Source organism: Coregonus clupeaformis, chromosome 16 (genome assembly GCF_020615455.1).
Source record: "Coregonus clupeaformis isolate EN_2021a chromosome 16, ASM2061545v1, whole genome shotgun sequence".
Classification (NCBI taxonomy): Eukaryota; Metazoa; Chordata; class Actinopteri; order Salmoniformes; family Salmonidae; genus Coregonus; species Coregonus clupeaformis.
In genome coordinates this window covers 34,500,013-34,788,370 of record NC_059207.1, presented here as the reverse complement: position 1 = coordinate 34,788,370, position 288,358 = coordinate 34,500,013, and the positions used below count along the sequence as shown (strand labels likewise).

General features: G+C 44.0%; 8 protein-coding genes across 17 annotated transcripts; 2 read left to right on the top strand and 6 right to left on the bottom strand.

Annotated features, from left to right (window-relative positions):
- The first annotated feature begins 17,261 nt into the window (after positions 1 to 17,261).
- LOC121584169 (prolactin-releasing peptide receptor-like) lies at positions 17,262 to 18,936 on the top strand. The gene is made up of 2 exons (XM_041900005.2): positions 17,262 to 17,736; positions 18,063 to 18,936. The coding sequence occupies exons 1-2, from the start codon at positions 17,270 to 17,272 to the stop codon at positions 18,697 to 18,699; spliced, it is 1,104 nt and encodes a 367-aa protein (XP_041755939.1). The 5' UTR covers positions 17,262 to 17,269; the 3' UTR covers positions 18,700 to 18,936.
- Positions 18,937 to 23,612: 4,676 nt separating this feature from the next.
- LOC121584840 (rab11 family-interacting protein 1) lies at positions 23,613 to 38,692 on the bottom strand. 2 transcript variants are annotated; one of them, XM_041900992.2, is made up of 6 exons: positions 37,793 to 38,692; positions 31,615 to 32,054; positions 30,547 to 31,501; positions 26,723 to 28,696; positions 25,897 to 25,990; positions 23,613 to 25,769 (listed from the first exon to the last, which is right to left on the bottom strand). In XM_041900992.2, the coding sequence occupies exons 1-6, from the start codon at positions 38,140 to 38,142 to the stop codon at positions 25,563 to 25,565; spliced, it is 4,020 nt and encodes a 1,339-aa protein (XP_041756926.1). In that variant the 5' UTR covers positions 38,143 to 38,692; the 3' UTR covers positions 23,613 to 25,562. The 2 variants fall into 2 exon arrangements, with proteins under 2 accessions (XP_041756926.1, XP_041756928.1); XM_041900994.2 differs by lacking the exon at positions 26,723 to 28,696.
- Positions 38,693 to 42,415: 3,723 nt separating this feature from the next.
- Positions 42,416 to 93,294, bottom strand: LOC121584841 (adhesion G protein-coupled receptor A2-like). 2 transcript variants are annotated; one of them, XM_041900995.1, is made up of 20 exons: positions 92,759 to 93,294; positions 92,328 to 92,633; positions 67,247 to 67,318; positions 55,168 to 55,239; positions 54,087 to 54,158; positions 50,175 to 50,246; positions 49,701 to 49,864; positions 48,791 to 49,004; positions 48,400 to 48,564; positions 48,111 to 48,309; positions 47,764 to 47,913; positions 47,424 to 47,585; positions 47,137 to 47,337; positions 46,607 to 46,796; positions 46,263 to 46,474; positions 45,976 to 46,103; positions 45,635 to 45,758; positions 45,388 to 45,554; positions 44,253 to 44,342; positions 42,416 to 44,088 (listed from the first exon to the last, which is right to left on the bottom strand). In XM_041900995.1, the coding sequence occupies exons 2-20, from the start codon at positions 92,570 to 92,572 to the stop codon at positions 42,669 to 42,671; spliced, it is 4,119 nt and encodes a 1,372-aa protein (XP_041756929.1). In that variant the 5' UTR covers positions 92,573 to 92,633; positions 92,759 to 93,294; the 3' UTR covers positions 42,416 to 42,668. The 2 variants fall into 2 exon arrangements, with proteins under 2 accessions (XP_041756929.1, XP_041756930.1); XM_041900996.1 differs by having other exon boundaries at positions 45,406 to 45,554.
- A 6,435-nt stretch (positions 93,295 to 99,729) lies between these two features.
- On the bottom strand, positions 99,730 to 156,240 carry LOC121584842 (PDZ and LIM domain protein 2). The gene is made up of 10 exons (XM_041900997.1): positions 155,849 to 156,240; positions 140,962 to 141,093; positions 134,861 to 135,012; positions 125,863 to 125,932; positions 124,741 to 124,892; positions 122,238 to 122,307; positions 105,877 to 105,995; positions 102,437 to 102,585; positions 101,706 to 101,820; positions 99,730 to 101,302 (listed from the first exon to the last, which is right to left on the bottom strand). The coding sequence occupies exons 2-10, from the start codon at positions 141,052 to 141,054 to the stop codon at positions 101,104 to 101,106; spliced, it is 1,119 nt and encodes a 372-aa protein (XP_041756931.1). The 5' UTR covers positions 141,055 to 141,093; positions 155,849 to 156,240; the 3' UTR covers positions 99,730 to 101,103.
- Positions 156,241 to 168,490: 12,250 nt separating this feature from the next.
- Positions 168,491 to 222,953, bottom strand: LOC121584843 (vinexin). Of its 5 annotated transcripts, XR_006003767.1 has the most exons (21): positions 213,720 to 213,817; positions 196,717 to 196,794; positions 195,381 to 195,575; positions 194,977 to 195,055; positions 192,052 to 192,188; positions 191,746 to 191,809; positions 191,316 to 191,351; positions 191,131 to 191,212; positions 190,634 to 190,748; positions 185,911 to 186,039; positions 184,508 to 184,618; positions 183,574 to 183,632; positions 181,289 to 181,377; positions 179,472 to 179,533; positions 172,753 to 172,799; positions 172,350 to 172,464; positions 172,128 to 172,253; positions 171,178 to 171,279; positions 170,693 to 170,770; positions 170,444 to 170,550; positions 168,491 to 170,268 (listed from the first exon to the last, which is right to left on the bottom strand). XR_006003767.1 is itself a non-coding variant. In XM_045225696.1 (20 exons), exons 2-20 carry the CDS (start codon positions 196,731 to 196,733, stop codon positions 170,207 to 170,209), a joined length of 2,148 nt encoding a protein of 715 aa, XP_045081631.1. In that variant the 5' UTR covers positions 196,734 to 196,794; positions 222,836 to 222,953; the 3' UTR covers positions 168,491 to 170,206. The 5 variants fall into 5 exon arrangements, 4 of the variants coding, with proteins under 4 accessions (XP_045081631.1, XP_045081632.1, XP_041756932.1 ...); XM_045225696.1 differs by lacking the exon at positions 213,720 to 213,817 and adding an exon at positions 222,836 to 222,953 and having other exon boundaries at positions 170,693 to 171,279; positions 195,381 to 195,504; XM_045225697.1 differs by lacking the exon at positions 213,720 to 213,817 and adding an exon at positions 215,615 to 215,676 and having other exon boundaries at positions 170,693 to 171,279; positions 195,381 to 195,504.
- A 26,443-nt stretch (positions 222,954 to 249,396) lies between these two features.
- On the bottom strand, positions 249,397 to 252,384 carry LOC121584171 (E3 ubiquitin-protein ligase NEURL3-like). Its single transcript, XM_041900006.2, has 4 exons — positions 252,309 to 252,384; positions 250,805 to 251,305; positions 250,173 to 250,358; positions 249,397 to 249,780 (listed from the first exon to the last, which is right to left on the bottom strand). Exons 1-4 carry the CDS (start codon positions 252,367 to 252,369, stop codon positions 249,575 to 249,577), a joined length of 954 nt encoding a protein of 317 aa, XP_041755940.2. The 5' UTR covers positions 252,370 to 252,384; the 3' UTR covers positions 249,397 to 249,574.
- Positions 252,385 to 257,988: 5,604 nt separating this feature from the next.
- LOC121584845 (homeobox protein Nkx-6.3-like) lies at positions 257,989 to 261,886 on the top strand. The gene is made up of 3 exons (XM_041901005.1): positions 257,989 to 258,940; positions 259,722 to 259,891; positions 260,030 to 261,886. Exons 1-3 carry the CDS (start codon positions 258,532 to 258,534, stop codon positions 260,258 to 260,260), a joined length of 810 nt encoding a protein of 269 aa, XP_041756939.1. The 5' UTR covers positions 257,989 to 258,531; the 3' UTR covers positions 260,261 to 261,886.
- Positions 260,194 to 285,025, bottom strand: LOC121584844 (inositol polyphosphate-5-phosphatase A). 4 transcript variants are annotated; one of them, XM_041901004.2, is made up of 16 exons: positions 284,569 to 285,025; positions 279,232 to 279,273; positions 278,728 to 278,828; positions 278,352 to 278,439; positions 274,992 to 275,055; positions 274,249 to 274,352; positions 273,964 to 274,016; positions 271,633 to 271,752; positions 271,323 to 271,407; positions 271,100 to 271,195; positions 270,928 to 271,002; positions 269,916 to 269,989; positions 269,695 to 269,806; positions 269,510 to 269,578; positions 267,788 to 267,845; positions 260,194 to 260,264 (listed from the first exon to the last, which is right to left on the bottom strand). In XM_041901004.2, exons 1-15 carry the CDS (start codon positions 284,626 to 284,628, stop codon positions 267,804 to 267,806), a joined length of 1,185 nt encoding a protein of 394 aa, XP_041756938.1. In that variant the 5' UTR covers positions 284,629 to 285,025; the 3' UTR covers positions 260,194 to 260,264; positions 267,788 to 267,803. The 4 variants fall into 4 exon arrangements, with proteins under 4 accessions (XP_041756938.1, XP_041756935.1, XP_041756934.1 ...); XM_041901001.1 differs by lacking the exon at positions 260,194 to 260,264 and adding an exon at positions 264,464 to 267,033; XM_041901000.1 differs by lacking the exon at positions 260,194 to 260,264 and adding an exon at positions 264,464 to 267,029.
- Positions 285,026 to 288,358: the final 3,333 nt, after the last annotated feature.

Below are 288,358 nucleotides of genomic sequence, written 5' to 3'. Positions count from 1 at the left end.
AGTCCGTGATCAACTGAGGATCCAACACAAAACGCTTAGGGACCCAAGACCTCTCCTCTGGTCCATAACCTTCCCAATCGACTAGGTATTGGAGACCCCTACCCCGCCTCCGAGAGTCCAGTAGCCTACTGACGGTGTAGGCCGGATGGTCGTCAATGAGACGAACAGGTGGAGGTGGAACAGCCGGCGGACACAAAAGGCTGGAGGACACAGGTTTCAGTTGGGAGACGTGGAAAGTAGGGTGTATCTTCATGGCTGAAGGCAACTTCAAACGAACCGCAGCGGGGTTAATGATGGACTCCACCACAAACGGACCCAGGTACCGAGGAGACAGCTTGCGTGATTTGGTACGAAGAGGTACGTTCTTAGACGACAGCCAAACCTCTTGACCAGGATGAAACACAGGTGCGGGAGTCCTGCTCCTATCCGCTGTCATCTTGTTCCTGTCGGTGGTCCGAAGCAACGCTTCCCGAGCGTCGCGCCACACTCTCTGGCAGCGGCGGAGGTTCTCCTGAACCGAAGGAACAGCCAATTCCTTCTCCTGAGCAGGAAACAGAGGGGGTTGATAACCCATGGTAACTTCGAAGGGTGAAAGACCAGTGGCAGAGGTGGTGAGGGAGTTGTGGGCGTACTCTATCCAAGGCAGATGTTTGGCCCAGGATGATGGATGTTGAGCAGCCACACAACGAAGGGTTGCTTCGAGGTCTTGATTGGCTCTTTCTGTTTGACCGTTGGTCTGGGGATGAAACCCTGAGGACAGACTAACGGAAGCACCCAAAGCAGAACAGAAAACCTTCCAAACACGGGAAGTAAACTGTGGGCCTCTATCAGATACGATGTCCACAGGTATTCCATGGGGACGGAATACATGTTGGACTAGGAGGTCCGCTGTCTCACTGGCAGACGGTAATTTTGGTAATGCTATATAGTGAACAGATTTAGAGAATCTGTCCACAATGGTAAGTATAGTATCATTACCTTCAGACTTGGGTAGGCCGGTGACAAAATCCATGGCTATGTGGGACCAGGGACGGCTGGGAACTGGGAGGGGTAGCAGCAGCCCCGAAGGGGACTGATGGGAGGCTTTGCCCCGAGCACAGGTTGAACAGGCTGCCACAAAAGCCCGAACGTCAGTTTCCATTGAAGGCCACCAAAAATGTCTCCTAAGCAGCGTCAACGTGCGTCTCATCCCAGGGTGACCAGCAAAACGGGAGGTGTGAATCCACTGCAACACCTGAGACCGGACCGTCTCGGGAACAAAGAGTAGGTTGGGAGGTCCATCACCCGGTCCCGGGTCCGTGGCAAGTGCAGTCTTCACAAGAGACTCGATCTCCCACTGAACAGCCGCCACGACGCATGAGGAAGGCAGGACTGCCTCAGGCTCGCTGGTCTCCGAAGGGTCAGCAAACTGGCGGGACAAAGCATCTGGTTTAACATTTCTTGACCCCGGTCTGTATGTAAGAATAAAGTTAAACCTACTAAAAACAGGGCCCATCTGGCTTGGCGTGAGTTGAGTCTCTTAGTGGCTTGGATGTAAGCTAAGTTCTTGTGGTCTGTCCAGACCACAAACGGCAGTTCAGCTCCATCCAGCCAGTGCCGCCATTCTTCCAGTGCTAGCTTGACCGCCAGCAGTTCTCGGTTTCCAACGTCGTAATTCCGTTCTGTGGGTGACAATTTTTTGGAGAAAAAAGCACAGGGGTGAAGCTTTTGGTCAGTGGGGAGCGCTGGGAGAGGACGGCTCCCACACCTGAGTCCGACGCGTCCACCTCCACAACAAACTGCAGAGAGGTATTGGGGTGTATCAACACAGGGGAGGTGGAAAACAGTTCCTTCAAAACCCCTACCGCCTGCTCCGCCTCAGGGGACCACAGAAAAGGGACTTTTGGGGATGTGAGTCTAGTAAGGGGTGCCACCACTTTACTAAAACCCCTTAATGAACCTACGGTAGAAGTTAGCAAAGCCCAAAAATCGTTGAAGTTGCTTACGGGTGGTGGGTATGGGCCATTCCGTCACTGCCCGGATCTTCTCGGGGTCCGCCTTCACCTGCCCGCTCTCAATGATGAAACCAAGGAACGATGTAGACTGTTTGTGGAACTCACACTTCTCTGCTTTGACATACAGCTTGTTTTCCAAGAGCCGTTGAAGGACTTGACGGACGTGTGACTCATGCTCCTCGGGTGACTTGGAAAAACAAGAATATCATCCAGGTATACAAAGACAAAACGGTTCAAAAAATCCCTAAGAACATCGTTCACCATGGCTTGGAAAACAGCAGGGGCGTTTGAGAGCCCAAAGGGCATGACCAAATACTCAAAATGTCCCAGTGGAGTGTTGAAAGCGGTTTTCCACTCATCTCCCTTACGGATCCGGACAAGGTGATAAGCGTTCCTGAGGTCGAGCTTGGAGAAAACTGTGGCGCCATGCAGAGGTTCAAAAGCAGAGTTGATGAGTGGAAGGGGATACTTGTTTTTAACAGTTATGTTGTTTAAACCCCTGAAATCGATACAGGGGCGTAACGACTTGTCCTTCTTTTCCACGAAAAAGAAACCTGCACCCAACGGAGACGACGAGGGACGGATTATGCCCGAGACCAGAGAATCACCAATGTACTGCTCCATTGCCTCTCTTTCCGGTCGGGACAGATTGTATAAGCGACTAGAGGGCAAGGGAGCACCAGGAAGCAGTTCAATAGGGCAATCATAAGGCCTATGTGGTGGTAGAGACAGAGCCTTGTCCTTACTGAAAACCTCCGCTAAGTCATGGTATTCTTTGGGGACAGATGACAGATCAAGAGGAGCTGAGGGATGAGTTGGGTTACACTTAGTGGGGGGAACCGCTGACCTAAGGCACTCTGAATGGCAGTTAGTGCTCCAACTGAGAATGGTGTGACGTGTCCAATCAATTTGTGGGTTGTGAAGAGCCAACCAGGGGAAGCCAAGGATTAGGGAGGTAGCTGAGCCAGACATAACTCTTAGCTGAATGCTTTCACAATGATTGCCAGAAATCACTAGGGGAAACGGGGGTGGTTTGATGAGTTATCTCCGCGAGGAGGCGCCCATCAAGGGCTGTGACCCGAATGGGGGTAGGTAGTGGCTCCATGGGGATACGAGCTTGTGTAACGAACTGGTGGCTAATAAAGTTGTCTTCTGCACCTGAGTCTATGAGAGCTGAGAGTGGCAGGGAATGACTCTGGAAACGTAAGGTTACAGGTACTTGTAATCGGGGAATGATGGGTTCAGGATCTAACTCTGGGCTCGCAAGTAGACCCACCGTTACGAGCGAGCCTTGTCTTTTGGCCGCTTAGGGCATGTAGCCAGAATGTGTGTGGCGTCTCCACAGTACAGGCACTCACCCGCCTGGAGGCGCCGTTGCCGTTCTGCTGGAGGTAGTCGAGCTCGACCCACTTGCATAGGTTCCTCCTCTGTGCTCGGGATGGAATCAGGAATAAGAAGCTGCCGGCTCCGGGAGGCGAGACTCGAGTGGTTGAAGGCTGGGGAACTCGTCCTCCTAGATGCGGCCGACCGCCTCTCTCCCGACGCCTCTCCCGCAACCGGTTGTCTAGCTTAATGGACAGGGAAACGAGAGAATGTAAATCATGTGGCTCGTCACGAGCAGCCAGTTCATCCTTAATGGCTTCATTCAAACCGTTTAGAAATGCTCCTTGAAGTGCCACATTGTTCCACTTGGAGTCCGCTGCCAAAGTCCAGAACTCAATAGAGTACTCAGCCACACTGTTAGAACCCTGCCTCAAATTAAAAAGTATCTTGGAGGAATTACCCACATGGTCAGGATGGTCAAAAACAGTCCTCAATTTAGCAGAAAAATCAGCGAAAGTCAATCCAGTCAAAGTTTGATTTGAGCACACAGCCTCAGCCCAAACCAGAGCTCTCCCTCTTAACAGCCCCAGAACATAATGTACCTTAGAGGAATCAGTAGAAAATGACAGTGGTCTCTGCCGAAAAATCAAGTCACACTGAAGCAAAAATCCCCGGCACTTGTCCAATTCTCCATTGAACGGTTCAGGCGACGTGACAGGGGGTTCCCGATGGAACGAAGCCTGCATCATGTCCGAGGAACCAACTTGGGGTGCATCAAACTGGGGGTCAGAGAGAGATGGAGAACTGATAACAGACAATTTAGAGACTTGTGTAGTTAACTGAGTCACCTGGTTCAGCAGTTGATGATTATTTTCCAAAAGAGTCCGAATCAGTTGGTCATGCTGTCCTAGCAACGTTCCTTGAGCCTGGATAGCTTGTTGGAAGCTGTCTTCGTTTGCCCCGTGCTGTCTCTCTGTTGGGTCCATGGCCAGATCGTTCTGTTAGGCTATGGTTCAACCCAGCACTCAGAGAAACAAACACGACAAAGGGAGTGGAAGAAACAAAAATATTTAATAAAAGTTAAAATTGTCTTAGTCCAAAAACAACTGAAGTAAAGGAACAGAGTGGGCTAGTCGGCTCCGGAGGAAGGAGAGGCTGAGGCAGGCAGGCAGGCAGGCAGGCCGACAGGCAGGAAGGCAGGCAGGTTGGGAGGTATGTCCGAAACTAAAGACAAAACAAATGACAGGTTAAGGAGAGTGGAGAGCCAGGCTGAAGACAAAGACAAAATAACTTTACTGGTGAGCCAAGTTACCGCTCTGGTAAGAACAACGATCTGGCGCCGGTGGAGAGCCATGCCCCGGAATTAGTAGTGCAGGTTGATTAGAGAATAGGATGCAGCTGCGTAGGCAGGAATCACTGGAAACAACCCGCAGCTGCACAGGAGAGGCAGATCCTGAGCACGCCCCCTGATCCACTCCAGACACACCCACATAAAGGGGACAAACACACATACAGATACAACAGACACAGAGGGGACAAAACAAGGAGGAAGGGAAACAGAAAAGGGAGAGACAAGCTGCCCACATAACAGGAATTGCCGGAGAACGGGTCTGCCGAAATTAACACCATTAGCGAGGACGTAAACAATCCAATAACCCCCGCTCTCACTCGAAACCCAATCCAGTGCCCGCTCAATCCAGAAACAAGCCCACAGGCTTTGACAATAGACTCCGATACAAATGTTGTAACACACGAGGTAAACAACATCGCAATAGCCAATTCCACTCAAACTCCGATAAGTTGATCTGTTTTCACCATGGACACAAATGACACATCACGCCGTTGTGAACAATCACTCCACTTTGTGGGGAATATGACCACAAAACGCAACTCGGAAAGTTGCTACCAGGAAACAGTCCTGGAGGACTGCTTAACCCGTGATGCGCTAATTGATTCGGGCTCGACAATATCGCTCATCTCTCGAACATTGTTCAATGATCTCAAAAGGGCTGTGAACCCAGCTAAACGTTGGTTAAAAATGGAACCATGCAACACTAAACTTCGAGGTTTCACTCAGATTACCTCGCCTCTCACAATGCGACTCATGCTGAAACTACACTTCCAAAACATATCGCTTGTTCACCCTGTCTTTGTTACCAGCCTCGACACTGAACACCTGCTACTCAGAGCAGACTTGATTAATCATTTGGTCCCACTGATGGATTGGAAAAACAACCAATTGTGGTCACAAGTAACCGTGCCATCTCCACTGACCACACTGTCTTCTCCTAACGCTGGTTGCAACACAGTCATCCACAAGGAGTATCTGTCGACAGGACCACTTGGGAAAAAGACGTTTCGATACCTCTTGGTGCAGAATCTGACTCAAGCAGATATTACAATATCTCGGCACATTCAATCAGCAAACCTGATAGACTATTCTTTTCATGGTTTCGAGCCAGCAATCTCTTTTGGAGTCATGCGATACTGCAGCTAAGATGAACTTCTCTTGTCCTTCAGACACTTCCGCAAGGAAACAAAGCATCAACGTTCAGAGTGGACTCTGCTTCCGATGATACAGTTTCCGCTTTGAGGGGGACTGAAACCCTCTACAATGCAACTAACGGTGTCAGTCCCACCACTGACCTGGTGACTCCAACTGGTGAAACACTGTGATATCACCGAAAGATATCCTTGTCTCAATTCGCAGGTACTAGAGCGGTTGCCACACGCGGATGCTGTGGTGAATGGCAGGCCACAACAGCCACTGAGCGTTTTGAAGCACAAACACCAGGACATTTGGTTGAAAGGTTACAGCCAATCTACTAACAACATGGCTGCTGACAACTCGTACAAAGGGCACAATCTTTTTGTTTGTGGACACCAACACCAACCGCTGGTTTCTAATTGACACTTAGAAAGTGATACTGCCACAAACAAGTTCCCCATACAACCACCAGTCAGTGCCACAACGCCGCTCATTTGGGGAAGAAATGTAATGATGTATTTCATGAGTATTGTGCGTTGTTAACGTCTGCCTAAGTTACTGCCTAGATCCACCAGCCTGGACAACCGGACGACGGGTCTTGAACGACGATCCACAACCAGGACATCCCGTGATCATTCTTGTGGTGGGTTGCAACTTGCAGAATCCTTCCAAGATTGAACCCACCAGAGGGGAACTGTCATGACTGACCACGATAATCCAAATAGGTCAGATCAGGTTTGCAATGAATAACTTCAATCAGACCCCCTCTCACCCGTAGAGGGGGAAGGAAAGAACTAGTGGGGATTAACAACTCACGTCCTGTTGTAAATGAAGGGAGAAGATCCAGGCCTGTGCTCTCCAAATTCACCAAAGGAATGTGCTTTGTTTCAACAGACCCACTTCCCGCTGAAACTCTAACACGTTCAAAATCGAATACTGGAACAATATTTATAATGTAGAATGTGGGGAATGGTAGGAGGTGATCTATAGGACACTGTCATGTTGTTTGTTATTTTGTGATGTCATAAAAATGCTATAAAGGAAATACTGTAACTTGGAAAGTATACCCACTACATAGATGAAGTTTCCATACTATTGGTTGTGCATTTAATATGGAAACTGATTAAAAGTGTTTTTGTTAAGAGAGGGATGTGATTTGAAAAGTTATAAGAGATAATTGTTTTTCATAACTTTGCACAGTGAGTAATCACCACCCTGAAGTGAGGTCAGGGAGCATGCCAGCCTGCCGGAACCGCCCCATTCTGTTCTAAAGGTATAAATGATGGGTTACGAATTAACACATCAGGCCAGAAAAGCGTGATGCGGCGGCTTCTTGTATAAAATTGTTTGAACTTTGAATCTCAACACGAGGTGAAGATGATAAACTCACCTCCCAGACGCTCACTGGTACGGCTGATTAGCTGTCCTAAGTAAAGTATCTTCGAAAGCGAATTTAAGTAGGACCATCCTGTTACTCTGCTCAAACCATCGTATTACGCTACTGGGGAACCATCGATACGGCTGGCTAACTATCTTCAAAGAAGCATCTTCAAGAGCGAATGGAAGGAAAATCAACTCTGTAGTTCTATTCAGGACTACACGACAAGTCACCGGATACCGGACAACTACGAAGAAGGACAACAGGAAAATAGTTGTTGGAACCATTTTGGACAATCAGAGCCTTACAAGCGTGCAGTGAAAGGGCCCAACCCCCTTTCCAAGGCTGCCCCGTTCACCGAGAGATCCCTGGCGAACCCAAGCATTTCACATAAATACATTCATGATTTCTTGCTGAAAGCGGGTGGCGGTTCGTGTGCAAAGTATATGGCTGCTGTAGGTGAGAGTCATTTCTGAATGTGGCAATGTTGTGTCTCTGTCCCTCTCTCTCTCCCTCTCCATCTCTTCTTTAACTAGCACCCATGTTGTTGTCATTCCGCTAGGGACCTGTTTTCAACATATTAAGTCTCCAGTCAGTAACCGGTGCAGAGTGTGTGTGTTTATCCTGTGTTCCCATTTAATTAGCTAGTAAATCAATAATTAAACCAATTTGTGTAGTACTGAATCATAAGTAAGGGTCGGGTTTTTGCAGATGCAAGGAGGTTACGACTGTTCAGAATGATGATATGATATGAGGTTATGATTAATAAATTGACTGTTTATAGATGTGATAGGTAAAGACCTTTTAGAGTTTAATTCGGAAGATGGGAACTCTTTGAAGAACCGCTCTCGTGGTGCCCCAGATCCTAATGAGTTAATTGTTACATGATTAATTTAATTAGGTAACAATTAAACATAGTTAGTTAATTAGATAAATATTAGTCTTCAGATTAATGTTAAAGTCAAGTCACAACATGTATTTGCAACATGGTCCGTATACGTATTCTCTTGTCTTATAAAAAGTATGACACAAATAACATTGATTCCATGCTATTTTTCTCCCCTACTGTGTAGTCTTCTCCTCCACACTTGTTGCTATGGTTTGTAAATTATTTTTCTCAAACCTGAGCTTCCTGTGCCTGCAGTGTTCATTATATTTCATGCCTATGGGGATATGTTTGAGACATCACAGCTAGAACAACGTTTAAAATCAATTAACAGCACCTCACAGCTGCCAAGTGGAAACTACATGTTAGATCATCTAACAGACTACAATATCAGCATGATTTCAAGAAAAAAGAACTGTATAACATGACTTTAATTAATCAAATACCAATGCCCATTTGAAAAGAACATCTATCTATAATCATTATGTTTGCTTGGTGAAACATAATTAATAATTAATTATATGGAGAGAGAGAGAAACAACTGAACCCAGTACAAGTACATTACTTTACTATCCATCCCTTCCGCTCTGTAAAATTGTAAGAGAGCAGACAAAACAGGACCAACAAAAGCATTTGTGTTGTTGTGGTTGGGCTTACAGCACCCAACATTCACAGTGAGTCATGAATATGCAATTGCAGCTGTCAAAACTGCCACCGCCTACATTATGCATACTGTAGCACTGCTTAGACACCTGCCCACTGCCTACAGACTGCCTTCACACCACTCCAATTTAACACCACACTGTCACTATGGCTCACTTCTCAGGTGGCTGACATAGCCAGGAGCAGTGTTTTGTACGCGTAGGTGAGAGAGGTTAACCTCTATTGATCTCACAACCATGTGGTCCAAGATGAACAGCCCCATGATTCTTATACATAATGAATGCAACTGTCCGAGTTATTTAAACACCTGGTCACCCACGGCCTGGCACGTAGCCCTAGTCTTCTTAAATCACAGTAAATTATTTAGAATGAATAGTAATTCAATGAATAGCCAATGATTTAGAATCGATAGTCCCCTGTAGCTCAGTTGGTAGAGCATGGCGCTTGCAATGCCAGGGTTGTGGGTTCGTTTCCCACGGGGGGCCAGTATGAAAATGTATGCACTAACTGTAAGTCGCTCAACATGGACAGCCATTGACTAATTTCTGCTGAGTTTTTCAACAAAAACCTAGAGATACTGGAAGAGGAAGGCTTTTCTCTACATTCATTTGCCATGAAAACGGGGCTCATGTAATCAACCCAGACTAATTGACAAATAAATCAGATGCTTGAGGAGATCAATTTGAATAGTTACAGTATAATTTCCAATACACGATACTCCTATAAATTATATTTTAAACCCTATACCTAACCTTAACCCTTACCTTACCTCACCCCCCCCTCCCCCTGCCGTTCTGCCATTCCAATATCCACTTCCAAAAAGAAAACAATTTAAGCTATGTAGACATGTATAGATAACTTGAGTAAATGTATGAATCCATCATGATGCGCTTACCTTTTTGATAAAGCCATCACAAATAGCCAACTGTAACAGTCAAATAGGCTACTGTATAGGATGCGACAGATCCAATACCTGTTGCATACAGGCTACTGGTAAGCAGGTGGTCATCAGAGGCAGCTGCGCACACTGCAGGCAGCCCACTGAGGCTTTAGTGCAAATTTTTTACTTTACATAAATTACTTTACTGTAATGAAAGCTATGATGTAAAACAGCTGAATAACTTTGAGAGCGTTCAAGGGTTATTTATTTCACTCTGCTCCTCTCTGTGGAGTGCGAAACGTGGGGACCGTTGACGCACTCACTTCGCTGATTCTCCAATGTGGATAAGTTGACAGTCACAGTCAGATTCACTGTCAGTCTCCGCTGATATTGGAGGAGTTGAAACGTGGACACCTGCTCCTCTTGACGAATAGGTAAGGTTTAAAATGTGACTTTTCATGTTTTCTAGCCTTCATAGGCTATAGGAAATCATTTTACAATCCTTTTTCTGAAAGGATTAAATTAGTAACGTCACTTTTCCTATAGCCTCTGTCATTTGCATTCTACAATAATTTCAATCAGAGCCAGTTTTGTGCCACTGCAAAGTTAGAATACGTTTTATTTCCTGGGAATGTATATTTCTAGGATTTGTTTTGGTAGAAAATCTTACAATGTTTTCCAAATAAGGGAATACAAGGGACATTATTTGGCAGAAAGTATATATAATCTAAGTTTTAGTATGCTATATGTTCACCAAATAAGATGTATTTGGATGTGGTTATGAGGGAAAATGAAAAATGCTTTATAGTAGAACATGTGGTTTTTCATAACCAGTGGTTCTACCTAGACAGGGTGTCTAACAGGCTGACATCCATCAGCTTTACCAAGATAAAGACCTGCATTAGCTGCCATTCAAATGCATTCTCAGAAAGAGGTGAATAACACGTTAGGGAAAGGTTTGCGTGCCTGCGGGCATCACCTGGCATTATTAGACTAAAATGCTCCAAGCTAATGTGTTACAGCACTTTGCAGAGAGTGTGAAACCCATGTGCACAATGAGCCTCTATTATTCTGTGTCCTGTGTTTTTCATCTATTGAGAGATCATATTGAGTCAGATATCCCCTTTGTTAATATGTTCTGTCCTTGGTTGAGTTATGAGGCCAGCAGAACAGATATTGACTGACAGGGATATAGATTGTCTAGTGTTCCAGCGCTGTTTGTCTCCCAGTAGGAGAGTGAGTGAATGTTTAGACAACCTGTCCCACTGGGCAAAAACTGGTTGAATCAACGTTGTTTCCATGTCATTTCATACAAAGAAATGTATGTGATGACATTGAATCAACGTGGAAAACGGATTGGATTTGGAAGAAAAAAAGGGCATTTCATCAGTTTTTTCACCCAACTTTTAAGCTAAATCCAATGACATGGTGACATTTGTTGTTGATTTCACATTGAGAACTCAACCAAATGTAAATCAAAACTAGACGGTGAAACTGACGACTGTGCCCAGTGGGGTGGGTTCTCTTCATAAACATTCACAGCTCTGTTCCACCTATTTTCCTGACCAGCGGGAGTCAAATCAAATCAAATCAAATTTGATTTGCCACATGCGCCGAATATAACAGGTGTAGACATTACCGTGAAATGCTTACTTACAGCCATTAACCAACAATGCATTTCTTTTTTTAATAAAAAAGTAAAATAAAACAACAACAACAAAAGTGTTGAGAAAAAAAATAAAATAACAGTAGGGAGGCTATTTACAGGGGGGTACCGGTGCAGAGTCAATGTGCGGGGGCACCGGCTAGTTGAGGTAGTTGAGGTAATATGTACATGTACATGTGGGTAGACTATGCATAAATAATTAACAGAGTAGCAGCAGCGTAAAAATAGTTGGGGTGGGGGTGGGGGGGCAGTGCGAATAGTCCGGGTAGCCATGATTAGCTGTTCAGGAGTCTTATGGCTTGGGGGTAGAAGCTATTGAGAAGCCTTTTGGACCTAGACTTGGCGCTCCGGTACCGCTTGCCGTGCGGTAGCAGAGAGAACAGTCTATGACTAGGGTGGCTGGAGTCTTAGACAATTTTTAAGGCCTTCCTCTGACACTGCCTGGTATAGAGGTCCTGGATGGCAGGAAGCTTGGCCACAGTGATGTACTGGGCCGTACGCACTACCCTCTGTAGTGCCTTGCGGTCGGAGGCCGAGCAGTTGCCATACCAGGCGGTGATGCAACCAGTCAGGATGCTCTCGATGGTGCAGCTGTATAACTTTTTGAGGATCTGAGGACCCATGCCAAATGTTTTCAGTCTCCTGAGGGGGAATAGGCTTTGTCGTGCCCTCTTCACGACTGTCTTGGTGTGTTTGGACCATGATAGTTCGTTGGTGATGTGGAAACCAAGGAACTTGAAGCTCTCAACCTGTTCCACTACAGCCACGTCGATGAGAATGGGGGCGTGCTCAGTCCTCTTTTTTTCCTGTAGTCCACAATCATCTCCTTTGTCTTGGTCACGTTGAGGGAGAGGTTGTTATCCTGGCACCACACGACCAGGACTCTGACCTCCTCCCTATAGGCGGTCTCATCGTTGTCGGTGATCAGGCCTACCAATGTTGTGTCGTCGGCAAACTTAATGATGGTGTTGGAGTCGTGCCTGGCCATGCAGTCATGGGTGAACAGGGAGTACAGGAGGGGACTGAGCACGCACCCCTGAGGGGCCCCCGTGTTGAGGATCAGCATGGCAGATGTGTTGTTACCTGCCCTTACCACCTGGGGGCGGCCCGTCAGGAAGTCCAGGATCCAGTTGCAGAGGGAGGTGTTTAGTCCCAGGATCCTTAGCTTAGTGATGAGCTTTGAGGGCACTATGGTGTTGAACGCTGAGCTGTAGTCAATGAATAGCATTCTCACGTACAGTGAGGGAAAAAAGTATTTGATCCCTTGCTGATTTTGTACGTTTGCACACTGACAAAGAAATGATCAGTCTATAATTTTAATGGTAGGTTTATTTGAACAGTGAGAGACAGAATAACAACAAAAAAATCCAGAAAAACGCATGTCAAAAATGTTATAAATTTATTTGCATTTTAATGAGGGAAATAAGTATTTGACCCCCTCTCAATCAGAAAGATTTCTGGCTCCCAGGTGTCTTTTATACAGGTAACGAGCTGAGATTAGGAGCACACTCTTAAAGGGAGTGCTCCTAATCTCAGTTTATTTCCTGTATAAAAGACACCTGTCCACAGAAGCAATCAATCAATCAGATTCCAAACTCTCCACCATGGCCAAGACCAAAGAGCTCTCCAAGGATGTCAGGGACAAGATTGTAGACCTACACAAGGCTGGAATGGGCTACAAGACCATCGCCAAGCAGCTTGGTGAGAAGGTGACAACCGTTGATGCGATTATTCGCAAATGGAAGAAACACAAAAGAACTGTCAATCTCCCTCGGCCTGGGGCTCCATGCAAGATCTCACCTCGTGGAGTTGCAATGATCATGAGAACGGTGAGGAATCAGCCCAGAACTACACGGGATGATCTTGTCAATGATCTCAAGGCAGCTGGGACCATAGTCACCAAGAAAACAATTGGTAACACACTACGCCGTGAAGGACTGAAATCCTCCAGCGCCCGCAAGGTCCCCCTGTTCAAGAAAGCACATATACATGCCCGTCTGAAGTTTGCCAATGAACATCTGAATGATTCAGAGGAGAACTGGGTGAAAGTGTTGTGGTTAGATGAGACCAAAATGGAGCTCTTTGGCATCAACTCAACTCGCCGTGTTTGGAGGAGGAAGAATGCTGCCTATGACCCCAAGAACACCATCCCCACGTCAAACATGGAGGTGGAAACATTATGCTTTGGGGGTGTTTTTCTGCTAAGGGGACAGGACAACTTCACCGCATCAAAGGGACGATGGACGGGGCCATGTACCGTCAAATCTTGGGTGAGAACCTCCTTCCCTCAGCCAGGGCATTGAAAATGGGTCGTGGATGGGTATTCCAGCATGACAATGACCCAAAACACATGGCCAAGGCAACAAAGGAGTGGCTCAAGAAGAAGCACATTAAGGTCCTGGAGTGGCCTAGCCAGTCTCCAGACCTTAATCCCATAGAAAATCTGTGGAGGGAGCTGAAGGTTCGAGTTGCCAAACGTCAGCCTCGAAACCTTAATGACTTGGAGAAGATCTGCAAAGAGGAGTGGGACAAAATCCCTCCTGAGATGTGTGCAAACCTGGTGGCCAACTACAAGAAACGTCTGACCTCTGTGATTTCCAACAAGGGTTTTGTCACCAAGTACTAAGTCATGTTTTGCAGAGGGGTCAAATACTTATTTCCCTCATTAAAATGCAAATCAATTTATAACATTTTTGACATGCGTTTTTCTGGATTTTTTTGTTGTTATTCTGTCTCTCACTGTTCAAATAAACCTACCATTAAAATTATAGACTGATAATTTCTTTGTCAGTGGGCAAACGTACAAAATCAGTAGGGGATCAAATACTTTTTTCCCTCACTGTATATGTTCCTCTTGTCCAGGTGGGAAAGGGCAGTGTGGAGTGCAATAGAGATTGCATCATCTGTGGATCTGTTGGGGCGATATGCAAATTGGAGTGGGTCTAGGGTTTCTGGGATAATGGTGTTGATGTGAGCCATGACCAGCCTTTCAAAGCACTTCATGGCTACAGACGTCAGTGCTACGGGTCGGTAGTCATTTAGGCAGGTTATCTTAGAGTCCTTGGGCACGGGGACTATGGTGGTCTGCTTGAAACATGTTGGTATTACAGACTCAGTCAGGGACATGTTAAAAATGTCAGTGAAAACACTTGCCAGTTGGTCAGCACATGGTCGGAGTACACGTCCTGGTAATCCGCCTGGCCCTGCGGCCTTGTGAATGTTGACCTGCTTAAAAGTCACATCGGCTACGGAGAGCGTGATCACATAGTCATCCGGAACAGCTGGTGCTCTCATGCATGCTTCAGTGTTGCTTGCCTCGAAGCGAGCATAGAAGTGGTTTAGCTCGTCTGGAAGTCTTGTGTCACTGGGCAGCTCGCGGCTGTGCTGTGTGAATGTTGACCTGCTTAAAAGTCTTTCTCACATCGGCTACAGAGAGCATGATCACATAGTCATCTGGAACAGCTGGTGCTCTCATGCATGCTTCAGTGTTGCTTGCCTCGAAGCGAGCATAGAAGTGGTTTCGCTCGTCTGGTAGGCGTACATTTTAGTACATTTTATTTTGTTGGTGCACAGTCATCACTTTGCAATCTGAAGAGAACCTCAAAAGTCCATTACCCTATTTTGCTGCATAATGTGGCTGAATTCAAAATAGAGAAAGACACCTACTATCCACTGGGCACAGATGTAAATTCAACATCTATTCCACGATGGTTCAATGTATTTCATTGAAATGACGTGGAAACAACGTTGATTCAACCAGTGTGTGCCCAGTAAGTGTAAGAGCTAAAATCAACTGCATTGGGTGCTTCCTGTATGACTAATCCATGTCTCAAAAGCATTTGAGTGAGTCACAGACAGTCAAGGTTGGAAATGTGATTGGGTAAAACCGTTTTGGCTCTGATGGTTTGCCCTCCCTCCCCGGCACAGTGTCTCTCATGAACATGGTGAATATGGATTGGGCAGATTGAAAAGACTTGCCAATATTACCTCCCTCATTCATGCCAACGTTAATTGGAAAGAGCGTGATTACAGTTTCGGGCTCAGTGCATGATTGCCTTCAGGATTACAATGCACAAGGCCATCGGACAAGTTGATCAAACTGGTTTTTATGTTTTGCTGTTCAACTTCTCAACTCATACAATCTGTGTACCTGTTCACAACATATTCTCAACATGAGTTTCTGTTGAACGACTGCTAACACAGTAAGATGCTGAATGTATGCAGTCATCTATAGATTACATAGAGTCATACCCTAATGATCCTGTGACTCTTTCAGCAAAAAATGCTGAAATGAGGTCATAACAACAAATCTGTTGTTGTCAACCAAAGCATGATTACACATTTAGAGGCTTGTTGAACTAAAGAGCTTATTTTTGGCTCATTCATGTGTCACTGTTTGAGTGCTGCTCATTTGCATCACAATTCAGAGTACAAAGTGAATTGATTTCTGAATGATTTACTATAATTTCACTGATTAGAGTCATTGCCCCAGCTAGCACAAAACGCTCTGTGACCATACGTTTCTTAGAGCTTGGTGAGAGCGTGGTTGTCCTATGGTTATTTTGCATACAACCTTCCCACAACTTTCTGGGAATGATGCAGGATAGTTACTTGGCTTTGGAACATTCTCAGTACATTTAAGAAACTTGACAAATAAACATTATTTTCTTGGTATTTCATTACTTTAACAGAACTTTTCCTAAAAGCTCAAACATGGTTACATTTAATTTCAATTTTGGCAATGCTCTAGGAACGTTCTCCAACTGGTTTGACATTGGGAATGTTCTCAAATAGTTCAGAGAACGTTAAGAAACAATGTTTTTCTGTGGGAATTTCAGTACTTCAGCATAAGGTTTTCTACAGGTTTCCTCTTGGTTCTATTTAAAGTAATGTTCTCAAATTGTTCTGAGAACGTTAAGAAAACTGTCCATAAAAACCACAAGAAACTTAAGTCATGATCAGAGAACGTTCTAAGAATGTATTTAAAAACATGTACATTCCGTTCTCAGCATCAACAAAACCCTCTATCTTGTTAAGTGTGTTCAGGTGTGTTGGCCTCGCCCACTAATTGTCCACACCTGATCTTAATGAGTGCTTGTTTCCTTTGAAATGGGGTCTATTTGAATAGACTGAAATGAACAGCTTCGTATGCATAAAAAAGCATGGCATGCTAGCTCTATCCTGGTAGCGCAGTGAACTAATTCCATGGACAGAGAACATAAGATTATAGGTTTGATTCTCACTGATGCCGTGTCACAATAAAAAAAGAAATGTGTTTGCATGATTAATGCCTGAGGAAATAAATGTCCATGTGTCCTATCTGTGCTTGGAGTTCAAAAAAGTTAACCCAATATAAGGTAGCAGTGTTATTAAAAGTCTTGAAACATTCAGTGAAAGTTTTAAAGAAATGTTCACTTCTGTTATCAGAACATTTAAAAAACGTCCAGTTTTACAGGTCAGGAAACATATGGCTTCGTTCCCACAACCAATGTGAAACCAAAAAGATATGTTCCCACAACTTCCAAGGAACCAAATGCGTTAGCTGGTTGATGTGCTGTGTAAATATGCTTAATGCATTTTATGCACTCTAGATGCCAAAGGGCATTATTGGATTCCAACCCAACTGTTTTGTTAATAGAAATGTTAATGAGAAGAGTTTTGCTGAGGGGTTTATATAATACATTACATTTTGATGAAGTTATTCAGTGGAATCTAGTATCATCCAGAACAATCAGTCCAATCAAGGGATACAGGTAACACAGACCTCAAAGAGATATGCTCATTGTCACCACAGTGCTATAATAGAAACAGGCATTTAGGTTAAGGTATTTTGTTTGGAAATGAAGAATTTGAATAGACTTGACACGACCTTATCAGAATCCACTGAGCCCAACAGAAACAAGTGGACTGATAAGCTAAGTCTTCCTTTTTCTATCATCTCTCTAGGCACCTCTGGCCCTTTCTCCAGTGTGACGTGCTTGACCTGCTAAGATGGAGGGCAGTGGCAGTGGGTGGGCTGTAGATCTGGCCTCCCCTGGGCCGTGTGTGGCTGGCATGGAGGGGAACACCAGCGGTCAGGTGTTTGAGGTGGCGCTGCAGAACGGCTCCTCGTCCAAACGCAGCCCTCAGTTTGTGGGGGTGGAGCTGCCGCAATCCTTCAAGCTACTCATCATCCCCTGCTACGCCCTGGTGGTGCTGATCGGGGTGTTCGGCAACTACCTGCTGCTCTACGTCATCTGCCACACCCGCAAGATGCACAATGTCACCAACTTCTTCATAGGAAACCTGGCCTTCTCCGACATGCTGATGTGTGCCACATGCATCCCCTTCACTTTGGCCTATGCCTTCAACCCCCGTGGCTGGGTGTTTGGGAGGTTCATGTGCTACCTGGTTTACCTCATCCAGCCAGTGACTGTCTACGTGTCTGTTTTTACTCTCACTGCTATTGGTGTTGACAGGTAAGCCTTGGTCGAGGTGGCCTTAACTATCGTACAATCTAAGTCTGACTAGTCAAAAGGTTTTGACTTCGGGTAGAATGAGCACATTTCTACTACATTTCTATGTAAGCTTCTATCGTATTACGTAATTACATTTCCGCCACAGGTTTGATCACCTCAATAACAGGAAATCCAATAATCTACAGCAACAGTACAAGCATGTGATATCAGGACGACACAGTGCAACAGTGCAATTACTGTCAGATCAAAAAGCAAAAACATACCAAATCCCACTTTTTCCATGCTTGTAAATGAGATGTTATGTATGTTTTCTCCCCTGTTCCTAGGTATTATGCCACAGTGCACCCTCTGAAGAAGCGGATCTCAGTACTGGCGTGTACCTACCTCCTATCTGGGATCTGGCTGCTCTCCTGTGGGCTTGTGGCCCCGGCTGTAGCCCACACTTATCATGTGGAGTTCAAGAATGAGGGCTTCACCATCTGTGAGGAGTTCTGGATGGGCAAAGAGAAAGAGAGGTTGGCCTACGCCTACAGCACACTCTTCATGACCTACGTCCTTCCTCTGTCTGCCCTCTGCATCTCTTACCTCTGCATCTCTGTCAAGCTGCGTAACTGTGTGGTGCCTGGCCACCGCACCAAGAGCCAGGCCGAGGCCCAGCAAACCCGCAAGCGCAAGACCTTCCGTCTGGTCACCCTGGTAGTGGCGGCCTTCGGCGTGTGTTGGATGCCCATCAGTGTGTTCAACGTGCTGCGGGACATTGACATTGACCTGATTGACAAGCGCTGCTTCCTGCTCATCCAACTGCTGTGCCACCTGTGTGCCATGAGCTCCTCCTGCTGTAACCCTTTCCTGTACGCCTGGCTGCATGACCGCTTTCGCGCCGAACTGCGCAAGATGTTCACCTGCCACCGCCGCATCGGCATCCCTGCCAACAACTGTGCCACAAACAGCGTGGTGCTGTGAACCACTTCATCCCACGCTCCCACCTTTCACTGGATGTGTTCAGAGAATGTCCTGAGGTATTTGGTCTTGAAACTAGATTTTGTCAGGTTTTGCGCAAGTACTGCATAAGATAAGACTGTCAAATGATTACATTAATTCTACAATTAAGCTTGAAGAATATTTTGTGAATAGCACATTGTTGTGTATATTATGTATATTTCTACATGATTAAGTGGTTGTTCGGTGCAATAAACTATGCCACAAACAAGACTGCTGCAAAAATGTGTCCTGCATTAGAAGTTTTCATAGACATTGAAATATCAGAAGTTTGTTGAGCAAGATATGGTCATCTTCTGTATGTACATGCTGTTTACTAAGAAATGTATTTATTGTACAGTTTATTCCCATATGATACAAACACAGTGATGGTTTAATAATATATGCTTTGTTTGGTGTATACTTGAATTCTACAACCTCAAGGCTGTGACTGACAGGTGATGCTCATTACCACATGGGAACACAGCTACCAACCTCAGAAGTGGTCCTGGCTTGGTGACAAAGATGATAGCTTTCATCTCTCAACCAGTAATACAAAATGAAACACATTATTTGGTAATTTCAAGAAAGATTGTAATTGATTCCATTTAACCTGGTTTCCATTTTTGATCAGTTGCAAGGTTAAAATACTCCTCAGTATAGCAGTTTTAGTTTTAATGTGACCGCATTGATGATGTTGCTTCATGCATGTTACATCTTTGTGAATGTAATTTGAAGTATGGATTCTTTATTTCCCATATTGATGTGATGATTTTTGTATTTAAATATATAAAGAGAAGAATAGGTTAGGATTCATCACCCTAATCAAGTTATTAAAATGCAGACCAGAAAAAAGAGACAGCTGTCTGGAAAAGATGATTGTCTGGTAAAGCAAGTCTACAGTTGGTATGAAAGAGCAGTCAAACATAATTCATTTATTATGATATTAATGCAAATTTTCAGTTAATCAAACATCTGTGTTTCAATAAGAAATGGGCCTGTGAGTTAACTCCTGAATAACATTTGAAAGAGAGAAGATTGAAGAAGAGAATAATTGTTGCCATGGTCACATACACATTCAAGACTCCTGTTTTTCTCTCAGGTTGGTTATGACGTTTTCAATGATGTACACTGTATATACCAAAGCATGTGGACACCCCTACAAATTAGTGGATTCGGCTATTTCAGCCACACCCGTTGCTGACAGGTGTATAAAATTGAGCACACAGCCATGCAATCTCCATAGACAAACATTGGCAGTAGAATGGCCAGTACTGAAGAGCTCAGTGACTTTCAAAGTGCCACCTTTCCAACAAGTCAGTTTGTCAAATTTCTGCGCTGCTAGAGCTGCCCCGGTCAACTGTAAGTGCTGTTATTGTGAAGTGGAAATGTCTAGGAGCAACAACGGCTCAGCCGCAAAGTGGTAGGCCACACAAGCTCATAGAACGGGACCTCTGAGTGCTGAAGTACGCAATAATTGTCTGTCCTCGGTTGCAACACTCACTACCGAGTTCCAAACTGCCTCTAGAAGCAACGTCAGCACAATAACTGTTAGTCGGGAGCTTCATGAAATGGGTTTCCATGGCCGAGCAGCCACACACAAGCCTAAGATCACCATGTGCAATGCCATACGCCGATGGAGTGGTGTAGCTCGCCGCCATTGGACTCTGGAGCAGTGGAAACGCGTTCTCTGGAGTGATGAATCACGCTTCACCATCTGGCAGTCCGACGGACGAATCTGGGTTTAGCGGATGCCAGGAGAACGCTACCTGCCCGAATGCACAGTGCCAACTGTAAAGTTTGGTGGAGGAGGAATAATGGTCTGGGGCTGTTTTTCATGGTTCAGGCTAGGCCCCTTAGTTCCAGTGAAGGGAAATCTTAACACTACAGCATACAATGACATTCTAGACAGTTTTGTGCTTCCAACATTGTGGCAACAGTTTGGGGAAGGCCCTTTCCTGTTTCAGCATGACAATGCCCCCATGCACAAAGCGAGGTCCATACAGAAATGGTTTGTCGAGATCGGTGTGGAGGAACTTGACTGGCCTGCACAGAGCCCTGACCTCAACCCCATCGAACACCTTTGGGATGAATTGGAACGCCCACTGTGAGCCAGGCCCAATCACCCAACATCAGAAGAGTGGAGGCTGTTATAGCAGCAAAGGGGGGACCAACTCCATATTAATGTCCATGATATTTTGAATGAGATGTTCAATGAGGTGTCCACATACTTTTGATCTTGTTGTGTACTTTCAGACACCAACACATACAGTGGGGAACAAAAGTATTTAGTCAGCCACCAATTGTGCAAGTTCTCCCACTTAAAAAGATGAGAGGCCTGTAATTTTCATCATAGGTACACGTCAACTATGACAGACAAATTGAGATTTTTTTTTCAAAAAAATCACATTGTAGGAATTTTAATGAATTTATTTGCAAATTATGGTGGAAAATAAGTATTTGGTCACCTACAAACAAGCAAGATTTCTGGCTCTCACAGACCTGTAACTTCTTCTTTAAGAGGCTCCTCTGTCCTCCACTCGTTACCTGTATTAATGGCACCTGTTTGAATTTGTTATCAGTATAAAAGACACCTGTCCACAACCTCAAACAGTCACACTCCAAACTCCACTATGGCCAAGACCAAAGAGCTGTCAAAGGACACCAGAAACAAAATTGTAGACCTGCACCAGGCTGGGAAGACTGAATCTGCAATAGGTAAGCAGCTTGGTTTGAAGAAATCAACTGTGGGAGCAATTATTAGGAAATGGAAGACATACAAGACCACTGATAATCTCCCTCGATCTAGGGCTCCACGCAAGATCTCACCCCGTGGAGTCAAAATGATCACAAGAACGGTGAGCAAAAATCCCAGAACCACACGGGGGGACCTAGTGAATGACCTGCAGAGAGCTGGGACCAAAGTAACAAAGCCTACCATCAGTAACACACTATGCCGCCAGGGACTCAAATCCTGCAGTGCAGACGTGTCCCCCTGCTTAAGCCAGTACATGTCCAGGCCCGTCTGAAGTTTGCTAGAGTGCATTTGGATGATCCAGAAGAGGATTGGGTGAATGTCATATGGTCAGATGAAACCAAAATAGAACTTTTTGGTAAAAACTCAACTCGTCCTGTTTGGAGGACAAAGAATGCTGAGTTGCATCCAAAGAACACCATACCTACTGTGAAGCATTGGGGGTGGAAACATCATGCTTTGGGGCTGTTTTTCTGCAAAGGGACCAGGACGACTGATCCGTGTAAAGGAAAGAATGAATGGGGCCATGTATCGTGAGATTTTGAGTGAAAACCTCCTTCCATCAGCAAGGGCATTGAAGATGAAAAGTGGCTGGGTCTTTCAGCATGACAATGATCCCAAACACACCGCCCGGGCAACGAAGGCGTGGCTTCGTAAGAAGCATTTCAAGGTCCTGGAGTGGCCTAGCCAGTCTCCAGATCTCAACCCCATAGAAAATCTTTGGAGGGAGTTGAAAGTCCGTGTTGCCCAGCGACAGCCCCAAAACATCACTGCTCTAGAGGAGATCTGCATGGAGGAATGGGCCAAAATACCAGCAACAGTGTGTGAAAACCTTGTGAAGACGTACAGAAAACGTTTGACCTGTGTCATTGCCAACAAAGGGTATATAACAAAGTATTGAGAAACTTTTGTTATTGACCAAATACTTATTTTCCACCATAATTTGCAAATAAATTCATTAAAAATCCTACAAATGTGATTTTCTGGATTTTTTTTCTCGCATTTTGTCTGTCATAGTTGACGTGTACCTATGATGAAAATTACAGGCCTCTCTCATATTTTTAAGTGGGAGAACTTGCACAATTGGTGGCTGACTAATTACTTTTTTCCCCCACTGTAGGTGAGAAACCATGGTAATGAGGTCTCTGACCCACAGATGGAGCTGACAAGAATTCACAATAAATAACAACCACAAACCTGTGAATTGAGAGTCCCTCACCATCTCAGGAGCAATGGTCCAAACAAATACATGTGGTGCAAGCTTTCTCGTTAAATGTTGAAGTTGTACAAACCAGACTGCAGACACTGACAGCACATTTACCTTCAATATACTCTCGAGCAGGGGTTCCCAAACATTTTCACTCTGGCCCCCCTTCAAGCATTGGGCAACAGCCCTCACGCAACACGTCTATTTCTATGGGCACAAGCACTTTTCACGACACAAAATATTCACACCCCTCTTGTTGGCGGATTAAACATTTTGCAGTTTTAAAGCTAATTTTCTTTCAATTCTATAAATTTTGCCATGTCTAATGTGTATTCATGTGATATGAGTGACTCAAACATTACAACAAAATCTTTGGGCTAAAAAACCTAACAAAAAAAAAAAACAGCTGACATGGGCTGGTGGATCTGGACATTTCTGTCAAGTTATAAATAGTGCCAAGGTATGCATTGACTGACATGGCAAGAGAAACTGATGATGCACTACCCAATTTCAAAATTGCCCCTTGTGCATTCTATGATTACAACTTTCAAGAGTAAGTTTAAAGCCGGACTGAGGTCCTGATGTATTATGTATTTTTTTTTTTTAAACACGCCCCCCTTGAGCCCCACTGTTTGGGAACCACTGCTCTAAAGGTCAGGCAAGACAAAGTTATCACAGATTATGTTTGACCTTTTCCTTCAGAATGTGTATTCTATTACTTTTTATTCTTTTTACTAATAACCTCTGAGAAAGGTATAGGTAGTGATGCATTTATTGAACCAAAGCATATATTTCTTGCACATACATTAATTTCTCAGTTAATAAAAAAAAGTCTAGGTCGGTGGAACATAAGACCTACAGCTAGTATTATACGTCTATTAAGTCTATTATATTATAAGTCTTTAAGCTGCCTCTAATAGCATACATGACAAAACATTTCAGGATTTTCTATACTTTATTTCAATAGGAAAGATCAAAGTGTATAAAATACACTGAATTTAAAAGCAGTATAAACAAAAAGTTCTTAAGGAATCCAGACTTACAGTAAATCACAAAAATTACATTCTTAGGGGTAAAATCCTTGAAGGCATAATCAGACATGTGACAAGATTTCTTATTGCTATGACATTACATGAAGGCATAGTTGCAGAAGATACATTCAGTAGGTTACATTGAGACTTGAGATATATAACGTGTGTAAAAGGCTATGATCCGTGTCAAAGCCTACCGCTTAATAAAAAGGCATTAAATCTAACATGGACAAGGTTAATTTTGAAACATTCATAATGCTTAAAGGGAAATTTCCCAATATTTCAACTTCATATTCCTCATCTCCAGCAGTACCCCAAAATCAACATGTGAAAATGGCACGTTTCTATGTTTTGTAGTAAAAAAGATTGAGGAAGATGTGTTTCCAATGACATCATCGTTGTGCATCGTATGATTTTAACCAATTATTTGTCACTGCCTACTAATTGTTTGATGATGTAATTGGAAACACTTAGTCCTCTTTTTTTTACTACAAAACATAGAAACACAATTTTCACATACTGTATGTTGATGTTGGGGTGGTGCTGGAGATGAATATGAAGTTGAACATTTGAGAAATGTCCCTTTAAAATGTAATTATATTGGAAGATCTTTCGCAAAGTTAAACTCGTAGTTACGCTTGCAAAAATATTTGACATGGTTTGTGCACTTATATTTGCATAAATATTTTATAATAGAAAGAAAGAAAAGACTGAACAGTGGGTACATCAGTGATTCAACAGCTGTAAGTAAAAATAAATACTTTTGGAAAAAACAACAAAGTGAATATCAGGTCTCTCCTTACTCATGAACATGATCAGTTTTTCCACCTTGCTGGCTCAGGGATTCGAACTAGTGACCTTTTGGTTACTGGCCCAACGCTCTTAATTGCTAGGCCACACTTATCCACGTAACTAATGCAAGAAACTGAAGTAAGGAATGTTGACTGATGAGTGTTTCCAATCAAACCACGTGAACCCTATCACACAGGTTCAATAATGCTTCAACAAATTAACTACTATTAGACCATTGTTTATCTGACATGTTACTACTAGGCAACATGGACTTTCTGATTGAGGTTGATGTACTTGTACCATGCCCCACAATAATCATTATCCATTTTATTTGGTATTAGATTAACTCTTGTGATTACACCAAGGCTAGTCACGATAATGTAAAGAAAGGGGATGACAAAGAATCCTAGACAACAATGAAAGAAGTTCAAGGTTTAAGAATGCAACAAAATAAACACAAACCAGCATCATATTATAGAACTGCTGTGTTAAGGCTTTGGGATGAGCAGATTTCAAAGTATAACTAGCTAATTAAAGTCCACTGAATTGAAGGCACCATGGAGTCACTGTGCAAAGGCCTGGACAGATACATTTAATCAGTGACATGGACATCAACATACCTAGGGCATCCAGTTCTATTCTGCCTAATGAGGAGAGCTATTTAAAAAGTTTATTAAAATAAGTACCAACGCAATGACAATAAATGTGTGCATACGGTAAATGAGTATAAACAGCAATTCCAGTAGCATAGTGTTACAACAAGAGCAAAAGCTTGTCAAATAATAGTAGCCTGGAATGATCCATTAATTCCTTCTAGAAAAAAAAAGCATTCCAGCATGCATCCAAGCATTCTGAAAGAAACCTAGAGATTGAATATTAGCCTGACTTCTCTTGGAAACTAAAAAAGTGCATATGCTTAAAGGAAATAAGACCTTCATAGAGATTGCTTGATCCAACACACAGTGACAGCAATATAAAACCACACACAAACTAAAAGGAATGTTTGAGTAGAAGCCTAAATATTTCCCTCCATCGTACAGTTACCTGGTCCACTCCTCACACCTTACAGGGCCTGCTTGGGAGAGTTGAGGCCTTGCAAGATGCTGGGCTTCTCCTCGATGACACGCACCAGCAGGTTGTCTATGTACTCCTCCAGCTCAACGATCTTAGAGTCCTTATTAGAGAGCTCCATCTGCTGCTTCACCACCAGGGTAATCAGCTCCTCCTGGGTCAGCTGGGTGTAGGGCCCACTCTCCACCTTGCCTGGTGCCTGAGGATGATGGAGCAAATTAGGTCACATCAGACATCGGCGTTCTATCACTTTGCTTTCAAAAGGTAAATAGCCGTAATGTTTTATTATTATTAGACATATGAACATGTAGTACTTTCATCTTTACCAGTGAGCTGTCATAGGTCTTCATCTCGCTCACCACCGCGGTGCTGATGGGAGCATGGCTCTCCATGGAGCTCATGGGCTTCACCGGGTGAGGCCTGGAAAGACAAGATTACAAAGAAAACACTAAGAGGGTGGAGCATAACAGTTTTTCACAGAAGTCAAAAGAGATTAGTTGGAAATGGAATGAACAGAGGGCCATTTCAGATAGACTGCAGGTATAGAAAACAAGGAAAACGACAAACAAAAATCCTCCCAATGTGTCATCATGAATCAGAATGGGTGCACTGAGAAACCAAGACTTTTCCCAAGTTGAAGAAAACGTCATAAGAACTCAACAGCATATCCCGTGCTCATACCAAAACCAAAAATACGAACACAAACAATTCCCCTTGATCCGACATACCCAGCTAATCAAAATATTCCCTTAGCAATTTGCTGGACATCTGACTACCAAGGCTGACACTCAAAATCTCTCCAAATACACAATTGTTAGACTAGGCTTGAGGTTTATTGCCAGTTACACAGACATAAGTTGATTGATTGGTCAGAACAGAAGAAAATACCCCATTTCGTGAAATGCATACAATCATTGAAGGGCTAAGGGCTGGTTATTTTGGGCGGCAGGTAGCTTAGTGGTTAAGAGCATTGTGCCAGTAACCGAAAGGTCGCTGGTTCTAATCCCCGAGCCGACTAGGTGAAAAATCTGTCGATGTGCCCTTGAGCAAGGCACTTAACCCTAATTGCTCCTGTAAGTCGCTCTGGATAAGACCATCTGCTAAATGACTAAAATGTAAAATGGTTATGACCTCAGAGGAGTTCAGGCTCACCTGCGTGGTGTTAAGGCTGGCCCATCTCCATTGCTACTCAGCACAGTGAGTGAATGCACCTCAGAGGGTGAGACCCAGGCCTGTAGCAGGGTCTTTCCTTCAGCCCCTGCCTGGGGGTTGGGCTCGCCCACTACTGACTGGGGAGGCTCAGGAGATGTCAGGACAGAAGACATGAGGGAGGAGGTAAAATGTTCTGCTGTCCACTTCTCTTCCCTGGCTTGGGTTTCCACCTTTTCTCTACCATAGAGATTTCTCTGTCTAGTATTTTTGTCTTGAGGCTCAAGTTTGACAGATCTTGTAGTGGCTGAAGGGTCTTGTTTATCCAGCTCACCCTTTCCCATGGCTCCTTTATTGCCCGAATTAGCTGGAGGCTGAGGTGCTGCTTGTTTCTTTTTCTTTTGTGAAAATCCCCTTTGAAAAGCAGGACTAGGCCCTTCTGGTTTTTCCTCCTCTGGATGTTTTTCTGAATCACTGTCGTTACAACTGGAGGACTGATCTGTTGAATTATTTGGCGCTAAATGTTTATCCAAGTCGTCAGTTGTCATTCTCTGTTCTTCAAGCTTTTCGTCTTTCTGTGGTCCTCCAAAGAACAGGTAATCTCCACTGTGGCTCTGCTCTGGTTGGGCCCATGGGTCTTTAGGCAGGATCTCCGCAATGGGAAAAGGGTCAGGTTCAGCAAACTTCTCTTTCATAATGCGTTCCAGTTGTTTTTTGTTAATGTCGCTTTCTACATAGTCAGATGAGGGTTGCTTTTCACGGTTAGCAGGTACCTCAGTGTTCTTTGCCATCACTGGACTACTCACTCTCATTTCCATGATGTCCGGTGTGGAGGCTGCCCTCATTTCTGATCTGTTCTCCTGCTGTACAGTGGTAGACTCTGCTGCTTTTGGCTCAAGATCTGCTCGTCTCACTGGCTCTTTGGGGATTAACCTTTGTCTGGGTTTGGCTGTGGGGATCTCTTTGAGAGTGTTTGGCAGTCCTTTAGGTTCATCTGTAGAACTTGACACCAAAACTTCCTTTGATGTACGTCTACTAGGCTTTTCTATTGGGAGAACAGAATGGCCATCACTGGCTAAAGCAATGGATGTGTTAAGCACCTTCCTTGCGTCCTCCTGAGGTTTCACTGAGGGTACGTCTTTGCTCTGAGCCATAGGATCTGTAGAGACCAAGACGTTGCGTCTTTCAACAGATGGATTAGCCTGTGCAGTGCTCTGGCCTTGCTTTGTGTTTGAGTCCGTCACTAGTCTAAGGGGGGCTGTGGCTACTGGTTTGGGAGGGGGGATGAGTGCTGGCGAACTGTTTGGCCCCACTCTCCTCCAAGACGAAGATTGAACTTCCTGAACTTCTGTCTGTTGCTGGTTTAGGCGTTCTGCTGCCCTCTCCTGCAAGTAGGAATATTTGTCATTGCGTGGAGGTGCTGGGGAGTTGAGGCCTGGGCCATCCACACTCATTTCTTCACCAATGAGCTGAGATGTGTATTCCTGCTGTCTCTGATTCACCTCTGCAATGATATGGTCCCATTGAGTCTGTCCTTGTACTCCATGCCTCTTCTGTGGGAACAGGCGATCATAGTCAGGAAGAGGTAGAGGAGGTCTTTTGGCCTCAACCTCTTTAATTGTCACAAGATAGCCACTTGCAACAGCAGATTTAGCAGACACACTTCTGGAGCCTGCATTGGGTTTTCCATGGCTTTGCGGTTCCATTGGGCTGGGGGGCATAGGAGCTTGCCGCTTCCTGTCAGATCCGCTGGGGGAAGATCCTATGGCAGCCAAGTTCTCAGTGCTGCTGTAGGGGGACTCAGAGGTGCTCCTCCGTGTCTTAGGGGGAGCCAGGGAGGAGTGAAGATTGGAGAACATATCAGGAGACTCAGAGGGGATGCTAGAGAGAGGGGATTCGGCGCAGGACAGAGAGGGAGATTGCTGCCTATTGGAGTCTGAGTCAGGGGTTTCAGGCTGCTTCAGAGACTCCACCAATCTGCCAAGGAGTGAAAACAAATGCCTGGAGGTCAGTGTCTGACCGTCACAATATACCAGAGTTATGAGCCTGCCCATCACAGCTGAAATAACCAACACACTCTCAGGAGTTGGCCTAATCTTTGTGTGGTGTTTCATTCCATCAAGATCTTATCTTCACATGTGATGATGCACCCCAAATGCTTCCAAGAAAAGAATGTCAGAGAAATGTGTGTTCTTTCCAGTCTATCTGCTCAAGTCTTTGCAAAGAATCTGTCTCTGCTCTTTTCTATTCTTTATTCATCATTTGGAGCACAAATTATGATAATCTTGTATACCCTGAGCATTTTCTGTCTGATATTTCAAATGTTCGTATTAGTTTGTTTCAAAATTAAAGAACAATCCAGTTATGAGAAAATATGCTGTCCCATCCTGTCTGAAACTATGAAAATGAACAGGGGCCCACTCCAACATCCTCTGACATTCTTTTCTTGTAAGCATGGTTATGGTTACGTCATCACACCTGGTAAGATATTGATGGAATTAAACATAATTTGGAAATATGGGCACGCTAACAACTGCCTTTCTTTAAAAAACAAATAAACAGGGATTTATAAAAACACATTAAATTTACTTTAGGATGGACTATATCATAATTATTGTAAAAGGCTCAAACAGGCTAGGCTAGTAAACAAATCTAGATTTAGAATGTCTGCATTTCAGTACTAAAATAAGATTAGGCTATAGTGAAACTCAAAGTATTTTCTCCTTTAAAGGAATTGGGCTATATTGAGTGGACAACTCACCATTAGGAAAGAATGGTTCAAATAAATCCAGAAACCAGAAATAGAGGAGTGGAAAAACAAAGCCTTGTTTGCCCCAGCAGACGGTTCCAATGTAGTTAGTCACCCTGTGCGAGCGCACTTAATTACTTCCAACCTGTTCTGCACCATACCACCCAGTCTCAGACACACCCAGACTCCACACTGTAAACCAATCAGCACACCGGCCAAACTGTCCGGATAGGTCCATCACGCGCAAGATGGAATTCCTGATGATCCACGCTCATGTTTGTCAAGTCTTTTAAGAGCCTTAAGACAATCATGAGGAACAAAGAGATGAAACTCAGAAGGCTAAACTAATTGCAGCAGGTATAGATTGGAGACATGATCTGGTGTACAGATTAGTTAATCCTAATCCAAACCACCATCTGATTACTAATCTCCAGACAACCATATGCAACAGAATAACAAACCACTAACTTCTGTTGTATATCATATCAAGCGAGGAAAAACATGTCACCACAACTATTCAATCTGGACAATTTACAGCAATTTCGGTGAAAATATGGATTTTAGGAGAGTTATAAGAACGCACAGTCAGAGACAGTAGTTCACCAGTGACAGTAGTGATATTTTGGAAAATGGGTGATGAAAGGCTACCAAGGCAGTCAATGTGATTTGTTGCATGTGCTGGCCCGGAGGTCAAAATTCAACCACAAAATATTACAAAAATAAACAAAAATTATTGATAACTGGAAATAACATGAAAACCATCTAGCACCCCATTAAGAAAGTACTGAGACAGAAAAAGGTTATTGGTTAGTGTTACCAGATCAGTAGTGAAATACATTATGTATATAGTAGCGCCACTTACCATTGTAGATGTAACTTCTGTCAGAACATCAGGTAGGCCTACATTACATTAGTAGGCTGACAAAGCTTACAGCAGAGAGAAGTCAAAGTCCTAACTTGAGATCTGCACTATTAAAATCATGCATTGAGGAGAGATTTGAGCAATGTTTGGATTTACCTATGCAGATCTCAAGTTAGAAAAGAGCTGTACGTGCATGAGAACAAGACTGACACCTACCTAGGCTTGACTGCAGACACCTTGGCAGTGCGGTTGGAGTTGAGGAAGACTGCAGCACTCTGGGTGTTGGTGCCGCGAACACCCTTCTGGTGGTCCACCGGGCTCTCCTCAAACGGGATTGGAGGGTCTGGACTGAGGAGGATATCTTCGAATGGGTTGGCAGCATGGCGAGGGGCAGGGACATCCACATCTCTGGTGCTGTGTCTGGGAGCTGGGTTGGGCCTCTCCTCCTTGGCGACACTCTGCTGCAGCTCTTCCTTCTTCTTCTCCTCCTTCTTCCTGATCATACCAAACAGAGAGGACAGCCTCTCAGTCACAGAGGCCTCATCCTGTTGTTTCTGCTCCTCTGCCATCTTGGCCTCCTCCTGCTGCCTCTGCTCCTCCCCCAGCCTCTGCAGCTCCTCTGCCTTCAGCCGCCTTCTTTCTTCCGCTAGCCGCTTCCGCTCCTCGTCCTCTTCCCGCTGCTTCTTCCTCCTTGCCTCATCCTCCTGGAACCTTCGCCTCCTCTCCTGCTCCTCCTGTTGCTTGCGTTCCTCCTCCTCCTGCAGTATCTTGAGCTGCACTCTGTGTTTCTCCTCATTCTGTCTTTTCTCCTCTGCCTCCCTCTTCTCGTCCTCCTGAAGGCGCCTTTGCTCCAGCAGAGCCCTATCCCTATCTGCAGACTCCTTTCTGTAGGTGTTGACAGAGGCGCCCTTGAGGGAGTCTACGGAGGCGTCAGATGGTTGCTTGCGGCTGCGTACATCCTCCACTGAACCCTGACCAGAGCTGTTGAGGCTGAGGGTGGATCCAGACATGGGTTCTACCTCCTCTGCATACACATGGTTGCCGTTGATGCACGTGCTGTTCGGGTCTTCTTTCTGCTTGGATCTGCCCAGAAGAGAAAAAGGTCCTGTAGACACTTTGCTGTCATTGCTGCCTGTCCGCTTGTGGCCCAGGAACTTGAACTTCTTTTTAACTGTAGATAGAAAGAGACAGTAAAGAAGGTTACTACATATGTCAATTATCATTCCTCAAATATAAAAATCAGCAGATAGTCAAATATATTTAAGCTGAATAGAAGGAGCTCACCATCAGGAGAATCCACATTGAGGCCAGAGGAGCGACTTCCACTGAGGGACACGTTTTTCTCAGGAAGAGTGCCCAGTGTGGACATGGACTGGGAGACGTTGCGTTGCAGGTTGGATTTAGGGGCAAAGAGGGACTTGAGCTTGGATTTCTTCTTCGCCCCAGGGGACTCTGAGCACACTGAGTGGGAGTCAGCCTCTCCCTCGCTGTCAGTGAGTACCTGGCTGAAAGAGGGCACTATTGCAGAGGCCGAGTCAGAGAAGCTGTCCTTTTTCTTCCCACGCACTTTGTCCTTGAGCTTTCCGATGCGGGAGCGTGGTTTGTCTTGCATGGAAAGGTCAAACATGCTGGCTGTCAAGTTGTTTCTCATGAACTGGATGTCCAACATCACTTCCCCTCTGACCTTGTCCTCCTTCCCATTCTTATCCAGCAGTTTGTACCAACTGAAAATGAGAGACAGTGGGAGAAAGAACGAGATATTAGGTCCTCCTGTTCAATTAATTAATTACATCTACTGAAGGTCAAATATGACTGGGATTGTTTATAATGCAACCAATGACATCTGAATGAGCCTAGCCCCTAGGTAAAACATTTTCAACAACGTCATGATTTGCCAGTAAATCAGATGTACAGGAAATGGGGTCAAACATGACTTGATAAAAACTATTACAGAACTATAGCGGGCAGAACTATGACATTTCTAACAGTTTGAGGTCAGGACCTAGAATAGATCCAGCCCCTATAGTGCTGACGTAAATAGGCTGTAAACTAATCGCAGTTCAACTAAGTGTCCTTTGCTTTGTGTATACACGTCTCTTAAGTTAAGACCAGTCGCATACATGCCATTGACTGGCATGCACCCTGTTCCAGCAACCACTGGGCCAAACAGATAAAGCAGACAATTCTGCCTTTGTTCTGCCTCTGCCCTCATCTCCTCCCTGTTGAACACAAACAGTGTTTATGCCTACTCTGCACAGGGGAAAGGCAGGAGGGTTCGAGAGCCTTTTCCATAACCATGACAAAACAAGCAATTATTAAGCCCCGTCACACAGAGTCTCTCTGTGATTGCAGAGACTGCCATTGAACAACAAGAGCACTGCTAGATTTTTGGTCAATTAGTAGACAGGTAATGCAAAGTACAGCTTGACAGACTGTCCCCCAGGTGAGTTCTCACCTTCCCAAGAGACCAGAGAAATGCATCCAATCCATGCTGGAGCAAGTTTAGTGCAAGTCCCTTGCAGTATGCTATTTGTTTTGCATATTCAGTCACTTGCAGTATGCTCTTAGCCTTTTTGTATATTTACTTGAGTTTTAAACATCATATAAATGGAAGTTTTAAAAAATTGTCAGGCCTACAAAAGGAAGCCAAGAGGCCAAAAATCCCTGGTTAAATCCAGTGTCATCACTGAACCTCCAGGTTAAGGTCAGCTGAGACAAGGAAAGCATTCACAGGGTCAGAGTTGTGATAGATAAGATGGGGCTCTAGTGAGCACTACACACATTCTTCCCTGATGACATCATCCGTCCATAGGCAGGAAAAGGTTAAAGGAAAACAAAGACCACGTAGATCATTAGCCTATGTGCCTACACATTCAGCTGAAATGCTCTGTACTCTGCTGGGCAGTGATCAGACATTATTCTATGTGGTTCATGTAAAGATCAGTGCAACATTACCCTGTTCCTGGTGTACTAAAACAAACATGACCAGACAGGATCCTGTAGGAAAAGTCAGGAAACATGCATGGGAGTAAACCTAGCCTACATTCCATAAAGCCTAGCAGAGCAGTAGAGAGGACTTCCTAAATTGTAGACTAATGATTGTAGACTAATGAAAGCTGTGCTATGCCTTCTCCAAGCATTCCTAATCTCCTTCCCAAACTGGGCCATGCCAAGTAAAACAGCAACTACCAACTGAGCACAACTACCAACTTCTGTAGTACTAGTCGGACTGAACACATCAGTGAAGAGATGTTATAAATTAAAAGGAACAATGAGTTGACAAGGCACGTGATAGCGTTTACAGAGAAATAGAAAACCCTGGGCATGATAGAGGAGTAGTGGGCTGTCCTGTTGGACCGGTTCTCTCTCTGAGACAAAGTGGTGGAGGCACAGACTTCCCTCTGAAGTATAATGATTAACATGTCACATCCAGCTAATGATTAGGGTTAGGCGGTAGCCAGATTTTGATAGTCAAATCGTCTTTCTCGCATCCTGTGATTTACGGTATTACCGGGCTAGTACACAAGGGGGCGCCAACAAACGCAAAAAAAGCCCATTGGGTATCCATTCCCAGAATGCTAACAAAATTAGCACAAGTAATTGCTCATTTCCATGGTGGCTGCTAGTTAAATATGCTAACGAACGCAAACAAAAATAAACAAAATGGCAAAGACAGGCAACCCAGCTCATCAAGTCATACACACACAAGCTACAGAATGTCATTTTTGGTGAGTTACAAGCGAATGTGAACGAGAGACATTGTGCAAATGAACAAAGTTGATACATGCTTGTCTGAAGAAAGAACAGTACTGACTCTGGAGCAGCATGTGTACATGCTGTGTCTGTGTGGAGTCTAGAGTCGCTAGGGCAATGGGCCTGCCTGCTCTGCTCAGAGAAGAGGTGGGAGGAGCAGACAGGCCGAGAATGGAGAGTCACCTTATTAACTCAGCCACTTACTTAGATAACGCAACCCTTAAGTTGAACTTGTTAGTTAACGCAGAATTCTGAATTTTTCCCGCAGAAAAAAAACTTTTAAAAACCGCATAAGAAATATCTTGCTGTGTTTTGTAAACGCAGACCTAAAATACTTCTTACTGTAATTCTGCTCGGCATCAGACACATTTTCTCAGGTGAGAATTCACAAACAGGCGTTCTATCAGCAGACAGTGCTCTGACTGATGTGGAGCTACTTTTCTCCTGTACTTTTCCTCGTGTTAGCCGGCTACTTCTCCCTGGTAAAATGCAAGAATAACTTTAAGACATTAGGAAATGTAGCTGGCTACATTCTTTCTATGATAAACATTAGAAATATGATGGCCATGCAAAGTTTTTGCAAAAAGAAGAAGACCTTGCTGTTTCATTGTAAGCTCATTTACAGTGGCTTTTGCAAGGCACTGTACTTGTGTGGCAGCCAGCCAAATGTTGTTGCACTTCTGTTGTCATCTGATGAAAATCAAGCCAGTTTCTGCCAAATGTGTTGCACCAATGTATTTTCTGTGAATTAAAACTATAGCTGCACATCCCTGGTCACTCCATTGAAGCACTTTTTTTTTTTTTTTTTTTTTAAGAACACTTGACTTTCAATATAAAACGCTAGCCCGTCTACACAGCTGGATTCACCTGCTCCCGCTTTCTCCCATTGGGCCAGTTACAAACAAACATGTGACTGGCTCAAATGTTCTAGGGAACTGGGGTAAGTTTCATAATGTGACAGGTCAAATTAAGACGTATTCCTAACGTATTGCACAAGTTGACTGCAGGTATTTACTTAAAACGTAGCTACAAATATTAAAATGTATTGAAAAACTGCAAAGAAATAGTTCCAATGGTATTGACTAATGACTAACATGACAGACTAAAGAGTATGGATTTGTTTATTGACAGAAGATCATTTGTGCCTTTGAGAAAAATATAGCAAACATAAAAAAGAAAGAGTAAATCTCTTGATTCATGCACATATAATTACATAGGCCCATTTCATGATGAATTTGGTGTTGATAAATTGCCTAATTATATTTTTGACATCTCATGAACAAGGAACAGGCCTATAGCTAAGCCCATTTCTAATGTGGATAAAGACATACCAAAGAACATAGGCCAATACTTTGTCAGTAGTGCCTCCACATTTTTTATATCCAAGTTAGAACTTGCTCTTTCAACTAATAGGCCTAAGAACCGTGATGACGCATGATGACACACCTTGCTGTCCCCAGTCCGCCTGGCCTTGCTGCTATTCCAGTTTCAACTGTTCTGCCTGCGGTTATGGAACCCCTACCTGTCCCAGACCTGCTGTTTTCAACTCTTAATGATCGGCTATGAAAAGCCAACTGAGATTTATTCCTGATTATTATTTGACCATGCTTGTCACTTATGAACATTTTTGAACATCTTGGCATGGTTCTGTTATAATCTCCACCCGGCACAGCCAGAAGAGGACTGGCCACCCCTCATAGCCTGGTTCCTCTCTAGGTTTCTTCCTAGGTTTTGGCCTTTCTAGGGAGTTTTTCCTAGCCACCGTGCTTCTACACCTGCATTACTAGCTGTTTGGGGTTTTAGGCTGGGTTTCTGTACAGCACTTCGAGATATTAGCTGATGTAAGAAGGGCTATATAAAATAAAATTGATTGATTGATTGATGTTCAGAGCCATACCCGGAACATGGTGGTGACCCAATCCTGCAGGTTCATGCTCAACAACATTCGCAGAGTACGACCCTACCTTACACAGAAAGTGGCACAGGTCCTAATCCAGGCACTTGTCATCTCCCGTCTGGATTACTGCAACTCGCTGTTGGCTGGGCTCCCTGCCTGTGCCATTAAACCCCTACAACTTATCCAGAACGCTGCAGCCCGTCTGGTGTTCAACTTTCCCAAGTTCTCTCATGTCACCCAGCTCCTCCGCACACTCCACAGGATTCCAGTCGAGGCTCACATCTACTACAAGACCATGTTGCTTGCCTACGGAGCTGTGAGGGGAACGGCACCTCCTTACCTTCAGGCTCTGATCAGACCCTACACCCAAACGAGGGCACTACGTTCATCCACCTCTGGCCTGCTAGCCCCCCTACCTCTACGGAAGCACAGTTCCCGCTCAGCCCAGTCAAAGCTATTCGCTGCTCTGGCACCCCAATGGTGGAACAAGCTCCCCCACAACGCCAGGACAGCGGAGTCACTGACCACCTTCCGGAGACACTTGAAACCCTACCTCTTTAAGGAATACCTGGAATAGTATAAAAGTAATCCTTCTACCCCCCCATAAAAAAAAAAGTGGTTGTCCCACTGGCTATCATAAGTTGAATGCACCAATTTGTAAGTCGCTCTGGATAAGAGCGTCTGCTAAATGACGTAAATGTAAATGGTGTGTTATTTGGTGTCATATCATTTCACTTTTTTGTCTCACGCTGAGAAAATATTATGCTTATTCTGAAAGGACAAAGAGCTCCCATGCAGGATAACCTAGTGCCTTACTTCAACGTCAAACCCTGATCTATCAGCATTATACTAATGTAGGTCAGTAATAACACTATACACTGCTAGGGGAAACACACGGCAACATCCAATACCCTTTTTGTGTGTGAGAGAAGAGCAAGAAAAGGCAAGGGAAAGGGGGAGAGGGTAGGGAGTAGTAGAGAACTTTTTCATCAAAAGCTATACAAACCGATTTAGTAAACTATAGATAAGGTTCCAGATCTGAGTGTACAGTAAACAAGTGAATGAGGTAATTCAAGTACTGTACAAATGCTGCCCTTGGGGCAGCCTATACTGAGAGAACATTGTACACAGGAGGATACAACCATATGACTAGTAGTCTGCCCTCAATGACATCAATTCAGACAAATAGCCTACAATTCAAAGGACAGCCAGCAGTCTTCAATATCAAAATCAAAGTGTCCTTCTGTCTTCTGTCCAGCAAACAGTTGCTGTTAAAAAAACACTATTACATAAGACTAGGGTGTGTACATTTTGATTGAATTATTCATGGTTTAACAGGTTTTGTTATGAAGCTCGTTACACCCATTATGATGGGCCTATCCTGTCATTGTTGTGAATGTCATCCATTGATCCCAGCTCAACAACATGACAGTGCAATGGTGTGTTTAACCCTCTGCTTTAAATAACCCTGAAGGACCATGGAGAATGGCAGGAATGTAGACACTGGTCAATATTCCGGTTAATGAGATATGGCCCGACCATCAGTATTACCCCATCCAGCTGTGAATGCCAAAGATAGGCTTCACAGTTAACACTAATGAGCTGGAATTTCCCAACTACTTCCACTCTTTTCCGAGGGAGAACTTCAAACAGCTAGGGAAATGGTTAGGCTGGGTTAGGGGATCAGCTCAAAGTTATAGTCTGACAACAAGGAATAGGAAGCTTGACCCAACATAATCAGATTGTTTTCCCACCAGCTCCATGACTCCACACACTCAGATCCTTTATCTTTATTTAACAGGAGTTACTTACTCGGTCTTTTTGCTGACGCTGTTATCGTGTAGATCCAGTAGGTTGATCACAGCTTGTCCCAGGAGCTTGTCCAGTCCCACCAGAGCTCGGTGCATTACTATGATATACAGTGTGCAGCGTTCAGCATTGCCATGGTGGAACAGTGCCAGGTCAAACGTTGCCTCTTCCTTCCATACCGGTGCGACACATTTTTCGACAACCGAGGTAGAAAACTTGTCTTTGGCCACCTGCATGATGGCATAGGCATCGTTGGTTCCATTCTTTCCTTTGATCCTCAAATTCCTGGCTTGGAACACCGTTACCTGTACGCTTGTGGGATACCACTGCTGACTTTGGTCAGCCAAAGACATTTTCAAAGCTTTTAAGCTTTGACAAAAATACTAGTTTGGCAGGTCTTAGGATATCACAACGACTTCTTTCTCGCTTCCAGAGACTGACTTACCAAACGGAAGCTCGTCGCTCTATAATATCGACTCAGCTGATTATGTTGTCGTAACACTTGACACTCCTCCCCAGTTCACTGTACAACACCGTTCACGTACGTAGACCACACGGTGACTATGCCAAGGAGAGTCTGAGTAATGTTGCCAACCTCATATAGCTAACGTTATCAGGCTCAATTAATACAACACAGGTGTTTGTCCTTACTAACTTACTGGCTAACGTTAACTAGTTAAATATGAAATGTCGTCAATAACTTGCTAACGTACGTACCCCCAAAATAAACTCAGTCGTTCCGCAAGGACCATCGTATAATATGTTATTCTACAAGAAAATTATACTCTGCTATCTCATACAAAGGTAAAATACTAACACAACGACTGTTCACTAACTGTAATACTAGCTTTTCATAGCATCTCTCGTCTTGTTTTGACTTTTTTTCATTGTTGAACAATAAACTTCCTCATCAACCATGCTTACCGCCCATACTCTCCCACATACCAATCTGATTGGTTAGAATTTGCGTCAATAAGTGAAAGACCTACAGTGATTGGACAGTGGCGCTGGTGCCATTGTAACGTGAATTACGCAGTGTTTTAATCGCCACTATGCACAGGTCTAGGATCAGTTTACAATCCCTGAATCCCCAGGACTATGATGACTTTCCTACACCCTCAGGATCCCGGAATCTCTGCCCTGTGCTCGGTTTCTTTGTAAACTAAACTGAACAAATTGACACAAAAACTATTTTTAGTGACAAAGGTTTCAGCTTTGTTGAACAGACAGGGTCAGTAAATCACAAATTAGACCAGAGCGATATGAACGGAGGCCTCAGGGACAGCTGATGCTAAGACAGTCTGCAGACAGCAATCACTGAGTTTGTCTCCGACTCCTTCATTCTCATTAATCTCATGTTCATATCATAGAAGCAGAATCGCCCCATCAGTATGAGAAAAATGACAAGATATTAAGTAATATTTTATTTAGTTTTGTATCAGTTTTTTCTAAGGCACAGTCTGAATTTCTTTAACAATATATTATTGAATTACAAACAGTTATTTGTCACGATCATTTCATACTGATGACAAATTAAAATATAAATATACATACAACATTTTGAAATCTCCCTTTTTCATTTCGAGATGAGAGCGGACACAAAACTTTGAAATCATTTAGGGACCTATCACCAAAGTGATGAATGTTAGTAAATGGATGAAATGTACATCTGGGTAACCATGAGTGAAAAACATGACACATTCTACCATTGTGTTCTGACAAAGTGTTGTAGAAGGTCAACTCATGAATATCAGACACAGGTTATATAATCATGTTGTGACCAGCCACTACCGCAGGTTTAGCAGTTTGACATCCCCTCAACAATTACATACAATACATGTATTCACGTATATGATCATGTTTTTTTTTTTTTTACAGACAATGATAAGGAGGGCAAGTGCAACCACTGCTTTGTACTTATCACAAATTTGAGCTTTTTAGTTTGAGTTATTATCATTGACCCAAAGGGAGATTTCAGGACCTAGAAAAAGCATACAATCTATGAAATGTATCCAATTTGCTAAACACTGACGTTGAGGTAAGCTCTGCTATTCTACACAATTCTTTGGCATAATCATTTCCCTGAACACGTTGGAGTTGTTTAGAGAAACTTATCTAAGATGCACTGAGCTGTTGCATTCTTACACACTCTGAAATAATACTCAAGATCAAAATAGCATAATATGGTTTTACACAATATTGGATGATAAAGTGTGTGAAGAAACAGTAAGCGCGTATCTTGATTAATGTGTTATAAACCAGAGCCATTTACCACATAATATAACAACCATTAACATTTTCTCCTTCCTCCTGATGCAGATGGCAAACTGAACATGGTTTTAACTGATGCATCCCTTTGATTTGTCAGTGCATGAACAATGATGTTTGAAATCCTGGAGGGGGCAGTCTACATCCATGTTTAGATAAGTGTAAATCCAGAGATTTAAAACTCCAAGAGGGAGCGAGAGAACAGGGGTGCTTTCAGTTCCATTCGAACGTTTGATACATTGTGTAACCGTTTGTACTGAACAACACATTTTCCCAAAACGTTCTTCAACATTCTTGAACAGACTTTGAGGTACGTTTCTCCATTTGGTGGGTGTGGTGGGGTGTGGCTTGAAGCAGTGAGTGACATATTTAAAGGGAAGTCGCCATGATGACAGCATCCCACAACCCAACCCCTCCCTGTTTTTGAACTGGTCATTCAGAACAGCACCGTTTCCGTTTAATAAATGTTGCACTACGTTTTTTTTCTCGTACTAAACACAGGCCAGTAAGGGAAAAGGGAAACAGGAAGAAGGATGGGCCAGTTCATATAAAAAAGAACCAGGAACATTTCAGAGTACATGCCAGGGTCAAAGAAAGGTCACTCTTAGTTCATTTTGTCCAAACACTGATACTTGTTCAATCATGTTCATGAAGGGGAGGAGTTCCCTCTCAGTGCTGATGTGTATTTGAATCCGAGTCAATACGTTTTAGTGAAAAAAAAGTTTTACAAACTGCATTATCTCATCCTAGATTAAGGATCTCACACACACAAACACACATTCCCGGAAGCACACATGCCCACATACACACAATACTACAAGAAAAGATAATAAGAGTAAAAAATATTCTTCACAGAGGAAATGCACAGCCGTACTGTAGAAATGGGCAATCTTAGATTCCATTTCATGCTATAGTTGATATCCATAGAATAAGAATACAACTGCAAATTGCCCCTTTAAGGTATCCAAAATCAACATCTTATGTCAATTTTAGACTTAACATGTAAAACTTCCTGTGACGTAGAATAAATGAGTATTTTAGGTACACAAAAAACAGGCCTTGAATTCATGGCAAACCCAACAAACAGATCTTAAGTGACAGAGACGAGAGTACACATCCCATACCATCACTGTGATGGAAGCAAAGGTAACAAGCAACAAAACCCCATGATCTATCTCTTTTACACATTAAAAATAAAAACCTCATCATGAGCTGAATCACAATTTGAGATCCACACGAAGTTCTGTGCAATTATTTAAATGAAATGTAAATGAAAGTCTGACCCAGTGCTCTGAGAACAGAAATTATAGGTGATTTGGAGGTCTTTGAATAACGTTAACTGAATGTTTCAATAAGACTTTTAGCAACACAACTGGTTTATTTTGAGTCAACTTTATTGAACTCCAAGCACAGATAGGACACATGGAAATTAATTTCCTTAGGCATGAATCACGAAAACAAATTTATTTTTATTGCGACAGCATCAGTGAGATTCAAACCTATAATCTTCTGTTCTCTATATATGGAAATAGTCCACTGCGCCACTTGGATGGAGATAGCATGCCATGTTTTTTTTACGCATACAAAGCTGTTAATTTTAGTCTATTCAAACGGACCCCATTTTACAGGGAATGAAGCACTCATTAAGATCAGGTATGGCCAATTAGTGGGCACGGCCAACACACCTGAACACACTTAACAAGATAGAGGATAGAGAGAGTTTTGTTGATGCGGATGAATGGAAATGTATGTTTTTAAATAACATTCTTATAACGTTCTCTGAACGTTACTAAAGTTTTCTTGTGTTTTTTATGGAAAGTTTACTTAATGTTCTCGGAACAATTTGAGAACATTAATTTAAATAGAACCTTGAGAAAGCCTGTAGAAAACGTTATTCTAAAGTAATGACATTCCCAAAGAAGAACGTTGTTTCTTAACGTTCTTGGAACAATTTGAGAACATTACTTTAAATAAAACCATGACACTATTTCGATTTTTTTTTTTTAACTCTGCATTGTTGGAAAAGGACCCATAAGTAAGCATTTCACTGTCAGTCTACACCTGTTGTTTACGAAGCATGTGACAAACACATTTCGATTTGATTAGATTTGATTTGAAACCTGTAGGAAACGTTATGCTGAAGTCCTGAAATTCCCACAGAAGAACGTTGTTTCTTAACATTCTCTCAACTATTTGAGAACATTCCAAATGTCAAACCAGTTGGAGACGTTCCTAGAACATTACCAACATTTTAATTAAATGTAACCATGTTTGAACGTTCTCTTAAAGTAATGAAATACCAAGAAAATTATGTGTTTTTTTGTCAAGCTCCTTAAATGTGCTGAGAATGTTCCAAAGACAAGCAACCATCCTGCACCATTCCCAGAAAGTTGTGGGAAGGTTGTATGCAAAATAACCATAGGACAACCACGCTTTCACCAAGCTCTATAAGAAACGTATGGTTCTCAGAACGTTTTGTGCTAGCTGGGGAGTTACACACATGGATCTCAGATCAGGATTAGTCTCTATAGGCGTAGGACACTACAACAACAGCAGTCATATCAAATATTGTCAGGGTCCAATGTGGACATTTGCTGGGAGAGTGTGAGGGTCACACTGTAGTTTCACTTTTCCACATACTTTTCATGCCCACAGAGCTCTGGGAATGGTCTGTGCCGCTTGTGTCCAATTCCAGCTCTATCACAGAGCTCTTGATGGTGCCGTTAGGGGCAGCCCCTGGCACAGCGGTAGTGATACTGTTCAGAGGGTAGGAGCAGCGCTTAGCTTCCCGCTCTGCAGCCGCTGCCAGTTTCAGATTGTCTCGGCTGGCGCTGTGCCTATTACCTTGCATAGCCACCCTGCTGGCCACAGAGGGGAGCAGAGGGAAGGGCTTACGGCTGCCGCTGCTGCCCCCGTCGCTTCCCTCTGAGGGGCTGGTGGCCACTGTCCCCCCCACTCTCCTACCGTTACCGTTGGTTAGCGGAATGGCCGGGCTCTCAGAGTGGCTGTGATGGAGACTGCCATTCTCACTAGTGGCCTGTTTGTGAGTTGGATGGGAAGCGTTGTGCTGCTCTATACCTGTAGGTCCCAGTGCTCCCATACTGCCCCCTCCCCCACCAGCCCTCATGGCTTTGAGACGGTAGTGACCTCTGCCTTCACCTCGGTGGTGATACTGGCTGCTCCCTTGTTTAGTTCTGCCACTGACCTTCTTCCTCTGAGGCTGGACAGGGGCTACAGAGCCTATGGTGGGTAGCAGGTTGTTAGCTTGCTTGTTGTTATTGTCCGCACTGGTGCTGGTGTTGATGCCTGCTGGGGCACGAGTGGCATTGTTGGTATTTTCTTGTGCCACCTGCAGCAGGTTGGTAAGTTTGCAGGGCCCAGGGCCCACACTGCTGATCCCACTGGGGGTGGAGGAGGACCTGGCTGATGAAGAGTTGTGGGGATCCCCTTGAGCATGGCAGCCAATGAAGATCTGGGATCCCTGTTCAGAGGTGGTCTGCACCCCACTCACAGTGGTGCAGGTGTGCGTGTAGGCTGGCATGGGCTGGGAGCGGTGATACCCTGGACAGCAGCTTAGCCAGGAGGCCTGCACATCAAGGCGTCGGAAGCAGTGGTGCACCACCAGGAACACCCCCAACACGGTGGCAGCTACTCCATAGAGACAGCTGAACAATAGGCTGCTGCGCCCTGTCAGCCACATGGCCATGGCTCCACAGCTCCACAGGGCCAGGAACAGGAAGTGGGTGGCTACCAGCATCAGGAACTGCACCTTCAGGGTGTACTGGTCCTCTGGGGTCAACGCAGCATGTATGGTCCCCACCACAGAGTCTGTGGACAGGAGACTGGTGCTGCCACCCAGGGCTGGCTGGCTCTCAGGCATAGGGGAGGACAGGGAGGATCTTGGGCACTCTTTGGACACCCGGTGCCTCAGGCGAAACACAGTGCACAGGAAATAGATCCAGGTCACCAATACCGCCAAGCCTGCGGGGACAAAGAAGGCCCCCAAACTGGGCCGCCACACCAACCAGCAGCTGGAAAATGCAATAAAAAAGTCAGTAAGGTCATAGCAAAACAAGGACACCTCTATGTATTCAAAATCTCATGAAAATGTCAAATGTTGCTCTTGAATAAGCAATAAACCAAAAGATAGTGTGTGAAGGGCCAATGGGTCAATAGTAAAATGAGAAGCACTCACTAAGGGTTGTTGTCCCCATAGTTGTTCACGTTGACAGCTGCAGTGATGCCACATATGATGAGAGGTACACCACCAGCTATTAGATAGAACCTGTATTCAAGAAAGATACAAATTAGAGGGATCAAAGAAATGTTGATGAAAAAGGAAGTAACAGTGAATGACAGTGAACTTATTTAGGAGTGAAGTATAATGTGAGATACAAGTCTATAATATTGGAAACAACAACCAAAACCCAAGGACTGTATGACAAATAGTTTCTGTTTATTCTGTATGAGATTTACATAGCTCAGTTGGTAGAGCATGGCGTTTGCAATGCCAGGGTTGTGGGTTCGATTCCCACGGGGGGCCAGTATGAAAAAAATAAAAGTAATGTATGCACTTACTAACTGTAAGTCGCTCTGGATAAGAGCATCTGCTAAATGACTAACATGTGAATTTAGGGGCTTTGCTCCTTTGTTGTTTTCTCCCAGCAAACATACATTTCACACAGCTGTAGTGATCCCTAGGCTGGCTGTCTGTGATCTCCTAAGCTGAACTGAGCTATTAGTTGGGCAGCCTCTCTGAGCTAGCTGATAGTGTAACAATGGGCAATAGGCTGCAGGTGGGTTGTGATTCATCACAGGGCCAGGTGTCATTGGAGGGCTGACAACATGCGGCGGTGGTCGACAGAGGGGTTTGGGAAAGCCAGAGAGGTCAGCAGTACTGTGCATGATCACAGCCAGGGAGCACCAGGGCAGAACGGCACACGGGGGAGGAGGAGGGGAGTGGGGCAGTAATGAGGGGACAGTGCACCCCCTCCATCACCCTGGCCAGATTTACCATATTCTCATCAACCTCTGTTATCCCTCGCTCCTACATTCCTCCCCTCCCCCACTCTGGGCTCAGCTCTCTGCATCTGTCACTGCTGCTCTTTTGTGCCTTTAGCAGTAGTCTACTGTTTTTCCCTCCAAGGTTCTCAAACAGAAGAGCCTTGGTTCTAAACACAATGGTGGTCTTTGATATGACACAGTTTGGGTGTCCGTTCACATGAATACAGTCATTTAAAATAGCGCACCACAATGAGCTCCCAACTCAACCATTGACCTGTTTGACAATGACTCACAACATTCTCATCTAAAAGTCGACTCTGTCTCACCCTGATGACATCACTGACCTGAGCATAGGCCGCTGAGTAGGTGGAACAGGAGACTCTCCCTCTGGTTGCCGTGGCATCCTCCAGACAGCCTCTTTGTAGAGGACTCTGGCGCTGACACCGATCCACAGCAGAGTAGACAAGGAGGAGTAGTGTAGAGTGATGCCCACCTGACACAAATCACACTGGGTCAGCCTTCACACACCACACGTAGAGATCATAAGCTGGGTCTGAGAGGAGAGGGACTTACTGCCTGGCACACCATTGGGTAGCTGGTCAGGGTGATGCCTCCTGCGTAGACAGCTGTGGTCATAGCGATGTGGAAGCAGGTATTGAGTAACGTGTGCCAGCTCTTTCTGGATATATTTATAGAACTACAGGAGGAGGAAAACAAAGATGAACATTAGCAGTGAAAAAAGACAGTGGGGTATGTCAGATAATAGCGCACGCACAAACACACACACACACACACACACACACACACACACACACACACACACACACACACACACACACACACACACACACACACACACACACACACACACACACACACACACACACACACACACACACACACACACACAGTACCTGTGGTGTAGCATGTGTGTGATGATGATGGTGAAGAGGCAGAGAAGGAGGATTGCAGTACAGGTATAGACCACAGGGTGGAGCACCCTCACTGACATGGGTGGGGAGTGGGGGAAGTCAGGGACCTCCTAGGAAAAACATTTAAATAGAAATGCAACAACCGCACTGTGGGGCTTGGTATAAAATCCTGAGATTGTGAGAAGAGAACATGGATATTCATCCAGTGCAGTCATCATTACATTACATCCACCATGTGTCTCAGAGTGAGTGATCCCAGGATGCCCTACCTGCAGCACAGCGTAGTTGCTGAGCACAGAGCAGCGCAGGGTGGAGGTGGCAGAGTCAGTGTGGGCCAGTTGGCAGCCCTCCTGGCTCCACCCCCCCTGCTTCTGCTGCAGTGCCTGTAAGCTCCAGTGGGCCGCCACCGGCTCGCTGCCCGAGGTTGAGTGGCGCAGGGACACCAGGATGGCCTCCGAGTGGTTCCACAGACTACACCCGTCTGCCAAACAAAGGAGGAGATAACCATCACCAGCTCATACATGTACATTTTTTAATTATTAAAAAAACTGTTTTGACCAGTCTGTAAATTAATTGAATTGTGTAATAATAGTATAATAGCCAGTTCCCTCACCCAGGCCTACGTAGACCACTGGGCTGTTGACACTGCGTCTGTGGGCGTGCTCTCCAGGACTGCTGGAGTTCCCAGAGAAAGGGAAGAACCTCCCTGTACGGAACGCCACAAACTGGAGCTTACAGTCTGACGGGGCGTCCGGGGGGAACAGAGAGGCAGGGAGAACCACAGAGGCCAGGGCTACAGCATTCTAGAGGGAGGGAGGGCGGGAGGGATCCTTTACTTTTCTACTTTCAAATATATTTGGCCATATTATCTCAATGGAATATGAAACAGAAAGTTCAAACACTAAACGACCAAATCTAAAACGTTAGGATTTTCTCCCTCTTTCATGTCAACTGTTGTAAATGACTATGCTACATGCGGATCCATGCCATCTCCAGTATGTCAAGCCCTAATGTGTGCTCCATCTAATGAGAACCGTATGCACTGTCTGCCATTGTACCACAGACACACAACCACAGTCCTGTTAGTGAGTGAGGATAGGTTCAGGTCTGGGTGAGGGAGAGGGAGACAGAGACAATGCTCACCTTCATGGGGAAGTTGTTTAGGGAGGTGTTGTGGGTGCCAGTGGTGCAGCGGAAGCGGAGCTGCTGTTCGTGGGCGGGCTCTGCCCCCTCCATGCCCAGGTTGTCTAACAAGGTCTCCCGGCGTTGGTAGGCTGTGCAGCTCATGCCAGTGAAGTGGGCCGGACGGATAAGGTGGGCCTCCATCACAATGTTCCTGGAGATCTTTGTGGGGAAAAAACAACTTTGATTACAATTCAACCTTTAAAAAAAATTATACTACATAAAAACATGTTAAAATTTGACAGTACCATGGAAAGGTCCTGGGCATGGCTGTGTAGCTGGGGCCAGGCCAGGGTCTCCAGAGAGTGGACTATGGAGCTGCAGGCTCTCTTTTCTCTCTGGGCATGGGCCAGGATCTGATCATCCACCTGCATCAGGTTACTGCCCATCTCCACCAGCACCTCTGACAGCTGACACATACATACACATGTAAAGACATGAGGACAGAGTCAGACACATACAAAAACAGGCATTCACATAAACACAGGGGGCAGAAAGAAACAAGGGAATCATGAATATTCAAGTCAAAAGACACAACATAAAACCACAAAGACCTGCATTGAGGGTATAAAGATCTCATCGCCCTACCTCTCGCAGTGGTCGGACATATTCCATGAATTTCTCCATCATCTGGGCCACGTACATCACGTCCATGGTGTCAGTGAAACCGGATGCCTCCAGAGTGTAGGTGCGCACCTGATGTGCCAGAGTGACTGCATTAGAGGCATTGATGGGCATCTGGAAAAAGAGGGAGAGAGAGTATGATTATTTAAGTATGAAGCAAATAACTCATATGTTTTGTTACTTTTACACATTTACCTTTCAGGCTATTTACATATTACTACCATAAGACATGCATCATACTTAGATTTTATATGTACTGGACAACATTTATTTGGGACATCCCAAGCACAGTCCCTGGCACTGGAACTGACCAGGATGAAGGTGTGTAGGACCCGTGTGATGTCGTTAGTGTAGAGACAGTTGTCGTAGTCTCCCTCCTCCCAGCTCCCTGAGCGGTCACAGTAGCGTGATGCCTGCTTCTGCACCACACCACCCCCCATGGACAGGGAGGGGTAGCGCAGCTGCAGACAGTACTGGTAGGAGGTTATACCTGCCAGGGTCCTCGGCCACCTAGGAACCACACCCAGAAATAATGATGAAGCATGTTTAATCAGAAAGTCTGTTGTTTCTGGAGAGGGGAATTATTGTTTTCTTCCTTACTTGAACTCTCCCCGGTTGTTAGTAACTCTCTCCTCCGGACAGAAGGAGGCACTGTTCTCCAGCACCACTATCTCCACACTGCGGGAGGTGTTGCCCCGTCCAGTGACCACCACACACTCCCACTCTCCACTGGCCTCCACATGCACGTTGGACAAGATGAGCTCACTGCACCGAGGAGACAGTACATCAGTCACTGCCATCACCACATACAGCACAGCACACTACACCGCATGTCCTGTCAGCAGAAACTAAACAAACAGTGCCATATTTCACTTAAACCTTTATAATAAATAAGTGAAAATAAGACAACTGAGAAGTGCAATAAAAAGGAAAAATGAGAGTGCTGGGAGTGACAGGTGTACCAGCAGACCCCTCAGTACTGTAACGTTACCTGGTGATGAAGGTGCAGTCATGCACCACGCTGGCCTCCAGACTGACGCCCTGTTCAGGGTCAGAGGTCACCAGCTGGCCGTTGTGGCGCCAGTGCATCGCAGTGATTTTGTCCACCAGGGCGGCAGTGCAGTGGAAGGGCATTCGGTCCCCCTTGAAGACCGCCTGGCGCTGGGAGGGCAGGAGAGACAGGGTGTGCAGCTCCAGAGGCCCGTCTGAGTGAGGAGAATAACACAGCACAGTCAGGGGAAGGGAAGGAAGATGAGACCATAACAAATCACTCTGGTTATTTCTGCTGCTCTCTCATTACTCAACCTCAGCTTAATGTTTATGAGGAAGCCATTATGAGTCTGCTTTTTTAGGAATATTGGATGCAGACAGCCCCAATTCATAAAGGCAGACCACAGAGGAGTTGTCAACACAGGCACAACACAGCTAGCTCATGCACTTGGAAATACAACCCACTGAGTGGAAAAGGAAATACAACCCACTGAGTGGAAGAGGAAATACAACCCACTGAGTGGAAGAGGAAATACAACCCACTTAGTGGAAGAGGAAATACAACCCACTAAGTGGAAGAGGAAATACAACCCACTGAGTAGAAGAGGAAATACAACCCACTGAGTGGAAGAGGAAAGGGAACTAGATTTTCCTGCAGGAATACTATAGACAGCAGGCCATTGGAGATAGCAAAACATTGGTCTTTTGCTTTTATATTGAACCACTTTTTTTTTTACATGGTCACTCACATACTGTACTCCTACCTAACAGATTTGGGACATCTACAAACAATATCATCATGAGAAAACAATGACTCTGTTATTCACATACTCAAGTTTTCATACTATTTGAGGGGTGATAGTGGTGAACCACCTCATTCATAAGCATTACATTTCCTGTCAGACACTCACCACAGCTCAGCTGACTTTCCCTCAGTCCACGCAAGGGCTTTCCATGGAGGCTCTTGGGATAGGCACAGACGGTCTCATTCCCAAGCCGTGCTGTACTGTTGCGAAAGTAACCTGGTACCCAGCGCAGCCCACAGTCACATGACAGGAAGTCAGAGTTGAAGTTCCTGGTGAGAAAAAGCAGGGAGTTTTACAACAACATTCATCATGGGAGATTACACTGAGGAGCGGGTGCACTTTCCCTCTAACGGCACATGTTGCCCAACAGTTAATATCTATTCTCTGGTGGTACATTATATGATCAACATGTCAGATGTGACAAAAGGCTGTCCATGGCTTGAACTAAGCCTATAGAGAGAATAATGTGCTCAGATTGCCTAGATTTATTTCATACCGCTTACTAAGTTTATACAAACATCTGTCTGGAGCAAACAGGGATAAAGGTGATGACAGTTACGAGCAGAGAACAGTACTCACACAAGCTTAAGAGAGGGGAGCTCCTGGAAGACCCCCGAGTCCAAGGTAGATAAGATGTTTCCAGAGAGGTTCCTAACAGCAGAAAACAGACAGATGCTCAATCACAATCACTGTACTAGGTACCCATAATACTACACTAGGATGTGTTCAATGTGACGCGCTTAATATACAGTTGAAGTCGGAAGTTTACATACACCTTAGCCAAATACATTTAAACTCAGTTTTTCACAATTCCTGACATTTAATCCTAGTAAAAATTCCCTGTCTTAGGTCAGTTAGGATCACCACTTTATTTTAAGAATGTGAAATGTCAGAATAATAGTAGAGAGAATAATTTATTTCAGCTTTTATTTCTTTCATCACATTCCCAGTGGATCAGAAGTTTACATACACTCAATTAGTATTTGGTAGCATTGCCTTTAAATTGTTTAACTTGGGTCAAACGTTTCGGGTAGCCTTCCACAAGCTTCCCACAATAAGTTGGGTGAATTTTGGCCCATTCCTCCTGACAGAGCTGGTGTAACTGAGTCAGGTTTGTAGGCCTCCTTGCTCGCACACACTTTTCCAGTTCTGCCCACAAATGTTCTATAGGATTGAGGTCAGGGCTTTGTGATGGCCACTCCAATACCTTGACTTTGTTGTCCTTAAGCCATTTTGCCACAACTTTGGAAGTCTGCTTGGGGTCATTGTCCATTTGGAAGACCCATTTGCGACCAAGCTTTAACTTCCTGACTGATGTCTTGAGATGTTGCTTCAATATATACACATCATTTTCCTTCCTCATGATGCCATCTATTTTGTGAAGTGCACCAGTCCCTCCTGCAGCAAAGCACCCCCACAGCATGATGCTGCCACCCCCGTTCTTCACGGTTGGGATGGTGATCTTCGGCTTGCAAGCCTTCCCCTTTTTCCTCCAAACATAACAATGGTCATTATGGCCAAACAGTTATATTTTTGTTTCATCAGACCAGAGGACATTTCTCCAAAAAGTACGATCTTTGTCCCCATGTGCAGTTGCAAACCGTAGTCTGGCTTTTTTATGGCGGTTTTGGAGCAGTGGCTTCTCCCTTGCTGAGCTGCCTTTCAGGTTATGTCGATATAGGACTTGTTTTACTGTGGATATAGATACTTTTGTACCTGTTTCCTCCAGCCTCTTCACAAGGTCCTTTGCTGTTGTTCTGGGATTGATTTGCACTTTTCGCACCAAAGTACGTTCATCTCTAGGAGACAGAACGCATCTCCTTCCTGAGCGGTTGTCACGATCGTCGGGAACAGAGGACCAAGGCGCAGCGTTGAAGGCGAACATACTCTTTTATTAGTGATTACACAAACAAAAACAACAAAAAATAACGTGACGTCCTCGGTCTAACACAAACCACACTGGAACAAGATCCCACAAACACTGTGGGAAAACTGGCTGCTTAAGTATGGTTCCCAATCAGAGACAACAAGCAACAGCTGATACCCGTTGCCTCTGATTGAGAACCACACTGGCCAACATAGAAATACAATACTAGACTGGAACAGGCACGGGTCGTGCCGGACTGACGACGCACACCACTGGCTTGGTGTGGGGAGCAGGAACAGGCCGGACCGGGCTGGCGACGCTCACCATAGGCTTGATGCGGGGAGCAGGAGCGGGCCGGGCCGGGCTGGCGACGCGCACCATAGGCTTGGTGCGGGGAGCAGGAACGGGCCGGACCGGGCTGGCGACGCGCACCATTGGCTTGGTGCGGGGAGCAGGAGCGGGCCGGACCGGGCTGGCGACGCGCACCATTAGCCTGGTGCGGGGAGCAGGAACAGGCCCGGCCGGGCTGGCGACGTGCACCATAGGCTTGGTGCGGGGAGCAGGGACAGGCCGGGCTGGGCTGGCGACGCGCACCATTGGCTTGGTGCGGGGAGCAGGAACAGGCCGGGCCGGGCTGGCGACGCGCACCATTGGCTTGGTGCGGGGAGCAGGAACAGGCCGGGCCGGGCTGGCGACGCGCACCATTGGCTTGGTGTGGGGAGCAGGAACAGGCCGGGCCGGGCTGGCGACGCGCACCATTGGCTTGGTGCGGGGAGCAGGAACAGGCCGGGCCGGGCTGGCGACGCGCACCATTGGCTTGGTGCGGGGAGCAGGAGCGGGCCGGACCGGGCTGACGAAGCGCACCACTGACTTGGTGCGGAGAGCAGGAATGGACCGGACTGGGCTGGCGACGCGCACCACAGGCTCGGTGCAAGGGACAGGAACAGACCGGACCGTACTGGGGACACAGACCACTGGCCCTACGCAGGGATCAGGAACGGGCCGGACCGGACTGGTAACACACCCCAGTACCTCTCGCCGTGCCTCTACACCTTCCTTCCCCTTTTTGACCAGTGGCCCCCGTAACCTGGCGGCCTCCTCTGCCAACCCGCTGGACCGCTCTATCACGGTCTCCTGCTGCCCCGTCGTCCACGGCGTGAGCCCCCCCCTAAAAATTTTCTGGGCTTCTCTCCTACCCGTGGACCAGGTCTCCATATTTTTCACCAGCCTTTCGCCCTTCTGCTTCCAAGTCAAGCCCCTCTCTTCCTCACACGGCTTGACCCAGTCGAGGAGGCGAAGGAGATCCTCTAGAGATCTCCCTGGCGATGGCTCCTGGACACGCTGCTTGGTCCAGTCTTGGTGGGATCTTCTGTCACGATCGTCGGGAACAGACGACCAAGGCGCAGCGTTGAAGGCGAACATACTCTTTTATTAGTGATTACACGAACAAAAACAACAAACGATAACGTGACGTCCTCGGTCTAACACAAACCACACTGGAACAAGATCCCACAAACACTGTGGGAAAACTGGCTGCTTAAGTATGGTTCCCAATCAGAGACAACAAGCAACAGCTGATACCCGCTGCCTCTGATTGAGAACCTGTCACGATCGCCGTTACAGGAAGCGGACCAAAGCGCAGCGTGTTGCACGAACATGATGCTTTATTTAATTAAAGCGAAACACGAACAACAAAACAAATAACGATTTGTGAAGTCCACAGTGACAATGACTGACTAGGAACAAAAACCCACAAACACAAGGTGAAAACAGACAGTTTAAATATGGCTCCCAATCAGAGACAACGAGCCAACAGCTGACACTCGTTACCTCTGATTGGGAGTCACTCAAACAAAGAAATACAACAACCTAGAACAACCCAACCAAGAAACAGAACACAAAGAAACAAACACACCCTGGCTCAACATACAGAGTCCCGGAGCCAGAGCGTGACAGAACCACACTGGCCAACATAGAAATACAATACTAGACCGAACACAATAGAAAACTCACACCCTGGCTCAACATACTAGAGTCCCCAGAGCCAGGGCGTGACAGCGGTATGGCGGCTGCGTGGTCCCATGGTGTTTATACTTGCGTACTATTGTTTGTACAGATGAACGTGGTACCTTCAGGCGTTTGGAAACTGCCCCCAAGGATGAACCAGACTTGTGGAGGTCTACAATTTTGGCTGATTTCTTTTGATTTTCCCATGATGTCAAGCAAAGAGGTACTGGGTTTAAAGGTAGGCTTTGAAATACATCAACAGGTACACCTCCAATTGACTCAAATGATGTCAATTAGCCTATCAGAAGCTTCTAAAGCCATGACATCATTTTCTGGAATTTTCCAAGCTGTTTAAAGGCACAGTCAACTTAGTGTATGTAAACTTCTGACCCACTGGAATTGTGATACAGTGAATTATAAGTGAAATAATCTGTCTGTAAACAATTGTTTGAAAAATTACTTGTGTCATGCACAAAGTAGATGTCCTAACCGACTTGCCAAAACTATAGTTTGTTAACAAGAAATTTGTGGAGTGGTTGAAAAACTAGTTTTAATGACTCCAACCTAAGTGTATGTAAACTTCCGACTTCAACTGTACAGTCATTTAGCCTGCTTACAGTTTGGTGAGGTTGGTGAGTCCCTGGAACATGTTTGGAGTCAAGCAGCCGATGCGGTTGTTGGACAGGTCGCTAGGAGAGATAACAGGGAGAGTGAGGGCACAGCAGTGAATAATGGTAATTTCTTAAGCTTATAGGTTTATCAACATAGTTTAGAAAGTACAGACTGGGCTATCTTGACACTGCATGTTGTTTTTGTGATCTCATTGGGAAAGACTGGCTTCTCCAGGACATTGGCCAATAGACTTCTGCTTCTTATTGTTTACAATAACAAAGTATTATCCAAAGTGGCTTTCTTGGTCTGTAGACCTATCTTTCACAATGTCCATTCATACAGCTAGCCAGTGTGTAACACAGCAGGATTGAGAATTTGACTTTTGCAACACTCTAGTGACTTGTGAATGTTCCTTATCGACAGACCATGAAGCCTCCTGTAAAGCCTTATCACAAAAGCACTCTGTAGCCCCTGCATGCTGTGTCTGCATGGTATAAGGACAGTCTCAGAGAGGGCCTTGTTCCACTGTCCCCCTGACACAACCCAGCAGAGAGTGTGTGTTTATCTCTCCCTGTTTGTTTTGAAAAGCCCCAGACCTTGCAGGGAAAACACAAGCAGTACAGGGAGGGGAAAAGAGTCACGCGGCGCAGGGCAGAGGACCGGAGCCGACCGCGACGTGACCAGACCTCACGGTCCAAACACACAATGAGTGAGCAACAAGCGGTCGCAAACTGCTGCCCTGTCACATCCAATGATGTGTGAGGAGCCTCTGCGTGGTCCTGAGGTTTCCATGGCGGCAGAGCAGGGCACCAGACATGTCATTCCAGACCCCACAGAGATCAGCACAGACCAGCATATACACTGATCACAGCTATCCACAACACATAGCTGAGCCAGCCAGGCTTTTATGATGACACTAAAACTGAGATATGATATAGTATGACGTGTCATAAAAGGTTATGACTATGTGTGCTGCTTATGAAAAAAATAGGACACATGCAGTGCTGTGCAGGGAAACTGTGGCAACTAAAACCTCTCTGTATGTATGCAATATGACTGTTTACAATGCAGCCGATAAGCACTTACAGCTTTCGAAGATCAGATAAACTTTGGAAGGCTCCAGGCATGATGGTGCTGATGAGGTTGCTCCTGAGGTCTCTGAGGAGAAAGATAAATATATATTTTACATAAGAGATTAGACTGCATGGCAATGAAACGGACATTTGATCAGCAATACAGTGGTTTGTTTAAAATGACTGGGAGTGGATACCTATGCCCCAAACATAGCCCCACCAGTGGGACACAGCAGGATATTTCTGCATTCTGATGGTTGGGAAATCTTACCCCAACAGCCACCTGGGCTTGGGTCTAGCAAGGATGCAAATACTTCACCAAAGAAAACATAGCTGGAATCGAATCGTTTGAAAATAACTCTTCCCACAATAAAGTTACTCTGGCTATTGCCAAACCATAAATATTAATTTATTTGACTGTCTTTGAAAATCTAATTTCATAATACCCACTAGATTTGACCCCACCCTCTTCCCGTGCCTTGCCCAGCCATGTCCATGTCTTAAACCACTCAGCCACATACCCTTCTCCGTCCGTAGTCAGACCTGCCGGAGAATTAACCTCTGATACTCAGGGAGGCTCTTTATTGGTCAGGTTGGAATAGCAATGTTGGAGAAGGTCATCAGACAAAGGGTTGCAGGCAGGACCAGGCTGACGTGTGGAGGGAATTTGATCCTTGTTCCTACAGCATGAAAAATGGTTGCTCCCAAAGGAACAGTCACAGAGGAGGATTTCCTTACAGAAGCTCCCAGACATCACCCCCCCAACCCCCATACCAATCCTTCCCAGTCTTTCTGTTCCACTATCCCACAATGCATTATCTCAGATCTATTTTCCTAACCACACCGCCTCACACCATTCAATAAAATGAGAGCCCCCTCAAACCTCAGACAACTCCTCTCCCACTCTTGTCCTCCATCCAAGAGATGAGCTATTTTGATCAAATCAGTGCAGATTAATTCTGAGAATGGGTTCCAGTAAATACAAGAGAGAGAGAGAGAGAGAGAGAGATAGAGAGAGAGAGAGAGAGAGAGAGAGAGAGAGAGAGAGAGAGAGAGAGAGAGAGAGAGAGAATATGGCTAGAACAAAGTGAGATACAGGCAGGGGTTTTATTGGTCAGGATCTGTTTTGGTCATCACTCATATCAGAATGATCTAAGGCAGCACATAATGATGGACCTGGTCTTGTGTAGTGTTGTCCTGACTGTGACTGGATGGACCAGAGACAGATGTGTCTATCTGAAAGCAGTAAGACAGACAGCCTTAGACAGAGCAGACCAGATCTTTCAGCACAGTATGCCAGCCCACTGATGCAAAAACTTCACATGTGGAAGTTTCCCCTGACCAGAGCACTCACTGAACTACGCTAACTTGCCATATCTGTTTGGCATGTGCTTCAACGCTGACCTACAAACAGTAGTCAGCACGTGTGGAGAGAGAGAGAGAGAGAGAGAGAGAGAGAGAGAGAGAGAGGTAGAGAGAGGGCAAGAAATCCCTTGCATTGAGAAAACATCTGAGTGTATGAGAGTGCAAATTACAATGTGTTGGTCTGTCTGTGTGTGTGTGTGTGTGTGTGTGTGTGTGTGTGTGTGTGTGTGTGTGTGTGTGTGTGTGTGTGTGTGTGTGTGTGTGTGTGTGTGTGTGTGTGTGTGTGTGATAGAGAGAGAGAGAGTCAGAAGCCTAGCTGTTGACCAGGGCGGGGAGAACAATGATAATGTTTCCAGCCTGGCGTGTCCCGGGGCTCATTAGCACCGTGATGAAAGGCGGGGTACTGCCCACAACTTCCTCCCTTATGGTGACTACTGTGTCTCAGACACACACTTACTGTACCACACACACACATTGTGCCATACAGACATATTAGCTCTGTGCCACATACAATAGACACACTACTGTGCTAGAGACACACTCTGTACCACATAGACACACAGGCAGTCAAGTACTGTGTTCCTCTTAAAGGAAAACTCCACCCATTAGTCCATTGTTAATATAGTCCCTAAATGTTTTGTATGTCAGCAATCAAGTTTAAGATATATAACTTTCAAAATACAGAAATACAGCCGGTATGACGCATTTTGCATCATATGATGTAAAACGCAGCATCATATGATGGAAAATGCATAATTACGTATTTCTGTATTTTGAAAGTTATATATCTTGAAAACTTGATTGCTGACATGCAAAACATTTTTTGGACTATATCAACAATGGACTAATGAAACAAATACTAAAAGATACATTTTGGGTGGAGTTTTCCTTTAAACCTTAGAAGGTGAATCTGATGCACAATATGTCAACAGTCTTCTTGAGATAAAATCAAGTTCCACATGCACCCACATATCTGTACTCTCCACAATCTGCCCTTTCATACACATCTCCAGAAGGGGCAGAGCAATGTGTGCTTTAGGCCTATGAATATCAACAGTTGGGCACTCCGATATACTCTCTTATCACTGAGCTGGGGAATGTGGAGGAGAGCACCAGAGTCAACAGAGCCAGCAGCCCCATGCAGCCCCATGCAGGCCACACACCCAGGCAATGACTCCCCTCTGCCCTCTGAGGCAGCACTCTCCCAGGCTACGACTTCACAGCTCACTGGCCCTCACACTGATGACAGCAGCTGTCAACAGAGAAGAGGAGCAGCATACACAATGTCTGAAGGAATTTTAAATGCATATCCTCAATGTACTGTATTTCACCTTGAAACATACTGGCATGGAATTGCAGCCTTAAGTCTTCTATGAATCTGAAATGTGATGATGGGTATGTTCTTATCATTGGCGTCCCAACAACAAAAACAAGAAATGTTGTAGTAAATTCCCTCCCTTATATTGACTATTATCCACTCTCTCCCACTCTCACTTATCATCCCTTATAGTTTAGTTGCAGCACAAACATATATGAAATGAATATAAAATCTAACTTCTGAGGTGAAATTCACAAGCCTCACTTCTAAATGACTTATGGCAGTAGTAATACCCTGGCCAGACAGCAAAATAGGCTTCTGTGTTCCTGTGATAATAGGGCATGACGGCAAAGGACAGATTATTGATAATCTGACAATCTGCATCAAAATGTGTTTTTATTTACTGTTCAAAATAAATAACTGGTCCCCAAATGGATTTGTAACCAACATCCCTCTGAGCCCAGTGCTTTATCCCCTACACCACATGTGGCCCATATGATTGGGCCCTGACAGCATCCAACCCACTGCCAGTCTAAAAAGAGCCATTGTGTTCTTCAGCTGGGCCTGACACCAGGGTCTGCCATTAAAGACTATATTTTTTTCTCCAAGTCTTCTCCCGATCAATAGGGCACATCTATTGCTGCTCTGAAGAGTAATTCCTGTCTGGGACGGGACGGGGCACAAGCACCTGGGGCCCAGGCAGGAAAGGAGAGGAGGAGAGAGAAGCGACGTGCTCGCAGGGCAGCAAGAGGGTCATAATTAAGACGACTGCTGTATAGCGCTCCAGACTGTGGAGTGCTCCATTATCAGGCCCACAGTGGCAGGGGATGGAGTGCTCCAGTGACATTGTTCAGGCCATAGCCCTGGGGAATGCTGGGAGAATGACTGAAGCCAGGGAACGTCCACTTATTATCGCCAGACTGGAATCAAGAATTTCCTGTTTCAATCGATTAGGGATAGGGTTTTTTATAAGTAGAGAGAAAGGGCATTCCATTCCCCATTTTCTATACTGTACCTAGCTGCGATGCACAACACAGTTCACACAATCAACCATCCACGGTATGAAACAAGCGTTTGTTTGGGTGTGCGGAGTGAGACAGAGAGAAAAAAGAGAAAGGGACTGAATGGTTAACTGGCACCAGAGGTCAGTGGAGACCATTTTTGTGCTGCGTGTCATTTCCTGTCTCGTTGGCGTCTCTAGAACAGAGGCCCTTGCTCGTTTATTTTTACAGTTTCTCTTTTTTTTTACTAGCTGCTTTTCCCCTGTAGGGAGGGGCAGGTGGGGATGGGGGGTTGGTGGGTTCAACATTGAGCAGATTCGGCCCTGTGAAACGGCCCCCTAGACCCCCCCACTCCTCAACACACTTGCTCACAATGGGGGCTCTGTAACACAGCCCCCAAAACCTACTCCTGCCTTCCCCCCAAAACAGGAAACCAGGATCTGCCGAGGTCTTGTTTTTCTACTAATTTCCTGCTTTCCTGCCCCTTCCACAGATTATTTTCTTTATTTTTTTTTCTGGTTCCCCTCAGATTGGATCTCTAATCTACGTTAGCTCGTGTGCATCTGGAAACCAGTTGCTTTAGCCGTGTCGGTTGGTTCTCCAGTCCAGAGCTGCAGTTATTAACCACTGCATGCAGCCTATTCTTTCATAGCAATAATGACCAATAATGACCTAATAATAATGACAAATTATAAACAAACCGATCATTACCCTTGAAATTCAATCAAAAGATGCAACTTGCACACACACACAACCCTCAGTTGGAAATACCATTAAAAAACATCCAGGTGATTTAAAATCCTCCGGTAAATAGTGCTTCACCTGAAGGTACATATGGGCACATCTGATGTTGGGTGCAACTAAGAAGAAGCCTCTTCCAACACTGGGTAATTTCAACCATGCCATGCCACAGAGCTCTAGAGTGAACTGTCTTGAAGGAATACGGCCACTGCTCTGGCCAAGTCTGACAGTAGTTTAAACTGTGGTACCAAATGCACGCTAGCTGGGGAAAGGATGAAAGGACTGAAATAGCCATGTAATACTTTTATTTGAAGTGTAACATTTCCTAGGTTTCCACAGTCTGCTGCTAGGGGTACTGGAGATCATTCTGCCAAGGAAAACTCTGGAACCATGGACTTACTGACTCCAACTCTGAGTTCTGGAAGGAACAGGGCTAGATGACAAAAGGGAGGTGATACCCACTTTGACTGTTCTCTTGATTGCAATTAGTATGCATGAGGTCCTGGTAGCAACACTGTTATACACAACTTCAACCAGGAAAGACTCAGGAATTGACCACAATTCACTTTACGTCACCAGTGTAGAGACCATTCATTTTTAATGCAAGGGTGTTTTATTTTCCTGTTTGTTCATGAACAACAGTCCCTCTGTGTAGGACTATCATAACAGTATGGAGATATTAGTCCTAAAAACCAGCCAGCTCATATTCTATAGTTTTCAGCAGAAAACCCCAAAAAGCAGAAGGGTCCCCCAAAAAATTAATGTTATGAAAATGTAGTAAATCCATAAAGTTATTTAAAAAGCAGACAGAAACAAAGCCAGCAATAGGCCACCTCCTCCATCGCTCTGCCAATGAGCTTGCAGACAGTAGTTTGGAAATACTTCATTCAGGGTTGGGAGTGGGCCAACTCTACCATAGGGAACGAACTGGCAAACAATGCTGTTCATAGAAAATATCAATGAAAAGGAGCGCAATCATGGGCGATGTGTGAATATGCATCCAGTGGGCGGACTGCAGCGAATAGAGGAGTAGTGAGAGAAAGGGGGGGATGGAACCGTCCGGTAGATGCAACGAGGAAAGCAGAAAAGGATTGAGAATGGAAGTGGGGGAAGGGAACAGAGAGAAACCTCAAGAACTTGTGAAGGAAGTTGAAATCATATCAAGTTTGCTGCATGTGCATTCAAGAACCACTGGTATATGAAGAATTATGTTAATTAATGAGCTTATGAGAGGGCATGCTCACCGTTTCAATAAACGCCTAGAGCCACGATTGAGTTAAGCTTGCAATACAAACACTCCCCGTTCCTTCAGTTTATCTCCCAGACACATCTGGAGTCTATCAACTCCAACAGCCCAATGCCCCCCTTTCTGTTTCCACTCTCTAGCATGCTTAACCCCTTCCTCACTCGACCCCTCATGTCACACACACTCATTAAGTGACCGTTGCCTCACAGGGGCCATTCAAAACCGTATGCAGGAGAAAGTACAACACAAACACTCATTTGTTTGGATAGTGAGAAATGAGAGTCCCGTGTCCAGCCGTCTCTAGCTGCTCCAGCCAGGAGTTCAGGTTGTTTTTCGGAGGACAGATTAAATCAGAGTGTTCCTGCAGCCTGGATTTGGACTCCATTCTGCTATGCCCAGAGGGGTCTAGACAGAAGGGCTCCTAGCCATGGCCATGGCAAAGCATAGCCCACCTCTGCACTGCTCCCACTCATCAAGGTAATTTGCTTAGCCTCTGTGGAAATAATGTTAATCTCCCCACTAAAGAAAACAACTTTATATACTGAACAAAAATATAAAGCAACATACAACAATTTCTAAGATTTTCCTGAGTTACAGTTCATATAAGGAAGTCAGTCAATTGAAAAAAATTCATTAGGCCCTAATCTATGGATTTCACATGACTGGGAATACAGATATGCATCTGTTGGTCACAGATACCTTAAAAAAAAGGTAGGGGCGTGGATCAGAAAAACCTGTCAGAATCTGGTGTGTCCACCATTTGCCTCATGCAGCACGACACATTTCCTTTGCATAGAGTTAATCAGGCTGTTGATTGTGACCTGTGGAATGTTGTCCCACTCCTCTTCAATGGCTGTGTGAAGTTGCTGGATATTGGTGGGAATTGGAACATGCTGTCGTACACGTTGATCCAGAGCATCCCAAACACGGTCAATTGGTGACATGTCTGGTGAGTATGTAGGCCATGGAAGAACTGGGACATTTTCAGCTTCCAGTAATTGTGTACAGATCCTTGTAACATGGGGCTGTGCATTATCATGCTGAAGCATGAGGTGATGGCGGTGGATGAATGGCACAACAATGGGCCTCAGGATCTCGTCACGGTATCTCTGTGCATTCAAATTGCCATCGATAAAATGCAATTGTGTCCGTTGTCCGTAGCTTATGCCTGCCCATACCATAACCCCACCGCCACCATGGGGCACTCTGTTCACAACGTTGACATTAGCAAACCACTCACCCACACGTGGTCTGCGGTTGTGAGGCCGGTTGGAATTACTGCCAAAACTCTCTAAAATGATGTTGGAGGCGGCTTATGGTAGAGAAATGAACATTAAATTCTCTGGCAACAGCTCTGGTGGACATTCCTGCAGTCAGCATGCCAATTGCACGCTCCCAAAAAACTTGAGACATTAGTGGCATTGTGTTGTGTGACAAATCTGCACATTTTAGAGTGGCTTTCTATTGTCCCCAGCACAAGGTGCACCTGTGTAATGATCATGATGTTTAATAAGCTTCTTGATATGCCACACCTGTCAGGTGGATGGATTATCTTGGCAAAGGAGAAATGCTCACTAACAGGGATGTAAACAAATTTGTGCACAACATTTGAGAGAAATCCGTTTTTTGTGCATATGGAACATTTCTGGGATCTTTTATTTCAGCTCATGAAACATGGGACCAACACTTAACATGTTGCGTTTATATTTTTGTTCAGTATATAAGGGAAACTGCTGGTGAACTCACTCTCTTTCACCAACAGCCTTCATACCATCTTTAGCAATCTCATCTCCTCCCCTGCATTGGATGGTAAAGTTGTTTAAGTTGGCCTAGTTCCTAACCCTAACTTCTCAGAATGGCAGAGACGATTTCAAGGTCTGTTTCAACAGGGCTCAAGCACAGCTTGAGAGGCTCCTGCCTCTACTTTATATAACTGATGTTATCGGGGTAAATATGAATGAATAGGACACCGTATTTCAGAGACACAGTAGACTTATTTCAATGATATCAAGGACTTTAACCCTCTGCTAAACACTCCCTCTCCACATCTGCAAATTCCCATGCCTTTCTTGACTTATGATGACCAGGAGTTTCAATGCAAACGTCCCCTCATTCTTAGCTTTCTATATAAATCACAAACAAGTGTGTATTTCCTGTTCTTAGCTGAAGTGGCTTCAACTAGGCAGGAAGTGAGGGGGAAAAGAGGTAAAACAGGCTATTGCAAACCAAAAAATATCTTACACACAAACCATGGTTAGAATAGCTATAAATGGCTATGAAGGAAATGTATAGGTCAGGAAGAATCACATCCAACAGTGAGTTTTTTTTAAGTCTGTGAACTGGCCCCATCCTGCTTGGCAGACCCAATCCCATGCAGCTAACTTAGCTCTTCCTTTCCTGTCCACCACAGTGCTCCTGCTCCTTCACCTATCCACTCTACCTCACCACTCTACCTCTCCCCTCTGTTCTCACTCTCCCATCTGTGCTCCCTCTCTCCCTGCAGAGTGAGCAGGCTGGTAATGAGGGCCCCTTATGCCCTGGCTGTCCTGTGTCCCATGGTGCAGTGGGGCCCCGTTGGACAGGAGCCAGACCCCCACTCTGCTCATTATTCTCATTACCTGGCCTCAAATCAGTGCAGGACAGGCCGCTGGGATCTGTCCACAACTCATAAAGGTCCCTGCTCGTTAGTGGGCCAGCCTCGTTAGGGCCTATCAGAGAGGGTGTGCTGCGAGGAGGTGGAGGTACCAGGAAAGGTGTGTATGTGAGAATGTGTGTGTGAGGGGGTGTGAGGGTGTGTGTATGTGTGTACACTAGAACGCTGAGTGTCGTACACTGGAATGCTGAAGTATGCAGTACATACAACTGTAGATATTGGGATACAAGCCTTTCAAAAAGAACTACAGTACAACACACAGATGTCCTGTAAGAGGGCAAAACAAACTAAGCTAAATAGCTCTCTGCACTTGGGTGGCATGGCAGTTTACGAAGGCAACAGTGGCTTTGAGGAGGTTTAGTCCAATGAAAGGGCTAACTGTGTGGAGGAATCCACAGTGTGGCCTGCTCTGCTCTGGTCTGGTTGGAGGAGGGGTTCCTGTTCTGTTGCTGTGCTTTCATACTTATAACAGCAAAGCTCTGATTATACTCAGCTCTGCCTCTGCTTGGACTACTGTTTCAAACATGGCTAAGTAGGCTGAGAGGGACAGTATTTCTGTTTAGACATCTACTTCTTACAATTATGCATGGAGGAGTTTGGGATGCCCATAATAGGATACACACACAGACAGACACTGAAGTTGAAACTGAGATCCACTGAAAGTGTGGGTGCAGTTGACTGTCTGGTTGACCTCCTGACTTTGGGGAAGGGCTGCTGTGGTCTTATTCCCTGGTGTGTGTTCACCCGGCCCTCGTGGGCTCCTAGATAGCACATTATGTTCTGAGAACCATACGTTTCTTAGAGCTTGGAGAGAGTGTGGTTGTCCTATGGTTATTTTGCATACAACCTTCCCACAACGTTCTGGGAATGGTGCAGGATACCCCGTTCTGGGAATGGTGCAGGATACCCAGCTAGCACATAACATTCTTAGTTGTTATGTTTCTTAGGTGGGAATTTCAGTACGTCAGCATAACATTTCCTACAGGTTTCCTCATGGTCCTATTTAAAGGAACGTTCTCAAATTGTTCAGAGAACATTAAGAAACAATGTTCTTCTGTTGGAATTTCAGTACTTCAACATAATGTTTTCTGCAGGTTTCCTCATGGTTCTATTTAAAGTCATTTTCTCAGAACATTAAGAAAACGTTCCATAAAAAACACAAGAAAACATTAGTAACGTTCAAAGAACGTTCCAATAATGTTTTTGTTTTTTTAAACATATACATTCCGTTCTCAGTGTCAACAAAACTCTCTCTATCCTCTATCTTGTTAAATGTGTTCAGGTGTGTTGGCCGCGCCCACTAATTGGCCACACCTGATCTTAATGAGTGCTTGTTTAAATGGGGTCTGGTTGAATAGACTAAAATGAACAGCTTTGTATGAGTAAAAAAAAAAATACCGCGCTGGCTCCATCCTTGTGGCGCAGGTGGACTAATTCCATGGATAGAGAACATAAGATCATAGGTTTGAATTTCAGACACAATAAAAAACAAATGTGTTTGCATGATTAATGCCTAAGCAAATGAATTTCCATGTGTCCTATCTGTGCTTGGAGTTCAAAACAGTTGAGCTAACAGCTTTACTAAAAGCCTTATTGAAACATGTTCTCAGAACTTAATTTAATTACTTTCAAATAACCTATAATTTCCATTCTCAGAACGTTAATAAAACCTCCCAGGAAAACTTTCAGGGAACCATAGTAAAACGTTCTCAGAACCTGCCTGCAACCTAAAACTGTACGCTCCCAGAACAGGCTACATTTTCACTTCCGTTCTCAGAACATTTTACCGGTCAGGAAACATTTGGCTTCGTTCCCAGGACCAATGGGAAAACAAAAAACGTATGTTCCCACAACTTCCAAGGAACCAAATGTACTAGCTGGACTGGCTTCTACAACGCTGACCACATATATGAGTAACTGCTCGCCACTGGACCAAATGACAAGCACATGTAGACAACAGGCTGGAAATAATGAGCAAGACCTGAACGGTGACCAAGCTAGAGACAAAACAAAACAACATAGCAACTCGCAGGGTGAGCAGCACAGTAGGTACACAACAAGCTAAATTAATTTGTTTTTTTTACTTCACATCTATCCATCTTTGCCCAGTTTGATTTTTTATTATGTCAAGGTGGTATATTTTAATATGAAAATAGTCATTTTCCCATGAGCTGATTTTTAATTGTAAGTTGTGAAATGCTCAATTACAGAGTGTGGAGCACAAGATGAGTGAGCAGACCTCCAGTGCAGTGTGTCAGAGGGCCGGTGGAGGTATGAGGTCTGAGCAGAGGAGTGAAACGAGCCCTGTATGATTTACAACATGTCCTCTGTTGCGCCAGACGCCCACAGCTCCTGCTGTGTGTGTGTGTGTGTGTGCGCGTATGTGTGCGTGTGTGTGTGTGTGTATGCGTGCGTGTGTGTGCGTGTGTGCGTGTTTGTGTGCGGGAGGTTCTTGTTCTGTGTCTCTCTAACTAGGTCATGGTTATAGCACTGCAGACCTGCTCCACCCCCTACCCCCTACTAGTTTCACTACTGTCCCAGGTACAAGGGCCTGTTAGTGGGCAAGCTCATGTTACCCACCCCACAAACCCCATGGCACTCTGGGGGGCCTTGTCTGCACTTGCAAAAACAAGTAATATCATCTCACTTTACATCAAACAAACAATTCTGCCCAAGCCTCTACCACTAATCAAATCTCAGCTACACCCGATCTAACAATACAGGTCATAAAGATGATCAAACTAAGCCTGAATAGATGAGGCGCTAACTATGATTAAGAAGAAGTTAAGAACATGGTCACACAGGAGCTTTCTTGCCTGGCATAGCTCACATAAAAGAGGGTCTAGCAGTTTCAGCAGGTTTAGCAATTTTTTCAGACCAGGCATGTCTGGGTTGAGCTCCAGTAGGTAGGTACTAACAAGCTAACAACTGCAGCGAATTACCATCTTTTTCTTTCTTCCAACATTTTGGAAAAGCTTGTTAACTTCATTGGTGGCAGCTCAGAGTCGCATGTGGAACTAATATCGCTTAAGCACCATCTCCCCCCACCCCCACCCCTCCCCCAAAACTGCTGCCTCCTAGACATACACAGGCAAGAGTTGGCCCCATTTCATACTGTACAGTACAAGACTGGAAGACCACTGTAGACTATCCTTTTGTTGACGCAATGTAAAACTCCCTTCCTCAGTGTCACTCAGCCTTTACATTTGTGTTCTTATGTTTACAACAGCAGGGACAGTTTGTGCCACTGATGAAAATCAAATCCTCAGAGGACTCAACTGTCATCTAAACTGTAAGGAACAATAAAAATAAAAAACAGTGGACCAGCTAGGCAGTGGGACCCTACATCCATAGGGTAGAGCCAGCCAGCCAGCCAGCTGCCTGCCTCAGTCTGAGTTACAGGCAGTGCAGGCAGCGCCAACAGCCTCCTCCTCCCATGGAATCCTCTTATCTTGTCGTGTAGAGCAGGGCTTCCCTGATAATGATGAATGGTGGTGTAATTATGTGATCTCTTCCATATAACTCTGTGATAACCACTCTGAGTGTTTCATCCTCCCTGCTGGAAGCCAGCCCACTGGATAGCAGAGCTGCGAGAAGCACAGATCTCCCTGATACCCTGTCTCTGTGGGGCTGTGGGCTCCGCAACACAGGGCCATATGGGCTACAAGTACCCAACTTGTTGGCGTTAAACCTGCCAATGTTAAACCTATGAGTGAGAACCCAGGACAGACTAATTCAGATGTAGTGAAAATGACATGCGTTACTCACAGTTTCTCCAGGGCATAGAGTCCAACAAAGGATCCATTTCTCAGAACCCTGATGCGATTGTTGCTCAAAATTCTGTTTTAAAAAAAGGAGCAAACCAAGATATCATTAGTATTGTGCTTCAAAAAAACATAAGAATTCATAAACATACACATTCAACTCATACTTAGCCTACCTGAGTGTTGTTTGTCAAACCCATATAGGATATGAAAGGAGTAAGGACAATAGCAGAGAAAGAGATGACCAACAACTCAATTACCCAGAAAATGGGTTTCAGATAAAAGTAGGACTCCTCTAAGAGGGTCAGAATCTTCATGAGAGGATAAGCAAACTGCACGAGAAGCAGTCACACGTGATTACCCTGGCCAGAGACATTACACAAAGCTGTTTCCAATTCATCCTAAAGACTAAATAGGAGACAGAGATTGGGGGTGGGGGTGGGGGGAAGGAAGCTTGTGATAATCATCCTGGATACATTTCTACATCAAAAGCCAATGGCGTTCACATCAAAGGAAAGTCTGCACTCGTCATGACAATTACCCTTCTCCCTATTGGCAAATAATTTGGCTTATAGGGCCCTTATCAGACAAGAGGGCGAGGGGCTTTCTAGGACCAGCCTGCACTGAGCAGAGCAGAATATCTGCTTTGTCTCAGAGGGCATCATAGGAAACAGTATTTACAGTAATCAGCCAGCCCATACGGACCAGCTCAGATGAACAGAGAGGCTACACCACTACAGAGCCCGCCAGCCTAGACCCAGACACAGCCAGGCCTTCACATGGTCCACTGTGACATTCCCTATCGGTGTAACCTGCTCAGGAGACACAGTCCCTGGTCCTGAAGCCTGTACCCCTACTACCCTACAAACCCCTGTGTCGTGGGTCCTGTCAGGTCGGCTGTGTGTTGTGGGTCCTGTCAGGTCGGCTGTGTGTCTGCCACACCATGTCTTTGTGATCCTGGCCCCTCAGCGGGGTAGCAGGGTACAGCAGGGGCCCGGCTCCGGCGACAGCCCGCCATCATCACACCGCCCTCTCCCCATTCCCCGGGGCACTTAATGGGCTGTTTGTGAGATTAAGTGTGTTTTTAATCAAAGATTAGGAACGGAACCGAGCGGAGCACGGGTGTGTGTGTGTGTGTGTGTGTGTGTGTGTGTTCTGTCTTTTAAAGAGGGAGCTGACTGTGAACAGCCTGTGAGATGCAGCAGCAGCCAGTCCCCTAGCTTCCTGCCACATTAATAGAAATACAACCCTCAGCCCACACCTTTTAGTTCACTTAATGAACAAATGTAATCACCCCCTCCCCATGAGCAGCACCAACCGGTGACTTTTCCAACTAAGGAGTTGATAATGAATATATTGGTAATTAGTCACTAAATCAGCACTGTAAGAAACTAACTATAACATTCGTATAGCTATACCTGCAAAGTGTCTAAAGAGTAGCTATTTATCTGTCTACTTAAACTATATCATGCTTTCCCTTCCTTTTTTGCTGAACGTGGTCGTCCTAGGGAGTAAACTGAATTTGAACCTGTGACTCCCAGTCCTAAGGTCTCACGCGTCAGTTAGACACAGTATCTCTCATATAACTTGATGCAGGCCTGAGATGAAAGCTACAGAAGATCCGGAACTGCCTGAATAATTCAATACAGATAGCAGAGGAGAAAGTCACGTCTGGCAAAGCAACAAGCCATTTAATTCAACACAGACAGTTTGTGTGTGTGTGTTCATGTTCATCTTTTTGCGCAGGTTAGCTTTTTTCATCATGAATCTTGTTCTGGAGGCAGCTCTGCAGAGCGGTCACTAGCTGGCACAGCCACAGTCATAAAATCAGATTTTACACCTAACCCTAACCTTAATCCTCACCTTAACCACAGTGCTAACCCTAATGCCTAACCCTAACATTAAATTACATTTTGTTCTCATATATTTGTACAATATAGCCAATTTGGACTTTGCAGCTGGCCTATCTAAGGGGAAATCACTCAGTTCTACCTCCAGGACAAGACTCATGATAATAAACATCAACCTGCTCTTTTTGCATGATTGTGTACAGTAAGTGTGTTGTGTGAGGATCAACACAAACAATACATAGTAGGCCTCTGAGAAAGAGCGAGTGTGAGACAGAGCTCTGTAAACAGCCTGAAATAGGCTGTATGCACCCTCCCATCAGGCTAAACAGGAAACCAGCCAATTAGCTGTTTATTCAGGACGTGGCTGACAGAGGTCAGGGGTCAGGAGGAGAGCACAGAGCAGAGCAGAGCAGAGCGCTGTCCATGAGCAGGTGTAAGACAGGAGCGACCGGAAGAGAGAACAAGCGAGGGATATGAGAAACTTAAACTCCTACATTAGAGTACACAAAGGCTGTATAGAGTATTGGTGTATTTTCAGAAGCACTGGAGATGAGTGAAGTATGTGCTTCATTGAAAAAGCATAGGTCACATACAGTATTAATCACTGAAGTGAGGAGGAGGAGGGGAACACTACTACTCACCCTCAAATTGATAGAGTGGCCTGTGTTGTTTGAATGGCCTGCTGCGTCTCCACACTGACTGCCCCCTTGACAGATGGCACATTGAGTTAGTCTGCCTCCAAATACAATTGCAGCTCTATGGTGCACGATATGAAAAGTGCACTAACTCAATCCAGACGATCTCTAAGGTACAGCAGAGCTGCATTAGCCTCCTCATTAATTAAGCCCTTTCAGACCAGTGGCTTATCAGAGATCAGAGGCAGTAATTGAATCTATATCAGCTGTGTGTAAAACCAGGGCTGCAGGTCAGAATGGGGGGACACATAAAGACACTTCATCTAAGGCCATTCAGTGAAGATCAATCACCAGGTCATCCAAGATGATTCAGCTGTTGGAACAGTAGGCATGCTGCTGTTAATAGAGGTTGAGTGTCTACAGGCTAATGGCCTTAACCCCGATCACAGCTCTGGTCAGGTGCACATACTCCTCTCATATCCTCTTATCTCTCTCCTAACAGGGATACAGTATCATGCTGTGATTACTCAACCGGATACATTCACCTCTGAGAGATGGAGAGTATACTGTAAAAGCAGAAAGACATCTAATTCTTGAGCTCTGTTCCTGTAGAAACTGCTGGTAGCCTATACCTTAGCCTTCCCTCTTGGTGCACGGCTGAGACAGTAAGTCAGTGAGATGCACATTGACTGACAGACAAAGGGCCCTGTCCCAGCAGTACAAACCACAGCGACCCCTCCCTGGGCCGTGCCACTCACTTTGTTGGTTTGCTCAATTTGCTTCCTCAACCCACAAAGCCTTTGAGAGAGAGATGAGGGCATGTCAGCATGTCTCAAATTGTATTTATTCACTGATTTATTTCTGCTCCTTCCTCGCTGGGAAGAGGAGAGGATAAATGGTGACTCCAGGCCATGGTCTGTTTCAGACTGAACCTCTTCAGCTGGGTGGATCATGGCTCTGATCAACTCCAACATTAGCACACACTCACATAGGTGTCAGAGAGTGGGCAGATTGAGTGTGTGTGGGAAAGAGAGAGTATGTGTGGGAGTATGTGTCTATTTCTGTCTCTATGTCTGTGAGTGTCTCTGTGTGTTTGTATGTGTTTGCCTCTGTGTGTCTCTGTGTCTCTGTGTCTCTGTGTGTCTCTCTGTGTGTCTCGCTGTGTATTTGTGCACGCTTGCCTGCAGCTGCACTGGGTTTCAGGTCTTCCTCTGCCAGTAATCTTTTTTTAGTGAACAATTGTTCCTCTGGTGGTAATCTGAAGGCATGCTACAGAATGTACAGTATGTACACTGTATACAGCTGAAGATAAACTTTTCAGCTATTCAAATGACAGCTGAGGGCAGAAAAACAGGTTTAGGATGAATCTCCAGGTTCCACTTGATAAAATCCTTCTCAATCTAGACAGGATATCCTCTCTTTCAAATCGCACATATCTGTTCCCAATAAACGTTGGTGTAAAAATACCTTTTGATTCTGCTCCACTGTCCTGCTCTCTTTCTAATCATGTCCTCATTTGGAGAACCTCTCTCTCTTCAATAACTGTGCTACCAATCTTACATTTTATCATTAGGACTTGCAATCAAATCAAACGTAAAGAAAAGAAGGGCTGTTACAAAGAAACAAACAAAAGCAAACAAAAGACTAACTAGATGATAGTTCAGCCTCTATGGCTTACTGCAGACGTTTGAGATGTGTACTGTATGAATGAAGAGTCCCGTTCCCATTTCCCTGATCTCTACTGCTTTCCCAAATACCCTGGCGTCTTGGAGCATCTCTCTCCCTGTCTCCACTCCAGAGGGGACTTTTGATTTTAGCTGCATGATTCTACAGCCGACCAAAAGTAGGATAACAGTCTTAAGGAGGGGTTTCTATTTAATAAGAATCCCTCTGCAGGCAAAGCTGTACACTCTCATTAACCATCTCTAACCTGGCAACCCAGCATCTCATTACAACAATAACATCAACAATCTCCCTCTCTATCATAACACTGATCATCGTTCTGAAACAAGGGTGCAGGAGACGGGGAGAGGGGAGTGAGGTTCAAAGATCAGCCATGGCTGTGGGCTGTCCTACTACACACTGTGGAGACAGTCCAATGGAACAACATGAGGATATGAGTACGGATTAGACACTACACGACCTTCCCCACCCCGACCAAGGCAAACAAAGAGAGGTGCCGGTTCAATGTATTAAAGAGAGTCAAAACAACTAAACACGCCACTTTGTAAACATAATTTAACTTAGGATAAACCTCTTCGCTAAAGGACCACACACAAGGTGAAAGACAAGAACCCTTGAAAGAGTTTGTTAACGCGCCACAAACTCAGCACACGACACAAGGCTCTATATCTCAGAGATTAAAAGACCAATAGCAGCCGCAATAAGAAAGTTGTTCACTGACAGTTTCTGAGCATCACAATTCAATCCAGATTAATCTGCATGGTGATTTTATACTGAAAGCATCGGATTGTGTCACAGCAAAATGTAGCCATTTAAATCCAATAACCCATTGAAAGTAATTTATAGAGGAAACCGAATGAGGGTATTAAACAAGGATGAAGTGACTTCATGTCTCTCAACGGTAAAGCAGACACAATACACCTTTGTATACATTCTCAGTCTGGACACTTCAGCTAGAATACTGTAGCTTAATGTAATTAAAAATATATATCCTTGAGTTTGAGTCATCTTTATTTAAGCATTAGTAATTTCGTAATTAGTAGCATTATTTCCATCCCAGTGTCCTGGCAGTGCATAGGAGAGCAGTTACTGTAAAGTAGAGACATGGCAGTCTGTTTTTCAATAAAGACATCACAAGGTTGGAACTTGGACTGATGAGGACAGACAGATCGGGTCTGTGAATATTGCGGGTGAACCCACCATTTTATTAAAAACTCCATTACTTAACTTGGCTGTTAACAAGCTTCTCAAGACGTCTTTGTCTTTCCAAGTGCCACGTCTAATACATCAAAAGCAATTACCAAACTACAGTACATTACGTAGCACCTTCCTCACACCTCACCTCAAACACATGGAATGGACCAGAGTTGGCCTCTAACAGACTAGCCCCAGCCAAAGAGTTAGCCAAAGGCTGCCTGCCCCTCTCACTACTGGGAGAAGGGGCAATTGTCTTCAACACAAACTACTGTAAGGTGTGTGTGAGTATGTATACACACTGTACAACATGATGTTAGATCATTGGGTGATAGAGGAATTAATCAGTGAAGCCTTTGGAGGGGAGTGTGACTTTTTGAATGGTTGGGGGCCATTTGAACAGCTTAGCGTCTGGTTTGCAATGACAATCCACTTTTTCTGCATTAGCCAACAAGTTATGGACCAGGAGCAGGTCTGCTTCAGAGACACATGAAGCTGGTTATAGGGTTAAGGGGTGTCTTCACATGTTAGCTGGCTACTGAGGGAGGGAGTCTGGTCACCTGCACACACACACTTTCATTGTGATATGTCAGAGTCCTCAGCCTAATGAAGGCCCAGACCAATTACTGCTGTAAGCTTTTAGCCACAGGAGCCCCATCTCAGCAGGAGCATGTGTATGTGTGTCTGTGTCAGTGTGTGTTTGAGAGAGTGTCACCTGTGTCTACCTGTTCACCTGTGTATTTATGCCCTCACTTCCCTGTGTTCCCTTGCTCTGTTTTCTTTGCTAGTTTCTCGATGCCAAACAGTACTACTCAGTGTCTGATCGCGAGACGTATGTACAGGTACTTGAGAAGTGTTCTCCCTGTTTCATTGTTGTTTTCAGTCGTAGTTAGTATTTCATGTTTGCTTTCAGCCTGTTTTTGTCCGTCATTTTGTATCCTGGTTTTGGGGCCACCAGTAAAGATCCTTGTTTCACCATCTCTGCCTACTGCCTACTGTCTATCCTGCACCGCACCTGGCTCACACCTCACACCAACCCTTACACCTCCCCAATATTAAAGGGCCTCTTTTCATTTGCAGGTCTTCCAGTGCCTCTGCACTGGACTGGTAGCTCTGTCCTGATAGTCCTGGCTAGTTGAGTGCCCTTGACTCACCATTCAGTGCCCTGGTCTGCCCACGTTCCAGACCCATCACAGGGAGTATCAGGTAAACAAGGGAGGCTCCACAGCCACTCAGTGGTAGAAAACTAAGCTACCTCTGACAGGAAGCAGTTCTGTGTGGCCCAGGGGCACTGGCTCTGCCCTCAGCGCCTTGTTCATCACAGTGAATGCAGCAGGCCACTGAAAGCCCTTGAGCACAACGAGCACTTTAGCAGTAAATGCATCTTGAGCCGTGAATGTGTCCATTGTCCCTAAGCCACCAGTGTGCTTCCAGCAGGGAACAGGGAGCCTTGCCAGACTACAAGTCCTATTTATCTCCTGTCATGTACATGAACATCCATGTAATTGCACGTCAAATGTTTTTGTAAAATCATGTCACAAGCACTGATTGAGTTATTCAAGCATTATGGAAAAGTGAACAGAATCTCCCTGACGAGTTTGCTTGTTCTCAGAGCTGTGCGGGGTAATTCTTTGTGTGCAGTCAAAGGCTGTGAAAACCAGAAAGAGTTATACAGTGTACATCTAAGATGCTATGTACAATATTTGTTTACCATGACTCAGGAAAACAAAAGAAATTCAAGATTAATATAAAATTGAAACTATATTGTGACAGTTGAGTGCAATGAGTCTTATCCTGAAGCTGGATAGTGGAGTGAGCTCTTGCATCTGATATGTACTGTAGAAGCGCTTATTATAGAGTATACTGCATTGTGCTTGGGTAACCAGGCAGGGCAAGGGAGTCTATATGGTTTGTGGTTACATATGTGTGTGGTTGCATGTGTGTGGTGTGTGTGTGGTTGCGCGTGTGGTTGCGCGTGTGTGTGTGTGTGTGTGTGTGTGTGTGTGTGTGTGTGTGAGACAATCAGATGTATCCGTTGTGACGTCACGAGAGGCTACACAGCTTTCAGCGGGATTGCTCAAGTAGTGCAAGGAGACAAGGTTCAAACAAAACAAGGATTTTATTATAGGTCTTGGGAAATTAACGAAAATATAACAAAATTCTGTTCTCTTGTGGCTCTTTAAGGGTTAACAGTTCAGGGATGTCTCTTCCACATCCAAAATCATAATTCTCACTCGCTCAGATAACTTTTCCCCAGCCTTACTGTAGTCCACGTTGCAGCTAGTGGCCAACCCAGCAAAAAAGTCCTTCCAAATGTCTCTCACGTATTTCCACAGGTGCATATATCCAAAGGTGAGTATTTCCCAAAGGTAAGTATCTCCAAATCCTTATATTCCTCATGGAAGTGGACGTGCAGCACTCTTGTCCTCCAGAGAGCCCAGGTTGGAGACTGTGTCTCTTCCCTTCCCAAACCTTCAGCTCATCAGCTCCTCATTTGTTTCAGCTGCGTGGGAAGATTGGCCATAGAGGGGTGGAGTTCCCGACCATACCAGCAGATGGAGCCATAGCTGTCTGGGTTTGCAGCCACCTCAGGGGGATGTAACGTCCCTCCAGGACACAGCCTCTCGTGACATCACACATCCCCTCCTCGGGACCGACGTCCTCGTCGGGGTAAAGGCAGCGAAGAAGGCATCACGCCGGGAGAGGGCGTCCGCATTGCCGTGGTGCTTGCCAGACTGCTCTCTCTTCAACTCCTCCAACTCTAGGACCAGGGACTCAGCCTCCTGTTGTCTCTCCTTGAGTTTCTTACTGAACGCATCAGCCTTGGTTTTAGCAGAGTTTAGCTTCTGTTGAGCAGCTTTCAGTTCCTTCTCTCTCTCTGCCTCCGCATTCTTCATCTTGTTCTCCAACACCTTGTACTTCTCCTCTGCCTTCTTCTGGACCTCCTTACTACTGCGCAGGGTCTCCTCACACTCCTCGATGGTCCTGCACAGCCTCTCCAGCTCCTCCTGTTGCTTAGGGAAGGAGCTCTGTTGGAGTTTAGCCTGGAGGATATCTAACTCTTCTGTCTTCATGTCTAACTGTTGCTTTAACAAACGATACCTCTCCGCGGTCCCCTTCAGACCAGACAGTTCTTTGTCCAGATTCTGTAGCTCCTTCTCTGTGTCGGTCTGGGCACCTGCCATCCCTATCAGAGCCCGGGCGGGAGTGAGTAACTCGGAGGATTGCACCGGAGCCTTCCCAGGATGAGTCTTGCCTCTCCGTTTCCGAGGTACTCGGGTTATCCTCTCCTGAGACTCTCTCCAGAGTGGGTAAAAGGCTGGGCAGTCTCGTCCAATTAGGACAGGGACGGGGAGGGAATCAACCACCCCCGCCGTCGTGTGTATGGTTCCCCGTGTGCTGGTCATTGTAAGTTCAGTAATGGGGTATTCTCTGGTGTCCCCATGGACACAGGAAACTGGGAGGACTTTCCCCGGGGTCAGACACGTTGGGCCCACCAAATCCTTACGCACCAGGGTGGCCCGGCTACCAGAATCCAGTAAGGCCTCCACATCATGGTGATTCACAGTTACCGGGCAGGTGGGGGGTCGATCTGGGCCGCCATCTACGACTCCCAAGAGCGAGGCAAAACGGTGTGTGGGTGCTGAGCTGGAGGACTCCGCAGTGGGCATAGGTTCATCGGCTGGTTTCCCACACTGCCAGGAGATATGTCCCATCTCCCCACACCGGTAACACTGTCGAGTTTCCCCCTCCTGGTGTACTCTTCTTGGACCCGCCTGGTTTCTGGCTCCCCCTGGAGCCGGGATAAGTCCTGACGTGGCTGGGTTCGAGACCTTGGGGTCCCTTTGGACGGGTTCTTCCCATTTGTGGTGGGGCCGCCCTCCTGGGGTCTTTTTCGGGAAGCATTCAGCATCTCCGCTGTGGCCTGGTACTTTTCCACAGCTTCCACGGTCAGATCAGCCGTGGTCAAGGCCTGTTGACTGATGAACCGTTTTGCCTCATAAGGCAGGGCGCGTAGGTAACGATCCACCACAACGGCCTCCACCACCGCCGCTGCTGTATTCCTCTGCGGATCCAGCCATTTCCTTGCGATTCGGACAAGTTCATGCATCTGCGCCCGAGGAGGTTGGTCTGGTTGGAAGGACCAGCTGTGAAAGCGCTGGGCCATACCAAACTTTGTGAGTCCATATCTGCTGAGGATCTCAGACTTCAGGGCATCATAGTCAGTAACCTGGTCAGGGCCCAGGTCCCGGACAGCATTCAGCGATTCCCCGGTTAGAAAGGGGGGCTAACAGACCAACCCACTGTTGCTTGGGCCAGGCTTCCCTAGTGGCCGTGGCCTCAAATGCATGCAGGTATGCCTCAATGTCATCGGTAGCTCCCATCTTAGATATAAAGTCACTTGCCTTTATTGGGCGGGTATTTTGGACCACCCTCTGTCTCTGCAACTGCAATTCCTCTGCCTTCAGAAGGTTGGCTTTCTTTTGCTCCTCCAAGAGAGCCACGTTTGCTTGCATCTGGGCTTGCTGGCCAGCAACAAGGGCTTTCAATATGTCCTCCATTTCAGTCGGCGGGGAGCCTACGGCCAACTTGGAAAACTGGGTGATCAAACCTTCGGTATCCTCCTCTGACATGCACTATTAACGCTTGAGGATGCCCGCATCCTCCACCATCTGTGACGTCACGAGAGGCTACACAGCTTTCAGCGGGATTGCTCAAGTAGTGCAAGGAGACAAGGTTCAAACAAAACAAGGATTTTATTATAGGTCTTGGGAAATTAACGAAAATATAACAAAATTCTGTTCTCTTGTGGCTCTTTAAGGGTTAACAGTTCAGGGATGTCTCTTCCACATCCAAAATCATAATTCTCACTCGCTCAGATAACTTTTCCCCAGCCTTACTGTAGTCCACGTTGCAGCTAGTGGCCAACCCAGCAAAAAGTCCTTCCAAATGTCTCTCACGTATTTCCACAGGTGCATATATCCAAAGGTGAGTATTTCCCAAAGGTAAGTATCTCCAAATCCTTATATTCCTCATGGAAGTGGACGTGCAGCACTCTTGTCCTCCAGAGAGCCCAGGTTGGAGACTGTGTCTCTTCCCTTCCCAAACCTTCAGCTCATCAGCTCCTCATTTGTTTCAGCTGCGTGGGAAGATTGGCCATAGAGGGGTGGAGTTCCCGACCATACCAGCAGATGGAGCCATAGCTGTCTGGGTTTGCAGCCACCTCAGGGGGATGTAACGTCCCTCCAGGACACAGCCTCTCGTGACATCACACCGTATACAACAGCATATGCATATGTTTGAGTGTATGTGTGTGTATAAATGGCAAGCAGTCCTTCAGCAATGCCTCAGTCTAAAATTAAAATTGGGGTTTTATAAGTCTCTAATTAGAGAGGGGAGGATGGAATACTATTTTGGGTGCTGTGGCCGTGCACGCCCTTCCCGCATGCGTGCACACACACACACACCGCTCCTGTGTTCAGAGATGGTCTCCCACATGGAAACAGTCTCAGGACAATTCAAGCAACAACACTATCAATTAATGAGAAAGCAACTTCCATGACATGTGGGTTTTTAATTCTACGTTTCTTTTATTCAGTATTTCCTTTTAGTTGCGCAACACATTTTAAACCTGGGCAACCAACAAAGACTGAAAGGTGAAAGATGTAAGCCAGTGGCTGTCTAGAATCCTAACAACCAAGAGTAAAACACGGCAAGTAAATGATGAAAGTATAACTACGATTCACACAAGCAAGTCCAACCAAGTCAGCAACTCCATCACTGTCTAAAGTTTGTTCTTTTAATGAGGCAATTTACTGAATCTAGGCTTTTCAAACAAGTGGAATGTGGTCTATGCCTGACTAACATTGTCTCATTGTTCTGTCTCATAACCAAGCTCTGTTTTCTGCTCCAATGCAAAGACTGCTGGGAAATGGGTTTGCTTTTACAAAGAATAGGGCCAAAATCATTCTGACCCAAATAACTTAACAATGCTGTTTGGCTAGTTAGTGAGACACTGTTCATTTCATGCAATAAATATCTACTGTAGAAATGGGTGTTGTGTTATTGAGTGGCTCTGTAACGCTAAGTAAAGTGGAATACAATCAACAAGTTTCATAACTCCGCTCCAATTACTGGGTAATCAGCGACTGTAAAGCCATTGTTCCCTTAGAATTAGTTCTATTGGAACAATTTTCACACCATGCAAATGGTTCTCATATAATTCACCAGAAAGATGTTCTTAGTGTAAGCTTTTACAGCGATGATATCTCAGTTTGTATAATTATAGTCGAAGAACCATTTATTTTTATGAAACATTTAACCCGTTTTCTTTTTCACTAATTAAATGATTAATTACAAGCAGTAAATCAGAACTGATAAGGCTACATTTTTAGATATTATAAACATTTGACAAATAAAGTAGAGCTATCTGAGATATGTCCAACACTAAACATACGGGTGAATATTCTTACTATCTTCAGATATCAATACTCGGTGTCACACAAACACTTACACAGAAGTGGTCACACACACAAACGTGTGACCACAAGCATTTTCAGCACAGACACCCACCGCCATCTTCTGTGGGTCTGCAGTCTGCTGCTTCCAAAGCAGAAACTCTGGAGGCCATTTCTGTGGTTCAGCACGGGGAAGAGAGGGGAAGGGGAAGAGAGACAGAGGGGTGGGGGCTATAACTGGAGAAGAATAACCAGAGAGTCATTTATTTTTTGGAGTAAGATAAGAAGGAGCTGTATGAAAGGAAACACTATAATAACAAAAGTCAATCAGGGGTATAATGTTGCTATGACAACATATTTCTCTGTTTTTGTCAAGTTTGAAGATCGTGGCCTTTTGAGCAACAATCTCAAGTGATAAATGAACTATGTAAACCCTTGCAACTTATCCAGAATGCCGCAACCCGTCTGGTGTTCAACCTTCCCAAGTTTTCTGAATGGCTTCCAGTAGAAGCTCCCATCCACTACAAAACCATGGTGCTTGCCTATGGAGCAGCAAGGGGAACTACCCCTCCCTGCCTTCAGGCTATGCAAACCCCCCCCTTACTACAACTGTGATATGTGGTTGTCCCACCTAGCTACAGTATCTTAAGATGAATGTACTATCTGTAAGTCGCTCTGGATAAGAGAGTCTGCTAAATTACTAAAATGTAAATGTATGAATTCAAAAGAGATGGACCAACAGAAACATACAGTAGATATCAAAGAAGTGTTCTTTTTAGAGCTGTGACTTTTTCCTTGACCCCCTCAGCCAGGCAGGGGGTCCTGGGAATGTGTGGCATTGACAGGTGCTGAGGCTGTTCATAGTGCCCTGGGTATCCAGTGTCAGGCCTTTGTTTTTATTTTTTGTATTTATTTATTGCTGACCAGTGCTCCACCTAACATGTGTGGACGGAGGAGAGCCCACTCCCCCTCCTCTCAACACCTTTCGCCACATAAATAAACCCTCTCCCAGCAGGAATGCCTGTGTGTTCCGAGCGCTCCACAACTCCAAGCTATTGTAATTCTCTCTGCTGATAAGATGGCTGTTGGGCGTTTCATTGACATGCTCCCATCTCAACACATACTGACTCACAGATCCAACACAAACCAATGGCACATCTGCTAGCCCTTTTGATAACCCCACACGGCCCACCCCACTCCCAAGATGCATTTAGTTGGATGGTGTATACCATGTGTATACCGTACATACGACTAATAAAACTTGAAACTTGAAGATCAAAATGTTGGATGGATGGGAGACATTATAACACTCCCATTAGAATCCATATAGACAGTGGTATACAGTAGGGACAGAACCCAGGCCCTACTGCGCCCACGTAGGCAGAGAGCAGCCTCACTGCAGCTGTCTGAGGCATTCCTCTCAGTGCCTGCTGACGGCCAAGGACAGGCATCAATGCCGCCCAGCCTGCCACCCCTTACATCTGCGGCCACTCCTTTGGGTTGGCACTCGCTGGACCAAGGTCATCAGTAACAGGCAACAGTGAAAATAAATGGCAAAAGCATGAATTATAACCAGCCAGACTTATAGACAGCACACTCCCTTCCACTGAAGATTTGTTTTCACCACCTCAGTGCTACAGTGTTGTTGACCATTAGAGACAGAGGCTCCATGGTTCTCCAGGAAATGGGATGTGTAACCTCCCATGTGTAGCTTCTCTATATCCTTCACAAAGTGCAAAACTAGATAACACACACACGGAAGTACGCACGCACGCACGCACACAGACAGACACATTCACAGACACAGACGCAGACGCACACACACACAAACAAACACACACACACATTACCAAAACTATATAGCTACACACAATGGAAAATGTATTCAGCATTTAGTCATAATATTTGGCAAATAAAATACTAATTACCTGGTGGTTAACATTAAAGTACTTTTTATGAAATTATGCTACTGTATCGAAACTATACTATAGGTACAGTCTCTTCCTTGGCTCTCCCCCAGTGTCTGAGGTCTGGTAGGCAAAGAGAGAGGCAGAGACTGGGGAGCAGTCAGCCTCCTGGGCCACATCCCTCTGAACCAGTGGAGGCTTCTCAGAGGAGGAAGAGGAGGACCATCCTACTCAGTGAATTTCAGAAAAATATAAATATAAAAAGTTCTCCTTTTTAGATAAAACTATACTAAATATATCCACATCAGCAAATAACTGATTAAAACGCACTGTTTTGCAATGAAGGTCTACAGTAGCTTCAATAGCACTCTGTAGGGCAGCACCATGGTGTAGCCGGAGGACAGCTATTTTCCATCCTCCTCTGGGTACATTGACTTCAAAATCAAACCTAGGAGACTCATGGTTCTCAAGCCCTTCCATAGACTTACATAGTAATTATGACAACTTCTGCAATGCTATTTATGTTAGCTAGCTGCCTAAGGCTATCTAACACAGCAAGTCAAGGTAAGATTTCGGTTTTATTAATTTATTGCCACCGGGGCCCACCGATGAAACTGCTAATCTGCTAAACTGCTTGCTGTACTGCGTGATTGTACACATGGATTGGATTGTGGGTTTACTAACGTGTTAGTTTAGTTTGTTGACTAGAACGTTAATATGGTGACAACGATGTAGGCTGTGTAGCTGTTAGCGGTTATGGTGTGAAGGTTTGGCTTCAGAGGTTTTTGCACCTGGTCTCAGACAGCTGTTGTGTTGTCCACAAGCGAAGGGAAAAGGTGAGACGAGGACAGTGCATAGATGCCAGAAATAATTATACTACGAGCAAAGTGATGATGCTGTATGTGGCTGCTTTGAAAGTGAACTATAAGTGCGGGTGATCAGTGTTGTATTAATTCTGCCGATTCTGTTGCAAAACGTTTCTTAAACGCAAGCAAACTGAACAAAACAGGGATGGATCTACCTGAATTTGAATGTGCAAGGAGGTATTGAATGTGTCACTGTCTGTCACCTTGATTACTCCAATTTTCCTCTCGACCTGTGCACCTACGTTGTAAACTTTCATTTGTAGGCTAGGTCGTAGCAACCACATGATGGGCATAGGGCAAATTTGAGTATCATGCAGTAGCCTAAACCTATTGACATTACATTGAGCTGGGTGAATGGAATATGAATGACAGTCATCCAATATGATGTAATAGAAATCAGGCCATGCTCATTAAAAACAAATCGTCCTCCCTAATCTTAAACGGCACCGACCGACAATGCTCTGAACAGCCTGCCAAACCTGTAGACTTAGCCTCTCCTTCTCTCTTTTCTCCCTCTCCCTCTGTTCTACCATTTTTCTCTCTCCTCTGCTGTAACTCTTCTCTCTCTTCTCCTTCTTTCTCTCTCTTCTCTACCTCTTCTTTCCCTCTCCCTCTCCCTGCTTTCCCTCGCCTTCACAGCCGTGTGCAATTAGCCCTAAACACAGCCCTGCCCTGCGCAGGCCCACATCTGGAAGGAGTTTAGACATGGCAGTATCCTACCAAGACGGCTAAATATTTAGGTTGAGAGTTACTGTGTGTGGATGAACTCATGATAGAGGGGTGGAGAGGGAGGGCGAGAAAGAGGGAGAGGTAGAGAGAATGAGGGAAAAGATTACTAACTCATGGAGAAAGGCTGGGAATAGAATTGTAACGCTAAACCACTGATAAGTTGCAAGTCAATGAAAAATGTACCAAAGGGCAGCCATTTAAAAATATTTTTACATACAGTAATGGAGGATATCCAACGCTATCTGATATACTTTAATCCAACTGATCTAAATTTCCCACACATTACTCAACCAACCCAAAGCCCACAAGGTGTGGTGAGTCACAAGAGGAGGTGACAGTGTTAGGCTCACTGTTTGTTCCTTTATGGTCCACAGGAACAACAAACATCCAACTAATACTTTTAATAAACAAACCCCCGTTGGGATTTCCCATGAGCTGAGGGGCCTCAGCTGGAATGTTCATGGGGGCCAGCTGTTTTGCATTACACGTAGCAGTCAGTCCTGGAAGACCTGGGCCAGGCCTGGTGTCCCCCAGCCCCATAGCCCTGTCCACCGCTGGTAGCATGTAGCCATGGAAACATGGAGCAGGACATTCCTCTAACCTGCCCCAGGAGAGGGCCTGGGTGACAGTGCACCAAATCTGGGGAGGGAATGATGCAGAGCAGGCTAAGGCTGAGCCCCCCTACTGCACCTAGGATACAGTCTGCACAGACTAAGGAATGTCAGGAATAACAGTAATATCAACACAACTTCTCACATTCCACATCTGGAGCTAATGTCATGAGCGAGGATGAGACCATCAGCGTTCGGAGCAATTCATTTAAAGCTCTCTGGCAAATTACCTTACCAGTCACGTCGTATTTCAGTAAAGAAACGTTAAGGATGGCCTTGGACAGTTTTTCACAAGAGTGTGGGAAGGAATTGTTTGCTCCTAGTACACAGCCTCATAAAAGTGTCACAGTATGCTAAACGTGTAGGAAAACAAATAAAGTGAAATTAGTAGATGCAGGGATGCGATATTATCTTCAATCACCTCCACTGCTGCCACCTAGGCTATTTTTTTAAAATTATTTCCTCTCCTCTAGTTCTGAGAAATGTGTTCCGCAGATGTTTATGCTGCCTTTATTAAGCAGAAACACAAGGCCCTATAAATGGACCGCTGGCCGCCTTGGGCTCCCTCGGGCATAAATCCTCTGGCTGTACCTCCTTTGCATGCACCAATGGGCCAGTATGAGGTTTTACTGCGCCCATATGCAGGCGAGTGCTGCTCCCACTGGGTCAGAGAGGAGGAGTATTGTGGGATTGTGGAGGAGCAGACTACCTTGGGAAACAGTTCAATCAGCAAAAACATAAAGTGTTCTTTGGAGTCTTTGGTAGCAGCTTCATATGTGTACATATAGCTCAGGAGACTGTGTAGGTGTATCTTATCATACAGCAACTACAATTTCTTAACCGCATATTAAGAACCATTCTCCTCTAGAATGGAGTGGCGGTACTCCCAAGTGGCGCAGTGGTCTAAGGCTAAGGCTGTGCCACTAGAGATCCTGGTTCGAATCCAGGCTCTGTCGTAGCCGGGTGCGCCACCGGGAGACCCATGGGGCGGCGCACAATTGGCCCAGCATCGTCCAGGGTAGGAGAGGGAATGGCCGGCAGGGATGTAGCTAAGTTGGTAGAACATGGCGTTTGCAACGCCAGGGTTGTGGGTTCGATTCCCACGGGGGGCCAGTATGAAAAAAAATGTTTTATAATGTATGCACTCACTAACTGTAAGTCGCTCTGGATAAGAGCGTCTGCTAAAATGTAAATGTAGGTAGTGTAAGCTCCTTTCCCTTGACTTAGGGCCTCTTTACACTGTAAAGGGCTTACCATGGATTTGACAATAATTTGCAGGCAGCTCGGAGGTAAGTTAAATTCTGTATTTAATATTACAGTACACCTAATGTAATATAAATACGGTATCAAAGCAAGTACTATGTATTGACAGTATTATACTTTAAAAAAGTAAATGCTACCGTAATCGGAATGAATGAATGAATGGATGAATAAATAAATGCAATTCATTGAGGGGAGGGGTTTGTATTGACATTGACATTTTACATTTTAGCAGACACTCTTATCCAGAGCGACTTACAGGAGCAATTAGACATGGCAAAATGCTCAACCATTTAAGGTGTGGATGAGTGTATATCTGTGTGCGTGTGTGCGTGAGTAGGTGATTTGTGTGCTAAGGTGCGGAGAGTTAATGCAGGTGGTCAGTCCAGTTCAAGTGTTCAGCAGTCTGATGGCTTGTAGATAGAAACTGTCTCTAATGCCTGTTGGTATCAGACCTCATGCTCCGATACGTCTGCCCGACGGTAAGGAGAGAACAGCTCGTGGCTGGGGTGTGTGGGGTCCTTGAGGATGCTGTGTGCCTTCCTCAGGCACCGTTTTGAGTAGATGTCCTGGATGGGTGGGAGCACGGTCCCAGTGATGTACTGGATCGTCTTCACCACCCATTGGAGGGCCTTGCAGTCGTGGACGGAGCAATTCCCGTACCAGGCCATGATGCAAACGGTCAGGATGCTCTCGATGGTGCAGTATTTGGAGAGGACCTGGGATGGCATGCATTTTTGCTCTGTTAGCCAAATTGAAAATTAAAGGCTTTTAAAATATCCACACATTTGTGAATCATTGCATTAATCAAGTGTGCAAAACTAGGTGTAATATGGTTCAGATGAGAAGCTCTTGTATAGTTTGAATTGCCATCCTTATTTTGTTTGTCTATACTATGGTATTTATGGTATGCTAATAGATGCACTCACACATTAAAGCTTACCGTATGCTTCCCATGTCGAAACTGTTCACGCATATATTATGAGAAAATGTTGTGATGTTTTTGTTCACTTTGGTCTTCTGCAGGTTGGTCTGCGCCCCTTTGTTGATGATTGGTCAATAGTACTACTCCTAGTAGGAGTGGGAACATGAAGTGTTTGTTGTCATTCAACGAGAGACGACTAGTTTTCATGCAGATTTTTTCACTTGGGAAATACTGCACTAAACATCTTAATAGATTTCTTGATGTATCTTAGATTAATTTGGACTATTTTGAGGTGTTTCTGGCTAAGTTGTTGTTATTTTTATTTTGTATTTTTAGGGGTATGTTGTTGATACGGTGGCTTAAGAGGGACAAACAACAGTAATATCGCAAATCGGACCTATGAAATGAAAATGGATGGCCCTCCCTTCAGCAAAATATATAAACCCTCCCTGAACGCTTGAAACAAAAAACAAGTGACCCTCCACTATATCTAAAATAATAATAAAAACATAAAGTGGTTAGCAGAGAACATGGTATACCGTTTATACTCACTTCTAAGACAGAGCAGAGACTTAGATATGTAGTTATAGAAACTGTTCTTCAATCTGTAAGCATTACATGACAACGCAGGAATTTTGATAGTGCACAGGGCTGCGGGCCAGAAGGTTGTGGGTTTGCGGACCACCGTGGACAAGAGTAGGCATGGAAAGATCTCCTTTATAGTGAAAGCATTGCATGAATCTATCATCATATTTGCAGGTCAGAGAAAAATAAGTGCCTTTTATAAACATTTCATGCAATTCTACGTCATTTTACATGTCTGGAGACCTTAGCAGAAGATCTTTTAATACCACACAAATTACCAAAATTATAGGCTAAAAATGGACAGAGCCTATGCGTTCATCTTATCATATTTCTCCAATACCAAATCAGTGTGTCTTGTTTGCAACGAAATGCTCCCTGTTTGCAAATAATTAAATCTGAGATGTCATTATGAATCTGAGCATGGTACTTTCAAAAGTTAGGCCTACCTTTCCACCCCAGACAGAGTAGGCCTACCGACACAGAAAAATGTAAGCTTTAACTGCTGGCTACTCTTGTTCCGTGGCTTAACCCAACGAGAGAAGGTCACAAGTGTTTCCCTAAAACCTGCCTGGGTTTAAATACTGTATCTTCTATTGTACAGAACGCGAATAGCTTAATCAATTGATAGTGACAGAATTAGATTACTTCCCAAGCAAAGTAAATATTTTTGGCCCCTCGGCTATAGAAGCTGTAGCTCAGCCTCTGAATGTCAAAGAAACGAAACAACGATATCCCCATATGTATCGGAGTCACATCTTTCACCAATTTTCTTTAATAAAAGGTAGGCCTATGGCATACCCTCTCATACTCCCTCAATTCGAGTCCTAGTTTTAACAGCCCTTCACTGACACGGAGGTAGGCTATTTAAATAGTGCATGGTGGGTATAGGAATTGGCCGACAAATCTATGGATAACAACCTATAGCCTATTTTCGTTTGTCAAGCACGTAGGCCTACCTCTTATTTCTTAAATAGGAATAAATAGGCTCCAACACAAAGCCCTCTTGTTGTTTGTAAAGTCGAATGAAAATGAAGACGGTTGAAATGAATTATACCTTCTCGAATTTGCCTACTTTCAGCACCATGAGCTGTCCAATTCCTAATGATTGTGTCGCGGCTGCTGCTTCAAGTTTTAGCACCACAATAGCTACATTTACACAGGCTTCCCAATTCTGATATTTGCCCAATTATCGGTAAAGATCTAATTGGTCAAAAGACCAATTAGTGGAGAAAGATCAGAATTGGGCTGCCTGTGTAAACACAGCCAAGGTAAGTTACTCGAATCTGGCGTATTGTGAGGTCAATAACTCTGATAAATACATCATGGGCAAGAAACATATTGTTTTTATTAAAATCAATTATAGCAAGATATCAAATTTGACCTCCTTAGAATATCCACTGCAGTGTGTAATGCAGCCCAGTTTTATTTACACCATCCCAGAAGCGCAAAAGACTCGGGAAGGAAGTACATTTTCTTATAAACATACAGTTGAAGTCGGAAGTTTACATACACTTAGGTTGGAGTCATTAAAACTAGTTTTTCAACCACTCCACAAATTTCTTGTTAACAAACTATAGTTTTGGCAAGTCGGTTAGGACATCTACTCTGTGCATGACACAAGTAATTTTTCCAACAATTGTTTACAGACAGATTATTTCACTTATAATTCACTGTATCACAATTCCAGTGGGTCAGAAGTTTACATCCACTAAGTTGACTGTGCCTTTAAACAGCTTGGAAAATTCCAGAAAATGATGTCATGGCTGTTGAAGCTTCTGATAGGCTAATTGACATCATTTGAGTCAATTGGAGGTGTACCTGTGGATGTATTTCAAGGCAGACCTTCAAATGTAGTGCCTCTTTGCTTGACATCATGGGAAAATCAAAAGAAATCAGCCAAAATTGTAGACCTCCACAAGTCTGGTTCATCCTTGGGGGCAATTTCCAAACCCCTGAAGGTACCACGTTCATCTGTACAAACAATAGTACGCAAGTATAAACACCATGGGACCATGCAGCCATCATACCGCTCTGGAAGGAGATGCGTTCTGTCTCCTAGAGATGAACGTACTTTGGTGCGAAAAGTGCAAATCAATCCCAGAACAACAGCAAAGGACCTTGTGAAGATGCTGGAGGAAACCGGTACAAAAGTATGTATATCCACAGTAAAACGAGTCCTATATCGACATAACCTGAAAGTCTGCTCGGCAAGGAAAAAGCCACTGCTCCAAAACCGCCATAAAAAAGCCAGACTACGGTTTGCAACTGCACAGAGAAATGGTCTGGTCTGATGAAACAAAAATAGAACTGTTTGGTCATAATGACCATCGTTATGTTTGGAGGAAAAAGGGGATATCTTGCAAGCCGAAGAACACAATCCCAACCGTGAAGCACGGGGTTGGCAGCATGATACTGTGGGGGTGCTTTGTTGCAGGAGAGACTGGTGCACTTCACAAAATAGATGGCATCATGAGGAAGGAAAATTATGTGGATACATTGAAGCAACATCTCAAGACATCAGTCAGGAAGTTAAAGCTTGGTCGCAAATGGGTCTTCCAAATGGACAATGACACCAAGCATACTTCCAAAGTTGTTGCAAAATGGCTTAAGGACAACAAAGTCAAGGTATTGGAGTGGCCATCACAAAGCCCTGACCTCAATCTTATAGAAAATGTGTGGGCAGAACTGAAAAGTGTGTGCGAGCAAGGAGGCCTACAAACCTGACTCAGTTACACCTGCTCTGTCAGGAGGAATGGGCCAAAATTCATCCAACCTATTGTGGGAAGCGTGTGGAAGGCTACCCGAAACATTTGACCCAAGTTAAACCATTTAAAGGCAATGCTACCAAATACTAATTGAGTGTATGTAAACTTGGGAATGTGATGAAAAAATAAATAAATCATTCTCTCTACTATTATTCTGACATTTCACATTCTTAAAATAAAGTGGTGATTCTAACTGACCTAAGACATGGCATTTTTACTAGGATTAAATGTCTGGAATTGTGAAAAACTGAGTTTAAATGTATTTGGCTAAGGTGTATGTAAACTTCCGACTTCAACTGTAACTCCAAACTAAGTTTCCCCTAGTAAATTGAAATAAATTTGCCAAAATTATATAATTACTCCTGTCTATACAAAAAAACAAAAAACATTCAAAATACTTCACTAGAGAGCATGACTTAGCCATAGAGGATCTTTATCTCCTTTAAAAAAATTGCTGTGGATTGTTTCAAATCACAAGCATGTAGGCCTACGCCTAGTTGGGAAGCCCACAATTTGGGCAGCGTGCATGGCAATAGGCGTAGCTGATTATTGAGTTGCGGCTGTCAGAGAAAAGCAATATGTGTGAAGATAATGTGTCTTGAGTATAATTTAAACATTTGAGACAAGAAGAAGGGGATGGGTGTGTGGGTAAGATATAGACATGTTTCTCTCCAGAATGAGCTCAGCTCTTCCGCCCATTGTTGCGCATTCATTGTTTCATTGTGTGAACTGTTTGCCCTTTGATTGTTTATTTTTTATCAATTCCCCATTACATATGTCACCAGTAGTACATTTACCTTTACTCCCTGTCATTTGGTACATTCATTTCAGTTAATGCATGTATTAATTAGGCCTACAGTAATTAACCGTTCTCATTCTCAGAGTGGAAACGTTGTTTGCGGAGTTCACAACCTGCTACACTTGTGAGAAACAAGTTTTGGTTTATTTCATACCATCATTTAGACCTACGATTAAAAATAAAAAAAATAAAACATTGTTTGGAGGGCTCCATGTGAGCAATGAGCATGTGTCTGGTTTCTCTGTCCTGTTAATGTTGACGGAGCGCGCGCCTGAGCACGCATAGAAGTACCTGGCCTGCTGCATGCAAATGTGGTAACGTGCCCATTTGGGGATGTCTGATTTCTGATTGTCTTCACTCACCACCACTAATAAGCTGAGCTTCTCAGTCATTTTTTCTTCACCTCACACAGTAAGTCATCAAAGTCATATATACATTTTTACATCCATTGCTAATGATAATAGTTCCTCACAGTAGCCTATTTGAAAAATCTTTCCAACACTCTACCCCTCGATAATCACCAATCCTTGGTGTGAAAGAGCAAAATGCAATGCTCTGATGATCCCATATATCCAGTGGAAACGTGATAAAATACCTGAACACTTTTCTCACAGCAGTGTGCGCGGGAAACTCGAGGGCCCGGATCAGGCTAGTTGATACAATGTTGCAAGTTCACTAGCGACAGCTTCGGGCTGGACCCAGTTGATTGATTTGATACAAAAATTAAACTTCACTAGCAATAGCTAGTCAAGACAGATAGAAAGGGAGGCAGACAGGTGGAGTAGAGAGATGAATGCGATTGAAAGAAACTGCATTTTCATCAGGATATTTTCTAATGTTTTTATTTGTCAGCTTTATGTATTTTTACAATGGAAGTTATAGGACTACTGCTGCATTGGCCTATAGACTATCTCTGAAATCCATGCGCTCATTTCTTTAGCCACCAATGGCTCATGCTGTATCAATGTCTCCATAAGGCAGGGGCTGATGCTTTCGCATTAGTTGAATTTCATCATTTTAATTCATATTTTTATGATTAACCACGTGGCAATGATTTTGAGAAATGGAAACATTATTGTTGTAATGAAACTGTTCCACGAAAATGTGCATATGAAAATCATAAATGGCACACAGATAGGTAGAAATGGCTATGAATCATTTGGTTGAGACCACACTAAATAGCCTATACGCACACTTGATATTGCGCGCCCAGCTGAGAATCAGAGATGAGGGGTGGCATTGGGCACACATCGATATATTGTATATATAGCCTAATAAGGAACTAATTCTAAAATACTGAGAAATCTAGGTATTTCATAAATTACAAATTACATGACCCTCCCCTGGACTAGATGTAAAATAAATACCCTCCCCCATTTTCCTCAAGGTCCCCATTCTGTACATTTCTAACCATCCCTTAGGGAGTATGAGAGCACAGATGGTCCCTTCGCCTAGTTCTGCTAGGAGCAAACCAAACCTATGTATGTGAACGCCTTAAGCAGGCCACACCACATCCAAGGCTAGTGTAAAATGAAAAGTTGCAAATCTGATGTTGAAGAGAGATGGATCTCACTAGACATATTTTACTAATGTAAATCCACCCTTGTTGGTGAATAGACACATCAATCATAACAATTAAGATTGTCTGCCATACATGAATAGTCTATCAGACTAACAGTGATACAGGATGATTGAAGTGTCAGAAGACAGTGCTAGGTCTCACCATGGGCCGGTCGGCTGGACAACGGTCGGTCAGTCAGCCTTCCTTCCTGAATAGAAGGCGATTGTGAGGCGGCTGCCTGAGATTGCTGGGATGTTATGGTATTAAAGGAAGGAGCCAAGCCGCCATTAAAGCATAGAGAGGGAGGATAAAAAGAGAAGAAATGTGTTTCTGTTTATCCTTGTTTAGCAAGGCCAAGTCAGCTGGATTGTGGGGTGGGTGTGGGGAGCGAGGAGGGAGGAGGACACTGAACCCCAGTGTGTTTCCTTGTGTCAGAAGCAGATTTAAAGTGACAGAGTTGTGACAAAGGGGCAGGGCCAGGTGATGGCTTTACTTCACAAAGTATTCCGTCAGGATCCACACCAGTCCAGACCAGACCAGACTCCCTACATTGTGCTTTTTAGAGACACAACTGACATTGGACTTGAGGTTTCAGCTCACGTAGTCTGTTACTATGCCACTGTATACACTTCTGGTCTTCATTGGCCAAAACCCTGTCCATTACCTCAGGTAGTCTATAAATACCATCATAACTGAGACTGCAAGGTCAGGTTTGGAGGGTTTATCAGCATATGCAATGCATAAAGTGTTCAAATGTTCATGAAGTCAAGAGTCCAGCAACTATTAACAGTGGATACTGCCATAGCATGTGAACTGTAGGCTATAATGTATTTTCTCCATGTGTATATTCAGTTATAATCAGTGTATAACACTGTTAAGATGTATTGGATATCACCATGTGCCACAACTTCAACTATCCCCAACCTCCAAGGTAGAGATTTCCCATAATCCATTTTACACGTTGGCACTTTGCCCCTTCCTCTAGAATTATTTACTAAAATGCTTTTTCTCTTACTCAGTTCTGGACTATAATAAAGCCCAAAATAGTTTCTCAATGATGAACATGTAGGCCTATCAACATTATGTTATGTATAATCTACATCATGCTAGTGATACATCAGTCTACAGTGTTTGGAATTTTGGTTTGGACACTCATGAGGCCCAGGCACCATCTCGTCGGTCAATGTTTGGATCAACACATTTTTTATTTTAAACTCACAGTTTTAAGCGGTAAAAAAAGTAATAAGTTTGACTTACAAAGTAACGGTCCTGTTCGGTAGCAGGCCGGGCTCTGGAGTTTCAGAAAGTTCTTCGCTACCGCAGCTGACTCTTTTCCGAACCGCCTGAGTGGCGTGGGCTTTGGAGCGTTCACCTGTACAGCTGCAGCCGCTAGTGATGAGCCCAGGGCAAGCTTGAGTGAGCCTCGACTCAGAGATAGACAGCAGGACCAGCATCAGCAACAGACGCTCCAGGAGCGGAATGCCAACGCCGGGCACAATCATTGTCTTTATCAGTCGCACCTCAGCTGCCCCCTGTCATCCCATTTCTCCACCACGAAGGTTCCTGGGGCGATGACAGGAAGAGAACAGTTTTTATTATTATTATTATTATTATTATTTATTTTTACAAATGTGTGACAAATTGCTAATTTCCGTTTTAATTCAAATTCAAAGATGCTCGAAACTTACTAGTCATAAGGCATTCCCAGTATTTGGCACTCCCGATATTCTAGCTTCCCATTATGTCATGGCAAATTCGTGCGCGCATAGTCCTATGTGGCTTTCAATTTTGAGAAAATCCCGGCAAAACTCACTCCGTTCAGTTGTCCTGAACTAAAACTACTCGAAATGTGAAGATTCGAGATGAAGATGAAGTATTTGTCCAATTGTCCGTCACTTTGTGTCTCCTTGAGACGCACTTCAACGCTTCAACGCTGGGTTTGATTGTCACAAACAGAATACATATCCAAACTCCGTTATTTCAGTGGTTTTAATCAAATTCCAAACGCAATTGAATAATATCTGCTGCCCTCCACAGTTTAAATTTAATTCATAGATTTAGAAATGAGTTTGCACGATGTTCTGAAGATTTCTCCGGGTGTCAACTTCAATTAAACTTTATCTGAAAGTAACTGAGTTAATTTGGAAGACGAAAGACCGGTCCTGATCGGCTACTCTTTATTCCAAAAATCTAGCGGTTTTGCATGCCACTCTGTCACACTCAAATTCAGTTACTACCCCAAGTGCGCGCATTCTGTCGCCTGCTACGCGCTGATACGCTGGGTCCTAGCGCAGATTCTTTGGACGTTTCATTTGGTTGCTCCCCAAAAATGTTTGCATCGGTAGCCAGCCTTAATGTCTATGGTAGCCAGCCTACAGTCTGTCTGAAAGTAGATCTGCAATTGAAGGGGGTGCACTGTGCACATCTGACATTTTTTAACATATCTAGGCCTACAGATGACATGAAATTACGCTGTGCAAAAGACATTTTCATGTGCCATAAATTGACATTTGTAAAGAAGAGTTCAATTGATAACTGTAACATCAATATAATATCAATAGTCATAGACAAGCCTTTATTTAATTAACAATGACAATTTATATTTTCATTTTATTGATACAATATTCACACATCACTTTTAGGCTACTTCAAATACTTCATTAATTACCATATCCTGCAGTGTAGCTTACTCTGAAGTACAGCATAAATGCAATATTTTGTCTTTAAAAGTAGATATACAGTATTGGTTATCAGGTGATGAATAGAAACTTGCAAATGACCCCAAATGTACAAGTGGCTCTTTGACTGACCACAGTCTTTTAATAATAATGCATTTGATTATGCATGATCCCCTGTTGCTGGAATATTTTTGCCAGTAGAGGTAATATTTATTCAAGCCAACATCCAGGGATTTGCCTTGCTGCTGGATTTCAACACATGCAGTAAGAAGAAGTTGGCCATTCATATGTATCTTACCATACCATTCTTTGGGCACTAGGACCCATTTGCAAGTTTCCCATGGACTTCAATCCACCCAAGAGCTTGTGTGTGACCAGGTTTATAGAAGACTGGAAAAGGTCTTGGCTTCAATGAGCACATGGGTTGTGACAGCAAAAGAAAGTCAGTGAACCTCTAAAAGTTCCTTATTGATAGATGATTTTGACATTTTTCTTATGTCACAAGAGGGTTTTCTGAACTTTAGCTTTTGCCCATCAGGAGAGATCAGATTCACATAAATCAACTTCTCCCAGCTCTAGGAAGAATGTAGTGAGGCCATAATGTTATGAGGGCTGAAGCTATCATGTTAGAAGCTGAGGTCACAGCTTGAGGAGTTTAAATCAGCCTTTCTCGATGGGTCAGCTCATTAAGGTCACTGCTTCAGCAGGACCTTGTCCTGTTGGTGCAGGGGCCAGGGTCACTGTCTAGTTTGATTCAGAGGTCTATACATGACTGGATATTTGCAACTGAAATAACATGTTGAGTGAACATTGCTTTTATTGCAAATATTATTCTCTTAGTGAATAGTATAGCATTGTGTTTAGAGAGTTTTACACGTTAATACCTGTCCTGCTACTGCCAATTGCCTGTTGCTATAGCAAGCATTATTATGGTGCCTTATTCATGAGCCACTGTATGCTTTAAACAACAATAATGAAGAAAAAAAGGTAGCGAGCAAGCACTAGTACTTACTACACTACTGGTCATTGAAATAGATGGGCCCTTTTACTTCCAGTGAGCAGTTGTGATTTAGTTCATGGCACTGATTTCATAACATTACGACCCCAACTAATGCTTATGCCCATCACTAATGAAAGTGTCTGCTTTACCTCATTATCCAAATGAGTGTAAGGACCACAGTGATCACCCATCTAAAGAAAGATGCATCATTTTTATGTGGGTTAATGTATAGTTAAAAAGTTACAGCTAAATGTCAGTAAAAACATTTTCCAGTTGCTTTCAAGGTAGACTATATCAGGTTGTACAGTGATGGTTATTGATCCTGATGAGTTGACATCGAGATTCCATGGCAATGCCATTACAATTCCTCCAACTCTAAAATGTATTTTTTGCTGAGAGCAAAGAATAAAATTAGATACAACCTGGTAAGACCTTTTGTATCCTAAAGCAATTTTGAACACTCCAAGAAAAACATTCAACTTCCTACAGGCATCCATTTCAACAAGTCTGTCTTTGTCTTTAAAAAATCCCAACAGTGCTGCCCTCTACACATTTCTGTTTAAAAATACTTTCTGTTATATGAGAGGCAGGGGAGGAATGAAACTTTAGCGTTTCAAATCTGGAGTTCATTTTGAAATATGAAAAGGTGAACCAGGAGAGTATTTGAAAGGGGTCTTGGTGCAATTGGGGGTGACATGTATTCACAGACATATCCAAAAGGCAGGCACCTCAAGTCATGCTAGCATGCCTGGTCGTACAATGGTGCAGTGTGCTCTGACCCACCCTGCAGACCCCCGGTTTGTTATTCCTGTATGTGATACTGTACACTGGAGCAGGCTCAGAGAGACAGCATGATTTCTTAAGGAAACCAGAAAGAGTTGATGGGTGCCTGCTCAGCGATGAAACAGAGCGCTATTTATCCAAGCCGTTAAATAAGGCTTCAAGAACAACACCCCCCTCCAACTCCCGCTCCCCAGCCCCCAAATCTCTCTCATCTGGAGAGCACAGTTTCACGTCCCAAACAGCACATTACATTAAATTGTACTTAATGGCATCCAGACAAACTTTAATGTCGTTCCAAGATTCTCTCTGCATACCCCAACCCCCATTGCAATCTCTCCCTCTCTCCGTTCCACATCTGGACTCCATTCCAGGTGGAATATGGTAAGAGGGGGAATGGAGGGAAGGAAAGGTACCAGCTGAAGATCTGAGGAGAGAAGAGTGAGATTCAGTGTTGAAAGAGGTTGGGTGGAAGTGACGTCAGAGTGTGGAGTAGGAATGTGATGATCCCTCTTGGGCATTTCCACTGGCTCTTCCCAACCTCACATTACACAAGTACAACGAGCACTGTCGTCTTCAAAGAGGCTAACACAATCACAAGTTTCTAAAGACGTAACGAAACTAGTTTACTTGTTACAGTATCTTCAAGAAAATAAGGCACAACTCATCTTAGCATTACTAACAGTGGTAGCAAAACTCCAATAGTGAGGAAACCATTACAGTGTAATACTAAATACAAACTACTAGACTACTCCAGTACTGTATCATCATGAGGTCTGATGTTGTTCCTTTCTTGAGGAAGCTATGATATCTAGTGGTGAATTCAATAACAGCATTGAGGCTGCTGTTAGATATTACTTGTCAGATATTACTGCACTGTCGGGGGCTAGAAGCACAAGCATTTCGCTACACCCACAATAACATCTGCTAAACACGTGTATGTGACAAATAACATTTTATTTTATTTGATGGCTGACTTCCATGCCAAACCCACAGGAACCACACCCATATATCCTCAACCTAGACCACTGAATCTGTGAGATTATATTTGTTGCTAAAACCAATACATATTAATACTTCAAATGTCTTTATAACCACTATCTATTACATAACTTTATGGTGGACATCTCATCATTGTCTGCCTTAAAGTTATTGTGCGAAAAATAATGGGTAAAAAAGTATAATACAGTAGCCTACAGTACTTTAATGTATTGGATTGTATATATTTTTGTGACGCTGTTGTTCTTTTAAAGTTATTTACTTAAGTGTTTTTTATAACTCCTACTACACAGAATCACCATACTGTGTTGTAAACTCCAGTACAATACATACCAAAGATGATATGTTGGACAGCCTCAATACTATGCAAAAACCTAACTGTGACAATGTGTCCCCCTTCTGGAGGAAAGATAAAACAGCAGTACCTGTGAAAAACAGTCCTAAGAATAAATGACCATAGCTGCAGGAAGTAGAAAAAAATAAAATCATAATAATATATTATTACAAAATAAAATAATAAAATAAAATGTTTTTCACAAAAGTAGTGCTCTGGGCCTTTACTAGTATTAGCGGACCGATATAGATGTCTGAAGCTCGGCAAAAACTATTTTTCAGCATCTCTGCTTTGGCAAAAAAGGTAGTTGTATAATTAAGAACAGTATCTTGCAGGATTCAATAGTTGGAATTGTAAAAGTTGTTGCCCTGTCCCTTTCTCTGCGATTGTCATTCTAATGGAATCCATTCTGAACAAAACCCTGTCCTCAAACATTTACATCAAAAGGTGCAAAGTTATGGGCAAAGACACAAAACATCCACATCAAATTAAATATTTTTCTTGATCAAATAATATGGAAAACAACCACTTTTTGTGCAGTATTAATTTACCATCCTTACAAACCACTTAATGTAAATGTACATTACTGTATTGTACATAGGCTGGTCATCTAGGTTTGTACCTGTAGACTGTCCATCACCATGGAGAAAAACAATGCACAATACAGTAATTGAGTACATTGAGACATCAAGTTGATTGTGATGATGTGGCTCAGTTGGTAGAGCATGGCGCTAGCAATGCTAGGGTTGTGGGTTTGATTCCCACAGGGGACCAGTATCAAAATGTATTCACTCACTACTGTAAGTTGCTCTGTATAAGAGTGTCTACTGAAAAGGAGTGATTAGACCATTTCACTTTCATATAGAAATAAGTTGCATTTGCAAAGTATTTCAAGAAACTGGAAAACATATTCAACAAGTATTATCAGATTAACTGTTTTGTACAGATAATTAACTACTTCCCGTGGCTATGTAAATGACAGACTGAGCAGTTTCTGTGTTCACAGTGCCCAAAGTGGTGGCTTAAAGCTTACTGCCTTACTGTGTGGGATCATAAAAGCCTATATTTTATTTTGACTCACTGAGATGTACATTTTTATTTGAGGAAAGGTAATATGTGTGTTTCCATTAGATTTGCATCACTTTTCATATATAATCACAATTACTTGGCCACATGGTTCATGCAAAAGGTCTAAGGATATCAGAGTCTATATACAGTGAGGGAAAAAAGTATTTGATCCCCTGCTGATTTTGTACATTTGCCCACTGACAAAGAAATGATCAGTCTATAATTTTAATGGTAGGTTTATATGAACAGTGAGAGACAGAATAACAACAACAAAAATCCAGAAAAACACATTTACATTTTTTTATAAATTGATTTGCATTTTAATGAGGGAAATAAGTATTTGACCCCCTCTCAATCAGAAAGATTTCTGGCTTCCAGGTGTCTTTTATACAGGTAACGAGCTGAGATTAGGAGCACACTCTTAAAGGGAGTGCTCCTAATCTCAGTTTGTTACCTGTATAAAAGACACCTGTCCACAGAAGCAATCAATCAATCAGATTCTAAACTCTCCACCATGGCCAAGACCAAAGAGCTCTCCAAGGATGTCAGGGACAAGATTGTAGACCTACACAAGGCTGGAATGGGCTACAAGACCATCGCCAAGCAGCTTGGTGAGAAGGTGACAACAGTTCGTGCGATTATTCGCCAATGGAAGAAACACAAAATAACTGTCAATCTCCCTCGGCCTGGGGCTCCATGCAAGATCTCACCTCGTGGAGTTGCAATGATCATGAGAACGGTGAGGAATCAGCCCAGAACTACACGGGAGGATCTTGTCAATGATCTCAAGGCAGCTGGGACCATAGTCACCAAGAAAACAATTGGTAACACACTACGCTGTGAAGGACTGAAATCCTGCAGCGCCCGCAAGGTCCCCCTGCTCAAGAAAGCACATATACAGGGCCGTCTGAAGTTTGCCAATGAACATCTGAATGATTCATAGGAGAACTGGGTGAAAGTGGTGGTCAGATGAGACCAAAATGGAGCTCTGTTTGGAGGAGGAGGAATGCTGCCTATGACCCCAAGAACACCATCCCCACCGTCAAACAAGGAGGTGGAAACATTATGCTTTGGGGGTGTTTTTCTGCTAAGGGGACAGGACAACTTCACCGCATCAAAGGGACAATGGACGGGGCCATGTACCGTCAAATCTTGGGTGAGAACCTCCTTCCCTCAGCCAGGGCATTGAAAATGGGTCGTGGATGGGTATTCCAGCATGACAATGACCCAAAACACACGGCCAGAGGCAACAAAGGAGTGGCTCAAGAAGAAGCACATTAAGGTCCTGGAGTGGCCTAGCCAGTCTCCAGACCTTAATCTCATAGAAAATCTGTGGAGGGAGCTGAAGGTTCGAGTTGCCAAACGTCAGCCTCGAAACCTTAATGACTTGGAGAAGATCTGCAAAGAGGAGTGGAACAAAATCCTTCCTGAGATGTGTGCAAACCTGGTGGCCAACTACAAGGAACGTCTGACCTCTGTGATTGCCACCAAGTACTAAGTCATGTTTTGCAGAGGGGTCAAATACTTATTTCCCTCATTAAAATAGAAATCAATTTATAACATTTTTGACATGCGTTTGTCTGGATTTTCTTGTTGTTATTCTGTCTCTCACTGTTCAAATAAACCTACTATTAAAATTATAGACTGATCGTGTCTTTGTCAGTGGGCAAACATACAAAATCAGCAGGGGATCAAATACTTTTTTCCCTCACTGTACATGACATATTTAAGAAATCGTACAAGCATGAGATCCATTTTAGGATCTGTAGGTAACACAAATGACCAATTCAACTCAAAACACATTTTCAAGAGCATCAAAGATACAATTTATTCTTACAAAACATCATGTGGAAAAAATCTGCTCATCACCAAGTCACAGAGAATAGAAGACCTACTTCCAATAAGTTTTTATATATTCAGAATGTTGTTCCCAATACAGCCAGGTTATAGCACAAATGAACATGACTGTGTCCAGGATGATTTCCCTGGTAAAGACACAGAGGTGGCACCAGTAGGCCAGATGTACCCATCTATAGGATGAGGAGAATGGGCCCACATGGTGTTTATTGTCCAGGGAACTGGAAGGTTTAGCCAACATTACATACTTTTCAACAACATAAGCTGTTGATGGTACAACTGCATAGCATAGCTAACTGTACAAAAGGCCAATATACATGTAGTTCCCCCTTACCCCTTATATATTCTTCTAAAATGAGTAACCTTCATTTGATGTGTTTTCATGAAGTGTGACACTGTGTCTTTCTCTGGGTGTTGCTGTGAAGAAACGGAATATACAGCAATAGCATCAGCAAACGTCTTCACACTAAAAAAGTACTACAAATCATGCAATCCTGTGCACACACATGCCATCAGACGTCGTATGATATGGTACTCTATATTGTTCTATAAAATAAACATTTACAAAAATGTTATTATTTATATATCACATCTTTATATTCCCTTATTTAAAAAAAGCAATAAAGCAAATAAGTATTTCATAATTCCAACTAAATTGATGTGCTACCACAAGGCAAAAGGAAACCCAACAGGCTTGGCTTGGCATTCTAAAGATAAATCCACTAAAACCTTTCAATAGTGATACCAATAGCAGGGGGAAATGGCAGCAACGCAGGCACTTAAACCATCACTTCAAAAGGAATGATTGGAACTCTTGCTCAAGTTGAATCACACATACACACGCAAGCACACACACAAATACACACAACCACAAATACAGTACAAACTTTGACGTAGATGAACTTTCACCCTTTGTAATTTATGTCTTCTTTCTTTCAAATGCCTTGTAATTCAAATGAAGAGTTTGTTTCCCTTCCTCCAAATGGGTCAGCAGGAGATTCAATGCGGTTTAAAGGATAAATGTTACGCTCTGTCATTGATCTGATTCATACACCAGTCCTGTTGTGTAATAGGTTGGTGTAAATGTGGCAGGCATAGCCCACTAAGTTGTCTGAATGAGATACAGCTGTACATTAGCGATAACAATACACCTAAAGGGCTAAAACGGGAGGGCCTGGGAAAACAAAACCTCATAGTAATTGAATGATAAAACTGCAGAGTATAGTTAAATGCTATAGAAATGGCACAACCTCTGATGTGTTGGCCCCCCCACTCCCGTTCCCCAGCCCATGGTCTATTGCTGTAAGTCAGTGAGCTTCAGTGGTGGGGTGAGATGGTGGCACGGGGGGCAGTGCCAAGGCCCTGGTAATTCTCGCGGGCATGCTTCTCACAGAACATCTCCTCTCCCACCCAGAAGTGACCTCGCATCTTTAGGTTGAGACCGCACTCTGGTGTAGCACAGGTGTAGCACTCTGGGTGGCGGAAGCGGTCGTCCATGATGCGCACCGCCTGTGTACTGCAGACAGATGGACACAGTCATACTCAACACAAACATTGTTCCTGCATATTTTAATCTTTGTACATTACGTACACAAACACTGTAGGAAGGCTTATTAATTCAGGTCCTCTGTATTTATGAGGAATAACCTGCACCTTAGGGCAAGGTATCATTGTCAGGGCTTGTATTTGTCAGCAGCTTATTATTACTTATTATTTGTCATCTGTTACGCAATTACCCCTGTGGACAGAGAGAACATGTCACAATTACCCCTGTGGACAGAGAGAACATGTCACAATTACCCCTGTGGACAGAGAGAACATGTCACAATTACCCCTGTGGACAGAGAGAACATGTCACAATTACCCCTGTGGACATGGAGACAGCATGTGACATGAAGTGACGTGTCATAGACTCTTACACAATGCTGGTGCCACACTTCTCACAGGTGTGGTACTTGGGGATTCCGACCCCGGGTGATGTGGGTTTGGGAGGGGTGGGTTTGGGGGAGAGCCCTGGGAACCGCACAACTGCTTCTGCATAGAACAAACCAGAGAGCAACAGAGGAGAGCAGAGTCATTCAGAGCCGACAGCAGATGGTTTTGCATGTACACACTGTCCTCCCGTAGGAGACACTGTTTGTCTGAACACCACCAGTTTATGATCCGGGGGACATACTTCATGACACCAGTGACACATGCTGGTCGTTATCACTTCATAAAACTATTATTACCATCTCCGCTTGTAAAAGTAAAAACAACAACACTCACACACTGCTGTCCATTGAAAACAATGCTCTATGTCAGAGTATGCATGCAAGAGTTTCCTTATCTGACTTTAATTCTGCTTGGACCAGGGGGTGGCCAAATGTATCTATCAATATCTAATAACTGTCTTAGTAGCCAGACAGAACACAAGTTTGATGAAACAATTGAGTAAAATTGTGGTAAATTGTGTTGAATTTGACATAATAACCATTATCCACAAATAACCTCTATCTACCTCTGAGAGTTGATATCCAGTTGACCCATCAAATAGGTTTAAAACGGGACAGTCCATCCTACACAGCTGTTTATTAGATGCGAACAGAACAGCAGCATGACACAGAGAGAGAGAGTGAAGATGAGTGTGTTTATGGGAGGCTCTGCTCACCCTTCTCATCAGACTCCAGAACCTCCTGCAGCATGCGGAAGGTGTTGGACTGTCGAGGGGCCGTGCGAGACTCCTTGTTCTCCTGGATCATCTTGTAGACCTCTGAATCCCGGTCAAACCTCTGCATGGCAAAGTCCGAGCTGGAACTGCTGTGGGAGAGAAAGAGAGGGGATATAGATATTACCTATTACGTAACCATTCAGATAAATAGACTGTTCAGTCAATACATATCTATATACATTCCATGTACAATCTATGTTCTATCTATGTACTGTACATATGTACATTCCGTGTACGGTCGATGGTGTAATCATTTGTCCATATATCTTCAAGGCGATGTGTACATTGTGGGGGACTTATGTGGGGTTAGTTTGAGAGAATCCAGAGGAAATTAAGACAGGGGCAGCAGTCAGCTTTGTGACTGACCTTCTAGCCCAAAGCCCCCAGGCAAGTCACCAAAGCCAGCCTCCAATCTCAGCCCAAACACTCACAACTGAACTGGATCACCTTGCTATCCACGTACAGCAGCAACTGCTCTAGTCTGAAAATGTCCTGCAGGCAAGGTAAAGAAGACATAATGAAAATGCCTGCGTAGAGTGTAGAGTAGACGGTACCATGTTATCAACTAAGTAGCATACATTATTGGTGTAGTGTTTGGGTATTAAGGTGAAGACATTCCAGCTTATGGCTGCCTTTACTAGAAAAAAAGAACATTGGCTTTCTAAAGTAGAACTGTGGCTAAAGCTTTCCAGATACCCACCACCACAGCAGCCATGATTGGCCAAATAAAGTGGGTAATCCTGCTGTTTTACTCCAGGCATTCCAGGATGGAAAGTCACAGAGACGTGACATTTCTATCATGTACCACTACCCCTCTCTCACGCCATCATTACATTTATGACCCACTAGAGCCAATGGACACCTTTTAGCTTTGAGGCAAGATAACTTATGAGGGAACTTAAGCCAATGCATGGTTTGTGGCCATATTGGACAAATGGGAGTGCTTGTGGTGGGACATAGTCTTAAGAGAGTTGACACCTCTGGGTAGTTTCTCTGCTGCCTAGCTAATTAGCAGATTAGCAGGCAGCATAGTAGCACTGCACTTACAGATTTATGAGCAGTACATTCTTAGCCACAGGGGTGGTGGAATATAAAAGTGGTTCACTTTATTGTTCATTCCATAGTAACCGTGTGTGGTTGCCATTGTTATACTTTCCTACCCTATCAACAACTCAGAGAAAAACTACGGACAGAAAGATGACAGTCAAATGTACACACGGACCCATGCACAGACACACACACACACACACAGAATACTGTAGTCAACATTGTTTGCCTGGAGGGAGCCTTTCAGTCAGTCAGGTTATGTGTGAAAACCGGTCAAACAGACCCTCAGTCCACAGGTGCGGTGTGTTGCCATTCACCTGCAGCCAATTGAGCAGAACATCCCTGCTAAGCAGTCAGTAAAAGTCTGCCAACTCCCATCAGCTGGTTCTCCCTCTGTGTTATACTGACTGTATAAATTCCACCTGTGCTGATCTAATCTAAGACAATACCATGGAAAATAATAATCATTCACATTAATCCTGTTTGAGGCACTATGGAAATGTAGAGATACATGCGTATGCCTGTGCATGCATTCATGTGGACTGGAGTTCGTGCCTGCCTTTCATCAGCATTTGGAACTTACTTCCCACTGATGTAACACGGCTGAAACAGGAGATTGCAAAACGATGAGACAAATCTCCAAGTGAACCCAATGCTCAGACCCTTTCCTTTGCATTACAGAACATGGTTCAAATTGAAAACAGACTCCCAAACACACCCTCCAAGTCTTCATCATGCTCCACTCCACCCGCTCAATCCATTTCCCTTTTCCCCTCATTCACAAACCTTATTGACATTACATCTTCAAACCAATGGAAATACTGGGTCAAATGTACTAAGAGCACAAAAGCATGGGAGCAAAGCAAACAACATAACGTCAGAACAGTGAATGGCAGAAAGATACAGATTGAGGGAAATCTATTATGAAAACAGCCATAACTGGCCTAAACTATATCATAATATACTGTATGTATGCATACTCAAAAGAAAAGTTCAACTGGAATAGGCTACACATAACACACAGTATCTTGAAAAGAATATTGTCAGTTGGCTTTCAAGTAAGTACTTTGTAAGACTCCACAACAGTTTGAATGTTTTTAAGAAACCACTCTAGAAATGTGTACATGGAAAAAGCGGGCTTTTCATGTTTCCACAGCCACACTTGGCACAGAGAACCCCTGATTTTCATCTAGTGAAAATACAGGTCTTTAAGCAAGCCTCAGTCAAACAGATGCTATCACTGCTCCCAGCTCCAACAGCATTCTCCAATGTGAGAACAATAGGGCTGTTGGTGTTGTTTGCATTGCTTCATTCAAAAACACAGCCATACTAATTAATTAAAGCCAGTTGTCCCTAAACTCATTACCAAATACAATAAAAGTCAGAAATAACTCACCTCAGAAACAAAGCGGGAACAAAGAGGATAATTATTTTACAACAAGATAATCTTTGCTTTCGGATGTAAGAGTTGTTCTTGGCTGCACGTCTATCCTCAGCTGTGATAACCCAGCAAACACACAAAAACACAAAAACACAAGCACACACCTATTCAACACCAGACAGACACAGGAGAAGAGTGAGTTTCGGACTGAAAGGTGTGCCTTTCGGCTACCACTCATTGGCCTGGAGAGAAAAGAGGCATCTCAGGGAGTTTCTCTAAACCTGTGATTGGCTGAGTCAGAGGGGGGAGAGGCTTGGTGTGAAGGCTGGGGACTACAGAGTGGGGGTCCAATTAGGAGAAGAAGTGAAATAAGACATTTTGGGGGATAAGAGCAAGAGCCTGAGGTGGCTGGGTCTGATGCCATATTCTGACACGTTACATTACTGGCCCAGAGGAGACCCAGCAGAACAGAAATGCTCCTTAAGAACTGCACACAGACACACTCCAACCTTTCCAGGAGGGAGGAACACTGAGTATGGCTAAAAACAGACGACCTGAGAAGCTTTGTAAGGAACAGTTGAACCGGTTTGAAGAATCTCTACTTTCTGGTCTTTTTGGCCGTTGAGTAAATAGCCCTATCAGAGTAAGGTACAATCTACATTTCTAACCGATTAAGTCAATGTTCGATAAAGACAGCTGAATCCTCCAATGCACACTAAAATAGTCTGACTTGTAGCTCCAAGATCAACCACATCTGTTTTGGTTAACTAAGTGCTGTGTTAGGCGTTTTTACATATTACGCTGAATTGCTACAGGAGTTTATTTTACCCTAAGCCTGTTTGTAGTAAGTCATAATCACATATTCAAAATACACAATAACAAAATACGTTAGAGTGGTTAAATTTGTACTGTACATCGTGGTAGATCTGTAGAAGAGTGAGAGTGTTATTACCTGCGTCTGGGGGAGACAGACAGCTCACGGTCAATTGGGCTGTGGGGCAAGTAACGTCCTGGAGGGGTGGGGGTTCGACTGGACACAGAGTTACTCCTGAAGTCGGGAGAGGAGAACTCCTGTGGATACAGAGAGATGTACAGGTCAGACTGGTCTGATCTGCATGGAGCATTTTCTTCTGCTCGGTCAAACCACCTGCAGATGCTGAAACCCAGACGTACACTTTATAGAGTGGAATGAGTTATAGAGTTGAGTAACCTGATGAGACCATGAGAAAGAAAGCACCATGTGATGCAATATCGCCATTAAGAAGTCTGATAAAGAAAGAGCTATATTCCTTTCACTTCCAGGATTTTAATTCATGTTGTTTCCAAAACATTGCTTCATCAAGGGTGGATTGGCATTGAAGAGAATGTTCTAAGCTGAAAAATCACCACAACTAAAGAAAGAGATGAGCCTGGTTGGGGAAAACGTTCTTTAAGCGAATAGACAGACAAAGAGCTGGACACGTCCACATGAATAGGAACAGTCAAGGTCGGAAAGGGAGGGCTCTATGTGACAGAAACTACCTCCCGGGGCCAGTTCAGTTGGGTGCAATGTTAAAGAACATATCTTTTTTTTTTACATTTTGGACACAAAATACTAAAATCACTAGAAATTAACCAATAAAATTATTTAGGAAATCTATTCCCAAGTATTTCCACTCAGAAATAGAGAGATATATGTGATGGTGTACCAATGTAATCAAGGTTTGAAATGATTATGTTTTTGTCAAATACAATATCTGTTTGGGCTTCTTGCGTCAATTTGCAGAGTACAAATTATTTATAATTATGTTCTGGCCCCCCGACCATCTGCTCAAGAAAAAAATCGGCCCGCGCTGAATCTAGTTGATGACCCCTGCCCTAGAGGCACCAACTCCACCAACTTTAAGGACTTTTGGAGATCATTCCACAAAGCAGATTTACCTAACTTGGTAGAGATTGAAGGGATCTCCAGGGTTAGCCATCCCTGAGTGTCCGGGTCTGGTAACTTATACATCTGAAGGTTAACAATGAGGTAAAGGTATGGCAGAAGTTTATGCAAGAGGGCTTTATAGATAAAAATAGCGCAATGCATCGATCTACAAGACTTCAAGGAGGGCCAGCCTACTTTCTGATAGAAAATACAATGATGAAATGTATTGAAATGTATTGTGTAGAACCGATATGATTGTCTGTCATGTAGAACTAGGAATCAAGTCAGCTCTATTAATTTCATTCTACAGTATCTGTTACGTTTTACCTTACTGAATACACCCCAGATGTTCAGAATACACACACACCTGTATGTCTTCACTTCCTCAATCTTATTTATGTACAGTAATGACCTAACTGTTCTAATTCTGGTGCCCATGGTGGAAGGTTGCTACAGTCATCATGACAGATGCTAATAAATGCTCTGATTTGTCATGGTTTTGCTCCTGCCCCTCCCATACTGTGGGTTTGAATGGAGTGATCATGAGACACTCCCAGCATTCCTGTCCTTTTACTAACTCGTCCCTCCTTATCAATCTCACATTTACCTCCCTGCCCTAACTCCATGTGCAGGCTGCCTGCCTGCCCGCTTGCGTCAACCTTGTTAGCTCTTGATTGCTATTTATATCTCAGCTGGGACTCGGCCCCAAGTCCTGATGACAGAGATGCTGTTCGCATGGTAACAGATGTTTGGCATTGGCTCTCTTGTTCGTTTGAAGAGAAGGGGAGAGCCAACTTGTACTTCCATCGCGGATGCCAGATGTCCTACAATTATGCATGGCAGTTATAAACCATTATACCGCGTTGGGAAAGAGCAAATGGCAAACTTTATCAACTTTATCCACCTGGGAGTGCCATGGTTTACTGACAATGCTTCCAACTTCAATTACCTAACTGCTCAATGCAAGAGTACCAGCTTGGCAGGAAGCTACTGCCAATGATGGTGGATAATGAATGTCTCATTAAGGCCATTTACCATGGAAAAAAATTGTCAAGGTTCCCGTCTGTGTAAATGGGCGTTCCCTCTTTCGCGAGAACATACAGTTCCTCAACAATCTCTGGCATGCTCACTCGAAAGAGGGAACGCCCACTGACACAGACAGGATTTTTTTCAATGTGAAACAGCCCAATCACAGCTGCCCAAAAATGAGCCTGTGAGAGGTCTCGCCTTCTCTGGCTACTGCTTCTATTAGGCCGCAAGAGGGAGCTAGAGCGACATCATTGGTTACAGCCAAGCAGTAGAGCCCTAGAGATCCTGAAAATATGGGACTGAATGGCTGTGTGTGTGTGTGTGTGTGTGTGTGTGTGTGTGTGTGTGTGTGTGTGTGAGAGAGTGAATGAGTGTATGCATGAGTTTGAGCGTGCGTTTGGTATGCACACATGTGTGCAGGTTTAATGGTATTATGTGTTTCCTATATGGTGTCGGTGTGTGTTCGAAGAGAATTTCACCCCAGGGACATGGGGCACGCAGAACACAGAGCACACCTGGTCCACTTCTGAGCAACTCATAACTCAGCCCAGACACTTTTACTGTCAGGAATCCCAGAAAACAGATAGATTTTATTACAGTGCTATGCACTGCATCTAACTGTGACCACCTGAGATCAGATCCAATTCTAAAAGTCTCTCAGACACGCAACAAAATCATTATTTTCTATGGGATATTCAGCTAAATAAAAAGTGAAATGAAGGTTGAAAAGTGAAGGCTACAAAAAAGATCGGTCACACTTTATTTGGATAGTCCATCTGTAAATGCACTAAAGATGGTCATACTATCAACAAACTATCTGTTGATAAGCAACTGACTATCTGTTGATAAGCAACTGCTTGCTAAGGTTATGGTTAGGGTAAGGTTTATATTAAGGGTTAGGGCAGGGTTCCCCAATAGGCAGACCACGGGCCAAATTCGTCCCGTGGCTGATTTTATTTGGCCCCTCAAGTTCAGAGCAAAATGAATAAATACAGTGCATTCGGAAAGTATTCAGACCCATTTACCTTTTCCACATTTTCTTACCGGCATTATTCTAAAATGTATTAAATAGTTTTTTTCCCCCTCATCAATCTACACACAATACCCCATAACGACAAAGCAAAAACAGGTTTTTAGAAAACAGAAATATCACATTTACATTTACTTTGTTGAAGCACCTTTGGCAGCGATTACAGCCTCAAGTCTTCTTGGGTATGACGCTACAAGCTTTGCACACCTATATTTGGGGAGTTTCTCCCATTCTTCTCTGCAAATCCTCTCAAGCTCTGTCAGCTATTTTCAGGTCTCCCCAGAGATGTTCGATCGGGTTCAAGTCCGGGCTCTAGCTGGGCCACTCAAGGACATTCAGAGACTTATCCCGAAGCCACCTCTGCATTGTCTTGGCTGTGTGCTTAGGGTCGTTGTCCGGTTGGAAGGTGAACCTTCGACCCCAGACTAAGGTTCTGAGTGCCCTGGAGCAGGTTTTCATCAAGGATCTCTCTGTACTTTGCTCCGTTCATCTTTCCCTTGATCCTGACTAGTCTCCCAGTGCCTGCCGCTGAAAAACATCCCCACAGCATGATGCTGCCACAACCATGCTTCACCGTAGGGATGGTGCCAGGTTTCCTCCAGACGTGACGCTTGGCATTCAGGCCAAATAATTCAATCTAGGTTTCATCAGACCAGAGAATCTTGTTTCTCATAGTTTGAGAGTCCTTTAGGTGCTTTTTGGAATCTCCAAGCAGGCTGTCATGTGCCTTTCACTGAGAAGTGGCTTCCGTCTGGCCACTCTACCATAAAGGCCTGATTGGTGGAGTGCTGCAGAGATGGTTGTCCTTCTGGAAGGTTCTCCCATCTCCACAGAGGAACTCTAGAGCTCTGTCAGAGGTCCCATTGGGTTCTTGGTCACCTCCCTGACCAAGGCTCTTCTCCCCCGATTGCTCAGTTTGGCCAGGCGGCCAGCTCTAGGAAGAGTCTTGGTGGTTCTAAACTTCTTCCATTTAAGAATGATGGAGGACTCTTTGTTCTTGGGAACCTTCAATGCTGCAGACATTTTTTGGTACCCTTCCCCAGATCTGTGCCTCAACACAATCCTGTCTCAGAGCTCTACAGACAATTCCTTCGACCTCATGGCTTGTTTTTTTGCTCTGACATGCATTGTCAACTGTGGGCCATATATAGACAGGGGTGTGCCTTTCCAAATCATGTCCAATCAATTTCATTTACCACAGGTGGACTCCAATCAAGTTGTAGAAACATCTCAAGGATGATCAATGGAAACAGGATGCACCTGAGCTCAATATAGAGTCTCATAGCAAAGGGTCTGAATACTTATGTAAATAAGCTATTTCTGTTTTTATTTTTTATAAATGTGCAAAAATGTCTAAAAACCTGTTACGCTTTGTCATTATGGGTATTGTGTGTAGATTGATGAGGGGGGAAAACTATTTAATACATTTTAGAATAAGGCTGTAACATAACAAAATGTGGAAAAAGTCAAGGGGTCTGAATACTTTCCGAAGGCACTGTATAATAATGATTACTGGAAAATCACCAGAAAACCAGCTCAAAGTTATTTTTATTTACAAAATCTGTTCCCAGGTATTCCCACAGATAAATAGAGAGGCATATGTGATCGTATTCCAATGTAATCAAGCTTTGAAATTATTCTGTTTTTGTCAAATACTAAATCTATTTGGGATTGTTGCTGTCAATTTGCAGCGTACAAATGATTTATAACCATGTTCTGGCCCCCCGAACAATCCGCTCAAGGAAAATTGAATGTAATGGGTTGGTAAGGGTTAAGGTTAGAGTTAGGGCTAGGGTTAGGGTAATGGTTAAGTTTAGGGTTAGGATAAGGGTTAAGGAATGTCCACCAGAGCTGTTGCCAGAGAATTGAAAGTTCACTACCATAAGCCTCCTCCAACATCTTTTTAGAGAAATTGGCAGTACGTCCAACCGGCCTCACAACCGCAGACCACGTGTATGGCATTGTGTGGGTGAGCGGTTTGCTGATGTCAACTTTGTGAGCAGAGTGCCCCATGGTGGCAGTGGGGTTATGGTATGGGCAGGCATAATCTACGGACAACGAACACAATTGCATTTTATCTATGGCAATTTGAATGCACAGAGATACCGTGCCATTCATCCACCGCCATAACCTCATGTTTCAGCATGATAATGCACGGCCCCATGTCACAAAGATCTGTACACAATTCCTGGAAGCTTAAAATGTCCCAGTTCTTCCATGGCCTGCATACTCACCAGACATGTCACCCATTGAGTAGTTTGGGATGCTCTGGATCGATGTGTATGACAGCGTGTTCCAGTTCCCGCCAATATCCAGCAACTTTGCACAGCCATTGAAGAGGAGTGGGACAACATTCCACAATCAACAGCCTGATCAACTCTATGCAAAAGAGATGTGTCGCGCTGCATGAGGCAAATGGTGGTCACACCAGATACTGACTGGTTTTCTGATCCATGCCCCTACTTTTCTTTTTAAGGTATCTGTGACGAACAGATGCATATCTGTATTCCCAGTCATGTGAAATCCATAGATTAGGGTCTAATGAATTTATTTAAATTGACTTGATTTCCTTAAATGAACTAGAACTCTGTAAAATATTTGTCAATGTTGCATGTTGTGTTTATATTTTTGTATCTAGAGAACAGCATGTATGACTCAGAGAGTTTACAGACTTTCCTGAGCAGTATTATCATCAGCAGATTGTTTGGGCGGCAGGTAGCCTAGCGGTTACATCATTAGGCCAGTAACCAAAAGGCTGCTAGTTCAAATCCCTGAGCCGACAAGGTGAAAAAGCTGTTGTTGTGCCCTTGAGCAAGGCACTTAATCCTAATTGCTCCAGGGTCACCCACTCTCTGAGGGTGTCTCATGCGATATGCAAAAAACTAATTTCCAATTGACATTTGAAATAGGACAAATACAGTGGGGGAAAAAAGTATTTAGTCAGCCACCAATTGTGCAAGTTCTCCCACTTAAAAAGATGAGAGGCCTGTAATTGGTACACGTCAACTATGACAGACAAAATGAGAAAAGAAAATCCAGAAAATCACATTGTAGGATTTTTTATGAATTTATTTGCAAATTATGGTGGAAAATAAGTATTTGGTCAATAACAAAAGTTTCTCAATACTTTGTTATATACCCTTTGTTGGCAATGACACAGGTCAAACGTTTTCTGTAAGTCTTCACAAGGTTTTCACACACTGTTGCTGGTATTTTGGCCCATTCCTCCATGCAGATCTCCTCTAGAGCAGTGATGTTTTGGGGCTGTCTCTGGGCAACACGGACTTTCAACTCCCTCCAAAGATTTTCTATGGGGTTGAGATCTGGAGACTGGCTAGGCCACTCCAGGACCTTGAAATGCTTCTTACGAAGCCACTCCTTCGTTGCCCGGGCGGTGTGTTTGGGATCATTGTCATGCTGAAAGACCCAGCCACGTTTCATCTTCAATGCCCTTGCTGATGGAAGGAGGTTTTCACTCAAAATCTCACGATACATGGCCCCATTCATTCTTTCCTTTACACAAAATGTAAATGTAATATCAGTCGTCCTGGTCCCTTTGCAGAAAAACAGCCCCAAAGCATGATGTTTCCACCGCCATGCTTCACAGTAGGTATGGTGTTCTTTGGATGCAACTCAGCATTCTTTGTCCTCCAAACACGACGAGTTGAGTTTTTACCAAAAAGTTCTATTTTGGTTTCATCTGACCATATGACATTCTCCCAATCCTCTTCTGGATCATCCAAATGCACTCTAGCAAACTTCAGATGGGCCTGGACATGTACTGGCTTAAGCAGGGGGACACGTCTGGCACTGCAGGATTTGAGTCCCCCGGCGTAGTGTGTTACTGATGTAGGCTTTGTTACTTTGGTCCCAGCTCTCTGCAGGTCATTCACTAGGTCCACCCGTGTGGTTCTGGGATTTTTGCTCACCGTTCTTGTGATCATTTTGATCCCCACGGGTGAGATCTTGCGTGGAGCCCCAGAACAAGGGAGATTATCAGTGGTCTTGTATGTCTTCCATTTCCTAATAATTGCTCCCACAGTTGATTTCTTCAAACCAAGCTGCTTACCTATTGCAGATTCATTCTTCCCAGCCTGGTGCAGGTCTACAATTTTGTTTCTGGTGTCCTTTGACAGCTCTTTGGTCTTGGCCATAGTGGAGTTTGGAGTGCGACTGTTTGAGGTTGTGGACAGGTGTCTTTTATACTGATAACAAGTTCAAACAGGTGCCATTAATACAGGTAACGAGTGGAGGACAGAGGAGCCTCTTAAAGATGAAGTTACAGGTCTGTGAGAGCCAGAAATCTTGCTTGTTTGTAGGTGACCAAATACTTATTTTCCACCATAATTTGCAAATAAATTCATTAAAAATCCTACAATGTGATTTTCTGGATTTTTTTTCCTCAATTTGTCTGTCATAGTTTACGTGTACCTATGATGAAAATTACAGGCCTCTCTCATCTTTTTAAGTGGGAGAACTTGCACAATTGGTGGCTGACTAAATACTTTTCCCCCCACTGTATAAGCACCCACCAAATTATTATTATTTATGTGACTCCCTTCCCAGCCTCGTCATCAGTTGGCATTAATGCCCACACAAGCCCATCCCAGGAAAAGTTGTGTCTCCACCCCACCCTTCTCCACTCCAGCTCCCAGCACCAGAACAGGCCTGAGGCCTGGGGCATGGGCACTGGTGGAGCCAGGGACTCTCTGTCTCCATAACCACCAGCACCCGCTTCCAATTGAGAAGCTCTTTGAACAATGGCTCTGCTCTCAATCGGTCCAGTTTTCCTTTTCTTTTTCCAGTGCTTGTGCAGATCGCTGCTCACTGCTCTTTGCCAGGAAGCTTTTACCCGGAACGATCAGCAGAATTGCTCACTGTAATTCCTCTCAGGGTCGAATTTCCCCAGAAACAAGGGCCAGATATTGTTAGTTATTACTCCCTCCATATAATCTTTGAATAAGTGCAGAAACCCTCTCCCTTCTCCTCCTGATATTAGCTACAGTAGTAAAAATGTCATAGTCTTGTGATGAACATTTCCTATTGAAATCCTTTCTAATGGCTACATGTCATCTTAGGCTAACCTGTAGTTGTAATTTTATAAAAATCTTGCTAATGAAGAAATAAGAGTCCAAATCTAGGATGGTTACATCTTAGAGAACATCTTTAATTCCTCTGAGATTCGATGAAGTCTCCTGACAGTATCAGTAACCAACTGAAGCCATATTTTCAGAACCAAGTTTAGCTAGTCAAGCGAGTGAGTGCTTTAATCACAGCTGTGATCCATGAGGCATGAGGGGAACAAAGGAATAAAGAAAAAAAGCTAAACAAAAGCAACATACAGGCACGGGAAAACAAGGTTGGACGACGACAGGGACTAAGCAGCTGCGATTGAGTTTGACCATAGATGGGCTCGACAGCTTGGTCTGGAGAAGTAGTGGAGTTTGGGCAACAACACTGCTCTACTCTCCTCTGTGCTCCTGACCTTTTATAGAAGCAGCCATGGCACCTCAGATGGCAGCGATTCCCCCTGTGGATTCCCCAGGGGATGCCACTCACTGGCAGAGGGGCACCGCCAGCCGGGCACAATGGCTGTTTGTCTTGGAGAAGGTGAATGGTGTTGGGAATGTCGAAAGCCAGGGAACATAAAATCAGCAGGCAATTATTCTTGGATCCTCTGACTGGCTGGCTGGCTGACTGACTGACTGACTGACTGGGGAGAAAGCCCTCCCTGATTAGACCTGCTCTGAACTGTAATCATAAGCTCTTAACGAGCTCTGGGTCAAAGCCTGAGGTGTGCACAGGACAAATTACACTTCGAAGCCAAACTCTGAACTTGAAGTTAACTTTTGAATCTACATGCCACTCAGATGATGCCACTCTCGTCTTGCTGCTATTTTCAATTTTGCCACTGAAATCTGCTGTCATATTTGATTAAAGAAATCAACTACAGAGAATACAGTTACGTGCTTATTCCAAATGCTCTAGAAAAAACCTAAGGAATAAAGACAACACAGGCCCAAGCCATATCTCAATCCAAGGACATGGAAGGAGGATGGAGTAAGTGAGTGAGTGAGTGAGTGAGTGAATTAATTAATAAATGAAAGAGAAAAGAGAGAGAGAGAGAGAGAGAGAGAGAGAGAGAGAGAGAGAGAGAGAGAGAGAAAGAAAAATCATGAGTGAGAGAGAGCACAAAAGAGAGAGTTCTGAATCTGAAACTCAAAACTGCCTCAGTCTGGGATTGGAGACACAAACAAACAGGAAATGGAAAATAGAAGCAGGGGCAGCTGTTTCAGATCAGGGCCCATGGGAGACATGGGACATTGGCATCTCTTTTACATTTTGGGAGCGGAGAAGCTCTCCATCAGAATCCAGTCGGAGCCACCGCGCATCATCATCATCATTATTACCACCCTGCAGCTTCAATTACAGGGCATGGGCCAGCAGACAGGTGCAGATGACGCACAGAAGACGCTACAACTTTATTTTGTTGACTGCTGTATGAAAACACTTACATTAACATAAATATGGGACAATCATCCAGGGGATGTCAGGAGTCCTCGCGTATACTGTAACTGGTCTCATAAGGGGAGCAGTCCACCCACCCAGCCAGCAGCCGGTCTGCCTGCCACCAACAGGCACAGATACAGTGAGAAAAACTGATGCCAGGCAGGCTGAGAGAGAGTTTATTTATCCTTGGAGGGAGCTATGAGCAACACATTTTTCAACCTTATTACATTCCCCACAAGGCTCCAACTGAAGCTGCATATCAAACTCATCTGGAGTTCATTATGGTTTTGTTAAATCGCTGGACATTTAATTTATGATCGGCAGAATCCACCATTTCATTCAGTGCATTAGGAAAGTATTCAGACCCCTTTTTTCCACATTTTGTTACGTTACAGCCTTATTCTAAAATGGATTTTAAAAAATCTATCTACACACAATACCCCATAATGACAAAGTGAAAACAGTTTTGACATTTTTGCAAATTTAATACAAAAAAAAACTGAAACACCTTATTTCCATAAGTATTCAGACCCTTTGTTTCCATTGATCATCCTTGAGATGTTTCTACAACTTGATTAGAGTCCACCTGTGGTAAATTCCATTGATTGGACATGATTTGGAAAGGCACACACCTGACTATATAAGGTCCCACAGTTGACAGTGCATGTCAAAGCAAAAATCAAGCCATGAGGTCGAAGGAATAGTCCGTACAGCTCCGAGACAGGATTGTGTCGAGGCACAGATCTGGGGAAGGGGTACCAAAAGGTTTCTGCAGCATTGAAGGTCCCCAAGACCACAGTGGCCTCCATCATTCTTAAAATGGAAGAAGTTTGGAACCACCAATACTCTTACTAGAGCTGGCCGCCCAGCCAAACGGAGCAATCGGGGGAGAAGGGCCTTGGTCAGGGAGGTGACCAAGAACCCGATGGTCACTCTGACAGAGCTCCAGAGTTCCTCTGTGGAGATGTGAGAATCTTCCAGAAGGACAACCATCTCTGCAGCACTCCACCAATAAAGCCTTTATGGTAGTGGCCAGATGGAAGCCACTCCTCAGTAAAAGGCACATGAAAGCCCGCTTGGAGTTTGCCAAAAGGCACCTAAAGGACTCTTAGACCATGAGAAACAAGATTCTCTGGTTTGATGAAACCAAGATTGAACTCTTTGGCCTGAATGCTAAGCATCATGGCTGGAGGAAACCTGGCACCATCCCTACGGTGAAGCATGGTGGTGGCAGCATCATGAAAGATGAACAGAGCAAAGTACAGAGATCCTTGATGGAAACCTGCTCCAAAGCGCTCGAGACCTCAGACTGGGGCGAATGGTCACCTTCCAACAGGACAATGACCCTAAGCACACAGCCAAGACAATGCAGGAGTGGCTTCGGGACAAGTCTCTGAATGTCCTTGAGTGGCCCAGCCAGAGCCCGGACTTGAACCCGATCGAACATCTCTGGAGAGACCTGAAAATAGCTGTGCAGCGACGCTCCCCATCCAACCTGACAGAGCTTGAGAGGATGTGCAGAGAAGAATGGGAGAAACTCCCCAAATACAGGTGTGCCAATCTTGTAGCGTCATACCCAAGAAGAATTGAGGCTGTAATCGCTGCCAAAGGTGCTTTGAGTAAAGGGTCTGAATATTTATGTAAATGTAATATTTTTTAAATTATTTTTGCTTTGTCATTATGGAGTATTGTGTGTAGATTGAGGAGGAATAAAAAAATAAAAATAATAATTAGGATAAGGCTGTAACATAACAAAATGTGGAAAAAGTCAAGGGGTCTGAATACTTTCCGAATGCACTGTACACTGCATAACAATGAGAGGCACCACTGAAAAAGAAAAACAACCAAGATGCACATACCAATTTAAGACTTGGAAAAAGGGAATTGTGTTGGGAGGTTGCACTGAATGTTTTTGTTGAAGAAATGTTAATATCTATGGAGACCTCGTTGGAGGTGATGTTCTGACTAGAGGTAATTAGTCTCTCTCTCTCTCTCTCTCTCTCTCTCTCTCTCTCTCTCTCTCTCTCTCTCTCTCTCTCTCTCTCTCTCTCTCTCTCTCTCTCTCTCTCTCTCTCTCTCTCTCTCTCTCTCTCTCTCTCTCTCTCTCTCTCTCTCTCTCTCTGAGAAAATGTAATGAATTAATATTTCTATTATGTTTCATCATTAATCCCATGGATAGTATTAAACTGGATGGACATTTACAGTGTGACTGACTGCAGCAACGTTTTGCTTTACATTTGTACCTGGAGGGACACTTTTACCTCCCTAACAATTATGATTTATTACAAACAAATGGAGCCATGGCAACCATTATCCCAAACTCAAGGTGATATCCTGCGTAAACTAGAGAATATATGCTGACGTGTCAGTTTCTGCTGGAACAAGGGGCAGTTATCCACACGGTTACCTTGACAACAACTTACGGAATGTGCACATACCATTTGACCGCCTGAGTAAACCGCATTAACTAATAAAAAGGTCCATATCTCCTGGCCAAAATCCCCCCATAAAGCGTGTGGGGCCAGCAACGTCCCCAGCTCAGCGGAGAGTGAGCCCAGCCCAGGGGCCTGGGAGGCAGGCAGGGGAAATCTGAAGTGCCCCAGTTAACTTTTCCACTTCAGGGGAAAGAAAAACAACGGTGCTGATCATCAGTGGGGATGTGAAGAGGCATGCTGCCTGCCGAGGGGCCACAATGGACCCTGCCTTAATGGGCAGAGTGGCCAGAGCCCACATGAAAAGGCCTCACTCTGTGGAAAAGAGAAAACATCCCCCCTCCCCTCCACTCCACTCTCCACCACCTCCACACTGGCTTTAGCCTGCCCGTTAGACAGCACACCCCAGGCCAGACAGCAGCTCTGCTCATGTCAGACCTGAAATAGCACATCAGTCCTGGCGATGTCTTCTCAATCTGTTTGGATATGGTGGTGGGGAGGAAGAGTGGGGAGACAGCAAGGAGGAGAGGGGAGAAAGAAGGAACGCTAAGGTATATTTTAGAAGTTGATCTGGAAGAGAGCTTTCTGAATATTTTTATCTCAGGCTAAAGAAAGCGGAGAGAGCAATTTCAAGTAAAAACCTTTGACTCGACTTGAACAACATCTAGTGACATTCCTACTGCTGTATGCCAAGCCTCCATCTCCCTGCTCCACAGTAACAACCACAGCTTTGCACTCCAACTCGCCACACCCCCCAAAATAGACTGGGGTGAAACCAGTGGCTTGTGTGCAGGCTGGCCTGCTGCGAGCCTGCCTGCCCATTGGGACGTACAGTATGGGTGGAAGGAGGGATAGACAGATAGGTGATTGGAGGGGTTGTCCTCCCCTGGATAAAGAGTTTAGTGATGCATGTCATTCCCCCAAGGTCAGCCCGCCCAGTGTGGTCATTGTGGGGCCCATGATGAGTGTCACAGTGAAGTTGGCCATCCTCCAGTATGATGGTTATTTATACAGTAACCATCCCGTCCCCGACACAGGATGAGGCAGCCCACCAAGGCTACCCTCAGGGCCCACAGAGTGTAGAACTGGAAACCCAGACCAGTGATCCTGCCCCTAATGGCCCAATGACGAGCCATGTCTTCTGAAAAGGCAGCTCGGTTTTGGCCCTGCTCGTCCCAACAGGGATGCCGTTGTGGTCACTTCCTGATGTTATGAACAGACGCACTGCTTCCTTCTGATTCCTGGAGGTGACCAGCAGCGGGACCAGCTCAGCTACAGCTACAGCTCCAGGCTTGGCTCAGGGTATCCTAGGAGGAATCCGGGACCTGCTCCAACTGTCCTCTTTAGTAGGCTGGCCTCTTCCTTTTGTCATGGTGTGCCGGTCCAGCAGATTGGCTAGCTAGTAGCTAGCACAGGACACAAGCAGTCATGTGCCATAACAGAATGTTGCAAAATAAGATAATACTACTAAGCCTACCTAGATTGCAGGAACAACTTTCCATGTACTGTATTTCAGTACATGGAAATTATCTCCATCCATCAATTTGGGAGCCAGGCTAATGAACCATCCAACCCAAAACGAAAAACGAATATTAAGCTTTTTTTGTGCATTAACATTACTGTTCATTTGATATCTTTATCAAGCCCAATGGAAGGTCATTGTCATCAGTAATGGTGGCTGAATATGGGCCTCTACACAGCTACTGTACTGTATGTTCTGGTTTCAGCAGGAGCCAGATCTCTGAATCCATTGTGCATGAGTGACGTATGGTGCTGTCAACTCTGCTCAGTCTCCTCATCGTTCCAGTGTGGGTTTCTGGGTCGGGTACAATGGGTATCTCTGTGCTGGAGCTGGTTGTATCGTATTGGAGAGGGAGGTGATGGTTTTGGGGAGTTGTTTGGAAATGGCAGAGGCCCTCCCGTGTCCCAAGTGTCTCTCTGCCCCTCTCCACCCTCCTTGCCCATCTCCTAGAGCTCCCCAACCGCCCCATCACACAACGCCAGGCCTCGTAAGGCTGGGGAAATCCAACACCAGCCTCCCAGAGCCACTATTGTACAGGGCATTATCTCAGGTTATCCAACACCCCGGTAAATGGGGGATCCAGCCGCACATCCCATTTTCTTCACTTGGAGAGCCAAAACAGGGGTGGAAAAGCCTTTTAGACGCTTTTCAGAGTGGCTGATCACCTGATACAGCAGTACTCTGCACCTCTCAGGCGGGACAGAGGGCCTTGTCAGGGGAGAGGAGGCCCCGCTGCTCACTGGGCTGCAGCGTTCCTGCCAGCAAGTCAAGAGTAGCACAACACTACAGCACAGTGTGTCCATGCAGGCAGGGCAGGCCTCTTCCCAGCCGTTTACCCGCCGCGCATACTGAAAGGGCTCCACTCACTAATCACACATCCTGGGTGGGAGGCTTGTCTCCTCTTTCAGACCAGAGAGACCTCCACTGGAGGAAGAGCCCCACCAAAATCCCCCCTCATCCACCGGTGTGGATCCTAGTTAACAGAAAGCTGTCCGGCTTTGAGGAGAGCTCTCCAAGACAGGCTCCAGCCAAGCCACAGTGGAGGCGGAGTGGGTGAAGTGGTGACTGAGGGCTCCCAAGGTACTGTCTGTAGACAGTAGGTCAGCCCTGTCAAACCACAGCAAGGAGAGGACACTAATACTGCTAACATGTGTTAGATGTACAGGTCTGACAAACAACCAAAAACATATATCTAACATTTCCTGTCTCTTCAGTTCAAAAACACGGTAGTGTGTGACTCCAAACATTTGGTTAAACAGGGAAAAAAAGAAAAACAAGTTGATACTGGAGTGGATTGAGACAGAAGGAATGTGATGGCTCCCTGAGGGGGTGAGAGAGGGGAAATGGATTCCAAACTTGAGATGAAGAACGAGGGAAAAGGGTGAGCTTATCCTGAAAATGTCAGAAAAGGTTGTGAGCAAAGATTCCAGACCCTTTGGCCCACCTGCCTTCATAAATACCACAAACATGTAAGGTCATCTCAGACAGCCACGCATGACAGAGGAGCATGTAAGTCAGCGCATTCCTTAAAAGGCTGCTGATAAAGCTCTCAGTCAACTAAATAGCCCCTAATAGTCGACACTCCAGTCTGCCTGGGGCGTCTGTGATACATAGCTTCAAAACATCTCATAACACAACAGTGTCCTTAGGAACGGTCTGCTCTGCATGGTATCCAATCAGGGAACTGATTCATGTCTGCAAATACAGACATCTCTGCACCCTCCCCTCCTCAGGACAACCTTTTGGAGTATACCAACATGCCATACACAGCTAATAATCTTAAATCACATAATATAGAGTGACTGAATTTGACTGAACTTGAAGGAATGCAGCTTGCTACATAAGGTGATTTTCCAGTCAAAAACTCCTGTTCTAGAAATAGGACAGACATACCACACTGGGGAGAGGATTGACCAGACCCCCAAAGGAGTGTTGATAGACAGCTTGATAGTGATGATAATTGTAACATCTGTCAGCTATGGGCTCTCAGAGAGATCATTAGAGTATACTGAACAGTACAAGTTATTTGGCTGGCGGCGATGGGACCAGCATCATCATGAAAATAACTCAGAGAATATCCCATATCAGACCAGAAGTTTCAGAGTGGCCTCTGCTCAAGACATCTGCCCCTTAGATGAAGGGCTAAATTCAATCTTCATTTTCCAGGCCAAAGAGGCCATATTTATCTAGCTCCATGTAATATTCACAGAACTTATCAAATGAATGGAATTCCATTCCCTGTCCCCCGGCCATTACGTGTCTTGTCTGTTTTTCCTGCTCTGTCATCTCCCATGTTGTGTCTTCTGTGGGACCAATGCTTGGGACTGGGGCCATTAGACATAGCTGGAATATCTTATGATGAACTTTCCCACAAAATTATCTCTTCTTTAGCTCACTTTCCAGACGCCTCTTTTAGTTGCTGCAACAGTAAATAAGCATAGTAAATTCATGAAGAAATCAGCTTATATCCCAACCTCATATTTTACTGCTAGTGAGACAACAAGTGAATATTGCACTAATGAGTCTAATATAGCAGACTACTAAAGGTCAAGTCTATTGTTTTACTGAGAGCTAATCATTCTCTTCCTTACAGTGATCTTTGAACAAACCATTTCCAGATTGTATTCCAACGTAATGTCAGATCTTTAAAAAGTGACCTTTCAGTTTCCCGGCAATGAAAATATCAAATATTGTCTGCATCCTGTCTTTCTTGCTGTAAAGCGTCTACATGTAATGCACAATGGCCTTGGAAGCTTCAATCATCAAGCTGTGCAGTTCTTTGGAGATCTAGGTTTATACTGATGGGTTACGTACGTTGAAATAACATAGGAAGTAAAGGGTCTGTTATGGGACCTTGTCCCCGAGTATGAGACAGACCTACCTGTGACAGTGGTCTGGACAGTCTGTGACTAGACGTCTTCTCTTCTGGAGACCACGAACGCAGCTGGATGCTATGAAATGACAGAGAAAGATTACACTGATAATGGTGTGGGTCATCTCATCCTAAATAACCATAATGGTCTCAATCGAAATACTTCACTTGACCAAAATGTAATAAAAAGTGCTTCAAAACGTCTATCATAAACATGGCATAACACTTCTCGTTACCTTTCATATTAATTCATAAAATGTGTGTGTTTAGGGTCATGGGATCATATTTACTAGGTCTCCAGATTACTAGGACAGGAATAGATAAGGATAGCCAAACAGCCCTATAAATGTTTTACATTGACATTTTAGTCATTTAGCAGACACTCTTACCCAGAGCAACTTAGTGTGTTCATCTTAAGATAGCTAGGTGGGACACCCAATGACACCCACATATCACAGTGATAGGAAGTACATTTTTCCTCAATAAAGTAGCTATCAGCAAAGTCAGTGCTAGTAGTGTGTTCGTTCACAAAAGGCTTTTTACATTTATTTTAGGGTGAGGGGGGATGCGGGGGGGTGCTTCGGGAATATTTAAGATACTCTTTGAAGAGGTATGTTTTCAGATGTTTTCAGAAGATGGGCAGGGACTCTGCTATCCTAGATTCAGGGGGAAGCTGGTTCCACCATTGGGGTGCCAGGACAGAGAAGAGCTTGGACTGGGCTGAGCGGGAGGGCCAAGAGACCAGAGGTGGCAGAACGGATGCTCGGGTTGGGGTGTAGGGTTTGAGCACAGCCTGAAGGTAGGGAGGGGCAGTTCCTCTTGCTGCTCCGTAGGCAAGTACCATGGTCTTGCAGTGGATGCGAGTTTCGACTGGAAGCCAGTGGAGTGTGCGGAAGAGCGGGGTCACATGTGAGAATTTGGGAAGGTTGAACACCAGGCAGGCTGCAGCGTTCTGGATAAGTTGCAGGGGTTTGATGGCACAAGCGGGGAGCCCAGCCAACAGCGTGTTGCAGTAATCCAGACAAGTACCTGGATTAGGACCTGCGTTGCTTCCTGTGTGAGGTAGGGTCGTACTCTACGGATGTTGTAGAGAATGAACCTGCAAGAGCGAGTCAACGCTTAGATTTTGCAGAGAACGACAGGGTGTTGTCCAGGGTCACGCCAAGGTTTTTTGCACTCTGGGAGGGGGACACCGTGGCGTTGTCAACAATGATGGAGAGGTCTTGGAGCGGGCTGGCCTTCCCGGGAGGAAGAGCAGCTCCGTCTTGTCGAGGTTTAGCTTGAGGTGGTGTGCCGACATCCAAGTTGAGATATCTGCCAGGCACGCAGAGATGCATGTCGCAACCTGGGTGTCAGAAGGGAGGAAGGAGAAAAGTAGTTGCATGTCATCCGCATGGCAATGATAGGAGAGACCATGTGAGGATATGACTTGGTGTATAGAGAGAAGAGGAGAGGGCCTAGAACCGAGCCCTGGGGAACACCAGTAGTTAGAGTACGTGATGCAGACACAGATCCTCTCTACGTCACCTGGTAGGAGCGGCCTGCCAGGTAGGATGCAATCCAAGAGTGTGCATAGCCTGAAACGCCCAGCCCTGAGAGGGTGAAGAGGAGGATCTGATGGTTCACCGTGTTGAAGGCAGTGGATAGATCTGGGAGGATGAGAACAGAGGAGAGAGTCAGCTTTGGCAGTGCAGAGAGCCTCCATGACACAGAAAAGAGCAGTCTTAGTTGAGTGACCCGTCTTGAAGCCTGACTGGTTAGGGTCAAGAAGATAATTCTGACAGAGATAGTGAGAGAGTCTGTAGTTTATGACGTCAGAGGAGTCAAGTGTTGGTTTCTTGAGCGGGGGAGCGGCTCAGGCCATTTTGAAGTCAGAGGGGACGCAGACAGTGGTCAGGGATGAGTTGATGATGGAAGTGAGGAATGGGAGAAGGTCTCCAGAGATGGTCTGGAGAAGGGAGGAGGGGATGGGGTCGAGCGGACAGGTTGTCAGTGGCCGGACCTCACTAGTTGCAGGATTTCATTTGGAGAGAGGGGGAAGAAAGAGGTCAAGGCGTAGGGTAGTTCGACAGGCATTCGATTGACCCAGAGCAAAATAAGGTTTGAACTGTGACCTAGAAAGTGACTCAGGAGAATAGCAGCTAGGCCTACAGACAGAGCAGAGCAGAGTGGTGAATGTTCCACAGCCTGGCCCTTTGTTGCTGTGAATGAACATGGGGGAATGTGATATGCTGTGCACATCCTTTGTTACTACCACACAATCCCATGGCTCCATTTTCTGCCAGTTACTCTTATACCTATTCACTCTGGTCCTGTGTAGAATGCAAAAATGCTCTAGTAGTCTACCCTACCCCCATCTCCAACCCCAACTTAACTAAAAGCACCTGGATAACTGTGGTAACCTACTGACTATCCAGTCAGGTATTCACTCTTTTATTCTCAAGCAACACATGCATGTCCTGGTCCTTTAGAGAGAGATCAGATTGCGGTGATGGTGGATGCTGTAGTGTACCTCTTGGTGCTGGTGGGTGTGAGCCTCTCTCTCTTCCCCTCAGGACTGGACGGGGCCTCTGGGGAGTAGGGTCCAGGTGACAGGGAGGCTGGGCTGGAGATGGAGTACTCTCTGTAGTTCTGGTTCTCATCTCGACTCACCAGCACCGCCTCCTACAACAGAACAGGGCATAACAGACAGTCTGCATGATCAAAACATTTAATATATTTATCCACACACAAAACTGTGACAAACTGCTTATCCATATTCCTAAAATTACTTGTCTTGCAAGCATGTTTAAGAAATTGATTCACGATGTAACTAAAATATTTGTCTCCTTGCACTTTTAGTGGGTGCTCAGAAGCAATTGACAAGGAGGCATTTGAGATATATGCTTCATAAAACTCTTCAAAAAGAGGGCAATACACGTCAAGGTATAATGTACAGTCATGTTAGAGCTGCACATCCTGAGGTAAGTGAAACCAGGTTTGTGGAAATCAGATATGTAATATCCCCATGTTAGAATGATGACAGTCAGTGTTCTTTCCTAGCATTCAGCCTTGGGCCCTGCATGGGCTCATATTCTGCCAGTGATACCACGGACACCCAGCAGTAGTTCTGTCGCCCTATAAAACACAGGAACATCAGCTGATTTACAGCATCCTCTGGTTCCTCTCCCATGTTTCCACTGTCCCAGGGCCACAGAGTTATCCTAGAGTTATGGAATATCTCTTCAGTCACACTAGGACGTCTCATTCCAGCTCATCTGGACCTCTAATAAATCCTTGATAAGCAGACACCCCGCAATCTGTGAATATGAAGCAGACCCAGCGTCTGCATGGCTCTCAGGCATCAGCCATTAAACAAACCATTAGGACAGGAATCATCATGTAGAGATATGATGCTGATGTAACAAGATACTAGAGGATACTGGGATAAAAACTGTAGGAAAGAATGCCTCCATAGGTCACTCAATGAAGGCATCCATCATATGCCCATCAACAAAGTACTGATTCACAAATGAAGTGTTTAAATCACATTACAGTGAAACTGTTCAGCATGAAAGCTGTCCTAAAGGGAATTTACAGACCAAAGATGGAAGCTCCTGCATAAGGAGATAGATAGAGAGCATGAGTGACTGACCTGGAAGCGTCCAGTGAGCTGTTCTGGGGTGGTGGTTCCGTTGGTCTGTTCAGGGCTGGGCGGCTCAGGCCTGTAGAAAGAGACACACTGGAGGTTAATGGACCACACACGGACAAACGTGTACCTCACCTGTAATCAAGCAGGAGAATGGTCGCCACATCCAAGGAGAGGGCAAGACTGGCCCAGTAGAGTAACACGGTCTTCAGTACCACATAATTCACCTAACTATGTCAAGCCCTAAACAAATACTCAAAACCATGATTGGTTAAAATCAGTTGTTGAAAGTATAAATTATTAAGAAAGCTTGCAGACATCACTGCATTAAAGGATACAAGCCAAAACCCCACATTAGACCAAGCTGTACTTCAAAAGACATGGACCAAGGTCAACTAAAGTAATTTACACCAATGATTCTAATCAGGTTCTTTAGATGACTTGAGCCATGTCAAAGTATTCCCTACATGATAGCCTGGAAGGATCTGATAACATTTTCTGTAATGTCTCATATTATTCATTAACTTGTTGAGTAGAATGGTCTGATTTGATTTGGCTATATCACTATACACAGTGAAAGAGTTGGAAAGATGAGGCTCTGCTGGGAGAATCATGTTAAAGAGCTTGAGAATCATTTTTGAAGGTTCTATTTGAATCAAAACTACATACCAGTGGTTGCACTGACAGTACTTTGGCATAGGGGAAACCAAAATAAGGTGTCTGATTCAAAGATTCTTTAGATTTTTGCCAGTGTGCACTTACACATCGGCGCATACTCACTCTCAGGTTCAGTCTCATTGTTAGATCTCTTGTGACATAATATGCACATACACTGTTCAATTCAGATATTATGTGAGTGCCGGAGGACATGTGTGTGTGGTGTGTGTGTCTGTGTCTGTGTGCGTGTATGTGTATGTGTGTGTGTGTGTATTATGTCACAAGAGATCTAAGAGTGAGACTGAAAACCTGAGAGTGAGTATGCACCGATGTGTAAGTGCACACTGGCAAAAGTCAAAATAATCTTCAAATCAGACACCTTATTTTGGTTCCCCTATGCCAAAGTACTGTCAGTACAACCTCTGGTATCTTGAGAGAACCTTCAAAACAATTCTCAAGCTCTTTAACATGATTCTCCTAGCAGAGCCTCATCTTTCAAGCTCTTTCACTGTGCTCACTTCAATAAAACATATACCCAGTTCTGAGTGGAACATTTTGGACTGTACGACCAAATGTAAACAACTAGTTCCCCCCTCACTGTAGGGATGTATGACTGCCTGCATCTCCTCTCAGCTGAGCCTCAGTCCAGGGTAATGAGGCGCACAGGAAGGCCCTGGATGCCTGTGGTAAATCGCCCAGAAACACACCTCTAACAGCCCAGACCTTGGCCCTGCTGTACAGTATCTGAGTATTCCACATGTGCAGCAGGGGCACATCCAACCAGAAGAACGGCTGGAAGAGGAAAACAGGCTCCTCGTGCTACAGCAGTGAGAAGATGTGAAACTTAATGGATAAAACAGAACATAATGGATGGTTAATTGGGGTGAATAAATACGTTCCCTGTAAGGAAAAGCCTTTGTGTTTTCACTTGGAATTCTCAAAACGTTTTTAAAGAAAAAGGTTCAGATGAAAGTTCAATTTCCGCTATGTGTATCCAGTTCAGCTCCTCTGGTTGAGAGAGATGAGGATAAAGTTAACTTGTGTCCTTCAGACAATGAGAGGCATACAAGGTTAACTGCTAGGCCTTATGTAATGTGACCTGTAATCTAACCTCTGCCACAGGCCTCATGTACAGCAGTAGATGGAAGGATGAGCACAGGCCGAGAGGAGTGGCTGTCGTCATAAACCACGGAGAGGTGAAGATGCTTGTCTCTCCTCTAGAGAGCTGTCTGATCCCTGCATGGAACAGGGACGTAACATCACTGATCAGCAAAGGAACAGTATGTTGATCTTTGTCATATTTGGGACTTGGAGTTTGCCTGCCAGGCATTCTTCAGTTAGAATATATTGCATAGATTCCTATCTGTCTGCCCTCTGAACTTCAGATTAATTATGAAAACAAACAGAGCAGATGAATAGAAGGGAACAGTGATAATCCAGTGAACTACTAGGATAAACATACCACTGTCTTGTCTTATAGCTATCTTGTATTCAATTCAAACACTGTTCACATAGACCAAGGAATGTCACTTCTCACTTGTACAGTATGCACAGACTTGAGACTTTGGATGTGGTGCCAAAGATTAGAAAGAAACATAACTGTATAGGGCTGCCTTTATACAGTGGGGGGAAAAAGTATTTAGTCAGCCACCAATTGTGCAAGTTCTCCCACTTAAAAAGATGAGAGAGGCCTGTAATTTTCATCATAGGTACACGTCAACTATGACAGACAAATTGAGATTTTTTTTTCCAGAAAATCACATTGTAGGATTTGTAATGAATTTATTTGCAAATTATGGTGGAAAATAAGTATTTGGTCACCTACAAACAAGCAAGATTTCTGGCTCTCACAAACCTGTAACTTCTTCTTTAAGAGGCTCCTCAGTATAAAAGACACCTGTCCACAACCTCAAACAGTCACACTCCAAATTCCACTATGGCCAAGACCAAAGAGCTGTCAAAGGACACCAGAAACAAAATTGTAGACCTGCACCAGGCTGGGAAGACTGAATCTGCAATAGGTAAGCAGCTTGGTTTGAAGAAATCAACTGTGGGAGCAATTATTAGGAAATGGAAGACATACAAGACCACTGATAATCTCCCTCGATCTGTGGCTCCACGCAAGATCTCACCCCAAAATGATCACAAGAACGGTGAGCAAAAATCCCAGAACCACACGGGGGGACCTAGTGAATGACCTGCAGAGAGCTGGGACCAAAGTAACAAAGCCTACCATCAGTAACACACTACGCCAGGGACTCAAATCCTGCAGTGCCAGACGTGTCCCCCCTGCTTAAGCCAGTACATGTCCAGGCCCGTCTGAAGAGTGCATTTGGATGATCCAGAAGAGGATTGGGGAGAATGTCATATGGTCAGATGAAACCAAAATATAACTTTTTGGTAAAAACTCAACTCGTCGTGTTTGGAGGACAAAGAATGCTGAGTTGCATCCAAAGAACACCATACCTACTGTGAAGCATTGGGGGTGGAAACATCATGCTTTGGGGCTGTTTTTTCTGCAAAGGGACCAGGCCGACTGATCCGTGTAAAGGAAAGAATGAATGGGGCCATGTATCGTGAGATTTTGAGTGAAAACCTCCTTCCATCAGCAAGGGCATTGAAGATGAAACGTGGCTGGGTCTTTCAGCATGACAATGATCCCAAACACACCGCCCGGGCAACGAAGGAGTGGCTTCGTAAGAAGCATTTCAAGGTCCTAGAGTGGCCTAGCCAGTCTCCAGATCTCAACCCCATAGAAAATCTTTGGAGGGAGTTGAAAGTCCGTGTTGCCCAGCGACAGCCCCAAAACATCACTGCTCTAGAGGAGATCTGCATGGAGGAATGGGCCAAAATACCAGCAACAGTGTGTGAAAACCTTGTGAAGACTTACAGAAAACGTTTGACCTGTGTCATTGCCAACAAAGGGTATATAACAAAGTATTGAGAAACTTTTGTTATTGACCAAATACTTATTTTCCACCATAATTTGCAAATAAATTCATTAAAAATCCTACAATGTGATTTCCTGGATTTTTTTCTCATTTTGTCTGTCATAGTTGACGTGTACCTATGATGAAAATTACAGGCCTCTCTCATCTTTTTAAGTGGGAGAACTTGCACAATTGGTGGCTGACTAAATACTTTTTTCCCCCACTGTAGTAGCCTATAGAAGAGCCTTCGGGCAATATTCCGATGCCCATCTGCAGTTGCAGCTGCTCAGTAACATCACATTATAAGGACCAATAAGATCAGAGGGACATGACATCATGCACAAATGGTCAGTGAACAATGGATTCATTAAAAGGCAGCTGAGGACAATGGGGGATAAATGACAGAGTATGAATGACAAGATACTGCTGGTGTTTTTTTCTTTATTGTCACAGTAAAATCTCCACTGAGCTGCAGATATCAATCTGGAATCAAAACGTACCTCAAAGAGTGCACAAGTCTGGTTATTGCATGTCTGGGTTTTTGGTGGGTTGAGCACTGGCAAGTGTATCTGCACTGGAGCAGTTCCTCAGTTTAAGACAGGCACGCCTTAACCAACACTCCTATTCTAAGGGTGGACTGATGCCAAACTCTGCCCATGGGCAAACCCAGCTGTAATCCAGCCGCTGTGATCTGCAGGGCTGTAAACCCATTTACCAGGTTCCTCTCTTATTCTTCAGATCATCAGACATTACACTGCACAATTTGTGTGTAGTTTTCATGATGCTTCATGGGAGTTAATTTACTGTTAAGAACAACACATTGCATAATGCTGCAGGTGGACCAACAAGGGGCCACATACTGTAGTTGATTTGAGGTGGCTAGAGAGGTGCTGGACTAGGATTGATAAGAGAGACATGGTACTGCCTGCCATCTAAAGACAGTAGGGCCTTGATAGTGCAAACCACCCTTCACTACCTTACCCATCCTGTTTGCCTCTGCCAGTAGAACAGTGGGTTTAGGGGCAGAGTGGCTGGCGGAGCTACAGAGTGCCATTGTCCTGGGCAGCCAGGGTGTCACAGTGTTGTTTCTGGCTCGGAAGGAGACATGAGGTCAGCAGGGAAAAATCCACTCACATGGACCTGGGGCATGCAAAGAGGAAGCGTGCGTGTGTGTATGTGTGTGAAGAAATGAGAATTCACTGAGAGAGAGGCAGAGACAGAAAGACAGAGACAGAGCAAGGACTCGCCAGCCAAGAGCCTCCTTTCACAGGAAAAAGTCCAATGTGGAGCCAATTCTCTGCCACCCTAAAAAGGTCTCAGATAACTTTCAAACGTTTATTAACATGGGAAATGGAACAAACAGTTCATCTTGGCAAGATAATTCTGACACATTCTGGTATTCACCCAGAATGAAGCCACTGGTCCTTTGTAGGGAGAGAGAGATGGGACATCTTAAGACGTTAACAACAAACACCAGAAAAGTGGACAGTGGGGAAGTGGGAGGGAGGATGTGGCGACTGTGGAACTGGCACAAATACAAGCAATCAGCAGATCTAAGCTGACCAGAGAGCACAGATGTGGTCTGTATGCCACGGTGTGGTGCCCCATCTCAGTGGCGACCCGTCATTCAGGGCAGGTGGGGCAGAGCACCACCTGTTTTGAGCCCCACCCTACCTATAGATATATAAATAAACGGCCTGTTTTGCATGTTATTTTGGCATTCATTTGTATTACATATCAGTTTTCAAACAATGTAAAAATATATCCTTCAGTTAATAAAGCCTCATACTCAATTTTTTGCTTTCTTGAGTAAGGCAGCTACAAAATACAGGTGTTTCAGCCTAGCTCAGTGCTTTCTGTGGTGGAGGGGCAGCCAGCGAAAGCAGAGCGTAGGCGTTGGTAATCTTCTCTAGTGTTCGGTCACTGATGGGGACACTACATCACCGCAGAATCTACAGGGAAAGCTTGGCAGTTCAAGCCCCCTTGGGTGCTGCCATAAATGTACATTAGAAGTACCCGTCCAAGAAGGCTCAAGGTAATTGGCCACAGATAAAATGACATCAAATCATGTTATATCTACCGTAGCTTTGATTGGACTGATCATGCCAACATCATACTTTCTAAATCTATCACCGCAGAATCTACAGGGAGAGCTTGGCAGTTCAAGCCCCCTTGGGTGCTGCCATAGATTTACATTAGAAGTGCCCGTCCAAGAAGGCTCAAGGTAATTGGCCACAGATAAAATTACATCAAATCACGTTATATCTACCGTAGCTTTGATTGGACTGATCATGTCAACATCATATTTTCTAAATCTTAGCTAGCAAGCTAGCTAGCTAGCCAAACAAGCAGTCATCATCATGAATCATGTCAACAATCTACTGACTATCCTTGTCATATGAAGAGAAATTATAGATAAAACGTACCGGTGCACATCGACCATTGGACATTAACATTACAAAACAAGTTGGAAATCGCAAATACAACAATTAGTGGTTTGGAAGGAATCAATGGCTAACTGCAAGCATTGCAAAGCAATCACTATTTTGCTGCCCCTGCCTGCTATTCGGTGGATAGTGTGTGTGGTCCAAGTCTGGGTTTAAGGATTTAAAACATCTGTCTGAAAGGGTCTCTTTTCCAAGCTTAAAATGATAAACATTCACAGGCAACACCATGGGCCAGAAAAGGTTGAATATATTGGGCATGCGGTCAATCCTGCGTGATTTTTTTGTTTTTTTGTCATTTAGCAGATGCTCTTATCCAGAGCGACTTACAAGAGCAATTAGGGTTAAGTGCCTTGCTCAAGTGCACATCCACATAATTTTCACCTAGTCAGCTTGGGGATTCGACCAGCGACCTTTCGGTTACTGGCCCAACGCTCTTAACCGCTAGGCTACCTGCCGCCCTTCTGCCGCATTCAAAACAACTGGTTTCCCTCAAGAATTTCCCTGTATTTAGCGCCATCCATCATTCCTTCAATTCTGACCAGTTTCCCAGTCCCTGTCGATGAAAAACATCCACACAGCATGATGCTGCCACCACCATGCTTCACTGTGGGGATGGTGTTCTCGGGGTGATGAGAGGTGTTGGGTTTGCGCCAGACATAGCATTTTCCTTGATTGCCAAAAAGCTTAATTTTAGTGTCATCTGACCAGAGTACCTTCTTCCATATGTTTGGGGAGTCTCCCACATGCCTTTTGGCGAACACCAAACGTGTTTGCTTATTTTTTTCTTTAAGCAATGGCTTTTTTCTGACCACTCTTCCGTAAAGCCCAGCTCTGTGGAGTGTACGGCTTAAAGTGGTGCTATGGACATATACTCCAATGTCCACTGTGGAGCGTTGCAGCTCCTTCAGGGTTATTTTTGGTCTCTTTGTTGCCTCTCTGATTAATGCCCTTGCCTGGGCCGTGAGTTTTGGTGGGCGGCCCTCTCTTGGCAGGTTTGTTGTGGTGGCATATTCTTTCCATTTTTTAATAATGGATTTAAATGGTGCTCCGTGGGATGTTCAAAGTTTCTGATATTTTTTTATAACCACAACTTTGTCCCTGACCTGTTTGGAAAGCTCCTTAGTCTTCATGGTGCCACTTGCTTGGTGGTGCCCCTTGCTTGGTGGTGTTGCAGGCCTTTCAGAACAGGTGTATATATACTGAGATCATGTGACAGATCATGTGACACTTAGATTGCACACAGGTGGACTTTATTTAACTAATTATGTGACTTCTGAAGGTAATTGGTTGCACCAGATCTTATTTAGGGGTTTCATAGCAAAGGGGGTGAATACACACACCACTTTTCCGTTATTTATTTTTTAGATTTTTTTTGGAACAAGTACTTTATTTCATTTCACCTCACCAATTTGGACTATTTTGTGTATGTCCATTACATGAAATCCAAATTAAAATATATTTAAAATTACAGGTTGTAATGCAACAAAATAGGAAAAACACCAAGGGGGATGAATACTTTTGCAAGGCACTGTATATGCCCCCGTTATTATCCTATGGTTCTGACTTGGTGTGCAGGGAGAGTACTGTAAGAACGGCCCATGTTCTGAATTCTGTTGCTGTCCATTTCAAAAGTGCTGAATAAATAGGCATAGGCCTATCGACTACATCCCTCTTAGCTCACTCATTGAGGTCTTAATCAAAATTACGGCTTGCCTCTTATCCGCTCATCGTTCCCTTATGCCATAGTTTGTACATCTCCATTGTTATATTGCTTATATTGATCTATATAATGAGTATCTTTTTAATCATTTTAGACAATGTTGGAATTATGCATTTCATTGTTTTGTTTACTTTGTGTATTATAATTAGCTTATGTGCTTTTCTCCACAAGGAGGGGATTCTGTATAATGTTGTTGGGTCTGTAACCATGTTTGCCAGTGACAGTCTCTTCCCATTCAAATATATTTTTTCAACAAAAAGTTCAGTAATAGACCCATGTAATTCCAGTTGATATTGCGAGGGTTGTTTTGTTTGTGTAATGCACTGTGTGCGTCGGTGTATTGTCTATAAAAGTGGATCCTCGTGATTTTATTTTCCTTCCTTTTTAGACCACATAGGCCTAATACAATTATTCAAATGGTAGGCTAACCGAGTCTCTTTCGCTCTCTGTGTGATGACTTAAAGAAGAGAAAGTTGAGGCCTCAACATCTTGCTGAATTTATCTGAATTTCTGTCAGTGTCCATTTAGAAAGTGCTGAATGAATAGGCCTACCTCATCTCAGCTCGTTTGCTTGTACTTGCTTATACTTAGAGCTAAGTGTTAATGATATAAGAACAAACATTATGAATTTACTGAACATAAATGTAATAATGTTTGTATGGTTCAAAAGTCAAAACTCATGTCGGCATTCGTTATTATTGAAGGAAAATGCGGTTCTTATGGAGTTACACAAATCCACAAGGAGTCAGTAGAAACCATATTTATTTAAGCAAGTCAGCCATATCAGCTATGGTTTTTAAAAAGGCAGTAAATTAGGCTGAATGAACTGTTTCGCTGTCAGATGAGGCTCTGCTGATAGCCAGGTGTAGTGGTGGTAAGGATTCACTTCGATTCACTCCATGGCGCTGAAAGGAAAGCTCTGCTGTCGGGACAGCTTTATGTAGGTCCTAATAGTTTGTGGCCACCGTTTGTCACCGTTATAGTGCAATTAATGTATTGTTTAGTGTTGTGTAGTGGATCTAAAAAAAAAATGTTGAGTTTGCCCCACCAAGATTGACATGCTAAAATTGTCACTGCCCCATCTGATGTTTGGATGAGTGTGTTTCCATGGCCAACCTGTTGATTTATGCACTTTCTACAGAATAGAAAACATCTACACCAACATACAAATGAAAACATGTTAGACCGCATAGATACAGTACATCAGGATACATCTGTGCTCCTAAACTGTGCACTGTAGTGAACCCTACCTCTCCACCAGCAGCTGCAGCTGAGTCTTGGAGTTTTTTATCTTGTTCTGGGCCTCCACATTGAGCATGTCCACTGTGTTCTCTCCATTGATCTCCAGGATGACATCACCAGGCTGCAGGGCGGCCAGCTCGGCCTTGCTGCCCCCGTTGACCTGTGGGCCAGAGGTAAGAGCTGCAGTCAGACTCTCCCTACTGCCTGTGGACTAGGTGCAGACATGATGCTATCAGCAACGTAAAATAACCAGCAAGCCTGAACGAAATGCTGCATATTGAGTGTTGGACTTTTTGTCAAGGGCTTACAGATACACTGATGAACGGTCATTACGACAAGACAGTGAAGACAAGACAGTGATGATTGTAATAACATGAGACCAGTCTAGGTTATGTGGCTGTTGTGAAGAGATGGGTTGTTTTCCTCAGTTTGCCTGCCAGGTGTCAATCAGTTCTTATAGGGCTCTTGCTGGTGATTGTATTACATTTTGGTTGCAATAAACATCAACAGATACCACAGCTCTTCACACACATGGCACACCTCAACAGTGTGAGGATTCATGACACCCTGAGGGGAAAGTCATCAGTGAGACTGTGGGGTTGACTACTCTGGCCTGACCTTTGCCTCCAACCTCACCACATGCCAATGCCAATGGTCTACTGCCTGCATTGGGGGGAATTCCAGCCTAATGGAACAAAAACACACCAGCAACACACTCACTCAGTCTCTCTCAGGCACACACAAACACGCAACCATACAAACAAACAAAAACAAATGAGGAGTTTAACTCAGGATTATTGAGCACTTGTGAGCATGAGTTTTTACTCTCCAATGTAACAACACAGTGTGGTCAAAGACTTAGCAACTTAGTTGTAGGTACGATCTGGTTACCTATAACTACAAACATAGTTATGTTTTAGCATTTTTTACATATTTATTAACTTATTTATGGATATATTGGAACTACCCACAATGCACTATTTCTCAACGTCATATGGAGAACTGGTGCTACCGAGCTAGGTCCAGCTGGCTAACGTTAGCTACTAGCCATGCTAGCATGTAAATACATTTCAAACCAAGTGTTTGCGCTGGTGAGCTACTATGTACATCCACAATAAAGAAACCATATACAGTGCCTTCGGAAAGTATTCAGACCCCTTGACTTTTTTCACATTTTGTTAGGTTACAGCCTTATTCTAAAATTGATTAAATATTTTTTTTTCCCTCATCGATCTACACTCCATAATGACAAAGCAAAAGCAGGTTTTTAGAAATGTTTGCTTCACCATAGGAATGGTGCCAGGATTCCTCCAGATGTGACGCTTGGCATTCAGGCCAAAGAGTTCAATCTTGGTTTCATCAGACCAGATAATCTTCTCATGGTCTGACAGTCCTTTAGGTGCCTTTTGGCAAACTCCAAGCAGGCTGTTATGTGCCTTTTACTGAGGAGTGGTTTCTGTATGGCCACTCTACCATAAAGGCCTGATTGGTGGAGTGCTGCAGAGATGGTTGTCCTTCTGGAAGGTTCTCCCATCTCCACAGAGGAACTCAAGAGCTCTGTCAGAGTGACCATTGGGTTCTTGGTCACCTCCCTGACCAAGGCCCTTCTCCCCCGATTGCTCAATTTGGCCAGGCGGCCAGCTCTAGGAAGAATCTTGGTGGGTCCAAACTTCTTCCATTTAAGAATGATGGAGGTCACTGTGTTCTTGGGGTCCTTCAATGCTGCAGACATTTTTTGGTACCCTTCCCCAGATCTGTGCCTCGACACAATCCTATCTCGGAGCTCTACGGACAATTCCTTCGACCTCATGGCTTGGTGTTTGCTCTGACATGCACTGTCAACTGTGGGACCTTATATAGACAGGTGTGTGCCTTTCCAAATCATGTCCAATCAATTGAATTTACCACAGGTGGACTCCAATCAAGTTGTAGAAACATCTCAAGGATGATCAATGGAAACAGTATGCACCTGAGCTCAATTTCGAGTCTCATAGCAAAGGGTCTGAATACTTATGTAAATAAGGTATTTCTGGGTTTTTCAAAAATTTGCTAAAATGTACACTGCTCAAAAAAATTAAGGGAACCCTAAAATAACACATCCTAGATCAGAATGAATGAAATAATCTTATTAAATACTTTTTTCTTTACATAGTTGAATGTGCTGACAACAAAATCACACAAAAATTATCAATGGAAATCAAATGTATCAACCCATGGAGGTCTGGATTTGGAGTCACACTCAAAATTAAAGTGGAAAACCACACTACAGGCTGATCCAACTTTGATGTAATGTCCTTAAAACAAGTCAAAATGAGGCTCAGTAGTGTGTGTGGCCTCCACGTGCCTGTATGACCTCCCTACAACGCCTGGGCATGCTCCTGATGAGGTGGCGGATGGTCTCCTGAGGGATCTCCTCCCAGACCTGGACTAAAGCATCCGCCAACTCATGGACAGTCTGTGGTGCAACGTGGCGTTGGTGGATGGAGCGAGACATGATGTCCCAGATGTGCTCAATGGATTCAGGTCTGGGGAACGGGCGGGCCAGTCCATAGCATCAATGCCTTCCTCTTGCAGGAACTGCTGACACACTCCAGCCACATGAGGTCTAGCATTGTCTTGCATTCGGAGGAACCCAGGGCCAACCGCACCAGCATATGGTCTCACAAGGGGTCTGAGGATCTCATCTCGGTACCTAATGGCAGTCAAGCTACCTCTGGCGAGCACATGGAGGGCTGTGCGGCCCCCCAAAGAAATGCCACCCCACACCATGACTGACCCACCGTCAAACCGGTCATGCTGGAGGATGTTGCAGGCAGCAGAACGTTCTCCACGGCGTCTCCAGACTTTGTCACGTCTGTCACATGCTCAGTGTGAACCTGCTTTCATCTGTGAAGAGCACAGGGCGCCAGTGGCGAATTTGCCAATCTTGGTGTTCTCTGGCAAATGCCAAACGTCCTGCACGGTGTTGGGCTGTAAGCACAACCCCCACCTGTGGACGTCGGGCCCTCATACCACCCTCATGGAGTCTGTTTCTGACCGTTTGAGCAGACACATGCACATTTGTGGCCTGCTGGAGGTCATTTTGCAGGGCTCCGGCAGTGCTCCTCCTGCTCCTCCTTGCACAAAGGCGGAGGTAGCGGTCCTGCTGCTGGGTTGTTGCCCTCCTACGGCCTCCTCCACGTCTCCTGATGTACTGGCCTGTCTCCTGGTAGCGTCTCCATGCTCTGGACACTACTATGACAGACACAGCAAACCTTCTTGCCACAGCTCGCATTGATGTGCCATCCTGGATGAGCTGCACTACCTGAGCCACTTGTGTGGGTTGTAGACTCCGTCTCATGCTACCACTAGAGTGAAAGCACCGCCAGCATTCAAAAGTGACCAAAACATCAGCCAGGAAGCATAGGAACTGAGAAGGTCTGTGGTCACCACCTGCAGAACCACTCCTTTATTGGGGGTGTCTTGCTAATTGGCTATAATTTCCACCTGTTGTCTATTCCATTTGCACAACAGCATGTGACATTTATTGTCAATCAGTGTTGCTTCCTAAGTGGACAGTTTGATTTCACAGAAGTGTGATTGACTTGGAGTTACATTGTGTTGTTTAAGTGTTCCCTTTATTTTTTTGAGCAGTGTATGAAAACCCGATTTTTTGCTTTGTCATTATCCGGTATTGTGTGTAGATTGCTGTGGATTAATTTTTATTTAATCCATTTTAGAATAAGACTGTAACATAACAAAATATGGAAAAGGTCAAGGGGTCTGAATACTTTCCGAAGGCACTGTAAATTCATGCGAAAAACTGCAACTCTTTTTCTCCTGTGTGTTTGGTAGTGGTAGTCGAATGAGCGAGTGAGTGTTGTGGTCATTTTCCGTCGTTTGTAGATAGTGCAGTAATACCCACAAGGACAGGTTTACGACTAATTTGTGGCCCAATCCTTTGTGGCCCAAAAATGAGAAGCAAGCTTTGAAGTTCGGTTTGTCCCGTTGAAGCAAGCGGATTGGAGAATGGGAACTGTGCGCACGTTTACTGTACGCAGTGCTCATTTCACCCCGGAGGACTTCGATGGCTTAGTTTAACCAGTGGAAGGCAGGATTCAGAATGAGACTCTGATTAAACCCAGGTGCTGTGCGGAGCCTGCAACCTCTATTTTCAACCGACCTACTGGTAGATCGTGAGTGTCAGCAGTGATGGAGATAAACCGGTTAATTCAATGTGGATTTACCTCACTATATCGCTATTGGATTAGCTAGCTGATTCTCCCTCTGAAGGAGGGTTAGCTAATTCACCCGTCAATCGGTAAGTCTCCGCTCTCTCTACTTTATGTCACTGGCTTTTTATTAATTTTTTTGTTCTGTCGCTCCCTGCCTATGCTAGACTAGTTGTTCTCTGGCTTCCTACTTAGCTATGTAGACTGTGGTGGTTGGCTAGTTAGCTGGCTAGGCTAGCTAGCAGGATAACATAATTAACTTTAGCTGGCTGGCTAAGATAATTGCATATACCGGTAACATTATTTGGTTAGATGGCGTTATGTATTTCCAAAACTTTGATTTACTTTAATGTAGCTGTAAACTAGGTGTTGATAGCAACTGGCTGACTCACGCAGTGCTAACGTAGCATTAGCAGGCTAGTAGGGCTAACATTAACAGGCTAGTTGGCTAGCAACTTAGCAAGCTAATTTGTAACAACACATTCTTAAAGTATGTGCTTGAAAGTTGGCAGAAATGTAATTGAAACCAGCAAACGATTTGGTTTAATTTGAAGTTATACACTTGAAGTTATTTGTGTTGGAGTTTACATTACAGCGAATAGGCTGGCTTGCCGGTTCCTCAATAACGTGTCCAAATGATTTTCCAGCATGACTTCAGCATTCTTCGGAATTCTGATCAACTCGAAAATAGAAAAGTGAGGTATAACTTTGCATTGGGACTTTTGATATGTATTCTAATGCAAACCCATTTGTTTCATGAGGTTACGTTTATGATAACTACCCTTTAAGAGCAGCATCAACAAGGCTGGCCCAATTTAAAAACAGAAAGAGGAAAAATAAAAAAAGACACACAAAGACACAATCAGTGAAGATGAAGAGGTCTCCTTCATACATCTCCAACAAAAACATGGCAGATTGCGGAAAGAATGCCAGGCAACAAGGTGTTTGTCCATTTTGCAAAGCAAGATGGCAGAGGTGTCATGTCTGTGGGTCTACTCAAGTGGCAATTAAGCGTTGCTGTGGCGACCCACAATGGTGCGTGCCTTTTCTGATCAGGGCACACCTCACTTCACATAAACTAAGGGTGCAGATTGTTATAGGGGGGCTATGCCCTGCAGAAACAGGGGGAAGCTCTCTTTTCAGGCCAACAGAATGGGAAAAGAGGGGGCATCCATGTTGTTTCAGTGTCAAGATGCAACCATTTCAGACAGTTCAAAGCCATAGCTGCTTAACCAGAGAGGAGGGGGAGGGAGGAGGGAAACATTCTGCTTCTCCAAGTGGGTTTTACAACCACTTTCACTGATGAGGTCTCCCGCTCAGCATGGACCCCTGTTTCTTCTAAGAGACTGTTTGATATTTGAGACACAGTTCTGTGTTCCATGCATGCTGGTGTTGTTGGCTACATGGTAGAGGGAGTGAATGAGAAGGAATGGCCATCATCACAAGAAAATAGCTATTTTTGTCCTCGGTTTCAGAATGGTTGTGGCGGGGGGCAGTCTGCCCTGGATATCCTGAGTCTGTTTACGGAGTAGGAGAACTCTCTGCTAATGTCTTCCCTTCTACAGCTCCATCTTCCTGTTGTATCCTCACAAGCTTGGAAAATCAAGAATATTAAAACAACATGTGCACAAACACATGCACACACGCTGGTTCGACACTCACGGCACACCCCTCCACCCCTCAACCCTAACTGTAATAACTGGTTTCCTCCTGATGTAGCTTTTATTCCAATCTGACTGGTTACATTTGTTAAGGAAACAGGTAGAAGGCAGCCAATGGAGACAAACAATGAGAGGAGCAGAGAAGTACAGCAGAGACTGAGGAAGTTGAGTATGCATTGCATGTTTTGCTTTACAGAGGATATGGTGTGACTGAGCAATAAGGTCATTAGCGATTACCTTGGAAACTGTTATCGCCTTCTTGAAGTCCCTTCCTCCGTAAATTCTAAAGCCCCATGGAGACGGACCAATCAGGTTCACTGTCAGCGCCATCGCGTGACCAGAGGTCTCCACCCACTGCCTGCTCAAACCCTGTAGAGAGAGAGAGAGAGAGAGAGTGAGTGAGTGAGTGAGTGAGTGAATGAGTATGTGGGTTATATCATCAGTCATGCTTTCTTTGCTGCAGTGACTATACAAGGTGAATACGTTAGAACTGCTGTCACTTGCAACGTCTGCCTTTTATCTCCTTCTACTTGACTTCAACTTGATTAGATCCTCTTGATTTAAAAGGAATGGGAGGAATCTGAAACCTAAAGGCACATCACTGACATTGTTGAAGTTCCTGCAAACCCTCAGTTTCATGAAGTCATACCACACCAAAAAGTGGTATTATACCACAGGATACAACAGTCAAACATTTCTGTTCAGTAGTTTCACCTACACTACATGACCAAAAGTATGTGGACACCTGCTTGTCGAACATCTCATTCCAAAATCATGGGCATTAATATGGAGTTGGTCCCTCCTTTTCTGCTATAACAGCCTCCACTCTTCTGGGAAGGCTTTTCATTAAATGTTGGAACATTGCTGCCGGGACTTGCTTCCATTCAGCCACAAGAGCATTAGTGACGTCGGGCACTGATGTTGGGCGATTAGGCCTGGCTCGCAGTCGGCGTTCCAATTCATCCCAAAGGTGTTCGATGGCGTTGAGGTCAGGGCTCACGCCGATCTCAACAAACCATTTCTGTACGGACCTCGCTTTGTGCACGGGGCATTGTCATGCTGAAACAGGAAAGGGACTTCCCCAAACTGTTGCCACAAAGTTGGAAGCACAGAATCCTCTAGAATGTAATTGTATGCTGTAGCGTTAAGATTTCCCTTCACTGGAACTAAGGGGCATAGCCCGAACCACGAAAAACAGCCCCAGACCATTATTCCTCCACCACCCAACTTTACAGTTGGCACTAGGCATTGGGGCAGGTAGCGTTCTCCTGGCATCTGCCAAAACCAGATTTGTCCGTCGGACTGCCAAATGGTGAAGCGTGATTAATCACTCCAGAGAACACGTTTCCACTGCTCCAGAGTCCAATGGCGGCGAGCTTTACACCACTCAAAGCCGACGCTTGGTATTGCACATGGTGATCTTAGGCTTGTGTGCGACTGCTCGGCCATGGAAACCCATTTCATGAAGCTCCCGACGAACAGTTATTGTGCTGATGTTGCTTCCAGAGGCAGTTTGGAACCCGGTAGTGACTGTTGCAACTAGGGCTGTTGCGGTGACCGTATTACCGCCACACCGGCGGTCACGAGTCATGAAGGCAGTCAAATTCCACGTGACCGTTTAGTCACGGTAATTAGGATTCTCCAAGCTCTGATGCTGCTGCTGGTCATTAGTAGCCTACCAAACTTGTTAACTGCCTGGTACTCCGCACTCTATTGTCCCTCTAATCATTCTGACATCAATGCAAATCTAATCGAAAATCTAATCAAAGACTTCATGAGAGCCCATGAGCTCATGTTGCGCAACATTTCTATAGGCTATGCAATTGCGCGAGAAAACAGAGTGATGGATCCCATCAGCTTTGTTTAGGCTAGGCCTACTATATTTATTTCTCAACTTTCCTAATATTAAGCACATTGCTTATATTTATAACAGGAGTATAGCCTACCTGGCTGGCATGAAAATAAACCAAGCGAAAAGCGTCCTCCATTAGCTATTTAAGTGCATAGATGACATGTATTTTTTCCCGCTGACCCTGTTTCGATACAGGTGCATGATAATGGCCCATTCTAAATCAAAACAAATTTCACACATATATTATTTAGTATATGTAAAGACAAGATTAAATCAAGAATAGTCTGATGGGTGACAATATTAGCCTATCACTTGTGAATTATATATTATCACTTGTGAATGATGCTTACCTGGTTAAATAAAGGTGAAATAAAATAAAATAAAAAATAAATGCCAAGCATAAGAAACAATGCCTTTTCTTTGCGACTTTTTCGAATCATAGTCGCACACCTCATGTAGCCTAGCCCATACGCCTATATGTTTTGATAAGGTTTGTATCACAACTAAAGTGGACAAATAACTTCTTAAAAATAAGCACATTAATCCGCTTTACAAGGGGTATAGAGCCTAACTGGCATACATAAGCAACGCGTGAGTTTCAAGTCTCGGGAAGATCATTTTCACCATAAAAATGCACCTTTATAATAAAAGCATGACACGCATAATTGCATTTGCGGTCACTTTTGATAATGGTGTTTTCCGCTAATAGAACATTTGCGCTTATAGCCTCCTACCATGTGCCCATTGCTGCGCTTATAATGTGAAGAAATAACCTAATAGTTTATCAACATTTTAAGCTAAACGTTCTGGTCTGTTGAGTCAGCCACATTGCGTACAAAATGTTTTTTGATGCTAGTGGTTGTATTAATTTGGGAGCTATCGCATCCCACAACTGTCCCAGACTACGTTTGGAATATTTATTTATCGCACAGAATAGGTCAAATTTTTGTACTATGGGGGATAGTAGATTGACATAGGCTAGTGCTTTTGCTGTTCGTTAGGCCTACTCATCTTGTTGGCTGACGAAAAGTAAATGTGGACAGTTCTTCCAATATCTTCAATATGCACCTCGGAATTGGATAAGGACGCGTGCAGTTGCATCCCCGATAAGTCTGTCTTCACTTGTAGCCTGTGAGAAAGACCCGATCATGTGATGGAGAGCCATGTGAGTGAGAGGTTATTCGGAACGCTCAGCACTCAGAGAGAAGGGCACAACGGCCACTGGCCGCAAAAGGCATGGATTTTTTTAGGGTGCATTACGGCCACACAAAGCAGATGCCACCGTAAAATTCTAGGCATTATCAAGTGATTGTCAAATTGTGAATGAGTGACTGATGTACTGTGTACAGCCTGCGCAAAAAACTAAGCAGAGCTCATGCATTTCAAGCAACTTTTTTTCAAATCATCATTAGTCGCATCATGCAGCCTTACAATATACTAAAAATCAAAACATATAGCCCAACGTTTGTAGAACAACTAAAGTTACATTAATAACTCTAAATTAAGCATATAGGAATACCGATTTATTTCTTAACCGCTCAACACAGAATAGCCGTATGCGCACACTCCCTCAAATCGTTTGGAGAAAATATCATTTCTATTTTATTCAGCTTCGTTCAATTGTATTCTTCATACTATCAAATAATGCCACAGAATTCTAAGCAAATATTGTCTGCTAAATGAACTAGTGTAGCCCACAGCCATTTGGCATAGCCAGATCAGGACCTAACATAAGGACAACTCAGAGTATGCTATTCTGTTCTTCTGAAATAGACTACATTTTCTTCATTTCATGCTTCTTTAGACCTGTCTAAAATAAATAATGGATTTATTGTGAAGGTGTAGGCTATATTACATGGATTTATTAGACTTTTTTAAATGTAGATGTTCCAAAGGTCTGCATCAGTGGCTTGTAGGCTATGTGTGGAAGCCAGGAGATGCTAAATGTGTTAATGTTAATTAACGGTCAATTACCGTGAGACCGACAGTTATTTGTTGACAATCACCGGCTGACAAGATTTCGGGACCGGCACAGCCCTAGTTGCAACCGAGGACAGACGATTTGTACACGCTACGCACTTCAGCACTTGGCGGTCCCGTTCTGTGAGCTTGTGTGGCCTACCACTTCGTGGCTGAGTCATTGTTGCTCCTAGACGTTTCCACTTCACAATAACATCACTTACAGTTGACCGGGGCAGCTCTAGCAGTGCAGAAATTTGACGAACTGACTTGTTTGAAAGATGGCATCCTATGACTGTGCCACGTTGAAAGTCACTGAGCTCTTTAGTAAGGCCATTCTACTGCCAATGTTTGTCTATGGAGATTGCATGGCTGTATGCTTTATTTTTTACACCTGTCAGCAACGGCTGTGGCTAAAATAGCTGAATTTACTAATTTGAAGGGGTGTCCACATCCTTTTGTATATATAGTGTAACGCTGTAATTCATGTTTTACGATGGACTTACTTCCCTCGTAGTTTAATAGGGATCATAGTACAGGATGCTGCTAGGAAGTGTCTGTTTTACAGTAAAGTCTATGCGTCAGCTGGGTACAGTATACTGCTGGCCCTCATAACTCTGCCCTTCTCATGCACAGTGTTTTTCATTTGCACATGTGCTTCTGTTGAGACACTGACAGCTCTCCCGCTCTTTGGTAATTCATGCTGTGGTGAGGAGATGAGGAGGAGGAGGAGGTGGAAACCCCAGCCCGACCGGCAGAGACACACAGGCCCCACCACAGTGCAGCATAGTTTCTCTTTCTTACTCTCTCACACACACACTGCTGCTGCTGCTTCAGTAGCGAGGCACCTCAACTACTCAGCAATGCCCTTGTTAATACCTAGTTAAGTGCTACCACGACCATACTATTATTCACAACACACCATGAAATAAGGGGAAGCACTGTTGCAGAAAACAGAGTGACAGAAGTCACTCATTATTAAGTATATTTATTGTAGGTTCAATGAATTCAACTTCACATATCTGACAGCAGCCTATATTGCATAACATCAAGGTAAATATAGAAACGCAAATACTTATTGAGAAATTAAGACGTTATCTGGTTCAAGTCTCTCTTGAAATCTGTTGGAGTGGACTTGTGACAAAACATGTTTGACCTAGAAGAAAATGCTGGCAGATCCTACGACAAAAAGCTGATGTTTCCTGATTCTGTCTTCACAAGTCCCTGTTATGTAACTATCCAGCATTACTTTGTATGTAGGTCAGAGTTTGAGACAAAACATACTTGGACAGATCAATAACTGAACCTTGGTGCACCACGTGGCCACGGGCCTAGTCTTATCATCATAGGCAAAGAATCTGAAATAAGAACTGATCTTCCTGTAAATATGATCAGTCTAGTTCCATATACCATAGTGTTAGAATTGAATAGGTCATCTACCGTTAGGGCCCAAGGCTGGTTCCACAGCCATCCAGGCAGAAACAGAGCAAACAGTGAACCCAGTCAGGATCTGGGACATCTCTCCCTCCCTACACTGGCCCATTTTTGCCATCTACAGCCGTCTGTCTGTACATTCCACAAGGGTTTGGGACGATCAGCACAAACCCACCCAGTCATTAGCACATTCAGGCAATTAGCGGGGTTACCATCATTAACAGCCCTTAATTGCTGTGGACATGAGAAACAGCCGAGGCACCAGTTGTTGTTCATGCTGTAATCCCTGGAGACAGACACCCTAAGGTTCATTTTCATTTTCATTTTAGTCATTTAGCAGACGCTCTTATCCAGAGTGACTTACAGGAGCAATTAGGGTTAAGTGCCTTGCTTAAGGGCACATCGAAAGATTTTTCACCTAGTCGGCTTAGAACCAGCGACCTTTCGGTTACTGGCACAACGCTCTTACCCACTAAGCTACCTGCCGCCCTAGTCTTTTGGTTCCCAGTCTTTTGGCTGTTCAATTAGTTGGACCAGGATCAGCATCTCTCCTACATAACTGGAACCATTATCAACAAGGCATAGCGCTAATTTATGATTTATGGACCAACTGTTATCACTGTAAAACTGCTTGCTATTTATTGGCAGGCAGTGAAAGGGTGATAGCTGCTTACTATTGGAAGAGAGATATTGACCTGAAAAACTCCAGCTGTTACCAAACAGATCACTATGGTAATACATTTGCACCAGGTGTTAAATGGAGCTTAAAAAAGTAATGGTATAGGTACAAATTGCAAATGCACAAAAATACAAAAAGAACTATGAGCCCAGTGGTGGATTATATTCTGGTGACAACTCATTGCTTTGGCTACCATGCAGCAATGGCAGCACAATAAAACACACCCACACAATGAGGAGAAATTCTAGTAAGGAGGTAATCCATCTGGCTCACATTAGGTAACCACAGTTCATGATGAATTAAGAACTAGAAAGTGGTAGGTCCAGTCAAATACTCTCACTTCCGCTGTGCTACACCTGTCTACCAAATACCATAGATATTTGATCATGGTACCATATGTTGCCATGGTCTACTTTACAGCACTTTATATGCAGTATCATCCAGAGTTTCAGTTGTGAAATCTAGAGTATCAAAGGTGAATGAAACAATAATGAGTTTGATAAAGGTTGTTGAAATCAAGTGCACAGACAGACTTGAAGGCTGCATTCAGTTTCCAAGTGGAGAATGATCAATCTCTGCAGAGAGTTCAAACTGTCATACTCTACATGAAAAAGCCCCCAGGCACTTGTCATGTCTGTGAGAAAGCAGCCCCTCATGGTAAAGCAGCCCCTCAGGGTAAATGTAGGAGAAACACACAGGAGAGAGTACCCTGGTGTTGGGTTCCAGACTCTTCCTCACTGCTCAAACACGCATGGTGCCAGTGGTGTTCAACAAACAGGCAGATTAAAGTCAATTAGCCTTAGCTCCTTAGCACTCAGTGACACCAAGCTCCTCCTGGTACACAACATGACAGACAGGGGCAGGAGGGTCACTGCCATTGACTTAGTTGAAGAAAATAAGGGAGAGGTTCACTGGTGGCACTCAGTCTGGGGCTTGGCCTTCGGATGGGAGTTAACTTGAGGCCATCACAAGTTCCATACATTTGACACAATACAACTTGTCTAAAGTGTTCCCTCCCTGTGCATTCTTCTTTGTTTACCATTCTTCTTTGTTTACCGTCACTTCAAACTACGTAATTGTCAATGTATGTGTGAGACCTGCTAAAACAGGTCTGTGAAATCATCTACAGTTTAGCAAAGGTAAATATAGTAAGATTACTCTAACACACCCTTGGGTGAGTCTTGGGTTTCATGCGTGTGTCAATAAACCACAATTATGGCAGGGTTATTCTATTCTGAATATGAGCTTTAAAGACGAGTCTTGCTGGCTGGCACAGAGAAGATGCCAGGCCTTGATATGAACATGTCTGCTTATGCACCATGCTCAGCTCACACTCTTCACCCTTTCAATCTGCAGATGTACTTCATTCATCTGAACTTGCTGTTGGCTGAACTTTGATGCAGAGAAACACACACCATCCACTGTTGTGGTTGCAGTGGAATGCTCTGGGTGTTCACACTTGACAAATCTCTTGCTTCTGGCCATTTAGCTCTGTGAACTTCCATAGCCTTTGTGAGTGCTCTTGTCTGGCTGATGGCTATGCCCTGTAATGTTTTCAAGCACACTCCTTTTCGTGAGGAGGACTGTGGCTGATGGGACACCTGTCCTGCTGCCTGCCTGGTCACACACCCACTGAATAGACAGAGGAATGCCATGGAAAGCCTCTCCCCGTGTTAAATGGTGTGGAATAACATTCTCAACATTCTCACACTAACCACACACAATGATTTGATAAAAATAAAACTGCCATCACTAAGGTGATGAGGACATATCAAACAATAACAGATGAGATATTAAAAGAATGGGGTGTTGCTGAAGGGAGATGAGTGACTAAGATGTTCCTAGGTTGTGAGTACTACTATCACCTAAGAATGAGCCGCAGGTTCCTCGCACTTAAAAGGAAAAAGTGACAGGTTAAATGTATATTCTAATACACTGCTCAAAAAAAAAAAAGGGAACACTTAAACAACACAATGTAACTCCAAGTCAATCACACTTTTGTGAAATCAAACTGTCCACTTAGGAAGCAACACTGATTGACAATAAATGTCACATGCTGTTGTGCAAATGGAATAGACAAGAGGTGGAAATTATAGGCAATTAGCAAGACACTCCCAATAAATAAGTGGTTCTGCAGGTGGTGACCACAGACCACTTCTCAGTTCCTATGCTTCCTGGCTGATGTTTTGGTCACTTTTGAATGCTGGCGGTGCTTTCACTCTAGTGGTAGCATGAGACGGAGTCTACAACCCACACAAGTGGCTCAGGTAGTGCAGCTCATCCAGGATGGCACATCAATGCGAGCTGTGGCAAGAAGGTTTGCTGTGTCTGTCAGCGTAGTGTCCAGAGCATGGAGACAGGCCAGTACATCAGGAGATGTGGAGGAGGCTGTAGGAGGGCAACAACCCAGCAGCAGGACCGCTACCTCCGCCTTTGTGCAATGAGGAGCAGGAGGAGCACTGCCAGAGCCCTGCAAAATGACCTCCAGCAGGCCACAAATGTGCAATGGACTGGCCCGCCCGTTCCCCAGACCTGAATCCAATTGAGCACATCTGGGACATCATGTCACGCTCCATCCACCAACGCCACGTTGCACCACAGACTATCCAGGAGTTGGCGGATGCTTTAGTCCAGGTCTGGGAGGAGATCCCTCAGGAGACCATCCGCCACCTCATCAGGAGCATGCCCAGGCGTTGTAGGGAGGTCATACAGGCACGTGGAGGCCACACACACTACTGAGCCTCATTTTGACTTGTTTTAAGGACATTACATCAAAGTTGGATCAGCCTGTAGTGTGGTTTTCCACTTTAATTTTGAGGGTGACTCCAAATCCAGACCTCCATGGGTTGATAAATTTGATTTCCATTGATCATTTTTGTGTGATTTTGTTGTCAGCACATTCAACTATGTAAAGAAAAAAGTATTTAATAAGAATATTTCATTCATTCAGATCTAGGATGTGTTGTTTAAGTGTTCCCTTTATTTTTTTGAGCAGTGTATATCTCTCTAATAAATTATCTCTGGAATTTCATCGATATCAATGTAATCATTAATGGAAGCTGTTATGAAAGGGACTTAATTATTCGATCAAAGTTTATAAAAATATGTTATTTATATCTTGTCATCAAAACTGCGGTAATAGTGTCAAAACAATAGCAGCTATTGTTATGGTTGTTACTACTATGTACATTAGCCATGGTTATGTCAGTGCTGTGGCTTCAGAAAGCACTGGCTCCACTTATCTCTCAACAGCATCATCTGAGGATCATGTTACTGGTGTTAGCACTACGCAGATTCAGACAGACTCCCCACTTCGCACATTCAGACAGACTCCCCACTTCGCACAGCAATCAGGCCACCTCACTACATCCCCTACACGGGCCATTAAGCCTTCTGATCCACTGAGGCAGACACAGGAAAGTTTACCACTGCTTCATCATGTTCATCACATGCACGTTTTCTTATTTTATTCTCAACAATGCCCATTCAAACTCTAAAGCCAACTCAGGCAATGGTCACACAAACACTGAGGAGAGCAGCCCACTAAGCATTTAGCGATTTTTGTCCGTCTATAATTTGTTCAGATTTTGTCCGGTCCGTACCGGCCTTAATTTGGCCCAAATATAGACATCTATGATTGGTCCAGTAGGGTGTTTGCCTTTCACGCCACGACCCGGATTTGTCATTCGCTACATTGGTGTCAGAAATGGGATGGCAGCCATGACCGTGAAACATCATGACTGCCCACTAAACATTTACAAACAGCACTGTCTTTAAAAAATGTTTGGGGTGCAGTCCGGATACAAGACTTCCACGTCCGGCAAAAACATCTTCCAACCTTACATTCAGCACTTGAAATGCACGTGACATCAACATCTAAAAATTACTCTAAAAGACGTATTTTCAACGTCATTTTGCATACTGGGAGACCTCTTACAGAGAACAGGAACTGTGCTATTAAAGGAGACAGACAGACAGACAGACGTAGTCTATTAATTTATATTGAACTGAAACTAGTTGTGAAAAGGAACTCAACATGAAGCAGTCATCCAGTGACACTCATCCGTCTCAGCTAAGACAGACACTGAGAAAACCACAAAGCTATCAGAAACAAGAAAACAAGCAACATAGAAGCTTTCATCATACAAACTCCACCAGATTGTATCTGAGTGTAACTTCCTGCAGAACAGCATACAAGTTAACAGCATAACCAGAACAGCAGAGTCATCAGGAAACAGACACAATTGAAAATGAGAGGGGGGGTGCAGCAGGCACATGGAAGGTTGCTGAGAACAAAAACAACGGAGAGGTACTGGTACAGTGCAATGCAAACGGCAGTCAGGGGGTGGGGGGTATGGGGGCCGGGATTTGACTGGTGCTTGGGCTGTGAGCAACACGTGAGTCCTGGGAAACACATCCAGCTTTTTTCCACCCATTCAAAATGCCAAATAATTCAGTCTGCACATTACAGGTTGAATCCAAGTTGTCTGAATGGCTTGGTTTGGGCACATTAGAGGAAAAACATTCTTGAGATGCTGGCTTGAACTTGAGCCACAGGGTCGTTCCACGAAATGAGTGCCTTTTGCGTCCCTTTGACATTTTAAGTAGAAATTGTGCACAAATATTGCATTTTAAAAGCCTGTTATATTACATTTAGTGCCCTTTAATATAGACCACATAAAACATTCTATACATCTGATTTTTAATATGAATAAATACTTGCTAAAGTGCCAGAATTCTGCTTTTTGACATGTCCCTCTGTGCATCCTCATTTATCCAAGTTTTCACCATCATTGTAAAGCCCTTATTTTGCTGGTTCGACAAATTTATTTCTCAAGATTATAATTTAGTGATACATTTTAAGGTTAAAAAAAAACCTACAGTTATGTTTTTTTACCTTAAGGGGGACTGATGGGCAACCTTGGTTGCTGGGTGGGATGGGAAGGGGTGGAAGGCATTCTTTCTTTGGGTGGGGAGGGAGGATGCGGGCGGGTGGATGGGGACTGAGGGGGGGAATGGGTTGGGGTTATCTTTGTATGTATTTCTTTGATTGTTTTTTTGTAATGACGACGTAAAAAGGTGGGGGACGCACAATGAATTGTAGCCAGTACCCCAACATCACTGTTCGCATAATCCTGGGCAACACTGCGTATGCGCACCATTGGTTGATACAGACAGCAAATCTCCCGTAAAGTTCCATCTGAAGGCTCTGAACGGCAACTTGTGGATTGGAAGAATTTGGTTCTTCTTTCATGCCTTTTTTCATTTCCACCACTCTCGACAACCGAATGTCTGACTGTGGGACTCTTTTAATTAAGGACACAACACTCTTGATACCCGTGATCACCGTGGAACTTTGGGTAGAAACAATGTGTTTAAGTGCCGACGTTTGCCTGAAGCCCGGTCCACTCTGGGTTTGGGGGCTACCAGTGACGTACCCCACTTGGGGGTACAGTTGTTGGAAGGAACCGTGCCACCTCCTCTCTCTCATCACGCTAGGTGCACAGGGGCTGCTGCCTCCCCAGCCAGACAGGCGCTGCTCTTATGGAACAGGATAAGCAGGAGCCGACTTAGGGGTGGACCCAGAAGCCGGGGCAGCCCGCTTAGCCGCCGGGCCGCTATCTGCAGACCCTCTAGAAGATGATGCCATCGCAGCAGCAAAGTCCTCCTGCTTCTTTTTCTCCTTAAAAATCGGCTAATCCATGTACAACTGCCTGTCTCTCTCCGGCACCTGCGACAAAGTGAACCAAAGTCAGCCCCATGCTTCTCCCGAGCGCCGAGAAGATGCAACGTGACATGCATGAGACGAAATCAGCCGTAGTACGAATCTCATCTAGGAGCTCTGCGTGGGGTTCCCCAGCAGCCAGAACCGTGGCCAGGTCAGCCAGCAGCTCAGTCTGGTAAACCTACAGCATTGTGACTGTGTTTAGGGAGTGGGTCACCACCCCCTGGGCCCAGTACACCGAAGGAGACTGCAATATCAGCCGGCTCTATATTGCCATGCTGGGAGGATTGCTCCACGAGCCCAGATCCACCCCCGTATCCTGCAACTCAGACTCCACCGAAGTACAGGCACCCAGGAGAGGATAGTCAATCTCAGTCCCACCAAGCCTTCTAAGGAAGGCTACACGCCTCTTGAGAGAGCTTGCACACAGCCGGTGACAGTGGTCGCACAAGCTGGTTTGATCCAGGGCAGCCTGAGCATGCACCCAGCCCGAACCATACAAGACAACACTTGTGAGTATTATTCAAAGACATGGTGAAACCGCATGACTGTGGGCAAGGTAGTGAACTCGAACCGGGTTTAACAGCCTTCCCCGACTCGTTTGTGCTAGTCATCTTACTTACAACCAGTTAGCGTGGCTAAACAGGCAAAAGAATAACTAACAAATTGGTAGGGAACTTCACGAAACTAGTAACCAAACTTTAACACACAATGTCCAGAAGGATGAGCATGCCCTCCTTATGTGGGACAGTTAAGTTGGAGTAAAGCCTGATACATTTTGCATTCCAATGTTTGTTTTTGAAGAAATGTATGAATTGTTCTGTTCAGCTCGAGGTGAAGAGTGGAAGAATTGAATGAATGAATCCGTGCCTCGGTTTTATCACCTGTGGAAGGCAGGGCTTTCAGTGAAGCACGCTGTTCATTGGCCTTGTCAGGCATGATTCTAATATTCTTCAGTAGAGGGCACTAGCGTGCAAACTCCCTCATAGCTGTGTTGTTCCTAGTTGACCGACTGAAAGGGCACCCTGTCCCTCATTTTAAACAGAAATGTCAAAACATTTCAACTTCATATTCATCTCCAGCACCACCCCAACATCAACATATGTGAAAATGGTGCGTTTCTATGTTTTGCAGTAAAAATGACAGAGAAAGATAAGCGTTTCCAATGACATCATCAACCAATTAGTAGGCAATAAGTAAGCAATTAGTAGGCAATTAGTAGTCAAATCACCTAATGCACACTGTTGATGTCATTGGAAACACTTATCTTTAACTTTTTTACTAAAAAAACATAGAAACGCGCCATTTTCATATATGTTGATGTTTTGCTGGAGATGATGAATATAATTGTGAAATGTCCCTTTAAGGTCAACCTTGTTGAACTGAACTCTCATTTTAATAATATTAATATGGTGAAACTATTCCTTTTATTTTATTATGCAAAAGAAACATTGCAAAACAACCTCTCCCTCAACGTGATCAAGACAAAAGAGATGATTGTGGACTACAGGAAAAAAAAGAAAGAGGACTGAGCACGCCCCCATTCTCATCGACGGGGCTGTAGTGGAACAAGTTGAGAGCTTCAAGTTCATTGATGTCCACATCACCAACAAACTATCATGGTTCAAACACACCAAGACAGGGCACTACAGCTGCACCATCGAGAGCATCCTGACTGGTTGCATCACCGCCTGATATGGCAACTGCTCGGCCTCCGACCGCAAGGTACTACAGAGGGTAGTGCGTATGGCCCAGCTTCCTGCCATCCAGGACCTCTATACCAAGCGGTGTCAGAGGAAGGCCCTAAAAATTGTCAAAGACTCCAGCCACCCTAGTCATAGACTGTTCTCTCTGCTACCGCATGGCAAGCGGTACCGAAGCGCCAAGTCTAGGTCCAAAAGGCTTCTTAACAGCTTCTACCCCCAAGCCATAAGACCCCTGAACAGCTAATCATGGCTACCCGGACTATTTGCATTGTCCCCACCCCACCTCACCCCCTCTTTTACGCTGCTGCTACTCTGTTTATTATCTATGCATAGTCACTTTAACTCTACCCACACGTATATATTACCTCAATTACCTCAACTAACCGGTACCCCCTTTATATAGCCTCCATACTGTTATTTTATTTTACTGCTGCACTTTAATTATTTGCTATTTTCTACTTAACACTTTTTTTATTTTCTTAAAACTGCATTGTTGGTTAAGGGCTTGTAAGTAAGCATTTCACTGTAAGGTCTACACCTGTGGTATTCGGCGCATGTGGAAAATAAAATATGATTTTATTTTATTTGATAATAGTCAAATCAGTGTAAAAGCAAATGAGCTGGTTCTACTCTTTTTGTCAATGTCCTGGTGTTTTGTGGTGGAAAACTGAGCGGGTCGAGCATAACAAGTCAACCCTGTTACCCATAGATAGACAGGCTAGAAAATGTTTAACAATGTAATTTCTTTGTGAAGGTTGCATTCAATTGCCCCTCCCTGTTGCACATAACAAGCTTCCATTCCCCCAGTTACAAGGGGACTTATGGATTATTTAACATGAAGTCTTCAACACTGTTATGATCAACCCTGTTACTTTATTTGTCACTTAAAGCTGCAATATGTAACTTTTTGGGCACCTAATTAGTGGAATGACCCCACAATGGCTTTCAGGAGGCTTCACCAGTGAAAACCCCACTTTAAAAGGGAGGAGTGAACAGTCACAAATCACAGCTTGCCAGTTTTAACAATTATGCTAATGTAACATAAACACAGACCTGTTGGTCTGGAATTTCACCTGGCCTGGCAATCCACAAATCATATAGACTATGTTTCATGTGAATGTTTTGAGCAGCCAAGCTTTTTGTTCTCAGAGATGCCTGTAGAGAGGTAAAGGATGCTGACTGTGTGAAGCATGGGATGTTAAGTTAAAGTTAATTTACATTCGTAATCATGTCAACATGGAAGTACATTATGCTACAGTGAACACATACTGTACCAAACATCCATCATGATCATACTGCATCACTGCATCCACAGTTTCACCCACATTACCATACCTAATGTGTTTCCATGCCATAATGAAATCCAAATTATGTTGATGGGAACTATTCCTCCTGCCAAACTGTCAAACCAACTGATGGGTGTCTAAGACAGTTAGAGTCAAGGCTGTTATGAGTTTGGGTATAAATCCAAGATACCCAAAACAAAATTATTCCTGTTCAGATGGCTAGGGGAAACTTAAGAGCAGCAATAAAGAGAATAATTACATCAACCAGGGTGTCCAGACAATTTGACAGCATCACCAAGAACCCCTGTATCCAATGTTCATAGCTATAGGCCTTTAGAAATTGCAGAAATTCGAATACATTATTTTAACTTATGAGTAAATAATGTGAATTGCCACCTAATTGAATGAAATTGCTGATGCCTATTATTAGCGTGAATTGACAGGTCAATGGGAGACACACAGAAAGAAGCCTATAGCACTTACCTAAATCAATGCAGTTGATCAATAATCAGTGATAGTCGAATTGTGTTGGTACACCTGCAGATCCAACACCGGTGCTCTCCTAAAGAATATCACAAGTCAAAAACTAGGCGACAGCACCAAAATACCCGAAAAGAGCGCAGGACCAGAAACACTACACCCCTTGCGCGCGAGTCGCTTCCAAAAATACAGCAGAATGAAGTTAATGTTTCCTTCTTTCTGCTCCCAAAAAGCCCACAGAAATCTCATATGCCTCTAAGAGCGATTCGTGCTGCTTGTTATCAGATCAAATCCTCTGGCCACCTGAGTCTGAAAAATAGGCTTCTGAACTGCACTTCTATTGCTGGGGACTATTGGATAAAGAAGCGATATGAAACCACCTGTGGACACCCGCACTGAGGGATGAGCTCACAGTGCCACGTGCTGTTATCAAAATAATGGCAGGGGCGTGTCGGGAGACAGGGAGGGTGGGTGATAATTGAGATATTACAGTATGGCCGTAGGGCCTTGCACGTGTGTCTTAGTGCGCCATCTGCAGACTAGAAATTGCATTACAAAATTAAACTGATTAATGATAGGGACACAACTACAGACAATGGGCCTACATATGCCTATGCCTACAGGATGGGCTGGTGTAATTGTTATACATTCCTGTGGATTATTGTCTCAAATTCCTACCCGAAAAAGGACCAACCAAGCAGACAACCGGTAGAGTAAGTTCAAATGTAATTTTATTCAACATTCCGGCTTGTAGAGGACTGGGCGGCAGGTAGCTTAGTGGTTAAGAGCGTTGTGCCAGTATCCGGAAGGTCGCAGGTTCTAATCCCCGAGCCCACTAGGTGAAAAATCTGTCGATGTGCCCTTGAGCGAGGCACTTAACCCTAATTGGTCCTGTAAGTCGCTCTGGATAAGAGCGTCTGCTAAATGACATATTATATTATATTTCCAGAATCAAACACTAAATGATAAGAGGCCGTCTGCGCTCCTTTAAGGTCCTTTCTACTGAATAGTGTCTGTTCCAGGTGCGTAGGAGTCAAAATAAGAATACTGGAAGAGATGGAGACCCGTACACAGTCGAAAAAAAATGAATAAATCCAAAACTGAAGCTTGAATTCAAAATAAAGATGTTTATTAAAATAACCAGGGTGTACAGACAATTTCACAGCATCCCCAAGAACACTTGTATCCAATGTTCATAGGTATAGACCTGCATATATCAAACACTGTTCCCAGGCAATCCCTTTCCAAGCATTTGCATTTTACAAACAGCCAGTGGCGACCCGTCATTCAGGGCATGTGGGGCAGAGCCGGTTTTGAGCCCCACCTGTTAAGCCCCAAAAAATAAAAACAACTTTTTTTTTTCTTTTTTTTTGTGCCTGTTTTGCATGTTATTTTGGTATTAATACGTGTCACATATCAGTTTCCAAGCCATGTAAAAAAATTATATTTGAGTTAATAAAGCCACATACAAACATGGTCTCTTTTTTGCTTTCTTGAGTAAGGCAGCTCCAAAATGCAGGTGTTTCAGCCTAGCTCAGTGCTTTCTGTGGTGGTGGGGCAGCCAGCGGAAAACATGTGGGTGTTGGTAATGTTCTCTAGTTGCGCCACATGATTGGCTCAGTGTTCTGTCATCATCATGAATCAAGTTGACAATCTACTGGCAAATCCTTTCAATCCTTGTCATTTGAAGAGACATTATGAAGAGAAATATCATTGCTCATCGGCCATAGGGTATTAGGGTGTAACTAGCCCCCCCTAAGAACAATTGCTGACACAAAAAAGCAATGTTTGGAGAAAAAAAATGGTAGGTGGATGAAGGTCATGCTCAGGCGAATAAACTATAAGGGGAAATAAATGACTACAGTTTACACTTTTTTAGTTATTTTATGAAATGTTGTTTTTAAGTACCGGAATAACAAGATTTTAAATACCAGATGTCTTTAAAATGACATTCAGGAGCAAAAGGTTTTCAATAGTTATTTTTAAAATATTCATTGGAATATAACTAATAACATTGGAATATAACATTTAATAACAATAACTGTGTGATGAGTACTGAGGATACGAAGAAGCAGGACGCAGATGCAGGAATCAACAATGTAAAGGTTTACTTAACACTGAGCAAGAGAACAATAAAGAGCGAGTACACGACATGACACTAACAATCACACACAACACAACACTGAACAGTCCAGGGCAATATAGGGGTGGTGAAGAGATTATGAGGTGCAGGTGCGCTGGAGGTGATTAGGGTGCGTTGGGTTTCCATTCCGGTGTTGCCGAGGTGGTGTGCTGAGACCGGTGGCTCAGTAGACCGGTGAATCAGAGCGCCGGAGGGGAGCAACGGGAGGAGACGTGACAGTACCCCCCACCCGGACGCGCGGCTCCCGCTGCAGGACGTCACCAACATGGAAGGCGACCCCGAGGACGAGGAGCGGGCCAGTCAGGGCGGCGACGGTGGAAGTCCCGAATTAAGTTGGGGACCAGAACGTCCCCAGCCGGAACACAGCTCCTCTCCTCAGGACCATACCCCTTCCAGTCCACCAGGTAACGGAGCCGTACCCCACGGAACCTGGAGTCCAGCAGGTCCCTCACCGCATACGCCGGACTCACGTCAATGTCCAGGGGCGGAGGGGGCGTCCCCCGGGGGACAGCATCCACCAGAGGACCAGGAACCACCGGCCTGAGGAGAGACACATGAAAAGTGGGTGAGACATGGTAGTGAGGGGGAAGGAGCAGCCGGTACGATACCTCATTTATCCGCCGGAGGACCTTAAACGGCCCCACAAACCGGGGGCTCAGTTTCTTGCAGGGCTGGCGGAGAGGGAGGTTTTTTGTGGACAGCCAGACACGATCACCAGGCTGGAATACGGGGGCCTCACTGCGTTGGCTGTCGACGAATGGCCCTCTGGAGATTGACATGGGCGGCGTCCCAGACCTGTCCGGCCCTGCGGAACCACTCGTCGACAGCGGGCGCATTGGTCTGGCTGGGTGTCCAAGGGGCCAGGGCCGGCTGGTACCCCAGGACGCACTGGAAGGGAGTGAGCCCCGTGGAGGAGTGAAGGAGGGAGTTCTGGGCATATTCTGCCCAGGGTAGAAACCTCGCCCACTCACCCTGCCGGTCCTGTCAGTGGCAACGAAGAAACCTCCCCAGCTCCTGGTTCATGCGCTCCACCTGTCCACTGGTTCATGCGCTCCATGCGCTCCTCGTGGTGCTCCGGTAGTGTGGGAATGGTGATGGTGATGGGGAGAGTGACGTGCCTGATCCAAGTGGTTTATTGTCCAGCGAGGTGACGTGTAGCGGAGAAGGCAGTGGCACGGTGGGCAACCCCCATTCAGAGACCAACCCCCTATCTATAAGGTTCCCCGCTGATCCGGAATCTATCATTGCCATGGAAAGCAAAGAGATGGAAGAATCATTTACCATTTGGGGAACTAAAAACAATGGTTTGGTGACAGGTGATGACGGAGCGGCGATGGGAGTCATACCGCCTAGATAGGGAGCCGCCAGGAGATCTGTGGTGGTGTAGGGGGTGCAGCCCACCTCCATGGGTGAGGACTCGGAGGCAGGGCTGCTTCCATAGCTCAGATGACTGAATCAACAATGTAAAGGTTTACTTAGCACTGAGCAAGAGAACAACAAAGAGTGAGTACACAACAAGACACTAACAATCACACACAACACAACACTGATCGGTCCAGGGCTATATAGGGGTGGTGATGAGATGATGAGGTGCAGGTGCACTGGAGGTGATTAGGGTGTGTTGGGATTCCATTCCGGTGTTGCCGAGGTGGTGTGCTCAGACCGGTGGCTCAGTAGACCGGTGAATCAGAGTGCCGGTGGGGAGCAACGGGAGGAGACGTGACAAACTTAACTAATTAATTCAGTGAAACATTGATGTGGCAACTCTCTTATGCTCTGCTATTACACGATTCTAATTTGTACATAGGTCACGAATAAAGCTATCCACAGTAAAATTCTCACACCTAATCCAGTCCCCACCTGTGACTGAAAACAGTGGGAGAGATGCCAATTGAAAAGCTCTCTCTTAAAAACATAGCTAGCTATCTAGCAATATGACATAAAATGCTGTGTAAAATAGCTAAAAGGCTATAAAGTAATATTAACTGTAAAGCTATCAGTCACTAGTGGAAACATTTACAACTGCAATGAAGTTACGTTATCTTTTTAATGTATTTTACGTCAGACGATCTGGTAGTAAGGTTGCTAGCTAGCACTCTTAGCAACTTATGCTAACTAGCTAGCTGGCTAGCATTTTCTGTTAGTGAATTTGCTAGCTAGCAAGTTAGCATAAACTAGCGCTAACTAGGCTAGTCATTGTCTGAATGACAGATAGGAAAAAAATCATAACCATAAAGGGGTAACTAGCCCCTAGCGGCCAGTTACCCCCTAGTAAGGGGGGTTGAGTTGCCTTCAACACACTCATCCAACATATTACTCTTTTACTCAAAAATTATCAAAATGTTTATCTCTAAACAAGTGGATTATTTATCTTAAGGCTCTCCTACATGTATATGTAAAAAAAACAATTATAGATCTAACTTCATTGGAATATATCTACAACTTTTTCAAAATGATAAAAAATCTATTTACCACAAAATCGTTTTGTTGAAATATCTCCAAAAGTTGTGATGACACAGAGGACATATTTTGTTGAGCTAGAGCAGTGCAGCCAGGGAAGGTGTTGGGAAAATAATTTGGTGACATCTTGTGGTCTTAATGTGAATTAAAGGGGGGGGGGACAGTTACCCCAGGGTGCTGGTTACCCCCTACTACCCTAAACATTACACAGCAAGTTGGAAATCGCAAATTCAACAATTAGTGGTTTGGAATGAATCAGTGGCAAGAGTTGCAAAGCAATCACTAGCCTGCTATTCAGTGGAGTGGGTGTGTGGTCCAAGACTGGGTTTAAGGGGCTATTTTCCAAGCTTAAAAGGATAAACATTCAACATCATGGGCCATAAAAGGTTGAATAAATTGGCCATGCTGTCAATCCAGCATGACTTCTGCAGCGTTCAAAACAACTGGAAACTCGGAACTGGGAAATCTCAGACTTCAGTGAGTTCAAGACAACTGGGAACTGGCAACTCGGAATTCCAGGTCGGGAACTTTGGCCTTTTTCTAGAGCTCCGACCTGAAGATCACTGACGTCATGATTTGACCTTGTATTTCCGAGTTCCCAGTTTTCTTGAAATCCAGGGATTGCAGGACTTTGATGACGAAGTTTGATGACAAAATTTGCCCACAAAGGACCACCGCACCACCTTCCTGTTCAAGGTGAGTCCAAAAATGTATTGTATGCTGCTGCATAAATTATGTGATATGCCAGGGAGAGATGTATACTGTAGCTAAGAATGTCACAAGCTGATGTGGATGCGGTGTTGGAGTCAGGCGCAGGACACAGAAGCTCAGTCAAAACGACTTTACTAGTCAACAAGACAATACAAAATAACGGGCCTCAAACACTGGAGGCGAGCGATTACGCATACAGTGCGTAAATACACTATCAACACGAGAACAAATACCATACATCAACGGACAGGCGGACAATCACACACAACTGCAAACAAAACTAAAGGAAACTTATAGGTGACCTAATCAATACATAACACGAAACAGGTGCACTAACAAGACAAGACCAAAAAAACATCGACACATCAAGCGGTAGTAGCTAGTACTCCGGGGACGACGAACGCCGAAGCCTGCCCGAGCAAGGAGGAGGAGCAGTCTCGGCGGAATTCGTGACAGTACCCCCCCCTTGACGCGCGGCTCCAGCCGTGCGCTGACCCCGGGCTCGGGGACGGCCAGGAGGACGCGGAGCAGGGCGCGTGGGATGACTACGGTGGAACTCAGTCAGGAGGGATGGATCTAAAATGTCCCTCCTAGGCACCCAGCACCGTTCCTCCGGGCCGTACCCCTCCCACTCCACGAGATGTTGTAGACCCCCCATCCGACGTCTCGAATCCACGATGGACCGGACCGAGTACGCCGGAGCCCCCTCGATGTCCAGTGGGGGCGGAGGAGTCTCTCTTATCTCAATGTCCTGGAGTGGATCAGCTACCACCGGCCTGAGGAGAGACACATGGAACGAGGAGTTAATGTGATAATCATTAGGCAGTTGTAACTTGTAGCAAACCTCGTTCAATCTCCTCAGGACTTTAAATGGCCCCACAAACCGCCGACCCAGCTTCCGGCAGGGCAGGCGAAGGGGCAGGTTTCGAGTCGAGAGCCAGACTCGATCTCCAGGTGCGTATACTGGATTCTCACTGCGGTGGAGATCGGCGCTCGCCTTCTGCCGACGGATGGCCCGCTGCAGATGGACGTGTGCAGCATTCCACGTCTCCTCCGAGCGCCGAAACCACTCATCCACCGCAGGAGCCTCGATCTGGCTCTGATGCCATGGCGCCAGAACCGGCTGATACCCTAACACACACTGGAAAGGGGTCAGGTTAGTAGAGGAGTGGCGAAGAGAGTTCTGAGCCATCTCTGCCCAGGGGATATACCCCGACCACTCCTCCTGCCGGCCCTGGCAATATGATCTCAGAAACCTACCCACATCCTGGTTCACTCTCTCCCCCTGCCCTTTACTCTCAGGGTGGAACCCCGAGGTAAGGCTAACCGAGACCCCAAAGCGTTCCATTAATGCCCTCCAGACTCTAGAGGTGAATTGGGGACCCCGATCAGACACTATATCCTCGGGAACCCCGTAGTGCCGGAAGACGTGGGTAAACAAAGCCTCAGCAGTCTGTAGGGCAGTAGGGAGACCCGGCATTGGGAAGAGACGACAGGCCTTAGAGAACCGATCCACAACGACCAGAATAGTGGTATTCCCCTGAGAGGGGGGAAGGTCCGTAACAAAGTCCACCGAGAGGTGAGACCACGGCCGTTGTGGAACGGGCAGGGGTTGTAACTTCCCCCTGGGCAGGTGTCTAGGCGCCTTACACTGAGCGCACACCGAGCAGGAGGAGACATAAACCCTCACGTCCCTAGCCAATGTTGGCCACCAGTACTTAACACTAAGGCAGTGCACTGTCCGGCCAATACCTGGATGTCCAGAGGAGGGTGACGTATGAGCCCAATAAATGAGACGATCACGGACCTCGAGCGGCACGTACGTCCGACCCACTGGACACTCTGGGGTAGTAGGGTCGGTGCGTAACGCCCGCTCAATTTCCGTATCGACATCCCATACCACCGGTGCCACCAGACAAGACTCCGGCAGTATGGGAGTGGGCTCAATGGACCTCTCCTCTGTGTCATACCGCCTGGACAGGGCGTCTGCCTTACCGTTCTGGGACCCTGGGATGTAGGTTATCTTAAACACGAACCGGGTCAGAAACATGTTCCACCTAGCCTGACGAGGGTTCAATCTCCTAGCTGCCCAGATGTACTCCAGGTTACGGTGATCAGTCAGAATGAGAAAAGGGTGTTGAGCCCCCTCAAGCCAATGCCTCCACACCTTTAGAGCTTGAACCACGGCTAACAGCTCCCTGTCCCCTACGTCATAATTACGTTCCGCCGGGCTGAGCTTTTAGAATAAAAAGCGCAGGGACGGAGCTTAGGAGGCGTGCCTGAGCGTTGCGACAGTACTGCCCCAATCCCGGCCTCTGACGCGTCCACCTCTACCTGGAACGCTAAAGCGGGGTCCGGGTGCGCCAGCACCGGAGCCGAAGTGAACAGGTCCTTCAGTTTACCAAACGCCCTGTCCGCTTCAGCCGACCACTGCAAATGCACGGGCCCCCCTTCAGCAGGGAAGTAATGGGAGCTGCTACCTGTCCAAAACCCCGGATAAACCTCCGGTAGTAATTGGCAAACCCCAAAAAACTGCTGCACCTCTTTAACAGTGGTTGGGGTTTGCCAGTTACGACACGGCTGACACACGGTCAATCTCCATCTTCACCCCTGACGCGGACAACCGATGACCCAAGAAGGAGATGGACTCCTGGAAAAACAGACATTTCTCTGCCTTGACATACAAGTCATGCTCCAACAGCCTACCCAACACTCAGCGCACCAGGGCTACATGCTCGGCTCGTGTAGAAGAGTACACTAGGATGTCGTCAATGTACACTACCACACCCTGCCCATGCAGGTCCCGGAAGATCTCGTCCACAAATTATTGGAAGACTGAAGGAGCATTCATTAACCTGTATGGCATGACGAGATACTCATAATGACCTGAGGTGGTACTAAATGCCGTCTTCCATTCATCTCCCTCCCTAATGCGCACCAAGTTATAGGCGCTCCTGAGATCCAGTTTTGTGAAGAAACGCGCTCCGCATAATGATTCAGTCATACTCGCAATCAGAGGAAGAGGGCAACTGTATTTAACCGTGATCTGATTGAGACTACGATAATCAATACACGGGCGCAACCCTCCATCCTTCTTCTTCACAAAAAAGAAACTCGAGGACACAGGGGAAGTGGAGGACCGTATGTATCCTTGTCTCAGGGACTCGGCTATGTATGTCTCCATAGCCGCCGTCTCCTCTTGAAACAGAGGATACACATGGCTCCGCGGGAGTGCCGCACCTGTCTGGAGGTTTATCGCACAATCTCCCTGTCTATGAGGTGGCAATCGCGTCGCCCTAGTCTTGCTGAACACGAGTGCCAAATCCTCATACTCAGGGGGAATGTGCATTGCGGGCATTTGGTTCGGACTCTCCACCGTGGTCGCCCCAACGGAAACACCTAGACATCGCCCAACACACTGGTCAGACCACTCCTTGAGAGCCCTCTGTTGCCACGAAATGGTGGGGTCATGGGTGATTAACCAAGGAAGCCCCAGCACCACGGGATACGCAGGAGAGTCGATCAGGTACAACTGAATGATCTCCTCATGACCCCCTGCGTCTTCATCTTTAGTGGCGCTGTGACCTCCCTAATCAACCCAGATCCCAACGGGCGGCTATCTAGGGCATGGACAGGGAAGGGTGCATCAACGGGCAGGAGGGGAATCCCTAACTTAATACAACATTTCCGATCAATAAAATTCCCAGCTGCGCCTGAATCGACTAGCGCCTTATGCTGGGAATGAGATGCAACCTGAGGAAATACCACAGGTATACACAAGTGAACAACAGAGAGCTCTGGGTGAGTGGGGCGCCTACTCACCTGGAATGACTCCCCAGTGCGTGACCTGTTGCCCCGACTCCCTGGAGACCCTCCCCAGCACCTAGCCGCAGTGTGTCCTCCACGGCCACAGTTGGTGCAGGGGACGGCCCCCCTCGGGCTCGCTCTCCTCCTCTCTCTAGCGCCAGCACCCCCGAGCTCCATAGGGCTAGGCTCTGAGATGCTGGGGGATGGAATGGACGGCCCCAACTCGGGACGTCCGCGGGTGGCCAGCAGGGTATCCAGACGGATGGACATGTCCACCAGCTGGTCGAAGGATAGAGTGGTGTCCCTGCAGGCCAGCTCTCGTCGAACGTCCTCACGTAGGCTACACCGATAGTGGTCGATGAGGGCCCTCTCATTCCACCCCGCATCCGCCGCTAGAGTCCGGAAATCCAGGGCGAACTCCTGTGCGCTCCTCTTCCCCTGTCGGAGGTGGAACAGACGCTCCCCCGCCGCTTTACCCTCAGGAGGGTGATCGAACACAGCCCTGAAGCGGCGGGAGAACTCCGCGTAGCTGATGGTGGCGGCGTCTATTCCCCTCCATTCGGCATTGGCCCACTCCAACGCCTTGCCGGAGAGACAGGAGATGAGGGCGGAAACGCTCTCGTATCCCGAGGGCACCCGGCTGCGGTGCCATCATACGCCCTCGGGAGCGAGAGCCGAATCCCACTGGACTCCGGAGCTGGTCTGGTGGGGCTGGCCGATGGTGGTGGTAAGGTAAGAGGAGGTGTGGGCACACCTCCCCTTTCCCATCGGCGCAGGGTGTTCATCACCTCTTGCATGGCGGAGCCGAGTTGCTGGATCCTGGCGTCCTGGCAGCTGACCCGATCCTCCAGCGACTCGGTCGCCGCCGCTGCTCCTGCTGACTCCATAGTATAGGTGTGTGATTCTGTCACAAGCTGATGTGGATGCGGTGTTGAAGTCAGGCGCAGGACACAGAAGAACAAGACAATACAAAATAACGGGCCTCAAACACTGGAGGCGAGCGATTACGCATACAGTGCATAAATACACTATCAACACCAGAACAAATACCATACATCAACGGACAGGCGGACAATCACACACAACTGCAAACAAAACTAAAGGAAACTTATAGGTGACCTAATCAATACATAACACGAAACAGGTGCACTAACAAGACAAGACCAAACAAACATCGAGACATCAAGCGGTAGTAGCTAGTACTCCGGGGACGACGAACGCCGAAGCCTGCCCGAGCAAGGAGGAGGAGCAGTCTCGGCGGAATTCGTGACAAAGAAAGTAATACTAAGTGTATGTTGTGTAGTAAGCTGTTAGTAGCCCATGTGCCTCGCCCTAATAATTTGGTCCCTTTCCCCCTCATAATTTAGCCTACTGTTCTGACTTGGTGGTGCACATGTAGCCTATAGCCTGTTTTAGAGAAATGTAATCATTGAATATTGTAAGAGCTTTCATTGTCTGCTTATATGCCCCCTTTATTTATCCTACGGTTCTGACTTGGTGTACAGGGAGAATACTGTAAGAACGGCCTATGTTCTGAATTCTGTCGCTGTACATTTCAGAAGTGCTGAACAAATAGTTATATTGACTACGTCCGTCCTAGCTCGCTCATTAATGTCTTAATCGAAATTACGGATTGCCTCTTATCTGCTCGTCGTCCCCTTATGCCAGAGTTTGTACATCTCAATTGTCAGTAGAAACCACATTTATTTAAGCAAGTCAGCCAAATCAGCTATGTTTTTTGTAAAGGCAGTAAATGAGGCTGAATGAACTGTTTTGCTGCCAGACAAGGCTCCGATGATAGCCAGGTGTAGCAGTGGTAAGGATTCACTCCATGGTGCTGAAAAGCTCTGCTGTTGGGACAGCTTTATGTAGGCCTTAACAGTTTGTGGGCACCGTTTGTCACCATTATAGTACAATTAATGTATTGTTTAGTGTTGTGGCTTTGCTGGCATGCATCTAAAACATTGTTTTGTTTTTTTGCCCCAACAAGATTTACATGCTAAAATCGCCACTGCAACCAGCATTTGCAATCAATGCAACATGTAGGCCTAATCAACTAATATAAATTAACATTTACATTTACGTCATTTAGCAGACGCTCTTATCCAGAGCGACTTACAAATTGGTATTAACGGCAGCAAAGGCAAAAAATTCTGTGTGACTCAGTTGGTAGAGCATGGCACTTTCAATGGCATGGTTGTGGGTTCAATTCCCACCGGGGACCAGTATGAACAAATATGAAAATCAATGCACTTACTACTGTATTTCGCTCTGCAAAATAACTAAAATGTAAAACACTCAACAACATGTTTTCAGTGTGGGGCATAAAGTATGCTACACATTTTATCAGAGAATGTCCGACTGTCCTTCACAACGTGAGAAGAGGAAATGGCGCCATAGTCAAGTGCCCCTCTGGGCTCATCATCACACCAGAGATACTGGATATAATGACGAGATGCTTGTGTCTCCAGCCTAACAATGGGATTTGTTTTCCACAGAGCAAAACAGTGGGCTGTCAAAGTCCCTCCTATTCCTCTGTTTGGATTGAGAAATACATCTCGTTATTTGAATGCGTTTTTGAATATTCTATTAGGGGAGTTGACGTCAACCGCATGTATTCAATGGAGAGTGAGATGCTATGCTAGCCTCATGAATATGTATAGACCGTCTCGAATTTCAACAGGGACAACTCCGATATGAAGTGTTTTTTCTCAAAGTTGCCAGGATGTCATGTGCATCACACATATCAATACACTCGTAACAACCTAAGCATTTCGAAACGTCTATTATATCAAATAAGCCTCACGTATCAAAATAGCAATTAATTTGTATCTTGACTAAATTTGACACTCTCATTGCCCCCCATACAAAAACATCTCTCTTGATTAATAATTTATTATCTGCTTAATGTGGACAGATTTTGGGCGGAGTAAACCATCTCGCCTCTTCCTCTCCGATCACACTTTGCAATAAAATAGACAGTCCTTACAGAGATAGAGGACTCATCTTTGTATCTGTGCCATTATGGTGTCTGTGACAGGAAGGGCATCTCCATTTTAAAGTAGTAAATGTTCTTCTTCTTAGTTTGAATAAAGCATAAAGCTAATATTGGTGATTTACCACCACCTGCAGTGCTGGAGCCCTGAATCAAAACTTGTGTGTCATTCATTTATTGTAGCCACTAGATGGCGGTGATATAGCTTAAAGCCATTGACCATCCATAGCAAACACAATTTGAAGAACACAATGCTCTGATCATAGGCTGATCGCTCCCAACCCATAGGAATCCCCACCCAGTTGACTACTTTAAAATGGTGGAAACCCTCAATGGCAATGTCCAAGCTAAAACAGGTTATATCCAGCTAGAGTCCTCTATCTATCTCTATGACAGTCCTCCAGTTCTGAGCTTCCACCCCATCCTGAGTTTGAACTGTGATCTCCTTTTTATGAACTAAATAGAGGTAGGTTAGGCTACTTCACAAATGTCAAACAGCTTTGGAATCAATTTGAGTTACACATCAAAACCGTTTTATCATCATTCTGTATGGTTTATTTGAATAACATAGTGTGTATCATAGATAATGAGATACAATGTTTGGTATTAAAGGAAATATATTATATTTTTATCTGATACATGGTTAAAACCCTGTACAATCATATTTTGTTGCTAGAAAAGGTATGTTGCATTTTTACAATGGTATGAATGAACAAAGCAGATAAACATTTCAGTTGGAAACATCATGATAGGGGTTTGTAAAAGTCCATAAAGGAAAGGACTGCTTAATTGCTTACCATTGGCTTACCATATTATATTTTCCATTGGTTACACTTGCATGCACACCTCCGATTAGCTCTTTTAATGTATATGTAAAAGCAAATTAGTTCATTTGCAAAGCGGCAGATTATAGAAACAGTAGTAAACAAACACCGTTTTCAGTGGAAATGAGCTACCAAATCAAATGTACAGTAGCCCTAGGAATCAATCTACTAGTCCATCTTACTGTTCTGTCCTTTCCTTCTGAAATGTTTGAACACCATTGTGGGTTTTGATGTAGTAGTTGACAAGTAGGATTCTAGTTTTAGAAAAGAACTGTGCTCCAAAGTGAAGCAAAGTGAGGCATCTCTCTTTGTTATCCCATGAATCACGACCTAAAAATGCCAGAGGTTCCACTGAATTGATACAATTGATGTAGCTCCACTTCTGTTTTGTCAAGACTTTCCATGTTGCATTCACTTGGGGGTTATGCCAACATATTTTGTAAAGATACCTCCTCTTCTCTTCTCCACCATTTTATTCAACTTCCACTTTGACACTCAACACTTCCTCTGTTCTCAACAGAAATACAAACTGCACAACTGGCTGGCTGAATCATTGTGCTTCATTAAATACGTAAGTAGCTAACAATAACACACTGAAGGACATGAATACATTGTTTTTATCTGCTGCATACAGTACTTATACAGTCTTTAACAAATGGAGAATCAGCTAAACTATTTTGCAACTAAGCAACAAATATTTTATGGCATTGTTCAAAGTAATAGTGTAAGTGATCCCTTCATGTATATTGGACGGACATATCAGTTCTGTAGCCTTGGACTCACACAGGACGTTTTTATAGATCTGAAATCAAAGTGGAGGAAGACATTTCAAAGGCAACATTCATTGTCATTTCGTTATAGAGAACGTCACACTAATGATATTCTCAGGCATTTGTGTCTGTGATGGCACTTGGGTGACAGAAAGAGGAGTAGGTATGTGCTAAGGAGAACACTCCGTAAGAGGATTGCAGGAGGTCCATTGCTGTATAAAGGCAGTAGCTCAACTGTGCTGAAGGAATGTCATTTGAGTTGTCACCATAATAAATGATTGTAGTCAATGAGGACAAAGTTATTTCTTTACACCTGGAACACTATCATCATCAGCATTCATTCTATCCATTCAAGCAGTGTCTGTGAAAACTCCAAGTCTATTCAGTGATGGAACACACATGCTGGGGATAAGGTGTCAAACCACACGGTGTTCCTACCTCCAGCTCCACACTGGCCAACAGCTGTGGTCACTGGCTGACGTGAACATGCAGACCTGACTTAACCAGGTTGGTGAAAGGGGGAGGACAGGGGGTGTTGGGGTCAGGAGTTGATCATACGGCTGCTGGAGTGATCTGATGTGCTGGTTAAAGCAAGCTGGTCTAAATATATTTCCACAGGTGGTGGTGGAGTGGACAGGCAGAGTGAAGCAGTTACACTGGTGTCACATAGTTCCCTGGGAAAGTCCCAAAGGCATGTGTCCTTTTTGACGTACCTAAGGAAAGAGCAGAGCACATAATAAACCAAATGGTTGTTTTCTCATACTGTACATCCTACAAATACTGTAAGAAAATGAGTCATCTAAATTCATACCTGTAATGTCATGTGATGCCCAATAGAGGGCGCACTTAATTTGTCTTCTGAACGTAAGGTTTGTATAAATTCCTTACCTACAAACCAGCCATCATCACACTTCTCCATCACTTGTACTATGTCCCCCTCTCTCAGTTCCAGCTCATCTTTGTTCTGTGGTTTGTAGTTGTAAACTGCCTTGTATCTGAGTGAGAGAGCACAGGCCAGGGTTTTGGATTTGATTAAGGGCCAGATTAATAGACTGTGGCAATGAAGAATGAGATAAGACAGTACCTCAATCACGTTATATAAAATCACATTTTGATTGATTACAATTTTTTACTCACGGTTGGTGCTGCACCACTGTTGAGCCAGCATTGTTGGTCGTTTGTGGTTTGGGGGTATTGGTCAGGGCTGCTCCTCCCCTGTGGGCAGATGGTGATATCTGATTGGATGGTGAAACAGCTCTGCCAATGGAGTTGTGCAAAGCCGGGTGTGCTCCTCCCCAGTGGTTATTCTGGGGGGTGGGGAAGGCAGGCCCAGAAGTGGGGTGTGGCCAGTGACTGGGTGCTTTTTTGGATAGAGAGGGCTGGGGGGATGAACGTGAATGGGAGGCTACTGTCCCATGGGGTATGGGTGAGGACAGCTTCAGGGGGGAGTATCCTGGTTCAGGGCTGCGGGAGGAGGGGGTCAGACTCAGAGGCGAGCGGGTCAAAGGCGAGCAAGGTGAGTGTAGAGGGCGTCCTGGACTCATTGGTTCTGGGGATGTGGGTGACATGGGGCATGCTGGGTAGTCATCCGAGGATGATTTGGTGCGGGGTAACTTGTTAACCTGGACGTAGTTGGTGGGGAAGATGCCACTCCGGCTGGTCCCTGGGATCCGTCCCTCCAGCCACCTGTCATCCACACGCCTGGTCACACAGATCACCTCGCCCTGAGACAGAGAGGGGAGCACAGATATGGTTCATGACATAAGTACCATAACTCTCACTTAATTCAGATCTCAGGTACAGTAGTCGTCCAGTGTTTCCCCTCTATCCATTTAGCAGCGGTGGCCTACAATCCTGTCTCAGAGCTCTACGGACAATTCTTTCGACCTCATGGCTTGGTAGTTGCTCTGACATGCAGTGTCAACTGTGGGACCGGGAGACAGGAGTGTGCCTTTCCAAATCATGTCCAATCAATTGAATTTACCACCGGTGGACTCCAATCAAGTTGTAGAAACATCTCAAGGATGATCAATGGAAACAGGATGCACCTGTGCTCAATTTCGAGTCTCGTAGCAAAGGGTCTGAATACTTATGTAAATACGTATTTTTTATTTGTTCTTTTTTAAATTTCTAAAAACCTGTTTTCTCTTTATCGTTATGGGGTATTAAGTGTAGATTGCTGAGGAACATTTTTTATTTAATACATTTTAGAATAAGGCTGTAACGTAACAAAAGGTGGAAAAAGTCAAGGGGTCTGAATACTTTCTGGAGGCACTGTATATTTCTGCCGTGACACGCTTTTAAATAGTCGTTGGCTCATTGACTGGAAGTCTATGGGAACCGCTACCCTTTCCACCACTGCTGGGGAAGTGGTTTTATAGGGGAAACTCTGTTGTCAATATCTATCTAATGTTGCAGGGTGTCTCAGTGAATTAAACCCACGCAATGTGAGAAATACGGTATAGGTACAATACTGTAAATGATTAAAGATTGGAAATGAGAATCAACGTCCTAAAGATATAAGTATTAGCGGGCTAACGATTGAATAGAGAGTACATAGTAGGATGCTCACTTTGCGGAAGGACAGCTCAACAGGCAGGTCTGCAGTGAAGGTGAACAGAGCCACTGCCTCTCCATAATCCAGCACCTGGATGGTTGGAGACTTGATGGGCGTGGGCTTCTCTGTAGGAGGGACAATCTGGGGGCAGAAATTAGAGACGGGTGAGGTTCAGAATGACAAGTGGAGCACTTCATATAAGATCCACGCTCAGAAGTTAGATGGATGCACACCAACCTCCACATAGGTTGTGGGGAAGATACCGGCTCTCCCATGATGCTCTCCTTCAAACCAGTTGGTGTCTACCTGCCGGTGGATGTAAACTATGTCCCCCTTCTGTAGAGACAGTTCCCTAGGAAGAGGAGAAGAAAGGTCAGACTATGGTATGAAAGACATCCATTAGATTAAAGGAAGAGGTCTGCTTTTTTGTAATCCTCTGTTACAAGGGTTTGTTTCTAGTAACTCTATGTTAACATTTACGTTATTGGGCTTGCTGAGAAAAACAGTTTGGTCCAATTACATTTGGCCGCCCTAAATGTGATATAATTACAGTGTGTGCTTCTTTTTACTGACAATATCGGTCAATGGATGTGTGAGAGAGAAAACTGTTTGCAGGCGATCAGTAGGCATTATAACTCACTTGGGTGACTGAGCCTGGAAAGTGAACTTGGCTCGTGCTGCTTTCATCTACATAAACACAAAACAGTTTATTGGCAAGATTGAAAGGAAGTCTGCTTTTCACAAGGGCACAGGCGTGTTTCTCCTTGCAGTTGTTGATAGTTATAGCAAGATCCTAATCAGGGCAAGTTCAGCTAACAGTGGCTAACAGAAAATAAAACAATACACAACATGTCCAAAAGTATGTGGACAAGCCTTCAAATTTGTGGATTCAGCTATTTCAGCCACACCTGTTGCTGACAGGTGTATAAAATCGAGCACACAGCCATGCAATCTCCATAGACAAACATTGGTAGTAGAATGGCCGTACTAAAGAGCTCAGTGACTTTCAACGTTGCACCGTCATGGGATGCCACCTTTCCAACAAGTCAGTTTGTCCAATTTCTGCCCTGCTATAGCTGCCCCGGTCAACTGTAAGTGCTGTTATTGTGAAGTGTAAATGTCTAGGAGCAACAACGGCTCAGTGGCGAAGTGGTAGGCCACACAAGTTCACATAACGGGACCTCCGAGTACTGAAGCGCATAGCGCGTAAAAATCGCCTGTCCTCGTTTGTAATTCCAAACTGCCTCTGGAAGCAACGTCAGCACAAGAACTGTTTGTCAGGAGCTTCACGAAATGGGTTTCCATGCCGAGCAGCCGCACACAAGCCTAAGATCACCATGCGCAATGCCAACCGTCGGCTGGAGAGGTGTAAAAATCGGAGCAATGGAAACACGTTCTCTGGAGTGATGAATTACGCTTCACCATCTGGCAGTCCGATGGACGAATCTGGGTTTGGCGGATGCCAGGAGAACGTTACCTACCCGAATATTCTGACTTAGAATATGTGGACAACTACAAATACCTAGGTGTCTGGTTAGACCGTAACTCTCCTTCCAGACTCACATTAAGCATCTCCAATCCAAAGTTAAATCTAGAATCGGCTTCCTATTTTGCAACAAAGCCTCCTTCACTCATGCTGCCAAACATGCCCTCGTAAAACTGACTATCCTACCGATCCTTGACTTCGGCGATGTAATTTACAAAATAGCCTCCAACACTCTACTCAGCAAATTGGATGTAGTCTATCACAGTGCAATCCGTTTTGTCACCAAAGCCCCATATACTACCCACCATTGTGACCTCACTACATATTTGTCGCCAAACCCACTGGCTCCAGGTGATCTATAAATCACTGCTAGGCAAATCCCCGCCTTATTTTAGCTCATTGGTCACCATAGCAACACCCACCCGTAGTATGCACTCCAGCAGGTATATCTCACTGGTCATCCCCAAAGCCAACACCTCCTTTGGCCGCCAATCCTTCCAGTTCTCTGCTGCCAATGACTGGAACGAACTGCAAAAATCTCTGAAGATGGAGACACTTATCTCCCTCACTAACTTTAAGCATCAGTTGTCAGAGCAGCTTACCGATCACTGCACCTGTACACAGCCATTCTGAAATTAGCACACCCAACTACCTCATCCCCATATTGTTATTTATTTTGCTAATTTGCACCCCAGTATCTCTATTTGCACATCATCTTTTGCACATCTATCATTCCAGTGTTAATACTAAATTGTAGCATTTCAATTTTGGTGAATCTCTTATAAAATGGGTCAAAATCATGTATAGTAACCCTAGGTGTAAAATAGTAAATAATGGCTATTTCTCAGAAAGTTTTAAACTGTCAAGAGGAGTGAAACAAGGTTGTCCACGATCGGCATATCTATTTATTGTGGCCATCGAGATGTTAGCTATTAAAATCAGATCCAACAATAATATCAGGGGATTAGAAATCCAGGGCTTAAAAACAAAGGTGTCATTGTACGCTGATGATTCAAGTTTTCTTTTAAATTCACAACTAGAATCACTCCACAGCCTCAGAGGATATAGATACATTTTCTAACCTCTCTGGATTACAACCAAATTATGACAAATGTACTATATTACGTATTGGATCAATAAAAAATACAATTTTTACATTGCCATGTAGTTTACCGATAAAATGGTCTGATGGTGATGTGGATATACTCGGAATACATTTCCCAAACGAAATAAATGATCTCACTTCAATAAATTATAATAGAAAGTTAGCAAAAATAGATAAGATCTTGCTACCATGGAAAGGTGGGTGCCTTTCAATTTGTGAAAAAAATCACCCTGATTATCCCAGTTTACCTATTTGCTTATGGTCTTGCCTACGCCTAGCGAACTGTTTTTTAAATTATATGAGAAAAAAATATTCAATTTTATTTGGAACGGCAAGCCAAACAAAATTAAACGGGCCTATTCATATAATGAATATGAATTCGTAGGACAGAAATGATTAAATATTTAAAGCATTAGACCTATCACTAAAAGCTTCAGTCATACAAAAGGTATACTTAAATCCGAACTGGTTCTCTAGCAAATTAGTAAGATTGTCTCACCCAATGTTCAAGAATGGCCTTTTTCCCTTTATTCAGATTACAACCACTCACTTTCAGTTATTTGAAAAGGAAATAATCTCCCAGATATCACTATTTCTAAAACAAGACATAGAAAGTTGGTTGCAATTTCAATTTAATCCTCCAGAAACGACAGAACAAATAATCCAACAAATATTGTGGTTAAACTCAAATATACTAATTGACCCAAAAACTTTTTTTTTTGACAAAATGTTTAAAAAAGGTATAATCTTTGTAAATGATATCATCGGTAGGACTGGTGGAGTTATGTCGCACATGCAGCTAACAAAAACATATGGAAATGTCTGCTCTATCCAAAATTACAACCAAATAATTGCAGCCTTACCGCAAAAATGGAAGAGGAAAGTGGAAGGAGGAGAAAGTAAGGAACTTGTCTGCCGGCCTTGCATTAAAGAACATAATTGGTTAAGGAAAACTGTGATAAATAAAAAAGTATATCAGTTTCATTTAAGGACCAAAGGATTGACAGCCGTCCCATATAGATTGCAAAATAGTTGGGAAGAGATTTTTGACGTACCGATCCCATGGCATAGTGTTTATGAACTGATACGCAAAACGACACCGGATTCAAAACTTAGAATCTTTCAATTTAAATTATTATATAAAATTCTTGCTACCAATAGAATGTTATTTATATGGGGGATACAATCTTCCCAGCTCTGCAGATTTTTCTGCGAAGAGACAGAATCATTAGATCATTTGTTTTGGTACTGTCCATTTGTAGCTTGTTTTTGGACACAGGTCCAGGAATGGCTAAAGGATTGCAATATTTACCTGGAGCTAACCCTGCAGATAGCACTACTGGGTGATCTAAAAAGTCATAGTCAATCGATCAATAACATAATAATACTATTAGCAAAAATGTTTATTTTCAATTCACAATCTGTAGAAACAATGAGAATAGAAAGGTTCAGAACATTTGTAAGACATCACAGTACAGTTGAAATATATATGGCAAATAGAAATCCTATATGAATGGTGTTAAAAGATAGATGGGAGATGTTGAATGGAATTGAAGGATGGGACTAATAACAACTAACAACAACAAGATAACTAATAATGTAGGCACGCTGTGTCCATAATAAGTGTATGGGTTGTAGGTTGGAAGCTGTTGTGAAGGAGCACAGTTAGAAAGATATGGCATATAGAAGCAAACCGGATGGACATCATGAAAATGATCGGAGAGGTTGAGAGTAGAAGAAGTTCAGGAGAAAGAACAAACAAAATGTAATTATTGTAAAATTGACTGTGTCCATAAAATGTAGATAGTGGGTATGGGCTGGAAGTAGAGGCCTAGGCGTTGTTGTTCACTAGTTTACTCCAAGTGGGGAAAGGGTGGCGGGGTTGGAAAGTAATAAAGGGGAATATATATATATATTTAAAGGATATGTATGTGTATGTATGTATGTATGTGGGTGTGTATGTGTGTGTATATATGTGTGTATATGTATATGTGTGTATATACAGTGGGGGAAAAAAGTATTTAGTCAGCCACAAATTGTGCAAGTTCTCCCACTTAAAAATATGAGAGAGGCCTGTAGTACACGTCAACTATGACAGACAAAATGAGAAAAAGAAATCCAGAAAATCACATTGTAGGATTTTTAATGAATTTATTTGCAAATTATGGTGGAAAATAAGTATTTGGTCAATAACAAAAGTTTCTCAATACTTTGTTATATACCCTTTGTTGGCAATGACACAGGTCAAACGTTTTCTGTAAGTCTTCACAAGGTTTTCACACACTGTTGCTGGTATTCTGGCCCATTCCTCCATGCAGATCTCCTCTAGAGCAGTGATGTTTTGGGGCTGTCGCTGGGAAACACAGACTTTCAACTCCCTCCAAAGATTTTCTATGGGGTTGAGATCTGGAGACTGGCTAGGACCTTGAATACCAGCAACAACCTTGAAATGCTTCTTACGAAGCCACTCCTTCGTTGCCCGGGCGGTGTGTTTGGGATCATTGTCATGCTGAAAGACCCAGCCACGTTTCATCTTCAATGCCCTTGCTGATGGAAGGAGGTTTTCACTCAAAATCTCACGATATATGGCCCCATTCATTCTTTCCTTTATACGGATCAGTCGTCCTGGTCCCTTTGCAGAAAAACAGCCCCAAAGCATGATGTTTCCACCCCCATGCTTCACAGTAGGTATGGTGTTCTTTGGATGCAACTCAGCATTCTTTGTCCTCCAAACACGACGAGTTGAGTTTTTACCAAAAAGTTCTATTTTGGTTTCATCTGACCATATGACATTCTCCCAATCCTCTTCTGGATCATCCAAATGCACTCTAGCAAACTTCAGACGGGCCTGGACATGTACTGGCTTAAGCAGGGGGACACGTCTGGCACTGCAGGATTTGAGTCCCTGGCGGCGTAGTGTGTTACTGATGGTAGGCTTTGTTACTTTGGTCCCAGCTCTCTGCAGGTCATTCACTAGGTCCCCCCATGTGGTTCTGGGATTTTTGCTCACCGTTCTTGTGATCATTTTGACCCCACGGGGTGAGATCTTGCGTGGAGCCCCAGATCGAGGGAGATTATCAGTGGTCTTGTATGTCTTCCATTTCCTAATAATTGCTCCCACAGTTGATTTCTTCAAACCAAGCTGCTTACCTATTGCAGATTCAGTCTTCCCAGCCTGGTGCAGGTCTACAATTTTGTTTCTGGTGTCCTTTGACAGCTCTTTGGTCTTGGCCATAGTGGAGTTTGGAGTGTGACTGTTTGAGGTTGTGGACAGGTGTCTTTTATACTGATAACAAGTTCAAACAGGTGCCATTAATACAGGTAACGAGTGGAGGACAGAGGAGCCTCTTAAAGAAGAAGTTACAGGTCTGTGAGAGCCAGAAATCTTGCTTGTTTGTAGGTGACCAAATACTTATTTTCCACCATAATTTGCAAATAAATTCATTAAAAATCCTACAATGTGATTTTCTGGAAAAACATTTCTCAATTTGTCTGTCATAGTTGACGTGTACCTATGATGAAAATTACAGGCCTCTCTCATTTTTTTAAGTGGGAGAACATGCACAATTGGTGGCTGACTAAATACTTTTTTTCCCCCACTGTACATATATATATATATATATATATATATATATATATATATATATATATATATATATATATATATATATAAATAAAAAAAACATGGGGGATTGGAAGTGATGCAGACAATTACATTGATGGAAGTTACAATCTATCTGCAATATTAAGCTGATCTACCCCACCACCCAAAAAAAAAAAAAAAAAGAAGAAAACTAAAATACTAAATTGCAACTATTTTGCACTATGGCCTATTTACTACCTTACCTCCATAGCTTACTACATTTGCACACACTGTATATACAATTTATATTGTTTTATTGACTGTACATTTTGTTTATGCCATATGTAACTCTGTGTTGTTGTTGTTTTTATCGCACTGCTTTGCTTTATCTTGGCCAGGTCGCAGTTGTAAATGAGAACTTGTTCTCAACTGGCTTACCTGGTTAAATAAAGGTTAAAAAAATAAAAATAATGCATAGTGCCAACTGTAAAGTTTGGTGGAGGAGGAATAATGGTCTGAGGCTGTTTTTCATGATACGGGCTAGGCCCCTAAGTAAGGAAGGAAGGAAAATCTTAACACTACAGCATACAATGACATTCTAAACGATTCTGTGCTTCCAACTTTGTGGCAACAGTTTGGGGAAGGCCCTTTCCTGTTTCAGCATGACAATGCCCCCGTGCTCAAAGCAAGGTCCATACAGAAATGGTTTGTCAAGATCGTTGTGGAAGAACTTGACTGGCCTGCACAGAGCCCTGACCTCAACCCCATCGAACACCTTTGGGATGAATTGGAACGCTGACTGCGAGCCAGGCCTAATCGCCCAAAATCAGTGCCCGACCTCACTAATGCTCTTGTCGCTGAATGGAAGCAAGTCCCCGCTGCAATGTTCCAATATCTAGTAGAAAGCCTTCCCAGAAGAGTGAAGGCTGTTATAGCAGCAAAGGGGGTATTTAATGCCCATGGTTTTGGAATGAGATGTTTAACGAGCAGGTGTCCACATACACTGCATGGCCAAAAGTATGTTTAATACATACAGATTCCTTTCAGAGCACAAAAGCTAAAGCACTAAAGCCTACTCCTCAAATATAATAGATCAATTTTCACAATTTTCTGACATTGTGTACAATATACACAGGTACCTATAGTAGTTGGATATCCCACACCAAGAAAGAGAAATATATTTACCTGCTTCTCTTGTCTCTTGGGTGGGAACTCCATGGCTTCAGGTGCAGGGGAGAGGCGTTCTACTGTAGAACAGCATGAGGAGGTGGAGAGAAACATAGGGATTAGTGAGGAAACAAGACAGATGGGTCAAAAGGGTGTAGGGCATTCCACGGTAACAGAATTGCACTGAGACTCAGATTTTTTTACTTTAAATGTATGCCAAAAATCATTTATTTCAAAGTTTAACAAACCAAATAACTCTATGCACAAGGACTACTTTTAACCATTTACACTGAACATTTTCCAAAAACACATTTACTGGAAGAACTGTGTAGATGCAAAGTTTGGTAACAGAATTTCGGTAAATCTCCCTCAGTTTTTTATATGACCACGTTTTCCAAAAACTACCGCACGGAACAGTAGAGTAGTGTAGAGTTCAATACAGTAGAGTACAGTTCAGTACAGTAAAGTAGAGTATAGTTCAGTACAGTACATTATAGTGTCCTCAACTCTAGTTTGCTCTACTGTGTACTGTACTGAACTCTACTTCATTCTATTCTACATTACATTACAGTACATTACAGTACAGGACTATACTCTACTTTTCTTTACTGTGCTGTGCTGTGCTGTCCAAACTTGTGAAACACAGACGTCTATGATTGGTTCAGATTTGGTCTGGTCTGGACCAAATCTGAACCAATCATGGACATCTATGTATAATTGCCTTAATTTCTCTAAAATATAGATTATTAGCTTTCATTTGACATGCTCAAATGAACTTCACATGTTGGTGCTCATGGGTCCTTTTACATGACTTGTAGCAGAATCACAATGTTCATCAGGATATTTTGTAAAGCCTCCCAATCCAGCTTTTGTTTCTTTCAGAGTGTAATTATATCAAGTCAATGGGAAGATATGTAAACATTGAACAAATCCTCTCCAATTGAATGTATGTTATTGTAGCCCTTTCCTGTAGTCAAATGACCTAGTGGCCTCAAGGGTGGAATGTTATTAATATTTGTCATAATTTCATAATAACAAATAACAAATCCAGTGTTTCTATGTCAAACAATTTTGTTATTTCTGTATATAAATATTTGGATGTAAACTCAAAATTGAATACATTTCAACTCTATATCTGACATGGTACAGGTGTCTTATTTTTTGTAAGCCCATAACCATGTGTGTGAGGTCTATACTTTTGTTTAAAGTAGATTTGTTTAAGACTACCAAGAAACACTCTGTGTGACCCTGATTTAGCCCAATTAAGTAAAAGGTTATTAAAGAAGCCAAACTTTTGGGCCGGCTCTTGGACTAATCTCCAAGAAAAACTGTTTGGTAAAGCTAATCTATAATCAAGACTTCCGGCCCGCAGTTCCTATTTTTTGTGCTTCCTTCCCACCCTAATACTACAGATCTTTCCATACTAAAAGTAAGAAACCTCTCCTCTCACTAACCCAGATCAGTTTCATATCAAACAGATCAGGAAACAAGACTACAGGAAATCACAAGGAATCACAAGACTTCAACAATAGTCCCATATTGAATTACTGTATTCCATTAGTAGAGGCTGTTTTTCCATGGACTTTTCACTGATTAGATTATATACAGTACACTACAGTATATACATTACATTATGTACATTACCCACTTTTAAATTAAGCAAGTCCTATTACAGCATTCAAGTACATAGTACTATTATGTCCAACCTACTGTTACTAGTCTTTACTGAGCCATTTTACTGAGACTGCATGTTGAGTGGCCTATCCATAGCACCACTCTTTCTGATTGAAGGTTTTCTTGTAAGGTTTGGATCCAGGATCAACTCCTAACCTTACCATGTGTGGGACTGAGGGCTTCCCTCTGAGCAACAGCTGATGTGGGTACAATGGGACGATGGAGAGGTTGCTTTGCATCAGTCAAGGAGCTGGAAAAAAAATCACAGAAAAAGATAGCATGTTTACTTTATGTCTGTATGCTCCCACAAACTCCTGTCAATGAGATCTTTCCAAATATTAACAGCCCACATGGTGGAGCTCCACACTATATGAGAGGACAGAGTGCTGTGTGCTGAAGTAGACACATTTGTCATGCTGACTTGGCCTCTGGCCACAGCTGCTGGTTTGCATGTAAAGAGCAAATAAAGATGAAACAGATGCAGAATCAGATGACTCAAGCATGAGAGAGGAGACTCTGGGGAACTTATAGTCATCATCATAATCACTGACATTATTACCATGTTGAAATGACAGGGAAACATCATCCAGGGTCTTCCAATAAAGTTGAAGTTAAAAACCATAGCAGCATGAGCAAATAACTGTTATTATTAAACAAACATGTATCAGAGAAAGTGCATTAGATCAGTAAACAGTTGTCCACTGTCTGAACCAGATAAACACAGTGACAGAGAGGCATCACACCTGTCTGTTGATCCAGTCAGAGTCTGGCAGCTGGCTGCAGCCAAGCAGGAGGCCAGGACAACAGGAAGCAGTAAAAACCTGCCATATTCTTACTGTTGTATGTTTCCATTTTACATCTCCTTAGCAACCGGCGTGGTAACTGGCCCCTGAGGCCTCGAGATAGGAAGGGGGTCGCTGGGCCAAAACATATAAGCTCAGTTTAGCAAACAACAACTAGGAGAAAAACTGTCTAAGAATGTATTACACTAGATAAGGTGCCCTCTTGAACTGACAAATATTGGACTTCAACTTGTTAAAGGTATATAGCTCAACTTAAGTATTCTATAAGTGTCTAGGCAGCAAGAGTACAGTTACTTTGCCAAGTTTTTTAATGTCTTAACTAATAGGGAACCAATGACTGTAAAGACCGAAAGGTCGCTGGTTCTAATCCCCGAGCCGACTAGGTGAAAAATCTGTCGATGTGCCCTTGAGCAAGGCACTTAACCCTAATTGCTCCTGTAAGTCGCTCTGGATAAGAGCGTCTGCTAAATGACTAAAATGTAATGTAAATGTAAAAGACTAATTTATGGCAACAGTAGTGAGATGGACAAGATTAAGAACATGGGAGTTAGGCCAGGGGTTCAACCATTAACCTGTCCTGGTGTTACCTCCCTCTGCAGATCACACTGGCTCCATGCTGTACATTGACAGTGCAATCTGGGATCATTCTGAAGGATATCTTTAGAAAGTCACAAGATTCTGAATTGGATTATCTTTTAGAAACTGTTTTGTTCCTAATTACTGTAGGATGGTTATTTCACATGCCTGCAAAAAGGCATTGACTGCAATAATTTGAATTTAGTTTTCAAGACTTGCTTCATCTGTCTGCACTGGTTATCAAGCCATGGTCTATAGACTCTTCAATGACCAATCTGCCAGTGCACAGACACAGATACAAGCCAAAGGAAGAGGGTCCCCACTGGGCACAGACTTCAATTCCACGTGGGTTCAGCGAAATGTAATTGAAATGATGTGGAAACAACATTGATTCAACCAGTGTGTGCCGAGTGGGTTTCACCCATTAGTACCAAGACAACAGCAATCCAAATGGTTGTAAACAGACTTGTAGATGCTTAGTCATTGAAAACGCATCAGTCATTCAACTGTAATGACCAAGTAAAAGTCTCAATGCCATTGACGTGTATCTTATAGAAACAACAGGTGGATTTGTTACTCATAGCCAAGTGGTATGAGGTGTCAGAAATGTGTTGCCTTTGTGGGACAATAAAGTTGTAAAATACTTTTATGGTCTGAAAACAAAGCACAATTAATGTCAGAGACCAACTGGCAGATATTTATGGATTTTAAAAAAGCACAAGAATGGCCTCAATGATTGGAGAGGCTAAAATATTTGCGGAGTAAATATCCCCTCTGTTATGAGCAAATCAAATAATGGAGTGTGAATGACATGGTTTTGAGGACACATATCAATAACTATAGTAGCAGTATGCAACAATGAACAGTATAATAACTGTTTCCTGAATCGACAATAATCCCTGTACATATTTCACAACATCAGGAAAGTGGTACAGCTACAACCAATGACCTACCCTGTACAACTTGAGACATAGTTTTACTGTTTGGGATTTAAAAAAAACATTGTATGTACAATCACACCAACACACAGAGCCACAGCTTTGTGCCGACCCCGACTCATAACTCACCTGTTGTCCCGTGTTGTCCCTGTCCCTGCAGCAGTTCCTGGATCAGCATTCCTGGCGCCCTGGAAGCAGAGATCACATTGAAGGCTGTTCTCTCTTGGAGGAAATCTCACAGATACTTAGACAGAGCAAAGGCGGTGACCACTCCCAAAGGAGCCAGAGGAAGAGAGAATTCCCCTGGGTCCTACACTCCTTTGAATACAATGATAAGATTGATAACGGTATTTTTATCTGTGGTACCTTTGATTGAGGAGTAACAACCACATACAGCTGATGATTAGATGAGGTGCAAATTAAGGTTGTGAAGAGAATCAGCATCAACATTTGAAGAGTGAAATCAAATCTTTGAATTCAGCAAACACATACAAGGCATACAAGTAGTGCGGCAAACAGTTAAGTTCTTCATTGAACTGAACCTCCATTTCTTCTGAAAGAGAGTGGGAAAAATCTAACAAATGCTTGTTGGATTTGCAAGCAGATTTAGATTTGTGGGGGGTTTGGAGGCATGTGATTTGAGGCAGACACATCCAAGTGCAAGGCCGGCAGGCATGTCCTGGGGGTGTGAGCAGGGTCACAGGGCAGTGTCAGGGTTGGCATGCAGGGCTGTCTGTCTCAAACAGTCCTCACAGGAGGGGAGATGCTCCATAGCTGGAAGGGACTGTCATCAACAATAACAGATATAGACTAGTCTATTGAAACTAGGTGAAGGTTCTGGTATATGATTGGGGAAGTCTTATTCCTGTATTGTAACACAGAAAAGTTATGACGCTGTCTTTGGATAAGCCCTGCTTATGATAACAGGGATTTATGATATTGACTTATACATGCAAGTAACCAGACCTCATTGCTAGAGGAGTGTGAGAGAGAGGAGGGGGTTACAGGCAGGGTAGCAGGGAGGAGTGTTGCTTCAGCAGAGTCACAAGATGGGCCTCAGTACCTCACCCCAGCCTCGCCGAGTCTGTTTCTTCTGGGAAAGCCTCCTCTCCAGGCCCTGGATGTCCGAGTCCAGCTCAGCCTCAAAACAGCTCAGCTCAGAGAGCAGAGACTCCTGGCCAATGCAGCATGGTGGATGGAAGGAATTAATCAGTCAAATTAAACACTATATATACAAAAGTATGTGGACACCCCTTCAAATTTGTGGATTCGGCTATTTTAGCCACACGCGTTGCTGACAGGTGTATGGAATCAAGCACACAGCCATGCAATCTCCATAACCAAACGTCGGCAGTAGAATGGCCTAACTGAAGAGCTCAGTGACTTTCAACGTGGCACCATCATAGGATGCCACCTTTCCAACAAGTCAGTTTGTCAAATTTCTGCCCTGCTAGCGCTGCCCCGGTCAACTGTAAGTGTCATTACTGTGAAGTGGAAACGTCTAGGAGCAACAAAGGCTCAGCCGCGAAATGGTAGGCCACACAAGCTCACAGAACGTGACCGCCGACTGCTGAAGTGCGTAGCGCTAAAAAAGAGTCTGTTGCAACACTCACTACCGAGTTCCAAACTGTCTCTGGAAGCAACGTCAGCACAAGAACTGTTCGTCGGGAGCTTCATGAAATGGGTTTCAATGGCCGAGCAGCCGCACACAAGCCTAAGATCACCATGCGCAACGGCAAGCGTCGGCTGGAGTGGTGTAAGGCTCACCACCATTGGATGCTGGAGCAGTGGAAACGCATTCTCTGGAGGGATTAATCACACTTCACCATCTGGCAGTCCGACGGACGAATATGGGTTTGGGGGATGAAAGGAGAACGCTACTTGTCCCAATGTATAGTGCCAACTGTAAAGTTTGGTGAAGGAGGAATAATGGTCTGGGGCTGTTTTTCATGGTTCGGGCTAGGCCCCTTAGTTCCAGTGAAGGGAAATCTTAACGCTAGAGCCTCCATACTCAACTGGCGGACCGTGGACCAGATCCGGACCCAGAACAGGGTCAATACGGACCGCAGGCCTAATTGCCCAACATCAGTGCCCGACCTCACTAACGCTCTTGTGGCTGAATGGAAGCAAGTCCCCGCAGCAATGTTCCAACATCTAGTGGAAAGCCTTCCCAGAAGGGTGGAGGCTGTTATGGCAGCAAAGGGGGGACCAACTCCATGTTAATGCCCATGATTTTGGAAGGAGATGTTCGATGAGCAGGTGTCCACATACTTTTAGTCATGTAGTGTGCCACCTAATACAGTAATTCTCTAAGTTATTGTTGGCTCCATAATTGCATACTCTTGGTACGATTCAATCTGTCCATGCTAAGTTTTCCTTATTCTTTGCTAGCTCATTAAAACAATCACTGCACTTGGCCATCATGGTCAAGGTTATGACAGCTATCATATCACTGTGAGCACTCACCTCGAAGGCGGATGGCTTAGACGGCTTCTCTATGGGGGACCAGGGTTTTTCTGTGGGTCTGTGCTGGGGTGGCTGTTGGGCCGGCTGTAAGGGAGGCTGCTGGGGCTTCTGCTCCGGCTGACCCTGAGGCTGGGAAACACAAAACATAAAGATATGTAACAGTTGGTTATAGTAGACGTATAGAACAGTAAACGACTGTAGCGGTTACATCCTTATAGGTTACTTATAGCCCTCCCATTTGATCCAACTGGTCCACTTCGTTTACTCTACATCCACAACAACAATGTAACAGCCAGACGAAACAGAACTCATTCCCTCATTAAGAAGACATACTGTATGTCCCAGTTACTGACGCCAGAAATAATTGCATCAAGCTACACTACTTTAAAAGGGTAAAAACTCTTAAGAAACCTTCAACTGTCACGCCCTGGCTCTGGGGACTCTTAGATGTTGAGCCAGGGTGTGGATTTTCTATGTTTAGTTTTCTGTGGTTTTTGTTCTAGATCGTTTATTTCTATGTTGGCCAGGGTGGTTCCCAATCAGAGGCAGCTGTAGCTCGTTGTCTCTGATTGGGGACCATACTTAGGCAGCCTGTTTTCACTAGTCATTTGTGGGATCTTGTTCCGTAAGGTTTTGTGTATAACCTAGGACTTCACGTATCGTTTGGCTTATTGTTTTTGTTCGTGTGTTAAGTACGTTTATTAAATAAAGAATGTACGCTTATCACGCTGCGCCTTGGTCCGCTTCATCTGTCGACGATCGTGACAGAAGATCCCACCAAAAAAGGACCAAGCAGCGTGTCCAGGAACAGACAGCCTGGACTTGGGAGGAGATCCTGGACGGGAAGGGATCCTGGACTTGGGAAGAGATTCAGGCCGGAATGGATTGCCGTCCTTGGGAGGAGACTGTGGAGGCGCGCTACAGAGAGGAGCAGCGGCATCGCAGAGGGTACCGGCCGAGGAGGAAGCCCGAGAGACAGCCCCAAGAGAATTTTTTGGGGGGGCTAAAAGGGTGGTTGGCGGAGCCTAGAGTTAGAGCAGAGCCAACTCCCCGTAAGGCTAGGAAGCGTGAGACTGGGCAGGCTCCGTGTTATGCGGAGCCACGTACTGTGCCGTGAGTGTTCCGGCACAGTCCTGTACGTCTGGTGCTAGCACCACGCACGTGTCGTGCTAAGATGGGCATGCAGCCAGGACGGGGTGTGCCGGCTCAACGCTCGTGGCCTCCAGTACGCCTCCTCGGTCCCGTATATCCTGCGCCAGTGCCACGTGCTGTAGCGCCAGTACGAGTGCACAGCCCTGTACGTCCTGTGCTGATGCCTCACACATATTGTGTGGAAATAGGCATTCAGCCAGGACGGGTTGTGTCAGCTCTCCGCTCCAGACCTCCAGTCCGCCTCCACAGTCCGGCCCGGCCCGTTCCGGCTCCCCGCACCAAGCCAGTGGTGCGTGTTCCCAGTCCAGCCCGGCCTGTTCCTTCTCCCGCACCAAGCCAGTGGTGCGTGTTCCCAGTCCAGCCCGGCCTGTTCCTGCTCCCCGCACCAAGCCAGTGGTGCGTGTTCCCAGTCCAGCCCGGCCTGTTCCTGTCCCTCGCACCAAGCCAGTGGTGCGCGTCGCCAGCCCGGTCCGGCCTGTTCCTGTCCCTCGCACCAAGCCAGTGGTGCGCGTCGCCAGCCCGGTCCGGCCTGTTCCTGTCCCTCGCACCAAGCCAGTGGTGCGCGTCGCCAGCCCGGTTCGCCTGTTCCTGTCCCTCGCATCAAGCCAGTGGTGCGCGTCACCAGCCCGGTCCGGCCTGTTCCTGTCCCTCGCACCAAGTCAGTGGTGCGCGTCGCCAGCCCGGTCCGGCCTGTTCTTGTCCCTCGCACCAAGCCAGTGGTGCGCGTCGCCAGCCCGGTCCGGCCTGTTCCTGCTCCCCGCACCAAGCCAGTGGTGCGCGTCGCCAGCCCGGTCCGGCCCGTTCCTGTTCCCCGCACCAAGCCTGTGGTGCGCGTCGTCAGCCCGGTCCGGCCCGTTCCTGCTCCCCGCACCAAGCCAGTGGTGCGCGTCGTCAGCCCGGGCCGGCTCGTTCCTGCTCCCCGCGCCAAGCCAGTGGTGCGTGTGTCCAGTCCGGCACGGCCCGTGCCTGTTCCACCGGTGCCTGGTCCGGCACCGGTCAGCTGCTCCACTCTGGAGTCAGAGCAATCCGCTCCACCAACTCCAGTCAGCGGATCCACTCCGGAGCCAGAGCAATCCGCTCCACCAGTGTCCAGTCCAGCTCCGGCCAGCGGCTCCAGTCCGGAGCCGGTAAGGTTTGGTCCACCGTCGTCGGGTCCAGCTCCAGTCAGCGGGACCAGACCAGGGGCGCAACGGGGAGGTGGAGAAAAGGTGGTGGTCACGCCCGGAGCCGGATCCGCCTCCGAGGCGGAATGCCCACCCGGCCCCTACCCTCTTGTGTTTGTGTTTGTGCCTTTGGGGGGGGGGTACTGTCACGCCCTGGCTCTGGGGACTCTTAAATGTTGAGCCAGGGTGTGGATTTTTCTATGTTTAGTTTTCTATGTTTTTGTTCTAGATCGTTTAGATCTATGTTGGCCAGGGTGGTTCCCAATCAGAGGCAGCTGTAGCTCGTTGTCTCTGATTGGGGACCATACTTAGGCAGCCTGTTGGCACCAGTTAGTTTGTGGGATCTTGATCCGTAAAGGTTTGGTGTGGTGTGTGTAACCTCAGGACTTCACGTATCGTTGGTTTGTTGTTTTGGTTTTGTTCGTGTGTTAAGTACTAATTAAAGATGTACGCTTATCACGCTGCGCCTTGGTCCGTCTCATCTAATAACGATCGTGACATCAACTTCCTAACCCTTTTTCATGTTCCTTGAAATGCCTTGGCAGAGTGAGATCCAGTTAAAGACAAAGTATTCTCTCAGCCAGTAGTCATCACCAGAATCGCAGGCCATGATGTCACTTAGGAGTGTAGGTCTGTGTTCTCTGATTGTGTGATTATCTGTACACAGGCTGGAGAGTAGTCTGTACCTAACCACAGATCTAGGATCAGATTACACTACCTCCAATCTTAACCATTAGGGGGATTAAAAATAGGCTGTGGCTGCGGATCCATAGGTAAGCGCCATGTTCCACCTTTCCCACCCCCCTGGATCCCCTGGAAAGATCTGTATCACGTTCTGCTCATGTGTTTCTTTACCTCTACTTTATGGACACATTTTTGTGGTCACCCTCCTTTCACATTTTTCACTGTCAATCGTGAATGATAATTCTTCAAGTTTTACCGGTGAAACATCCATGCACGTCCATGCAACATCTGCATGCCAACAATTTGATCTCAATCAGTTACATGTGAATATGCATTTAGATCTTTTTAGTTATGTACAGTGTTTTTTCGAATTATGTACAGTGGGCGAATTTTAGAGCAGATTGTTAACACCAACTGTAGCATACCTGTGTTTTGTTTCAATCTAAGCACATCTTTTTTGGCCCGCACTGTTGAGTTGTGGCCGCATGAAAGAAAAAGGAGCACCTTTCTCTACTATGAGTAGAGCAGTGACTGTGTGCAAAGTAGAGAATTCTGCACATGCGCAGAAGCTTCAGGACCTTTAAGCCCCGAAAAAAAACAAAAAAAACATGGATCCAGAAAAGTCGGATCCGCAGAGCCACTCTGTAAAAGATATCTGACCCTGTATCAGTGCGTTAACTTCTACCTAATCTAGAGAAGTCCAGGCTATGACCTCCTGAGGAAATGAAATAAGCCTCCACGCTGTGAAGCATTACACACCACAAGAGGTTAACAGGCACAATCAGTATCACAAGACGCCTGGGCCCCGTGGGGGACTCTACTTTGGCAGATGGGAAACACAGATTTATTTTCTTCCCACTTTGAGACGCCAGGCTCAATTTGTACCAGATCTGGGACGTGGTGACAAGAGCCATTCAAAACTTCAGCCCAGACAAACACAGTCCACTCTAAATCACTCAAGGTATTTTAACAGACATTCAGTACTTACAGGTCCACATATACACACACCACACACACACACGTATGGGCAGTTAAAAGAGTTACCTTACTTATTTTAGTAAGGGAAGAATAAGTTACCCAGGGAACACATGCATCACAAACAGCAATACTAACACTGTTGACCACCTGGTAGTTCACGGCAGTTCATGGTTAATAAACACTTTCTTCATGTTATTTTAATTGTTCCAAAAAATGATTGAGGAAAGACCTCGAAATTAAGAAGGAAACCGGAACACACCTGGTGTGGGTGTGCCATTGTACCAATGACCGCATTAACAAGTTCCTGATTACCTGCCGTGAGATGCTTGATTGGATCATTAAAAGTAGTAGGCTGCTCCGGCTGGAGACAGCATTACATACATTAAAAATTAATTATTTCCATTGTGCTCTCAACTGAGAAGCATTCCAGGATGTTGACACTAATCCTAATAGGAAAAAGATTCGGTGAACGCCGCCACAAGCAGCTCTTGAGGGCAGCCCACCCCCACACTAGTGAATACAGCACATAGGAAAACTCACAACAATAGTTCTGAGGGTAAGCCACAAATCTTTTGAAAACTTCAATGAGAAACAAGTTGTTTTACAATCAGGAATTTTGAATCTAACTCCAAGAAAATATGTGCAACAGTGCAACCTTTCAATACAAACACAAATGTCCAGGTGCCATCTAAATTCCATTGTGTAGTAATGCTCCGTGTTAAATTAAACAGAGTGTGAGGCTTTACCTGGCTCTGGACCTCTGAGGTGGTGCTCTGTCCAGGCTCAAAGTCAAATATGCTCCTGGGCTGTGGAGGGTGCCCCCATCGGTCTGAAAGCTTATCTTCAACCCCCAGCTCACTCCTGAAACACAATCCCCAACACACACGCAGACACAAACACACAACTTAATCATGGTTTCATTGTCAGTGTCTGTAGGAACAGATCCAAACTTGTCTATCCGGCACTTGTTTTTGTCTCTCCCCCCACTCCTTGCCTTCGGTCTGGGTTGGAATTCACACATATAGCCATTCACCCAATTACCAGGTTGGCAAAAGTTGCACGTACCTCGTGTTTCACAATGACTGACCATATGCCTCTGATGTGCTGTGAACTTAGTCATGGTTATACAGTAGTAGAAACAAACACATCCTAAAATTCTCAACAGGAATTTTACTGTTGTTTTAAATAAGGGTGTTGAACATGCACTCTTCCAGTCCTCGTCATCAGTCTCTCTCAGTCTCACCAGTCAGGGAGAGCTCCATAATTGTCCATATGGGTCAGTGTCTCCTGCCCATTGGCTGAGTCAGCAGTGAGGGCCCGACTCCCTGAGGATCAGTAGAAATTAGTGTTATGAAAGACTGGTCATCTATACAGAGTAGATCTGTTACAGTCCAGAAAAATGAAACCTGATATTTCCACTTCACTCACTTTCAGCAGACCATCGCTCAGAGTACTCGTAAGTTTCTATCAAATGGGCAAAGACAGCAAAGAGAGACAGGGATTTAGATAACAGTAATCATAGTAAGCCACAGATCCATCCTGGACATTCCTGTCATCTCACCCTGAGGACCTGAGTGCTGCCTGTTACTACCACCATGCATACACATAACCAGGAATAGACTACTGGTATACAACTGGAGATAAGGACCGGTATGAAGCAATAGATGTAGGATGGAGGTAGATATGTGGAGAAGTTGGAATGACTGGGTATAGATATCACAAAGGCTTGAGCTTTCTCTCCTCTCCTTGGAATAATCTGCCCTCTGGATCTGCTCTTTGGAAGCTGACATTGTTAGAAAGGAATTGTCTGTGTGGGCTGGTGTGTGAGAGAGAAGGGGAGAGGGAGGAGGGGTCATACCTTCTGGCTTCTTGTGGATCTGTCTGAACATGCTCCTGTACCAGTCTTTAGGCTGGTTCACACTCTGGTGTGAGAAAAGAAGGGAACATGACAATAACGGATTTATAGAAGTTTGTAGACTCAGAAGTTTCAGAGTACATAAATGAGAACATTTTGGCTCCATGTAAATGACAACAAGGAGCAGACCAAGGAGTTGTTCCTGTGTGAGTGACCCATTTAGGAAAAACTCTGGGCCCTAGGGCCATATGTGTGTAGTGACTCGTGAGCTCCACTGACGAATGGTGCTGTACGCTATGTTTATCTTACTGATCTGGAGGCGATGGGCATCCCTGTCTCATCCACTGGGCCGATCCCAGAGAACTTGATAAGGCGCGCCTCCCTCGTAGCAGCCCTCCGCGGCAGAGTGGAAGAGCCCCTGGTCTGGACTCCATTAGACAGACCCCCTGTCACAGAGAGACAGGACAGGTCTGTTATCAAAGGCAGTTCAAATTGTCCTCATTCTTCTATTACAATGGGGGAAAAAAGTATTTAGTCAGCCACCAATTGTGCAAGTTCTCCCACTTAAAAAGATGAGAGAGGCCTGTAATTTTCATCATAGGTACACGTCAACTATGACAGACAAATTGAGGAAAAAAAAATCCAGAAAATCACATTGTAGGATTTATTATGAATTTATTTGCAAATTATGGTGGAAAATAAGTATTTGGTCACCTACAAACAAGCAAGATTTCTGGCTCTCACAGACCTGTAACTTCTTCTTTAAGAGGCTCCTCTGTCCTCCACTCGTTACCTGTATTAATGGCACCTGTTTGAACTTGTTATCAGTATAAAAGACACCTGTCCACAACCTCAAATAGTCACACTACAACTCCACTATGGCCAAGACCAAAGAGCTGTCAAAGGACACCAGAAACAAAATTGTAGACCTGCACCAGGCTGGGAAGACTGAATCTGCAATAGGTAAGCAGCTTGGTTTGAAGAAATCAACTGTGGGAGCAATTATTAGGAAATGGAAGACATACAAGACCACTGATAATCTCCCTCGATCTGGGGCTCCACGCAAGATCTCACCCCGTGGGGTCAAAATGATCACAAGAACGGTGAGCAAAAATCCCAGAACCACACGGGGGGACCTAGTGAATGACCTGCAGAGAGCTGGGACCAAAGTAACAAAGCCTACCATCAGTAACACACTACGCCGCCAGGGACTCAAATCCTGCAGTGCCAGACGTGTCCCCCTGCTTAAGCCAGTACATGTCCAGGTCAGTCTGAAGTTTGCTAGAGTGCATTTGGATGATCCAGAAGAGGATTGGGAGAATGTCATATGGTCAGATGAAACCAAAATAGAACTTTTTGGTAAAAACTGAACTCGTCGTGTTTGGAGGACAAAGAATGCTGAGTTGCATCCAAAGAACACCATACCTACTGTGAAGCATGGGGGTGGAAACATCATGCTTTGGGGCTGTTTTTCTGCAAAGGGACCAGGACGACTGATCCATGTAAAGGAAAGAATGAATGGGGCCATGTATCGTGAGATTTTGAGTGAAAAACCTCCTTCCATCAGCAAGGGCATTGAAGATGAAACGTGGCTGGGTCTTTCAGCATGACAATGATCCCAAACACACCGCCCGGGCAACGAAGGAGTGGCTTCGTAAGAAGCATTTCAAGGTCCTGGAGTGGCCTAGCCAGTCTCCAGATCTCAACCCCATAGAAAATCTTTGGAGGGAGTTGAAAGTCCGTGTTGCCCAGCGACAGCCCCAAAACATCACTGCTCTAGAGGAGATCTGCATGGAGGAATGGGCCAAAATACCAGCAACAGTGTGTGAAAACCTTGTGAAGACTTACAGAAAACGTTTGACCTGTGTCATTGCCAACAAAGGGTATATAACAAAGTATTGAGAAACTTTTGTTATTGACCAAATACTTATTTTCCACCAATATTTGTAAATAAATTCATTAAAAATCCTACAATGTGATTTTCTGGATTTTTTTAAATCATTTTGTCTGTCATAGTTGACGTGTACCTATGATGAAAATTACAGGCCTCTCTCATCTTTTTAAGTGGGAGAACTTGCACAATTGGTGGCTGACTAAATACTTTTTTCCCCACTGTATATTTCAGCTGAGTAACAGTATGAACATTCAAGCTGTCTTCACCATCAGTGCCACTGGGTGGCAACAGAGTGCCACTGTGAATTGGAGTTTGTTTTCATTTATGAAACACTTTTATTATTTGTGTGGTTAATACCCCACATCGTATAATTTATTTTAGGGTGATAATAACATGATTGTAAAGGCTTGATTGAAGCTGGTTATAAAAAAAGAGGTGTCCTTCAGTGGTACATAAAGCCTTGACATATGAAACACAGTTATGACAAAATCTTTTAGCACAAGATTCAACCTATGCTCTACTTGGCCAAAACACTGTGAAGAGACTACATCACATACAGCATCATTCATGTCTCCCATGAGGGTACTACAGAGTGTTCAGTCTTCTCTTGCACCAAAGATCCCATAAAACGTTGCACATTCATCACTTTAAGATGCACTATGCAGAAAGTATTCCGCCATTTCCTGGTTGCTAAAATTCTAATAGTTCATCTGACAAAACAAGAAAGTATAGTGTAGAGAAACATTGTACCATCTAAACCGCTGTACCAAAAATATTGTATTTTCAGCTGGTGTACAAAACCGAAAGTAAAAGACTCAAAAACTAAACTTAAGAACTGGAAGCATAGAAATAGTGCACAAAGAACAGATTTACTGCTTCTTAGACTTGCTTTCTGTAACGTGTACGCTGGGAGTTGGGAAGCAAGTACAGGGAGTGCATTTCATGATAAATAAAACATGAACCAAAACAAGAGTAGCGTACAGACCTAAACACAGGAACAGAATCAATAACGCCTAGGGAAGGAACCAAAGAGAGTGACATATATAGGGGAGGTAATCAAGAAGGTGATGGAGTCCAGGTGAGTCTGATGAGGCGCAGGTGCGCGTAACAATGGTGACAGGTGAGCGTAATAATCAGCAGACTGGCGACCTCGAGCGCCGGGGGAGTATACGTGACACTTTCAATGAGAATGACAGATCTAAAACAAATCATTTCTTTGTGAATTTGGTCGGGTCGCCCAAAAAGTTACATATTGCAGCTTTAAACATAAAACATATTTAAATCAAACTCAAACTGTGATGCTCTATATTATCATCATTTCAAGACAATTCTAATCTTACCATTTGATTGAGCAGGGCCATAGTATGATCCAAAACGAAGGGGGTCAGTAAGAGGGTCACTCCCATTGACCTCTGAGACCTAGGATGGAAACCCAGTCAGTCCAATATAAACATCAGTTGGAAAGCATTTGACTGTGACTATTGTCTGTGGAAAATGAACAACAACTTAGTGTGTATTGCATTATTCAACACAAAGACAGGACCTCTATCAATATCCAGTACATTCCAATCCAGTGGCATAACATTGAACCTGTGATACTAGACAATTCCACAGGGAGAAGCAGCTGTCTGATGAATATGTCATGTGGTCTCTAAACCTAACCCAACCAGCAACCTCAGCCAAACTGCTGTTATCATTGGAGTGCTACAATAACCAGGTGTATCTCCTTGAGAGTATTGCTTACCTTAATATGCTCCACAGGTGGCAGTCTTGTGGAACGGAAGGGGCTGAGAGGGGGCGTGGGGAGCCCCGGGGAGATGACTACCACCTCCTGGGTCAGGTCTGGAAAGGACAGGTGATGCTGCTGGCTGGAGGAAGGACCATCGTCAGAGAAGACGATACAAGAGCCGTTCAGATGGTCCCAAACTTCCACACGATGCTACAGGAGAGAGGCAGTTGAACACTATATCTAAACACAGCCATGTCATCAATGGGTACCACTTCACCCCTCTGTGAATCAATCTCTCTCTCTCTCTCTCTCTCTCTCTCTCTCTCTCTCTCTCTCTCTCTCTCTCTCTCTCTCTCTCTCTCTCTCTCTCTCTCTCTCTCTCTCTCTCTCTCTCTCTCTCTCTCTCTCTCTCTCTCTCTCTCTCTCTCTCTCTCTCTCTCTCTCTCTCTCTCTCTCTCTCTCTCTGAGGGAGGTCAGGTGAGCTTGTTAACCACATTGTTTTTCTCTGGACACTACTTGGCCCTAACAGTGGGGCTCCTGGTGAAAAGGCCTCAAATGTATTTAAAGCAGAGCAGCAGAAGGAAGTGCTTTTCCACCCACTTCATCTTCCTTGCAGAGGCTGGAGAAAGGGCCCATTCAGGACCCTTGGGGGCTGAAATATGAGAGGCACATTATAAGCCCATTAACCATCTATTCAGCTGTGCTGCGTATTCTCCAACCAGGGGGCGTGGCCCAGGCCGAGGGGGTCGGAAAGGGGTTGCTGATGTTGACCGTAGTGAAAGTGCACCAGCATTAGCGATGCTTCCAAAGCCCTCCCCTGCTCTCTGCCCCCCTCCTTGCTGCCCAATACCACCCCTCCTATCCGACTCCTGCGTGTTTGAATGCAAAGGGTGGCGTTTGAGCTTTCTCTGTGTGGACTCTGGGGGTCATGGGAAGTTCCTGTGCCTCTCACACAGGGTGAAACTGTATCTAGTTAAATCAGAGAGATGCCATTGTGGAGCCAGGACTGGGGCATTTTCATGGAAATTCTAGCCTGTCCATAAATAGCTGTTCTTTTCATTCTACCTTGTACGTGTTAGTGTTTTTCCTTGTTGTTTAGCATCTTTAAAAGGCCTCCCTCTGTGTGCTGTTCATGCCAACTCTGCCAAGACAGACTTCAAAGATAATAATTATTGTCTCTGACACAGCAAAATCTTTTTGTTTTTAACATCTCTAGCAAACCTTCAATACTTTGGGTCTGCCTGAATATATTATTTCATATAATTCAGTTCTACTAAGGATCTAGCTCTCTTCCTGTGGTCTTAAATTATGAATTATTTGTGAGTTAAGAAGCATGTCAAAATGCCTGTACCTGAGACTGCATGTCATCTGTTATGGTCCTGGATGGTCTCTGACGTCCAAGTCTTTGTGCAGATGCCAAATTATCCACCTGAGATAAACAAAACACACATAAAGGTTAGATCTTGACCAATAATTGATGTCATGCTTACTCACATGCAGAGAACAATCACATCACACCACGGCAGCATATTCTCTTACACCCCCAAAGGAGACAAACAGATGTATGGTCAATTCCCTGTTGATCCAGAGACAATTGCATTATGCCTCTGAGCTGGGTCACGTCAAAGTATTAAAGACCGATAACGGCCTGACCAAAGAGCTCAGGAGCTGCACTAATGAAAGTAACTTAGAATGCTAATAGAAGTCATTCAACCTGGTGAATCCAGGTGAAAGCTATGATCCCTTATGTTACTAACAGTTAAAAGTCTGAAGTTTACATACACCATAGCCAAATACATTTAAACTCAGTTTTTACAATTCCTGACATTTAATCCTAGTACAAATTCCCTGTCTTAGATCAGTTAGGATCACCACTTTATTTTAAGAATGTGAAATGTCAGAATAATAGTAGAGAGAATGATTTATTTCAGCTTTTATTTATTTCATCACATTCCCAGTGGGTCAGAAGTTTACATACACTCAATTAGTATTTGGTAGCATTGCCTTTAAATTGCTTAACTTGGGTCAAACGTTTTGGGTAGCCTTCCACAAGCTTCCCACAATAAGTTGGGTGAATTTTGGCCCATTCTTCTTGACAGAGCTGGTGTAACTGAGTCAGGTTTCTAGGCCTCCTTGCTCGCACACGCTTTTTCAGTTCTGCCCACAAATGTTCTATAGGATTGAGGTCAGGGCTTAGTGATGGCCACTCCAATACCTTGACTTTGTTGTCCTTAAGCCATTTTGCCACAACTTTGGAAGTATGCTTGGCGTCATTGTCCATTTGGAAGACCCATTTGCGACCAAGCTTTAACTTCCTGACTGATGTCTTGAGATGTTGCTTCAATATATCCACATAATTTTCCTTCCTCATCTATTTTGTGAAGTGCACCAGTCCCTCCTGCAGCAAAGCACCCCCACAGCATGATGCTGCCATCCCCGTGCTTCACGGTTGTGATGGTGTTCTTCGGCTTGCAAGCTCACCCCCTTTTTCCTCCAAACATAACGATGGTCATTATGGCCAAACAGTTCTATTTTTGTTTCATCAGACCAGAGGACATTTCTCCAAAAAGTACGATATTTGTCTCTATGTGCAGTTGCGTAGTCTGGCTTTTTTATGGCGGTTTTGGAGCAGTGGCTTCTTCCTTGCTGAGCGGCCTTTTAGGTTATGTCGATATAGGACTTGTTTTACTGTGGATATAGATACTTTTGTACCCGTTTAACAAGGTCCTTTGCTGTTGTTCTGGGATTGATCTGCACTTTCCGCACCAAAGTACGTTCATCTCTAGGAGACAGAACGCGTCTCCTTCCTGAGCGGTATGACGGCGTGGTCCCATGGTGTTTATACTTGCTTACTATTGTTTGTACAGATGAATGTGTTACCTTCAGGCGTTTGGAAATTGCTCCCAAGGATGAACCAGACTTGTAGAGGTCTACAATTTTTTCTGAGGTCTTGGCTGATTTATTTAGATTTTCCCATGATGTCAAGCAAAGAGGCACTGAGTTTGAAGGTAGGAATTGAAATACATCCACAGGTACACCTCCAATTGACTCAATGATGTCAATTAGCCTATCAGAAGCTTCTAAAGCAATGACATCCTTTTCTGGAATGTGTTTAAAGGCAGTGTCAACTTAGTGTATGTAAACTTCTGACCCACTGGAATTGTGATACAGTGAATTATAAGTGAAATAATCTGTCTGTAAACAATTGTTGGAAAAATTACTTGTGTCATGCACAAAGTAGATGTCCTAACCGACTTGCCAAAACTATAGTTTGTTAACAAGAAAATGTGTGGAGTGGTTGAAAAACGAGTTTTAATGACTCCAACCTAAGTGTATGTAAATTTCCGACTTCAACTGTATTAAATCCAATTCAATCAGTGTAGATGAAGGGGAGGAGACAGGTTAAAGAAGGATTTTTAAGCCTTGAGACAATTGAGACATGGATTGTGTATGTGTTCCATTCAGGGGGTGAATGGGCAAGACAAATAAATGCCTTTACATTTTAGTCATTTAGCAGACGCTCTTATCCAGAGCGATTTACAGGAGCAATTAGGGTTAAATGCCTTGCTCAAGGGCACATCGACAGATTTTTCACCTAGTCGGCTCGGGGATTAGAACCAGCGACCTTTCGGTTACTGGCACAACGCTCTTCACCACTAAGCTACCTGCCGCCCCATACCTTTTGAACAGGGTATGGTAGTAGGTACCAGGTGCACCAGTTTGAGTGTGTCAAGAACTGCAACGATGCTGGGTTTTTCCCACTCAACAGTTTCCCATGTGTATCAAGAATGGTCCACCACCCAAAGGACATCCAGCCTACTAGACACAACTGTAAGAAGCATTTGAGTCAACATGGGCCAGCATCCCCGTGGAATGCTTTCAACACCTTGTAGAGTCCATGCCCTGATGAATTGAGGCTGTTCTGAGGGCAAAAGGGAGTGCAACTCAATATTAGGAACGTGTTCCGAATGTTTTTAACACTCAATGTATTTCCAGCAACAAACAGCTTTTCTACTTTCTCACACCATCCTACAATTATTGGATAATTCGTTATGCATGCTGAGAATCACTCCCAGAGATCTGAACTTTGATACACTTCCCGGCAGAAGAGCAGGCATGCATTCAAGACAGAATTATGTGTTCTCTAAAGATGAGTGTACTCATTCCAGATGAAAATAGCATTACTTTCTAGAAAACGTTGCATGTCTTGTATGCTATATGTTAATGTGTAACGTCCTTTGCTGGGTCTCTGTGGGATTGAGGCCATCTTTTTCAGTGGAAGATTTAACATTTAATCTCTGAGTCATTAGTCATCTGCCAAACAACCTTTCCTCCCATAAATCAAAACTAAGTTCTGAGCAGAGTTGACTGGCGTTCCATAAACCCACTGTCCAGGCATTCTGAAAGTGGAAAGTTTGTGTTATCCTCCTTTCCCTGTTACCACAGCAGAGGCCATTCAAAACAATGACAATGAGTCACAAGTCTCCCTAAACTCTTCCATAATATAAAGCAAAGATAGATTTGTGAAAATGGACAGTGTGGAGAGAGTGAGCCATGTCAGGCTGAAGTCAGGTCCTAATCACCAGCACCTTGAAAATCCTATTAGGAGAGCTGTTTCTACATCAAAGGCCATAGGGACTGAAGTGGAGGTTATTTCCTCTCTTGTTGGAAGCACCTCTCCTCTACAGTGGCTCAAAACATACATAATAACAGGGTTGCCATGGAAACTCAAGACCTGAAAACCTCTACAACTGCTACTATGGGACTTGAGAATTGATAAGTGATTCTAAAGGCGAACTTACTCCAATTTGGGCCTTGGCCAGGTGAGATTGAGAGCTGTCCAAGAGTATTTGGGTTGATGGGTTTTCCATGTGGCCCGTGTGGCCCGTGTAACTTAACATTAGAGACTGTAATCATTATGGTCAGTGCTCAGAGAGATATATGCACTCTGTGTGTATACAGTAGTACAACACAGGACCCAATGTAGCAGAGAGATCCAATCAGTGTTCCTGGTTCTAGACAACGATGTCACTCTTTCTGACTCATCACCTCCGAATAAACCAGATTACATAAAAGGGAAAATAAGGGAAATGGGGGATCAATGTCTACAATAATCCCATTACAGCTCAGATTCAACACAGATGTTAAGACTGCACTAAAAGCAATTATGTTTATGTGAGGGACACTGTACCAGTATATCACATTTTACAACAGTGTAAATTAGTTCGGCCTTCTGGTTGTTGTATCTGTGGTATTTCAACAAAATATGGCCTTTAGGGCAGGCAGCATTATAGTTTCTCTTAACTCTGTGGTCCGTATGACCCTCAGGGCTGGTTCTTTGTGATGCTGTGTGTTCTGACATTCACTCTGAGATCCCATCTCACTGATTCATTGACATTTTGGACAAACAGTTATTCCACACAGGAGGACTGTTTAATCTAATACTCCAAAATGGCACACAACTGAGCTACTTTTTGCTCCAAACACTGCTTCCATTCATGTCTCAACGTCAATCGCTGGAGTAATAGGGCTGTCTTTTGTTTCTTCTTTTTATATATAAATATTATAACATCAGTCCTTTCTGGCCTCCCTTTGAAAAAGGTCAAAGGTAATTGAGGAGAGGCGGTGAGGAGAGGAGAGGAAACTGGACGAAAATGCGCTTGTATGAAATGAGACTCCTTCTCCAATCACGCATCATCAGGCAAATTATGTTTACTGGGTGGAATCCCAAAATAAATGTATAAAGTGATAAAAACAAATGTACAGTGGGGAAAAAAAGTATTTAGTCAGCCACCAATTGTGCAAGTTCTCCCACTTAAAAAGATGAGAGAGGCCTTTAATTTTTATCATAGGTACACGTCAACTATGACAGACAAAATGAGAAAAAAAAATCCAGAAAATCACATTGTAGGATTTTTTATGAATTTATTTGCAAATTATGGTGGAAAATAAGTATTTGGTCAATAACAAAAGTTTCTCAATACTTTGTTATATACCCTTTGTTGGCAATGACACAGGTCAAACGTTTTCTGTAAGTCTTCACAAGGTTTTCACACACTATTTTGGCCCATTCCTCCATGCAGATCTCCTCTAGAGCAGTGATGTTTTGGGGCTGTCGCTGGGCAACACGGACTTTCAACTCCCTCAAAGATTTTCTATGGGGTTGAGATCTGGAGACTGGCTAGGCCACTCCAGGACCTTGAAATGCTTCTTACGAAGCCACTCCTTCGTTGCCCGGGCAGTGTGTTTGGGATCATTGTCATGCTGAAAGACCCAGCCACGTTTCATCTTCAATGCCCTTGCTGATGGAAGGAGGTTTTCACTCAAAATCTCACGATACATGGCCCCATTCATTCTTTCCTTTACACGGATCAGTCGTCCTGGTCCCTTTGCAGAAAAAACAGCCCCAAAGCATGATGTTTCCACCCCCATGCTTCACAGTAGGTATGGTGTTCTTTGGATGCAACTCAGCATTCTTTGTCCTCCAAACACGACTGAGTTGAGTTTTTACCAAAAAGTTATATTTTGGTTTCATCTGACCATATGACATTCTCCCAATCCTCTTCTGGATCATCCAAATGCACTCTAGCAAACTTCAGACGGGCCTGGACATGTACTGGCTTAAGCAGGGGGACACGTCTGGAACTGCAGGATTTGAGTCCCTGGCGGCGTAGTGTGTTACTGATGGTAGGCTTTGTTACTTTGGTCCCAGCTCTATGCAGGTCATTCACTAGGTCCCCCTGTGTGGTTCTGGGATTTTTGCTCACCGTTCTTGTGATAATTTTGACCCCACGGGGTGAGATCTTGCGTGGAGCCCCAGATCGAGGGAGATTATCAGTGGACTTGTATGTCTTCCATTTCCTAATAATTGCTCCCACAGTTGATTTCTTCAAACCAAGCTGCTCACCTATTGCAGATTCAGTCTTCCCAGCCTGGTGCAGATATACAATTTTGTTTCTGGTGTCCTTTGACAGCTCTTTGGTCTTGGCCATAGTGGAGTTTGGAGTGTGACTGTTTGAGGTTGTGGACAGGTGTCTTTTATACTGATAACAAGTTCAAACAGGTGCTATTAATACAGGTAACGAGTGGAGGACAGAGGAGCCTCTTAAAGAAGAAGTTACAGGTCTGTGAGAGCCAGAAATCTTGCTTGTTTGTAGGTGACCAAATACTTATTTTCCACCATAATTTGCAAATAAATTCATTAAAAATCCTACAGTGTGATTTTCTGGATTATTTTTTCTTAATTTGTCTGTCATAGTTGACGTGTACCTATGATGAAAATTACAGGTCTCTCTCATCTTTTTAAGTGGGAGAACCTGCACAATTGGTGGCTGACTAAATACTTTTTTTCCCCACTGTAGCTAGTTGTGCAAGAAATGTTTTAGATAAAAGGATAAGTAGCATATCGTTGTTAAATGTATGCATGCTTTTCTCTTTCAAAAAACCAAGCTGATTCAAAGGGGGCGTGGCAGATTTCAAAACTCTTCTGTGAAGGACTCAGGTAGGATACACTTGTGCTTCCTCGCCAAAAGGAGGCTATCGAGGAGGGGAGGACCATCTTCCGTTTGCCGACTAACAAATTTACACTCTACTCGACCACGGAAGAGAGAGGATGGAGGAGAGAGGACGGAGGACGGACTTTTGCCCAAAGGAGAAAAGGCCATAGTGTCTGTGAACTTGATTTACGAGATGTTTCTTGTACTCTGGATACCATGATTAAGTCACATATAGTTTGGAGTGCTCTATTCACTTTGGACATTTCTCACAAATGCAATATATTAAGTCAGATTGCTAGAGCTGTAGCATGTCTTGTGTAATGCCCTCCCCATGTCTTTCAACATCTGCCTTGTGGTACAGCAGCCAGACTGCATTGGGACAATGAAAGAGGATACATGATTGAGGACATACAAGAGGAGACAGGAGGATGACTGTGGTAATCACTCTCTCATGGCCTCCTCACACATCTCTGCTCAACGAAACTCATGAATCCCTTTGAACTTTGCCAGATGCTTTGCAATCGACTCACATTCGAAGAGAATGGGGTCGTAAGAAAACTAGTATTTGATTTGCAGTTGCAGACATTAGCAGTTGTCTCCCACTGAGTGAGATGACACTATATATACACAAGTATGTGGACACCCCTTAAAATTTGTGGATGGGTTTGGCGGATGCCAGAAGAACGCTACCTGCCCGAATGCATAGTGCCAAATGTAAAGTTTGGTGGAGGAGGAATAATGGTCTGGGGCTGTTTTTCATGGTTCGGCTAGGCCCCTTAGTTCCAGTGAAGGGAAATCTTAACGCTACAGCATACAATTACATTCTAGACGATTCTGTGCTTCCAACTTTGTGGCAAAAGTTTTGGGAAGGCCCTTTCCTGTTTTAGCATGTTTGGGGAAGCCCCCATGCACAAAGCAAGGTCCATACAGAAATGGTTTGTCGAGATCGGTGTGGAAGAACTTGACTGGCCTGCACAGAGCCCTGATCTCAACCCCATCGAACACCTTTTGGATGAATTGGAACGCTGACTGCGAGCCAGGCCTAATCACCCAACATCAGTGCCTGACCTCACTAATGCTCTTGTGGCTGAATGGAAGCAAGTCCCCGCATCAATGTTCCAACATCTAGTGGAAAGCCTTCACAGAAGAGTGGAGGCTGTTATAGCAGCAAAGGGGGGACCAACTCCATATTAATGCCAATGATTTTGGAATGAGATCGACGTGCAGGTGTCCACATACTTTTGATCATGTAGTGTAGTTGTTCACAAACTCAGATGTTAGATACAGATACAGAGATCAGTAGAGACATGCAGACTAATTAGATTGTGTTGAGACAACAGACGACTTTGCAGAGAGAGAGAGAGGAAGAAGGAGGTGGTGTTAGTTACAGGAACAGTGGATAATGATGTAGTGAGTCAGAATAGTGTTAGTCAGCATGGGGTCACTGAACTTCACCACACCCTGCTGCTGATTCCCAGGAAATCTATGGGACGTTTCCCTCACGGCCAGTGGTGGAAAAAATACCCAATCGTCATACTTGAGTAAAGGTATAGATGCGTTAATAGAAAGTTACTCAGACATTACTTACAAAATATGCATTTGTGTTTAGTGAGTCCACCAGACAATAGGCAGTAGGGATGACCACGAGTTCTCTTGATAAGTGCATGAATTTCCCAATTTTCCTGTCCTGCTAAGCATTCAAATGTAACAAGTACTTTGGGTTGTCAGGTAACATGTATGGAGTAAAAAGTACAATATGTTCCTTAGGAATGTAGTGAAGTAAAAGTAAAAGTTGTCAAAAATATAAATAGTAATGTACAGATACCCCAAAAAACTACTTAAGTAGTACTTTAAAGTATTTTTTCTTAGGTACTTTACACCACTGCTCACGGCCCAGAATAGCAACCGCACAACTGAATAGGAGATGCACAATTACAGTACATAGGTCACATCAATAGATGTGTGTAGTTCGACGAAGATCAAGGGACCGACCCAATAACGTAAGGTTACTTAACGTAACCCCGGTTCTATAATAACATGAGTGAGGTCACTCAGTATGGGTAACGCCTTCGTTGTGCAGCAGGTAGCTTAATGGTTAAGAGCGTTGTGCCAGTAACCGAAAGGTTGCTGGTTCTAATCCCCGAGCCGACTAGGTAAAAAATCTGTCGATGTGCCCTTGAGCAAGGCACTTAACCCTAATTGCTCATGTAAGTCGCTCTGGATAAGAGCGTCTGCTAAATGACTCAAATGTAAAAATGTTGGGCGTGGTCAATAAGGAACTCCTATCACACAACGTGTGTCGTAGACAGACAGGAGCGACAGCCAATCGGGAGGACCCCACTTGTTTAAGGCGCAATCTCTCACCTCACAAGTATACGTTCTCCCTTATGCAGAGCGTGAAGGGCAATGCGCTGAGTGACCTCAGTCATATTATCATAGAACCGGGATTACGTTAAGTAAATTTCAAATAATAATTCAGTCACTCAATATGGGATATAGACAACTCCCGTAGCACTGGTATACTCTCCAAAGCCAGCTAATCAACCCTCAGAGGTCCCGAAACTAAGCACCGCATGTGCCAAAGAGGGTGCAGTGACGTCCAGTCGGTAGAACCTCATGAAGGTATGGTTGGTGCCCCAACATGCTGAATTGCAGATCTCTTGCACAGAGATGCCTTTGAACAGTGCCCATGACGCACCAATACCTCTGGTGGAATGAGCCCTTAGGGATGATACGCCCTTGCATTTATAATAGCACACGCTATCAAATCAAATCAAATTGTATTGGAATTAAGAAATATATAAATATTAGGACGAGCAATGTCGGAGTGGCATTGACTAAAATACAGTAGAATACAGTATGTACATATGAAATGAGTAAAACAGTATGTAAACATTATTAAAGTGACCAGTGATTATATTTCCATGTATATAGGGCAGCAGCCTCTAACATGCAGGGTTGAGTAACCGGGTGGTAGCTGGCTAGTGATGGCTATTTAACAGTCTGATGGCCTTGAGATAGAAGCTGTTTTTCAGTCTCTCGGTCCCAGCTTTGATGCACCTGTACTGACCTCACCTTCTGGATGATAGCGGGGTGAACAGGCCGTGGCTTGGGTGGTTGATGTCCTTGATGATCTTTTTGGCCTTCCTGTGACATCGGGTACTGTAGGTGTTCTGGAGGGCAGGCAGTGTGCAGACCGCACCACCCTCTGGAGAGCCCTGCGGTTGTGGGCGGTGCAGTTGCCGTACCAGGCCGTGATACAGCCCGACAGGATGCTCTCAATTGTGCATCTGTAAAAGTTTGTGAGGGTCTTATGGGCTGTTGCGCCTTCTTCACCACATTGTCTGTGTGGGTGGACCATTTCAGATTGTCAGTGATGTGGACGCCAAGGAACTTGAAGCTTTTCACATTCTCCACTGCGGTCCTGTCGATGTGGATAGGGGCGTGCTCCCTCTGCTGTCTCCTGAAGTCCACGATCAACTCCTTAGTTTTGTTGACGTTGAGGGAGAGGTTATTTTCCTGGTACCACTCCGCCGGGGCCCTCACGTCCTCCCTGAATGTTGTCTCATCATTGTTGGTAATCAGGCCTACTACTGTGTCGTCTGCAAACTTGATGATTGAGTTGGGGGCGTGCGTGGCCACTCAGTCATGGGTGAACAGGGAGTACAGGAGGGGGCTGAGCACACACCCTTGTGGGGCCCCTGTGTTGAGGATCAGCGAAGTGGAGGTGTTGTTTCCTACCTTCACCACCTGGGGGCGGCCCGTCAGGAAGTTCAGGACCCAGTTGCACAGGGCGGGGTTCAGACCCAGGGCCCCGAGCTTGGAGGGTACAATGGTGTTGTAGGCTGAGCTATAGTCAATGAACAGCATTCATACATAGGTATTCCTCTTGTCCAGATGGGATAGGGCAGTATGCAGTGCAACGGCAATTGCATCGTCTGTGGATCTATTGAGGCGGTATGCAAATTCAAGTGGGTCTAGGGTGTCAGGTAAGGTGGAGGTGATATGATCCTTAACTAGTCTCTCAAAGCACATCATGATGACAGAAGTGAGTGCTACTGTAGTAATTTAGTAATTTAGTTCAGTTACCTTTGCTTTCTTGGGTACAGGAACAATGGTGGACATCTTGAAGCAAGTGGGGACAGCAGACTGGGACAGGGAGAGTTTGAATATGTCCGTAAACACTCCAGCGAGCTGGTCTGTGCATGCTCTGAGGACTCGGCTAGGGATGCCGTCTGGGCCGGCAGCCTTGCGAGGGTTAACACACTTAAATGTCTTACTCACGTCGGCCACGGCAAACGAGAGCCCACAGTCCTTGGGAACGGGCCGCGTCGGTGACACTGTGTTATCCTCAAAGCGGGCGAAGGTGTTTAGCTTGTCCGGGAGCAAGACGTTGGTGTCCGCGACGTAACTGGATTTCCCGTGATAGTCTGTAGACCCTGCCACATACGTCTTGTGTCTGAGCCATTGAAATGCAACTTTGTCTCTGTACTGACATTTTGCCTGTTTGAGTGCCTTACGGAGGGAATAACTACACTGTTTGTATTCAACCATACTCCTAGTCACCTTGCTGTGGTTAAATGCGGTGGTTGCAGCTTTCAGTTTTGCGTGAATGCTGCCATCTATCCACGGTTTTTGGTTTGGGTAGGTTTTAATAGTCACAGTGGAAACAACATCCCCTATACACTTCCTGATGAACTCAGTCACTGTTTCCAATGGGATAAACGCTGGTGAGAAATGAGCCTCCCTGCGTGGGAAGGTGCCCAAGAGATGAAGAGCTAGTCGCTTTTCTCAGGGCTCTTATCCTATCCATTTAGGTGCGTAAAGCCTGTACTGGACACCAGTGGAGGCTGGTGGGAGGAGCTATAGGAGGAAGGGCTCATTTTAATGGTTAGAATGGAGTTACTGGAACGTTATCAAACACGTCAAACATATGGAAACCACGTTTGACTCCGTTCCTTTTCTTCCATTCCAGCCATTACAATGAGCTCATCCTCCTATAGCTCCTCCCACGAGCCTCCACTGCTGGACACAAACAGTGGAGCTGCTCTTCCTCCAGAGAGGAAAAGGGTGCAGGGTGAAAAGCAGATAGCGCCCAAGTAAGGCAATTACAAGCTCTACTAACGTTAGGCACAAAACAGGGGTTAGGTTTCAAGTTAACCTTGGACATCCCTGTAGGAAAACTCAGGCAAGAGTGGTGAACTGACAGTGCGTACAGATCTACCGCTCGCTTTGCAGATTTAATGGATAAAAGTAAGACAATTTGAATGAAAGAAGTCTCATATCTGCGCTTTCCAGTGGCTCAAACAACGGCTGAGACATAGCCTCAAGTACAACAGATAGGTCCCAAGTTGGTCACCGGGCGTAAGCAATGAGCATCCTTCATAAATGACAGATAAGGGGATGTTTACCCAAGTGCTTTGAATAATTTAAACTACCCTACGCGTAGGCCTGTCGCATTAAGATTCATCCTCTCAAGGGACAGGCCCAGAGTGCTAGGGTGTCCAGATGAGGATGGAAAATCTCCCTATGTAAAATAATCTCTGCTAACCACATCCGTCGTGGCCATCAGGGGGCTATCAGGATGATAGACAACCTCTGTTCCCTAACTCTGGCTAGAGTGGGGAGGATCAGACAGAGGGGGAAACACATAAAGCTGTCCCCTTGGCAATGGGTGCGCTAGCACGTCCACCCCTAGTGGCACATCGTTGTTTTCCATTGAAAATAACAACTGGCAGTGCGCGTTTCTACGCGATGCAAAGAGATCTATGGACGGTCGTCCGTATTTCTCCCATATCTGGGCCACTACAAAAGGCTGAAGCTTCCACTCTCCATACAGAGGATTCCCTCTGGATAACAAGTCTGCGCCTGTATTCATTACGCCTGGAACATGGGTCACGCGAAAGGAGATGGGCACTGCTCCACAGAAGGATATTTTGTGCTAGATTGTGCAACGGCAGAGATCGTGCGTCACTGTTGTCGTATTGTCCATTCTGATAAGGATGTGACGATTGTGGAGAAAAGGCCGAAATTGCTTTAGGGCCAGAAGCACTGTAAGCAACTTGAGGTAGTTTATGTGAGCAACACAGAGTTGTAGAGGCCACAATTCACTGCTCTGCCCTGTGACAGGTGCGTCTGTCGTCACATCCTTTCCTTGCAGACACTACCCCTAGGGGAGTACCTTTGACTAAGATCAAGGGGTCCCTCCAGTGGCAGAGAGCCGAAACTCATGGTAGGGATGCTATTATCTTGCGATGGAGGTGACGAAGGGAACACAGACGTACGGCCAGGACCCATCGCTGAATTTCTCTTATTATCAGCAACCCCAGCGGGACACGTTTTGAGCGTGACCGTATGCCTAAGTCTGAACATGGAGATGCACTGGCAATCCTGACTGATCCTGAAACCTATCTCTGTGAGGTAGGTTGTAAGGATAGCTGCTTGCTCCTGTGTCTGGGCACAGAGCAGGTCATCGTCTATGTAGGCAGAGATTCAGAGCCCCCTGGACCTCAGAGGGGTCAGTGCCGTGTCCACACATTTGCTGAAAGTCAGAGGGGCTAGTGAAAGGCTGATATTCATAGGCCTGGCCCTGAAAGGCGAACCTGAGAAATCTCCTGTGTGCTGGCAAAATGTTGATGTGAAAATAGGCATCCTGCAGATCAATGGAGCGAGACAGTGCGTTGTGCATAAGCATACAGAACGTGAACTTTTTCAGATAGCTGCTGAGGACCTGTAGGTCCTTTTGGGAATCAGAATGTAACAAGTGTAGAAGCCTAGTTGGCTTTCTTCTGCAGGTGTTGCTCTGATAGCCCTTTTGGTCAAAAGAGAGGAGATTTCCTGCTCCAGTATTTGAGCTGAGTCACGCTCGCTATTGAAAACACCACTCTGTTAAAAACAGGTGTTCTTCTGTCAAACGTAACACTTGGTCACCGTGGGCAAGATTACAGGGATGGACTGCGTATGCGCATCAATTCTCCACCCTTGTGGCAAGATGGCCACGGTCCATAACGCCCCTCTGGTGGCGTTATAGGGATTCACCTTTTGGTTATACTCATGTTCTGTGCCCTTGGCAAAAATCTTGGGTGCAACAGTGGTATTTTTAAATTGAAAAGGCAGTGTTTGTGCACGGAACGGGTACTGTGCTTTGTGGCAACTGCGCCTCAGTGCTTAATTTGTAAATTGGGAGGTGCCGGGAAAAGAAATGAGCGTGAGAGGAGGGTGACCTGGGGAGCTCTGAGGTACCGGAACGCATGAAGAAAATTAAACCTTTATAATTAAGCATTGCATGCATATCATCACATTTGCGTAGTGGCATAGAGCAGAGGCACTTACGGAAGTTGCACACATGGGGAACATTTTTAGTAGCCTAGGGTCTGGGAAACGTGGCCTTTTATAAATGCATTTCATGCAATTTTACATGACTGGAGACTTTGGGAGAATCTTTTGACACTGACAAACTGAGAATCTGAGATCAATAAAAACGACCTTGTCTTGAATCCATCAATAGCCTAGGCCTAGGTGTGTGAAGACACATATTGTAAGCTACAATATGAGGAGGAAATTGTAGTCCTAAACATGCTTTCCAGTTTCAATGACTCACCCAATGATGCACAGCTCACTCGCAAGTGATGACCGATGTGTTCATGCCAAAAGCTTATCTCTCTCTTGTTTTACTTTGTAAAACAATATTTGGAAGTTGATCAAATATTTTGGTAGGCTACAGCAGACAGATTAGTCTTCTCTTTTCAGCAGGAGCCATTTGCTTTCCAAACAGTTTTTTTCCCCCACGATTGTATTTGAAATATTGCGAAAGGCTTGTTTTGTCTGCATGCTGTTCACTGACAGATTTGCGTTCCCAACTGTAGGCTATGCCTTGTTATTGGGCTTCACACAATCCACAGCTAGGCAATAGAAGCTATTGATAGTCTGTGGCTAAATTAAAGGCCTTCTCATGGTGTAGTAGGCTATTCTGAATTGTTTCATTTCTTTCTGAACAGACAGCAGTAATTCTATAACTTTGGCAAATGGATTCAAATTTATCAGGGGTGCTGCAGCTCCTCCAGAACCCTTTGCACGTTTATGATTCTATTAGGAAATAAATGATGAAGTGCAACGCTGGAGAGATGAGAGTTGCAGGCTCATGTCTATCAGAGCAGAGAGAGGGAGAGAGATTATTTAAAGTGAATCTCATTCTAGTTCTGTGAGAGATACAGGCACACTTCTCACAAAGCCACAGCCACACATTGGTCTCAAACATAGGTTACAATGTTTCGCAAACCAAATCTACATTTTCACATTACGCTTTTTTTTTGGGGGGGTGAGGAGAATTAATCAAGTGGTAACTCAAATGAACTTTTATCATTTGTATAATAGTTTTTATATTGCAAAAAGTAATTTGACCTCATAAGGAAGAACCAAAGTGAGGTGAGAGGGAGCAACGGCGCCTTAGAAAGGAGCGGGGTCCCCCCTATTGGCTGTCGCTCCTGTCTGTCTACGACTTTGTGTGAAATGAATTCCTTATTGACCACTCCCAACGAAGGCACTACCCATACTGAGTGACCAAACGATTATTTGAAATAGAACTTACAACAAAGCCATGTCTATATTAGCTTTCATCTTGGCCGATAACTTACAAGGAAACTTGCAGGGGCGGTGTGTTCAATAGGGCGATATGGGCGACGCACTGCCAAACGGGAAAAGGAAGGGATTTTTTTTCTAATCAATTATATCACGGCAACAGTAGTTATCAGTGTTGTAATCTAGACGTCTGATCTGCCACAGTGCCACTAAATGTCCAATCAGGCTAAAGTCGTGCTTCAAATGCCCCCCTTTTGGGGCGATTTCAGTCAGGTTGAAAATCGCCCAGAAGTCTCTCATAGCCTCTAATGTAAAATAAAAAAAATTCAAATATCAGAGCTTTCAATACAATCTCTATGGGTTTCTGAGGGCTTGCACTTACGCGCTTTCGTCATACGTAACGTAACCATGAACGTAACTAAAAAAGAGCGGGTAGCCTCATCAATCAATTCACTACTACTGTGAAAATGGCTATAGCGTTCAGTGCAACTCGATTGTCTCTTTGAAATAAGTTACTTTTTGTCGGCGAACAAATGAAGATAAATTGGCAACGAAACAATTAGGACCTCCCAGACCAAATTTAATAATTCAACAGGTTTCTACTAAAGGGGGGAAGTCCTACACCCGAGGATTTTCCAAAAATTGGTACGAACGAAAAACCTGGCTAGCAGGCTGCGATGTAGCTAATGCAGTCTTCTGCTACCCCCTGCTTACTCTTTCACCCTGAAGGCGGCACGGCAGACAGCACCGCTTGGACAGCGACTGGTGTGTAACGGACATGCACCATCTTTCAGGAAAGATTAAGAAACATGAGCTGTCAAAGACCCACATGGATAGCTGTTTGAGATTGTCTGCTTTGGGTAGAGTGAACATTCCCACTCAACTGGATGAGGGATACAGGCTAGCTGTCCGCCGCCACAACGATGAGGTTAGTGTTGATAATCACAAGTTTACTGGAGAACTGAAACTGACAAGGCTGACAAGATAGGACCCTTTTGTCCATTGTTATTGGATAGGAACAGAACTTATAACCAGCTCCTGACCTAAATAGATCTTAGCACAACATTTTACTCAACATATCATATTCCATATTCACTATAACAAATATATTTACTACGACATTAGCAAGAACCGCCACATCCTCAGCCGGCTAATCCAGTGTGTGAAGTTTTGCGGAGTGTTTGAGTTAGCTTTGCGAGGCAAAGATGAAACTGAGGGCTCCACCAACCCTGGTAAGCCAACACTTTTGAGATCAGTCAATAAATGCTTCTGGTATTGACTTATATGCTGCCCCTGTCTTCATGTTGTTGCTGGACATATCTTTTTTAAATGTGTGTAGGTCACCTAAATCATCAGAAAAATTGCCCCCCCTGAGAATTTTTTCAGGAGCCGCCACTGGAAACTTGTAATATATTAGCTCTAATATGGAAGTCCATAAAAAAACTTTTATTATAAGAAAGTGTTTCACAACAGGATTTCTCTCACCACTAGTGTTTTAGGGTCAAGTGTTGCAACAGGATGGTCTCATGAAAAATGAGTTGGCACTCTATGGGCGGCAGGTAGCTTAGTGGTTAAGAGTGTTGTGCCAGTAACCGAAAGGTCGCTGGTTCTAATCCCCGAGCCAACTAGGTGAAAAATCTGTCGATGTGCCCTTGAGCAAGGCACTTAACCCTAATTGCTCCTGTAAGTCGCTCTGGATAAGAGCGTCTGCTAAATGACGTAAATGTAAATGTAATGTTTCTCTATGCATTGTCACCCAGACCACCCTCTCCTCCTCCTGTCTGTGGTAGGGGGTTTCTGTAACTGGGTCCAGCTCTGAACTCCTCCTCCACTGCATTGTTATCCCAGGGAGTATGGTTGTCAGGACAGCCATAAATGGCACCTTATGAGAAGTAGAACCTCTGCTACCAACAGTATCCACCACAACAGGCAGCCTGCCAGAGCACCGCCTGGGTAGAGGGAGTGTCTACGGCCAGGTGGAGTAACAATAGCTAAACTTTCCCTGATATTGTCCTCATGCCGAACATCATGGAAATATGTTTCAGCTTGAAAGAGAATGGACGGTACAGTGATACAAACATTTTACATGTTAATTGACATAAATCCATCATAATGAGGCATGTTACCAAAACGTACAGTACAAGGTAGTATCATAGCTTCAGTATAGTGAAATTGGTGTGCAAAGTCCCTTTATGGATAACTCGATTTGACCCCTAAAAAAGTGCCCACAACTAACCAAACTAGTGACATCCTCTCTATTGATTGTATTTCTATGACTGACCTCCTCCATTGGCTTCTGTGTGTAGGGCTGTGCTGAGCAGAAAGAGCAGGTTAATCATTGGCTCCATAATGTTGTTCCCAGCCATGAGAAGTCCTGCTCAGAGTTAGACTAATAAGGACACAGACCAAAACACAGACATGTTTGCTTAAGGTGGTGATTTTGTTTGTAGTGCAATACAGGTCCTAAAAACATCTGTTTTTTCCTTAATATCAGGCCGCATAACATCCCTTCATCTCTATCCTTTAATGGAGATACTTAATTTTTTGGGGGAAACAACATACTCATGTCTGGCCTCCCACTACTACTCTCAAGATGAGTGGGTGGGAGGTAATGCCTTATCAAATAATCTCACTCAATGTAGTAAATTCCAGGGGATACATTATGTAAGAAAGTAATAAACCTGAAAAGATCATCAGTATGTTTTTACTTGAACAGGATGTAAGAAGATAATCACAAACAATCTAATGGAAAATGAAACTTGAATCCTTTTCAAAGACCTGAGGGGTGACTCATCATCAGGTTGTTATTATAAAGATGTTCTCTAATGGTTCCTACAAGGTTAATCACACACTCCTGCCTTGTCTCCAGACTGCAACTTGGCACATGTGAACACATAGCCGTAGACCATACAAGGACCTGGACCCATCCTGTTTATTACATGCGCTTATTGAGGGATAGACACATTTATCAGAAGGAAACTATTCTGCCTCCTTGTATGGTGCTCCCTCCCCTCAGCCTGCTGCTTGGGGGATCCAGGGCTTCAGTGTTACTTGTCAATAGAGACACTACATATTCCCTGCTGGATTAGATGCTCTTCATCTAGACATACCATAGTCTCACTTTGAGGGGGCCAATAATAATATGAACTGAACTAGAGAGTGATTGGAGTTTTCAGGGAGGTTACTGTACTCACATTAGAGCTCATGCAGTGCCATGCAAGGTAGTTCAGCCCTTACACACCTACAAAAGAACAATCACAACCTTACAGTGTAGGCAAATATACCATCACAGTGCACACAAAAACACTCACACACCCATATGGGTACCTTTTTGTATATATGCAAAGCAGTGAGTATAGGCTGTTGTGATGGAGCGAGAGATCTCAGGAGAGCTCAAAGAGGATCAGTGCAGGGTGTAGAAATCATCCTGACATCCACAATAAGCCCCAAGGTGAAGGGTGAACATGTCCGGAGCCAGGGGGCCAAGGAGCCCTGTGTTAGGGGCAGTGTCTCAGGGCATTGTCCCTGACAGGGATGTCTATTTCCACATGCGTCACATCATGGAGTCACACCGTTAATAAGGTAGCCCCCATGATTACAGTACAGTATACACAAACCCGTGGACAGAGCAGTGAGTAATGACCATAATAACACAGCCCCCTTCTCATGCCCACCCTCTGTGTTCCTGTAATGTGGCAGGGGGTGCATCAGAGCTGCCCTCTCCTCCACTCATTCACAAACCACAACTCAGATTGTTTCTCTAGGACAGTTCCTAAATCACAGCACAGACCTCATCACTGAGCGTAGCAGAATAAAACAGCCTTCTTCTGTCAGAATGAGACAGCCGTAACTTCAGGTACACTATACTGTACTGGGTCTCGCTGTGTGGCCATCCTCTCAGTTTGCTGAGAGTCTCTTTTTTTTAAAACACAGACAAATTCCTGGGAAAGTCTGCTGCACTAATGCTGTGAAGCAAGCTAGTAAGCCTGGAGCAGACAGGCAGACAGGCAGGTTACTCAACCCTTCAATAAAATCAGAGCAAAGCAGTACCTACCACAGCCCCATGATCACATAGTTAGTTACTGTTTAAAATATCTCAGTCTGCTATGTTGGACAAGTGTATCTAAAGCTATTTCATCCTACTGACTCATCATTGGAAAAGTGTAGGCTACTCACCTCTGATAAAGAATCCCAGGGAACAACTCTCAAAGTTCTATCTGCTCCGTGGTGCATGTAAGCCCAATATGTTGTGGGCAGTCCCTCTCTACTCCCTCTCTCACTCACTCTCTCTCTCTCTCTCTCACTCTCTTTCTCTGGACTCCCTCCACCTGTGAAGGACTTCCCGGTTGACAGGCATTGCCATGGCAACCCCTGGACCCTGTTCAAAAGTCACCCTCCTCTTGGCTTGTCAGCGCGGGACTCCTTCAATGAAGAGTGCTCATCGTAGTGATAAGGTGATATTTCATACAGCGCAGGGTTAACCAAAAGGGAATGCAAATAGTTAATCACCTCCACAACACCCAACACTGCATCACCCACTCTCTCTCTTTCTCTCCCATGACTCACTCTCCTTTGTCCTGCTGTTTATGTCTTTTCTGGGGGCACATACAGGCCAGGTCTCTTTCCAGATCATTTATATCCATTTACAACACCTTAGACTGAGGGGCACGATGACTAGAGAGAAACTATATGTGAGGGTAGGTGAATCCATTTGAATTTGCTTCAACCACTGCGTCACGATCGTCGAACAGAGATGAGGACCAAGGCGCAGCGTTGCAGGCAAACATACTCTTTATTAGAGACACGATCAAAACCAACAAAACGAAAACGTGACAGTTCACGGTGTAACACAACAGACTCGAAACAAGATCCCACAAACTCTGTGGGGAAACAGGCTGCTAAAGTATGGTTCTCAATCAGAGACAACAAGCAACAGCTGAATCCCGTTGCCTCTGATTGAGAACCACACTGGCCAACATAGAACAACAATACTAGAAAGTGAAACCTAGAACAAAACACATAGACTTTACACACCCTGGCTCAACATATTAGAGTCCCCAGAGCCAGGGCGTGACAGTACCCCCCCCCCCCCTAAAGGCGCGGACTCCGACCGCGCCCACCAAATACCACAGGGGAGGGACCGGGTGGGCACTCCGCTTAGGCGGTGGATCCGGCTCCGGGCATGATCCCCGCTCCCTCTCCAACCCCCCAAAGTACCCCTGGTCCGGTCTGGCCGGAGCTGGACTGCACACTGGTGGAGCGGATTGCTCTAGCTCCGGCGTGAAGCATCTGACCGGTGCCGGACCAGCCACCGGTGGAACAGGCACGGGCCGTGCCGGACTGACGACGCACACCACTGGCTTGGTGTGGGGAGCAGGAGCGGGCCGAGCCGGGCTGACGAAATGCACCACTGACTTGGTGCGGGGAGCAGGAGCGGGCCGGACCGGGCTGACGAAGCGCACCACTGACTTGGTGCGGGGAGCAGGAACGGGCCGTGCCGGGCTGACGAAGCGCACCACTGACTTGGTGTGGGGAGCAGGAACGGGCCGAGCTGGGCTGACGAAACGCACCACTGACTTGGTGCGGGGAGCAGGAATGGGCCGGACCGGGCTGACGACGCGCACCACTGACTTGGTGCAGGGAGCAGGAACGGGCCGGACAGGGCTGACGACGCGCACCACAGACTTGGTGCGGGGAGCAGGAACAGGCCGGGCCGAGCTGGCGACGCGCACCGTAGACTTGGTGCGAGTGGCAGGAACAGGCCGGACCGTACTGGGAACACACACCACTGGCCCTACGTGGGGATCAGGAACAGGCCGGACCGGACTGGCAACACACGCCAGTACCTCTCGCCGTGCCTCTACATCCTCCTTCCCCCTGGTGACCAGTGACTCCCGTAACCTGGCGGCCTCCTGCTGCCCCGTCGTCCACGGCGTTAGCCCCCCCTAAAAAATGTATGAGCTTCACTCCTACCCGTGGACCAGGTCTCCATGCTTCTCGCCAGCCTTTCGCCCTTCTGCCTCCACGTCAAGCCCCTCTCTTCCTCACATGGCTTGACCCAGTCGAGGAGGCGAAGGAGATCCGCTAGAGATCTCTCAGGCGATGGCTCCTGGACTTGCTGCTTGGTCCAGTCTGGGTGGGATCTTCCGTCACGATCGTCGAACAGAGATGAGGACCAAGGCGCAGCGTTGCAGGCAAACATACTCTTTATTAGAGACACGATCAAAACCAACAAAACGAAAACGTGACAGTTCACGGTGTAACACAACAGACTCGAAACAAGATCCCACAAACTCTGTGGGGAAACAGGCTGCTAAAGTATGGTTCTCAATCAGAGACAACAAGCAACAGCTGAATCCCGTTGCCTCTGATTGAGAACCACACTGGCCAATATAGAACAACAATACTAGAAAGTGAAACCTAGAACAAAACACATAGACTTTACACACCCTGGCTCAACATATTAGAGTCCCCAGAGCCAGGGCGTGACACACTGACAGCTGATATAGAGAATAATCCAGAGATTAATCCTAGATTGCCTTTCATAATATGTAGCCCTTGGAGCACACAGACCATAAAACAATTGCATGAGAGAATACAGTAAATGGAACTACACAGTGTTAAAGTACAAGCAGAGTGAAACACATGCTCTCAAATTCCTCAGTTGTTCTCGCTACCATACATGGAAAATTAGAACTAGGTTTTCCAGGTTGTCTGCAGTGTTTGCCAATGGAGAGAAACAGGATAGACACCTGAAGTTTTACATGCTGACATAACTGTTTCTGTCACATATGTCTCAGGTACTGAGTTAGCCTTTACATGTTCCAGGAGTCAGCTCTTTTTCATCTGTCTGGCTTGGGACAGTGAAACTCAGGCAAATACCAGGCAGTGTCCACTTACTGAGTCTGTACCCCTGCTCTGGAGGTTGTTTTTGCCAAAGGAACATTTCGTTTTTCACCCCTAGAAGAAGGAATGCTTCTGGATAGTTTGGGCTGTAGCGGAAGAGGCTATACGGCCCAGTTAGGGCAGTCAGACGGGCACAGTCCCCCACTGTGACCCAATCCTACACCCTGTCACTCTGTGGCTCAATGAGGTGCAAGAGGTGATTGCTGCTTTGGCCGAGGACCCAGCACCTCTCTCACAAACACACTCCTCCCCTCCCTCTCTTCTTCTCTCCCATACACATTTCTCTTTCCCTCACTGTCATCTTGTCTGTACCTCCCTCCAGTGATAAATATAATATTTGGAGGGATGGGAACTCTAGCCTGTTTTTTCCACTGTCCCACTGAATCCATAGTGTGGTATTTGTAACAGTGATGGGATTCCAATGAATCAACCCTAGCAACTCTCAGCTCTGTACCAGACTAGTAAATCCCGCATATGAACTTTCAAACACATTGAAACCCTGTTCTCTCTCTGTGGTATGTTCCAATATGTTCAGTATGTTTCTATGAAACAATCATACCCATTGCATGGGTCATTAAAATCCCATGCAACAGCCAAAGACCATACCAAGTGAGTGAATACATCATGACATAAAGCTCTGTTACATAACAGTCAACTACCTAACTTGATGATGGCTAACGGTTGGGTACTTTTTCTACTGGTTGGGGAAAACATTTATCAGTGAAGCACTAAACTATCTGAACATTCATCATGCATTTGGAAGCAAACTGCCTATAAAATAAGCCATTTGGTTTCAATCAAGCATTCAGAATTTAGAGAGATTTAATAACTAAGAGTATAATGTAACTAAATATTGCTTAACACAGAAAGACAGCCAATAAAGTTATATAACTGTAAGTTCATTTGTTTTTTTTTCTTAGGTGACCTTTGTCTACATCAGGGGGTTCACAACCTAGGGAGCGGGACCTTTCTTGATTAAAAAAATAATAATTATACAAATAATAATTTGCAATTGTTTATACCGAGCTAAGACGATGCATAAATCCACAATGCTTTAGGCTAGAAACAAGCTGTAAAATGCCAGAGGAAGACACAACTCTGTTGCACATGGAAATATCATTGAGAAACTGTGCTACGACCTTCTAAATTCGAGGAGTCAAAGAAATTGGACTTTGCTTGGGAAATAATGTTATGTAATGTGTGACTCTGTCACTATCAATTGATCTAATCACTTTCTGTAAAAGAGAATATGTATAATTAAATTGAAGGTTCATATAAATTATCATAATAAAACATATTTGGTAGCGGAATATCATTTGCAGAAATTGGGTCTAAACTTGAATTTCCTTATCCATTATTATTAAAATATGTTATAAATCTTGTTAAACTACATAGAATGGCAGGAAATTAGCTATAAAACAACAACATTTTCCAAGGTCCCTCAAATTAAACAAAATCAAGCTTGTGGTGTATTTAATATATGCTAACTCAATAAGCAATAATAAAAAAGCGGGGCCCTGGGGGAAAAAGGTTCGGAACCCCTGGCCTACATGATCATCACCGTTCACCCATACAGCCAGATATACACTGTGACAGTGTTGTTAAAATGCCTTTCAGAAGGACACAACAGCACCATGGGGGTTGTTTGTTTGCTTTGCATGTAAACAACACTCTGGTCACAGCGGTCGGTGAATCTCCCAACTGTCTGAGCCATACAGACTGATAATGACTGATGATGAAGCCAACCATTCCAATGCATAACTCTTCCTGTATTAGACTCTCCTCTCGGGGAATGCTCGTCTCCTCTGGTATGGGAGGTCAGCTACTGTATGATAAGAACCTTCTCTCGCTCAGCACCAGAGCTCACAGCACTCATGCACCCTGAGTATCAGAGTAGACGAATGGACACAGGAAGATACAGTGGGGGGAAAAAGTATTTAGTCAGCCACCAATTATGCAAGTTCTCCCACTTAAAAAGATGAGAGAGGCCTGTAATTTTCATCATAGGTACACGTCAACTATGACAGACAAATTGAGAAAAAAAATCCAGAAAATCACATTGTAGGATTTTTAATGAATTTATTTGCAAATTATGGTGGAAAATAAGTATTTGGTCACCTACAAACAAGCAAGATTTCTGGCTCTCACAGACCTGTAACTTCTTCTTTAAGAGGCTCCTCTGTCCTCCACTCGTTACCTGATTTAATGGCACCTGTTTGAACTTGTTATCAGTATAAAAGACACGTCCACAACCTCAAACAGTCACACTCCAAACTCCACTATGGCCAAGACCAAAGAGCTGTCAAAGGACACCAGAAACAAAATTGTAGACCTGCACCAGGCTGGGAAGACTGAATCTGCAATAGGTAAGCAGCTTGGTTTGAAGAAATCAACTGTGGGAGCAATTATTAGGAAATGGAAGACATACAAGACCACTGATAATCTCCCTTGATCTGGGGCTCCACGCAAGATCTCACCCCGTGGGGTCAAAATGATCACAAGAACGGTGAGCAAAAATCCCAGAACCACACGGGGGGACCTAGTGAATGACCTGCAGAGAGCTGGGACCAAAGTAACAAAGCCTACCATCAGTAACACACTACGCCGCCAGGGACTCAAATCCTGCAGTGCCAGACGTGTCCCCCTGCTTAAGCCAGTACATGTCCAGGCCCGTCTGAAGTTTGCTAGAGTGCATTTGGATGATCCAGAAGAGGATTGGGAGAATGTCATATGGTCAGATGAAACCAAAATAGAACTTTTTGGTAAAAACTCAACTCGTCGTGTTTGGAGGACAAAGAATGCTGAGTTGCATCCAAAGAACACCATACCTACTGTGAAGCATGGGGGTGGAAACATCATGCATTGGGGCTGTTTTTCTGCAAAGGGACCAGGATGACTGATACGTGTAAAGGAAAGAATGAATGGGGCCATGTATCGTGAGATTTTGAGTGAAAACCTCCTTCCATCAGCAAGGGCATTGAAGATGAAACGTGGCTGGGTCTTTCAGCATGACAATGATCCCAAACACACCGCCCGGGCAATGAAGGAGTGGCTTCGTAAGAAGCATTTCAAGGTCCTGGAGTGGCCTAGCCAGTCTCCAGATCTCAACCCCATAGAAAATCTTTGGAGGGAGTTGAAAGTCTGTGTTGCCCAGCGACAGCCCCAAAACATCACTGCTCTAGAGGAGATCTGCAAAATACCAGCAACAGTGTGTGAAAACCTGTGTCATTGCCAACAAAGGGTATATAACAAAGTATTGAGAAACTTTTGTTATTGACCAAATACTTATTTTCCACCATAATTTGCAAATAAATTCATAAAAAATCCTACAATTTGATTTTCTGGATTTCTTTTCCTCATTTTGTCTGTTATAGTTGACGTGTACCTATGATGAAAATTACAGGCCTCTCTCATCTTTTTAAGTGGGAGAACTTGCACAATTGGTGGCTGACTAAATACTTTTTTCCCCACTGTAGGCTTGTAGTGGTTATTGGCCCAAAGAGGAAACTGAATGGTCCTTATCCATTTGGAGCTCTCAAGGTTATCTACTTCCAGGATAAAAGAGCCCAGCTAAACAAAGACAACAGGCACCACAAACATAGAAGTGGAAATTATGGTTTAGTATACAGATGTAGGATCTTAATTTGACCCCGTTTGCTACAGCAATAAGATAATCCTACAGCAACTGGAAATGTGAATTATTATGTGGAATATAATTATTCTGGAAATGTTTGTAGGGGTTGACACATTTTTCTCAGCAACAAAATAGTGATCAAATTATCAAGTACATCTGTACTAGTAAGCACTTAGATGGGTTCAGTTCCCTTTAGGTTAGGCGGCAGGTAGCTTAGTGGTTAAGAACGTTGTGCCAAGCCGACTAAGTGAAAAATCTGTCGATGTGCCCTTGAGCAAGGCACTTAACCCTAATTGCTCCTGTAAGTCGCTCTGGATAAGAGCGTCTGCTAAATGACTAAAATGAAAATGTAATAACTGTATTATGATAAAACACTGATGTGTTGAATAAATGAACAAATTAATGTATACAGTATGTACACATGAACATGCACAATATACCCAGAGGTGCAGTACTGAAGTGGTTTCATTCAGCATAGCTCTCAGCCCAAAACAACAGTCACAACATCAGAAAACTGTCTTTCAGTGTAGGAGGTCTGATTCCTATCTGCTCAAACAAAGACAGATAGCTCCTCCATAAGACAATGTTAGAACCCTACAATAACTACTCGGCTGCAACTCAACTGTTGCACAACAATATTCAGACAAAAAGTAATTGACACGCATGGAGAACTAAATATAAACACAGTTCCATTTCCCACAGTTCAAGTGTATAATCCGGTCATTACGGTCCTGATCTCTTCAACCCTCTAAGTGATAGAGCGAGAGCGAGCGAGCGGGAGAGTCTGACAACATAAACTGTTTGTGTTTTAGTCTTGGCATGGAGCAGCAGAGACAGATAGAGAGAGTCGTACTTACAGAGCAGTGCAGCGCGGACCGAGTAAAGGTTTTCTTGGTACAGTACAGAGGGAGAGAGAGAAAGAGAAGGAGAGAACCACTGCTGCTTTTTCTCTCTCTCTCTGGCCAACAGGGTGTATTTTATCTTCTGCGAGTGACTCAGCTTGTGTGTGTGTGTGTGTGTGTGTGTGTGTGTGTGCGCGCGCAACACCCCTCACTCCACTCTAAAGCTCATCAGGGACTCTGTAATAGTTTCCATCTGCAGCTGGAAATAATAGAAATTCCCATGCAGGCACAGCGTCAGTGGAACCACCCGTTTGTGTTTCATGAGCAGGAACAGAGGAGGCCATTTTCATATCCATCCAAATAAACAGAATTGTGTTTGAGATCAATCCAGTAATAGCATGGTGCTCCATGTCTGAGGCCTGCTTGAGAGAACGATATGCAGATTTGCTCAACTAAACTGTAAAAAACTGCCCTTCCTTCCAGCCAATCAGGGTGCTTGAATATACATTTAGACTTGGGCTCTGCCCACTGTAGTGTTTTTAGTCATCAACAGAAGAAGACGCAAGTTTGGCTTGCAACCAAGTTTTCAGTGTTTATTCTAAAAGTGTTGTTTGTGCATCCACAATCTAAGTTGGGGCTTTATATTGTTGAGGGTTGTTTATGATTAATGCATGCTACTGAAACCTTGCTAGTGTTAGTTATCTTGTTACATCTAACTCATTACCTGTAGCTAATGCATGCTATCTCCTAAGTACAGAATTGCCAGTTAATCATTACATGGTTGTATTTATCATTATGTGCATGTTACTATTACCGCAAGAGAGTGTGCTATATGGCAGTTTAGTAAGTAAGTTGTGAAAGATTCTAGAAGGCCTGGTGCGCATGTGCACTTACTTCATTTATGGCCTACCAGATAAGGTCTCTAACTGGCTGAAGAGAGAGGGTCATAAATCCTGTCAGTGTCATTAGTAATTAGCCTCTCTCTCTGCTAAGATGTTTACATCTAGAACTGTTTGAATATCTCCCTTATGTGTGTATGTGAAGCTTGCTACTGGTTGGCTATGTACAGATCCAATTGTATTAGCTTGCATGGTTGATATTTTTATGTTTGGTTGATATTTTTATGTTTCCTTCCTTTTATCGGACCACAAGTTAATTTCTAAATAACTAAAGAGTGTGTGGGTGTGTTAATACTACGTGTGGTGGTGGTGAAGACAAATGAAAGTCCTGGACTGAGAAGCTTCCGTACTGTTCTTGCCGGACAGTCAGAACCTTATCAAACAGCATTAAGCACATAGCGGGTGAGGGCTCAGAAGCCAACCGCTCAGACGAGCTCCAGGTAGCTGTTTTTTCATGGTCCTTCGAGCCAGAATTGGAAGATGTTTCAGTGACTCAGGCCAGAAGCTGCTGAGGGACTACGAGGACCTGCTTCGTAAGCGAGAAGCGATCATACTCTAGGCCCTCCCGGCCTGAATCACCGCAGCGAGAGTACCGGTACTGGCGCTACTCTCCTGACCGCCACCGCTCTAGGCCCTCCCGGCCAGAGCCATCGTCACCACTACAGGGAGCGCCACCACTGCCGATACTCCCCGACTCAGCCCAGCTACTCCCCTGAGAGACACTACTCCAGGCCCTCCCGGCCTGAGCATTCGCCTCCTCTATGGGACCATTGGGACTTCCACTACGTCACGAGGTAGCCCAGCTATTCACCAGATCGTCGTCACTCCAGGCCCCCCCGGCTGGACGCTACGTCGTATCAGCCCGAACCTCCTACCGAGGTGGCCCAGCAGCTCTCCCGACTGACGTCCCTCTAGGCCCCCCCGGCCGGGGGCATGGGAGCGTAGAGTCTTCTTTTGCTCCCCAGAGCGGCCTAGCTCGCCAGCAGATCAACACAAGTGCACAGTCCACCACACCAAGATCTGCACCCCCCTCAGCCAAAGCCTAGATTAGCCATAGTTAAGGAGTCTCCCGCTCCAGTCGTGGAGCCACAGACAGCCGCTGCCATGGGTCCTGTTCTGGTTGCCATTGCAGAGTCATCCTCTCCTCCCAGTGAGGACCCCTGCTGGCCGAGGTAGACGCTTGGGTGCCCTTGAACCTTCCCTGGAACCTTCTGCTACCCTGGAACCTTCAGCCACGAAGTCTCCTGAGCCGGAGCCCAAGTCAGCAGTGGATTATTCACCCGCTCCTAGGATGGAGCCACATCCTGCAGCTACATCAGATGCAGCCCAGTGCAGCCCAGATGTCGGGGCCTCTCCAGCCATGGCTTGGTCGGATCAGACCCATCTTACCTTTTGAAGTTCAGCCTACGGCCACAAGGACTCGGTTTCCCTGTCAGGTCCAAAGCCAATCTCACTGTCATGTTCAGAGTTGTTATCCCAGGTTTAAGTTATCAGCACTAGGCTCAGCCTTCAGACGTTCTAGTTTAGCAGTCTCCAGCTCTAGTCGGCCCTCAGTCTACTGCTCCTCCAGGCTATAGGTTCTCTGCCCCACTAGGTCTGCAGCCTCTGCCCTCAGATGGTCTGAGCCCCCAGCCTCAGTCGCCAAGCAGTCACCTTCCCTAGGTCTCTTGTCCCGCTAGGCTCTGAGTTAGCTGTTCCTCTAGGTCTGCAGTCCCTGCCCCTAGACAGTTCACAGCCCCCAGCCTCAGCCGGCGCTCAGTTGCCTGTCCAAGCGTTAAGCTCCAAGTCCCCTGCTCAGCTAGGTTCTCAGTCTCCTACCATACCTGGTTTGCAGTCCTCAGTCTTAGTTGTAGGTTCTACACTACATGACCAAAAGTATGTGGACACCTGCACATCAAACATCTCATTCCAAAATCATGGGCATTAATATGGAGTTGGTCCCCCCTTTGCTGCTATAACAGCCTCCACTCTTCTGGGAAGGCTTTCCACTACATGCTGATGGGGACTTACTTCCATTCAGCCACAAGCGCATTAGTGAGGTCGGGCACTGATGTTGGGGCAATTAGGCCTAACTTGCAGTCGGCGTTCCAATTCATCTCAAAGGTGTTCGATGGGGTTGAGGTCAGGGTTCTATGCAGGCCAGTCAAGTTCTTCCACACCGATCTCAACAAACCATTTCTGTATGGACATCACTCTATGCACGGGGGCATTGTCATACTGAAACAGGAAAGGGCCTTCCCCAAATTGTTGCCACAATGTTGGAAGCACAGAATTGTAAGGGTTGGTGTGAGGTGTGACCCAGGTGCGGTGCAGGTTAGACAGTAGGCAGAGATGGTGAAACAAGGAACTTTACTGATGGCCCCGAAGCCAGGATACAAAATAACAGACTCTACACGAAAAAGAAAGGCGGAGCAAATAAGACTCCAAAAAACAGGCAGACAGCCAAAAATATGAAATACTAACTATGACTGAAATAATAAATAAACAAGGAGAACATTTCTCACGTACCTGTCCATACGATCAGACACTGATTAGTACTGCTTGGCATAGTGAAACTAGCAGAGAAAACTGAGCAATGGAACACAGGGAAGTGAGGGCATAAATACACAGGTGAATCAGATAGACACAGGGGACACCAATAGGAAGATGATTAGTCCCGACTGTGAATGAGGAGGTGCCTAAGGTTGTCGGAGGATGACACCTAGTGGGTCGCTCCGGAACTGCGACCCACTCCTGTAACACAGAATCGTCTAGAATGTCATTGTATGCTGTAGCGTTAAGATGTCCCTTCCCTGGAACTAAGGCACCTAGCCCGAACCATGAAAAACAGCCCCAGACCATTATTCCTCCTCCACCAAACTTTACAGTTGGCACTATGCATTCGGGTAGGTAGCGTCCTCCTGGCATCCGCCAAACCCAGATTCGTCCGTCGGACTGCCAGATGGTGAAGCGTGATTCATCACTCCAGAGAACGTGTTTCCACTGCTCCAGAGTCCAATGGCAGCGAGCTTTACACCACTCCAGCCAACGTTTGGCATTGCGCATGGTGATCTTCGGCTTGTGTTCAACTGCTCGGCCATGGAAACCCATGTCATGAAGCTCCCGACAAACAGTTATTGTGCTGACATTGCTTCCAGAGGCAGTTTAGAACTCGGTAGTGAGTGTTGCAACCGAGGACAGACGATTTTTACGCACTACGTGCTTCAGCACTCGGCAGTCCCGTTCTGTGAGCTTGTGTGGCCTACCACTTTGCGGCTGAGCTGTTGTCGCTCCAAGACGTTTCCACTTCACAATAACAGCACTTACAGTTGACCGGGGCAGCTCTAGCAGGGTAGAAATTTGACGAACTGACTTGTTGGAAAGGTGGCATCCTATGACGGTGCCACGTTAAAAGTCACTGAGTTCTTCAGTAAGGCCATTCTACTGCCAATGTTTGTCTATGGAGATTGCTTGGCTGTGTGCACCTGTCAGCAACGGGTGTGGCTGAAATAGCCGAATCCACTAATTTGATGGGGTGTCCACATACTTTTGTATATATAGTGTATGTCCCCTACCCTGTCAGGCCCTGAGTTCTCTACCCTGCTAGGCTTTTAGCCCCCTGGCCTGGGGGACCCACTGTTCTCTGACCCGAGGGGGCCTGCTGTTTCCAGCTCTGAGGGGCCGCCCACCTCCTATACTGGAAGACCCTTTGGCCCTCACAACTGGGGAACCACCTGACCTCCTCTCTGGGGCCCAGCCGGTCCCTGCCTTCTGACTCCTGATGAGCCTCGCCCAGGGGTCCCCACCTGCTCCGCCATGGGAGCCATTGCTTTCAGCGGTGTTGAGAGAGTCACCAACCTCAGCCGCAGCCAGTGAGCTGCCAACGACAGTTGTGGCTGGCGTGCCACATTCCTCTGCCGCAGTAGGCGAGCCACCACCTCCAGACGTGAAAATCACTAGCCTATGTCAATCTACTGTCCCGCATAGTAGAACATGTCCTACCTATTCCATTGGTCAGCTTGTTGTTCAGTGTGAGAAATAAAAATTCCAAACAGACTCAGTGACAGTTGTGGGATGACAGATCCCAAATTCATACAATCACTGTACATCAACAAAAAAATTTAAAAAATATGAGGCTGATGCAACATACCAGAGCGTTTAGCTTAAAATGTTGATAAACTATTATTTATTCACATTATAAGTGCAGCAATGCGCACATGGCAGTAGGCTATACACACTAATGTTCCAACATGCAATTAACGAGAGGTTTCATGTGACAGAGATTAAAATATCCATTACAAATTTAAAAAGAGGGGAGATCTAATTCCCACAACGTATATGGTCAGATTTTGGCTAGACTACTTTGAAACAAGGTAAGACATGCCTCATAAAAAGACAAAAAAAGTCCAGGTTTTAAACAATTAAGTTTATGGTTAAATAGTTTCAAAATGCTGACTGCCTCTGCTCAGATTGCAAGGTGAGTGGTGGCCTTTCTCTCCTCTAGGAACAAACCCTGCCTTGAGTATGTCAACAGAATCAAGCCTTGGGCGATTAGCCTCTGCACAGAACCCTGACCTCAACCCCCTCGAACACTTTTGGGATGAATTGGAACGCCAACTGTGAACCAGGCCTAATTGCCCAACATCACTGCCCGACCTCACTAATGCTCTTGTGGCTGATTGGAAGCAAGTCCTCTAGTGAAAAGCCTTCCCAGAAGAGTGGCGACTGTTATAGCAGCAAAGGGGGGACCAACTCCATCTGAATGGCCACATATATATACATACAGTGCATTCGGAAAGTATTCAGACCCCTTGACTTTTTCGCCATTTTGTTACGTTACAGCCTTATTCTAAAATTGATTCAATTGTTTTTTTCCTCATCAACCTACACTCAATACCTCATAATGACAAAGTGAAAACAGGTTTTTAGAAATTTTTGCAAATTTATCAAAAATAAAAAACAGAAATACCTTCTTTAAATACAGTTGAAGTCAGAAGTTTACATACATTTAGGTTGGAGTCATTAAAACTTGTTTTTCAACCACTCCACATATTTCTTGTTAACAAACTATAGTTTTGGCAAGTCGGTTAGGACATCTACTTTGTGCATGTCACAAGTAATTTTTCCAACAATTGTTTACAGACAGATTATTTCACTTATAATTCACTGTATCACAAGTCCAGTGGGTCAGAAGTTTACATACACTAAGTTGACTTTGCCTTTAAACAGATTGGAAAATTCCAGAAAATGATGTCATGGCTTTAGAAGCTTCTGATAGGCTAATTGACATAATTTGGATATATTTCAAGGCCTACCTTCAAACGCATTGCCTCTTTGCTTGACATCATGGGAAAATCAAATGAAATCAGTCAAGACCTCAGACAAAAATTGTAGACCTCCACAAGTCTGGTTCATCCTTGGGAGTAATTTCCAAACGCCTGAAGGTACCATGTTCATCTGTACAAACAATAGTACGCTAGTATAAACACCATGGGACCACGCAGCCATCATAGCGCTCAGGAAGGAGACGCGTTCTGTCTCCTAGAGATTAACGTACTTTTGTGTGGAAAGTGCAAATCAATCCCAGAGCAACAACAAAGGACCTTGTGAAACGGGTACAAAAGTATCTATATCCACAGTAAAACGAGTCCTATATCGACATAACCTGAAAGCCCGCTCAGCATGGAAGAAGCCACTGCTCCAAAACCGCCATAAAAAAAGCCAGACTACGGTTTGCAACTGCACATGGGGACAAATATCGTACTTTTTGGAGAAATGTCCTCTGAACTGATTAAACAAAGATATAATTGTTTGGCTATAATGACCATCGTTATGTTTGGAGGAAAAAGGGGGTGGGCTTGCAAGCCGAAGAATACCATCCCAACCCTGAAGCACGGGGATGGCAGCATCATGCTGTGGGGGTGCTTTGCTGCAGGAGGGACTGGTGCACTTCACAAAATAGATGGCATCATGAGGAAGGAAAATTATGTGGATATATTGAAACAACATCTCAAGACATCAGTCAGGAAGTTAAAGCTTGGTCACAAATGGGTCTTCCAAATGGACAATGTCCCCAAGCATACTTCCAAAGTTGTGCCAAAATGGCTTAAGAACAACAAAGTCAAGGTATTGGAGTGGCCATCACAAAGCCCTGACCTCAATCCTATAAAAAATGTGTGGGCAGAACTGAAAAAGCGTGTGCGAGCAAGGAGGCCTACAAATCTGACTCAGTTACACCAGCTCTGTCAGGAGGAATGGGCCAAAATTCACCCAATTTATTGTGGGAAGCTTATGGAAGGTTACCCGAAATGTTTGACCCAAGTTAAACAATTTAAAGGCAATGCTACCAAATACTAATTGAGTGTATGTAAACTTCTGACCCACTGGGAATGTGATGAAATAAATAAAAGCTGAAATAAATCATTCTCTCTACTATTATTCTGATATTTCACATTCTTAAAATAAAGTGGTGATCCTAACTGACCTAAGACAGGGAATTTTTACTAGGATTAAATGTCAGGAATTGTGAAAAACTGAGTTTAAATGTATTTGGCTAAGGTGTATGTAAACTTCCGACTTCAACTGTAAGTATTCAGACTCTTTGCTATGAGACTCGAAATTGAGCACAGATACATCCTGTTTCCATTGATCATCCTTGAGATGTTTCTACAACTTGATTGGAGTACACCTGTGGTAAATTCAATTGATTGGACATGATTTGGAAAGGCACATTCCTGTCTATATAAGGTCCCGAAGTTGACAGTGCATGTCAGAGCAAAAACCAAGCCATGAGGTTGAAGGAATTGTCTGTAGAGCTCCGAGACAGGATTTTGTCGAAGGCGCAGATCTGGGGAAGGGTACCAAAACATTTCTGCAGCATTGAAGGTCCCCAAGAACACAGTGGCCACCATCATTCTTAAATGGAATAAGTTTGGAACCACCAAGACTCCTAGATCTGGTTGCCCATCCAAACTGAGCAATCGGGGGAGAAGGGCCTTGGTCAGGGAGTTGACAAAGAACCCGATGGTCACTCTGACAGAGCTCCAGAGTTCTTCTGTGGAGATGGGAAAATGTTTTATAAAAGTGCTAAAATTTCAAATAACCTGTTTTTGCTTTGTCTTAATGGGGTATTGTGTGTAGATTGATGAGGGCAAAAAAAACTATTTAATCAATTTTAGACTAAGGCTGTAACGTAACAAAATGTGGAAAAAGTCAAGGGGTCTGAATACTTTCCTAATGCACTGTATATATATCTTAATATTAGAAAAAATATATTAGAAAACATTACCGAGGTCCGGTGTCCTCATATGTAGTTACGGCCCTGCCTTCCTCATGTCAGTATCGGTGTGGACATGAGAGGCTGTGTAGCCAATAAGCATAGTCCATAGTCACATACACTTTGACATGTAGGCTAATTATCTATGTACATTTATACATTTATGTTTTTCATAACATAATGCATAGTGTTTTTCGGTTTTCTAATCAATTTAATTTGCTATTTTGGTTAATGGCCTTGGTGCCCTGGCAGATGGCCTTGGTGCCCTGGCAGATTGAGAAGCTCTTGAAGGTGAAATGGCCTTGCACCTAAAATCACGAAATTCCAGGCCTGGCACCCACAAATGGGCCCAAGAGGCCCTGCACCAGCTGAGTCAGAGGATCGTCCCCCGTGGCGTTCCATGGGGTGGCCCAAGACTGCTTCTGTGTCTCTGCGCACCTCTCTCACAGGGTGGCCCCTAAGCCACTTGTGTGTACTTGAACCGACATCCTCCTTGCCCACATGGTCCTCAAATGAGACACAGGTAACCAGCTGCCCCTCTATGGCCAGATGCACAGTAGGACTGGACCCCACCTGGTCTAGTCCCTTCACTGCTCTGCCACCCTGCCCTGTCTTTCCTGCCGGATCGGACTAGGCCCTTTCAGCCCCCCATTGACGCCTTTTAAGATGTGTGGATTTCCACAAGAAATCCAGGGGCAGCTGTAAAAAAGGCCATCCCTTCCAGCCAATCAACATGCTTGAATGGACAGTTGTGCGTGCATCCGCAATGTAAGTTGGGGCTTTATATTGTTGGAAATTGTTTATGATAATGAATGCATGCTACTGAAACCTTGCTAGTGTTAGTTATCGTGTTACATCTAACTTATTTATACTGTTGTTGGCTTGTAACATTGTTTACCTGTGCAGCTAATGCATGCCATCTCGTAAGTACAGAATTGCTAGTTACTGTAATCATTGCATGGTTGTATTTATCATTATGTGCATGTTACTATTACCGCAAGAGAGTGTGCTATATGGCAGTTTAGTAAGTAAGTTGTGGAAGATTCTAGAAGGCCTGGTGCGCATGCGCACTTGATTTATGGCCTACCAGATAAGGTCTCTAACTGGCCGAAAAGAGAGGGTCATAAATCCTGTCAGTGTCATTGGTAATTAGCCTCTCTCTCTGTTGAGACCTTAACATCCACAGATGTCATATCTTAATTTGATCACTCTTTTGTTGCGCGAACTTTTCCTGCGTATCAGGAAATTGTAATGAACCTCATGATTTAGATACATTCACTGAAAACCCACTGTTCTCTTCAAATCAAAATCAAATCAAATATATTGGTCACATACACATGGTTAGCAGATGTTATTGTGAGTGTAGTGAAATGTTTGTGCTTCTAGTTCCGACAGTGCAGTAATATCTAGCAAGTAATATCTAACAGTTCCGCAAAAAATATCTAATAACCACAAATGGAATGAGAATGGAATGGAATAAGAATATATAAATATACAGTGGGGGAAAAAAGTATTTAGTCAGCCACCAATTGTGCAAGTTCTTCCTCTTAAAAAGATGAGAGAGGCCTGTAATTTTCATCATAGGTACACGCCAACTATGACAGACAAAATGAGAAGAAAAAAAAATCCAGAAAATCACATTGTAGGATTTTTAATGAATTTATTTGCAAATTATGGTGGAAAATAAGTATTTGGTCAATAACAAAAGTTTCTCAATACTTTGTTATATATCCTTTGTTGGCAATGACACAGGTCAAACGTTTTCTGTAAGTCTTCACAAGGTTTTCACACACTGTTGCTGGTATTTTGGCCCATTCCTCCATGCAGATCTCCTCTAGAGCAGTGATGTTTTGGGGCTGTCGCTGGACAACACAGACTTTCAACTCCCTCCAAAGATTTTCTATGGGGTTGAGATCTGGAGACTGGCTAGGCCACTCCAGGACCTTGAAATGCTTTTTACGAAGCCACTCCTTCGTTGCCCTGGGTGGTGTGTTTGGGATCATTGTCATGCTGAAAGACCCAGCCACGTTTCATCTTCAATGCCCTTGCACTCAAAATCTCACGATACATGGCCCCATTCATTCTTTCCTTTACACGGATCAGTCATCCTGGTCCCTTTGCAGAAAAACAGCCCCAAAGCATGATGTTTCCACCCCCATGCTTCACAGTAGGTATGGTGTTCTTTGGATGCAACTCAGCATTCTTTGTCCTCCAAACACGACGAGTTGAGTTTTTACCAAAAAGTTCTATTTTGGTTTCATCTGACCATATGACATTCTCCCAATCCTCTTCTGGATCATCCAAATGCACTCTAGCAAACTTCAGACGGGCCTGGACATGTACTGGCTTAAGCAGGGGGACACGTCTGGCACTGCAGGATTTGAGTCCCTGGCGGCGTATTGTGTTACTGATGGTAGGCTTTGTTACTTTGGTCCCAGCTCTCTGCAGGTCATTCACTAGGTCCCCCCGTGTGGTTCTGCGATTTTTGCTCACCGTTCTTGTGATCATTTTGACCCCACGGGGTGAGATCTTGCGTGGAGCCCCAGATCAAGGGAGATTATCAGTGGTCTTGTATGTCTTCCATTTCCTAATAATTGCTCCCACAGTTGAGTTCTTCAAACCAAGCTGCTTACCTATTGCAGATTCAGTCTTCCCAGCCTGGTGCAGGTCTACAATTTTGTTTCTGGTGTCCTTTGACAGCTCTTTGGTCTTGGCCATAGTGGAGTTTGGAGTGTGACTGTTTGAGGTTGTGGACAGGTGTCTTTTATACTGATAACAAGTTCAAACAGGTGCCATTAAATCAGGTAACGAGTGGAGGACAGAGGATCTGTCATGATTTAACTGGATTAGAACCCAAATGCAGACAAGTACACCAAGCCAGAGAAGGTTTAACAGGTTTATTTACAATGTTCAAAAAGTCCAGGTTTCCAATAATAGGGGAAGAGCAAGTCCAGGTTACAGGGAGGGTAACAGATCCAGGTCAGGGCAGGTGTGGTACCGTAATGTCCTAGTGTCCGTGGTGAGTCCAAAAGGGAGGTCCGGTAGTGGGGAGCAGGATGGTGGTGGCAGGAGTGAAGCGGAGGCAGAAGTCAGGTTCCCATAATCTGTGGCACAGGAGAAAAGTAAATAGAACAGGCCAAAAACACAAAGAGCGAAAACAAACAGGTTGAGTCGGCAGCGAGACTAACATGGTCGTCTTCACTATGATCTGACGATGAGTGGAAAGTTTGACCGGGTCTTAAAGGCTGAGGTGATTATGGTGAATGAGCTGCAGCTGGAACCCTGACTCCCGCACACCAGACTTCACTCCTGCAATCAAGGACAGACAGAGGGGAGGGGGAGAGCAGAGAGAGAGCTACCTAGCAGCAGTAGGCCTAACAGGAGCCTCTTAAAGAAGAAGTTACAGGTCTGTGAGAGCCAGAAATCTTGCTTGTTTGTAGGTGACCAAATACTTATTTTCCACCATAATTTGCAAATAAATTCATTAAAAATCCTACAATGTGATTTTCTGGATTTTTTTGTCATAGTTGACGTGTACCTATGATGAAAATTACAGGCCTCTCTCATCTTTTTAAGTGGGAGAACTTGCACAATTGGTGGCTGACTAAATACTTTTTTTCCCCACTGTATGGATGAGCAATGTCATTGTCAGAGCGGCATAGCCTAAGATGCAATAGATAGTATAGAATACAGTATATACATATGAGACGAGTAATGCAAGATATGTAAACATTATTAAAGTGGCATTATTAAAGTGACATTACTAAAGTGACTAGTGTTTCATTTATTAAAGTGGAAAGTGATTTTAAAGTCTGTATGTAGGCAGCAGCCTCTCTGTGCTAGTGATGGCTGTTTAACAGTCAGATGGCCTTGAGATAGAAGCTGTTTTTCAGTTTCTCGGTCCCAGCTTTGGTGCACCTGTACTGACTTCGCCTTCTGGATGATAACGGGGTGAACAGGCAGTGGCTCGGGTGGTAGTTGTCCTTGATTATCTTTTTGGCCTTCCTGTGACATCGGGTGCTGTAGGTGTCCTGGAGGGCAGGTAGTTTGCCCCCAGTGATGTGTTGTGCAGACCGCACCACCCTCTGGAGAGCCCTGCGGTTGTGGACGGTGCAGTTGCCGTACCAGGCGGTGATACAGCCCGACAGGATGCTCTCAATTGTGCATCTGTAAAAGTTTGGGGGTTTTAGGTGACAGGCCAAATTTCTTCAGCCTCCTGAGGTTGAAGAGACGCTGATGCGCCTTCTTCACCACACTGTCTGTGTGGGTGGACCATTTCAGTTTGTCAGTGATATGTACGCCGAGGAACTTAAAACTTTCCACCTTCTCCACTGCTGTCCCGTCAATGTGGATAGGGGGGTAAACATTATTAAAGTGGCATTATGGGGCGGCGCACAATTGGCCCAGCGTCGTCCAGGGTAGGGGAGGGAATGGCCGGCAGGGATGTAGCTCAGTTGGTAGAGCATGGCGTTTGCAACGCCAGGGTTGTGGGTTCGTTTCCCACGGGGGGCCAGTAATTAAAAAAAAATAAAAAAATCATAATAATTTTAAAAATGTTAAAATAAATCAAATAAACATTGTATGCACTCACTAACTGTAAGTCGCTCTGGATAAGAGCGTCTGCTAAATGACTAAAAATGTAAAAAATGTAAATGTACTCCCTCTGCTGTTTCCTGTCGTCTGCAAACTTGATGATTGAGTTGGAGGCGTGCATGGCTACGCAGTCATGGGTGAACAGGGAGTACAGGAGGGGGCTGAGCACACACCCTTGTGGGGCCCCAGTGTTGAGGATCAGTGAAGTGGAGATGTTGTTTCTTACCTTCGCCACCTGGGGGCGGCCCGTCAGGAAGTCCAGGATCCAATTGCACAGGGCGGGGTTGAGACCCAGGGCCTCAAGCTTAATGTTGAGCTTGGAGGGTGCTATGGTGTTGAATGCTGAGCTATAGTCAATAAACAGCATTCTTACATAGGTATTCCTCTTGTCCAGATGGGATAGGGCAGCGTGCAGTTTGTTGGCGATTGCATTGTGTGTGGACCTATTGGGGCGGTAAGCAAATTGAAGTGGGTCTAGGGTGACAGGTAAGGTGGAGGTGATATGATCCTTGACTAGTCTCTCAAAGCACTTCATGATGACAGAAGTGAGTGCTACGGGGCGATAGTCATTTAGTTCAGTTACCTTAGCATTCTTCTGTACAGGAACAATGGTGGCCATCTTGAAGCATGTGGGGACAGCAGACTGGGATAGGGAGAGATTTAATATGTCCTTAAAACACACCAGCCAGTTGGTCTGCGCATGCTCTGAGGATGCGGCTAGGAATGCCGTCTGGGCCGGCAGCCTTGCGAGGGTTAACACGTTTAAATGTCTTACTCACGTCGGCCACGGAGAAGGAGAGCTCACAGTTCTTGGTAGCTGGCTGCGTCGGTGGCACTGTGTTATCCTCAAAGCGGGCAAAGAACTTGTTTAGCTTGTCTGGCAGCAAGACGTCGGTGTACACGACATGGCTGGTTTTCCTATTGTAGTCCGTGATTGTCTGTAAACCCTGCCATATACGTCTCGTGTCTGAGCCGTTGAATTGCGACTCCACTTTGTCTCGATATTGACGTTTTGCCTGTTTGATTGCCTTGCGGTGTCACGATCGTTATAGGAACCGGACCAAGGCGCAGCGTGATAGGCGTACATCTTTTAATGAGTACTTGACACCAACAACAAAACGATACGTGAAGTCTAAAGGTTCACCAACACAAACCTATACAGAACAAGATCCCACAAATAACTAGTGCCAACAGGCTGCCTAAGTATGGTTCCCAATCAGAGACAACGAGAATCAGCTGCCTCTGATTGGGAACCACCCTGGCCAACATAGAAAACACGAACTAGAACAAAACATAGAAAATCACACACAGAAAATCCACACCCTGGCTCAACATATAAGAGTCCCCAGAGCCAGGGCGTGACATGCGGAGGGAATGACCACTCTGTTTGTATTCTGCCATATTCCCCGTCACCTTGCCATGGATAAATGTGGTGGTTCGTGCTTTCAGTTTTTCGCGAATGCTGCCATCTATCCACGGTTTCTGGTTAGGGTAGGTTTTAATAGTCGGTACGACATCTCCTATACACTTCCTTATAAACCCACTCACTGAATCAGTGTATACGTCTATATTATTCTCAGAGGCTACCCGGAACATATCCCAGTCCGCGTGATCAAAACAATCTTGAAGCGTGGATTCCGATTGGTCAGACTAGCGTTGAATAGTCCTTAGCACGGTTCCTTCCTGTTTGAGTTTCTGCCTATAGGAAGGGAGGAGCAAAATGGAGTCGTGGTCATATTTGCCGAAAGGAGGTCGTGGGAGGGCCTTGTATGCATTGCGGAAATTAGTGTAGCAGTGATCCAGTGTTTTTCCAGCGTGAGTGCTACAGTCAATATGCTGATAGAATTTAGGTAGCCTTCTCCTCAAATTTGCTTTGTTAAAATCCCCAGCTACAATAAATGCAGCCTCAGGAAATATGGTTTCCTGTTTGCATAAAGTCCAGTGAAGTTCCTTGAGGGCCGTCGTGGTATCGGCTTGAGTGGGGATATACACCGCTGTAACAATAACCGAAGAGAATTCTCTTGGGAGATAATACGGTCAGCATTTGATTGTGAGGAATTCTAGGTCAGGTGAACAAAATGACTTGAGTTCCTGTATGTTGTTACAATTACACCATGAGTCGTTAATCATGAAACAAACCCCCCCACCCTTCTTCTTCCTGTCGGCGCGATGTACTGAGAACCCAGATGGCGGTATGGACGGGGACAGTATATCCCGAGAGAGCCATGTTTCCGTGAAACAGAGTATGTTACAATCCCTGATATCTCTCTGGAAAGCAACCCTTGCCCTGATCTCGTCCACTTGGTTATCTAGGGACTGGACATTAGCGAGTAATATACTCGGAAGCGATGGGCGGTGTGCACACCTCCTAAGTCTGACTAGAAGACCGATCTGGCTGCCTCTCCTCCGGCGGTGTTGTTTTGGGTCGGCCTCTGGAATCAGTTCCAATGCCCTGGGTGGTGCAGACAAAGGATCCGCTTCGGGAAAGTCGTATTCCTTGTCGTAGTGTTGGTAAATTGACGCCGCTCTGATATCCAATAGTTCTTCCCAGCTGTATGTAATAACACTTAAGGTTTTCTGTGTAACAATGGAAGAAATAATACATTTAAAAAAAACTAAATACTGCAAAGTTTCCTAAGGACTAGAAGCAAGGCAGCCCTCTCTGTCGGCGCCATTTTAAAACATATTTCTCTCCATGTGGTGCAATTGAGTCATTTGGACCAATGCCAGCTATCAAAATCATCCTCCCTCTCTTGCTCGCTCAAACACTAAAAGCATCAGACATAATATTAATAAATGTCCTAATGCTACAGTAGGCTTCTAGGTCATATTACTGCAACATTCAAATGTACAAAAATGTATCTGAAATGCATCCAGACATATCAACAACTCTCGTTTTACATAGCTTAATAACACATGATAGATATTGGTCTCCACTGCCAAATACAAGTGTCTAGTGTATCCGAAATGCAGCCGTACAGTAGGCTACATCTAAAATATAGTCTACTGTAGCCTATCAAAACTAATTGCACACATAGGCCTATAATAATTGAAAATAGTGAGGTAGCCTATGGAATGAAGCGCAATGGCGCATGAAAGAGAGCGACTTTGATTTGAATACCAAAAAAACACAAAAAACTCAGTCCATGATTTTGGAGACCTACAGTATATAATATCGAAAAAGAGAACGTCTTAAGGTTTGAGCGAACCTAAGGTTGCTAATCAACTGTCAAAATGTAGTTTATTTGTGGTCTGAGGTGGTCTAGGGTTTAGGGCTGCTGCCATCAGCATGTAGACCTATAATGTCCGCGTGGGTTCGATTCCCCATGCTGTTCTGGCACAAATAACTAAATTGAGTTGATTTAGTTACAAAATTCAAAAATGGACAGTCAGGTGATGTTTTACCCCCGATCTTGATAAGAAATGATGATACCAGACATTTTTATTTTAAAGACAGTTGTATTTAATGGGTAACATAAATAGGAAACAAATCAAATAATAGCACTAGGCTACACCAACATTAGTTTCCATTCATACAAAGTGTCGGGTAAATTGCCACATTAAATTTGTCGTGGTAAATGAGGAAATACTATATTTCTATTGTACTGAATGCTTGTCAAATACATAAATCGCCCTTACTCTATAAAAACAAAATATAAACACAACATGCAACAATTTCAACGATTATACTGAGTTACAATTCATATAAGGAACTCAGTCAATTGAAATAAATTCATTAGGCCCTAATCTATGCATTTCACATGACTGGGCAAGGGGTGCAGCCATGGGTGGGCCTGGGAGGGCATAGGCCCACCCACTGGGGAGCCAGGCCCAGCCAATCAGAATGAGTTTTTCCAGACAAAAGGGCTTTATAACAGACAGAAATACTCCTCAGTTTCATCAGCTCTCCGGGTGGCTGGTCTCAGACGATCCTGCAGGTGAAGAAGCCGGATGTGGAGGTCCTGGGCTGGCGTGGTTACACGTGGTCTGCGGTTGTGAGGCCGGTTGGCCGTACTGCCAAATTCTCTAAAACAACGTTGGAGGCGGCTTATGGTAGAGAAATTAACATTACATTATCTGGCAACAGCTCTGGTGGACATTCCTGCAGTCAGCATGCCAATTGCACACTCCCTGAAAACTTGAGACATCTGTGGCCAATTGCACATTTTAGAGTGGCCTTTTATTGTCCCCAGCACAACGTGCACCTCTGTAATGATCATGCTGTTTATTTAGCTTCTTGATCTGCCACACCTGTCAGGTGGATGGATTATCTTGGTAAAGGAGAAATTCTCACTAAAAGGGATGTAATTTGTGCACAGAATTTGAGAGAAATAAGCTTTTTGTGCATATGGAAAATTTCTGGGATCTTTTATTTCAGCTCATGAAACATGGGACCAATACTTTACATGTTGTGTTTATATTTTTGTTCAGTGTAGTAATGGATTTGGTGTGGCTGGCCCTTGGAGTAGGTGAGATTTCCATTGTTAAACTGTTATGCGCCAGCTACAGTGCCTTGCAAAAGTATTCATCCCCCTTGGCGTTTTTCCTATTTTGTAGCATTACAACCTGTAATTTAAATTGATTTTTATTTGGATTTCATGTAATGGACATACACAAAATAGTCCAAATTGGTGAAGTGAAAGGAAAAAAATTACGGAAAAGTGGTGCGTGCATATGTATTCACCCCTTTTGCTATGGCCCCGTGTAGCTCAGTTGGTAGAGCATGGCACTTGCAACGCCAGGGTTGTGGGTTCGATTCCCACGGTGGGCCAGTATGAAAAAAAGAAGAAGAAATGTATGCACTAACTGTAAGTCGCTCTGAATAAGAGCGTCTGCTAAATGACTAAAATGTAAATGTAAAAAGTCCCTAAATAAGATCTGGTGCAACCAATTACCTTCAGAAGTCACATAATTAGTTAACTAAAGTCCACTTGTGTGCAATCTAAGTGTCACATGATCTGTCACATGATCTCAGTATATATACACCTGTTCTGAAAGGCCCCAGAGTCTGCAACACCACTAAGCAAGGGGCACCACCAAGCAAGTGGCACCATGAAGACCAAGGAGCTCTCCAAACAGGTCAGGGACAAAGTTGTGGAGAAGTACAGATCAGGGTTGGGTTATAAAAAAATATCAGAAACTTTGAACATCCCACGGAGCACCATTAAATCCATTATTAAAAAATTGAAAGAATATGGCACCACAACAAACCTGCCAAGAGAGGGCCGCCTACCAATACTCACGGAGCAGGCAAGGAGGGCATTAATCAGAGAGCCAACAAAGAGACCAAAGATAACCCTGAAGGAGCTGCAAAGCTCCACAGCGGAGATCAGAGTATTTGTCCATGGGATCACTTTAAGCCGTACACTCCACAGAGCTGGGCTTTACGGAAGAGTGGCCAGAAAAAAGCCATTGCTTAAAGAAACAAATAAGCAAACACGTTTGGTGTTTGCCAAAAGCTATGTGGGAGACTCCCCAAACATATGGAAGAAGGTACTCTGGTCAAATGAGACTAAAATTGAGCTTTTTGGCCATCAAGGAAAACGTTATGTCTGGCGCAAACCCAACACCTCTCATCACCCAGAGAACGCCATCCCCACAGTGAAGCATGGTGGTGGCAGCATCATGCTGTGGGGATGTTTTTCATTGGCAGGGACTGGGAAACTGGTCAGAATTGAAGGAATGATGGATGGCGCTAAATACATGGAAATTCTTGAGGGAAACCTGTTTCAGTCTTCCAGAGATTTGAGACTGGGACGGAGGTTCACCTTCCAGCAGGACAATGACCCTAAGCATACTGCTAAAGCAACACTCGAGTGGTTTAAGGGGAAACATTTAAATGTCTTGGAATGGCCTAGTCAAAGCCCAGACCTCAATCCAATTGAGAATCTGTGGTATGATTTAAAGATTGCTGTACACCAGCGGAACCCATCCAAACTTGAAGGTGCTGGAGCAGTTTTGCCTTGAAGAATGGGAAGAATCCCAGTGGCTAGATGTGCCAAGCTTATAGAGACATACCCCAAGAGACTTGCAGCTGTAATTGCTGCAAAAGGTGGCTCTACAAATTATTGAATAGTTATGCACGCTCAAGTTTTCTGTTTTTTTGTCTTATTTCTTGTTTGTTTCACAATAAAAAATATTTTGCATCTTCAAAGTGGTAGGCATCTTGTGTAAATCAAATGATACAAACCCTCAAAAAATCTATTTTAATTCCAGGTTGTAAGGCAACAAAATAGGAAAAATGCCAAGGGGGTGAATACTTTCGAAAGCCACTGTACAGTAGCATAGGCCTACTGTACTTTCAGTTTGATGCCGGCATTTGAAGTCATCCTTGTTGTGGATTGAAAGCCTGTATTGTGTGGCTTTAATATTTCATTTCGAAATGCTGTCAAGATGTTTATGCATTTGAACCTATTCAAATAAGCTTTTGTTGAGCTGAGAAACGTTTCTTTGATGTGTAAATTATCAGACTATTTGTTTTACTTCTTGAAAACATTGGAATAAATGCAATAATCTGTGGGCCTAATGTAGGCTATATGCTATCTAAATTAATTGAAAAATGAAAGATCCGATGGTGGAACTCCAAGAGCAAACTTGTATTCGAGGCTAATAAGTCCTCTTAAGTTTTTAATTTCCACCTCAAAATCTCCAACCTGAATCTCAGCATATAGTGCTTATTTTCTATTTTTTTGTTTGTTTTCTCTTTCATTGGTGGAGTCAGTTAGCATAGCATCTATTGATGATTGCTAGGTCTGTGCATGTTCTATGAATCAATTTAGCCTACCTTGTATCATTTATAATCATGTTTTATGTTGGACATACCCTCACAATCTATGTCATTGTTATTTGTCCAATGATTGATACTTTCTTAAGGGTATTTTTTTAAGGAGTGGTGGCAGTCCCACTCCTTTTGTTGAAGAGATAGAACAGTGGTGGAAAGAAGGGGAAGATAGGGGGAGGGTGAGTCAAAGGGCAATGGGCTGGATTCGAACCCATGCCGACTGAGGTCACTAATAATTTATTCTGCCTATTGCTTGCCTTGAACATAATAAAACAATTGATCTAAAAAAAACAATATTTTCCCTAACGAAAAATACATCTACCACCTACAAATATGCCAATTTCTTATATTCCACATAAGAATTCACACGAGAGGCGCTGTAGCCTGCACGCAGTGACATACTGTAGCTACGTACTTTTGTGTGGCTCAAATTTTGTAATGGACCATATACAAAGCTCCATCTCTCTGTTTGTTTATGTTTCCTTCATTTATAGAACCACAAGTCCATTCTAAATAACTGAAGAGTGTGTGTGTGAGTGTGCAAGAGTGTCCTTGTGGGGACCTAACATCCCCCAAAATCCCCACAAGGATAGAAAAACAAGGAAAATTCTCCCTCGTGAGGACATTACCCACGTCCTCATGAGAACCAAGGCTATTTTAAGCTAAGGGGTTAGTGGTTAGGTTTAGGAGTTAGGTTTAGGGTTAGGGTTACGGGTTAGGTTTAAGGTTAGGGATATGGTAAGGGGAAGGGTTAGGGTTAGGGGTTAGGGAAAATATGACTTTTTCGTGCAATCTAGACCCATAATCATTATGCTTAATTTGCTGAAAGAATATGTACAGTATCAGTCAAAAGTTTGGACACACCTACTCATTCAAAGGTTATTCTTTATTTTGACTATTTTCTACATTGTAGAATAATAGTGAAGACATAAAACTATGAAATAACACATATGGAATCATGTAGTAACCAAAAAAGTGTTAAACAAATCAAAATATATGTTTTATTTGAGATTCTTCAAAGTAGCCACCCTTTGCCTTGATGACAGCTTTGCAAACTCTTGACATTCTCTCAACCAGCTTCATGAGGTAGTCACCTGGAATGCATTTCAATTAACAGTTTTTCCTTCTTAATGCGTTTGAGCCAATCAGTTGTGTTATGACAAGGTAGGGGTGGTATACAAAAGATAGCCCTATTTGGTAAAAGACCAAGTCCATATTATGGCAAGAACAGCTCAAATAAGCAAAGAGAAACAAAAGTCCATCATTACTTTAAGATATGAAGGTCAGTCAATCCGGAAAATTTCAAGAACTTTGAAAGTTTCTTCAAGTTCAGTAGCAAAAACCCTCAAGCGCTATGATGAAACTGGCTCTCATGAGGACCGCCACAGGAAAGGAAGACCCAGAGTTACCTCTACTGCAGAGGATAAGTTAATTAGAGTTACCAGCCTCAGAAATTGCAGACCAAATAAACGCTTCACAGAGTTCAAGTAACAGACACATCTCAACATCAACTGTTCAGAGGAGACTGCATGAATCAGGCCTTCATGGTCTATTGCTGCAAAGAAACCACTACTAAAGGACACCAATAATAAGAAGAGACTTGCTTGGGCCAAGAAACACGAGCAATGGACATTAGACTGGTGGAAATCTGTCCTTTGGTCTGATGAGTCCAAATGAGAGATTTTTGGTTCCAACCGCCGTGTCTTTGTGAGATGCAGAGTAGGTGAACGGATGATCTCCGCATGTGTGGTTCCCACCGTGAAGCATGGAGGAGGGGGTTTGATGGTGTGGGGGTGCTTTGCTGGTGACACTGTCTGTGATTTATTTAGAATTCAAGGCACACTTAACCAGCATGGCTACCACAGCATTCTGTAGTGATACGCCAACCCATCTGGTTTGGGCTAAGTGGGACTATCATTTGTTTTTCAACAGGACAATGACCCAACACACCTCCAGGCTATGTAAGGGCTATTTGACCAAGAAGGAGAGTGATGGAGTACTGCATCAGATGACCTGGCCTCCACAATCCCATGACCTCAACCCAATTGAGATGGTTTGGGATGAGTTGACCGCAGAGTGAAGGAAAAGCAGCCAACAAGTGCTCAGCATATGTGGGAACTCCTTCAAGACTGTTGGAAAAGCATTCCAGGTGAAGCTGGTTGAGATAATGCCAAGAGTGTGCAAAGCTGTCATCAAGGCAAAGGGTGGCTACTTTGAAGAATCTCAAATTTGTTTAACACTTTTCTGGTTACTACATGATTCCATATGTGTTATTTCATAGTTTTGATGTCTTCACTATTATTCTACAATATAGAAAATAGTCAAAATAAAGAAAACCCCTTAAATGAGTAGGTGAGTTTAGTACAACTGCCACACTGGTATATAGTATCATAACTCAATAATTAAATATATTTTAGTATTTTCTAAAGTCTAGCAACCTTGCCAGCAGGCATGGCAGCTAAAATAGTTAGACAAGCTACTCTAACTTGATTGATAGCCTGAAATGTCTTGGTAGCTAGCTAGGAGGTTGGGAGATTGGGAAACAATCCAGCTGGCTAGCTAATGCCAACTTCATAAAATTGCTAGGTGGCTAGTATTACAGACAAACAACAAAACATTTTAGTTGTATTTATTCAATAGCCTACATAGCTTGATCAAATTAATTTACAAACATACCTCCTGCGAGTCCTGCCCATCACCGGCAACTAAAATAAAATCAAACGCTGTGTGTATCACTCGACACTCTCTCACCTCCTCCACATGATATTGGCTGTGTCCGAATACCCATACTAGCGTACTACATACTTAAATTACATACTATGTACTCATCGTCACATACTATTTAGCACGTACTGTTTAGTAAAAAGTATGCAGATGCCACAGCCGCAACGCAATCCATTGTGGAAAAGTGTGCATCGAATTCTACTAGATGAAGAGCCGAAATGAGTATAACATCTTGGCATTTGAACCATACTACATTTTCTAAAGTTCACATACTCTTATTTTTTCGCATACTGAGAATGCGTCATGCGTGATTACGTTGTTTCCCATTATTCATTGATTTCAGTAGCGCATCCTCATATCTAATTGATCAGCTGTTGTCAAAGCCGAAAAGAGTATGACATCAGGGCATTTAAAGTATATTCGATTTTCAAAATGTCTCATACTATTAAACTTACTTTTTTTGCATACTCAAACAGCCTAATATTTAGGACACCAGTATGGGTATTCAGACATGGCCAGTGTCTGCACGCACTAGAGCAGGGATTGGCTACTCCAGTCCTAGGGGGCCTAATTGGTGTAACACTTTTACCCCAGCCCCAGATAACACATCTGACTACAATAATCAACTAATCATAATCTTCTGTTTAGAAAGCAATTAGTTTAATCAGCTGTGTTTGCTAGGGATTGGGAAAAAGTTTGGCACCACTCCAGACCAGAGGACTGGAGTTGCCCATCCCTGCACTAGACTATCTAGCATTCTGTCTAGCATATCTCTGCTCCACAGTGCACCTTGGAAGGAACCACATACTAGGGAGAATACATTTTCATGATAAAACGTGGGCTTCAAAATTAAGTTTAGTAATTAATTTAACATAAAAATGTTTTTTAAACAGGACAAATCTGAGGGGGCACGTGCCCTTATGCCCCCTATAGGCGTGATGCCTCTGTTAAGTTATTTCTCCTATGTCTGTCCACAGAGTTTCCTTAGTTCTGTTAGTATTCCTGACAACCCAGCTGGCTGGTTCCTCTGTCTTTCCCAGCGTCTGACTCAGTCCTCAGATATTCCTCAGGCCTATGGTGGACTGGCGAATTCTTCTTCTCTCTGGCTCTCTCTCTCTTTCTCTGTCTTGACTGCACCCAACTCTGGTCTGCCATCCAATATAAATATTTAACAGCCTGGCTGTGCTTGTGAGATCAACAACCAAAGGTCACATCCCTCTCTGTTCCCCTCTCTCCACATCATCTCCTCATCAGAGAAAACCCACTGTTCCAGACTTTCAGCATTATGGCACATGACCATCACCCATCACACTAACCATACTTTAAGAAAGGTTTCTGAGATATTTTGTAGGTTATAGCATTGGCGTCAATGTGGCTTAAGTCACATCACTAGTTGTGGCTTTGTTTGAATGTTAAACTCTTGAATTGAGCTACCTCTTGAATTTAGAAGTTCTCACATTAGGCCATCTGTTGAAGATTGTAAGCTATTTAACATCATGTTGTCCTAAAAAACGACAAATCATTGACTCACCTTGAATACTTCCCTGTATTTGAAGTCTCCTGCCATGCGGTCATTTGTAGGAATAAATCAACATTCATCATTGTGAGCTGGTGGATGTTGACCGTTGTTCTTCATTAACAACACAACACTGCTTAGTGCTCACATTAAAGAATTAACCCTGTAGTGTTTGTAATAGGCCACTAGATGTCATCCTATGGCCACAGGTGGGTCCAAATGCATGACGCTCATAGAGTACATGTTCAGGAGCTGTGGAAATAAAGTCCAATATAAGGCCTTTTTGTTGGGAGAAGAGACCACCACAGAATCAAAATCTCTAAATATCTAGACAATTAAAGATGCGCTATGCAGAAATCGCTCTGCCATTTCCTGGTTGCTAAAATTCTAATAGTTCGCCTAATTTCAGTTTATTTAATGTAATTTATTTTACCTTTATTTAACTAGGCAAGTCAGTTAAGAACAAATTCTTATTTACAATGACGGCCTACACCGGCCAAACCCGGACGACAAAACAAGTAAGTATCATGTAGAGAATCATTATACCATCTAAACTGCTGTGAAATACTTTCCATAACCAAAAATATTGTATTTTCAGCTGTTTGAAGCTGGTGTACAAAACCAAAAGTAGAAAACACAAAAACGAAACTTAAGAATGGGAAGCATAGAAGTAGTGTACATAGAACAGATCTACCGCTTCTTAGACTTGTTTTCGCTGAGAACGTCAGATCTATAACACCCATTTCTATGTGAATTTGGTCGGTTGCCCGAAGAATTACATATTGCAGCTTTAAAGAAATAGATAATAAATAATACTAAATAAACAAGTCTTATAATTCATAAAGTTATAAGTGCTAATATGAAAAAATCAAGTGCATTAAGGGAAGGGTAGTAAATGCTAATAAAACCTCCCATATATTTGAAAAGAAAACACATTCAAAGATCTTAAAGTATCATGCAAATAAAACAAGTACAAATTAAAGGTAAAAGAAAAGTGTAAGTGCTAATATAGGCAAATGAAGTGCATTAAGGGGAGGAGAGTAAGTGCTATAGAAGCCTCCCTTAAAGTATCATACAAATAAAAGGAACACACACTAAAGATCCAAGCAAAGTATTTATAAATAAATAAATCATTATTAAGTTTAGGGTTGAGCTGGAGTGTGGACATGAAGCTAGGGTTAGGGTTATGGTTAGGGTTAGGGCTGAGCTGGAGTGTGGACATGAAGCTAGGGTTAGGGTTATGGTTAGGGTTAGGGTTGAGCTGGAGTATGGACATTAAGCTAGGGTTAGGGTTATGGTTATGGTTAGGGTTAGGGTTGAGCATGGATGTGGACATGAAGCTAGGGTTAGGGTTATGGTTAGGGTTAGGGTTGAGCTGGAGTATGGACATTAAGCTAGGGTTAGGGTTAGGGTTAGGGTTATGGTTAGGGTTAGGGTTGAGCTGGAGTGTGGACATGAAGCTAGGGTTAGGGTTATGGTTAGGGTTGAGCAGGAGTGTGGACATGTCACGACTTCCACCGAGGCTGCCTCCCCTCCTTGTTTGGGCAGGTTTCGGCGTTTGTCGTCACCGGCTTACTAACCACTGCCGCTCCCATTATCATCACTCCACTTGTCTTGTCTTGTTAATCACACACACCTGGTTCTCATCCCCTCATTAGTCTGTGTATAAGTGTTCCCTCTGCTCCCTTGTCTGTGTGGGTGATTGTTCCATGTGAGAGAAGAGTAGCGCGGTTGAGCTACTCTCTTATTGTATTGCCGGGGTAGATTTATTCCCCTATGCTTGTATATCGTTTGGAGTATTTCCATACCGTGATTGCCAGGGTAGAGAGTTTCCCCTGTGCCTATGTTTGTATGTCGCTATCCAGCGCAACTGTGACGGAAAGGAATAAACTCTGTATTCAGTGATTTACCCTCCTGCGCCTGACTCCTTCTATCACACTCATCACAGGACATGAAGCTAGGGTTAGGGTTGGGGTTAGGGTTGAGCTGGAGTGTGGACATGAAGCTAGGGTTAGGGTTGGGGTTAGGGTTGAGCTGGAGTGTGGACATGAAGCTAGGGTTAGGGTTGGGGTTAGGGTTGAGCTGGGTGTGGACATGAAGCTAGGGTTAGGGTTGGGGTTAGGGTTGAGCTGGAGTGTGGACATGAAGCTAGGGTTAGGGTTGAGCTGGAGTGTGGACATGAAGTTAGGGTTAGGGTTAGCGTTGAGCCTGGATGTGGTCATGAACTATTCAAAGGCGTACGGCCCTAAACAGAGACAGAAAATATGTTGGCATGCAGATAATCATCCGCATCTACCCAGTAACTCTGTGTTATTAAATGTCTTTGTAATTAAATGTTATAATCAGAAATATGTATCATGGTGAGCTGCATAAGTACTTCTTCACTAAGGGAGCAGACCACACTAGTCCCAGTAACAGCTATATTCATGGCTTTTATTACACATATAAAACACATATATCATTCTACAACACACAACATGTCTTAAATAACAGATACAAAAAGTAGACAGTAAAAACACAGTAAGGGTTAGGGTAGTAAATATAGAGTCTAAAAGGCAGTGATTGATATTTGGTCCTAAAACAGTTATATATCAAACAGAATAGTTATCACCACAAGAAGTCCCTCTTATATATGTAATAGATCACAGTCAAGTAAAGTAAAGTGCATGTACAGGAGAATATAGTTTTACACATTCAAGTCTTTTTTGCCTCTGTAGCTCAATTGGTAGAGCATGGTGCTTGCAACGCCAGGGTAGTGGGTTCGATCCCCGGGACCACCCATACGTAAAAATGTATGCGCACATGCCTGTAAGTCGCTTTGGATAAAAGCGTCTGCTAAATGGCATATTATTATATTATTATTATTGTGCAATTTATGCCAATTGTAGGTCACATCTGGCAGGTCACATTCATTATCTTCCTCTTCTCAGCCTTATTGTGGTGCACTAGGTACAGTAGTGTCCCTCAACAGCATTTGATCATATCATCATATCAGTTTGTCATGTGATGGTCTGTGCCTGGGGCGTTTAGTTTGCAGGAAGCTCTTGATGTTCTGGCGACACAGAGGGCAGGTTCCAAACTCTTGGATCACTCTGGTGGCACACTGGAGACACAGGCACTGGTGGCCACACTGCAGGCTGATACAGGCCTCCTGGCTCATACACACCGTGCAGTCCTCCACACTCTCACTGTCTGCAATCAGGACAGATATGCTCAGTTACATGAACTGTGAGGTCAAGTGGGACCCGGCTCGGCATGGCTTTGAAGTTAGGGTGGTTAGTGGTGTGGTGTCCATAAGGTTGGTCACTCCTATGTGAGGCTAACATGTACTGTACCCACAGTATGTCCTTGAACTAGTGTGGCTTAGATGTTTCTATAAATGTTTCGCTACACAATAGTACAAGTGTGTAAAATGTTAGCCTTGGGAACATTTTTGGTTTGCCAAGCAGAAATAGTATTGAATGTTTTTATTTTAAGAATAGCTAGATGAGATATCAAGTAAATACATTCAAATGAAGGATATTTTATATTAAAAAGAATTAAAACAAGATAGCAGGAGTTTGTTGTATCATTGTGACGCTTACCTGATGTCTGCTTATTGGCTGGACAGGGAAGAAGACATCTGTCATGGCTGTCATCACAAATTTGCTTCACATTCACATAGCTTTCTACATTGAGCGAGGTATGTCTCTGATGAGCAGAACAGGAGGAATGCCGTTGAGGAGCAGGACAGGATTTTCGATTCCACAAAAAATATTTCTTCTCCGAACCTACAAGAGATAACCAGATGTGTAGTTAGTCACTGACAGTTGGACATCAGTAGCCCTTTCCTGCATTCAATGACCAAAAGCTCCCTCTTTGCCTCATGGGTGGAATGTTATTAATATTTTTCATAATTTCATAATTAATAAATATTTTTTTTTTTTACCTGATGAAAATCTGATGTTTCTATGCCAAACAGTTTTGTCTTCTGTGATGTATATAAAGCATAATATTGGGATGCAAACTCAAAATTTAACATTTCAACTCTATATCTGACATGGTACAGGTGTCTTCTTTTTTTAAGCCCATAACCATGTGTGTGAGGTGTATACTTTTGTTTCAAAGTAGATTTGTTTAGGACTACCAAGAATCACTCTGTGTGACAGAGTAAAATGAGAAGGACAGACAGACTGCACTGTTCATTCATACATGTTCCATTGATTTCTGAACTTACCCAGTAAGAGCACAGAGCAGGTCTGCCCATACACATCAATTATGGCCCACAGGGGCCGGCTGAGGTCTACTCCCTCCAGCAGTTTGTGTTGTCGGCCGTTGGCATTCCTGAAATACACTGTACCGCCACAGGAGACCCAGAACTCCAGCTCTGAGCTTGCCAGGCAGCACGTCTCAGGCACAGGAGCGACCCAGTGACCAGGGATGTCTGTGAGGTCTGGGATGGCCAGGGAGGGCAAGGCTCCGGCAATTGGAGGTACAGTGGTGAAGCCCATACGCATGGCTCCATGCCAGTTCAGCTCACACCGCTCCACTCGCAGACGCACCCTCTCCTGGACCCGTACCGGGCGGCTGCTGAACACCAGGCCATGTCTGAAGGTACCCCCAGTCCTGTCTGCCCGTCTGGCCCCCTGGCTCAGGCTCACCAACGCCCCCACCGCCTCCCTATGGAAGGTCAAGGGGCCCAGGCAGCGGGGTCCACAAACGTGTGCTGGCTCAGACTCTAAAGGAGATTTAAAAAGGGGAAGTAGGGTTAATCAATGGAATGCTACAGTACCTCAGTCAGCGATGAAAAAGATAGCTGTTGTTGACAGACATAAAGATTAAAACGATCAAAACAACATAGAAATGAATATATGAAGGTGACTGAGAATTAAACTGCTTTACTGCTTTACTGAAATTGATTCTATGCAAGCCAACAAAGTAGATTGCATCAGTATAGGAAAGTATGTTGTCAAAGAATCTTAAATGACAGCAATTCTCATTTAGGGATCAATACAAATACTGAATGTTACTTGCAAAAGAGGATATGAGATTATATTAGTGTTATTATTCTTTTGGTTTTGCGTTAACACTGCCAGCAAGAAAGGCAGTTACAGTATGTTGATAGATAAATACAGGAGAGTGACCTGGTTAAGGAAGAGGCTTGTTTACATCACATACCTGTTTACAGTGCCCTCAACAAGTTATCTGATTTGTCTTACATTAAATTGTATCTCCCCATTAACCTGTCCTAAACTTTCATTCATATTAATAATAATTTAGCCCCCTCTCACCCTGGACCAGAGAAGCCTCTGCATAGCAGATTTCTTGTTAGTAGTAAATCTAATTCCTAGTCAAGCCATAATAACAATACAAATAAATAAAACAGATTATATGGCTGGTTGCCAGAAAATCTCATTCAATTGTTTATCATAAATTACAGATTGGTCTTCCTCTAGGATCTGCCACAGCCATGGGTAACTGGCCATGTACAGGATGTCAGTGCTGTGAATTAATGGCGTTGCTGTCATCTGTGCCTTCCAGAACCCCTTGACGTAAATGTGTATGATTAATTGAAGGAAAAATATTTTAATGTTTGTAGATATAAAGAGGAACTTGACATAAGACCGTTATAATATAAGTGGTAGGTCTATATCTATTAAAATATACTACAGGTAGAATTTTCCTCCTATTACAATTACAACACAGTTGTCATAATTTATCAATAAAGAGACCATCCTTACCAAGGCTTCTGCTGACCATCTTATACAGTTTGCTCTTAGTATCCTCTGTAATGTAATGCATAGCCACATAGTACACCTACAGTAGGTTGAGTAGTTCTGAGGTGGTGGGAGTGTTCGCTGGCTTTATACTCCTCTGTCTGCACATACCTGTAGTTTATACACAAAACATGACTCATCACAAGAAAATAAAAAAGGGAGGAATAAGGGGCTGGACAGTACCTACATTCTAACAGAAGAGACCATGTTTTTATTTGTTTTATCTAACACCATTTTCTGTGTTATCCAACACTTTGAGATCTTTGAGAACAGTAAAAATTATATATTTTTAAAGCATGACAAAACTAAACTGTGGGAAATGAACCAGAGTAAATAATTACTGCTTAACCAGAAATTACATTAGTCTTTCAACAATAAGGAATTCCCCCATGCTCAATGACTACACATGTAAAGCAGGTAGTTACAGCCTCCAATGCAAACAACAGAATGCTGTATGCCTGGAGCATATTCCACATACAGTACCTGGTTCACATAGGGGAGAAGAGATGATCAGGAGCCTAGTTGGAATTTCCACTAATAGAGCAATACAATTATATAGGTGACAGGTAAAGAATGTGGTCTTCTTCAGGGTTTTTGTTTATCTACATTGGATCATTTCTTTGTTCAGCTCCTGTGAAAAGTGACAAAATAAAAAATCCAAGAATTGTAGGTGCCACTTTCAAACCATCGCCATATCCACCACATCTTTTGTTCATAGGGAGAGGAGAATTTATAATAGTAACTTGCCATTTTAAAAATAACAAAAGAAGTAGCCACCTAAACAGATCACCGACCATTTCACCGACCATTTCGAATCCCACCGTACCTTCTCCGCTATGCAATCCAGTTTCCGAGCTGGTCATGGGTGCACTTCAGCCACGCTCAAGGTCCTAAACGATATTATAACCGCGATCGATAATAGACAGTACTGTGCAGCCGTTTTCATTGACCTGGCCAAGGCTTTCGACTCTGTCAACCACCGCATTCTTATTGGCAGACTAAATAGCCTTGGTTTCTCAAATGACTGCCTCGCCTGGTTCACCAACTACTTCTCAGATAGAGTTCAATGTGACAAATTGGAGGGCCTGTTGTCTGGACCTATGGCAGTCTCTATGGGGGTGCCACAGGGTTCAATTCTTGGGCCGACTCTTTTCTCTGTGTATATCAATGACGTCGCTCTTGCTGCTGGTGACTCTCAGATCCACCTCTACGCAGACGACACCATTTTGTATACATCTGGCCCTTCATTGGACACTGTGTTAACAAACCTCCAAACGAGCTTCAATGCCATACAACACTCCTTCAGTAGCCTCCAACTGCTCTTAAACACTAGTAAAACTAAATGCATGCTCTTCAACCGAACGCTGCTTGCACCCGCCCACCCGACTAGAATCACTACTCTCGACGGGTCTGACCTAGAGTATGTGGACAACTACAAATATCTAGGTGTCTGGTTAGACTGTAAACTCTCCTTCCAGACTCACATTAAGAATCTCCAATCCAAAGTTAAATCTAGAATCGGTTTCCTATTTCGCAACAAAGCCTCCTTCACTCATGCTGCCAAACATGCCCTCGTAAAACTGACTATCCTACCGATCCTTGACTTGGCGATGTCATTTACAAAATAGCCTCCAACACTCTACTCAGCAAATTGGATGTAGTCTATCACAGTGCCATCCGTTTTGTCTCCAAAGCCCCATATACTACCCACCACTGTGACCTGTACGCTCTTGTTGGCTGGTCCTCACTACATATTCGTCGCCAAACCCACTGGCTCCAGGCCATCTATAAATCACTGCTAGGCAAATCCCCGCCTTATCTTAGCTCATTGGTCACCATAGCAACACCCACCCGTAGTCTGCGCTCCAGCAAGGTATATCTCACTGGTCATCCCCAAAGCCAACACCTCCTTTGGCCGCCATTCCTTCCAGTTCTCTGCTGCCAATGACTGGAACAAATTGCAAAAATCTCTGAAGCTGGAGACACTTATCTCCCTCACTAACTTTAAGCATCAGTTGTCAGAGCACCTTACCGATCACTGCACCTGTACACAGCCCATCTGAAATTAGCCCGCCCAACTACCTCATCCCTATATTGTTATTTATTTTGCTCATTTGTACCCCAGTATCTCTATTTGCACATCATCTCTTGCACATCTATCATTCCAGTGTTAATACTAATTGTAATTATTTTGCACTATAGCCTATTTATTGCCTTACCTCCATAACTTGCTACATTTGCACACACTGTATATATATGTATTTCTGTTGTATTTTTTACTTTGTTTTGTTTTACCCCATATGTAACTCTGTGTTGTTGTTTTTATCGCACTGCTTTGCTTTATCTTGGCCAGGTCGCAGTTGTAAATGAGAACTTGTTCTCAACTGGTTTACCTGGTTAAATAAAGGTGAAAAAATAAATAAAAAAAATAAAAAATCTTACCTGCTACTGAGAATCAGTTGGGGTTTTTCCATTTCAAACGTCCAAAAAAAACAACTCAAGATGAAATTCTACATTTGAATCTCTGCAGCAGCTCAGACATCCATGATTGATTCAGTGAGCTGGTAATCTGATAAAGTAGTCTCTACTGGGCCAGGGCCAGGGCCAGGGCCAGGGCTAGGTCTCTCACAGGGGACTTGGCATGGTGGCAGTGTGTTGACCTCATTGCAAAATAGGCTAATGGCATCACTTCCCTCTCAACTGTACCTCATTTCAAACTGTTGTTTTTGAGATTATCTTGAAAATGTGCAATGGTAACTCAAAAAGCCTATGTCATTCCAACCTGGACTCATGGGTAGATGTAACACAGTAAATGTAAATCTGTCTCCCTCCATTTAGTAGGATATGTTACGTTTCGTATGTTATGTGGTAATTTGTGGATGTCATTCATCCATTTCATATGATATGTTACGAATTACAATTCGTATGATATGTTATGAATTGCAATTCATACAATATGTTACTAATTTGCAATACATATGATATTTTAGGAATTCCAATTTGTTGTGGCTAATGTTAGCTAGATGGATAACGTTAGCTAGGCTAGGGGTTAGGGTTAGGAGTTAGGTTAAAAGGTTAGGGTTAGGGGAAGGGTTAGCTAAAATGCTAAGTAGTTGCAAAGTAGCTAAAAAGTGGTAAGTATTTGCAAAGTTGCTAATTAGCTAAAATGCTAAAATTGTTCATGATGAGATTCGAACACGCAACCTTGGGCTGCTAGACCCCGACAAACCTTCTGTCTTATGTAACCATACCCAGTGGTGGGAAAAGTACCCAATTGTCATACTTGAGTAAAAGTAAAGATACCTTAATAGAAGATGACTCAAGTAAAAGTGAAAGTCACCCAGTAAAACCCTACTTGAGTAAAAAGTATTTGGTTTTAAATATACTTAAGTATCAAAAGTAAAAGTATAAATAATTTCAAATTCTTTATATTAAGCAAACCAGACAGCACCATTAAAAAAATAATGTTTTACGGATAGCCAGGGCACACTCCAACACTCAGACATAATTTACAAACAAAGCATGTGTTTAGTGAGTCCTCCAGATCAGAGGCAGTAGGGATGACCAGGGATGTTCTCTTGATAAGTGCGTGAATTAGACAATTTTCCTGTCCTGCTAAGCATTCAAAATGTAGCGAGTACTTTTGGGTGTCCGGGATAATGTATGGAGTAAAAAGTACATAATTTTCTTTAGGAATGTAGTGAAGTAAAAGTAAAAGTTGTCAAAAATACAAATAGTAAAGTACAGTACAGATTCCCCCAAAAACTACTTAATTAGTACTTTCAAGTATTTTTGCTTAAGTACTTTACACAACTGACCATACCAAACATAACATATCATACTAATTTCAGTGTCCCGGATTTATGTTTGCTATGTTACGTCTAGTCTATAAGACCAGGCTGGTCATTCAAAACAAGGAAAATTGATCCAGTCATGTCAACCATTTGTGGTTATAAACCAAACTGCTGGAAACCCACTGCTCATATTGTGTTAATTTAAATATACAGTATGAGAAACAGTGAACACAGTAAATTGGTCAGATTTTTTTTTGAATTTGGCTGCCCTCTGTTGGAGGTTGTGGCATCAGCAGGTTCAGCATCATGTGACAGGATACAGACCATCCCCATTTACATTCCAAAATCAAGTCACCACTTTTGGAAAGTTACTGGACATATTGATAGTAACCAGAAAAAAGTAAAGAGAAAAGTGAGCTAGTAGCAACTTGTTAGATCTCCCTTCCCTCAGGACAACTCTAAAGGTCAGAATTACACAAGAATATGCCATGCTTTTGGCGTTTCCCATTAGACTGCTATCAATCTGTCCTGGCAAGAGCAAACAAAATCAGTGTTATGAATGTGTCATGAATTTGACTTCTGCTAAATGTGCCTATACAGACACAATTATAGAACTCAGAGCAATATGTGTGCATATTACAAATAGACTAGTTAATAATAATAATAATAATAATAATAATAATAATAATAATAATATTAATAATCATCATTATTCTCTAATCATTTGTGAGTGTACTTTCTGTAATAAATATTCCCTTCTACATGCTGTAAGGATTTGAATTCATTTTTTTATCCTAAATAATAACTCAAATATATATTTTTAAATCAATTCACTGTTTACATTTATATTTCCGTAGAGCATTAAATACATTAGAATAAAGATGAGGGAAAAACTAATGGAATAGATACAGAACAATGACTCCATTAGAGATTATGCATAAAATGGACAGAGAATAGTCACAGAATGCAACAACATAATAATCAAACTTACATCAAAAGAGAAATCCAATGATATATTTGAGCGACAATAAGCTTTATAATAATAACCACTATTCACAATATCTTACGAAAAAGCTAAAGATGTTTTTCATTTTACCTTTATTTAACTAGGCAAGTCAATTAAGAACAAATTATTATTTACAATGACGGCCTACCAAGAGGCAAAAGGCCTCCTGTGGGGACGGGGGCTGGGAATAAAATGTTTAATGTAGGACAAAACATACATCAAGACAAGAGAGACACTACAACACTACATAAAGAGAGACCTAAGACAACAACACAATATGGCAGCAACACAACATGACAACACAACATGGTAGCAACACAACATAACAACTACACAACATGGTAGCAACACAACATGGCAGCAGCACATGGTAGCAGAACAAACATGGTACAAACATTGTTAGGCACAGACAACAGCACGAAGGGCAAAAAGATAGAGACAACAATACATCATGCGAAAGCAGCCACAAGTGTCAGTAAGTGTCCATGAAAAGGTATTTGAATGTAGAGATGGAGATAAAACTGTCCAGTTTGAGTGTATTTTGCAGCTTGTTCCATTCGCTAGCTGCAGCGAACTGAAAAGAGGAGCAAATGATACAGAGCTATTGTTATAAGATAAAGCTGATCCATCACAATATCTGCACCTTTCCATATTAGCCTTGATAATCCATGCTATGGACTAAAACAGAGGAAATATAAAGCTGTGTGCCGAAGCTACTTCCGCCTCAGCACCACAGAGGGCCAGCCATGGCAGGCCATCAAAAAGCAACTTGTTCCCACTCCACCTGTTCAAAACACTATTAATCTGCTGCCTTCCAATAGAAGGCTTTGACCAGGGAGCCAATAGAAAGACATGAGAGCTGTGAGACCCTGACCAATCCAAAGCAGCATTCTAATGTGGCCTATCTTTATCAAGGTGCCACTCCACTTCAAGATACTGCTTATTTATGACCCCCGAGGAGAGAGCAGGGAGGAGATATTTGTCTTGAGGAGCAACTGTGAACACTCTTCTCAGGTGCCACAACACCTGATGCTAATTTTGGAATTACCACGTACAGTACAATGGCACAAATCAGGTGAAGGAAGAGAGTGAAGAGGTTTTATCCTGGTTCCTGCCCTCTGCTGTCATAGCCAGCTAGAGACACCTCTGCAGATACCAGTGACCTGGAGTAATCTGGTCATCAGTTAGGTGACATTGGCATCTACATCATAGCTCATCATTTGAACATCAAAAGACTGGATTAAGAAATAAGAACACAATCAACAAACCTGTATTCATCCAGCTTGGTGAGAGAGGTGAACTTGAACCTTTGTGGGCCACACTGGGTCTTTTCATGACTGGACCTTGTTAGGTGAGTTGGTGAAATCTGGAGGCGGGACCACTTCCCATGGATCCCAACATACCAGGGTCTTTCCTGTTCAACAACAGCCTGAACCAGTTCTCCTCTGACTTAAAGGCACCTGTGTGTCAGTTCTCAGTGTCCAACTCCTTCTACAAGCTCAACCCAGGCCTGAACAGCCAGCTGCAGGCAGCGGGCACAGCCCACGGCATTAGCGACATTCTCAGCCGTTCCATGATGGGCGCTACAGGCACCACCACCCTGCTCTCTGGATACCCTACCATGGGGGGCTTTGGCACTGTGGACCCAGGGGTCTACTACAACCATGCAGACTATAACCCCTCCCTGGGCGGCTTCACTAAGCCTGGCACTGAGTGCTCCATGAAGGGTCGCAGTGGCAGTTGCTGGGCAGAGAGCGGGTGCGAGTGGAGAGGAGGGAGGCAGCAGTGCACAGACAGTGAGTCTAACTCCACACTGTAATCAGCTTAACATCTACCACTCACTAACCATCTGCCTGAGGCATGACATTGGCTCCTATCACTCATCCATGATATTCAGAGAACGGTATTATTAGCTAGATTATCATGTTTTTCTACAAGTTCAAACTAATTAATACATTGTCATTGTGTAAATTACTCTGTAATTACTGTTTAATTCAAAAACAAATATCTTAAAACATTTTAATAACTTAATTTATCTCATTCAAGTTTTGAAATCAAGATTATGTTAGTTAAAGGTGTAAATATATTGTTGTATAGAGTGTACTGTTGTCTTTGAAATACTCTATGTTAGATATTGTAATCTATTATGTTATTTTATGTGTCATTGTTTAAATACTGATTCATTCACTTGACATACATACGAATATTTGGAACCTGATTACATGCTATATCCAAGTATAATGCTGTGCAAGTCACATAAAACCTTTTAAGATAGCTTTTAATATATAATATATATGTGAAAAAATTATGTATTGAGAAATGTATTGTATCTACTATTATATCTGATCATATCGAATACAACCACCCTAAAAATACAGAAACATTGGTTGTATCTATGTCCTAAAATGTTATTTTTGTTTATTCATTTTGATTCCTCCAATATAATAATATTTGTATAACATTTTACAGTTAGGAGATTAATATCTATGTCATCATTATTTACCTCTCTATTAGTATCAAGTCTCAAATGACTCAAATTGAAAAAATACTTAACTTTTATGTATACTTTATTTCCAGACAGTGGGCATCTAGGGGATATGTCAGGCAGGAAGAAGCACACCAGACCTACATTCAGTGGACATCAGATATTTGCCCTGGAGAAAACCTTTGAGCAGACCAAGTACTTGGCCGGGCCAGAGAGAGCTAGACTGGCCTACTCCCTCGGCATGACAGAGTCACAAGTCAAGGTAAAACAGATCTACATGCATGTACTAACAATTCTACACTTTAATCTCAATTGATGTTGTAAAAAATATTACAATATTGTATAATTGAATGTAAGCTGGTTAAGATAAGAAATCCCACTAAATAAATGATTTCATCAGGTGTGGTTCCAGAACCGCCGCACCAAGTGGAGGAAGAAGAGTGCCTCAGAGCCCAGCTCCACCCAGGCCATGCGAGGCGAGCAGGGAGGGGAGACCTCGGAGAACGAGGTGGAGGATGAGGAGTACAACAAGCCTCTGGACCCCGACTCAGACGACGAGAAGATACGACTGCTGCTGCGGAAACACCGCCTGGCTTTCTCTGTACTCCACCTTGGACCACACCACGTCTGACACACTAACACAAGCACACACACAAATCAGATGTGCATGTTGTAGCAAGGGGTATCATTAAACAAATCATTTTGTAGTACAGACCCACAACTTAATATTCAAGCATGTTAAAAAAAAGGCACATTTACAATACAGTACGTTTAAGGGAAAAAAGGCTAATAGTTCACTTGAAGTGATGCCTTGACGTACTGTATTTGTAACCATAATGAAAACAGAGAGATGTTACATATGTAATGATTGGTGAAACAGTTAAATTGAGAATTTAACTTATCAAAGAGTTTCAATTTGGAAACTGGTTTACTGTAATGTGGGAAACCCATCATGATAATCTGTTATAATGGTTGCATCAAACATGAAAGGAAATTGTTTCTAATGTGTACAGACACATTATAGCAGACAAACTGTATAGATGATTTGTAAAGCATTGATAACGCAGTTTACAGTACCTGTTTTATTTGTACAGAATAAACACTCCAGGTCAAGGAATGTATCTTGTTTTATCTAATTAATTTGCTTGTTGTACTCCTAACATTCAATGTCCATTTGAATTTGTTCACAGTCAACTGCTGTACAGTAACTATGAACACAGAATACTTATATAATTAACCTTGATTAATTTAACTTAATTTAATTGAGAGCCTGGCAAGCTTTTTTCACACTGGCGTTGAAGGCACACATATTTCAATATAAGTCTTGACATTTTATTTAGACTAATGTGTTGGCAAGCTTTCATGACATTTGAGGGTTTCTGCGCATCCAAATTAAGTCGCATAAGGATAGTGTAAATTAATTATGAAATTTGAAATTGTACAATAAATTGTGAATTATTTATTGAATGCAATGGTACAATGATTGTGTCATGCCTTGTTTTTTTTGGTAATTGTTTTAAAATAAAAGACAATCCCAAAACAAACAACTAATAGTGCACTGTATCTGACATCAAAACAGGCACTGAAGTCTACATCAGCAATATAGATTACAAGTGACAGTTAAGACAGATCGGCGGTAGGGAATGCACAATCATTGAGGTAGAAGAGATGGCCAATCCCAGTGTGATCTATACAGTTACCAGGGTGCTGAGGCTGAACTGGCTGAACAGTTCTGTGTAGAAGACAAAGACATCAGACTCATCCACGCCATCACAAAAGCAATGCTGCTATTCTATTTCATTCACTAATTGAACATCTCTCACCCCCGGCCCCACCACAGCTCAGCGCTGTTTGTCAGTAGTACAGATGCTAAGGGAGTGTGTGAGGGTGTTCCCAGCACGAAGGAAAATCTGCATTGTGCTTGTTTACAATTATTGTATTGTTGATAGTGAAACATCAACAAGCTGCTAACATCAAGCGTTAGGTCGCTCTACAATCAAGCACTCTCTACATCACCAGATAGAGGATATGTTAACAGAAGCACCATACAGACAACAAACTTTTAGAAATATTCCCAGATGAATACATACTGTATCAGATAACGTTCTACCACTGAAAGTTACATACTGTTAACAGAAGAGACAAGGAAGCTAGGAGAAAAGCTGAAGAGCAACATTGACATCATTGTAGGCATGGTTGGGAAACGAAGCCTGCGATATACAGTACCAGTCAAAAGTTTGGACAAACCTACTCATTCAAGGGTTTTTCTTTATTTTTACTATTTTCTACATTGTAGAATAATAGTGAAGACATCAAAACTATGAAATAACACACATGGAATCACATAGTAACCAAAAATGTGTTAAACAAATCAAACTATATTTTATATTTGAGATTCTTCAAATAGCCACCCTTTGCCTTTATGACAGCTTTGCAAACTCTTGACATTCTCTCAACCAGCTTCACCTGGAATGCTTTTCCAACAGTCTTGAAGGAGTTCCCACATATGCTTAGCACTTGTTGGCTGCTTTTCCTTCACTCTGCGGTCCGACTCATCCCAAACCATCTCAATTGGGTTGAGGTCGGGGGATTGTGGAGGCCAGGTGATCTGATGCAGCACTCCATCACTCTCCTTCTTGGTCAAATAGCCCTTACACAGCCTGGAGGTGTGTTGGGTCATTGTCCTGTTGAAAAACAAATTATAGTCCCACTAAGCCCAAACCAGATGGGATGGCTTATCGCTGCAGAATGCTTTGGTAGCCATGCTGGTTAAGTGTGCCTTGAATTCTAAATAAATCAAAGACAGTGTCACCAGCAAAGCACCCCCACACCTCCATGCTTTACGGTGGGAACTACACATGCAGAGATCATCTGTTCAACAACACCGTGTCTCACAAAGACACGGCGGTTGGAACCAAAAATCGCAAATTTGGACTCCAGACCTAATGTCCATTGCTCGTGTTTCTTGGCCCAAGCAGGTCTCTTCTTCTTATTGGTATCCTTTAGTAGTGGTTTATTTACAGCAATTCGACCATGGCGGCCTGATTCACACAGTCCCCTCTGAACAGTTGATGTTGAGATGTGTCTGTGACTTGAAATCTGTGAAGCATTTATTTGGGCTGCAATTTCTGAGGCTGTTTTAGCGACTGCACTTGAAGAAACTTTAAAAGTTTTTGAAATGTTCCGTATTGACTGACCTTCATGTCTTAAAGTAATGATGGACTGTCATTTCTCTTTGCTTATTTGAGCTGTTCTTGCCATAATATGGACTTGGTCTTTTACCAAATAGGGCTATCTTCTGTATACCCCCCTACTTTGTCACAACACAACTGATTGGCTCAAACGCATTAAGAAGGAAAGAAATTCCACAAATTAACTTTTAAGAAGGCACACCTGTTAATTGAAATGCATTCCAGGTGACTACCTCATGAAGCTGCTTGAGAGAATGCCAAGAGTGTGCAAAGCTGTCATCAAGGCAAAGGGTGGCTATTTGAAGAATTTCAAATATAACATATATTTTGATTTGTTTAACACTTTTTTTGGTTACTACATGATTCCATATGAGTTATTTCATAGTTTTGATGTCTTCGCTATTATTCTACAATGTAAAAAATAGTAAAAATAAAGAAAAACCCTTGAATGAGTAGGTGTGTCCAAACTTTTGACTGGTAGTGTATCTGTCACTGAATCCAGGAATGTCTCAGAACAAACTTAACTTAAACTTAAATAGACTGCATGCAAGTAAAGTATGAATCCAACTGGTGCAATATCCGCTGATGTGATCAGCTGATGCCATCACACTCGGGTTTCCCTTCTGAACTGGCTTCGCTTTATATAAGTGAAAATGAAAAAATTGTTTTCTGAGAATAGCCCAGTTCTGTGATAACTGCGGAAGCAGTTCATAAATGATAGCAATTTTTCAGCATCTAGGCCAGGACAGGCCATTTCCATTGTTTTTGGTGAGCATTATACATTTCAGTTGCTCACTGCAGACTGTAATGTTTCTGCTGATGCTTTTGCCTTTGCACTGAAGATAAATCTCAGACAACGGTATTGGATCAACATTTGTCTTCTTAAATGCAACTCACAATTTCAGTTGGCTTTTTCTTTCTGGAGCCTTAAAGGGTATCGATCGAAAAACTTGGCCTGTTTTGACTGTCCAAAATAGCCATCCCATTCCACCTTGAGGGCACGTTTAATATCCAATATATTTCACACAAAGCCCTATCAATACACTGACCACTTTATTTGTACATTAAAGGTGAACTTGTGTGGTGTGTTGTCTATGGTATGGTATGTTACATTTCAGGTGCATCCAGTTCTGTCTGTAAACACTGGAGTGAAGCAATTCCTAATTAACTTTATCTGAAATCACATGGCAATGTTTGCGTCATGCAGGGCATGTCATTACTGGTGTGACAGAAAGAGAAAGACAAATAGCGATCAGAGTTACCTACCCAGGGCCTCCCGAGTGGCGCAGCGGTCTAAGGCACTGCATCGCAGACCCGGGTTAATTCCCGGGCTGTGCCAAAACCAGCCGTGGGGAGAAAAAGGGGGGTAAAATACAAAATAAAACAAAAAAGTTACATACCCAAAGAAAAACACTTGCATGACCCTGCGAGAGGTGCAAGTAGAATGCCAACTGAGAAGAATCAAGCTAGTAGCAATTATGTTGACATTGATTTTACAAGGTACCCACTGGGCACAGAAGTCAATTCAACGTCAATTCCATGTTGGTTCAATGTAATTTCATTGAAATTAGGTGGAAACAACGTTGATTCAACCAGTGTGTGCCCAGTGGGTAGAATCTCATTAAGGGAGAATAATATGGTAATGTAATTGCAGTGGTCAACATTTATTTACAAAACTGGATGCATTACAAGAATGTAGTGTTTTTTAGTGTTCAGCCAGAAAATTTGACAAACAACATTAGTCCATTCCATCTAACAATACTACTGGCTTCATGTTGAACTCTAAACCAAGAGCATTCCCTGGAGGGCATTATAATATGTTGACCATACCACAAATCTAATTGAAGGACATATGAGAGGGTCCAGATTAAAAGGATAATCTATCTATACATTTGAACTAATGAATCCTTGTCATATCAGTCTACAATTACTTCACAGCAGATTGAGTCAGTCAATCAACACATACAACAGAGGAAGATCGATTACAAGTTATGCATTTTCTACCTCAAAATAAGAGTATAACATTTTAATAACTTCATTAATAGGCATTGATATTTTAAGTGCATTCTGAATATCATTGATACAACTATTAATCAATAAGAAATCCATGATTATATTTTAAAAGTCTTTGAATTAGTCCTTATTAAAGCAAAATGATGCAAACTTGCCATCCATTTCATACAAAACAGAGGATGGACAATCTGAAGAGGTTGCTACAGCACAAATAAACATTAAACATAAAAAAGAGACATACTCAATAAAATAACTACAACCAAAATAATACATAGGCGTCAAGCTTCAAATTGTTTGAACTTTGCGTGTGTGTGTGAGCGTGTGTGTGAGCGTGTGTGTGCGACTGCGGTATCAGACATCCATTCCAGACACATCCACATTCAAATAAAAGAGTGGTATGGTAAACAAGTTATCATTGATTTGGACTGATCACAGTAACTGAAACATTCCAGAAGATGCTGCCTTGTAAAACAATGGATGGGGAGGAGATGCATGCATTATTAAAAACAGAATAACATTGAGTCAGTTCCCCTGAACATAGAAATCTCTATTAGCACACTCCTCAATTCTCTAAAAAATAAATGAACAAATATTTATGAAACTCTTGGGAGCTATTTTAAAGGACTCAGTCATAGTTTGTGGAATAAAGCACTTAATAGAAACAAGAACATAGCTACCTACCAAAGGCAATACACATCAGAAATGAAAATAGACTACATAATCGTGGTGTCCTTATAAGGGAACAGCAAAATCATCTCATATAAGTGACTGATCTGGCAAGCTTGGTGTCATTCTGTGCTGATATTGTCTGATGTTGAACATTTCCATTTAATTGAGTATTCACAGAAGCTGCAACAGCCATTAGCCACCCATGTCTGCTCTGATGTCCGGTAGAGTAGACTAACCTTACAGTTGAACCATATGTTTGTACATTACGTAGGCCCACCCCATAATATGTCAATGTACAACTCACCAGAGTATACCCAGCAGAGTGTGGTAGCAGGCAGGCAGAGCTGTGATCATCAGTATTCAGCAGCATGTAGATGTTATACTTTAGAGTTTGAGGGAATCCAAGGCAGAGGTCCGATGGGAAGGGAAGGCACATTTCCATATTTCATACTGACCTTATGGGCTCCCAGCCTGAATCTGGCCCCACTGGTCTTTTACAATATTTTATTGATTTAAGCTGAGTTATAACAACACCATTGCGACAGGAGGAGGTTAGGAAAAATGACCTCAGCGTGGCATTAGGGGGCAAATGGAGCGTTTTGTTGGAGTCGACTGTTCCAAGGATGAGCTGGGATAGTATGTATGTACTGGTGAAATGTATGCTTTTAACAAAAGACTACACAACATAAGAATGCACAGAGAAATGTGTATTATGCTACTGCTCTATTCTGACAAACATGCTGACGGTGCATTGAAATCCTGTAGCAGCTTTTGTTTATCGTGTTTGTGAATGTTTGCTTTTAGCATGCTTATATTAATAGTAAACAGTTAAAATAGTTAGAAAATAAATAGGTTTTAAAAAAGACTACTAAAATACAAATGAAAAGCATGCATGAATATTCCATTCAGGAATGTCAGAAGGAATGAAGGTCAATACCTAATCGTAAACCCTTGACACTTGAAAACCGTTTGACTAGCTGAAGTCAGGGTATTTACCTGGCAGGGTGCCAGAGTGTGTGTATGTGTGTGTGTCCTCACGTTTCCTTCCTCCCATTGGGAGAGAGTTGGTCCCTCCCTGACAAGACCACGGCCTAAACATCAGCAGTCCCACAGTCACATAGTCTATGGTCTTTACGTTGGTCCGATTCCATCCAGCAATCTGTCACACATACTCTGGTTCCAATGATCCATCACTGAAGGGAGGACTCCCAGAAAATACCCTGTACGTTTTGGGGTCTGCTTGGCAAGACATATGGCCAAGCACAGCACAGAGCAAATTGTCTGTCAAAAAAAATCCATAATGCTGAAGATCAAATCTGTGGTGATGTCACCCAAGTCACGGCAATCAATAACTTGGAGTGAGAGGAGAAGAGAATGTGAGAGACATGGTTGGGTGGATACTGACTGACTGCATGCACATCAGGAAGAGGCTGGGTCTCGTGACTGGCTAGGAGCTGTTCTGTTTATCCTCTGGTACAGATAGCGGAGTGGGAGTGTATGATGGTGATGGCGAATGTTGGATAGACACTGGCTTAGATAAAGGGAGAAAAGTTACTCTCTTTACCATCCACAAGGAAAACATATAGTAACATCTATGAATTGTTTCAATGTGTAAATGAATGATATAGGATTGCTAAAGGAGTTCCGAAAGAACAAAAGAAGATAAAAGTCCAAATTGGGTGGAATCCTGCTGGATTCATAGATGGGACCAGGATAGCCATGGCAGACCAGAGCATCACATATTATTTGCTTTGGTATGCTGTCCCTCTCATTGAAAAGCTAATTGACAGCCCTAAGTCCTTCCAATGAATGGCTTTTATCACTGTTAGATCCTTCTGAAGAGGAATCCTCATTAAAGAGAAAACCATCATATGAAAAAGTCATAGAAATGGCAGCAAAACAAAATCACAGCCGTAAAAATGCCAATACACTGCCCTGCACAATGAATGTCTCTCTGGATGGCGATCTGTCTGGTAATGAATGAAAAGAGGGCCCACATTGGGCTTGGTGTAGCCACACACAGTGACAGTGGAGAGAATTATATAGACATAGATGGCCCAGCTACATTATGCACAAAGGTGACTGTTTGTCTACAGAGGCAATTTATCTTAGTTAATATCCCCACAGCACTCCACTTGGCCAGCCTGGCCTATGGCTCTCTGGGGAATAAGGCCCGGGAGATGAACAAGATTACGGCCTGTGATCTCTCTTTCAGAGACCCCTGGATATGGTCCTGCACACCTACAGGACATACACTACACACTCACTAGCACATATACTCTTACCACAGAGGGATCCTAGTCAATGGCCATTTGTCTTCAGTGCAAAGGACAAGAAAACAGGCTGGGGGAAAAGGAGGAATACACATTGGTACATAAGTTTAGTCCTGTTTATCAAGGGCCATTTTCAAGATCAGACATGTTACATTTATATATATATATTACCAGGTTTGGACACACCTACTCATTCAAGGGTTTTTCTTTATTTTTACTATTTTTTACATTGTAGAATAATAGTGAAGAGGTCAAAACTATGAAATAACACATATGGAATCAAGTAGTAACCAAAAAAGTGTTAAACAAATCAAAATATATTTTATATTTGAGATTCTTCAAATAGCCACCCTTTGCATTGATGACAGCTTTGCACACTCTTGGCATTCTCTCAACCAGCTTCATGAGGTAGTCACCTGGAATGCATTTCAATTAACAGGTGTGCCTTCTTAAAAGTTAATTTGTGGAATTTCTTTCCTTCTTAATGCGTTTGAGCCAATCAGTTGTGTTGTGACAAGGTAGGGGTGGTATACAGAAGATAGCCCTATTTGGTAAAATACCAAGTTCATATTATGGCAAAAAAAAGCTCAAATAAGCAAAGAGAAACAAAAGTCCATCATTACTTTAAGACATGAAGGTCAGTCAACTTTGAACGTTTCTTCAAGTGCAGTCGCAAAAACCATAAAGTGCTATGATGAAACTGGCTCTCATGAGGACCGCCACAGGAATGGAAGTCCCAGAGTTACCTCTGCTGCAGAGGATAAGTTCATTAGAGTTACCAGCCTCAGAAATCGCAGCCCAAATAAATGCTTCACAGAGTTCACAGACACATCTCAACATCAACTGTTCAGAGGAGACTGCGTGAACCAGGCCTTCATGGTTGAATTGCTGCAAGAAACCACTACTAAAGGACACCAATAATAAGAAGAGACTTGCTTGGGCCAAGAAACACGAGCAATGGACATTAGACCGGTGGAAATGTGTCCTTTGGTCTGGAGTCCAAATTGGAGATTTTTGGTTCCAACCGCCGTGACTTTGTGAGACACGGTTTGGGTGAACAGATGATCTCCGCACGTGTATTTCCCACCGTAAAGCATAGAGGAGGAGGTGTTATGGTGTGGGGATGCTTTGCTGGTGACACTGTATATGATTTATTTAGAATTCAAGGCACACTTAACCAACATGGCTACCACAGCATTCTGCAGCGATACGCCATCCCATCTGGTTTGGGCTTAGTGGGACTATCATTTGTTTTTCAACAGCACAATGACCCAACACACCTCCAGGCTGTGTAAAGGCTATTTTACCAAGAAGGAGAGTGATGGAGTGCTGCATCAGATACCTGGCATCCACAATCCCCCGACCTCAACCAAATTGAGATGGTCTGGGATGAGTCGGACTGCAGAGTGTAGGAAAACCAGCCAACAAGTGCTCAGCATATGTGGGAACTCCTTCAAGACTGTTGGAAAAGCATTCCAGGTGAAGCTGGTTGAGAGAATGCCAAGAATGTGCAAAGTTGTCATCAAGGCAAAGGGTGGCTATTTGAAGAATCTCAAATATATTTTGATTAGTTTAACACTTTTTTGGTTACTACATGATTCCATATGTGTTATTGCATAGTTTTGATGTCTTCACTATTATTCTACAATGTAGAAAATAGTCAAAATAAAGAAAAACCCTTGAATGAGTAGGTGTTCTAAAACTTTTGACCGGTAGTGTAGATAAAAAGGTTACCTTGTGGTCTCCCATGCAGACATTAGGGCCCAGAGTGTTGTAAACCACACCTCTCTCTCCCTCATCCCTCTGAAATGAAACACATAACTGTTTAATAGGCCTGTAGAACGTGCCTCCATGGTAAATTAATAAATTAATCACGTAGTCAGTAAGTGTGGATGGCAGAGTGTTGCCAGGTGACTCACCCTGTGGATGATGTCTTGGGCAGTGTGAGACATGAGGATACGGTCGCACCAAGAGGGGCAGCGAGTGTTCATGTACTGGGTGGGTTTACTGTAGTCCTCACTGTAGGGGTAACTGACAGACAGACAGACCGACAGCATGGCAGTTAGAGTACGCAGTAACATCTTCAGGCAGTAGTAATAGTGACAGTAATAGTGACAGGGCTGTCGGGGATGAGGCTTACCTGGGTGGAAACAGGATGTCTTCCTCTGCAATGACATCTTGAAAGGCTGCAGTCTCCTTGTCATACTTCAAAATCTGAGGGATATAGAAGGATTAACAATTACTGGAGGATCCAAAACTTGTAATCTGCAAACCATAAACATCTGCATAATGTGAATATTCAATTTCACCTAGAATAACTATCTCTGTGGATTTAATTTAATTAATTAATTGAATGAAGTATCTTCTGTGGTTGTTTTCTGTTTATAACTGGTAGCCAAGGCAGTAATCAAATCAAATGTTACTCGTCACATGCTTCGTAAACAACAGGCGTAGACTAACGGGCCCCAACAATGCAGAGAGAAAGAAAACGGAGAAATAACAGAAAAATAAAACATGTAATAATAGATACACAATGAGTAATGATAACATGGCTATATACACAGGGTACCAGTGGCGAGTCGATGTGCAGGGTTACGATGTAATTGAAGTATATATGTAAATTACATATACAGTAACTAGGAATAAAGTGACAGATAGTAAACAGTAGCAGCAGCTATGCGATGAGACAAAACAAGTTAGTCCACGATCAGCTCCTTTGTCTTGCTGACACTGAGGGAAAGGTTGTTGTCCTGGCACTACACTGCCAGGTCTCTGACCTCCTCCCTATAGGCTGTCTCATCGTCATCGGTGATCAGGCCTACCACCGTCGTGTCGTCGGCAAACTTAATGATGGTGATGGAGTTGTGCGCGGCCACGCAGTCGTGGGTGAACATGGAGTACAGGAGGGGACTAAGCATGCACCCCTGAGGGGCCCCCGTGTTGAGGGTCAGTGTGGCGGATGTGTTGTTGCCCACCCTCACGACCTGGGGGCATCCCGTCAGGAAGTACAGCATCCAATTGCAGACGGAGGTGTTCAGTCCCAGGGTCCTTAGCTTAGTGATGATTATTGTCATGGCAGCGAGCGGTAGCCCATGAGATTAATATGGGTGGGGTGTAAATTAGTGGATGTGTACAGCAGAAAATGTTCTCACCGCTCTGCCATTGTCCTCTCTGAACACTGCCTGGTGCAGGTAGGCAAACATCTTGGTCTCAATATGGAGAAGAATCTTGAGATGAAGGAAGAGGGGATATAGTAAACGTCTGAATCTGAATAACAACAGGGAGACAGTAGGATGGAAGACGTGGATGGATGGGGAGGCTCACCTTGTGGTCATTGTCCTTTTCCTCACAGATGATTTTCTCCACCTCGTTACTGCTGTCCTTCTTCACTGTCTGCACCTCTGCTGAAGTGGACAAGTTCTAGAACACAAACAAACACACCACACAAAGTTAGGTCAACAAAAAGTCAACAGTCAGCTGACCATTAGTAAGGTTTCCTGATCTTCTGATTCTGATGAAATTCTTGAGGAAGTGGGTCATGTAATACCTGGACCAGGCTAAGGGTGTCCAAGCGGAAGTTGAAATCCCCAAACAGGAAGAAGGGGAGTGGAGTGTAGCTGCTCGCTGATATCCTGGAAGGAAATGACAGCGGCATGAGTCAAATGTTTTAGCTAACAAATTGAGTCCTCTACTCTAAAATGATCGTAAACACAGATTTACATGCACTTGCAAACCATCTTGCAGACAACTATTTTTTATCTAGATTCCCAAATGGGCTCAGTGCAAAAGCCTTACAGTATATCTCTCAAGTGGTTGCATTTGAGTTGTTCTCCAAAGCTGAGAATGGGCAGGCTAACCTGTTGATGACATATCTGAGGGCCTTCTGGCGGTTGGCTGAGTAAATGGAGGGACTGGCATTACAGGCAATGAGGTTGGAGGCATCATGGAAAAGGTGTACGTTGACTAGGTCCAGACCCCTGCAGAGACCACACACACACACAAAATGAGAAGTGGCAGACATATCTATGAAAAAAGGAAGCATTGGGAAGATATTTGTTTGTCTGTGTGTGCTGTCAGTTATGAAGAGTTTACTTATTAGTGAGTGCACTTGAGGTAATGCTAGTCCACAAACAAACACATTTGTCTTCTGTGCCGAGCATTCACTCCTTTTCTGCTGCTGCCACCTGAAAACAATTAATGTGCATCCAACAGACGGGCTGTGTTGACTCACAGGGTGACCTTGTAGCACTCTGCCCATGGACTCCTTTTGTCTAAGAACCGATGGTAGTGACACAGGAGAGCAAGCAGTAACTATTGTGTAGAGGAAACAGAGGGTGTTTGCTGAGCTTCAGCTTTAACTACTGCAGCAGTATTGAGTAACGGGATGAAAGCTGTCTATTGATGAGCTGTGACAGCAGACAGTATAGTACGTAGAGTAGAGAAGAGTATAGCAGTAGGTCAGTAGACTAGAGCCTTCCAAACGTTTTGCTTCGTGACCCATCAATTGAGGTGTCTTTTAAGTCGCAACCCACCATAAGGGTTGAGTGGTGAAAAAACATACAGACAAAAAAATAAGTAAAGAATATAATATTGGCTGAGGAGAAAATTGTGTCGTTTTAAAGCTACTTTCCTGCAATTCTACATATTTTGCCATGGCTAATGCTGTGTTCTTACGCTTAAACATTAAATCAATGGGGGCCTGATTGTCTAGCTTTTATTTTGTTGATTGTAAGTTCTCAAAGACTCTAGGCTATTATTTTGAAATACAGTGCATTCAGAAAGTATTCAGACCTCTTGACTTTTTCCACTTTGCTACGCTACAGCCTTATTCTAAAATTGATTAAATTGTTTTTTTTTCCCTCATCAATTTACACACAATACCCCATAATGACAAAGCAAAAACAGGTTCTTAGAAAATGTTAACAAATAAAAACCTGAAATATCACATTTAAATAAGTATTCAGACCCTTTACTCAGTACTTTGTTGAAGCACCTTTGGCAACGATTACAGCCTCGAGTCTTCTTGGGTATGATGCTACAAGCTTGGCACACCTGTATTTGGGGAGTTTCTCCCATTCTTCTCTGCAGATCCTCTCAAGTACTGTCAGGTTGGATGGGGAGCGTCGTTGCACAGCTATTTTCAGGTCTCTCCAGAGATGTTCGATCAGGATCAAGTCCGGGCTCTGGCTGGGCCACTCAAGGACATTCAGAGACTTGTCCCAAAGCCACTTCTGCGTTGTCTTGGCTGTGTGCTTAGGGTTGTTGTCCTGTTCGAAGGTGAACCTTCGCCCCAGTCTGAGGTCCATCAAAGATCTCTCTGTACTTTGCTCCGTTCATCCTTCCCTCGATCCTGACTAGTCTCTTCTCCCCCGATTGCTCAGTTTGGCCAGGCGGCCAGGTCTAGGAAAAGTCTTGGTGGTTCTAAACTTCTTCAATTTAAGAATGATGGAGGCCACTGTGTTCTTGGGGACCGTCAACGCTGCAGACATTTTTTGGTACCCTTCCCCAGATCTGTGGCTTGACGCAATCCTGTCTCGGAGCTCTACTGACAATTCCTTCGACCTCATGGCTTGGTTTTTGCTCTGACATGCACTGTCAACTGTGGGACCTTATATAGACAGGTGTGTGCCTTTACAAATCATGTCCAATCAATTGAATTTACCACAGGTGGACTCCAATCAAGTTGTAGAAACATCTCAAGGATGGTCAATGGAAACAGGATGCACCTGAGCTCAATTTCGAGTCTCATAGCAATGGGTCTGAATAATAATAATAATATGCCATCTAGCAGACGCTTTTATCCAAAGCGACTTACAGTCATGCGTCCACACATTTTTACGTATGGGTGGTCCCGGGGATTGAACCCACTACCCTGGCGTTACAAGCGCCATGCTCTACCAATTGAGCTACAGAGGACTTATGTAAATCGGTTATTTATGTTCTTTATTTTTAATACATTTGCAAAAATGTCTAAAACCATTCTCTTTTCTACGTACTTTCTATTTGGTTTTAGTCGTTTAAGTTTACACTGCAAGAATTTTTCCATTCCGAAAATCTATGTAAAAAATCAATAATAAATAAATTCTATGCACAAAAAAAGGTCAACAAGCGATCCACCTGGACCCCTGCCGCGACCCACAAATGGATCCCGACCCACAGTTTGGGAACCACTGAACTAGAGTACGTACTGGTTGTGAATGATCCACCGGGTCCTCATGAAGCCCTTCCTAGACCATTTGAACTGCAAAACACATCACAAACAAAAAGTTATACAGATGAATGTTTTGTATGTTAAATGTTCACCAAATACCACCATTTAGCTAACTAATTGGAGGGCCATGCTGGTAATTATTAATTATTCCATACAATGTGTCTCATATCCCTGTCAGATAGACTCCCCCTTTAGCCCCCTATACACATATTTGTTCCAACACCCCATCCCCCTCCCCCCCAACACCACACCACACACTCACATCGGGCCAGAAATTCTTCGGGAATTTTTCTTTCTCCACTGTGGTTGCTCCATCCAGGGAGCCCACATACTTGTTCTGTCCAGACACTGCTTTAAAAGCCTTAACTGTGAGGGGGAGAGAGGCGTGGAAGGGTAAAATAGTGAGAAAACATGCAAACACTAATCAATAAAGTGATGTTAAGCTCATCACAGCAGCATACGTGATCAGAGGATCTATAATAAGGCCATTAGGCAGTGTTTGGTGGCAGTGCACCAATCTGACTGGTGACACAGAACATCGCAGGCCTGGGATGTTTATGACTCTTCCATAAGCCTTTTCTGAAGAGCTTTTTCATGCCTAACGTGACTGGACTATGCAACAAGAAAATAACACATCCCACTTTCAATTCAGATTCCCTGATATGTCTAGCCAAAAGAGGTGGCCATCACACTGCAGTGTTCAAAAGATGATCCGACTTATTAGATACTTTGTATCAAAATACACAGACAGGAATCTCCAGACTGACTTACAAAATTGCTCTTACCTCCTAAACGGTTTTGTGCCAAACTCTAAATATATAATAATAATGATCTATCACAAAGGGCCAAGTTTGCACACCAGGACTGATACACGTTCTGAAATTATCGCCACGTGCAGGGCCTGAATGGAAGTGATCTATCATAAAGCGATAACAAAATGTCATTAATCTTTTGTTATTCAAAGTCAATAATGATGTCATATAGATATGATTGTAATGTTCTTACCATTAAAATCATATTGGTAGATGTTTTTCAATGACTTGTGGATGAAGTACATGCTTCCGAGGGCCTGTAAGGACAAAGAATACAATACAAGCTCCTTTAAACAATTGCTGAGAATGTCAGTTTGCTGCAGTGATGATGAAGTATAGAGAAATTATCAAGCTCTATCATGTTCCAATATTGCATTCTTCCAGAAATACCTTCCACAGACTTCCCTTAAAGTTTGGTTCGGTGCAAAATATCAAAATCATAATTTCTTGCGAAACAGCTTTATCAACTTCAACATGCTCAAGAGACATGCTAGGTCACCCTGGTCCGATACAGTACTCAGGCTTCACTGGAAACCTACGGTCATAATGACTTAAAGAAACAACTTAACGTCTGATTCATCAAGGAGTATCATCCAACATGATCTGATTCCATAGTATTTACATCATTATCATCATTAACCATCCCAATCTTCAGTAGTTCTAGCCTCCTTTCACACACACAACCACACACCCACCCAGTCTCTCAATCCTTCCCTCTTTCAAGCAATTATATTATGCTCAACTCACTCTTCTCCACAGAAACACATAGCTTTACTGCAATAACATGTACACAATACACTATCAAACGTGCACACACCACACACACACTTTAGCACCCAATCATGATGTGACCATTTTTAATGTACTAACTGCCTTCTCTGATTAATCATGCCTTCTGAGATCAATAAAGACAGAAAATTAAAACAATTGAAAAGGTATTAAACATTAGGGCTGCCGTCTGCTGCCATGCCGGCTGCGGGCCGAAGAAAAATCTGGCAGCACCCAGAGGGTCTCCGGCGTGACGGCCTGCTCTATCCCCCCTCCCCTTCTGCCCAGGCATGAGAGATCGCTCCCTGAGGAGACCATTCATCTTCACTGCCAGAGCGATCCTCATTTAATGGGACGGAGCTGTCCCTATTACGACCAGCCAGGGTGACCAGCGATTAGGGACGGACCTGTCCAAGTTGGGGGAGGAGGGGAGGGGGGTTAGAGGAGACACGGTCTAAACTGACGGTTTCGCAAGTTATAGCATTTATTAAATCAATTCAAATGGGATTTTGCTTAAGCATTAGCTCAGTTTGGAAGAAAACATGGTGGCAGGTTTGAGTGTTTACCGACTAATAAACATTGTCTAATGTCTATATAGTGACGTTATCAATAGCAATAAAAAATTTGGGGGACATTCTTAAAACCGTAAAACTATTTTATGACTCTAGAAGTCTGCTGTGTCTTTTTTTTAAAAACACATACACACACAGAAAGGTTCTCCTCCACATACTCTGCCAAGGACCCATCTTCATCAATCAGGTTTGTGCACAGTTTAATAAAAAACTATTGACTTACAAGTGATTTTTTATCAAAACACCATTTATACAGGGAATGCGTGCATGCCTGCCCCCCTCCTCACAACCCCTCTGAACACAGAAACCACCCCTCCCCCCCAGCCTTTTCTGGTCAGGGAGTTGATGATCCACAGCCGAGGGGAAACAAATTGAAAATCAATGCGGGTGGCACAGGCGAAATGAGAATGTGGCATTGGGGGCTGCAGCCCTCGTAGGGCGGCGGGGGGGCACAAACACCCAAGCACAGGGGAAACATAGTCCCAGATGTCCGCCACTCCCCTCAGCCCTTATTTATTGTTTACAAATGGGCTGTGATCAATAGTTTTAATCTAGAGTTACATTTATTGACTTTGGCCTGTCTCCCCACACCTGGACGTTGACGTTCCCCTCCACTTCACACACCTCCAAGTGTAGACAGATCCATTGACCCCCACTGTCAGGGCTCCAGTGTTGGGGTCTAGCTTGGGTGGGGTTAGGGTTAATCCTGTGCCACTCTGCACATGATGGGGATGGACCCTCCCAAGATTGGATTTAAGCAACAACTAGGCCTATGTGTTGTGTTGACCAGCCCATTTATGAACCAGGCTCTGATATGACATGGCTCATTTAGAACTAAGGTGGCTCATAACAAGCAACACTGGCAAATCGTCCTTATTTCAGGTACAGAGGCCATTAGAGAGGAGGCTGAAGATGGAGCTGGTCTCAGAGCTGGAATGACAGGTGTGGAGATTGAGACAGTGTCCATGACCCAGACAGCCTCCTGACAACTCTATAATGACAGTTTAGTGCTGCACAGACACACAGACGTATATATTGTAGTTACATAAAGAGAGAGTTGGGGGGCCAGAGGATAGATGAGGATATAAGACCAGTGTAGCTCAGTTGGTAGAGCATGGCGCTTGCAACGCCAGGGTTGTGGGTTCGTTTCCCACGGGGGGCCAGTATGAAAAATGTATGCACTCACTAACTGTAAGTCGCTCTGGATAAGAGCATCTGCTAAATGACTAAAATGTTGAAGTTTGGTCCTCTTATTATACTGTACTATTGAGAAAAGCGTGTCACAACATGGATACATGCACTTTTTCAGGTCAAATTGTTTGCTACCCTGTCTTTGAGATGAAACAATAATTTAAAGCCTCACCCTTTGGTCATGTTAAACACAGTGTATTAGGTATACTTAAATGTCATATTATTAAAATAAAACAAAAAAGCATTATCGACCATAACCTGTACAGAATGGATGTCATCCTGAACATAGCATTTTGTATTGGAGAGCAGAACATGTAAATGTATCATGTGTATGTACAGTGCCATGTATTTGTAATGTTCTATTATGCAATATTTACCAAAGAATTCCTCTGTTTCTCAGTCTAAAAATACCCAACAGAGCATTGATGAGAAGCCCTGGCCCTCATTGGCGCTGTACTGTGGAGCAGGGCCCCACCTTGTGGTCACAGAGACACACTGCTGTCTGAACAAAGTGGGGTCCGCAGAGGTACTGCAGGGTCCACGGCCAGATCTCAAAATATTAATACAAAAATATCTGATGCCAAGTGGGGGGCTTTAATATGTTATTTCCTAGGGCCCGAGACTTGATTAGTCCAACCATGCACTGCGGAAGTCATAGTAAAACTGCAGGAAATGCTATTTTTATCGCACTCTAAAGTAGGAGTTGTGTTCTGATATTATGAGGGGTCCTTGATGAATTTGCTATCACAAAAGGGGTCGCCTATGCAAAAAATGTTGGGAACCACTGCTGTAGGAGATACTAGCTCTTCTAAAGGCAAAGACACCAATGGTAACTCTTGTAAGGGCTTCCACAACATTTTATTGTTTTACCTAAGCCTCCTGTCCATCAAGCTCCACTATTGGGCATTATATCGATATTATCAACTGAGCTAGTGTAACCTACAGACCAGATATGGTTGTTATAGAGAGATTCTTTCAGTTAAACTTCAGTCAGTTGATCAGTGCAGTCCTGTAGTACTCACCGTGAAGCTGTCCACGTTCTTAAAGTGGTTGTCCACATAGATGCAGACCCTGTCAAAGTCCCTCATCTCCTCACTGGACTCAATGTTCCTAAAGACCAGAAGAGGATAAGCTGAACAACTCAAAAACTGTCTCTAACACTGTACACTTATATTTGGATACTCTCTTATATAGGTAATGGCAGTTGATGTCCCGAGGTTATGATAACATTATACAGTCCTTGACACAGATTTCATGACCCATTTTTTCACAGTTAAAAACCATGATGAATCATGAAGTTATACTGTATCTGTTGGTCATAAAACTAAGGAGTCTGGGCAGCATTTGTGGATACTTTTGAAAGTGTCCCATAGAGAGTTTGGCACAGTGATGTCTTACCAGAAGAAGTTCTCTGCATGGCCCATATTGATCATGTAGTCCTTTCCTCCAACCTCCTGGAAGTGCAGGGCGATGAAGCGTGGTTTGTGACTCTGGACAGTCTGTGACAAGACAGAGACATCAGGCAGGCTGTTAATCTACCACAATCATGTGCCATAATGGTGGTAAAATGTGGGGCAACCTACTGAATTCTGGTAATTAAATGTTATTTCTTAAGATGACATACAACTTTGTCATTTTACTATGCATAATGTGTTGGCTAAATAGTGGAAAGTGTCTTCTTCACCTCTTTGGGAATGGAGACAATATCTAATCGATTTATAAGTCCACCATCCAGGAGGGTTCATGGTTCAGTCTCAACATGAGAGGATGGCTTAAGGTGTTTACATTTCAACAGTAAAAAGCTGACATGGAGTAACAGTAAGGAAGAGTCGCAGGGGGAAAAAACTAATTTGAGGATCCATTCTATCTATAGTGGACACCTGAGAGGGATCCCAAACTCACCCCAAAGAATTCTCGAAGCCAGTCACTCTCAATCTCACCCACCTGTGGGTTGAAAAAAATGTTTTCAATTCACACATGGTTTCTACCACCTACAGTTGAGACATTCAAAACAAAGGGCATAAACAGAAAGGCTTAAATGAGATCCTAGGGTGTCCAATCAACCCTGCAGGCACCTTTCCCATACACTGACCAAAGGCCATGTTTAATTATATATTAGCACTTGACAGTGGAAGATATAAAACATGCATGAGGCAGGCAGATAAGCACAACATGACAGTCTTGTCAAATGTTTTGGTAGGACATACAGTAAGGTTTACGCAGATAAACACCCACACAACAACAGGTAAAATTATATGTTTAAACACTTTACCTAAGCAAAACACAAACGTCCCTCTGGAATGGTTGTAATATGTTTATTACATTTGCAATTCAGACAACACCCATCCCTGGAATCCATATCTCTGGAACCTCTGTTATTTAAGTGGCATAAAGAATCAGAATAATCTTTAACATTATTAGCAAGCCTGCCTGTTGATGTATACACCGTATCAATGTGAGATTGAATTAACATAGTAATGTGTCCTTCCATTTTGTTTAATATCTGTTCTTCAACGAAAGATTTCCAGGGAACCTCTGTGAGCTACTGAGTATCCAGAGTATTGTGTGTGTTCGTGTTTCCTCCAGTGCCAGGCCAGAATACAGACTGTGCTGTCTTCTCCAGGGCCAGCCGGATGCAGGACAATCTGCCAGAGGAGTAGCAGCACAGCAGTGGCTTTGCATAGTGCATTTGCATGGCCCAATGAATGCTGCTGCCCACCAATGCCTGTCTGCCCAGGCACTGTGGCCTGACGGGAGAGCAGCTCATCCATAATACAGGTGTCTGACTGAAGAAGCCCAACTGCATGTGTCCTGTACCGTCTTTGCCCAACAAACCTCATCCATAAAAACAGCATGATTAGCCCTTAAACAGATGCTGAGACGCCATTTTATTTGCAACGGTTTTTAAACATGGTAACCTGCTGTTTCCTTATGCTGATCCAAACACCATGGTAACCCAAATGAATTTACACAATGCTCTTTAAAGGGTAGAGAACGCCAAGATAAATGTCGATCTAACATTGATGACTGTTAAAGGTAATTATATTATTTCCATGCTATTGTTACGTTCCCCAGCAAGAAAACCAAAAATGTAGCTCAAACATAAAGGGGAACTAACAAAGAGTCACTGACCAACAACCAAAACGAAAAGGCAGGGGCTTTAGGAGGGGTTCTGAAAGACACTCATGGAGGTGTCCACTGAAAGTTGACTAGCAACAACAACTAGAAGCTAAAAGACACCCACCATGACCGCCCACTAAATTTGCCCAAGAAGAGGCAGACAAAAAGAAAAACCCACACCAAACTTAAAGACAGGAAGCAAAGCAAAAAGGTGGTGCAAAATGTATGTTTTTCTAGAACTCAAATAGGGAGAGCCAACTAAAGGTGTTGACCCTCCACATCTCTCAAGACAACTGGAGCACTGGGCCAGCCACTCTTAAATAGCACCTGGGCCAGCACAGGTGAAACATCTTCCCACTAACGAGATGGCAACCAGCACAGGTATAACACATACTGACTAAAGAGGTGACACCAATCGGTGCGCCCTACGTGCTAACGAGCTATACGTGCCAAAGTCCAACCTCAAAACATAAATGTAAAAACCAAATCCTGTAACAGCTTGGACCTTACCTTTATACTGTGCCACAGGTGATGTTTGTTGACAGAGGTAATAAGATCAGGCATGTTTAATACCAGAAGCCTGGAACTGAGACTGAAACATATCATACAGCGCATCCGGAAAGGAAAGTATTCAGACCCCTTGACTTTTTCCACATTTTGTTACGTTACAGCCTTATTCCCTCATCAATCTACACACAATACCCCATAATGACAAAGCAAAAACAGGTTTTTAGATTTTTTTGCAAATGTCTTAATAAAAAACAGAAATATCACATTCACATAAGTATTCAGACCCTTTTCTCAGTACTTTGTTGAAGCACCTTTGGCAGCGATTACAGCCTCGAGTCTTCTTGGGTATGACGCTACAAGCTTGGCACACCGGTATTTGGGGAGTTTCTCCCATTCTTCTCTGCAGATCCTCTCATGCTCTGTCAGGTTGGATGGATGGGGAGCGTCGCTGCACAGCTATTTTCAGGTCTCTCCAGAGATGTTCAATCGGGTTCAAGTCCGGGCTCTGGCTGGGCCACTCAAGGACATTCAAAGACTTGTCCCGAAGCGACTCCTGCGTTGTCTTGGCTGTGTGGTTAGGGTCGTTGTCCTGTTGGAAGGTGACCATTCGCCCCAGTCTGAGGTCCTGAGAGCACTGGAGCAGGTTTTCATCAAGGATCGCTCTGTACTTTGCTCCGTTCATCTTTCCCTCGATCCTGACTAGTCTCCCAGTCCCTGCCGCTGAAAACTCCCCCACAGCATAATGCTGCCACCACCACCATGCTTCACCGTAGGGATGGTGCCAGGTTTCCTCCAGACATTGGCATTCAGGCCAAAGAGTTCAATCTTGTTTCTCATGGTCTGAGAGTCTTTAGGTGCATTTTGGCAAATTCCAAGTGGGCTGTCATGTGCCTTTTACTGAGGAGTGGCTTCCGTCTGGCCACTCTACCATAAAGGCCTGATTGGTGGAGTGCTGCAGAGATGGTTGTCCTTCAGGAAGTTCTCCCATCTCCACAGAGGACCTCTGGAGCTCTGTCAGAGTGACCAAGGCCCTTCTCCCCTGATTGATGAGTAACATTTTTTATTTAATCAATTTTAGAATAAGGCTGTACATGTCCTGTACCACCATCACTCTCTGTTCCATCATGCCCTCTAAAGAAAATTAGGCCTAACAATTCTAAACCTAGAGATGATTTGCACTGTTCTCTCCTGGTGACCTTTTTGTGCATTGATCTAGAAGTATAGCCCTATAATAGCAAACCTGGATTTCCATGTTTCTCATGTAAATATGCCTACAAGACTACTAGTCTCTGGCGAGACTAAAGGCCCTAAAATGTGAGGCCAGCTGAAAGCATAACCTTTTCTCCATGTTTGGAAGGGTTTGTTTAAACGTATTAGGCAGCCATATAAGAAGAAAAGTATGAAGAACACCCTGGGAAGATAATCATCTGTTTACAGATGTCTTGAACCCACAATGGGATCTGACATGTTTTCAACTGGGCCAGATAGGGAAACCGGAAACATGGTCCTGAGCCAAATTTCCATGAGTGTATCCCCCCTCCCCCTCAGTCACAATGACAACCAAGCCCCGATTTCCCAGACACCACAGCACAAAACTAAAGACCAATGCACTGGTGTTTGCATTTTTCATCATATCACAACCACTTAAGGTAGGTCTACTCATATGTTATTGATTTCATCCTGTTATTACCACATATACAAATTACTAAATCATCAAGGCAACTGTCTCCATGATCTCAACTCACAATACACATCATGTGACTAATAAGGTTGTGGCAGTGGGGTTTCTGGTAGCCTATCATTATCAGTGTGCCAGTTGGGAAGGTATCGGAGATGTTAAAGATCATAAAGATAGGTACAGGTAAAGCTATATATTACAGGTAAGTGTGAACAAGGGTTCATGGTGCCTAGGAGCAGAGTATGTGGAGAAAAAAATCTTCCAGCTTAGTAGCCTAACTCTAGATCATTACCCACCATAAGATTCAGCGTAGCCCCCATTGGCAGTTAGTGTTCCCAACACTAGCCTCTTGAAATATTTTACCAGATTTAATGGAAAATGACAATTAATTAAAAGAAAAGAAGCTGACTTATTTATTTTGTGCAAACGTTTCAGCCTCACAGCCTTTGTCACGGCCTTCCTCAGAATGAAATGAAATAAGTAAATGCACAATGTTGTCTAGGGCCATGAGGTAATTGCTTTACGTAGCCAGCAGATCCGACCAGCTTGCTTACAGCTGCACTAGGGTCGGACAGCATTCCTGTGTAGATTAACACACCATGGAGCCGGCGGGAGATGTAGCTCGGAAAACATACCTTAATCAAGGGATGAGAAATGCGTTCCAAATGCCTGCTGTGGCTTCTGCTACCTAGCATGGGACAGTTTTCTGGAAAAACTAGCAGTCATTCAATCTTCAATTGGAATAATGGGACAATTCTGAGTACAACGCATTTCTGATCCATGGATTGAGGTATGTTTTCCAAGCCATATCTTGCGCTGGCTCCGCTGTGTTTTAATCTACACAGGAATGCTGTCCGACCATGTAAGCAAGCGGGTCAGCCCCAGGACTGAGTTTGGGAAAACCTGCTTTAGGCTACTCAGCATAATGTGAGTTGTTATTGTGCAGCAAAATTAGGCTATTTAAAATTACACCCAAGTATGGGCAATTCCATGCTGACCATGATCATAGCTTATTTCAGTCATCATGTGTAAAATACTTATGCAGTAACTAACACTGTAGGCCTACTGTGGTACCAGCATTGTTTTGATATGTTGTTACACTGTAATAACTAATAACAGGTGTTAGGCCAACAGTATTGAAACAATATAGGCTATAGGCATACAAATCTAATTGCCAACAATGTAGCCTAGGCTACAAATTATATCAAATCACTTGTTTCTGCAGTAGCAGAGCGGGAGCTTGGTGAATAATAAAAAGTTGCGAACTGCACTTTCGCGGCAATAACTTTAAACGTGTCCTTGTTGCACGCCATCAATTTCCTGTTTGATTTGAACTGGGACCCGTTGTTGCTTGATAGGTAGTTTCTCTCCGCGAATCTGTCAATATGCTGTGAGAACACGCACGCGCCTCAATAATCATGCCGCAACAGCTCACGATAAATACGGTAGAGGATAACTATAGACAGAGGACTTGCAGTTGTATAGGCCCATCGAAGTGAAAACAATGTGTCGTCAGAAGCAACAATAACATTAAACAAGTGACTTCAAAGTTATGGTCCACATATCGATTGAGAAGAAAGCATTTAGACTACAGAAATCATGGTTGTCATGATTAAATGTAATTGTCTAAGGAAGTAGCTTAATGTTGAAAAATACCTTATTTTATAGGGCCTATAATAATCAAATTAAATATTGGATTGGATTGCGTGCCCGATGCCAGCCTGTGCGAGTTGAACTTGTCTCCATTCGAATGTCGTTAGCTACAATGTTATAGGTAGTAGAATTTGGTCTTGTAACGGTTCTGGTGTTCTCTGGCAGGTGTAGCAACTGCTTACATAGGAATATCGCTGTTCTACTTGGAAAATTTGATTCACCATTCAAAGTTACTTAAAACAGGATATAGTTAGGTGAAAAATTGAGTTAATACTTACATTGTCGAATAATGAGCCAACATTTGCGGTGACAAGTAGAACGTCAGTGTACGTTTCCATGATTACGATCGAATTCCAGAAATAGTCTGCAGGAAGAACTCTTGGTAAAATGTTGTACGTGTGTTAGCTACAAACAGTTTACTGATACGGTGGTGTAGTGTATAGGTCTCTATAACCTGCCCTGAAGAAGTCGGTCGTATAATTAATTAATCCTGATCATTTATTTCGGCTCTTCTAACTTGCCCGCTTTTTGTTGATGGCGGGTGTTGTTTGCCGTCTTGATTCTATATCCTTGAGAAGGAGCTATGTCCCATGTCTGCTGAGAAATGGCAGAGCAGGCAGGAAAGGATTTGTATATCTCTTCATGGTAATTGGACTAGGTTCTTAACCGATTTAAACCTGGAACGGTGCATGTGCTGCCTGCGCCAGAACAGTTCGTCCTGCCCCGCGCGACCAGATCTTGTTGTCAATGTTGTGTCATGAACTCCGGAGCTCCGCCCACGGTGCTCAGTTTTTTTTCCCCCGGTATTTCTATTTAATTTTACAAATAAACCTACCTCTTACTATGAAAAACCACAGGCGCCTAATCCAGACCTCAAAACATCCAAACTCCGAAAAATATAGGCTAGTAGCATTTATATACAGTCTATGGTTGTGTAGCCAACTAGAGGTTATACCTTCTAATTATAGCCCACATCTCTGTGACTAGTCTGAGACTGGGGGGAAATGATTATGAATGGTTGGGCCTGAAAGCTGTTGGCCTGTCAAATACCAGATATTAGGCTACTTCACAAATAATAGAACATAAACTACATATATTTTTTTTAAATACATGTAGCCTATTCATTTATATAGAGATTGTGTATCATGTGCAATCTGTTATTGTCAGTGGGCTGGCAACAGTTTGCTCTAGGCAAAATGTTCAAAGAACACAAGAAAAAAGACCAGGCACAGTTCTGATTAACTACTCCATCAAGCTCAGACACTGCTGTTGTAAAACATAACTGGTTGACTCATTTCAATGATGGAAACAAAAGAGCAGTGTGGTGTGATTTAATTGGATTGACCCCATCTCACCATCCTTTATTCGTGACCTGCTCCATTTGGAGTGTGCCCACCACTCTGTCACCATGCTTGACAAGACAGAAATATGTTTTACACTATGCTATGATCTTTGAGCAGACACTACATTGATAGTTCTGCACTAGAACAGCCACATCTTTAGTGATACACTGATATTGTGAAAGATCATAATTCTGACTCCACACTCAGCTTTTCACTGACCTCACAGCTTACTATGTTACTTGATAACAGGACAAACTACACACCACTTATGGTGAGCTGTTGAAAAATCAGGTCAGACCTTATTTTATAGTAAATACTTAATTTAACTGTAAAAATGTAATACATTTTAATGACACTGTCTTGATGTTTTCATCTGTGTCAAACAAATTCCTTCAACAGTAGGTTACCTTCACACATTCATCCAAAATAATTCTAGCATCCCATGAATCCAGCACCCCAACAGCCACTTCAATTTGCAAGTGGCTGAAACTCTCTCACCAGAAAAAGCATCCGAGCGAGCGAAACAGCACCCCTCTGTCTCTCTATGTAATTTATATGTAGCCCATGTATCTGATGCTGTCTGGCCAAAAGGAGTATGACATGCCTTACTCTTTTTGGCCAGACAGCATCGGATATATGGGCTACATATACATGTCCTCTGCCCCAATGACGATGGCAGTATTATCAGCAGCACCTGTCTTTTTACTAAATGCATTAGGTCATTTTTAATCTTTATTTTTGCTTACTTGTTTCTACTATTATGAGAAAAACTTGGATTGTATTAATATTGATATGAAATATATGTATATGTAAGGAAATAAATAATTGATCTATTATGAATTATTATTCAGCTGTATGGATTCATTTACTTTTTTGGAGGCCTTTTGTGTCAACAATGTGGCCTCATTAACCTGGGTACAGCGCCCAGGCAAAACCCCCCTCCCTCCCCATTTCCTTTGCAACTTTGAAGCTTCTTGCAGATTTAGCTGCTGCTGAGAAATAATAAAATTATTACTAGTATTATTTCTTATTATGCCCAGCTCACGAGACCCCTTTGATACAAGGCCTGAGGCAATTGCCTCTTCTGCCTAATGGTATGCCCGCCACTGTCCTTACCATGTCATTTGCTTCCAAGGCGGGTTGCAACCATTATTTTGGTCTTGAACTAGCCTCAGTCTGAATCTGCATTGAAAGAGTAAAGATAGTTCAGAGTAAAGCACAGAAAGGGGGCAGAGGCCCAAGACCCTCAATATTGCTTGCTGCGAGTTGCTAAACCATGGCATGGTTTACACAACCAACCTTTCAGGTTTGCACACTGCTTCCCATTGCTCCTCTGCACATTTACATTTACGTCATTTAGCAGACGCTCTTATCCAGAGCGACTTACAGTTAGTGAATACATATATTTTTTTATATTGGGCCCCCGTGGGAATCGAACCCACAACCCTGGCGTTGCAAACGCCATGCTCTATCAACTGAGCTACATCCCTGCCGGCCATTCCCTCCCCTACCCTGGGCCAATTGTGCGCCGCCCATGAGTCTCCCGGTCGCGGCCGGCTGCGACAGAACCTGGTTTCGAACCAGGATCTCTAGTGGCACAGTTAGCACTGCGATGCAGTGCCTTAGACCACTGCGCCACTCAGGAGACTATGCACATTGTGTGCTTTGTCCAGCCTTGTCAATACATTTATTTGAAGCCAGGCAGAGCATTATGTTGCCCTGTCCATCAGCAGTGTAAACAATGCCACCTAAAAGGGAAATTCCCCTGAAAGGCTACTGAGGCAGTTCCTCACTGTTGGGATGCAGGCTGGGTACTCAGTAAAATTACTGGCAATAGTTTACCCTGGCTGAAAGGAGTCCTGGCTGAACAACACATACCTGAGTGCATGGTCAGATATAGAATATATAACCCTCAAAAGGAAGGTTTTCAACCCTCACAACTTACACTGCACTACTGGCCCACAGCACTATAAATTAATTAACAGTAGGTAGGCACTCTGCCCGCAGTGGACAACTGGGCACATAATATTGTTCAGTAAGCCAAGGGTTAGCACAACCCCATCAACCATTCAGATCCCCACAAAAAAAGTATTTATTCAACCCAATCAACCATTATTAAAGCAACACACCCTCACCCGGCCAGCAGGCCCAATGCTGGCAACCTTCCTTACTGGAATGCCAACTTCATGGTTTGAATGTTGATGGAATGCTGATTCTTAGGGGTTCCAGAGGTCACAAAGGCCACTCTTTTCAACAAGCCTATCCAAGTGTTTTCATGTAACACACAATTGGCAAACTGGACTGCATCCTCTCCTTCTTGCTTAGAAAGGAAGACACAGATCATAGATGAAGACCACACACAAAAGGGGACTTGGCTCCCTGAGTATTAGACATGTTCTGGAAAGGGTCTCATTGAACATACTGTATGAAGGAACACCAAATATCCCATCAATAACACACCAAGCAAAAGCGGTCAGGCAGCCAACAAAATATTGAAAGGAACCTGGTACAGGATAAAAGGTACGGTCAACTAACCCACACCTGGCAACCTTCCTTAACTGAACGCAAGCTTCATGCTTTGAATGCTGATGGAATCCTTCTTTTTATGGGTTCCAGAGTTCACCAAGGCCACTCTTTCCAACAAGCCAAGTGTGATTTATTGTATACTAATTAGTACTGAAAAGAATGGCTTGCATTGACAGAGCTCTTAGCTCATTTTACATAA

What these genes read in the sequence shown, in the direction of transcription:
- LOC121584844 (XM_041901004.2), bottom strand. Translation starts at nt 284,628, where the DNA reads ATGGAAACGTACACTGACGTTCTACTTGTCACCGCAAATGTTGGCTCA. An exon ending in CGGTGGATCATTCACAACCA is followed by an intron (nt 271,753 to 273,963) that starts GTACGTACTCTA and finishes TGGTCTCTGCAG; the next exon opens with GGGTCTGGACCTAGTCAACG. An exon ending in GACATCCTGTTTCCACCCAG is followed by an intron (nt 269,807 to 269,915) that starts GTAAGCCTCATC and finishes TCTGTCTGTCAG; the next exon opens with TTACCCCTACAGTGAGGACT.
- LOC121584840 (XM_041900992.2), bottom strand. Translation starts at nt 38,142, where the DNA reads ATGTCTTTGGCTGACCAAAGTCAGCAGTGGTATCCCACAAGCGTACAG. An exon ending in GTGTCTGCAGTCAAGCCTAG is followed by an intron (nt 28,697 to 30,546) that starts GTAGGTGTCAGT and finishes ACTCCTTGGCAG; the next exon opens with ATTGGTGGAGTCTCTGAAGC. An exon ending in AGACCTATGACAGCTCACTG is followed by an intron (nt 25,770 to 25,896) that starts GTAAAGATGAAA and finishes CATCATCCTCAG; the next exon opens with GCACCAGGCAAGGTGGAGAG.
- LOC121584841 (XM_041900995.1), bottom strand. Translation starts at nt 92,572, where the DNA reads ATGATTGTGCCCGGCGTTGGCATTCCGCTCCTGGAGCGTCTGTTGCTG. An exon ending in AGTGGTCTACGTAGGCCTGG is followed by an intron (nt 46,475 to 46,606) that starts GTGAGGGAACTG and finishes TTTGTTTGGCAG; the next exon opens with ACGGGTGTAGTCTGTGGAAC. An exon ending in TATGGGGACAACAACCCTTA is followed by an intron (nt 44,089 to 44,252) that starts GTGAGTGCTTCT and finishes TGCATTTTCCAG; the next exon opens with CTGCTGGTTGGTGTGGCGGC.
- LOC121584843 (XM_041900998.1), bottom strand. An exon ending in CACCTGTGGAGCATATTAAG is followed by an intron (nt 195,056 to 195,380) that starts GTAAGCAATACT and finishes TTTCCATCCTAG; the next exon opens with GTCTCAGAGGTCAATGGGAG. An exon ending in AGCCCTCAGTCCCACACATG is followed by an intron (nt 179,534 to 181,288) that starts GTAAGGTTAGGA and finishes GCTGTTCTACAG; the next exon opens with TAGAACGCCTCTCCCCTGCA.
- LOC121584845 (XM_041901005.1), top strand. Translation starts at nt 258,532, where the DNA reads ATGGATCCCAACATACCAGGGTCTTTCCTGTTCAACAACAGCCTGAAC. An exon ending in GAGGCAGCAGTGCACAGACA is followed by an intron (nt 258,941 to 259,721) that starts GTGAGTCTAACT and finishes CTTTATTTCCAG; the next exon opens with ACAGTGGGCATCTAGGGGAT. An exon ending in TGACAGAGTCACAAGTCAAG is followed by an intron (nt 259,892 to 260,029) that starts GTAAAACAGATC and finishes TGATTTCATCAG; the next exon opens with GTGTGGTTCCAGAACCGCCG.
- LOC121584171 (XM_041900006.2), bottom strand. Translation starts at nt 252,369, where the DNA reads ATGCATTACATTACAGAGGATACTAAGAGCAAACTGTATAAGATGGTC. An exon ending in CTGCTCTGTGCTCTTACTGG is followed by an intron (nt 250,359 to 250,804) that starts GTAAGTTCAGAA and finishes TATCTCTTGTAG; the next exon opens with GTTCGGAGAAGAAATATTTT. An exon ending in AGCCAATAAGCAGACATCAG is followed by an intron (nt 249,781 to 250,172) that starts GTAAGCGTCACA and finishes TCCTGATTGCAG; the next exon opens with ACAGTGAGAGTGTGGAGGAC.
- LOC121584169 (XM_041900005.2), top strand. Translation starts at nt 17,270, where the DNA reads ATGGAGGGCAGTGGCAGTGGGTGGGCTGTAGATCTGGCCTCCCCTGGG. An exon ending in ACTGCTATTGGTGTTGACAG is followed by an intron (nt 17,737 to 18,062) that starts GTAAGCCTTGGT and finishes CCCTGTTCCTAG; the next exon opens with GTATTATGCCACAGTGCACC.
- LOC121584842 (XM_041900997.1), bottom strand. Translation starts at nt 141,054, where the DNA reads ATGGCGCTGACAGTGAACCTGATTGGTCCGTCTCCATGGGGCTTTAGA. An exon ending in AGGCGATAACAGTTTCCAAG is followed by an intron (nt 135,013 to 140,961) that starts GTAATCGCTAAT and finishes TCTGGCCCACAG; the next exon opens with GTCAACGGGGGCAGCAAGGC. An exon ending in CTGCAGCTGCTGGTGGAGAG is followed by an intron (nt 125,933 to 134,860) that starts GTAGGGTTCACT and finishes CTCTTTCTACAG; the next exon opens with GCCTGAGCCGCCCAGCCCTG.